Source organism: Peromyscus eremicus, chromosome 12, assembly GCF_949786415.1.
Source record: "Peromyscus eremicus chromosome 12, PerEre_H2_v1, whole genome shotgun sequence".
In the NCBI taxonomy this organism is placed as follows: domain Eukaryota; kingdom Metazoa; phylum Chordata; class Mammalia; order Rodentia; family Cricetidae; genus Peromyscus; species Peromyscus eremicus.
Window position 1 is genome coordinate 3,642,187 of NC_081428.1, and position 231,201 is coordinate 3,873,387.

The 231,201-nt window shown below is 44.3% G+C and overlaps 1 protein-coding gene across 2 annotated transcripts; it reads right to left on the reverse strand.

The window, feature by feature from the left end:
* Positions 1-66,686: 66,686 nt before the first annotated feature.
* Dyrk1a (dual specificity tyrosine phosphorylation regulated kinase 1A) lies at positions 66,687-201,884 on the reverse strand. Of its 2 annotated transcripts, none has more exons than XM_059276794.1 (12): positions 201,703-201,884; positions 153,038-153,123; positions 103,536-103,732; positions 100,163-100,255; positions 98,024-98,212; positions 94,942-95,089; positions 90,286-90,572; positions 88,017-88,163; positions 85,640-85,780; positions 77,132-77,438; positions 76,182-76,306; positions 66,687-69,977 (listed from the first exon to the last, which is right to left on the reverse strand). In XM_059276794.1, exons 2-12 carry the CDS (start codon positions 153,045-153,047, stop codon positions 69,357-69,359), a joined length of 2,265 nt encoding a protein of 754 aa, XP_059132777.1. In that variant the 5' UTR covers positions 153,048-153,123; positions 201,703-201,884; the 3' UTR covers positions 66,687-69,356. The 2 variants fall into 2 exon arrangements, with proteins under 2 accessions (XP_059132777.1, XP_059132776.1); XM_059276793.1 differs by having other exon boundaries at positions 100,163-100,282.
* Positions 201,885-231,201: the final 29,317 nt, after the last annotated feature.

A 231,201-nucleotide genomic window follows, 5' to 3' on the forward strand; every position in this document is an offset into this window, starting at 1 on the left:
GTGAGTGGTTTGTGGTTGAGGCTATTTGGATCTGTGTTCATAGGAGCTATTGATCTGTAGTTTTCATTTACTGAAGTATCTTTTCCTCATTTGTTCTTAGGGTGACGCTGGACTCCTAGTGTGGATTGAGAAGTATTTCTTCTAATTACATCCTCTGAAAGAGATTACAGAGAATTGATATATTTTCCTCCTTAACCACTTGGAAGAATCCACCCAGAATGAGCCCATCTGGACCTAGTGCTTTCTGGTTGGAAAGGTCATGAATAATTTACTTAAAGTCGGGGCTGGAGAGATGACTCAGCGGTTAAGATTGCTTGTTGTTCTTGCGAGGGCCTGGGTTCAGTTCCCAGTGCCCACACGGTGGCTCACAAGTACCTATAACTCCAGTTCCAAGGGACCTGGCACCTTCTTCTGGCTTCCACGGGCTGCTGCATGTGTGTGGTGCACATAAACTCATGCAGGCATTCATGCTCATCCACATAAATAAAAATAAACAAAACTTTAAGTCTCTAATGTACAGACCTTTGGGGTTATCTATTTCCTCTAATGTGAGTTTTGCCAGACTGTATGTTTCCTGTAACGAGTCTCCTTCACACCAACAGCGAAGTGTGGATGCATCCTCTGGTGTCCTTCCATGTCCGTAGGGTCTGTAGTTATACTGCTCCCTTCCATCCCTTTCCGCAGTGGTTTCTAGTTCTCTCTCTCTCTCTCTCTCTCTCTCTCTCTCTCTCTCTCTCTCTCCCTGCTCAGACAGAAATTTAATAATTTTGTTTTATCTCAAAGAACTAGTCCTTGGTTCTGTTGATTCTCCGTTGACTTCCTGTTTTCAGTTTCGTCAGTGTGTACCCTCTTATTTCCTCGCTGGCTTTGGATTGAATCACTCCCGCCACTTAGCGACTCTTTTCAGGTTTCTGCTCTGCTTGATGCACTGGATGTATAAAGCTTTGCTCAGGCTCTGTTTTCACTTCATGTCTAAAATCGTCGTCTCATCTTCACTGGGTTCAAGGTATTTTTTTTTTAATTTCTCTCGAGGTTTTTTTCTGCACCTCATGTTACTAAGAATTGTGCTGTTTAATCGTAAAGTGTTTAAAGATTTCCCAGGTCTCTTTCTATTATTGATTTCCAGCTTAACTCTACTGTGTTCTGAAAGGAACACTATAGAATTTTTATGGTTGTAATGTGTTAAGGTGTTCTAATGGCCCAGGGTGTCCCGATGAATGCTCTCTGTGGCCTTGAGAAGAGTCCGTCACCTGATGTTCAACTCCTCATTTTTCCAGCATGTGTTTGACTCTACAGTCTCTGTCTCTACGATTCTGACATGAGTTCCTAGTTACACCCCGTCAGTCTAAGTCAACATCACTCTTTAACTCGTGGTCCCTGACTGAGTCAGCTTTTAACTTTGTAAGTTCTTCCTCTTCCTGTCCCCAGCACTCCTTGACCAGCCACATCCCTCTCGCATGTCCACACTAACCCAGGGAGCAGATAGGTAATTATGAGGTAGGCTCTTTGTAGGGCACTGTGGCCTCCACCGAAGAAGAGAACTACTTCAAGGAAGGTTAGCATCATCAACGTAGAATAAGCACACAGCTGCATATTAAATGAGAAAGTCACCCAGGGGGTGGAGGAGGGCAGCTCAGCTTTTAAGGACATTTGCTGCTCTTGCAGAGGACCAGAGCTTGGGTCCAGGCACCTGTGTCAGGAGGCCCACAACCACCTGTAACTCCACCTTTTGGGTACCTGATGCTCCTGAACACACATGTACATTCTAACACAAACAGATTCCCATAAATAAAGATAATTTTTTAAGTAACTCAATACCAGCATGTAATGACTGATTTCAACACAACTCCAGCTCTGCACTGGAAACATGCATGTGGGGACTTCACCAGAATTGTGTTGATACTAAACCACACACAAAACACAAGAGAAGCTAAGGCAACATGTTCGATAGCTCCGCTCTCTTTCAGCTGTAACTCACGTTGACAGCACTGCTTTTTCCCACCATGTTTTTTGCCCAAAGCAGAAAGAAGAAATCCTTTTCATTATTGGTTAAAAAATAATGACTTGTATCTCTTTCCCAGATGCTTGCCTGGCTGAGTAAAATAGGAGGTTTCTCTGTGAGCTAGGATAGAAAAAAAAAATTATTCTGGAAAGTCCACTAGTTCAGAAGTCCATTATCAGTGCCAAATTCTTTTCTCAGAGTTCAGTGAAACTGAGGATAAGACTGAGTCTCTGGTCTAAAGGTACTGTACTTCCATGGACCACAAACCTCTCACCAAATGCTCACACAGACTTATCAAGACAAAGTCAAGGAGCCCTGGAACTGGGCCTTGAAGCTGAGGTGTCCTGAGGTCCTCACTGGAATCCATTTCTAAGGAACACAAAGGACTGGAGCTGTGACTCAGCAGTTGAGAATGCACTTCCAGAGGATTCAAGTTTGCTGCCCAGCATCCAGGCAGGCAGCTCACAACTACCTTCAGCTCCAGAGGATTAGAGCCCTCTTCTGACATTTTCAGGCACCCACACGAGTGGTGTTAAACTCACACAGACATGCACACATATACATAAATTTAAATTAAATTTTAAAATGTTTTAAGCAAACATAACCTCCCCCAGAAAAACTAGAAACACAAACAGACTTAGTCTTCACCTCTGTCCCCAGAAATTTTCCTAAGAACTTGAGTTTTTAATAATATGCTTATGTCCTACAGACAAAGGTTTTCATTTCCAGGTGTGTGGCAGTCTTCAAGGCTGAAAGCATGCCAAAACTTATTTTTATTCTAAAAGATCCAGCAGCTAATTAATGCTAGACAAGGGCAAGGCTCTATGAAGGCATTCTGGTCATTGACACATAGTGAGTGCTTACTGTCCAGTGAGCAATGTCTTAAGCAAGGTACCCTGGGGGATACTAATAAATAGTAACACCTTCCATTGTCCCCAACAAGCTACTACCCCATGGCCACCAGCTCTTACTGTGTGGCCACACAAACCCCTGTGAGCAAATACTGATCCCCATATTACACATGAAGAAAGTGAGTCTAGTTTTAGGAATAAAAATACTTAATCCAGAGGGGCAGCTAGACCACATTGACTGGAATTTGAAGACAAGCCAGCCTCTCTATGGGCAGTAAGCAACAGTATCGTGTGGCAGGAAGGGATGCATCTTGGTATTCCTTGCGCCTTGGTGGGCTTTGGAAGTGAGAGATCCAGGGGAAAGATGTGTCATGAGGGGCCAGATTGAGACACACAGACATGCTGCAGGAGCCAGGGGACAGTACCTAGGCTGGCCGACACAGAGTAGACGACTTCCCAGGGGATTTGATAAAAATACATTGTGAAAACTGGTGCTAAATAGTAGACCACTCTGAACTGGAGGTGGAGGGCCACAGGTGGGCTTCTTAATAAAGCCATCACAGCGTCAAAATAGCTCCTGACGCTTTACGGTTGAACAAAAGGACAGTTTGCACTGAACTGAAGCAGGATGCCCTTGACACAATCGTCAAGCACTCCCAAATAATTCAGTAAATCTGTGGGTGGAAAAAATAGGAAAAAGTGGCATTTCTGTGGCATGTCATAGCAAATTGTAAGCCCAGCAAAATCATATGCAAAGAATACTGGAACACCCCTGTAGCTTTCCTTAAGCAAAAACCAATGATCTTTTAGAGACGCACAGAAAAACACAGGGAGAAAAATCTTCCCAAAAAAACTCCCGTAAAGGCTTCAACTTTTCTTCGCAGTAAAGTAGCTGATATCTGCTTCTGAGGTCATTGTTGCCAACCTCCCGCCAGGCTTTTGAAAAGTGAGCCAGGCAGACCTCAGGCCCCGGTTTGGCTCCTGACCCACTTCCATCCTTCGGTAACTCCTGTCACTCAACTCCAAGTACGTCTGCGCACGGACAACGAGGCGAAAGCATGCCAACTGCGAAAGCACAAATTATGTATTGAGAAATCTCTACAATGCCAAATTTTTTTAGAATAAATATATATATATATTTAAGAACTCGCTGTGTTAGGGAAACTGTTTACATACTGAGGCGTTCCTCTTTTTTTGACTGGAACAATAAAAGAATAATTTGATATGGCCTTGGTTTCTTTTAGATATATGTATATGTATATGTGTGTATGTGTATGTGTGTGTGTGTGTGTGTGTGTATATATATATATATATATATATATATATATATATATTTCATCTCAAAGTTCAAAGAGCTGCCACAGAGTCCCTCAAAACGTGGGACCTTGCACCCAGAATATAAGGGTGGCATCATAATTGTGCGGTGTCCCCTGCCCCACACTGCCCCCATATTTTCCTCTCCCCGTCTTTCCCTCTGCCTTGTGATCCCCCTGCCTAGGCCTCTCCAGCATGCTGCACTAGAATGCACCAGGGCTCTCGCTCTGTCTGTCTCCCTCTCTCTCTTTCAGTGGTGGGGGATGAACTAGTCCATGGACACGCACATGGACTAGTTTCACACATGTATTGAACCGCAAACACCCCACTCTGCCAGGCAGGATCTATTATCTAGTGCTTCCTCCCACCTTCCACAGACAGCACACCACCCTCCCAACACTGTGGAAGGCCTTTGCGAGCACTCCCGTGAAATCATGATTCCTAAGCACTGCTCACTCTGTGACCTGGACACTTAGGAGAAAGAGGACGCACTGGGTCCCTCAGGTCAGCGTATACCCACCGAAGGGTGAACACCCAGGAGGGACTCTGGACAGGAAGCATTCCCACTGGTGATGCTGCCCCGAGCCTCGTCACTTTTGTCTCCAGCCAACACAAACACATCTTTTCCCGAGCTTGCTAGCGTAATGTATCACTCAGCCTTGAGGCCGCTGTGACGGCCTATCCGGTATTAACGGCATCCGGGGCACAATTCACATTAGCCCGTTTGCAGATGTATTGGTCTATATTCCCGGCTTTGATGCTTCTGGTGCTGTACTGAAATCTGTGATCACGGCGCAGGGAGTGACAGAGTGTCTCTGCTCACTGAAGAGGAAGGGAGGGTGGAGGATATAACCATCAAAGACACACCTTTGAGGACCTGCTTTCCTAGCCAGACCCCACCTCCCAGTCTCGGCCAACTCTCAAAATGGCACTACCAGCTGGGGACGAAGGACTCAGGAGCAGTAGGGGCTTTCACAAGTCACATACAACACCGGGCATGACCTTTCTTCCCTCCCAGCTGCTTGGGTTATACTTTTCTTCCACCACAACTCTATAGACTCTTTTCTCTCAGATGGTGGGCTAACTCTGTCTCCAGAAGAGACTGCCAGAAGACAGGCTCAAGGGAATCCCAAAGACATTGCTTAGGTAAACTGAGGGCAAAGCAGGCTTGCCAGGGCCGCTGTGAGGATTGGATCCTTACAGCACAAGGACCCAGCCACAAACAGCCACGGCACACGTTAGCTCCTCGTGACGGGGGTGGGGCACCCTTGTGCACACCTCGCCAGACGCTGACAGTCCAGTGACACCAGCAACGGAGCTCCCACTCTCCAGCTGAGCAATCGGAGACGTGCTGAAGGAGCTAGTCCAGAACGGCATCGCAAATTGCAATTAGAATTACCAAACTGTAACACCAAATCGAAAATTATACTGCTGGCCACATATTAAACATTTGGAGATGACCCAGGATAGCCATCCTTTGCATTTGAGAAGATACCCAAGCCAATATCAATTCTTATACCCAACGTGGTTGTGGGGGGCATTGGCCTCAAGCCAGGAGGGGTCATCAGAACATCAACCAAGGAGCCAAGGCCAAGAGGGACATGGCACTGGCTAATGTGACCTTCCAAGGAAAAGTGCCCATCAGTCCTCCTTCGTGTTGGTCACCAAGTAGGTGGGTACCCAAGGGACACTGCATCAGTGTGGGAAATGAAGAACAGGGACCAGGGCTTGAGAAGATTTGGAGACAACAGTAACTTTATAAGCAGCAGTCCTTAACTCTATGCTTACTCCTAATTCACCACTAAGTCTGTTCTTAAGGCCCCATGGAAACATCTCTGTGGCAGATGCCACGGGGAAACAGTCCGGGAAACTGATTTCCAGGCTGCACTGCAGACCAGTCACCATCATCAATGGAATGCCATGTTATGACATCCAGCAGAGAGCTGGGACAGGCTGGCACTGCCCTCAAGTACCAAGCCTCTGCATTTCCAAGAATTCCTCAAGTTTGCTACAAAACACAAAATTATATAAATTTACAATTGAATGAATTATGTTAAAAAAACAAACATTTGAAAAGTATTTAAAAATCATCTCTTCCTAATTGTCTCACTATATTTGATAATTACCTGTATTCTTGGAGCTACAGACACCTGTTGTTGTATCTGTGTGGTAGCACATCCCTTCCCAGCTCCATATTCACTGACAGCAAGTTGGGAGTTTGAAAGCAGTCTTGGTGGGAAAATTAACACCACAGAAACTGGCACACTCTACAAATGGTGACTGAAGTTTCTCTGGAGAACCTGTGGTAAAAACATTTGCCAGAGCAAATGAGAGGTGATTGTGAGAGACGATGGAGAAGGTGGGTCTTTTCAGCTGACTTGACTCCAAGGGCTCTCTTTGTCCATGTTATCTACAGGGAGAAGACGAGATTTCTGTCATGGAAAATGGCTTGAATGGGTACATAAGGTCCTTGTAAGCAGCCCAACTGGATGTCTGGTGTGAGGAGACTGGGAGAGGTGTCTCTTTGGTCTGAGCGCTGAATGTGTGGATGCTCCTGTCTGAGTGATTGCTCACCAGTGGCCTTCATTGTGGAGGATGGTCTTGGACATCTGAAAGACAAGACCCTGCCACTCATGAAGAGTGCTCTGAACATCTTGCCTCACTGTGAGTCACAGGTTTCTGGGGAGAGGAGGAATCAAGTTTTGGGGACTTCCAGCCATTCATCTTGTCCAGAAACAACACTGAGACCCAGTGAGTGTGCTGTCTAGTTTTATGTCCACTGGAATCATCTGGGAAGAGGGGACCTCAATTGAGAAAATACTTCCACCCGACCTGTAAGCAAGCCTGTGGGGCATGTTCTTGACTGATGGTTGATGTAGGTGGGCCCCTCTGTGGGTACTCCATCCAACCATGGTCGGTACCACCTCTGGTTGGGTATAGCCTCTCTGGAGGCTCCTGGCACCAGGACCAGAATGAAGTTCTTGATGGAATGATTGTGATCTGGCCCATGATCCCCATGCTGAGTGACCTTTAGAAACTTACCTGCCTCCCAGAGACACACCAGGATCTCTTGGGATCAGCCATAACACAAGGTCACCAAAGGCCAATGTTGCATCTATTTGTCCTGGGCTGCCTAAGCATGCCTAGTTGATGGATATGGGGGAATGAATCCACTAAGTATGACAGAAAGTGAAGGCCTTTGGCATGCAGATGGAAGGGATATTTAGCATCTTGGCCAGGGTTCCCAGGGAGCAAGCATCCTTCCTACAACAGCAACCCCAGCCCCAGCATGGTGACCACATCATCCTGACTCTGTCCCTGGTGTGTTCCTCTCCACAGGATTCCATCTCCAACTCAGAGGCTTCAAATAAACACTAATTTTCATCACAACTTTCTGGGTTGGAAATTTGGGAAGGACATTCCTAGAAAGTTTGTCTCTGAGCTATCAACAAGATGCCTCAGCTTCTTTGAGTTGCTGTCTGTCTCTGCATCCCAGGGAACTCCACAAGACTGGGATCTTCACAGAAGGGAGATTCCAGGTGCCCTTTAATTCCAGGAGAGTGAGGGAGGTGGGCAGATCTCTGAGTTAGAGGCCAGTCTGATCTACAGATCAAGTGCCAGAACAGCCAGGGCTACACAGGAAAACCTTGTCTCAAAAAGAAACAAATAAAAAACACAGTAGCTTCCATAGGACAAGAAACTGAAGCCGCTTAGTCAACTGAAACACAGGAAATGAGCAATCGCTTGCTGAGCTGCGAGCTCCGTGCAGTCAGGGGCAGGGGGTAGGGTTTTTGTGTTGGAGACACTACCACAAAATCATGGCAAGTCTGAGTTGCAGAAGGAACATGCCCGAATCCAGCAGCCTGATCTGCGACCCCTCAAGTCTGACTGTATCAGTCATTGTCTTAAGGTCCTGTTGCTGGGATCAAACACCGTGACTAAGAGCAACTTAGAGAAGAAACAATTTGTTTCAGCTCACACTTCTGCATCACAGTCCATCACTGAGGGACGTCAGGGCAGGAATTCAAAAAGGGCAGGAGCCTGTAGGCAGGAGCTGATGCAGGGGCCATGGAGGGGTGCTGCTTACTGGCTTGCTCCCCATGGCTGGCTCAGCCTGTTTTCTTATAGAACCCAGATCACCTGCCCAGGGTGGGACCTCCACAGTGAGCTGGGGCTCCCACATCAACCAACAATCAAGAAAATGCCCCCACAGGTTTGTCTACAGGTCAGTCTAGTGGGAGCGTTTTCTCAGTTTAGGGTCCGTTTTCTCGGACGACTCTAGTTTGTATCGAGTTAACATACGACTAGCCAGCACGGTTAACTTTCTGTTGCTGTGGTAAAAATATGCTGGCAAAAGGCGACTTAAAGAAGAAAGTGTCCGTTTCAGCTCAGCGTTCCAGAGGGACACAGTCCATCCTGGTACGCAAGGCATGACTGGGAGCAGGAAGCTGGAGGATCACGTTTCATCCTCACACAGGAAGCAGAGAGAGTACAGGAAGTGGGGACAGGCTGTGGAACCTCAAAGACCAGCCCCAGGGACGCGCTTCCACCCACAAAGTTCCACCTCCTAAAGGTTACAGAACATTCACAAACGGCACCCGTAAGTGTTCAAACACATGAGCCTGCAGGGGAAATTTTATATCAAGACCACAGCGTTGGTGTCTTTGAACTTTTTCTCACCATTCATGCTTTGTAGGAAGGAATTTGAGGCAAAGAAGTCACCCTGGCTGGAGAACTGTGGGTGACAAATCATTGTTCTTCTGAGCCTCTGGCACACAGAGGGACATCTTGGCTGTGAAGCCTCCAGATGTGGACCACTAGGCTGCGTGCTTTGAAGACATCGGCACCTGGGAACCCCCAAACCTGCCAAGCTGGGTTTAATTATTCCCCATTGCTATGAGGAGACTGGTGTACAGAAAGTTCTAGTAACCTGCCCTAGAAAGTCTTACAGATGGGGAGCCTGAACTCCATTCTTAGGTCTACTCACAGGAACACAGGCTGTCCTCACCACGTATGTTCAGCCCCTACAATGTCTAAAACTAAAATCCCTTAACTAGCAGAATTTTCAAGAAACCTTGAAGGGCAACAGTTTATCTATAAAAGTTCAGATTTGGAACCGTTTCTATAAATCAGAATGTCTGTCAATCTCATCTGTCACCACCAATTAAGAGTGTCAGCACTGATTAAGACTAATTCCATTAGCGGCTCCTGTGAGCTGGTCACAACCCCTGAGATGGGCGGCTTGGACGTGATTCAGTTACCCTTCCCACTCTAAAGTTAGCTCGTGTGCCCCTGACATTAAGGAGATTGTTCATGGTAGGCCAGGAGAGACGAGAATCTAATGGAACTAAAGATCAGGCCTCTGGTTCTGGAAGGAGTGTGCCCTGAGAGACGGACCATCTATCCACCTCTGCAGAGATGCACCACGGTGGGGTCGCTGAAACATCCAAGGGCTCCCATTCCATCACAGAGTTCAGTCCAGGTGGCCTCAGGTCCCAGGTACAGTGGGACACAGCAGGACACAGCAAACCTCTGAAGACCCAGAGTGGGCCAGGGCTGGGGTGCAGGCAGGATGGCTCCATTCCTCCTCTGAGGCCGGGCTGGGGCGTTGGGCTGTCTCAGCCTTCACAGATGTCCTCTTGGTGTATTTTGAAAAGATTCCTGAGAACGAAGGGAGGAAGCGGCTGATAAAGGCCAATGGCCACGTCAGGAAATGGGTACAAAAGAAGGTATTCCCCAGAAGAGTAAACTGAGTGAGGGGGAGAGGAGACCCTTCCCCCCAAGTGGGTAGCATGTCACACCTGCGACCCAGGTATAAGGAGGTCCCAGGGAAAAGCTGTTGGTTTTTACTGACTTCCCTTTGCCACTTGCTGGTGAGTACATCTGCTCTGCCGATGCCCATGCCCATGCCCATGCCCATGCTGCTCTTTGCTGACATCTGAGCTCGGCTTCTTTAGACTTCTAACATGGACTAAAGACCACTGGCTCCCCCAGGCATCCTCCAGGCCTTCAGACTGGATTGGAGCTGCTGAGGCAAACAACCTCACAGACTGGGACCCTCTCCAGTGTGCAGTAGCCACTGTTGGACCACCCATACTGTATCAGACACTACTCAGCCCCCTGGATGGGCTTTTTTAATATTTTAGATTTCATTTTTATTTTATGTGTGTGGGTGTTTTGTCTGTCTCATGTACATATGTACATCACATGCATGCAGTACCCACAGAGGCCAGGAGAGGGCATAAGAGCCCTTGAAAGTGGAGTTAGATGTGGTTGTGAGCCACTATGTGGGTGCTGAGAATCGAACCCAGGTCCTCTGCAAGAACAGAAAATGCTCTTAACTGCTGAGCCATCTCTCCAGACATTAATAAATCACTTTTTAATATATATTTATCCTATTGGTTCTACTCCTCTAGAGAACCCTGACTAATACAGCTTGAAAACCCTGCATTCCATTAAATTACTAGAAAATGTGTTGGTTTGAGGCCCCACAAAGCTATGCCTCATTGGAGTGACAGTTTTCAGAAAAGGCTTTCCCACCGTCCCAGAGAAACAACAATGGCTGCTCCTACCCTCCGTAGCCACTCCCACTACACTGACTTCCTAAGCCAGAGAAGAGGGTCTGTCCCCAAGTCAGAACCTGTCTTCACAGGTTAGGACTCTACAGTCCTAGGACTCTACAGCAAGCCGCAGCGGAAGGCCTTGCTTATTGTACTAGGTAAACAAGTAATTCACTTACGGAACAGAGCTGTTTTCATTTGCCTCCTTTTCTGGACAGTTCAGCGCTGTGAAAGCAGAGGGTCAGCCTTCCACTCCCTTCTAATGTGGGAAGCATCTGCTCGCCTCTCGGCTCCCTCGGTGGGGCGGGATGGGCTTCTGGTTGCATCCGTCTTGTTGTCTGTGAATATACCATCAGTCGCCTGAGAGACTTGGCAGGTGGGTAGGGGAGCATCCTTCAACAGAGCAGAGTGCCTTGACCTGGGGAAGTCCTGCTCACCAAAAAAGCAGTCCGTTCTAACTATGGTGATAGTCACAGCCCACTGTTCCCACCTCACACACAGGTAGAACCAGGCGCTTTCTGTAGGTTGTGTCAAGTCCCCCAGAAATGTATGCTGAATTCCCAAACCCTGACGACTGTGGATATGATCTGATATGAATAAGGATTGAAGGCATAAACTAGGAATAATATATTCCAGAATATGATGGGCATAACCAATGGAACTATCCTCCTTATACAGAGAGGAAAGGTGTGACAGTAAGGGATGCAACATGGAGACAGACAGCCATGGAGGACACCCAGGGAGGACAGCCAGGGAGGATACCCAGGGAGGATATGCAGGAAAGACATCAGGGAGGACACCCAAGGAGGACAACCAGGGGACCAGAGGCTGAGAATAAAGAGCGTACCTGCAAACTAAGCCAATCCCAGAAGAAACAGAGAGAGGTTGGCCCAATCCACAACTTGATAGTCTTACAGTCACCCAGCACATACCACGCTTGGCTGTCCATGATCCCCAGCAGAGTATTGCTAAAAGCTTCTGCTTGCCAGGCAGTGGTGGTGCATGCCTTTAATCACAGCACTCAGGTGGCAGAGGCAGGTGGATCTCTGTGAGTTAGAGGCCAGCCTGGTCTACAGAGAGAGTTCTAGGAAAGGCTCCAAAGCTACAGAGAGAAACCCTGTCTCAAAACACACACACACACACACACACACATCTTAAATCCCTAACCCCCAGGATATCAGAGGGTGGCTTTATTTGGAAACCTGGATGCATCAGGGTCCTCAGAGCTCACTGGTCAGCCTGTCTAGCCAAATCAAAGAGCTCTGGGTTCAGTGAGAGAAATTCCTGTCTCAAAGGAATACAATAATGGACAATGAGAGAAGACAGACAACATCAATGGGGGGGAGGGGGAACGGAGGGGGAATGGCCAACTAGCCAAAGACTGAAGGTTGGACCAGATCACCCTCACAGCCTCAGAAGGAGCCAGCCCTTCGGCCATCTTGATCTTGGCCTTCCGGCCCCATCCCCGGGAAACAGCGCCTTCCTGTTGTGTGTGGTACTTGTTTGCCACAGGGGCCCTAGCAGACTAAAGCACCTCCAGACTGGGCTGTGTTTAATATGTTCTATGTTGTAATCTAGGCCCCGTGTGGACGGGCTCTTTCGATATTTTCTTCACTGCCGTTTCCCAAAGGTCTGGAACGCTGCCTAGTGTGAAGCAAATGCTCGATAATCTTTTTGAAAGATTTTAGTTATTTTTATTTCATGTGCATGGGTATTTTGCTTGAATGTACTAATGTATTACTTGTACCTGAAGTACCCAAAGAGTCCAGAAGAGGGCATCAAATCCCCCAGAACTGGAATTAACAGATGGTGGTGAGCCACTCTGGGTCCTGGGAATCAAACCCAGTCCTCTGGAAGAGCAGCCAGTGCTCTTGACCACTGAGTCATCTCTCCAGCCCCATCATTTCTGTTCTTTATGGTGGGATGATAAAACGCTGTTGTGTATTACTGTGGTTTGAATTGGATGTGTTTCCCATAGTCTTGTGTTTTAAACTCATTCCCTAGCTGCTGCTGTTATTTGGGGAGGCTATGGAACCTTTAACTGATGGAGCTAGGTCGCCACGGTGAGTCTTTACAGGTAACAGCCCCACCCATGATCTGACCTGCTCTGCCTCCTGCTCCACCCTAACCATCTGCTTCACAGGCTGTGATGGACGGGCCGCCTCCCCAGGCATTACCTACCATGACGCAGTGAATGAAATGGAAGAGACTATGAAGCTGTCTCTCTTGGCATTTTGCTCACAGAGAAGCAGAAGTGACTAATGTATGTATATATACCACATCTCAGCTGCTGTTAACACAGCAGCAACAGACATCAGGGAGCGGAGGAAGTCCTGAGTGAATGCGTATTGTTTGACGTGAGCAAGGCCCAGTCAAAGACCAACGTCTCCCACCCATGAGGAAGGCAAAGCCTCCGGCTGGTTTGTGTGCAGATATTGACCGTGTGCAGAAAACATCCCCCAAGCTACTTCCTGGCTGTTTACAGCTCAGGACCATTCCCCCATAGAGAATGCCTACCTACCAAGATTAGCTAAACTTGCCTGCTCGGTCAACAATGTAACAACCCCACCTCCTCATTAAGCTGCTATATACAATAAACCTGGAATGTTAGCACACAGGATTGTTCAAGGGAAGGAATGCAAAACCTGTTATCCACCCAGAAGTCTGGAGCAGATCTGTATTTAGGTTACTTTGTCTCTCCTACAGATTTATGTATGCTTTGTTGTGCACATGGGATTGAAGGAATCATCACAAAAATAGTTTTCACCAGATTGTTCTCTGTTTAAATACAACTAAAATAAAGGACACAGGGTCAGACGCCTGAAGTTTGAACCAACACTGGCTACTCAACTGCCCTAGTGTGCTGAGAGGAAATACATATAAAATTAATTGAATATTTAAAAGCAATTAAGATGAATAAAAAAATTACTCCAGTAAAAGAGGAATCTGAAGACTGAAGGTTGGAAGAGATCTCCCTCTGTAGATGTAACCAACCTTCTTATTAAATAAGAAACACAGAACCAATGCAAAGAAGAAAGCCAAGAGGTCAGAGCTAAGAGCTAAAACCTTACCCTTCCTCCTGAGGTGGTCCTACCTCTCCGAACTCACTACCCCTGTGTTAAAGTCTTTATATAGTGTTCCTGTTCTGCCTTCTCATTGGTTGTAAACCCAACCACATGACCGCCTCATCACAGCCTGTCTGTATAGGCCTCCAGGTTTTCCTTGCTTGGTATTGAGATTAAAGGCATGTGTGTCCAATAATGGCTGTATCCCTGAACACACAGAGACTTACCCAGCTCTGCCTACCAAGTGCTGGGATTACAAGTGTACGCCACCACTGCCCTGCTTTCCTATGGCTTGCTAATAGCTCTGACCCCCAGGCAACTTTATTTATTAACATACAAATAACATTTTAATACAAATAAAATATCACCATATCCCTCACAGCCTCAGAAGGACCCAGTCCTTCCGCCACCTTGATCTTGGCCTTCTGGGCCCATCACCCTCTGACCCTGAGGGCAAGAGAATGAAAGGGGAGGAAGAAGCCCAGCTGCACAAAGGGATGGCTCTTCTCAGCCAGAGGCCATGGGGCAACCAAGTGGAGCCCATAAGACCCATAGCAACTAGAACCTTTCCATAGCTCTCCCCTGATTGGCCCCATTTTAAAACTTATTTGCATGGCTACATCCAGCCAATCAGGGCCCAGCTAACAGTGCTGATGTTCTGTGGCTCCAAGAACAGAAAACCCAACAAGGGCTCACCTGAGGAGGAAGAAGGCTGATGAGGGACTCCCACACCCACGGCTTCCATCCCAGGTCCCAGCGGGGAGTTCACTGAGGCACCTCCAGGACTCAACCAGAGACTATAACCATGGGGGATTCATTCCTGCTACTCTCTACAGACCTGGTTTGCAAGAGAACATCTCATTTGACACCCCAAGGCTTCCTATAGCACCAAGCTACACCTGCCACCCCTGGGCTAGGCACCCCAAGGCCTCAGATAGCATGGAGCTATAAAACCTCTGCTACCTCTAGGCTAGGCCAAGACCTCAGATAGCATGGGGCTATGACACCTGCTACCTCTAGGCTAGGCACAAGACCTCAGATAGCATGGGGCTACTACAGCTGCCACCCCTGGGCTAAGCAACCCAAGGCCTCAGATAGCATAGGGATATCACATTGGCCACCTCTGAGCTAGGCACCCAAGCCTGCCGAGGACTGAGCAAGAACACTGCCAACTTCCCTCCATCAGCACACTCCCTTGCTGCCAAGGGTGTAGGAGTTCTTACCTTCCCATCCAAACTGTTATTCCCTTATGCAAACAAAGTTACTCTTGACTTGCCTTTGCTGTCTTTCCACCCCATTCTTGGAGAGAGGACAAATAAGAACCTGGTTAAAGACAGGAGATGGTCTCCATCTTGTGACCACTTCAGTATAACCCATACACAGAGGTGAAAGGAAGCAAAAGCTCTCTCCAAAGAGGCCCTGGTGTTCAGTTTAACAGACTCAAATATAAATTAGGGGCTGGAGAGTTGGCTCGATGGTTAAGAACTGTTGTTGTTCTTGCAGAGGACCCAGGTTCAATTCCCAGCATGAACATAGTAACTCCATGTCCCAAAGAATCTGATGGCCATTTCTGACCTCCACAGTCACCAGCCATACATGTGTTGCATATATGTTTATGTATGTGCACAGGCAGACACAAACAAAACACTCATATGCACAAAATAATAAAATGAATCGAATATATATTACTGATGGTGGTTTGACTAGGAATAGCCCTCATAGGCCTCATGTATCTGAACGCTTAGTCATTAGAGAGTGGCAATGCTTGAGAGGGACTAGGAGGTGTGGCCTTGTTGGAGGAAGTGTGTGGTGATAGTGTTCCCCAAAATATTGTGTACCCTAATAAACTTATCTGGAGTCAGAGAACAGAACAGCCACTAGATACAGAGGCCAGAAAATGGTGACACACATGTCTTTAATCCTATCACTTGGGAGGCAGAGATCTGTGAGTTTAAAGCCACACTGGAAAGAGCCAGGCATGGTGACTCTCGCCTTTAATCCCAGGAAGTGATGGCAGAAAGCAGAAAGGTATATAAGGCGTGAGGACCAGGAATTAGAGCTGGTTAAGCTTTTAGGCTTTTGAGTAGTTCAGCTGAGATTCATTCTGGATGAGGACTCAGAGGCTTCCAGTCTGAGGAAACAGGATCAGCTGAGGAAGTGGCAAGATGAGGTGGCTGTGGCTTGTTCTGCTTCTTTGATCTTTCAGCGTTCACCCCAATATCTGGCTTTCGGGTTTGTTTCTATTAATAAGACCTTTTAAGATTCCTGCTGCAGAAGTGTGTCATTGGGAATGGGCGTTGCGGTTTCAAGAGCCCAAGCCAGGCCCAGTGTCTCTCTCTTTTCCTCTGCCTGTGGATCAGGATGCAGCTCTCAGCTACTGCTCCAGTGCCTGCCTGCATGCTGCCTTGTTGCCCACCATGATGATAATAGAATAAGCCTCTGAAACTTTAAACAAGCCCCCAACTAAATGCTTTCTTTCATAAGAGTTGCCTTGATCATGTTACTTGCTGTTTGCAAGGACCTAGGCACAATTCCCAGAAAGAGAGAGACAGAGACAGAGACGGACAGACAGACAGACACACACACACACACACACACACACACACACACACACACAGAGTGGGGGGAGAGAAAGGCACAAGAAGAGGGTAATATTCTGGAACTGAAAAAGTACAAAAGCTGCCATTTCTGTTCACTAGTAGGACTCCAGCAGCTTGGGGGGTAATCTTCTGAGATTATCCAGACTGAAAAGAAGGAAACATCTTAGTCATCTTGAGCTGTTAAGACAAAAACACCACAAACTGGGTGACTTAAGCAACAAACATTTTGTGGAACTAATATTATGAACACGGCCATATTACTGAAAGCAATCCCACCAAAACCCCAATATCTTTCTTCAGAGAAATTGGGAGGAAACGGTAAAGTGCACACAGAAAGCTGGGTATGGTGGTGCATCCCTGTAATGCCAGCACTTGGGCAGCAGAAGCAGGTGGATCTTTGTGAGTTCCAGGCCAGCCTGGTCTACATATCAAATTCTAGACCAGCCAGGGCCACACAGTGAGACCCTATCTTTAAAAAGAGTAATCGTTATTTCTAGTTGCTGTAGCTGTCTTTGCAGTGCATGCTGCTTGTCAGGCCTGGTCGGTCTGGGGGCTTCTGACTGTCAAAAGCTAGGGCCCTCATGTAGCCAAGATCCACCCTTCCATGTGCTACTTTGCCCAGCGGGCTTGAATTTCTGGCCCCACATCTGACAAGAGAGATGGCACTGGATGAGAAACCCCACACTAGGTGAGAAACCCCACACTAGGTGAGAAACTCTACACTAGGTGAGAAACTCTACACTGGGAATCCTTTCTAATCCCATCCAGAGGCCCTTGTGGAGATTTGCTAGGCTAATATACTTGTGCTTGTACATTTCTATTCAGGTTTGTATGTGCCTAAATGATCTGCAAAGAGAGAGCTGCCTAAATGTCCCTTGAGAAGTCTAGCCTGTATCTTCACAGTGTCATAGTGGTCTCAGATACTTTTGCCTGAAGAGATTTTCTGTCTCAGAACTCTTCTCACCTAGAGGGATTACTTTTCATTCTTCCTGTTGAATTACTTTCAAATCTCTCCTGACAGAGAGATGTAAACATGCCGGCAAGCCCCAATGATCAGACACGGATCCTTAACAGGCATGGAGGTGTTCACTAGACAGGGTGCCCGCCCCTGCTGATCCTCCTGGCTGTGTGAGAAGCCCCGTGGGTGTCTGTTTGACAGGATCTGCCAGGAGCTGCACAGTGACTTCCTAATGGGGAACAGTGAATCCTACACACCATCCACACTTGCAGGTGCAGGATTGTAGGCAAGGTTTGCAGGATGCCAACATCCCCTTGGCACTCTGGGGGGTTCTCTAATGTACATAGAAAAAGGAGCTCATTTTTGTGTCTGCTGAATTCCAAGTGTGTCCTGTAACCTTCCAGTTTACTCTGAGCCCCAAATTCCAGCCCCTCACAAGGCTCTGCTCCATCAAGTGACCAGTATCCCTCAAGTTTCATCGGTCAGGACTCATACTTCCTCTTGGGTCTTAGGCCAGTAGTTTTCTGATGATAAAGAGTTCGGCCTCTTCATTTAATGCTCTGCTCAGAACCCTTTCTTCCCAGTAGCTGCTCCTAAAGCTGTGGAGCAGCAACTTCATTATTCTAGTTTTCTATGGTTAGTTTTCCTCAAGCCCTAGGTAAAAATGCTCGACAATCTGGAGCCCATGGCAGCAGAGGTTTGCATGCATGTACCTATCTAGAATTAAAGGCATATGGCCAATACATCCAGCTTTGATAGTAACTTTTTGATAGCTCTCCCATGACTGGTCAGAGATGCAACCAATCATGGTTCATCTGGTCCTCAATAAATCTGGCTATCCCCAGCCTTCAATACACTTTTTCTTAAAGAGGTTTTTTTTTTTTATTGTGTATATGTATGTCTATGTGAGGGTATGCCTAAGTTCATCTGCCCAAAGAGGCCAGAAGAAGGCATTAGATCCCCTGGAGCTGAAGTTATGGACAGTTGTGAGCCACCAATGTGGGTGCTTGGAATCGAACTTAGGTTCTCAGGAAGAGCAGCAGGCTCTCTTAAAAGCTGAGCCATCCTTCCAGCACAATGTAATAGCAGAAAGTACATGAATCAACCTTCAAGTGCAAGGAGGTTAGACCACATCTTCAGAAAGGTAGAATCAATGCTCAAGTCATCCCAAGGCCACTCAGCTGGATTTCACTTTGGGGAAAAAAAATCGACTCAAATATTTTGAAATATTTAAATGCCTCTTAAAAGTTCTATTTTGATAGTGTTAGGTAGGCAGAGTATAGTCATCATGCCTTTAAAGTCTTCCTCTGAAGACTTTAAAAAGCTCAAAAAAATTCGGATAATGCAGTATGTAGAAATGCAACCATGTAGAATTTTTCTTCATGAATGTTTAAATGGACAGCATTGTTCCTTACAAGGAATATAATACATTCAAAACACACACACACACACACACACACACACACACACATCCACATCCACACATGCACACACACACACATCCATACACACACACACACACACATCCACACACACACATACACATCCACACACACACACACACACACACACACACACATCCACATCCACACATACACACACACACACACACACACATACACACACACACATCCACACATCCACACACACACATCCACACACAAACACACACATCCACACATACACACACACACAAGTAAATTGACTTGCACCCTTCTTCCTGGCTGAGGGTTCCCCTGCTGTTAGTAACCCACTGGAAAAATGAAGCTGTTTCCTACCAAGGCTGTTTTTCTCTCACACTGGGATCTTTTAGGGAATAAAATTCCCATCATGTTGTACTAAGATTACAGCCAGAGGTTCTCAAGTTAAGGAAACTTTTGAAAGCCTGGAATACGGGCATCCCATAGTGGGTTAGCACTCATGTTGATTCTGAGGGAAAACTGGCATTGAAACATGGAAGGACTCCCTAAAGACATCAACTTTAGGAGTTGACTAAGTCAGAAGAAAACTTAACAGCAAATCCACAAGATTGAATTGATGATTCTCCTTAAAGCAAGCAGGGCCTTGAGGCCAAGAAATGTAGCTAGAGTTTTCCTGCCTGGCCCACAGTCAGGACAAATCTTTGTCACCCACCAGTCCCACAGCTGCTCAGACCCAACCAAGTAAACACAGAGACTTATATTGCTTACAAACTGTATGGTCGTGGCAGGCTTCTTGCTAACTGTTCTTATAGCTTAAATTAATCCATTTCCATAAATCTATATCTTGCCACATGGCTCGTGGCTTACCGGCATCTTCACATGCTGCTTGTCATGGCGGCGGCTGGCAGTGACTCCCTCCGCCTTCCTGTTCTTTCTTTTCTCCTCTCTGTTAGTCCTGCCTATACTTCCTGTCTGGCCACTGGCCAATCAGTGTTTTATTTATTGACCAATCAGAGCAATTTGACATACAGACCATCCCACAGCAAAGAAAGTTTAGTTGGGGTCTAGGAGCTTGGTTTTCACAATTTGGTTCACATGATTCACAGTCCATGTTCCCATGGGCCACTGTTTCACAAAGGTGGTATGGCAGGCCTAACGGAGATCACGGGAAAGCCCAGATTCTGGAATGCATGCTCAAGCCCAGCCAAATGCAACCTAGGAAATGATGATGTCTGCAGGGACAGAGAGAGTATGTGTACATCTAAGGGTGAGGTCCCCGACTGGGGTGAACAGGGAAATGTCATGTGGGAATGGAATCTCGGCTGGGTATATACACCAAGCTAGGCACTGAAGCCAGCAAAGATATAAAGTCAGCATGAGCTAAGACTTGACACAGCTATCAGGTGGACTGAAGAAAGAATGTTTGTCCCATTCAGGAGGAAACAGAACTAAAATTGGAGACTTGGTGAGCATCTGTGTCCTGCCAGTCACCAAGCTCCGTCTCAGTTCTCAAGGCATTGTCAAATCTGGATTTTTGTGACCCACGCTCAGGGTCTGTGTGCTGGATAATTTTATGTCAACTTGACACAACTAAAGTCATCTGAGAGGAAGAGACCTCGATTGAGAAAATGCCTCGATAAGATCCAGTTGAAGGCAAGCCTGTGAAGCACGATACTACTTAATCTTAACAATAAAAACCTGGAGTCAAATAGCGAGGATGAAAGCTGAAAGATCTGCGAAGTAGAGCAGCCAGCCAGTAGAGACTTCTTAACTCTATGAAATCTCCAACTGATTGGAGTGATCCTGTCTCTACGAATCCTCAGACTGAATGGGGGCCGAGATCCTGTCTCTACTCACCTTATATTCCCATCTCCACCTCCCTAGTGCTGGGATTAAAGGCTTGAGCCTCCCATGTGCTGGGATCAAAGGCGTGCACCTCCACCACCTGGCTCTGTTTCTCTTTTAGACTGTTTCAATCTCGTGTAGCCCAGGGTGGCCTTGAACTCCTGATCTTCCTGCTTCCTCCTCCAGAGCGCTGAGATTAAAGGTGTATGCCACCACTGCCTGGCCTCTATGGTTAACTAGTGGCTAGCTCTGCCTTCTGATCTCCAGAAAAGCTTTATTTGTCAGAACACAAACAAAATATCATAAAACAAGTCTGTAAGGCATTTTCTTCTTTAGTGATCCATGGGGGAGGGCCCAGCCCATTGTGGATGGTTCCATTCCTGGGCTGGTGGTCCTGGGTTCAATAAGAAAGTAGGCTGAGCAAGCCAATAAGCAGGATTCCTCCATGGCCTCAGCATCTGCTTCTGCCTCCAGGTTCCTGCCCTGTTTGAGTTCCTGTCTTAACTTCCTTCAATGATGAACAAGGATATGAAAGTGTAAGTCAAACAAACCCTTTCCTCTCCAGTTTGCTTTTTGGCCATGGTGTTTCATGGCAGCAGCAGAAACCCTAGCTAGGCCACTCTGTCAATCACACTCCTGGGTGCCAGCTCTCACTCCACACACTGACTGAGTGAGGGTGCAAAGGCTGGGAGAGGAAGAAAGGCCCAACTGCTTCCTGCTGCATTGGCCTTATCCCAGTGGGTTTCCTTCATCTGGCAAAGGCTTCATTTCCCTTAGAGTCCCAAGCCAACCTCACTGCAGCCATGTAAGCGGCCCCAGAACCAGCTCGGACAGTGCCTTCCCCCTCCAGTCTTCTAAACTTCATTTTAATAAATGCGGCCTGTCCCCCTGGCTCAAGGGAGCCAGCTAGCTCCTGTGGCCTCCTCCACGGTAACAGTTCTCTTTCCCTTACAGGAGTCTAGATAAAGACGCTCCACCTAACTTACAGCTGTTTATATTAGGCCCTCTTAGAACAGCTATTGTCCATGTACTGACTAGACCTCTCCTAAATCAGGCAGGAAAATTAAATCCCTGTGTGACAAGGACTGTTCCAGTTTGTTGTCTGTGGCTGTGATAAACACCTTGACCAAAGCAACGTAGGGTAGGAAAGGGTTATTTGGCTTTACACTTGCAGGTCACAGTTAATCACTGAAGGAAGTCAGGGTAGGTGCTCAAGACAGAGACCCAAAGTAAGAACCATGGAGGTGCTTCCTGCCTCACTGGCTCATACTCATCCACCTTTCTTACACAGCCCAGGTCCACTTGCCCAGGGATGGTGCCGCCCACAGTGGACTGGGCCCTCCCACATCAATCATCAGTCAAGATAATTTCTCATACACTTCCACAAGCCAATCTCATGGAGGCAATCTTTCAAATGAGGCTCCCTCTTCCCAGGTGACTCTAGGTTGTGTCAAGTTGACACTCAAAACTAACCGGTTCAAAGGCTCCATTATTCAAACATAAAAATACAAAACATCTCTTCCACTCAAGTCTGACCTTGTGAACTTATCCCATTGGGCTAGCTAACACCAGCTCTGGTTCCCACCCTCCAGGCAGGAAAAGTTCGGGAAGTCACATGGCCTCATGAGATCTATGGGCTTGGAGGAATCTCACCAGGAGCCCCAGGGTCCAGTATGTGGCCTAGCTCACTGCTGGGAGACTAACTCTCACGACACACGCATTGATGGTGGCGAATGCACAGAGCCGTTTGACACTCAAAGACACACTTACACCTAAAATATAACCTAGAGGTCTCACTTCTACTGCTATTTACCCAAAGGACAGACTTCCAAAAAGATCTGTCCTCTTTATTCCTGATAGCCAAGGGTTGGTTTCATCCAGTGAGTGAACTGGTCAACAAACTACCATGTCTGCAGGACTGGTGGATTTGGCAAAACAATTTAACAACTATTTCTAACACAGGGAAAAGATCACTAATACATTGAACAAAAAGCCACACACAGAAAAGCACTCACCAGGCTAGAGAGACAGCCCCGAGGTTAGAGTGCACATCACTCTTCCAGAAGGACTATGTTGATTCTCAGAACCCACATTCAACTGTTCAGAGCTGCCTGTAACTCCAGCTTCAGGGAACCCAACACCTTCTGTTGGCACCTGCACACATGTGGAATACACTCATGCTCACATGTACACATACATGTGAATAAAAATAAAGATAACACTTAGGGCTACAGAAATGGCTCAGCAGGTAAGAGCTCTGGCTGTTCTTCCAGAGCGTCCAGGGTCGATTCCCAGCACCCACAACCACAACAGCAGCTTACAACCATTGGTAACTCTAGTTCCAGGGAATCCAATACCTTCTTCTAGTCTCCGCAGACACCAGGCACACAAGTGCACAGACATATGTGCAGAAAAAACCACCTTGTATACATAATTTTTTATTTTAAAAATAAATCTTTTTTTTTTTTTTCAAAAAGAATAGAGATACCAAATGGTCCTATTTATGTAAACCTACAGGGGAAATTCACTATGTCACCAGAAATCAGACTGATCTCTTGGGCGCAATGGCAGAACAAACTGACAAAGGGCTCAGGGATTCTGGGCAGGTGGTGTGAATATCTTGTGTCAATTCAGACAATAGGCACATGGGCATGTAGACAAATTTCTAAGAGGTCTTATTAAATAAAAAACATGGAGCCAGAAATAGGGGTGAAAATCTGACAGAGATCAGAGGAATCAGAACAGCCACCTGCTAACCTTACCTCACCATGCCACAGCTTCCAAAGTGTGTTACTTCCTGTCTACCCACGCCTGTATTGCCTTGCTGTTCTGCCCTCTCATTGGGTCTTAGCCCAGCTACCTCACTTCCTTGTCACTGCCTGTCTGTACAGACCTCCAGGTCTCTAAGGTTGGTACTGGGATTAAAGGCGTGTGTCACCACGCTGGCTCTGTTCCCTAGTATAGCCTTGAACACACTGCCAAGCGATCGAATTAAGGGTGTGTGCTACCACTGCCTGACTTTTGTGTTTACTTAAAATGGCTTGCTATTTCCTCTGATCTCCAGGCAAACCTTATTAACATGCAAATAAAATATCACTACATGGGTATATACATTTCTTAAACCCATCAAACTACATTAAAATTGATACATTTTATATGTAAATAAAGCTAGTTAAAATATACATATTTACATTTTTTAGTGTATCAGAGGACTGATTGTCATTTAGATGAGTAGAGGCTGTATAGGAAAGTCAGAGAACAGAGACAAGAATCAAAACTCCATTCCTGGGCTAGGAGATAGTGTGCTGGGTAAAGCACTTGCTAGGTGGGCCTGACAGTCTGAGTTCAGATCCCAAGGACTCATGTAAAGCCCAACGTGGGAGGTCGAGTGTCTGCATCCAAGCACCACTACTGGAAGAGGCGGAGATGGGGGGTTGGGGTTGGGAAGGTGATGGGAGCAGTAGTAAAGAGAGCCTGTCTCCACCTAGGTGGAAGGTGAGGATAGACCCCTGAAGGTCTCCCTCCAATCTCCACATTTGTGCCATGGTATGTGTGTAACACACACACACACACACACACACACACACACACACACACACACCCGTGCCTAGATTACAACTTGGATTTTGACTTGGGATCTGGAATAATTAGAATTTAAAAAATTAATATTTTAGTGGTGAAGGTAACTCACATGAAGTATCTGATACATGGACAGAAGGAAGTGGAGATACTTAGAGATGCAGATAAAATAACATCAGTAAAACGAATGGGCAGGTTTGACGACAGGCTGACACCCCCAGAAAAGTCACAAGTGTCGCTCACTCGTGAGCAGAGAAAGGCGTTTACTGTCGCTGCAAAGACCCAAATGCCATGCTGCCCTGGGGCTGGAGAGGACCGGAAAATAAGATCCTAAAGCGGAAGATCGGTGGAAGTTAGCCGACAACTGGACAGAGAGGTGTAGCAAGACAACCTAGACTTTGAAGCTGGAATCCCAGCGAATTGGGGGTGGGGGGAGAGTGCAGCCAGAGCAGCGCACTGTGGGACACGCAGGCGCGCAGCCTGGGGGACGCTGAGCTCAGGGTACCCACAGGACCACAGGTGTAAGAGCGCGCTGGAAGCAAACCTTGCCTCTCCTGCGGCAACTTCCCCCCTCTCCATCTACCAAGTCCATTTTGCCTAAAAGGCCAGGTCGGGTGGGTCCCTACAGCAAAGCGGACTTCACGTACATCATCGTCCAGCTCGGGGTAGGATCAGAAAGACCTGGGTTCAAAGCCCAGCAGTGTGACCTGGGTTAGTCCTCTCTTGAATCTCAGTCCTCCGAGGTGAGCCGCGGACCTGGGTGTGGCCGCCGTGGGACGCTGCACCCTTCGCTGGTGGCCCACACCCTCCTTCTCCCCTTCTCCCCTTCCAGGCGGAGGCCCCAAGCAGGGAGCTTTTTCCAAGCAAGATCACTAACAGACGGTGGGAGGAGGCTGGTAGGAATCCCCAGTTCGGCAGGCTGTGACGTCAGGATGCACACGTGACCAGAGAGAGACAGAGACAGAGAGAAACAGAGACAGAGAGACAGAGACAGAGAGAGCGAGCCACCTTCTTCCGGAAGGAAACAGCAAATAGCAGCCTGCTTGGGGAAGCCCCTGGGGGCCCACAGGCCACTCAAGTCCGCACGGACGAGGCATTGGGGACCCCTGCAGGGAGGGGGGGGCACTGTCCCCGCCCTGCGCTGACTCCACTCGGCCCCCGAGACTGCCAATCAGAGCGCCCGGCCAATAGGAGCTGCGGACCGCTGTCACGAGGCCACCGAGGAGCTCCAGGAAGGGCTCTTCCGGTTGGGGCCTGCCCGGGCCCAGCCCCTGGGCGCCTCACCGCCCAAGCTGCGGTGTGCTGTGCAACCACACTCCTAGGAGGGTGAGAACCTTGCCCTCCCCACACCTAGGCCACGTGGCCTCTCCTCACCTGCACACCCTTCCCTGATCCTAAGGGACCCTGAGGTCGGAGGGGAAGGGTGTTGGGAGGGGACTGTATGCTCGGTCCCCTGGCCAGGAGGTGGCAGCAGTGGAGCCCTCCTTTCTTGCTCCTGACCTGGGTGCTGTGGCCCGGCCCTGCATCGAAAGAGAACTGAAGTTGGAAGAGGAAGATGCAGCCCAGAAGCACGTGCTGTCCTGAGAAAGTTCTGGCTTGGGGGGCGGGGGGGGGGGGGGGGGAACGACACTATTTCTCAGCGGCAGACCCCGCCTCCAGGCGAAAGCCCGTAGCTAGTTAGATACAAACAGGCTCAGAGATCCTTGAACCGGGCGAGATGACAGGACACAGACCCTCCCTCACAATCAGCAGCCTGTAAATCCAGGAATGAAGCTACAGGGTCCTGATTACTGCTCAAAGAATGGAATCTGAGCCTTATCTCTGGTCCTTGGTGATGATGACATGCTGAACTGCCTGAAAGGTCATGACCAGTCAGCCACAGAGCAGCCTGAGGCTTCTGAGCACTGGCCAGAGCCCAGGCTGAAAACAGAAGAGGCGGCCCAAGCATCTTATACCGAGCTTCCCCTGACGTCTTCAGAGGCAGCCAGCATGCGTCATCACAGGCAACCCCTGCTCCCTGGTGATGTTTTTAGTATTTTACCTGCAGCTAACCTTTGGTTCCTGGGAAATTAGGATTCCCTACAGCAGGGTACCAAAATTGAGATGTTCAAGTCCCCTATACAAAATGGTGCAGTTTACAAAATGCAGACAATCTCGAGAATGCAATAATGCTGTCTAGAAATTATTGTTCGTGTTGTTTAGGGAATAATGACAACAAAACCCTCTATCTATTCAGTACAAATCGAACTTCTGTTGGTGGCAGTGGTAGCAATGCTGGGAAGCAGGCTTGTATGTGCTATGTCAGCTTTCTACCGGAGTTACACCCCAAAATCCTCAAATACTGGAACTGGAGAGATGGCTCAGCAGTTAAGAGCACTGGCTGCTCTTCCAGAGGACCAGGTTTGATTCCCAGCAGCCGCATGGCAGCTCACAACTGTAACTCCAGTTCCAGGGGATCCAATGACCTGTTCTGGCCTCCATGGGCATACACGTAGGCAAACACACATAAGATAATCTAAAAAGCTATAATCTTCAAATACCTTTGATCTGAGCATAGTTGAATCCAAGGCTGTGGCACTCACAGACACAGAGGGTGATATACACAGGAACAAGTCAGGCTTCCATTTTGCCCGAACCTGAGTTTTTTTGACTTTATGTCGATTTGGGTCAACCAGCCCAAAATGTCCCATGCCTCCCTCCACTGAAGCTCCGCCTTTTCCACCACCTCCCAAGAGTCCATTAAATTATGATAACTCACTGATGCATCCAAGCCCTTGTTAGACCTGCCTCGGAACACGGAACCGAAGCCCAAACCTTCAGCATGTGGGCCTTTCTCATAGGATCCTGCCATCTAAACCATTCCTTATTTTTAAATGTTATTTTTTTCTAATTAGATGAAAAGGTATAATATCTTATAAAATAAAAATACCTGTGGGTGTCGATGAGATAGATAAGTGTTATGGGATGTCTTTCTGTATGCTGTGAATATGTGTTGCTCCCATTGGCCAATGAATAAAGTTATTTTGGCCTATGGCAAGGCAGCTTAGAGGCAGGCAGGAAATCCAAGCAGATATACGGAGAGAAGAAAGGAGCAGAATAGAGAGATGCCAGCCTGCCACCCAAGGAACAAGATGCCAGCAGACTGGTAACCCATGGCCACATGGCAACATAGATGAATAGAAATGGGTTAATTTAAGATATAAGAGCTAGCTATCAAGAGGCTTACCATAGATCATACAGTTTGTAAATAATATAAGCCTCTGTGTGTTTACTTGGGTCCGAGCAGCTGCAGGATCTCAGGTGAGAAAGATCTGTCTGGACTAAGGTGGAGGGGGGCGGGTGTAGGCGGAACCAGAGAAACCTTATGACTACAGATAAGCTCTCCCAAAGTCGTATGATGAAGGTGACAAAGTTGCTTTGTCCTCTGGGAGAGAGATGGGCTGTGTTGGGTGGATAGGGCTGGAACACAAACTGGATTGTTATCCCACAAGCAGCTACTTCTTAAGAGCACAGCATTTTTATTATGCTCTACTGTAGACTCCTATTTTCCAACACTGGCCATTGTGGTATTTCTGGCCCCTTGTTCTTCTGGAATATTGCCATAGCATCTCACAAAATGGTACCTGCTTCTTGCCATCCTTGAAAGGTGCCACAAGAATTGGAGATTGGCAGAAGTCACTGTACACCTTGTTAATTATCGTGTTTAAATTAGTATAGTGTCTTACCCAGGGTTTCTATTGCTGCAATGAAACACCATGACCAAAATTAAAGCCAGGGAGGAAAGGGTTTATTTGGCTTACACTTCCACACTGTAGTCCATCACTGAAGGCAGTCAGGACAGGAACTCAAACAGGGCAGAAACCTGGAGGCAGGAGCTGATGCAGAGGCCATGGAGGGGTGCTGCTTACTGGCTTGCTCCCCGTGGTCTGCTCAGCCTGCTTTCTTATAGCACCCAGGACCACCTATCCAGGGATGGCATCACCTACAATGGGCTGGGCCCTCCCCCATTGATCACTAATTAAGAAAATGCCTTACAGGCTCACCTACAACTGGGTCTTATGGAAGTCTTTTTTCAGTTCAGGCTCCCTCCTCTCTGATGACTTTAGCATCTGTCAGTTGACACAAAACTGTCCAGCACACAATACGAGTGATGGGGTTCAGTTCATCCTTTCTGTACATGCTTCACTTTGGCTGACTCTCTTCCCGGCTTCCCCCATCCCTGCCCTCCTCCTGCTGGCCTGCTCCTTCTCCCAGCAGTCCCTTCTGGTTTTGTGTCCTGTGAATTCTAGAACCCTCTGCCCACCTTTTAAGAACTTTTTCCCCTTTCGCCGGCGGTGGTGGCACACGCCTTTAATCCCAGCACTCAGGAGGCAGAGGCAGGCGGATCTCTGTGAGTTCGAGGCCAGCCTGGTCTCCAAAGCGAGTTCCAGGAAAGGTGCAAAGCTTCACAGAGAAACCCTGTCTCAAAAAACCAAAAAAAAAAAAAAAAAAAAAGAACTTTTTCCCCTTTCTTGGTCACTTTCTACTTTCATGGCCTGTATCTAACTCTCTCTCTCTCTCTCTCTCTCTCTCTCTCTCTCTCTCTCTCTCTCTCTCTCCTTCCCTCCCTCCCTCCCTCCCTCTCTAAGCCACAATAATTAAGAAGTGGAATTATGTGAAATTTTAAAACTCCTCCTCACAGTGTGAAGAGTCAACCTATAGAGTGGGAGAAAAATCTTCGCCAGCTGTACTTCAGACACGTGATTAATATAAAGGACTTCAAAGACTAAACACCGCACAAACCTTCCAGCCAGTAAATAAGCTAATGATCTGAACAGAGAGTTCCCAAGGAACAAAATATGAACAGTCAATGATTACTTCCAAGTGTTCAACATCCTTCGCCATCAGGGAAATGCAAATCAAAACTATTTTGGTGTTTTTATCTCACGCCAGTCAGAATGGCTAAAGTCGGGAGGGAAATGACAAAGGAATGTTGCTGAGGTTAGGGAGACGGAGGGGCCTTGTGTAAGTGAAGTGTAAACCGCGCGGCGCTGTGGAAATCGCGTGGAGGTTCCTCAAAAAGCTAAAAATAGAACCCCCATATGACCCAGCTGCCACTCCTGGGCATACACCCAAAGGGCTCTTGATTCCTGTCAGAGACACTTGCACAGCAAAGTTATGATGCAGTAGTCACAGAGCGAGGAAACGGAACCAGCCCTTCCACCACCACCACCCCCCGCCGCCCCCCCCCCGGGGGGTCTGTCTCAGTCACCTTTGTTGTGCTGAAACAAGCAACTCCTGAGGGAAAGGGTTTATTCTGGGCCACAGTCCAGCTCAAGGAGAAAGTGGCAAGAGCTTGTGGCAGCTGATCACAGGGCATCCAGTCAGGAAACAGGTTAAATGTACTGCTTAACACACTTCTCCACTTTATACAGTCCAAGATCCTCCGCCTAGGGAGTGGTCTCACCCACACCAGTTAGCACAGTCAGGGTAATCCCCCACATGCTTATCCAGAGACCCATCTCCCAGGGGATTCTAGGCTCAGGGGGTTGACAAGTGAGGTGGAATGACCATTCTCTGGCCTCTCCCTGTCTGTTCCTCTCCGCCTCTCTCTTTCTCCTCTTCTCTCCTCCAAGCCCCCAATGCTCTCTGCGGAACCCCAGCCTAGGCTGTGAGTTTCCCAAAAGACAGTGGGGCCTATCAGTGGCACACCCAGAGGACACTGAGAGGGGGTGCCAGAAGAATCACAGGCCTTCCGACAGGCCCCACCTCCTGACAGTACCATAGCTCTTCACCGGTGCCCCAGGCTGGTGCTGACACCTTTCACATGTGAGCCTCCAGCAGACACTTGAGAACTAAACCATAACAAACACAAACGTTTATACTGGAGAGCCATGAGCGCCCTGAATAAAACAAAGGAGAGGATACCAACTTGGAGAACATAACATCTGAATAAGATGGGGTGGTTCTTCAGCATGACCCTCCCAACCTATCTATCCCACCATCACTGGTCCATCTTCCCTGGAACCCAGAATCACCGTGGGCCTCAACACGCTCCACGGGGCAGGCATCCACTCGAGATGTTTGCTACCTTTTTACAGCAGTTACAGTTCAGCTGTCCAGCTCGCTTGCCACGAGCATCTGTCACCCGTGCACTAAACAGGGCTGGGCACTCTCCAAAGATAGCCACAGAACACATGGCATCAGCTGCTGAGAAAGACATGTCAGAGTTCTGAGAGCAGGCGCGTTCGAGAGTGCGTGTCCACAGAGCCTTCCTGGGGCCTCGCCTCTCTATATAAGGCTGTGCAGCCGCAAGCACACTCAGGCCTTCGGAGTCACCAGCAGCACTTGACGTTGCTATCTTTGGAAACAGCACGCGCCTTCGGAGTCCACCTGTGGTTATCTTTTGGCAGTGCACTAGCCTTATAAAGACACACACATGGCCATGCCACTCAGACCAAAGGAATTTCAGAACTCTGAAAATAATACTCCCCATTTAGGGACTGCAGAGAGGAGAAGCTCAGAGCTCAGCTCCACTTGCTAAGATGTTGATATAAAAAAAATCAAGGAGGTATGTACGTTAACAAATGCAGATTCCCAACATGCCTCCACCCAGGGATCTGAAACCATGTGGTCCATCAGAAGAAGGGCTGGATGTCTGTAATTAGCAGGCTCCTGCAGCTGTGGGTGCTGGTGGACCACAGAACACACTTTAATACCCTCAAATATTAGTGTTTGAAGACGTTGCCTCCTGAAACTGAAAGAACAAAGCCCTCCAAGGCTACTCAGGAAGGGAAGTAGACAGGGATGCTTGGGAGGCAAGGGGTTAAGTAATGTCTGGGTCAACGTTCTTTGTAGACTCCTGTTCATCATTATTCTAACTCTTATTTCCACCATGCATATCCGAAGTCCCTAGATCAGGCAGTTGCCACACCAGGCTGTGGCTGAGATTGGAGCATCACTCAGCCCTTAGCAGAGAAACTTCTTCCTGCAGCAGATGGGAACTAACACAGAGACCCACAACTGGATCATGTGCAGAGAGGGAGAGACTTTGGAGCACCTAGCCCTAAATGGGGTCTTCATCAAACCCCTTCCTCGGGGCTCTGTGCAGAAGAGGAGGAAAGATTCTAAGAGCCAGAGGTGGTGGCTGACTCCAGAAAATGGAGTCTTCTGGACACAGCAGGACTGGGGCACACAGGGACTCACAGAGACTGGCGACACACACAAGACCTGCAAGTTCAAGCCAGACAGGGTCCCAGCACTGATAGGAGGAAGTAAACAGAGAGTCCCACTTCTTACCAAGAAGCTATTTGCAATTAATAGGTGCTGGGAACCATATTAGTTTTCTCCAACGGGGTGTCACTGGGTATACCAACCACACTTCAGGGCACAGGCCCCATGCCCAGGAGTCGTTGGTCAACGCAAAACAGACTTCCATGATTTTTGTGTGTGAGTGCTTTTTGTTTGGGTTGGTCTTTTTTTACCTTATTGATTTTTTTTAAGTTTTATTTTGATTTTTGTTTTTTGTTGTTTTATTTAACCTTTTGTGTATGTGTGTGTGTGTGTGTGTGTGTGTGAGAGAGAGAGAGAGAGAGAGAGAGAGAGAGAGAGAGAGAGAGAGAGAGCAAACAAAGTTGGTTGGGTAGGGAGGTGGGGAGAATCTGGGAGAAGTTGGGGAGAAGAAAAGAATATAATCAAAATATATTGTATGAAAAACTTTTAATTCCCTAGAGCAGTGGTTCTCAACCTTCCCAATGCTGTGACCCTTTAATACAGTTCCTCATGTGGTGACCCCAACCATAACACTGTTTTCATTGCTACTTCATAGCTGTAATTTTGTTAGTGTTATGAATTGTGAATAGCTGTGTTTTCCAATGGTTGTAGGGAACCTCTGTGAAAGGGCCGTTTGACCCCCCAAGGGGGTCAAGACCCACAGGTTGAGAACCACTATCCTAGACCAACTGCCCCTTTCTCTTTGTCCTTTAAGCGCCAATCAGCTGGTATTTACAGTAGAACTAAACGTGAGGAAAATAAAGAGAATCATGACTATGAATATGTAGTCACAAACATCCAGTTTTCTAAAACATAGATCACTAATGCTAAAGTGACCATCCATAAGTGCAGATGGGTGTCCCCTACCTTCAGTCTTGACTCCTAGATTCTTAGCGTCTGTGGTGGTTTGAATAAGAATGGCCCCCATAGACTCAGGTGTTTGGATGTTTGGCCCAGGCAGTGGCACTATTAGGAGGTGTGGCCTTGTTGGAGTGGGTGTGGCCTTGTTGGAGTGGGTGTGGCCTTGTTGGAGGGGTGTGGCCTTGTTGGAGTGGGTGTGGCCTTGTTAGAGTGGGTGTGGCCTTGTTGGAGTGGGTGTGGCCTTGTTGGAGGAAGTGTGTCACTGAGGGTGGACTTGGAGGTTTTACATGCTCAAGCTAGGCCTAGCGGGACACTCTCCTTCTGCTACCTGTGGATCAAGATGTAGAACTCTCAGCTCCTTCTCTAACTCCATGTCTGCCTGCATGCTGCCATGGTTCTTGCCATGATGACTAAACTTCTGAACTGTAAGCTAGCCCCAGTTAAATGTTTTCCTTTATAAGAGTTGCTGTGGTCATGGTGTCTCCCCACAGCAATAAAACCCTAACTCAGACAGCCTCCATGACATCTACAGGAAATGGAAAATGAGTTTCTCTGCCCTGTGTATGTTCTTGAGTTTATAGTTTACAGCAGGACCACCCTCATGTCCCTACCCAGAGTGCTCCATCTCTTTGTTCCTCCAGGCTCTGATGCACCCCTTTTGGCATACACCTGGCACACACTTGGATGCCTGACACAAGCTGAAAGAGCAGCTTGAATGCCTGTGCCCAGCAGCATCCTGGATAGTGGTCTGTACCAAGTGGGGCAGTAACTGGAAAGCCAGCTCCTTGGATTTATATCCTACAAAATGTTAAGCCAAAACCTTAGGTGTGACTCTCCACCTCAGACTTCCAGGGCCCTGCATTTGACAAATACCTTCCTAGTTCTTCACAAGTAGTTCTCAACCACAGGACAGACCACAGTTCAGAGCATAAGGCTGCGATAACTATATTTTTCATAACAAAAAGGCAGAGTCATGACTGACAAAGTATTTGCAGCTGTGAACTGATATGTAAGAGACAATATAGACTGGTGTAACGCTCAATCCCATTCATTAGCCACTCACCAGAGCCCTTTGCCGAAAAGAATCCGAATCCACTAACAGAGCCTGCCCTGGAAAATCTGGGGTGTGTGGTTGCTGTAGTAATTGATGCCTTCGAGAACAAACCCATGCTTGGCTAATTACAGCTTTCTATTTTTAAATCCATCTCCATTCTTCTCCCCCAACCCAACATTTCTCCAGGACACCAGGAATAAAATACTATTACTGCTACCAGCACAGCCTGTGCAGGCTCAAAATAACTTGTGTGCAGCCCACTGGGAGGCCCTTGTCCCCTGGCACACAAAGACCTCAGGGTGCCTTTGAAGGACTCCCTATACAAAGCCACACCAACAATGACACAGACCTCTGGGACTATGTCCCACTTAGGAGCTCCCAGGGTTAAGGGTCAGGGTTCAAGGGTGAGGCTTGCTCCTGGTTGGCCTTTGGCCTCCCAGAGCCATGACCCAGGCCACCACGCTGCTTCATGGTGGCTTTGTGGGGACAGGTCATGAAATGTGTGTAAGTCACCTCTCCAGAGCCTGCTGGGCTGCATCAAGGGGAGCCCACAGCACAGAAGGGGTTCCTGACAGCCTGCCAGGCCTTGGGCTGAAAGCAGAATCCCTCCAGCTCCTCTGGAAGTCTGTCCTTCTCACCACAGGAGTGAGTGGGACTGACAGACAAGGCCACCAAATGAGAACTGGCTCCCTATGTAGGCAGTCTCCATCGGTACTCACTGGCTTCCTGACCTGGGGCTGTTGCATCCAAGTGCCGACATGAGGGACTTAAGTGACAGAACCATCTTCTAACAGCTCTGGGGGAGTCAAGTCTGAGGCTGACATTATCAGCAGGGCTGTGCTTCTCAAAGGCCCCAGATCCACCTTCCAGGCCTGGTCGCTGTCAAGTTTTACTTTCTGGATTAGAGATACATCCCTAACATCTGTCTTCTCTTCATATGCGTTCTTCCTGGAATGTCTAGATGCCATTTCTACAAAGCACCAAGCATACTGATTAGGGCCCACCCAACCCACTATTGTCTATTGCCATACGAGTAGTTTCATATTGCATGGGTCATTTGTTCTGTCTCAGGATGCATAAACAACTCCAAGGTGTCTCAGGATGCACCTACCACTCCAGTGTCTCAGGATGAATCCACCACTGCAGTGTGTCTCAGGATGCATCCACCACTGCAGTGTCTCAGGATGTGTTCACCACTGCAGTGTATCTCAGGATGTATCCACCACTGCAGTGTGTCTCAGGATGTATCCACCACTCCAGTGTGTCTCAGGATGCATCCACCACTGCAGTGTGTCTCAGGATGCATCTACCACTCCAGTGTCTCAGGATGCATCCACCACTGCAGTGTATCTCAGGATGCATCCACCACTGCAGTGTATCTCAGGATGTATCCACCACTCCAGTGTGTCTCAGGATGCATCCACCACTCCAGTGTCTCAGGATGCGTCCACCACTGCAGTGTGTCTCAGGATGTATCCACCACTCCAGTGTGTCTCAGGATGCATCCACCACTGCAGTGTGTCTCAGGATGCATCCACCACTGCAATATGTCTCAGGATGCATCCACCACTGCAGTGTGTCTCAGGATGCATTCACCACTGCAGTTTGTCTCAGGATGAATCCACCACTGCAGTGTATCTCAGGATGTATCCACCACTGCAGTGTGTCTCAGGATGCATCTACCATTCCAGTGTCTCAGGATGCATCTACCACTGCAGTGTCTCAGGATGCATCCACCACTGCAGTGTGTCTCAGGATGCATCCACCACTCCAGTGTCTCAGGATGCATCCACCACTGCAGTGTATCTCAGGATGCATCCACCACTGCAGTATGTCTCAGGATGCATCCACCACTGCAGTGTCTCAGGATGCATCCACCACTGCAGTGTGTCTCAGGATGCATCCACCACTGCAGTGTGTCTCAGGATGCATCCACCACTGCAGTGTCTCAGGATGCATCCACCACTGCAGTGTGTCTCAGGATGCATCTACCACTGCAGTGTGTCTCAGGATGCATCCACCACTGCAGTGTGTCTCAGGATGCATCTACCACTCCAGTGTCTCAGGAAGCATCCACCACTGCAGTGTCTCAGGAAGCATCCACCACTGCAGTGTGTCTCAGGATGCATCTACCAGTGCAGTGTGTCTCAGGATGCATCCACCACTGCAGTGTGTCTCAGGATGCATCTACCACTCCAGTGTCTCAGGATGCATCTGCCACTCCAGTGTCTCAGGATGCGTCCACCACTCCAGTGTCTCAGGAAAGGACTCAGGGAGTCTAGAGCAGGTGACTGTCAAGGATCTGCACAGGAAAGGTTCCATGTCGTGATATCAGTCACCATGAAGTCCGTGCAGACCCACTTAGCCCCTCCCCCAAAGCACTGCGGGCCCATGCACAATCTTCCATTTCTCTCCACCAGGTTGAGCTCAGGTACGCAGAGGGAGAGCAGAGAAACCCAAGCTCAGAGCCCTCTTCAAAGACACCAGGGAGCCCCGTTTACATGTGATGGCACTTGGTCATTGCCATATTGAGATTGAGAATATGTTTAAATTAAAAAAATTCAGTGCCCATGTACATGACATTCTTTTTTAATTTTATAATTACTTTAATTTCACATATCAGCCACAGATTCCCCTGTCCTCCCTCCTTCCGCTCCCCAGCCCTCCTCCCAACCCACCCCCCATTCCCACCTCCTCCAAGGCATGATCTTCCCTGGGGAGTCAGCCCAGCCTGGTAGATTCAGTTGAGGCAGGTCCAGTCCCCTCCTCCCTTCACCCAGGCTGAGCAAAGTGTCCCTGCTTAGGCCCTAGGTTCCAAAAAGCCAGCTCATGCACCAAGGACAGGTCCTGGTCCCACTGCCTGGGGGCCCCCTATACAGTTCAAGCTCATCAACTGTCTCACTTATCCAGAGGGCCTGGTCCATTTCCATGGGGGCTCCTCAGCTATTGATCACAGAGATCTCCAGAAGAAAAGAAACGCTTCCAGGTCAGCATTACATGTCCAGCTGAACAAAGTCAGGTGGATTCCAGAGTCTTGCTTCTGCAGTCAGCGACCCCTCTCACAAATCGTGAGTTCCCTGAAAAAAATGACCAAGAGGAAAGAAAGCTGAACAGTCCTAAGATCATCATGAAGAAAACATTCTGACTCACAGGAGCCCTGAAGGAACCTTAGGGGCCCCAGGAGGCCCTGAGACCATGACCACAGACCCATTAGTATGTCCTTAGGCAGGGGTCGTACCAACTCCGTGGGTACAGCAGAGGTGGCGATGCTTCGAGGGGGTGGACTTGCCACAGGAGGGTGCAGTACGCCATGAGAGGACACTGATCAGGGGTCACCCTGGTCGAAGAGAAGACTTACAGCTCAGAAGTTAGCGGAGAGCCCCAAGCCTGAGCAAAAAGAGACTTAAATTCATGCCAAAGCTGGGGACTTCAGTTTCTCAACTTCCTGACCTCAGTTTACATGGAGAGCCCGCCATGGCGGCATGCGCCTGTAACCCCAGGACAAGGGAATAAGAGGTAGACAGGAGGGTACTGGAGCTCGTTGGCCAGTGAGTCTAGATAATTGATAGGCTCTAGGTTCAGGGAGAGACTTTTTCTACACCAGTGAAGTGGAGAGTGATCAAACAAGGACCTGTGGTCAATCTCTGGCCTCTCCAGGCCCTACCACACAGGTGCCCTACCACACAGGTGCCCTACCACACAGGTGTCCTCACACACAGGTGTCCTCACACACAGGTGCCCTACCACACAGGTGACCTCACACACGGGTGTCCTACCACACAGGCGTCCTCACACACAGGTGCCCTACCACACAGGCGTCCTCACACACAGGTGCCCTACCACACAGGCGTCCTCACACACAGGTGCCCTACCACACAGGTGCCCTACCACACAGGTGCCCTACCACACAGGTGCCCTACCACACAGGTACCCTCACACACAGGTGCCCTACCACACAGGTGCCCTACCACACAGGTGTCCTCACACACAGGTGTCCTCACACACAGGTGTCCTTACACACAGGTGCCCTACCACACAGGTGACCTCACACACAGGTGCCCTACCACACAGGTGACCTCACACACAGGTGCCCTCACACACAGGTGTCCTCACATACAGGTATCCTCACACACAGGTGTCCTCACACACAGGTGTCCCTACACACAGGTGCCTTACCACACAGGTGTCCTCACATACAGGTATCCTCACACACAGGTGTCCTCACACACAGGTGTCCTCACACACAGGCGCCCTCTCACACAGGCGTCCTCACACACAGGCGTCCTACCACACAGGTGCCCTACCACACAGGTGCCCTCACACACAGGTGTCCTCACACACAGGCGCCCTCACACACAGGCGTCCTCACACACAGGTGACCTCACACAAAGGCGTCCTCACACACAGGCGTCCTCACACACAGGCACCCTCACACACAGGCGTCCTCACACACAGGCGTCCTCACACACAGGTGCCCTCACACACAGGTGTTCTCACACACAGGCGTCCTCACACACAGGCGACCTCACACACAGGTGTCCTCACACACAGGTGACCTCACACACAGGTGTCCTCACACACAGGTATCCTCACACATAGGTGACCTCACACACAGGTGTCCTCACACACAGGTGTCCTCGCACACAGGTGTATTCGCATCAGAACGTACATGCACATACACCAACACTACCAACACCTGTATACAGGGATGGAAAGATGGCTCAGGGGGTTAAGAGCACATACTGCTCTTGCACAAGACCAGACTCAGTTCCTACCACCCCTCAGGTGGCTCACAACTGCCTGTAACTGCAGCTCCAGGAGATCTGACACCCTCCCATGGCCTCCAAGATCACTGCACTTACATGTATACACCTACACACAGACAATTAATAAAAACTTCATCCCCTCATCATTTACTAGTTCTGCTTTTTCTACATCAGTTCCAAGGTTCTCAGCAGGAAGCAACAGTTGATTTTGCAGCAGGTGCTGAGAGGCAATGGACGTCGGCACAGCCCCAGTCCCAGCACAGAACCCTCAATGGACATCGGCACAGCCCCAGTCCCCAGCACAGAACCCTCAATGGACATCAGCACAGCCCCAGTCCCCAGCACAGAACCCTCAATGGACATCAGCACAGCCCCAGTCCCCAGCACGGAACCCTCAATGGACGTCGGCACAGCCCCAGTCCCCAGCACAGAACCCTCAATGGAGGTCAGCACAGCCCCAGTCCCCAGCACAGAACCCTCAATGGAGGTCAGCACAGCCCCAGTCCCCAGCACGGAACCCTCAATGGACGTCGGCACAGCCCCAGTCCCCAGCACAGAACCCTCCTGGGCCTCCATGAAGCCTCATGTTCCTCCAGCCCACTGCCTGGGCCCCCACTGTCTCCTTTTCTTCGCTGCCCACATTGTCCGTCCCCTCTTCCTCCCACTGACTTTGGGGTACCTGGATCATGGTTTCTCAGAGCATTTCAAAGGAAAAAGGGGTGAACCCCTAGGTGGAAAAGACTGACACAGAGCCCTTCTGGGAAAGAGTTGACTTTATGTTATGCCTGTAAATTTCATCAAAGAAGCAATGGATAGCCTTCGAGTCTTTTAATTCTTAATTCTATATAAAATGTTTGCTGTGTGTGTGTGTATGTGTGTGTGTGTGTGTGTGTGTGTCACATGCATGTGTGGAGGTCAGAGGACAACTTGTCCATTCTCCTTCTTCTGTGTGCATCTCAGGGAGGGAACCCAGGTCCTCATGATTGCGACAAGCACCTCCCCCCCCCCCCCCCCCCCGTGCACTATCCAGCTGCCCGTGGCTGGGCTCATTTTTTAACAAGGAGTTGGTAAATCATATTAAGTTTTCAGAAGCTGTGTTACAAATTATTTGAAAGTGTGAAGAACAAGAAGGACCAAGGCTGAGGCTGTAACAAACCCTTCCACGGGGTAGTATCTCCAGAGAAGGTGGGGGCGTCCTTCACTCGCCCTCCCTCACAGCACAACACAAGAGAGAGGGAGAGGGTGGGGATAAGAAAAGGAAGAGGGAGGGTGGGGAGGGGAGGACAAGAGAGGGACCCTGCCAGTGGTACTCGTACTCAGACGCAGGAGGATGAAAGAGACCCCAAAACTCATAAATAGCTAAAATTTGAGATAAAACATTTAAATCAGATTATTAATTCCAGATGCTGGGAAACCATAAAACGTGATTGTCATGATCGCAACAAGTTTACAGACTCACGAACCATGAGGACAATCTGTCCAAACTCTTCACTGAACAAAGGGGGAAACTGAGGCCCAGAGAGGTAAATCAGGGATGTTTCTAACTGCAGGGCGGGTGGGAAAGGCAAGACCCAGACTGTCCCTCTCTGGCATTCCCGTCCACTGTTCCCTGAACTGCAACGTCTCCACCATGAGGTCATGAAGAGCTGAATGCGAATGTGCTGAGTACATACCGAGCTCACAGGAGAACTACCAAGGAAGCATCGGTTGAAAAAGTGACGGCTTGTGAGTTGATTTCTTACGTTTTCCCATGTAGATTCATCCAGATAACTTGTTCCATGACTGGGAGGAAAGGGAGACAGGAGTACAGGGCTTTTTTTTTTTTTTTTATGTCTCAATGATCCCACACACCTCCTGCTCCCAGAGCCCTTGAAGATGCAAGTTAGAGGCCTCTCCCCCCGCCTGGTGAGGTTAAATTATGCGAATAGCCTGGCAAAGAACTCCGAACTGCCTGTCCCATTAATCAGGCCAAGCCATAAATTTCCTGCCTCGTTGCCCCATGGAGAATCCTCCTGGGAGCCTGCCAGGCCGCAGCCACGACGGAGCTCTGGCAGGGGATGGCCATCTCGGGTCAGTGTCCTCTGCTCATCAGAAAAGCTCAACCAGTGGACCGGAGGAGCAGCCCAGACCCCGAGGTGCTTGTTCTTCATGCTGTGTGATCTTGGATAGGCCTTTTGACCACTCTTGACTCTTCATTAATAAAACAGATGGTCCGGGGGACTGGAGAGGTGCTCAGTGGCTAAGAGCATTGAGTGGCAGATCTTTCAGAAGGCCTGGGTTCGATTCCTAGCATCCACACTGTGGCTCACAACCATTTGTAACTTCAATTCCAGCGAATCTGATGACCTCTTCTGACTGCTGGCACCAAGGCACTAAGTGGCACACACACACACACACACACACGCACACACACACACACACACACACACACACAAACACCTATACATATAAAATAATAAAATTAATTTTTAAAAAAAACTCAGATTGTTTGAAAGGCTAGTAAGATGAAGTATATAAACGAGGAGGTGATATTTAAAGTTTGGAGTAACAGAAATAGATCAACCTAGACCATGAGCCAATTTCACCCAAAAACCTCCTCATTGGCATTAGTACGACCATTGCCCTGGCTTGCTGGGAGAGGGCTCCGCCTTTTCCACCTATGTAACTCAAGTACCGCTGGACCAAGCTGTGCCAGCATGAGAATGTCTCAAGATCCAGCGGGCCTGGAACTTGCTATAAACCAAACCTATTTCTGCTTTTTCTCTGAAAAGCAAAACCAAGCAGGACGCACACACTGAGGAGCTGGCTAGCTCCGGAGGTTGCATCCTGAGCTGGCCGGTTCTCAGCAGCCCCGCCAGGGGGCGCTGCGGCCTCCGCTGCGCTCCTCGCAGGGCGTGGCTCCCGGGCTGCTGCGCTATGATTAGGAGGTACATAGGGTGCGTATGCCAAGGCTCAGGGTACCTGGCAGGTACCAAGCCCCAGGTGCTGCCGGTTTCCGGGGGAGGTTGTCATACCTGTACAGTGCGCATATGCTATCCTAAGGCTTCAGCCTGAAACCGCGTCGTGGGCTCCTGATCATGCCAAAGGTCCACGCTGTGGGCTCCACTGAGGCTCTGTGCAGGGATGCTTCGGGGAAGGTTGCTAGCAGGGATGTTTCTGCTGAGGTTCCTTGCAGGGATGCTTTGTTGCTTCTCACACTGCAACACCCTATTTTGGGCCACATCGCTGCGTCTCTGAGGCAAGTCCTCAGACAGGTGGGATCCAGGTAGCCATCCTGGACCAAAAGAGTGCGTCCATCCTAACCTAAAAACAACAACAAAAAAAAGTGTGAAAATTTGGGTAATTTCACAGGTAAGTGTGTGGGTGTGTTAATTCTACAGTGATAAATAGATAAATATAAGTTATTTGATGGCTGGGGGTGTGCAGGGATGTGGTGTAGCTCAGTGGTAGGGCTAGTGGCTATCATGTGCCAGACTCTAGGTTCAGTGCCTAGTACCAGCAACAACAACAATAATAATAATAATAATAATAATAATAATAATAATAATAATAATAATAATAAAATTACAATGTGCAGATAAGTGTTTAACTTGGCTTGGGAGAATGTGCACCAGTTTATTTCCAAGTTTACATTTGTGCATGCCCATGACCATAATAACAGTGGCCTCCATATCCTTTTGTGATTGTTTTGTTTGTTTGTTTGAGACAGGATCTTACTGTGTAGCCTTGGCTCACTAGTAGACCAGTGTGGCCTTGAATTCAGATATCCTCCTGCCTCTGCCTCCAAGTGCTAAGATTAAAGGTGTGCACCACCACATCCTCAATATCATCTGGTGTAAAGTCTCTAATCCTAGCCATTCTCCAAGGATATAGTCTGTTTCTCTCTGTGTCTGTCTGTCTGTCTGTCTCTGTCTCTGTCTGTCTGTCTCTCTCTCTAATATATAAATTAAAACAATACAATAGAGGAACCTGGTAGCACACTTGGAGGGCAGGAGGATCTGCAGTTCAAAGCTACCTGGGCTCCATGAGACTCTATCTCAAGTTCTTTCTAATGAGGGGGTGGAGCTGGCATGTAGATTAACTGGTAACTGTGCTGGCCTAGCACACAGATTGCCCTTGGTTAAGTCTCCTGCATGGCACAAAACTGGGTGTGAGGGGGCCATACCTATAGCCCAGCACCAGAAGTGAAGGCTGGAGAATCAGGATCTCAAGGTCATCCTCAAACAAACCCAAGACCAGCCTGGGAAAGGCCTCACAAATGAAATAAATGAACAATAAACAAGTAAATCATAAATGTAAAACTTTAAGCAATATCATATTGTGGTTTAAATCTGCATACTGACAATTCCTAACACTCTGAGTTGTTCTGAGGTATCTCTGCCAGAGAACACACCGACAGGCTTAAAGCCAGATAGAAAGTCTTTATTCTCACTGGCTGTACCAAATCATGTAGCCCCAAGCCTTGCCATTCTTGGCTTTTTATGCACAAAAACAACATCCTGGCTTGGCACACTTCAATTAGCAAGAACAGTTAGCAATAAGTAAGCTACAGAAGCCAAGAAAGCAAAGTTGATACATGTAGGGACTTTCCTGGAACTATGGACTATGTTGGATTTGGTCTTCATTCTCATTTTGGTAGGTGACGGGGTCTACATGGTGGTTCTTAGGTCACAATAGTGCCTCTAACATGGCCTCAGTTGTACTAAGTTCTGGGGGCCTGTTACATAGTTTCTTGAAGACTGATCGCACTCTGTTTAGAACTTGTATAACGAAGTATCCTTCCCCTTTAACTGGGTGACTCTCTCATTTCAAAGATTTTTCTGGAAGTAGTGTCCTACTTTTTTTCCTTCTTCTGTACACACTATACTTCTGTGATGGGACTGTAGTTCAGGCTTCCCCACTGGGAGATAACCTTGGGTTCCCTGTCCTGTGGGCACCCAGTTGCTTCTGTGGCACCAGAAGGAATGGCCACTTCTCCCTGCTTTCCCAACCATCTTTGCAACAATTCCGGACACAGGGGCCATAGGGATCTATTTCTGGAATCTTGATTCCATGCCAACAACCTGTGCCTCATTCTCTACCAACGCATACCATCTCAATTGCCCCGTGTATGTTTACAGAAAATTTCAAAACTGGAGTGTGTCACTTTGCCAACTCTGCCTTCAAAATAGTTCTGCATATTCTTAAAACATCTCTCAAAATTGCATTTCCATAAAAGTTTTACAGCCACCTTGACAAACTCTACAGAAAAGCTGTCTGGAATTTTATTGGAATTGTGTTGACTCTTTAGATAACTTGGGGAGACAAGGAAAAAAATATGTGACCATTTCAAGCAACATGCATGCCATACCACTCTATTTAGTCAACCTTAATTGCATTTATGTATTAGTGTACATGTGTACATGCACACACGTGTCACAGCACCCAAGTGGAGGTCAGAAGACAAATTGCTTTAACAGAGGAGGGGGAGGGGACAGAGGCGAAGCAAAGAGAGCAGGGCCAAACACTGGTGGGTTTCCCATTACTAAGTTGGTAAGTTTACTCCAGCACCAGTGTTCCACTTTCCTTAGTAATATAAAGTTGTGGGTTTTTTTATCTCTACAAGCCCACTGTCTTTTCCAAATAGGATATTTCAGTGCAAGACTGGAGAGATGACAAACAGTTAAGAGCACTTGCTGCTTTTGCAGAGGATCTGAGGTCAGCTTCCAACACCCAAGTCAGGCAGTCAGAGCACAACTGCCTGAAACTCTGGCACCAGGGGATTGATGCTCTCTTCTGGCCTCTGAGGGTAGCTGCACACATGTGGCACGCACACACACACACACACGCACACGCACACACACACACACACACACACACATAAATAAAAATATTTAAGTGTAAATAATTCATAAAAGTCTAAAAAATACATGAGTATTTATATGACCCTGAAGTGGGGCAAAAGTCTGTTTTAGCAAGAGACAGAAAAGTAAAAAATCATGAAGGAAATAATTGACATCTAATTATGTAAAATACACGTAGATCAGAGATATTGTAGAGAGCCTAGACTGCGGCCCAGCTAGCAGAGTGCGTGTCAGTGTGCACAAAGCCCAAGTTAGGTCCCCAGAACTGCATAAACAAGGGGTGGTGGCTTATGCCTACAACCCCAGCACTGGGAAGGTCGAAGCAGGAAGGTCAGAAGTTCAAGGTCATCCTCCACCACACAGTGAGTTCATAGCCAGCCTGGGATACACAGGACCTGTCTTAAAAACAAACAAAAAGTATTGTAAACAAAGGAAAACTAGAAATCTGAACACCAGGTGTTTGCAGCACACCTGCATGGGGTGATTACCTCAGCACTGAAAGCCTTGGAGGAACAGGAGGGAAATGGTTTCACTGCATTAGTACTGTTTGTATCTACAAGTTAGTGTGCCTATAAAGCTTTCTATGCATATTAAACATTTTGTAATAATTTTAAAACAATGAAAGCAAAACACCAAACAGAAAGAAAAACCAACAGAAAACTGCCATGCTGTACACAGACATTCTTATCACTGCCAGTTATTAAAGAAAAATGGCGGCATTGGCGGGAAGTGGGCTGCCTGGCCAGTCACGGGACAGTCCTCTCGGGGCACTGGAAATACTGTGTGCATTATAACCAAACTGTAACAAAGCTGCACCTTTAAAGAGCACCTCGTCCTTACTTATCCCAGACAAGCACATCCCCATATATAAATTTTCAACATTTTGATAGTTTAGTACATTTTTTAAAAAATTCTGAGCATGTGCTGGAGAGATGGCTCAGAGGTCAAAAGCACTGACTGCTCTTCCAGAGGTCCTGAGTTCAATTCCCAGCAACCACATGGTGGCTCACAACCACCTAATGAGATCTGGTGCCCTCTTCTGTTGTGCAGATAGAATATTGTATATATAATAAATAAATAAATCTTTAAAAAAATTCTGAGCAGTCAGTGTCCCTCGATGGGGTTTGTATACATAACAATACTAGCTACTTTTTATTGCTATAATGAACATTTTTGGTTAATACACATAACCAAAAGTAACTTATAGAAGAGTTTCTTTGGCTTATGATTCCACAGAGGAGTCCAGAAGGATAGCAGAGGTGTGGCAACAGGAAGCAGGATCAGGAAGCTAAGGGAGATCACATCTGCAACCATAAACACGAAGCAGAGACTGAACTAGAAGTGAGACAATCCTCTACACCCTCAGGAACCACCTTCCATGATGTACTTCCCCAACAAGGCTGGTGTTGAGCTCAGGGAGGGATAGAAGCTCTTCCTGACACCCTGGCTGAGAAACAGAACCCACAGCAAACATCAGTTATCATCCATTCAGGGCAAGGGAAGAGTGACTCAAGACAGAATCAAGAGCTCAGGGAACCAAACTGTGGTGACCTCTGCTCCTGTCACTACACGGTCCCCTCCCACACTGACCAGGAGTGCAGCAATGACAGGGTCAAGCATAAGTCACCACAGTGTGGTGGCTTTTGACCTCATGCTCTTCCACGACTCCATCTGGCATCAAGTGTGTGTTGTGTCCCTGGTCCAGAGACTGTAAAACTACCGTCACTGCTCTACATAGGGACCTGGCAGAGATGGGATTAGAAATATGGACTGTCTGGTTTCGTGACAGACTGGGAATGTAGCTCAGTCAGGAGAGTGCTTGGCTGTGTGAAGTCCGGGATTGACCCCTAGCATAGCATAAACCAGGCATGGTGGGATAAGCTCCCACGATCAGAAGGTCATCTTAACTATCGAGTGAATTCAAAGTCAGTCTGGGCTACCTAAGACTCCTTCTCAAAAAAACGAACACGAAAGAAGACCATGGTGAGGGACGAAGGCTGCTGGAGACAGAGTGGCCTGTGAGGAGTTATCTTAGATGATAGTCCAGCCCCAGTCAAGCCTTCGAGGACAGGAGCTCAGGCTACACCCTCAATTTAAGTGACTCCAGCAAGACCATCCCTTCTCCTGCTCCTGAGTTCCTGACTCAGGAAACTATGACAACAGAAATGTTTGGTATACAAGATACTAACCTATAGGGTTACTTGTTACACAGCAATTGCATCAAAATATCTCCCGCACAACCTTTACCCCTTACAGAGTGACTGGCTACTTCACAATGGAGAGAGGTTTAACCAACATCACCAGCAGAGAGCCGAATCGAAAGCAGGCACATTGCCAGGTATGGACTGTGCACATACCTTTGATCCCAGCACTAGGAAGAGATGCAGGTGGATCTCTGCAAGTTCCAGGCCAGCCAGAGCCATATGATGAGACCCTGTCCCAAAAGAATAAAATCAAGGCAGGTGCTTCCTGACACACAGAAAGAACAGCGCCTCACTGTTTGGTATCCTAGTCAAAACTGTTTAACCTAAGTGTGCACATAAAAAGCAAGGAGGTGGGGAGGGAGACAAAATAATAGGAATTCCATAAAATAAGAGGCCAGGATTATGAAAGGTGAGGGGCTATCCAGATTAAAGTAGATAGATAGATAGATAGATAGATAGATAGATAGATAGATGATAGATAGATAGATAGATAGACAGATAGACAGATGATAGATAGATAGACAGATAGACAGATGATAGATAGATAGAAGATTGATTGATAGATAGATGATAGATATATAGATGATTGATAGATAGATGATAGATAGATAGATAGATAGATAGATAGATAGATAGATAGATAGATAGACAGGTAGATAGACAGATAGATAGATGATAGATACATAGATTGATTGATTTTCTGGTAGGATCTCAGGTAGCACAGGCTGGCCAATTCACTGTGTAACCAAGGATGGCCTTTAACTCCTGTTCGATCTCCCAGCCTGCTCTTTTCAAGGGCTGGGATTATAGGAGTGTACTACCACACCCTACCAAAAGAATAAATCTTAACATGGCAAGTCCCACCTACCATTGGCTGTATAAAGAGCAATGATAATGTGTATGGGCTAAAACCACCCAAAATTAAACTATGCCAATGATGATGTGCAAGCTAAGTGGTGTCTGCAGTTGATCAGGTTGTGCTTGTATCATCCAGGCTGACTATGCAAGCGTCTAAATAACAATACTCTTTGATTTTTTTTTAAAAAAAGTCCCTTCATAGTCACTATAGTTACTATAGTAACTGCTAGAAGAAAAGTAGAATACTGTACAATTGCTAAATTAATAGGGAAAATACAACAGTAATTGAAAAACACCCAACAATCCATAAAGAATAAAGAGCATAAAAATAGAAACACTAGGGAGGAAGGGGTCAATTTCATTCCAGATGTCAGTGCGTATACTAAGTCTATGTGGGTAGAAGATTCTATTTTTGAAAAGGACTTTCAAGCAACTACATAGCACAAAAAGCAACCCTAATTTGTAGAATAAGAAGATATATGAACAGATTTTTCCCAGGAATAAGACACACAGGCCACCAGGTGGGGAGAATAAAGAGCAGCAGCCAGGTGTAGGGGCATCCCAGCTACAACCCCAGCCCTCCAGGTGTAGCCCCCCCTACCTACAATCCCAGCCCTCCAGGTGTAGTGACCCCCCCACCTACAACCCCAGCCCTCCAGGTGTAGGGGCATCCAGGCTACAACCCTAGCCCTCCAGGTGTAGTGACACCCCCCCCCCCGCCTACAATCCCAGCCCTGAAAGCTAAGGCTGGAGGATCTCAGTGTGAGATCAGCCCAGTCTGCATACTAAGACCCTGTTTCATACACACACACACACACACACACACACACACAAATGCATACCACCTCCAATCATCAAATCAAAACTAAAACGAGCCATCACCTACCCCAATGGATGCAGCTACTGCCAATAGGACTGAAGGTAACTGCTCAGGAGACTGTGAGAGGATGAGACCCTGGAACACAATGGTGGGATGCACGCGGCAGCCATATGGGAAGAGTACAGAGTACCTTCAGGAAAAAAGGATCTAAGAAAACAAGATCAATAGGTTAAAGACATAGCTTCATTCCATTCCAAAAGCCTTAATATGGAATCAACCTGATGTCCATCAACAGATGAGTGGATAGAGAAAGTCTGTATGTGGATGTATGTATGCATGTGTGTAATGGAATACTATTCTGCCATAAAAAAAAAAAAGACCAGCAAGGTACAGTAATGCAGAGGAATATGGAAGACAATTACACTAAGCGAAGTAAGTCACATACAGAAAGACAAGCACCACATGATCTCATCCTATGTGGAATCTACAAGCTGGTGTCACAGACTATAGAGTGATGCTGGTTCTCATGGGTGCAGTGTTTGTTAAGGCTGGTCCAAGGATATCCAGTCTCTGTGAACTTAGGTTGACAGACTGAGTTCAAGGTGTCTACCTCCAGCACGGAGACCATGGCAAATTGCAGTCCATCATAGTTTTGGAAAATGTGAAGAGTGTGTTTGCTGTGAGTTCTTTCCACAGATTAATAATCATGTGAGTGAATGTGCTGTTAATTATCTTGATTTAACTATTCCAAGATGATTGTCACGGAGAGGTCACATGGCTAAGCTGTGCCCTCAGCTGCTCTGCTTTGGAGACTACCTATTGACTGTGAGTGGCATGGTAACAGTTGTCCAAAGGGTTTTCCAGAACACTGGAGATTGCTTTTGTCTGTATCTCTCAAACCAATAAAAACCAACAACTCTTGGTCTGGCTAGCTGACTCAGCAGCTAAAATCCCCTGCAATCAAGTCTGAGTTTAATTCCTAAGACTCTCAAGGTAGAAGAAACAGCTCTCAAAATTACCCTCTGACCATAGTGCATATAAACACACAGTTAATCAACAGATGTTTAAAACAACAAACAGAGTACCAACTCTCCACTTAGGCCAGTGTGGGTATCCAGTGGGTGACTTCTTGACCACAGGAGATTGAACGAAAAGACCCCTTTGCCGCTCACTAATGCTTCTATGTGTGTCCTGTGAAGAGCTGTGGCATTTGAAGACATGTGCAAAACACTGAGGTCTTCATCTTGCCTACCTCTGGTCACCCTCCCCACGCCTCAGAACGCCCTGCTCCTGTCTCACGAGCACCCCATGATGGTCCTAGATGAAGTGGTCTCCCCAGAAGACTCATGGGTTGCCAAGGCAGTTGTGTTCAGAGGCTTTGGGAAGGTGACAGGGTCTTAAGGAGGCTGACACCTTCAGTGGATTACTCCACCAGCAAGTTCACGACATAATATTGTAGGGATTCATCAGCATATGCCACCAGACAAGGGTGAGTGACAGCAGGAAGTGCGGGGAGGAAGCCTAACACATTCTGTTGGCAGCTAGGATCGTTGTTTACTAGAAAAATACAAAGGCTCAACGGACAGATAGCCGAAAACAGTGAGGTGCTTGTTGAGAAAGCAGGATGCAAAAATCAAGGGCTTTCATGTATCCATATCACAGCCACACAGAAGACATGGTGGGGGAGAAAATTCCCCTTACGGTAAAACAAAACCAAACCCCCAGAATAACCTTGACAAGGCTAGGTGCATCTTTAATGGAGAACACTTCCAAACACCCCTGAGACACAGACGAGGGATTAACAGGGGCAGAGTCACGAGGCTCTCCAAAGTCGAACTGAAGTCAAGACACTTTATGGACTACGCTTCTGAAATTATGTAATTGTTCTCAAATTCATACGAAAAAGCCCCACTGAACTGGAGGAACTCAAGAGAAGTGAATCTGACGGCACTAGGCCAGCAGATATTAACCCCTCCCTGGTCCCTGTAGCTGACAACCACTGTGGTTTATGAACGATCTACAGACCAACCCAACCCACCAGAAAGCCCAGAAGACGATGTCAGTATGATGATGCCCACCATATGACAGTGATGCCTTTTGCTGCCAGGGTGAATATAGATTTTTTTTAATCATCAGTATTGAAACAACCTGCCAGCCAGCTACTAGAAAAAGATAAGATCCAGTCCAAGCCTCACAGTATACAATAAGATAAAGTCCAAATGGATCAAAGGGTTAAACGTATAAACCAAATCCTGATAGAGACGATGGTTTCAGTTCCTTTCAGACCAGTTCTGGCTCCCCGGCCTGAAAGCACAGGTTGACTGATGAGTCAAGAGTCAGGGAAAATGAGGAGGCGGGGTGCACCTTTTTCCTGGGCTGCCCAGACTCGTGGATTCCAATGTCAATGTTTTAGAAAAAACAAAGAGGCGGGGTGCACCTTTTTCCTGGGCTGCTCAGACTCATGGGTTCCAATGTCAATTATTTCGCAGACTGACACCCTCGAAGGGTTCACGATTTAATGATCAACAAATCAACCAGACATGTATTTGGCTGTTCCTTTTTCACTTAAAAACACTTTTTAAAGATGTATGCACTCTATTTTACGTGTGTTTTCCTGCAGGTGTGTCTGTGCGCCACATGCGTGTTTAGCAGTGTCTTTGGAGTGCAGAAGGAATCGGGTCCCTGGAACTGTAGCTACAGATGGTTGTGAGCTGCCATATGGGTGCTGGGAACCAAACCCAGGTTCTCTTCAAGAGCAACAAGAGCTCTAACTACTGAACCATCTCTCCAGCCTCTAGTTAAAAAATAAAAACTATATTCTATGATGTAATTTTAAATTTCCTAACTTTTCTGATCACAACTTGATGAACTGAAAATGCATTTTTTGTCACAGCAATCTGTTTTGTTTGCATTCTCCTGCATGTGTGTCTGTGTATCACATGTATGCAGAATCCCAAGGTGGTCAGAAGTGGAGACTGGATTTCCTGGAGCTGGAGTTGCAGGGGGCTGTGAGAGCTGCCCAAAATGTTAATAATTATTCTTTATCAATAAAAATCAGGGAGTCAGATATTGAGGTAAGAGCCTGAAGGATCAGAGAAGTAGAGAGGCCACCAGTCCTCTCCTACCTGCTCCATTCCTTCCTCCAAAGGGGCCAAGATCCCTCTCTGCCCCACCTTACTACATCCTGTCCTTTCTGTCCTCAGTCCTCCAAAGCCTCTGTGATTAATTTTGGTTGGCTAGTAGGTAGCTCCACCCTATGACTCCAAGCAAGCTTTATTTGTCAGAACACATAAAAATATCACAGATTTCCCACTTTTGCTAAAAACAAAAAACAAATATTTTAACTAACATAGTAAAACTATATACAATAAGTACAATAACTATATGCAAATATATACAGATAAGAATTAAAATAACAGTGTCCAGTTCATATACATTTGACAAATTCAGAGAAAATGCTCCATTATCTATCCTATCTGGGTGAGTCAAAAATGTTGTACCTAATTCACTTTCTATCCTAACTTGTATTACCAACTCAAAACTATCTTTTACGTCTCTCAACCTTATGCACTTTACACTTCTTTAGTGAGTTTCTTTTCTGAATTTGGTAACAAGGAGAACTATAACTATAACTATCTAGTCTTCAACTCCATCAGAGACATGAGAAGGATATAATATTACCTGAGTAAACAGGAAATGCAGAGCAAACAACTTCCAAAACTAAGAAATGACAGAAACAGCTGGTTGCCTGGACAGTCACCCAAGGTTTCTCTGTAACAATGGGGTATCCATCTTCAGCCTACAGGCCTAGAATATGTGGCAGACTTTTCTGTGAAGCAGAATTTTTGAAGGACTGTCCCACCTTTTTGTGGCAAAGTTCAGCAGTCACTTTCTTTAGTGTCCTGCTTGTCCAATTTGGACAGCATACTATCAGCAGTCAAGGCAAGGGCAGTTTTTGCCTAGTGGCTAACTTTTGCCATAAAGAAAACAAACTCCGCCTGGTCTACAAAGTGAGTTCCAGGAAAGGCACAAAGCTACACAGAGAAACCCTGACTTGAAAAACCAAAAAAGAAAAAGAAAAAGAAAACAAAACAAACTCCATATGGAGTTTCTTCACTCTCTTAAGTAGATTGGTGCTGCCAGGAGCAGACATGTCTCATTGTCACCAAAAAGCTTATGTTATTAAAACATTTTAAATGCCATATTCTGTAGATCTCTGAAGTGTTTGAAGGCCATCTGTCTATCTAAAATATATCTCTGTTTGACCTTGAAAACATACCTAACATGATTACAAGTTTGACTGTAATAAGTGACTAACTACTAACTTTTTTATTATCCTAAATAGTTTGTAATAATAACTTTCAAGGACTAGAAATTTACATTAAATTGTTGAATGTGCTGTATAAGTACAATATCTTAAACAAGAGTAGAAATGTGGGTACAGTAGGTTCTAACAAAAATAACCTCAATTTATACAAAAATATTTTAAACAAGAGTAGAAACATATATATAGTATAACAAAAATAACCTCAAATTTGTATCAATATAAAAAAATCCATACAAATGTAAAACATTTAAGACTAATAGTTACTTTTTGGGTTTAAAAGTAGATTTAATAATCTATCCTTTTATTCTATCATTTCTGTATCCCCCCCTTTCAGAACAAGATCCCTGAATCTAATCTCCTTTGTTCAGCTTTTTTCCTGACTATTACCAATAACAACTTATAACCAACCCCCTAAACAATGACAAATATCCATAACCCAATGGATGGCCAAAAGCCACCCACCCCACCTCTTGGGAATGTGGGTGTTGTGTTCTTAAAATTACTTCCTGCTGTCTGGGGGTGACAGCATATTTAGGGGACCCTGAAAAAAAAGTGGAATAATCGTCAAGTCCTGGGAGAGCTAGGTATATCATTTGTTGTCCAGTCTCTGTGTAATGGGAAAGTGCAGGGCTTGTCTCAAGTCCTGGGTAGAGTAGTCTGTGAGGCTGTATCACCTCAGCTAGCCACCTTGAAATTGTCCTGAGCAGTTGGTAGTCCAAAGCTGATCTTTGGGTGGTGTTTTTCAGCTTGGTGGCATTACCACAATCCAGGTGGAATCATTGCTGTGGGGCCCCATCCTCCCTTTGGAGACTTTAAAGGTTGCTATTAGGAATGAGCATGGTTCATTACAGAAAACTTAAACATTTTAAATGTCATATGTAGCAGATCTTGAAGAGGTTAAAGGACCACAATTTGTTATGTACATCCAGAGTACAAAAAACGTAATTCCTAGTTACCTGATAGAGACTCAAACCTGAAATCATGTACAGGAAGCTAGATGAAGTCTTTTTCTAGAATTAGTATTCTATATGACCATTATTATTATAACAAAAAGTTTAAATATATATTAATCTTATAAATTATGAGATAATATTTATACCTTAAGAAAAGTTTTAAAGAGTCAAAATAAAACCAAAAGATTATGAGATTAGTGGCAATAGAATAGTCCCTAAATTTTGGTTTTTATTCTGTCCCCTATCAGGTGACTTTTCTGACATGAGACAGAGACTTTGGATTTTACTTTAACAAGCATGCTTGGTTGGGAGGAGACAGCCATGCTCCAATTCCAAAGCCAGCTTGCATTTTCAATTGGACTGGGACTACAAAAAAAACCATTTGCATTATGTGTCTGTAGAGAACAGCAGAAACAAATATTTGGGAAGATTTATGAAATTTTATCCAGTTGGAAATGAGATATACCAATAGGCTAATTTACTCCTTTCCTTGGGACATTTTCTCTGGATGATTCATCCTTTTTCTTCAGATGTCTCATTTGTCCAGTGATCTTCAGATTTCTTAGCTGGATGCCTTCATTCTCCTGGAAAGACAAAAACAAAACCATGCCCCAACCCTAACTTGGGGGATTTTCCATTTTGGCAAGTTACTTCTGATCAAATGAAAAGTAATTGTTAGTCTTATAAACTAGATTAGATTGAATGGTCATGCTATGTGATGAACTATCACTTCTTCTAATTAAGAGCTCTCTCCTATTTGAATCTAATCTTTTTCGATTTTGATGGTATCCATAGTTTTTCTTCTCCTATAGAAATAAAAGCAAAATCACTTCTCCCACCGTAACACATATCGTGTTTTCCATTCTGAGGTCAACACATCCTTAAAGTATACAGGTTGATTTAATTGAGCAGTATTTTCTATTATCCAGTGTCTATCCATGGCTGTCATTCCTTTCTCATTGGCATCAAAACATTTAAAGTTAATAAGGCATTATGCAATCTATTTCTGGGGATCTTAACTACCTATTTCTGTTTATGAAGCATATCTTTCAGAGTGTGATTAGATCTTTCTATAACTGTGTGCCCTGTAGGATTATGTGGTACACCTGTAATATGTTTTATATTGTAATATGCAAAAACCTGTTTCATTTTACTAGAGACATATGCTGGAGCACTGTCAGTCTTAATTTGTACAGGTATCACCATGGTGGCCATAACTTCTAATAAATGTGTAATTACAGAATCAGCCTCTTCAAAATGCAAAGTAGTTGCCCATTGAAATCCTGAATATGTATCTATGGTATGGCATACATCTTTTAATTTTCCGAACTCTGCAAAATGAAACACATCTATATGCCGAACTTCATTTCTTTGAGTACCCTTTGGGTTACTCCCTGAAGGTAGTAGAGTTTGGTTATACAAAGAACAAGCAGGACATTTTCTTAAAATTTCCTTGACTTGTTGCCAAGTGATGAAATAATCTTTTTTTTCAAACCCTTGCTATTAACATGATACTTCTTATGAAATTATGAAGCTTCTAATATATTTCCTACCAATAGCTGATCAATTTCATCATTACTTTGTGCTAGAGGGTCTGGTAGACTCATATGGGATCTGATATGTGTTTTATATATAAGAGATGATTTCTATCTCTGATTATTTCTTGTAATTGAATAAATAACAAAGTTAATTCTGAATTAATGGAATGGTCTGGAATATGTTCAGCAGTTTCAATATATAAAACAATTTTTTCTGCATATTGAGAATCAGTAACTATATTAAGAAGTTCTGGAAAATCTAAAAATATCATGAGAATAACATATAATTCTGACTTTTGAACAGAATCATAAGGGCTTTAAGCTACTTTACTTAAATTTCCTGACTTATAACCTGCCTTTCCTTATTTGCTTGCGTCAGTATAGAATGCTCCAGATACTTGTGTTTCCTGTGCAATGTGAGGAAGAATCAAATTAGTTCTCTTTATAAATTGAAGTCTCTTGCTTTGGGATATTTGTTGTTAATCTCTCCAAAAAAAATTATTGCAAGTACTTTGCCAAGGTTCACTTTCTGTCCATAATGTGGAAATTTCAGCATTAGTAAAATGCACCACAGTTTTTGCTGGGTCTATTCCTGCTAATTGATGAAGTCTTAATTTTCCTTTCAGAAACAACTCAGAAACCTTTTTTACATAGGTGTTTAATTTTTTGCTTTGTGTGGTAAAAATAACTATTCCAGAATATTATCTTTTGCATAAGAATTCCAGTAGAAGAACGCACAGATGACAAAATAACCGGAATACAATCAAGCTGTGGATCCAAATGATGCACATGTGAATCCTGTCATTTCTTTTCTACCAAAGCCAATTCTCTCTCAGCCTCTGCTAATTATTTTCTTAGACTATTTAAGTCCTTATCACCTTGTAAGGTTGAAATAAATTACTTAGTTCTTGAGTTGTCAATCCAATTGTGGGCCATATCCAGTTAATATCTCCCAGCAATTTTTGAAAATCTTTAAGAATTCGTAATCTCTCTTAATTTTTACTTTCTGTGGTTGAAATTTTTGTAAACCTATCTTATATCTAAGTAATTAATAAAATCTCTTCTTTGTATTTTTTCAGGGAGCAATTTATAATCCCCAACAGGGCAGTCTTTTTTTCACTTCTTCAAACATTTTCCCTAAGTTATCTACATTTGAATCAGTAAGTAATGATAAATTATTGAGGAAACTGATTATGAATTATTTCCAATGGCTGTTATACAAAATATTGACACAAGGTAGGGCTATTTAACATTACTTATGGAAGTACTTTCCACTGATATCTTTTAACAGGCTGGGAATTATTATAAGTATGCACTGTAAAGGCAAATTTTTCTCTATCTTGTTCTTGCAAAAGTATAGTAAAAAAAAAAGCAATAGTTTAAATCAATCAATATAATAAGCCATCCTTTAGGTAATAGAGAAGGCAAGGGAATTCCAGGCTGTAAAGAGCCCATTGGCTAAATCATCTCATTAATAGCTCTTAAATCTGTTACCATTTTCAATTTTCCAGATTTCTTTTTAATAACAAATATAGGAAAATTCCAAGGACTGATCGATTCTTCGATTTGATAAGCATTTAGCTGCTCCTGTAACAACTGTTCCTTAGAACAGCCTGTAATTTTTCTGATGTCAAAGACCATTGTTCCATAGACAGGTTTGTCAGTTAACCATTTTAAATACAGGGCTATTGGTACCTTTGAAAGATCAGCAGCTGTCATGTCCTGTTCTTGTACAACCAAATGGTCGGTGACTGTTCCCCCAGAAACATATGTTAGTTTATGGTTTGTTTCTGAGATTGCAGGAATGCTAATATGAGTATTCCACTGCTGTTACAAGTCACATCCTCATAAATTCACTCCTATGTTAGCCACATGTGGCTTTAACTTTCCTCTCTGTCTTTCTGGCCCTATGCATTCGCCCATCTTGCACTTTGTTTTACTCGAGATAAAGTTCCAATCCCCAAGAGCTGAACATTTACCTCCTGAAGAGGCCAGTTTAGATGCCAAGATCTTGGTGCAATTATTGTTATATCTGCCCCTGTGTCTACCAAACCCTCAATTACAATGTTATTTATTTGTATTTTTAACTTTGGTCTTTTATCACTTATAGAAGTTTGCCAAAATATTGGCTTTATGGTTTCTCTTTGTTTTATCTTCTAAAGCTATTCTGTCATCCAGAGCAGTATGGTTTCCCATAATAGGCATTAAGTCTTTTAATTGCTCTGTGGAGGAGCTTCCCCAATGCTGATTGGAAATGACTGAACCAAATTTGATACAGATGCCTGCAAGAGGCCCTCTATGGCATTTCCCAATGGCAAAGGGTTACCTTGCCTATCCCATGTGGATCTGCATTCATTAGTCCAATGTCAGCTTTTGCCACACCTTCTGCATATTCCAGAAGGCTGGGGCCTTCTGTTTAGATTCTCTCTAGGAAAAAAACATTGTTTCTGGGAACACCCTGCCTGCAATCCCTTTTCAGATGACCTGGTTTACCACAATTAAAACATCTAACCTTTTGATTTTTCTTAAAATTTTTAGAAGTCACTTCTCCTATCCAAGTATCATCATAAGTATGAGATCCAATATCAGCTGTATTTCTAATCCATTCATCTATGGGTGCTGATCCTACCTTTTTTTTTTAGCTGAGGACTGAACCCAGGGACTTATGCTTGCTAGGCAAGCGCACTACCACTAAGCTAAATCCCCAACCCCTGATCCTACCTTTAAAGGCCTGATAACCCTTTTATATTCTGAATTTGCATTTTTAAAAGCCAAAGATTCAATTAATATTCAACTAACTTCTGGATCTGATATCATTCTATTTGCAGCTGAAGTCATTCTTTGTACAAAATCAGCAAAGGCTTCTTTTGCGCCTTCTATAATTTTAGTAAATGGCTCAGTTCTCTTTCCTGATTCTTCAGTCTTGTCCCAAGCATTCAAAGCTGTTGTAAGGCATAGGGACAAGGTGTGATCATCAAATGTAACCTGTGTTTCCACATCAGCATAATGGCCCTCACTGAGGATTTGATCTTGGGAAATCTCATAACCTCTCACCCTACCTTGTTGTTCAATGGCCTTAGCTTCATCTCTCTACCAGGTTCTCCTCTATAACTGAGGACCAGCTTCCAATGCTGCTGTAACTAAAGCTTTCCAGCCTTGTGGAATAATTCTGTTTAGAATAGACCGTGGATTTAACATCTGTTTTGCAAAAGGTGAATGCATACCATATGAAACTATTGCTTCCTTTAATCTCTTCAAATCTAACATTTCTATAGCTCCCCAGTTAACTTCTGAACAGCCTTGGGGATGCCTATCATCTGGTCATTGTTCTTGAATGGTAACTGGATACATTAAGATTGGTTTTCTAATAACCTTGGGCCTTTCCCCTTCAATTTCATAATGCCATGGTGTGGTAACTTCTGCTCTAAACTCCTCTGTGTGTGAATACTTTTCTTAGTTCCATTAGTCTGCCTTTCTAAAGATTTTATCTTATCAGTCAATTTTTTGTATTTAGCTCTGATATCAAACAATTTTTTAGGGATAAAATAAGAATCATCAAAATAATAATAGACATTATGTCAATCCCAGCTAAGTTGATTATCCCTTCATTTAACTGTTCCATTTTCAAACCTTCCATTGTAGAAATATACAGAGACCTACCTTGGTGCATCATAATGTTTCCCCCCCCCTTTTTTTTTTCGAGATAGGGTTTCTCTGTGTAGCTTTGCGCCTTTCCTGGGACTCGCTTGGTAGTCCAGGCTGGCCTCGAACTCACAGAGATCTGCCTGGCTCTGCCTCCCGAGTGCTGGGATTAAAGGTGTGTGCCACCACCGCCCGGCAATGTTTCCCATTTTTAATGTGGGGGGAAAAAACCTCTCCTTTAAAAAAAAACCCACTAAATCCCCCTTTTAAGAATTCCTCGCCTTCTCACCAGATCTGTTGACAATGGCGGTGAAGTGTGAGGCTGGCTGAAGCTGTGTAGAACACAGACAATGCACAGCCCAGCTGAGGGCAGCTGCAGCTGCTTGTGGGTAGTTGTGAGCGGAGAGTGTGTGGTGGTTCCAACAACAGAATCCAGAGCAGGTGTCAAGGCAGCTGACCTACTGTGGCAGCAGCCTGAGGAGGGGGTCCAGGGGAAGCCCACAACCCACAGAGAAAAGCAGTCAAGGAGCCAGCCGCCGTCTGAAGGGCCGACAGGGGAACATGCAGAAGCCGCACACGTGATGGGCAGGAGTGAGAGCACAGAGCTGCCTGCAGGCAGAGCCAGCGAGTAGTGGGCCACTTACTCTGGCAGTGTGTGGAGCCCGGGTGCCTGTGGAGTTTGGGGCCTCAGGAGACTATTGTAGAGAGGCTACAACAAGAAAACCCCAAACTCACTCAGAGGGCTTGAGGCAAGGGAAGAAAAACCAGCCAGCTCCAGTGGCCACTGCCTCTATTGCTGGTGGTAGCTGCCAACAGTGGCTGTAAAGTCAGGGACAAGTGGCTATCACAGATGAAGTGTTAATCTAATTATTCTTTATCAATAAAAATTCAGAAGTCAGAACTTGAAGGACGAAAGAAGCAGAGAGGCCACCAGTCCTCCAGCTGCTCCGTCCTGCCTTCAAAGGGGCTGAGATCCCTCTCTGTCCCAACTTACTACTTCCTGTCCTATCTGTCCTCAGACCTCCAAAGCCTCTGGTTAATTTTGGTCTGCTAGTGGCTAGCTCCACCCTCTGGCTCTAAGCAAGCTTTATTTGTCAGAACAAGATCAAAATATCATACAACAGCTGCCATGTGGGTGCTGGGAACTTAATCTAGGTTCTCTGCAGGAAGTGCTCTTAACCACTGAGACATCTCTCCAACCTCCTGAATTGGAAATATTTTGACAAGTGTTTATAAGAGTATCATCAACAAATATTGTGTCCCTTGAGATGACAGCTGACATGTCTTTGACTTTGCCACCTACCTCGGTAAGAATCCATACTCCACTATACCTTCAAAGCATAGTGACACTCGGTTCAACTCCTTCTGGAAGCGATGTGAGCATTCTGGTTTTGTGGAACACAACAGCAATTACCACCTTTATCAGAGCATCTATGACTACCCACAAGTACCCTCAAGTCGGGCCTCTTATGTCCCCTCATAAGACTGGGTGGGGAGGGTCTCAAGGAGGTGCTAGAGCACACAGACTGTACAAAGCTAACAAAGTGGGTCACTCTGTCTAGACAACTGTGAGGATGTGCTCATCCTGCTGGGGTGAGAGGCTGCCATGGTACAACTGCTCTAAGATGACCAGCACACAGGTAGGTGACCCCTGACCATGCTTTAAGTAAGCTCAGTAAGCTGGACGTAGGTGGAGTTTTGGTCTGCCACGGTGCCCCACCTGGGGTGAGTAGACATTTATTCATATCTCCCCAGAAAAAAAAAATTCACATAACTGGACTTAAACAATTGCCATGTCGTAGCATCACTCATGGGCACTCTGATGCCACTGAGCTATTATACCTGCATCACTGAAGGTCCAGTGTATTGAACAAGAGGATGGCACATGGTCTCTGTAGCAACCACAGTGATCGCCACAGCACCAAAATGACCACCATGTGCAAGCTAGAATGGCTAAATTCTAAGAAAATTTTGTTCAGGTAGCGAGGGTTAAATCAGTGTTTGCTTTGATGTCTTTTAGAAATGTAAAATCCATTCTTTTGTTTTGTTTTTTGTTTTGTTTTTGGCTTTTTGAGACAGAGTTTCTCTGTGTGGCCTTGGCTGTCCTGAAACTCACTCTGTAGCCTAGGCTGGCCTCGAACTCATAGAGATCCACCTGCCTCTGGCTCCCAATTGCTGGGGTTAAAGGTATTCATCACCACATCCGGCAGAAACCCATTCTTACTTTGGTGAGCCATATAAAACCAGGAAGGTGTGTTATAGTTTGCTGATACTTAATGAATCTATTGCCAATGGCAAGAAGCTGAAACCAGTTCACATCTTAGAATGTTCTCACTCTTAAGGGGCCTACCACCCTACAAAGATATGCTAAGAACAAAGAAAGAAAGGGTCTTTGGTGACAGCTAGAGCATAATAAACCTCCCTCGGTGTCCAGTGCCCCCTAATTCTTTTCTGCGGAGGTTCAGCCCTTGGCTCACTCTCAATTAGGGCCTAAGCGAAAATTCATGTGGATGAGGAACATGAAAGCTGGTGTGCCGGGGACGGGGGGTGGGGGGTGGGGGTGGGAGGCTGTGGCTGCTGGAGGAAATGCCAGTGGCCTGGTGCTGCTGCTGCCAGACTCAGACCATCAACAGTGAGTCATGGGAGAGAACGGCCCAGGGAGAAGGAAAGGGGACAGACAGGATTTACAGACTCTTGGTGCAGGTTCTTCAGAGGCTTCTGGAGGTAGTGTTCACATCACAAATAAAGACAGTATCAGAGATAAACGTCTCCATCATTTCTACTTCACAATAGATTTGTCAAAATAAAAACCTTGTAGGAACCCTGTATATCATTCTTAACCCATATGGGAAAGCCTGTGCTAATGGACATTGTCATTCTCACTCTAACTCTGCTGGGTTTGGTTTGTGGTCTTCAAGAGCAACATCTGCATGGAGATTCGGAAAGAGGCCAGACTAGAAGATGGAGACAATCACTTGTCCGCTGAGTCCTCAGCGTGAACTCTTAGCTTTCCACAAATCTAGAGAGAGGTATTGAGCAGTTTCTCACACCACTAACATGTACAGGCCAGTGAGACAGCTCCGTGGGTAAAGGCACTTACCACCAAGCCTAACGACCTGAGTGCAATCCCTGGAACTCACTGGCGTCCTCTGACCCCACATGCCATGGTACCTGTGCCCTTACCCAAATGCACAAATAATAAGAAAAAGTTTAAACTTTACCTAGGTGTGGTGGCGCACACCTTTGATCCCAGCACTTGGGATGTAGAGGCAGGTGGATCTCTGAGTTTGAGGCTAGCCTGGTCTACACAGTGAGTTCCAGAACAGCCAGGGCTACACAGAGAAACTCTGCCTCAAAATACAAAACAAAATTTAAAAGAAAAAAAAAACCTTAAAAATAAAACTAACAGTTTGCAAAATCACCAGGACCTTGTTTAATCAGATGCTGGTGCGCTCTGGCCTTAGCTGGAAGCTCTACACTGCTCGCAGGCTCTCCCTTAGGTGGCGAGCGGCTGCTGCTGACCGCAGGGGCTGGACAGGGCTGGGAAACTTTGTCCATGTATCAGTGATTTCACACCGTGCAGAGCAGAGGCCAGGGAGGCTCCTCCCAACCCTTCACCTGCCTCCCAGCTCGTACACATCTTCTGGCCTTCGTCTTGCAGTTTTCTGTAAGTCGTGGGACTTGCCATGGGCACAGTGGAGAGGAACTGGGTTGTCTCTCCCTAGTTTAGCCAAACAATAAAGAAATTCATTTTCCTTTTTCTGTTTATTTCCACATTTCTTTGGGAATACAGGGAAACTAAGGCAGTTGACTTAAGTATTCACCATCCCTTGACATACTAGCCTTCCTTGGATTTCTCTACCAAGACTTCCCAGCTGTTATATCCCCCCACCCCGATTTTCCTGCCCTCCCTCCTCTATCTATTTAAGGAAAGCCAAAATTCTCCTGCCTTGGGCCCAACCCCTTTATTACACTCTTTTGTACCAAAATTGCTCTAACAGCTGAAATGATGAGCGGCACACCACTTCTCAGGTCTCCTCCCTCACGCTGCTCTGGCTGGACATTGGGAAGCTCCTCCCCTTGCCTCACTCCATCATTTCCAGGGTCTGTCAACCCCCTTAAACAGCTCAGGACTGCCCACGTGCAGCATGGCAGCAGCTACGTTCTGCGGTCACCTGGTATCAGCTTACCCTGCAGCTGTTCAGGGTGAGATGCTCTAAAGCATGGCTTATTCACATCTGTCTTTCCCACTCGTGAGGCCGTAATGTCTGGGGTTCCTTCCTCCTGGGCCTGGCGCCTTTCCCATGCTGTTGCATGTTGTTGACCATTTCTCTGGCACGGTCCGTCTATAGCCTGGAGCTCCTGCCTGTAAGACAATGGGTTTCAAGCCAGGCCTCCCTTCCAGTTTACGATTCTGCTGGCAGTCTAAACCTCATTGCTTTCTCTGCTTCGGAGTGTCTTCTGCAGTCAAGTGAGACAGATATTTCGAGTTCACTCCCTTTTAATCTTGTCAGTAACGGAGAGCCGTAGTCCTGCTGTGTGGGTTCCAGTTAAGAGGCAGGTGGAATCCTAACAGCCAGCATTCAGCTGGGACGCCACTGTAGCTTGCTAGTGGCCCACATGGGAGCCCTGCACCCCATCCACCCTAACCCTAGCTGCTGGCCACCTCTAGCACACTCCTACACCTTGAGTTCCTTCAGTCTCTGTACATGTTAAGACCACTGTGATTCCGTGAAGTGGTAGGGGAAGCCTATTCTTCCAATACCCACACCTCCATAGCAGATAGGCACTGATGAACATGTACCTCATCCAGGTGAGAACTTGTGAATTCTGGGTAAGCCTGCAGTAGCATGCTCACGTAATCCAGGATCCTGGAGGACCATGTCCAGGCCTGCACTCCACTACCCATCCCACTGAGTCCGCAGGTGGCACTGGCACTCATTGGGCCAGATCCACACTACGAAAGGTACCTCCCGAGGGCAGAGATGTGCAAACCCACCTGAGATCGGAGCTGTTATGGGGCCCAGGCCCAGGTGCCTTTTCAAATAGAGGACTATGTGCTCTGGACTTGGAAATAGAACTGGCCTGGAAGCAGCTCACCCACCTTAACCTCATCATCAGTCCAGTGTGATTTAACATACCCAGGCCACTGTAATTGTGTATTCTAACGCCAAGGACAGACTTTCATCCTGACGCCTTTACGCTCACAATTTACTTAAGAGGGAAGACATTTTAGGAATGAGAAGGGAATGAGCCTGTGGGGAACTGAACTGGACATGTCACCAAACACATCTCCAAAGCAAACTCTTCAGAATGGAAAATGGCGCAGCTGGCCTTACTGCTTTCCAAAGTTTATGTTACGACCTTGTAAGTTCCCCAACTTCCCTGACGCTACTGCTCATAAACTTAAAAACCTCTGGGGTGAGATGGCTTGGTGGGGGAAGTGCTTACTGTGCGCGCCTGACAGCCTGGGTCCCAAACTCCAGAGACCAAGCAAACACCAGGTGCAGAGGTGCCGTCTGCAATCCTATCATGGGGTGCGTGGAGACAGAAACGGCTGGATCCCTGAGCAGGCCGGCCAGCTAGTCTCACTGGGATATCAAGCCCCACATTCAGAGAAAGGCCGTCTCAAAAATATGGACAGCAATAGAGGGAAATATGCTGTCAACTTCTGGTCTCCACCTGTGCGTGGACATGAACACCTGCACACAGGTGTGCATGCACACACACATCCCATACTCACACGCAGACATGATCACACAATCACACTCTTTCCTGTCATTAAATTAGGCCTGTTTTTTTTGAAGGCTACAACAGCCTGAGTGAAGGGCAGTAAAGGGCCACTGGACATACAACTCCCAGAGCCTAGTAACAGTGCTGGTTAAAAACATCAGTGCTGGCCTAGCATGGCAGCATGCACCTTTAATCCCAGCATCTCTGAGTCTGAGGCCAACTTAGTCTACATAGCAAGTTCCAGGACAGCCAGAGCTACATAGTGAGATCCTACTAAAAAATAAAAAACCAAAAAACTAGTGCCGGTCCTTATTAAAGCCACATGGATGGCAACTACCAAAAAACCTGAAAGCCAATGAACTTCCCAATTGTAAATTGACACTGTGTAGTAGCAAAGCCAATTAATAAAGGTAATACCCAGCCAGGCTCCAGAAGTAGCCGAAAACTGCTTAACACTCACCTAATCCTGTTATACCTGGAAAATGCAGGTTCCACTCACTCTCTGAAGACATTCTTGTGGCTTCCTCTACAGGAAGTGTGCTAGATGTTTATCTGCATCCTCTCATTGACAATGAACAGAATGTTGCACTTGAGTACAGCAGACAGCTGTAATGCAGGCGTGAGGCTGAAAAAGGGATCCGCCAGGCATCAGAGCTAATGGGCACACTAGCCAGGATTTGAACCCATCCATGATTCCAAGCTAAAAACTGTAACTGCTATACAAACCTTCCAAAGGCCACACAGGACTCATGTTTAAGGAAGAAAATTCGAGATCGCTACTGGGAAATACATTGAGCACGTCTTCTCATGGGACAGCTGAGCACTACTGATAGGATACTCCACCACATCCTCCCACTTCCATGATGGGAGATAACAGAACAGTGTGCATAGTGTGCACTATACTGCCTTGCTTGTGACACTGTGAAATGCAAGCCATAACTCAATAAACAGCAACACGCCTTTTTAGGATGCTTTTGATTGGCCACATGCCTCTCCTTGCTCTAGTCATGCCTGGTTGCAGGTTCAGCACCTTAGCCAAAGCTTTCTAAAGATGACCTGACCCCATCCCAACTTCCTGAATCAAACGCTGGGTGGGGCGTGTGTGATTCTGCATAGATTCCAGACCTGCCTTGAAACCAGTAGGTGCACAGGTAGCCGCTCATCAAAACCACCCTTTCCCACAGAGTTTGTTTCCTGCCCATGGACACCCAAAGTGGGAGTGGTGTCCCAGGATGCCTTACTGATTCACCGTCCACTAGCAATGCACACACTTAGGCGATTTCTCTGCATCAAACTTTGGCTTTAAACACAAAGCCATTTCGCACAAGTAATTCATCAACCCATGGCACTCCACCCCCACAGTACTTGTGTTTCTTCTCTACAATGGCTAATGGCAGATGAGCTGCCAATTCATCTTCCTAAGGCTGTTTCCAACCTCGGGCAGGCCTCACTGGGTTAGCCCTCTCCTCTTCCCTGGGCAGACAGGCAACTACATCCCCCACCTGCTAGGCTGCTCCCCATTTCCCAGGCCATGACTCACAGTGACCAGACCCTGCCTTTGGTGCTCAGATGCTCCATCATACTGGTTTCAGCTAAGGAATTAGGGATAGTCATAGGGACTTATGCGTACAAAAAGATAAAAACCCAAAGGTAATAAGCTTAGAAAATTTAATTGGAAAAGATAATCAAATCAGCTTCCTTCTTCCAGACAGGGTATAGGCAGCAACACCCACTTGGTCTTTCTAGAATGCTGCCTTCTGAAAGATGACGGAGTATCTCCCTAGCTACAAGAGCACTCGGCAAACCACAGTGGACCCCGCCATCCCTTCCCTTGTTCAGCGCTTTCGGCACCCTCACTGACAACTTGTGCTACCTTCGTCTCACCTCATTTCTGAGGCCTCAGATTACTACAGCCTCACTTTAAAACAGAAAAAAAAAAATGTAGTCCTATTTAGTGGGTAAAAATAAGCCTTGGGTATTTTAGTCCAGTATTACAAAATATGCTTGTTACCTAAGTTTAAAAAAAAATTTTTTTTAAAAAATAGCCTAAGACAAAAAATAGGAAGTTCTCCATCCTAACACACAAATTCTACAACCGAGTTTCCAGAATCACACTGACTCTTCTGCAAGTCTCTTACCTTCTGAATGCCACCATAACATGTCCTTGTGCAGGCTGACATGGAGGTTAGAACCCGATGCCGCAGCATGGCTGGGTTCTAGGGTCTGTACAGTAAAGTGACCAGTGCATCCTCAGGGAGCTGAGGAGGGACAGCAGCATTCAGTCTCTCTTTCAACCCCAGCAGGCCAGAGGCTCAGGGGAGAATCATGTGGTCCTCACGAACCCTCTGAACACTAAACAAGACCATGAAGCAGTAACTGTGCACATGATGATCACTCAGGTAAAGAATCCATTTTAAAGAACCAATCATCTGTTACACCTCCAATTTTTACTTTCAAAGATACGTGAAGCCTCGTCTCCGCAAGGCAGTATTTCCCTTTGTACACAATTTGACTCAATTATACCTGCTATACCTACCAGACCTGGACCCGCTTCATTGCATAGGAAGATTGTTTTTTACTATGTTTACATTTTTTCCTTAAATTAATTTTTAAAAAAAGCATAGTAAAGAGTCTGAGGACAAATTATTCAACTGTTTATCATACATAAGACCGCATGACTATAATACAAAGGGGGGTCTTTTTCATTTAACGTTACAATATACACAGCAAGTCCGGACTAGATCTTACAATCTGAACACAGGTATTTAACCTTTTCCATGCTGTTTATGTTTACAATGCACAGAAGTCCTGTAACCAAACTGTGTAGTAAAGCACACAAAACTGGACTGTAACAGAACACAGTATGCAGAAGCACTGGATTGCGTGGTTTTCTTTATGTAAATATCGGTTTAAAAACTGCTTTCTTTTTTGGTGCTTGCTAAAATGTGGCAACCAGCACGGGGGGAGAAATGACCTGAGCCCCCTGGTGTGGTGTCGGGGTCCCTACAGCAGCAGGTGCCACATCCCTCTGACCCTGCTGCACTCGAGGTGACGCCTTTATAAACTCTCATCAACTACCAAGTTCAAAACAATCCACAGGCTTGACATTTAATTACAAAATAAATATGGATTTCCTGATTAACAACCAAAGTATTTGTGTTTATAAAAACGGGGCTCTCCAAGTTTCCATTCACATTCACAGAGTTTTAGGCCTTTCTTTTGTCATGTTTACATATAAAAAACTGCTTTTGCTCAAAAAAAAAAGAAAAAAAAAAACCCAAAAAACAAAAAATTGACCTAGTCAGCCACATGGAGTTGACCAATAAAAAGTAACGTGGTGTTCTGCTGAGTTGCTTCCAACAGGGCTGTCGGTAGGCAGAGGTAGGTCACTGCTTCTCTCCTAGGCTTCTTGCGATCCTGGACAGGGAAATTACTACATCCCCACTCTCCCAATTCAACCGCTGCTAAGAGTGTAACACCCTAGAATTGCTCACTTTAAATGGGAACCCAAATTAGCCACTGCCAGACTGTGTTACATGAAGGCAGCAGACTCTCCAGTGAGGTACCTGTTAACGTCAGCCTGCTCACTGCAGGTCACACTCAGAGCTCTGCCTTCCTCCTGTTCCTACTGTGGACCTGTTGGTTCAATCAAGGTCTCGAATTCAAGTTTACAAGTAAGTTAATCAGGATACAAGCATCAACTGCTGGCTCCATAGCTTCTGGATCCAGTGTCCCTTCCCCTTCAGAAGCCTGAACACATTTAGAATGTGACAGGTGGTGTAATCTTGAATTAGATGTCAATCTATTCTGTCCAGTACACAGATTGCTGTAAATGTATTGGCTATGGATTCAACAACAGTTCCAGTTTTGTTTAAGCAATAGTACAGCCATAATTTTCAACTGACATTTAAAAATGGTCTAGTTACACCTTGTGTCAAAGTGCAGAACTGCTACATTATTGGTTACAGACATCTATGTGCTATAAAAACAGCTTTGGTACAATAAATTATCAAAAAAGAAAATAAATTTTTGTAAAATTCACAGCATAATTGTGAGGCAAAAAAGCAGTCACATAAAATTCTGCATTTTAAAATGTTCAGGATGAACAGAAGACATCTTTGTGCAGAAGAAATGGTGAAGACACCACGTGCCGAGAAAAAGCCAAAGAAAAGGTCAAAGCAGGAAGGACACAGCTGTAGCTACTTCCGCCAGAGCAAACCACTACGTCTGTGGCCTTCGACCAATAAGGGAGTCGCTTTATGACACACGCAAAGTGACCTTGCAATACCTTACAATTAGTGGGTCACGAGTCTATTTTAAAAGAAAGGCCTCTTGAATTACCCATTCTCTGTGTTTTCAGCATTAAGGACCGTCTGCAAACGCATGTCCACAAGTGATTGTATCTGAAATGGTAGGCTCTTCTAACTTCGAGTCCAAATCCATAAGGCCAAGGTTATCCCAAAGACCACCACTCAGACCTACCCAGGACTGGCCACAGCGGACCCGGTGTTTGCTTCTCAGTGCCCCTTGCTGAGGAGACCAGTCCCGTTCCATTCCTATCTTCCCTTGGCCTCTCCAACAGGAGACCACAGGGTCCCACGGAACTGCTGCTTTGCTCCTCGGTAGGTTCAGACAGGAGAGTCCTGATCCCCGCCACTTAGCATGCTTAATGTGCCTTACAAACTTCAACACAATCGTCCCTTTCACACAGCTGAAGATGATGTTTGTGTGAGCTGGAGGTCCCTCTTCCTTACAGTACTGCATTTCCATGCCCAAGTGTGTAGAGGACATAAAAACCCAAAATTTCCCACCCCACCCCCAACCCCAAACAAAACAAAACAAAACATGGGAAAGGGGGAAAAATAAAAATGAAAAAACAAAACAACAACAGGAAAAAAAAAAAAACAGAAAAAAAATAAAAAAACCAAAACACCCTTATGGGGCCCTTTATGCAAATTATGTGCAGTGCCTTTTTATTTTAAAATTAGTTGGCAAATGACCAAGACCAACATCTGAACATGAACTTCTGCTGGGTAGAAAGACAAACCCCCTATGACGGGGAGACGGCAGGTTAAGGTGGGGCAAAAAGAGGGCACCTCGGAGCGCTCGTGAAGACAGGTGGACATGGCTCTGAACAACTTCACCGTCCCTTTGCAATCTTTTCAAGTTAAAAAAAAAGTCAGCTCTGCCCTCTTGTAGCGGTTCAGTGTGTTAATCTCCTTCTGATTCAAGCAGCTTTGCACTTTGTTTTTGGGAAAAAAACACCACTTCTATAAAAACACACAAGAAACAAACTCAAGTTTCAATGTAGTCACGAGCTAGCTACAGGACTCTGTTGCACACAAACTCCTGTCATGGGAGACTCTTCTCTGTCAGCCCCTTGCCTCATGGTCAGGTGTCCTTCAGTCATGTAATGTGCAGGGCCTGTGTTAGCAGAGAATTGGTATGCTGGATGCCCAGCTATGCCAGTCTCTTGGCGGGGATTGGAGTAGACGGTCAAGTTAACGTCCATAGCTCCATTCTGTCCAAAGTCCAAGGCATTAGCAGCCACTGGGCGGTTCTGATAGGCTTGATTGCCTTGATTACCAGTAGAGGAGGAAGATGTCGAGGAAGAAGTCGTTGAGGAAGACAGGGATGTCATGGAGTGGTGACTGTGGCCAACCTCCATAGAATCCTGGGTAGAGGAGCTATTTGTTGGAGAATTGTAGACCCTTGGCCTGGTCCGGTTACCCAAGGCTTGCTGTCCATGGTGGTGGTGGTGGTGATGGTGGTGGTGGTGGTGATGGGAACTGTTTCCATGGTGATGATGCAGTGCATTCTGCGGAGGGGCTACATGAAAGGTTGTTTCTTGAACAGGACGAGTTTCAACAGTGACTTGGGTAGGAGCTTCAGTGCCTGACCAGCCCAGGGGAGCCGGGAACTGCTGACGCACCTGTGAGGAGAAGTTATGAATGGGTTACTCAGCACTGCTTCCGAGTTTAACCTACACCTGAGCACTGGCATTAAAACAGGTGAGCTGGGACAGGGGTGTGGAAACTTAATACACTAGATAGTTCTATACCACAAAATTCTATGTAAGCTCCAAAGCAAAAAATGGTTTACCATCAAAGCAGCCAGTTTTAGAAGTTCCATTCACGTCCAGGCCCCTGTTTCACTGTCTGTGTGTGCCAGATTAGTAAGCTTTCTCTAAGAACCCAGCAGTACTCTCGGCAGGTCCAGGAGAACCCTGACTTCCCCTGGAAGGCCTCCTCCTTGCAGCTTTCTTGATACAACCAAAGGATTCATAGTCACCCAGATGCTTGACAATTCCTCCCTCTAACCCCCGCAGCAAGGACCAATGAGATATCTCATACTAGATCCCGAATCTGGCCACCTTTCTTCCTGCTACCGCCACTATCACTCAGCCTAGACTAATTAATGCAAGGGCCTCTTTATAAAATCAAAAAATTTAAAAATTAAAAAAATCACCCCCCTGCTTCGTCACCCCCCTGCTTCTATACTTGCCCTTCTCAACCCATTCAGAGCAGCAGGACTATCCTTTCAAAACACAAATCAACTCATTCCCCGTGTATAACCCTCTGGTGATTTCCTACTACCCGTTTCCTTCCCATCACCCCAGACCTTCGCCCACCCCTTGACCTGGACATCTGCGTCAGGGCATCTGCGCTCACCACCCCTCCCATCCAGAATGCCTCTGTTTCTCCTCTTCTCTCAATCATGTCAGTTCTAGAGGTCCTGGATGTTCTGGCTAATGCTGCCCCAGCCCTCTGTGGCATGGGGTACTGATCTACCACCCTCTGTGCACATGACTGTCCCAGGCTTCCCCAACCTCCTCATCTGGGCACGGCCATCAGCAGGACTCTGGTGTCACTGCTAGCTTGTGTAGGTGCAGCCAGCTCTGCGTGCTGAATGCCACGCTGTGGGCAGCTGAGCCAAGGGCATGTGGAATCACACACACACACCAGTGCTCTGAACACACTACTTCAGTTACGTCACTGTTATATCCAAGGAGGAACTCTTGTGTTCTCTCGGCCGCTTCACCTGGATAGTGTGTGTTTAGTCTACTTTAGTCAACATGCCTCGATCTAACAAAAGTCCTTCTCAGTCACGTGAGTCTTGACTGACTGAGCTGGGGTCTAACCCAGAACTTTACCAACACCATGCAGGTAATACCTCTGAGGTACACCCCTAAACTTCCTTTTTCATGTAAATATTACTTATCATTTTTGTGCTTGGTTGTGTTTACTTGTGTTGCTGTAAGCTCTGAAAAGGCAAAGGCTGTCTCTCACACCAGTTTAGCACCAACTGTTAAGTATTTATTCAATAAAAATTGTATGAAAATGGAACCCTTGAAAATCCAGCAGGGGAAAACAAAATTGGTAGACAATCTCACAAATGAAAATGCAGGTTGAACATCCTTAATTTGGTATGAAATGCTTTAAAATATAGATAAATTAGAGTTTAACTCTTAAATTAGAGTTTCAGATTAGGGACACTCAACCTGTAAAAGGTGAACTACTGCTACACCAAAATCTCAAAGAACTGAAACTGAAGCACTTATCATTCTAACCCTTCAGATAAGGACCACTTGACACGGCACACCAACTCTGCACTGGAAGGTCCCGGTTACCTGTGGGACAGGCAGGCCACTCTGACACACACCTACAATCTTAGCAGAGAGAAGAAACCGACACTGGCAGAACAGACAGAGCCAAGCAGAGACTGCAGAAGAATGCTCTCTGACAGAGCTGAGTGGTCAGCACCAGAGTCTTGTGCTGGTCCCATTATCAAATGGTTAATTATAAATCTTAAACCAGGCAGTGGTGGTGGTGCACACCATTAATCCCAGCACTCAAGAGGCAGAGGCAGGTGGATCTCTGAATTCGAGGCCAGCCTGGGCTACAGAGTGAGTTCCAGGACACCAGGGCCACACAGAGAAAACAAACAAACAAAAAAAAAACACTGTAAATTTTAAAGTGAGAGTCACTGGCACAGCACTGTAGTTGCACAAAAGCAATCTGATGATAGGCTGTCTCCATGACGAATGGGCCGGTCCCGTGTATAGGACAGATAAAGCTGGACACAGGACACAGCAGGGTGGGATGAGATCGCATCTTGTCACTCAGAAGCATACACACTTTTATAACAAAAACGATTATTGTGGACTTTCTGTTTGACAGTTTGAGGCCATAGAGAGCTGTCACCACTGAAGTCAACTGCAGAAGGACACTAAGTCACCCTTCCCTCATTCTGTCTTCCCTTCTTTGGTATGTGCGCCTGTGTGCTGCTGGAGACTCAGCTAGCCAGGGCACCATGTGCTCCAGGCAAATGCTCCACCATAAACTGTACTCTAAGTTGGTAATGACTTTCGATTCTCAGCTTAGGTTTGCAGAGCTGTAAAATCATGCAGAACATAATCTGGTAATCATGACCAAAATTACATGTTGCCTTACCATGACTCGGCAATTTTACTTCCAATTGTTTTCAGGTATTGTTATAAACAATTGTTATAACAGACAAGAACCATATAAAGATTTGTTTTTCTTTGTACAACAGCTCTGGCTGTCCTGGAACTCACTTTGTAGAACAGGCTGGCCTTGAACACAGAGATCCACCTCCCTCTGCCTCCTGAGTGGTGGGATTAAAGGTGGGCAACCCCATCTACTCTGTTCACCCCTACCCACTATCCTCACAACCCCTGCATATACAAAGATTTATTATGCCATCATAAATAGTAAAAATAATTGGAAGTAAGCAAAAATGCCCATTAATAAGCTATGAATGAAATTACTTATGGAATATTCAATTAATGTAATACTGTAGAACAATATAAAATAAAGCTTTCTTTATTTTAATATGAGAAGAATATCAAATCTGTGCCAAATGTAGAAAAACTCAGATGTAAAGTGTGTACGGTATGACACTGTTTATGTACAGGCTGGAGTGTATAAGATACCTAGGGTAGGTGTTTGGAGGTGTAGGTAGGTGTACAGAATGCTGTGTATGCATATAATATACTACCTGGCTAATATATATTCTGACAACATGTAGTTAGATTAACTTTTATGTGAAGAACATCTGTGCAAAGACACAAAAGCTACTAACGTTGGTCTGTACTAAACTAGCGGACATGAAACAAGGACTTCTCACAACCCTGTGTGTGCTCTGCTTCTTTTTTGCCACACCACTGTATGACTATCCAAAAATGGGCCGGCCGGCCGGCCAGCAGACACAGCTCAGCACATCAGGGCACTTGCCACTCAGCCCGATTTTAGAGTTTAATTGCCCAGGATCCACACAGTGGACAAAGAGATGACCTCCACACTCATGACACGGTTTGCAAGCACCCACATACCTACATACACAAAATAAATAAACAACTAAAAATTAATCCAAGAAAAAAGATAATATACTGGGCACAGTAAAGCATGTCTGTAACTCCAACTACTTGGAGGCAGGAGGATGACGATCATAATTTGGGAGGCCAGCTTGGAGTGTCCAATAGCCACCTAAAATAAAGAAGTAAATCAGTAACTGATTTGAAACAAAACTATGACTTCTGTTACGACAGATGGGAACTTTCAGTGTGTGTTTACAGTACAATATAGATGGGAGAGATGAACAAAGGATCGTCCAGAACAGTTTAGGGTAGCCTTTACAAATCGGTGATAGCTAAGAACTAAGTGTATAGGCCCCCTGGAGGAGATTGGAATGGGGGGCGGGCTGGGGGGAAGGTGAGGGGGGGGAGGGGGGAGAACAAGGGAATCTGTGGCTGATATGTAGAACTGAATTGTATTGCAAAATAAAAATTAAAAAAAATAAATAAAAAATAAAAAAATAAAAACAAAAAAAGAACTAAGTGTAAAGTGTCGTCACTAAGCCAAAGCAGGGAGAGTGGTCCAGCTGAGCACACAGACAAAATGAAAAAAGCTTGGAAACCAAGTGTGGCACATCCCATGAAGTGAAAGATCCCAGTTTGAGCATTCTGAGTGTGGAGGACAAAGACAGACCTGGGTAGGGCAGAGTGCAAAGACGCACTGCTGTCACAGTGGGTTCCATGTCAGTTTCCGGTGTACAAACGGGGAGCACACTAGACTGGAGTAGGAAAGTGCACCTGTGTGCACAGAGGTGCCTGGCTGGGGCTGACAGGGAAGGGCGGTTGGGTGTCCTTCCGAGGAAGACAGGGCACAGAGGGCTCCCAAAGGGAGGGGCAAACATTACATGCAAAGTTCAGAATTCACACTTTACTAATCCAAAGACTAACTCCCTGGCCCTGGATTTATGACAAGAAAACGTGAATTTAGGGCCATTTTTACAGCCAAGAGATAGTAATAAAAGAGTCAGGTTGAAGCTAAAAATGGCATCAGTTCCTATGGTACAGCTGCACTGTTTTGCTCAGATTTTCAAAATGATATTTACAGTAAGCCAAGGCAAGCCCACAGGGCCTTGTCAGGAAGGAATGCTTTAAAAGTGGTGACTGCAGTGACTGATGACCGGGTGAGACCACGCAGGTAGCATGCAGCGAGGCAGGAAGGGACAGGATACATGTCATCTTCAAAGCAGGTGGACAGAACATCCACAAGTGAAGATGGCTGAGGGATGGACAGAGGAACAGAGACACAAGGACACAAGAGGAAACTCATTGACGTGGAGAAGTCAACACTGCCCAACACTGCCCAGCAGTAACACAAGGCAGCACTGGAGTGTCCTCTGCTGGAACTGGGGCCAGGAAGCTAAGTGCGGTGAGTGAAGGGCTGCCGAAGACAAGGGGACCCCAGAGGGAGGCCTGGTGAAGAAGACAAGGACCTGAGGAAGACCTGCTTTACACTAGAAAGAAGACTGACTTAGTGCTGCTCAGGAGCCAGACCCCGGGAAGGAAGGAGCCTGCCTGGCCTTCAACAAGAAGCCAATGAGAAGAGGTGAGCTCTGTCAGAGTGTGTGCACAGGCAACAGGCCCAGCTGGAGAGAGGCCATCTGCAGACTCTACCCAGAGCGGGGGGGGGGGGCGGCGCGCGCTGCAGCACTGTACAGGAGAGAAGGAGACAGGCCTCTCGAAGGAGTGAGTGTATAATCACCTCACAGGGTTCGGTGATTACTAACAGTGAGGACAAAACTATGTGACAGTTTCTCCAGCAGGACCGAGCAGCCCAGTCACAAGAAAGGCGACCCTCAATCTAGCACAGATTTTACTTACACCACCAAAAATAACTGACTGGCCTCTCACCACTAAACATAAAACCGTAGCCAACACTGTGAAGACACGTTATCTCATAAAGTCACGTGCTCCCGTGTGAACAGGAGACACCTCGCACAGGCTCACGTGTGTGAATACTTGGTCCCAGTTGGCAGCAAGTGGCAGAGGCGACGCTCTTGCTGGAGGAGGCTGAGCAACGGGGCAGGCCTTGAGGCTCTACAGCCCAGCCCCAGGTCTCGTTTCTAGAATGCAGAGAGAGGCACTGTGACCAGGGAGCCTCCTGCTACCCTGGCTTCCTGACGGAAGGAATTCTTTCCTTTTGGACTGTGAAGCAAAACCAACCCTGTCCGTCCTCCTCCTGCTGCTCCGCCTGGGCATCTGACCACAGCAGTGGAAAGGAACTAAAATGGTATCTCAACATTCTTACCACCTGCTTCGCATTAATTTTTAAAATTACTTTAAAAAATTACTTTAATACTAAGTTTACTACAATCAATAAGTTTAAAAAGCAAGACAAAAACTTCCAAGGTTAAAAACCAAGTACAGGCTGATTCAGAAACCAGGTCTGGGAGTGGAGGTAAGGACAAAAGGCAACGACAGAGACCCAGACTGCAGCTCGGGAGACGGACTGCAGCTATGGAGTCTCAGCACCACGAAAAAGTAGGACTGCATGAGGCTAAGACGCTGCTGTGGCAAATAATGTAAGAAACACAGAAAAAATGCTTGCAAGGACGGTGGTCTGTGTGTCCAATGGATGTTCTCATTTCTAACACGGAGGGGGGTTACCAGGATGTCCTCTAGTCAAAAGCTTTATTTCTTTAACAGCGAGGACATGACACGCCTTTAGAAAAAAAGGACACAGACACAGTCATCCTAGCAGCCCTCGGCAGCTCCCACAGCTCCCACCAGTGGGGCCGTGACATGGGCCCTGGGAGAGCTCACCTGGGGGCTGTGTGTCTCACAGTCCATGGCCTGGACAGCAGCCGTGAAGTGTCCACCGCTGTGCCGATGCTGGTGCGTAGGGTCCGACCTGGCTCTCCCACTGTTGCTCGTTCCCGAGGATCCACCTTCAGTATCAGGACACAGAGTAACTTGTGAGTTTCAAGTGACTTCTGCTCAAGTTAGTACTCAACACTCTATCATTCCCACTCTAGTGCGAGGTTAGGAAGACACTCATGAGTGAGAGCATTTGCTCAGCAAGCACTGGGACCTGTATTGGTATCCCCAGCACCCACGTGAAAAGCCAGGCTGCCTCTCACCCCAGGACTTCAGAAGAAGGCAGGCCTGGTGCACTAGGACTCCTGTCTTCAGGACTAAGGCAGACAGTGAAGGAAGACAGGCAGTGTCCTGTCTCCACGTGTGACCTTGGGTGTGTGCACACTCAGATAAATGCACCACACGGCACATAGAAAGACACACAGAACTTTCAAGCTATAGTATTAACTTGAAACAGATCACGTCACTGAGCCTCAGAAGACATCTTCCACACCAGCCACTAATATACCCAAGTTTGCCCCAGCCAAGGAAAAAGTCAAGGATGTGGAAAAACAACTCCATTTAAAACCACTTAGAATCTTGGCTAATAAGCAGCTTTGTTTCCAACTGTCGGGCAGACCATTATCATATGCATAATTAAGGGTTGAATCTGCTACTAACTATACAGAAGGGAGGTGTTTATAGGTGATCGAACCCAGAGCCACACACATGCAAAGAACAGATTTAAGTAAAATAATCCCTTGCTACCCATTTATAAAACTTTAAAAAGCAGTCTATCAATACTTTAAAAGACCCCCGCTAGTTATTAGCACACAGAAAGCATGGGCAAGCCCCGCCCCACCCTGCCTCACCCCTCCCCGCCCTGCCCCGCTCTTCCCCGCCTTGAGATGGCAGACCTGAGCTGGACGATGTGCTGGAGGTGGTGCCTGAAGACTGAGACTGCTCCATCGCAGGGCTGGTGGACACACTGTTACTTGTGTTTGTACCTTCATCAGCTGTTTTCTTGAAAAAACTGTGCTGCAGGGCATAATACGGTTGAATCCGAGTTTTGGGGTCATAATCAAGCATCCTTAAAATGAGGTCTTTGAACTTCAAGTAGTCAGCTACTGTATGACCCGATTCCCCAGCACGCCGTCCGCCAGGTCCTCCTGTCTCTACTCCAAGAATATTATGAAGTTTCCGGGTTCCTGGTGGTTTGTACTCCTGTTAGAGAAAACAAAAACTGTCTCTAAGTTTGGTGGGAGATGGACCATCTACGTGACTCACTCCAAGTGTCTGAGGCACTTACATGTACAAGGCTTTGTAAACAAGGGCATTAGCTGAGAGAGCTAGATGCCCCCCCGCCCACGCTTCTGCACACAACACTTAAACACATGTGCTTACAGAAACCCAAAACCACGACTATGAAGAGCAGTGTAGCTCAGCAGCAAGCACACAACAGCCAGCCTAGAGCCGGGTTGCACCCAGGAACAGGATTCTTATTTTCCAGGATTGTGGAAAAAGCAGACAAGCAAGGGAACACAGACTGACACGGAAAAGCACAAGTACACAATGACTGTGAAGGTGTTTGCAGAAGTGTGGGTTCTGACCTGTTCTACTCTGTACCTCTCACTATGCAGTCCTGCCTGGCCTACAACTCACTACATAGACCAGGCCAACTTCAAATTCATAGAAATCCGCCTGCCTCTGCCTCCCAAGTAGCGGAACTGGGATTCAAGGTGTACAGCTCGATGGATGCCAGGCTGGCTCCGTACCTGAGAACATGCTGTGCTGCCTCCCTAACGGTGGCCCATTAAAGCTGTGCACACCACTCAGAGTGAAGAAGCCTTGTCTCCAGCAGCCTGCTCAGCTACAGTGCAAGCTACTACTCTTCTTATACACCACGGTTCCCAAGTGTTTAAGCACACAGTGGGGGTTCCTGACACTTAAAAGGCAGTAGTGTCACCCTGCACCTCTCTACAGACACTAAGGCCACAACAGCATCACTGGACCTTCAGTATAGTGTAGGGATCTTCAGGTGGTTGTTTAAAGTCAAGAAGCAGGACAAACCACAAATGTGCATGCTCAGCAAGTGTTTTCCTACTGACCTCAACCCCAGCCCCAAACAGCCACTACCAGGTTAAAAGAGCCCTGTAATGGGAAGAGGGCCACCATGCCAGACATGAGCAAGGACAGTTCAGCCTAGTTCTGACCACACACTGACAGCCACACGTGGGCAGTCTGAAGAAGGTGGAAAAGGTCAGGCTGCTGCTGGGTGGCAGTGTGTACAGACCTCTAGAGATCCCTTCAGTCGTGAACAAAGGATGCTTGACAGAGCCTCCTCACGTGGTAAGTAAACCTGAGTCAACAACTCCCCATCCAGACTCAGCTGAGGCCTACCCTATCCTACTGGCCTGAGAGTGCACCAGACATGTCTGCTTCTCATGCAAAACGACACTTACATCTCAACTACTCTCAAACACAGAGAGATTGACATACTTTTAAAAAAATTACAGAAACAAACAACAGAGTCCATAATTCAGCGGGGGAAACGGGTTATCAATCAATCCATACGAATAAATGGCCCAGGCAATGAAATTGGCAGGCAGGTATTTTCAACTAATGAATGTAAGGTATATAGTTAAACATGTAGGCAACATATGTGAACAGATGGGATTTCAGAAAAGGAAAACTATTTATAAAAAATGAAGACAAATACAAATTTTTAAACTCAAATACTAAAAGAAGTGAAGAACTTGCTTAACATTGGGTGTTGTGTGCACATGTGTAGAGGCCAGCGGACAAGCTCAAGTGTCATTTTCCTCTTTTTCTTTGAAGCAGCGTCTCTCACTGGCCTGGAACTCACCAAGTAGGTCAGGATGGCTGGCCAGGAAGCCCCAGGGTTCTCCCCATCTCTGCCTCCTCAGCACTGGGCTGACAAATGTACCATCATGTCTGGCTTTTTTGTTTTAGGTGATTCTGGGAACTGAATTCGGGTCTTTGTGCTTGCAAGGGAAGCACATTACTGACACCTATCTCTCTAGCCTGCGTAACAGTTTAACAGCAGACTAGATTCAGAGTGCTGGGGAGCCAGGGTTAAAAACATTAATGGTGACCAAAAACACAGAACCAAGGTATGATCTAAACTCAAAACACAAAACAAGGTAGGCACTGTTACACCCCACACAGCAGAAGCTCCATATTGGCCTGTGCTCCCCAGCAAGCCAACCAACCCATCCACTGCAGAAGAGAAAAGATCACAGGGTAACACGAAGCTGACACCCATGTAACTGGAGGACTAGAGGAAAGATGAGCAAAGTAAGTATCTGATAACATCTGAGCACCTACAAGAGATCAGTCCACAAATCCAAGAATGCCAATACACTCTTAAGGAGAATACACTCAAAAATATGTAAGTGTGTAATAATCAAGTACAAAGATGACATGTTTTAATCACCCTGCAGGAAAAGGAAACCAGATCACAAACACACAGTGCTAAGAGCAAACAGTGACTTTCTTCACAGACAATGCGATTGGAAGGGCCAGACCATCTTTCCGAAGGAATGGGACACGCTAATCTAGAACTCTAGACCCATTCCCTGCAGGCAGTGAGCCGCCACCACCGGAAGGAAGGACTGCATCCCTCAGACAAAGGCCTGAAGGAAAGCCTTCCTCCCTACGGTGCTTCCTGCCAGGTATTATCAGAGGTGAGAAGAGCAACTAATACGCTACTGGAGGTCAGAACGCCCCTCTGCTATTGACAGCAGCACGTGCACACACACACACACACACACACACACACACGCCCCTCTGCTACTGACAGCACACACACACACACACACACACACACACACACACACACACACGCCCTTCTGCTACTGACAGCAGCATGCACACACACACGCCCCTCTGCTACTGACAGGAGCACACACACGCACACACACGCGCGCGCGCACACACACACACACACACACACACACACACACACACACGCCCCTCTGCTACTGACAGCAGCACACACACACCTCCAGACCACTACAACAAAGTTTAATTTTTATCAAATACACAAGAAAGAATCACCAAGACAGATTACATACTAGGCTATAAAAATCAGACTATAAATTTTAAATGAGTAAAATCACATTTTGAAACCACAGTACTATTTAGCTAGAGATGAGTTAAGATGTCTAGAAAATTCTCAAATAATTTGAAATGCATAACAAGATAATTGTGAATTAGAGAAGAAGTCACAAGCTACGTCAGGACACTTCAGAATACTCTGATGACATCAGCAAGTTTAACTCAGTGTTACACCAGAGGCCATGGATACCAGTGGGCTTCATCACAGGTTAGGGTAAATACTCCAAAGCCAATTAACAAATTCACTCTGTAACAGGAGTAGGGGTAGTCACATGGTCATCTCTGTAGATGCAGACAGTGCAGTTTCTAGCAGGACCTGACATTCATGTACAAGCCCGTTTTCAGACTTTACACAGAAAAGACAGACCTAGAATGCAGACTAATCCCAAGACAGCAGCCCAGCCTGGAAGTCTTGCACTGCCTGTAGTCAGGAATCTTTAAGGAAACAGCAATTAACACTGTGCTGCTAGTACACACTAGGACAGGGTGATGGAGAACAGCCCAAATTTGCAAACATAAAAGGTGAATTGGCTCAGTAAAAAAAAAAAAAAGGGGAGGGGGGGCACCAAATCAGATGACAAAAGGCAATGTCAGCCAATGATGTTCAACATTGCCTCCTTCACATGATTCCATGTCACATGATCAGTGTCAGCCAATAATGTTCAACACTGCCCCCTTCACATGACTCCATGCTCAAAAATGAATTCAAAGTGAACCACAACCAAGTTATGGGAAAATCCAAAGAATCTTTAGGAGAAAACATCTGTAAAGCAAGCACATTTTTACCAACTCGGGAATTTTAGAAAAAAAAAAAAGTTCTATAGATTTGAACAGCACCATCTACTATTAATGATATTTTACTAACAGACATTCCTGTGGCATCCAAACAAACCATGCTTAGAAAAGGAACAAGCAAGCCACTGCCCAGGAAGAGGTACTGACAGGTAATGAAGGCCTCACGCCCAGCATAAGTAAGGCCCTTCTTAAAGAATAAGAAAAAACTGAAAGAAGGTCTATTAAATATTTTCTAATGATGATAAACACACACACACACACACACCAGCAGCACAGACACTGAGCACAACAACTAATAAATGGGACCTCTTGAAACTGAGAAGCTTTTGTAGGGCAAAAGACATGGTCAATAAGACAAAAAGACAGCCAACAGAATGGGAAAAGACCTTCACCAACCCTTCATCTGACAGAGGACTGATCTCCAAAGTATATAAAGAACTCAAGAAACTAGACATCAAAATACTGAACAATCCAATTAAAAAATGGGCTAAAGAGCTAAACAGAGAATTCTCAAAAGAAGACTCACAAATGGCTGAAAGACATTTAAAGAAATGCTTAACATCCTTAATCATCAGAGAAATGCAAATAAAAATGACTCTGAGATAACACCTTACACCTGTCAGAATGGCTATGATCAAAAACACTAATGACAGTCTATGCTGGAGAGGATGTGGAGCAAAGGGAACACTCCTTCACTGTTGGTGGGAGTGCAAATTTGTACAACCACTGTGGAAGTCAGTATGGCTGTTTCTCAGAAAATTGGGAATCGATCTACCTCAAGACCCAGCCATACCACTTGGGCATATACCCCAAGGAATGCTCAATCATACCACAAAGATACATGCTCAACTATGTTCATAGCAGCATTATTCATAACATAATAGCCAGAACCTGGAAACAACCTAGATGCCCGTCAACTGAAAAATGGATTAAGAAAATGTGATACATATACACAATGGAGTACTACTCAGCAGAGAAAAACAATGACAGCATGAAATTAAATTTACAGGCAAATGGATGGAACTAGAAAATATCATCCTAAGCAAGGTAACCCAAACTCAGAAGGACAAACATGGTATGTACTCACTCATAAGTGGATTCTAGATATAAAGCAAAGAACAATCAGACTGCAACCCACAGAACCAGGGAGGCTACACAGCAGGGGGGACCCTAGGATGACTGTGGCTTATAATAAGTTTTGGGTTTACTCAATTACTGGGCAAGCATCAATGAAACATTTCACTATTAGGAGAGGAGTTTATACTGTATCAAGCTGATAATAGAAAAATAAATAAATAAATAAATAAATAAACAAATAAATAAATAAATAAATAAAAATGAGAAAAAAAGAATAAGAAAAAGCTGAAATAAGGTCTATTAAATATTTTCTAATGACGATAAACACACACAGGCCCTACGCCCTGGCAATTCTATTCTTAGACAATGCCACAATAAAAAAAGACATATCGTGTTCTCACTAGCCTTAATCAATTAGTCCCTAATTAGATATAAACAGAAAGTTTACTGACAGAAAATAATTACAGTATAGTCAATAAAATACCATGAAGCAATAAAATGAATCAAGTCACAATATGAATTCCCTCAAAATATTGTTTTATTAACTAAGTGTGATACTTAATCTTCATTGTCAACTAAACAAGGCTCAGCAATCACCATGGAAACCAACCTCTGGGTGCACCTGTGAGAGTTCTCTACACTAGGCTAGTTGAGATGGAGGTAGAGGAAGTGTCAGGAGCCTGTCCCACAAGTCCAGGGTCCCAGAAGGAATGAGAAAGGAGAAGGGAGATGAGCAGCAGCATCCACTCCTCTGCTTCCTGACTGCAAGTCCAGGGTGACAGCCACCTCCTGTTCCTGTCACAGTGAATGCACCCACCAACTACAAAAGAAACCACCCCTTTCTCCTGTAAGTCCTTCTGTCAGGTGTTCTGTCACAGGAGAAGGTGAGTATGTCAGGTGACAACAGCAGAGACTGTCACCTTTGTGAAGTGCACCTACTGATCACATCCACCTGCAGCAGGAATCAGGAGGACAGAAGAGTCAGAACAGAAGGCAAGGCTGGGTAAAAATATTCCGTCTTGTGTTAAGTGGTGAATGCAAACTGAACACTTAAAATATGCACAATTATTGCAAATAAATTATGCTTCAATAAAATAGCAAGATTTGCAGTCTTACGTTTTTGTCCACTACAGAAGAAAAATACTTTTAAATGTGCATTTTCAGTGGTATGAATGAGAATGTTCCCCACAGGCTCATGGGTTTGTCAATTGGTGGAGATGTCTGTGCAGATTTTGGATGTGTGGCTCTGCTGGACAAAGTATGGTATTGGGGTAGGACTTGCAGGTTAAAGCCACACACCATTCCCAGTGTGCTCGCTCTGCTTCCTGACTGAGGTTCAAGAAGTGACCTCTCAGCTCAGCCACCACGTCTGCCACCTGCTGCATGCTGTTCCAGTATTCGGACAAGAACCCTTTAGAACCTTAATCCCAACTGAACTTTCCTGCCTTGGCTGTGGTGTTTTATCATAGCAATAACAAAGTAACTAGTAGAGATTTCATTTAAACCCTGAACATGGGCTTCTGAAATATGAAAGTTAAAAACTACACAGGCAACCAATGACGACAGTGTCTGCATTTCTACCATCTGCCTTCCACAGTATGATTTCTTGTTGCTGAAAATTTAGTTTTGCTAAAAGAGAAATAAGACAATCACTAAGCTTGACTATGGGAAATCTCACTGAATTTATAGTTAATTAATGGGTATTAAGTATATGTTAAGATTTGATTAAAAAGAAATAAGATCTACTAATTTCTGAAATGGCCCTATTAATCAATAAACAATAATAATTATAGCTCAATTTGGGGGAAATGATAGTTGACAAACCAGTTTTTTAATTTTAAAAAGACAGAGATTTGGGAAACTGAATGAGAGAAAGTTTTATGTAAGGGAGAGGGGAAGAAGTTTAAATTAAAAATGGCAGCAGACTGTACCACAGAGCAAACATAAAGGAGTCTAGCATCCTCAACGTCAATTCCAACAGGCAGAGTCTACCTGGAACACCAGAGAAACCCGAGGACTTTCCACAGGAAATGGGCCATGATTGATCATCTAGGACACACATGAAGAGACTCCAGGAGTCAAGGAGCCGCCTTCCACCCTGAAGCCAGCATGCCTCACTTCAAGACTGAGTCAGTGAGTTTAACGCATGTGCACAGGAGGGAAGCCACAGGGATAGTTTAGAACTAGAGACTGATGGCTGACAATCAGAGTAAGGCAGGATACAAAAAGTTGCAAACCAGTTATTACCAGACAGAAATAAATCTACATATAAATCTCTGAGCACTGTACAACTCATTTGGCCTGGGGATGTAGGTCAGGGGGTGGTCCTTGCCTGACACCTCAGCTACACAGCAAGTTCAAACCCACCTGGGCTACATAAGAAAGACAAAGGACCAGAACAAAGCACCAGGGTTGAAGAGATTGGCTTGGTGGTTAAGAGCACTTACTGCCCCCACCAGCCTCTGCAGGTGCACACATACACACATGGACAGAGACGCACAAAATAAAAATAAATCTTTAGAAACAAGAATCATTTCACATTAAAAGGTTCTACAACTAAGTAACTGTGAATTAAAACAGCATCCTCAGCTCCCTAAAGATGACACCTGGTGGCTGCATCACTACAACACAGGATAAAGGAACTAAAGAACAAAAAAGTCCTTAAACACTGAAAATGCAGAACTACAACCCTAAGATAACGTGTGTGTGCCAACTCCAATTATGTATCTGTACGCTCTTTTCATCTGATAAACCAGACTAGAGGATGTCTGGAAAATTACAGAGACATAAAATCAAGATGCAAACTTGGTACCATTTACGCTAATAAATTAACCTAGTTGGGCCTCTGGAACAGTCTTCAGATCTACCCCTGCATCAGAAGATGCAGACACTCTGCTACCTCAGTCACTGAGCTAAGGACCTGAAATCTGCCACAACACTTGATTGTCAGTTCTTATCCCTGAAAAATATCACCAACTGCCTAAGCTTAAAAAACATCTTTTCCACTTAGAAAAAATTAATAATGGACTGCACTTATGACTTCTGTTCAGAGCTGCAGCATCAGATCTATGTACAAGCTATGAAACTTAGTGATTCAGTATTGAAAAGCCTTCTAGCTTCGTCAGCTGTCTCCAAATACAGGCAGACAGTAGTTTGCTTGTTTACAACGAAGCCCAAACAACCCTGCCCATTAAACAAACACAATTCAGATCAACTATACTCAACTTGTGAACAAAATCCCACCTCCTAATTGTTAGCTATAATACTATTGTCAAGCAAATTCAAGGAACTCTGGGTTGGCGGCTCTGGTGAGAAAGAAAAAAAAAACAGACAGAAAGAAAGGGCGGGGAGAGAGAAAGGAAGCCCTCCTGCCCCCCCCCACACACACACAAGAACCAGTGTCCCCATTTTACCCGTTTTCCATCTTTGGTCTTCTTTAGGTTCCAGGTGCCATCGGGCAACTTCTCAAAGAACTTCCTTGCTTTGGGTGCCTGGTCGAGGATATGAGCAGGCGGGATGCCCAGGACCTCCACTATTTTATTCATCTGATCCACCTGTGTTAACGACAAACCCAACCTCCGTTCACTTCTGCTCGTCAGTTCTTTCCTAGATAAGCTGCAGACATCCTCTGTGCAAGGTTCTGTTCTGGACACTGAGTATACAGTAAAGTCAACAGACAGAATACATTTTTGTCCTCATGGGGCCACATACTCAACAGAAGGGAAGGCAGATAATCAACAAGTAAGAATACAAATCGACAGTGTGCCTTGGGACTTCAGAATCAATGGAAAACACTAAGACAGAATGCGAAGAAATTTTAAGTGTCAGTTTTTGAAGTTTTAAATAACCAATAAAATGTCACACTAACTTACAGACACTAATTAAAATTACTGTTTAAATGAAAACTATGCACTCACGTAATTGTGTCTCTATCATAAGGCTAGAAACTATGCTTAGTGACAGCACAGAAAAGCAGAGAGAGAAGAATTCTGTTTTGGAAGAGGCCAACTAGAAACATAGTCAAGCCTCAGAATCCTTAAGGAACTGATTCTGGGCAGGAATAGCCCAGCCCCGACCCTATGGATGCCGAAATCTGTTGTATAAAAGGTACTCAAATCTGTTGTATAAAAGGAATTTCTGCATGCAATTTATGTACCCCCTCCAATACTTTAAATCTTCTCTAGAATACTTATAATTACAAATACTAGGAAAAAGTCATTACACCGCACTGTTCAGGAAAGGGCCAGCACCTGTTCACTATAGGTGGCATTCCTGGTATGCTAGACTTGGTTTACCAGTAACAGCTACACTGGTAGACTGAATTAACCTAAAGACTGTATTTCAACACTAAGACAAAAGTAATCTCAAGTATAATAAAACTCAAATTCAGACATTTGTAGTCTACCATCTCACAGACAAATCCTAAAAATGAAGACATGCCTAGAACAGTTTTCAAGCAAGTTTTTTCACAAACATTTTTGGTTGAATTGAAAGATGCAGAACCAGAGGGAGCAGAAAGACCACAAAACCTGAGTCTGAGTAGAGAAATAAAGAAGGCAGGCAGGGAGAAGGACCAGGCCGACTGGGGAGTATCACAAAGGCCCCACTGGGAAGCTGAGAGAGAGAGCAGTCTCCAGTGCCGTGGGGGAACCAGCAGGAAGAAGAAGTCTAGGTGTAAGGGCTGGGCAGGGCTGGTTGGTGGTGTTTTCAAGGGACCACAGAAAGACCGTGTGCTGCGTCCGAGGAGAGGGGGCAAGAGAAAACGAGTCACTGCAGAGACTGCCCCCACACAGAGGGAAGAGGGATGTCAAACACAAAGAGTTTTTGATGTTGACAATGAGAAAAGTGAGAAGCCACTAAACTCCCAGGTGATACTGTTTAATCCCAAGAAAGTTGGGAATTATAGGATAAACTTACTTATATTCAAATAAAAACAAATATTAGGGAAGTTGCTTCCAACTGGCTCATGAATGAAGTTAAAATTAAATGTAGAAAAGAGGGTAGAAACTGGGTATGGTGTATATCCCTTTAGTCTGTTATTTGAGAGGCTGAATCAGAGGAACACTTGAGTCCCAGAGTTTAGGGCCAGCCTTAGGTAACATGACAAGATCTCAATTCAACAAAAAATAAGAGCACCAACAAAAGTGAAGTCTTTTGGCCTTTCTTTTTTCATTTATAAATGAAAGTTTAGATTACGATCCTAAATGATTAACTTTTCTACAAAAAACAAAAAGGGTTCTACAAATAAATAGTCAAAACAAAACAAAACAAAAACTCAGTTGCTCTGCAGGGGGTTGGCTGACCCCCAGATCTCCCAGGACACAGGAAGCCTGCAGACTGCCGGCTCTGAAACCCTAACTGACCCTCTAGACGTCCTAGTGCATCTGAAGCGATCCAGGCTGCATCTACAACTGCACCGTCCACTGCTCCTCCAGTGTCAAGTCCAGTCTCAGGGTTTTACCCAGTGCTCACACTATTGTTCAGGGTGGCCCTCAATCACCACACACTGAGGCTTTCTGGTACTGTACTTAAACCTGCAAAATAGCTATGAAATACCACACTCTAATTTACTGTTCTCCTTCATTAACATATTAACTATCTTAATTACCAGTTCAGAATTCTAAACCTACCATTATATAACTGACAAAGAGGAAATAAGAGTGTAAAATAAGACCAAGCTGACCTCATAGCCAAATGATCAAGCTGTTAAGTAGACACTACCCTATGAAGACAACTTTCAGATGGCACTGTCTCTATGGAAACAGAGCTGCACACCAACCCTTCACATACCTCATTGGCACCACTGAACAGAGGCTCTCCAGTATGCATTTCAACCAAGATACATCCAAGGGACCACATGTCAATAGCAAGGTCATAAGGCATTCCCAGTAGCACCTCTGGAGACCGGTAAAAGCGACTCTGAATATATTGGTATATCTGAAACATATTTCAAAATAGTATTAAGTCTGTATGTTGTTTTTATTTACATATTTATTTATATTCAATATCAGATTAAGAATACTACTCACGGCAACAGAAAAGCTCAACATTACACCATGAACATAGTTAAATAACTAAACATTTCAAAGGAATAACCAAACAAAAAGTTGGTTAAGAATTCAGACCCTTTCATGTAATGCAGTCCTATATCAATAGGAAACCAAGTTAATTACCCTGCTCTCAGGCAGTTGTATAGCATGGGTTAGGACTTGGATTTGATCCCTAGCAAATTCTGAGATCGCAAATACTCCAGTCCCAAATATTTTGGACATGAGGTATTCAAACGTTTCTGAGTGTTGCCAGGTCAAGGAAGCCATCCTCCTGACTACTTTGGTTAATCAGGTTTTGCACCCAATCACTGAGCGCCCTAGCCCAGGCACACACGCTTGCCCTCCAGCCACCTTCTGAGTCTGATCAATACAGTACAGCCATGGGCAGGGCCATACACAAACACTTGCAAGTATTTCCCATGTAACACCAGTACACTTTAGCACTTCAACATTCAATGGCCTAAGGGGTAAGATACCTCAGTTTGTGCAAACAGAAATAACACTGCTTGATATGATGACACAACATAGGACTGAGTTTAAATCAAAAGGAAAATTCCTAAGTGAAAAAAAATCGACTGAAATTATTCTCACAGTGGACATGTGTTTCCATTCACAATATATTTTACTCCGATAACCAGGAATAACTCTAGGCTTTTCAACAGTATTTCAGGCTGTACATTTTGCTTCCTAATCCAATTAAGGAAATATTTCTACAATTATATAGCTTTTCTACTATAAGATAATTGCAGAAATGACTAAAGATAAGCCTGCTACTTAAAGCCTAGATAAAAGCTGGACAAGATGGGAATCCCACAAGCTTGAAAAACAAAGAATGGGGATGCTGATATAAAAATAGTAACATTTGGATGTTAGATTTAAGAAGTTTCAATAACTTTCTGTAAATAACCTTGACCTCTTGAGAAGGAACCCTGTAACTTCTATGTGCGTGTGAAATACACCATTAGCACAGACGCCATGATGCTACAAACTGCAGTAGGAAATCTGCTTTCCTCAACCAGCTCATTTCATTTTTGTTTTTGTTTTTTGAGACGGGCTGTCCTGGGACACACACACACACACACACACACACACACACATGCTCTCTCTCTCCCCACCTCCCCCTCTCTCCCTCTCCTCCCTCCCTCTCCACACTCTAGTCTTGAACTCAGGATCGGCCTGGCTCTGCCTCCCAAGTGGTGGAATTAAAGGCATGCACCCCCAACAAAACCAGCTAAATTAAACCACAGTAGACATGTCTGGGGTTTTGTTTGTTTGTTTGTTGTTTTTTCAAGACAGGGTTTCTCTGTGTAGTTTTTGTGCCTGTCCTGGATCTCTCTCTTTAGACCAGGCTGGCCTCTGACTCACAGAGATCCTCCTGGCTCTGCCTCCCGAGTGCTGGGATTAAAGGTGTGCGCCACCACTGCCTGGCCAGACATGTCTGTTTTTAACAGTGTGAAGAAAACCAGTTCTGATGTCTCGAATCTGCATCAACTCAAACGTAGTGGGAGAAGGAAAGATTTAAACATGTGTATCAGAACAAGCACATCCACCACCTGTGCTGTTTCTACACAGTACCATGATTACCAAAACACCGTATCTGTGTGCACTCCTCAGTTTTAAGAAACATTATTTATCTTGATAACGTAGAGAAATAATTTTTAGTCAAGAACCTAGTTCAAGTTAGAAATACCCAAACTTATACTAAAGGCTCCACTTACAAGCTATAAATCACCTAATATTTAATTCTTTTATCTTTTACTCTTTCTGAAAATTGCTAGCATTAAAACAATTTTAAATGTTCACTTAAAAAATCATTATCTTCCAATTCAAGTATTACAATCTGGATTTTAAAAGAGGATGTAAAACATGTGCTACATGTTCAAGATAAATAGCCACCCTCTAACTGCCTCCAAACTGTAAATACACTGTTTAAAAGATGTTTTACATAGCTAACTATACTGTTCTACCTAATTCTATTGCTAACTCACAAGTCCCAAAGTAATACTTACCCTCTGCCCCAACTGACAAGAGCTGCCAAAATCGACGATCTTGATTGCACTTCGTTTGGGGTTGCACAGGAGGATGTTCTCAGGCTTTAGGTCACAGTGAATGATACTAAGTTCTGGAGTCGCAAGGAAAAGCAGTGCTGTGCACATCTGCTGTGCAAACTTTCGTGTTAGGTTCAAAGAGACCCCTCGGAAGTTGGTGTTCCTCAGCAAATCATACAGATTATAGGACAGCATTTCAAAAACTAAACAAAGATGGTTTCGAAACATAAAGTGGCGTTTCAAATGCACTGAAAGAGAAAAGAAATTTCACTTAAGTTATACGTAATGGTGAGAGGAACATTAGCATAGATTTGTGTTCTCCAACACTCTGCTGTCCAGTGCCGAGCTGAAGGCAAGTAAATCTGGAGATCAGCCCCCAGTAGTAAGAGCCTGCTCTTCCATTTGTTAATAGTATCTATCACTCTTCCAAGTTAGACAAGTACAGTCTACTGGTTTGTGACATTTCATCAGAAAGCCCTCTCCACTGGCTCTGGTCAATGTATAAACCTGTGTTTAACAGTCACTTTCACCAATAACTGGCTAGCAATTTTCTGGCAACTGCCTAAGTACAGCAGTCTATTTGGGGGTGTTAGGTACAGCGAGTGTCTGGACATCATGCAGAGTAAGTTCTTGAGAATCCATGGTCAACATGTTTATTATGTTCAGCAAACTGAGAAAAGAAAGTCTTGTGTAAAACTGCAAGTTTTAGGGAAACTGTGAAGTACATGTCAACCACAGAAAGAAATGACCAGCAGGCCTGTGCCTGGGGACAGTCTAGAAGATGGGAGCGACCGCTGCTGCCCTCTGCAGGGTTCCTAGGAAAGCCCAACTGTGCTTAAGTGCCACCAGCGAGCAGAGCAGACAGTCATCTAGAGCTGCAGCCTTCGCACAAGCATTCTCAAACACATCAGAAAGCATCTGAAGTCAACCGCTACAATCTTAGGCCAACAATGGGAAGGGTTCAAGTTAATTCTTTACTATGGTCTTGTAGGATCACAAAAATATCTTTCTCTACAGATCTCTCCAGAAAAATATGACAGTATTCAAAGTCCCATTGTGTGAGAAACACACACAGTTCTGGACTGACTGTCTTGAGAAGTACACATCTATAATTATTTTTAGGTCATTCATGATCTAAGTGATCTAGTTAGAAATAACCACACAAGAAGTATTCTATGTGGTTCACATAGGAATCTACAGCACTCCTTGACACTGCAAAGTAATAAAAATCATCTTTCAAAGCTGCCTAAGGGTGTGTATTACCTATTCTTAGTCACTTCACAATTCCTAGGTTTAAAATTAAAAACAGCCCCTTGACACCTCCCAGACATGGGCCCCGTAGGGATTTTCATCTCCTGATTAAGCAGTAGTCACAAAAGGAATGCAAAAAAAATTCTGAAGTCAAAAAAAATCTCAATGTGAATGTGAAAGTCTGCTCAAGAAGCTGTGCAACCAGAATGCTCTTCCAATGAAAGATTTCACTTGCTGCTAACCACTTCGTTACTGAGAACCTATGACACACTAGCAGGAAAAACATTAACAAGGAAAACTCAAACACAGATATGTCTGTTCTTTTTTTTTTTTTTACTGGATTCTGAAAGAATGGAGAGTTAGTAAGATTTTCTCCAATATATGAAATGAAAACACTTTTTGTTTTTGTTTTTGTTTTTGTTTTTTGTTTTTTTGTTTTTTTTTCAAGACAAGTTTTCTCTGTGTAGCTTTGGAGCCTGTCCTGGATCTCTCTCTTTAGACCAGGCTGGCCTCTGACTCACAAAGATCCACCTGCCTCTGCCTCCCAAGTGCTGGGATTAAAGGCGTGCGCCACCACCGCCCAGCATGAAAATACTTTTAACCAGACCACTGTCACTAAATATTCCAGAAAAGAAATTACTCTGTGAAGAAGAGAGTAAAAGGGAAGAATGGGGAAAGCCTCATGGATCGCAGTTTAGAGTAAGAAAGAGCGAAACTCTGACACCCTGTGGCATACGGTGACCATAAAAATAAGAATTCACTGTGAACCTCAGACACGAGGAAATGATTCCATATACTTTCATCACAAACGAATGAGGAATGCTTATCCTGGCTTGAACATCATGTAAGGCACACAGACACTGGTAGACAAAAGGGTGCAACTACTTGTGCCAATTAAAACAAGATACACCATACGGCAGGTGTTTTTAAAGTTCAAATGTGAGATCATCAGAGTAAATTATATCCGTCAACTGCCCTAAACTCCCACTGTACCATCAAGAAGAAACCTTGAACCTTAGATTTGAGCAGCTCAGTGGGTCTAAACCTCTGTTGCTGCTGTCATCCACAAGTCCTCAGCTTTGTTCTGAGTCACTGTGGATTTTCCACACGAGGCACAAATACAAGGCACAAGAATAAAGAAGATGATGAGGCATGTCCAGAGATCTCTATAAACTCAGGCATCCCTGGATGCCCCTGGACACTAAATAGAACCCACGTGCAAAGCAGCTTCAGGCAATGTGGTGAGGAAAGGGGCTGTTCCGACAAGGAGAAAAGGTGAAAGGCTGTCACAGGAGGAGGGGCCTCTCGGACGGACGGTCTGAATTACCTGAAGCTCACACTGTAGGAATTCTGGGAGGACTAAGCCCTAACGTACTCTCACGACTTGCTTTAAGATGCCCATTTGAAATCCAGTTTCACCTACGACACTGCATTTCCCATTACAGTATTACTGATAAGCTTCAACGCTGTTACTTCTCCTTGTGCAGATGCTCTGAGTCAAACATTAGGAATGTCCCGTAACTTACTAACAGCAGCTAAACCTTTAAATGGCTACAGAATTTGGGTAAATTGGGCCCTTCAACATTTGCTGTGGAAACAATGGATACCTGGGTGGTGTAGGTTTATTTTTTTATTTCTTTTTCATTTACATTATTTTACTTGGAAATGTTCATATGAGTACAGTGAAACTAAACTTCAGGAACAATGAAAGTCATTAGTTTAGGAATCAACAGATTATTATAAAAGGGAGGCACTGAAATTATTTACATGATGAATACTTCAGATCAGTGGTATGTGACACCATTTCAACTGTGATTTTAGCTCACATACTTTCCAACAATGTTATCATCTCTAAGTAACAAATAATCATTGTCCTGGAGAATTACTATGGTGCCTCTGTATTCGGGAGCAGCATTGGGTCTCCAACTTTGACACCTTTTTTGAATCTCTTCACCCTTTCCTTTCACATCTGACCTCACAGCTAACTCTTGCTCACACATCTGACCCCACAGCTAACTCTTGCTCACACATCTGACCCCCACAGCTAGCTCTTGCTCACACATCTGACCCCACAGCTAACTCTTGCTCACACATCTGACCCCACAGCTAACTCTTGCTCACACATCTGACCCCACAGCTAACTCTTGCTCACACATCTGACCCCCACAGCTAGCTCTTGCTCACACATCTGACCCCACAGCTAACTCTTGCTCACACATCTGACCCCACAGCTAACTCTTGCTCACACATCTGACCCCACAGCTAACTCTTGCTCACACATCTGACCCCCACAGCTAGCTCTTGCTCACACATCTGACCCCACAGCTAACTCTTGCTCACACATCTGACCCCACAGCTAACTCTTGCTCACACATCTGACCCCACAGCTAGCTCTCTGGAGCACAATGCCACCTTTAGTCACAGTTTCAGGGACACTCCCATCAACTCATCCTTTGTCACAGATCAGAAGACACTTCTGTGTGTGTGTGTGTGTGTGTGTGTGTGTGTGTGTGTGTGTGACACATGTGTAGGTGTCTCTGGAGGCTAGAGGAAGACCTCAATCTATCAGAGCTGAGTTCCAAATAGCCTGTGAGCTGCCTAACATGGGTAGTGTAAACTTGGTGGCATGTGTTTCTTGTTAGTGAATAAAACAATGGTGTTTTATGAAGCACTGACATTTTAGATGTGCTTTTAAAAAATATGAAAGCTGTGGGAATGTAGAAATGGCCCAGTGGATGAGAATGAGTATGTTCCAGAAGACCCAAGAGTTTGATTCCCAGCACCCATATCAGGCAGCTTCTACAACTGTCTGTAACTCCAGCTCAAGGGATCAGATGCTTCTAGCCTCTGCAGATCCCTGTATACATGTATGTATGGACATACACAAAAATAAATCTTTTAAAAGTATGAAAGGTGTCATTAGAAGGTATTTGGCTCTAAATTTCCCAATTCTTTGCTCACTGTTTTTGTTTCCTGCAGGAAGATGGTGTAACAATGAGACAAATATTGAGTTTGGGCTTATGCAGCGGGATAGGTCCAGATCCTAGCCATAGCACCCTGAGACCTTGCACACGCTCTATTGAAAGGAATTTTTTCTGTAAGTTAAGGCTGAAGTCATCTTCCTGTGGGACAGCCAGAGGAAAAGCAGTAGAGGAGACAGGGTGAGTATGCCGTGGCACGCACGCTCCCTAGCTACAGTGAGTATAACAGCATTCAATGCTGCTTCACTGGCCGAGTTCCCCTGGGGCGGGCGGGGTGGGAGCTGCGATTCCAGTTCATTAAGAAAGACATGTCAAGCCCACAGCGCACTGTCAAGTCACCGGACACTGAGACAACAACAGCCCGAGCCGTCAGCCCTTCCTTTACCTATGTAGTACTTCATTTCAGTGTCATGCTTGTTCATGAGCTCAAGCAGCCGCACTTCGATCTGGGCTTGATTCAGAAACGCTTTCTTGTTCTTTATGATTTTAATGGCAACCCATTCTTGTTCCACTCGATCGTAGGCTTTTACGACCTACAAAAAAAGACAGGCAACCCTCAGTTTCATTAGTGACAGTGTTACAAGTTTACATTTCTCCATAGTGTCTATCTCCTGAACTCCCATTTCCCTGTACATCCCTCTAAGAACAGCCACTTCCACTCAATGGACCAACACTTTACCACAAGGAGCTAATCCTTCTTTAGAACTGATCTCCTCTTGTGTCCACCGTACAGTAGTTCTAGATGTCCACAGAATGGACAACTTCAACAAAACAAAAACTGTTTTCCTCCTTCAGAAACAATATGACTCCTGACCAATGCTCAGATTTTAATTTTCACTCGTTCTTACTAGAACAAACCTGTGTGTGCATATGTATATATGTACATACATAAATATGTATTTATGTATGTACATATGTGTTTTTAATTAATTATATTTTTAAAAATAAGACAATTTACTCAACTACTGGATGGTTGTTGTTGTTGTTGTTGAGATAGGGTCTCACTGTAAACCCTGGCTGGCCTAGAACTACCTACATAGACTAAGTTGGAGTCAAAGTCACAGATCTTCTTGCCTCTGTCTCTCCTGTTCTGGGATTAAAGGCACACATCACCACTGCCAGCTCAACTATTCTTTTAGTGTAGGAAAACAATGATATAATCCCAAGAATACATAAAAGGTTCTAATACTTCTCAGAAAGTAGACAATTTCCTAATTTTAAATTAGATTCTCATACATAAAAACAATGAAATAAAAGAATGTTTATTTTTAAAAAGTTACCAGTAAAGTATGATAATGGAAACACCATAATCAGAAGATGTTTTAAAATTCTTCGACCCAGACACAAATATTAGACCTATCAACACATTACACATTTGTAATATGATATAAATAGTCTGATAGGTAATGGTTTTAGGTGTATTTGACCACATTCAAAAGGCCTGGAGGTGGAAGAACCTCAAAAGATGCCAATGTGAAGACTGACAGTCTCTGGGTTAGGAAAGACAAGTCTGTTGCACAATCTCAATCAGTCAAGGTCAAACATACTGGAAATAAGTTATGCATGGTTGGAATGAAAACCGAACTCAATTCTCAAAACTGTTGTCCACTGCCTTTTATGTCAGAAGTTACACCTGTAAGCATGTGACCCAAGTAGTTCAATATTCTTTTACTTCGGTGGCAACTATATTTAGGTATAGTGACAGGTCAGTGCCCAGAGTCCCAAGTCTCTAGAACAAAGGTCTTTCACAAGTACCGAGTACCTACTGCCTTAAACAGCTAGCTGCTTAAATGCTAGTGGGGGAAGGAGGGGCGAGGTGGGGGAAGAGACAGAGGTTCGCACTATCCTGATATGCACACTTGGCAGCAAGTTTAAAAGTGCCAATGCACACAATCCAGTCACAAGAGATTCTTACTTAGGCCTACAGTCCATGCTTCCCAAATTTTCAATGTACAGTCAGGACTTATAACCAATGGCTAAAGAGACAAGAAAATTCCCTTACTTGTCAAAGACTCAACAGAAGATTCAGATAAACTGAGTCACACGGACGCTACTCTTGTGGTGAGTGGCAGTCCTAACTGTGACGGCAAACACCACCGTCTTGGCTAGGGGGCCAGCAGACCTGCATAACCAGGTCCACTTTCAGACTGTGCTCCTCTGCTCTCAAGAAGAGCACAGGCGGCCCCAGTGGAGAAGGACACACCGCCAGTGAGACTGAGCAGCACGGCAGGACGCCCGCCATGGCGGAGGCACAAACTAGCATGCAGGCCCTGCTGGGAGCACATGCCCCAAGGCTGGTGCACTATACAGGGCAGTGACAGCACTCCTCCATTTGTGGGGTGTCTACAGCCTTCATTAAGAGGCAGGCCTCGCTGGGCACTCGGGAGGCAGAGGTGGGAGGATCTCTGCAAGTTCAAGGCCAGCCTGCTCTACAGAGTGAGTTTCAGGACAGCCAAGGCTACACAGAGAAACCCTGCCTCAACAAACAAACAGACAGACAGACAGACAGACAAAGGTAAGCCTCAACAATGCTTCATTAAACGCTTTACAGAAAAGCCACAACTATTTGTGACACACAAGAAAAGATCCATAAAGAGAGATTACTAAAAAATACTATGGAAGCCTTGACTTAGGAAGAAAGGGAGCAGACAGACATACGAGTGCAAGAAGTGGCAGACAGCTGCCACCTCAGCGCTTAGGATGCTGGTGCAGGAAATGAGTTCAAAGACAGCAACAGTGAGGAGGGAGGGAGCACTCCTGGATAAGCATGCTGCAGCTAGGTGTTTAGATGGGGACACAAGAACTGTAGGTGCAGAGAAGGGTAAGAATGAAGAAAAGGCCAGGGCCACTGTAGTCACCACAAACAGAGAGTTTGCACTATCGGCTGCAGGATGGAAGAAAAAGGAATTCTGAAGCCTGTGTGCCTGCGTACAACCTGATGCAGTTAGATCGGCTGGTATAAACCCAGAGCACAGTTCCTGCCTCAGGAAAAGGAAGAGTGCTGGCTGTGGCGCCTCAGGAGTCTGAGCAGCCAAGACATCTAACTCTAACCAACAGTGAAGGGGGACCAGACTCAGCCAGGCAACAGAGGGAATACTAGCTGTTTGCAATTAAAATTAATCACTACAGTCACTAGCAAAAAGTAAACAGTCAGCAGCAAAACAAACATTTAGAAAAATAAAAGGTTTTTTTTATGGCTGGAGAATTATGATCATCTAAGTATTTAAATATATATTGTTCACATCAACTTATTAATATCAAAAGTGCATTACTAAGGATATGCTATCATGATTAAATAGAAGTTTTTTGTTTTTTTTTTTTTTGTTTTTGTTTTTTTTTTTTCCTGGAGCTGAGGACCGAACCCAGGGCCTTGTGCTTGCTAGGCAAGTGCTCTACCACTGAGCTAAATCCCCAACCCCTAAATAGAAGTTTTAATTAATGAAATTCAGCATTCTCCATTAAATTACCTGTCCAAATGAACCTTTGCCTATCAAGGAGTCAATTTCATAACGATCCATCCATTTTTCTCCGTTTTTTACAATATAATCATAGTTATCATCATCATAACCATCGTTGTAAACCTTCCGCTCCTTCTTGTGACTGGAATCGTCTCCCTGGCCTTGTTGGTGTCTTCGCTTCTTTTTTGCATAGTAAACCTGAAATGAATATACACAAGGTTAACTGTGACTTAAGTCACTATTGATCAGAATATTAAAAGTATACTCCCAACAAATCAGTATAAAACTGATGAACAACTTTTTTAATAAAAACGCAAAACAAAGATATTCTGCAGTTGACATCTGAATGCAAAAGTATAACCAATGGGGGGGGGGGGTCCCATAATGAAATTCAATGCTGAACTGCAGATACGTTTTATAAATAAGAGGTACTAAGTGACTGGTCTAAACTATCCCATCAACAAAGGATCAAAGTCCTTCACTTACACTTTTGTTAATGCACAGCATAATTTCTATACAGTAAGATTACACAGATCTTAGAAACACAATGAGAAACCCCAAACAAAAGGAGTAACATTTTTATTCCCTTCAAGTTCAAGGTCTTTCATGCCTTCTTCTCCAGTTAATAATAATTTGGTATTTAATCTTAAAGCAAAAGGTTTTTAAAATTAAAGTTTTGAATACCAATGAATTGATGTTTTACTACAGCCATCCAATTTCTATGTCCAGAATAATCTAATGACCGACGAAAGCCAAACCCATTCTGTCCACATACCTCCTTGCCAATCCCTTTAGCCTTTGTGGTCAATCACAAACCAAGTTATTTTTCTTAAACCTGAGTTTCTTACAGCTTAGTTTTTAAAGCTACTGGAATGACAACAATAATATCCTAAGAAATTGGTACCTTGATACACTGTGACAAGACATCTGATAAATGAGCATCAACAAAGATGCTATTAACAACAGTTTAACCGGGGTCTGATAACAATTCATCACGTTAACAAACTGACATTGACACGCTGTGAGAAACAATGTCTCAGATATTTCCAGAAAATCACAAGGTATAATAAACAAATGTGGACAGAATCTACCTCAGAAACGCTCACTGAGGCTTTCTAATTTTATCTTGACACAGTGCTGAAGCACTAAATGGTATGGACCTGCTGTAACATTTCTATACACCTAAGAACACCTCTTTGTCAAAGCTGCTCCAGAGCCTGCAGAAGATAAACCTTCAGTGAGAAAAGGCTCCGGTGGGGAAGCATGGCTCTTCTACACCTTTCTAGAAATCTCTCACTGAACAATGAGTTATAAAACTAGAGTTGAGGCCAGAAGCAAATGGCAATCAAGGAGAAAAGGTCCAAACACCAGAAAACAATTTTTAGTGGCAACAAGCCAAGTTACAAGAGAAATAATTCAACGTGCTTTTTTCTTTAATCCTGTTTTTCAATGAAAGTTTTTGAATATCTTACCATGGAAAGACACAGATTAAAAAACACACATAGCCCTGTAATCTCAGCATTCAGCAGGTGGGGACAGGAGGACTGTTGCAAGTTCAAGACCAGCCGAGGCTACAGAGTGAGATCCTGTCTCAAAAAATGAATGGATGGATGGACAATTTTTGGAGGGAATGTAAAAGACATGACAGAAATATAATTAGTTCAAATAAAGCAGGTCCTTTTAACTTAACAGTCAATGTATCTCACATGAAGTCCTAGTATCAGGACTAAAGCAGAAATATATACAAATACAGAAATACATACAAATAAACACACACAGATGTGCATCTCATACATAGTGTATATTATATATATGAAAATTTAAGCAAAAGTCTTCCGCCTACAAGCTTTTTATAGTTATTTGGTCTCCTCTCTAGATCTGAGAAAAGCTAGAAAAATAACTATATATATATATATATTTTTTTTTTAAATATACTTTGGAAAGGAGGAAGTCATCTAGTGTTCTCATCTGCAGTCTTTGTTAATACATTTTCTATAGTTGTAATTATGCTATCTATAAATCACTAACTTACAATTCATTACAATTATTAGAAATAAAACCACATTTAGATGTCTAAGAGGCAACAAAACACTTGTCCCTTGTTCTACTGAAAATGTAGATGATACCATAGCAAATCAATACTCTTACCTCATTAATATGCTTATATGTTTTGATCAAGTCGACAGAAAGTTTTCTCAAAGGAGCAGTTGCTGGATCACGAAAGGTTTGGGGCATCCGCCTCTGTAACATGACAATGTCAGGCATCACCTTCAATAGACAGAAAGACTAGCAGTTTAACTACACTGCTGCTGTGTAACGCCCTCTACCATAACCTCGTCACGTTCTCTCTACTATAACCTAGGAAAGACCCTTCTACTACAGCCTAGTCAAGTTCCCTCTACCATAACCTAGTCAGTCAAGTCCCTTCTAGCATAACCTAGTCAAGCCTCTTCCAAAAAAGAAGAAAACTTTTATTAGACTCCACACTCTCAAAGTTATTTCTTTTATCTGGATCCTAAGGGAAACAACTTCTGGAGCAAATAAACAAAGTGAACAGATAATATGCCTGACAGTGGAATTATAGGTACATCCATGGTGCTGGAGACATATGTGATGCTGTCCCACATGCCTTCTCTACTAGACATTTAGTCCAATGACAATTTCTTTTGAATTATTTCTAAAGCCTGACTGGTTTACAACAGGCAGATAAAAACACACCTAGGCCCTGAACCAGCCTACAGCTTCTAAAATCAGGTGACTACAAAAAGCCAGTGCTGGATGCTGATGAAGTATGGCTCTAACATCCCCAGACTCTACCCTTCTAATAAGTATCTGTCCCTGTTATAGAAGAAGACCAAAATCTACACAAGCATGACAATGTCATGGAGTCCTACAAGCACCGTTCTGCCACCAGGTGCCATGCCTCAATGAAGGAGTTCCTAAAAGGGCTTCCTGAAGTCAAGAGACTCAAATTCAATGACACTGCGCACCTACAATAATGACCACCAGACCATTCTTATGCCACTGCTCAGCTCTTGGAGACCTTTACAGCACTCAAGTTTTGGAGACCAGAAGACCACGACAAAGCTTTTCTCAAAGGTCAGCAGTTTGAGAGGCTGCTCTCAGAGTGATCAACGAAGCAGAGGGAACAACATTTTCACCACATCCAGGGCATGGTGGACTGCAAGAGCACCAAGAGACGCCTTGCGAGCTGGACTAGCCCAGAGACCAGGGCTCCTCGGTCACACTCGTCTGCGCTCACACTTATGTGATGCTCATTTCTTAACTATTTTCCAAATAGAAGCTTTTATATTTATAATCAACACATTCATGAGGAAAACCAATGACTCGACATAAAATCTAAGCTCCTTTCAAAGCACTTGCGCACTGAGTTCCACTTAAAAGACATTGATAAAGTGATAATAAGAAGCAATGAAAATCACATTATGAAATTTATACAAGATAATAGCTAGAAAATACTTAAGAGGGTCTCAAATAAGGTCCCAGTTCTACATTCAATAACCTCTCAGACACGAGGTGTCCCTGTGTTTTTAACTTAAGTCCTCTAAGCAGATCTAGTGCTAATGCTATGAGCCCGCCATCTACTCCTTGGCAAACGACACCCCGTCAGTCCTAAGGAAGACACCTTCTTCTAAAGACTGCCTTATTAGACTGAGAAACTTGTCGACTTTGAAATACTTCACTATCACTTCATAGTCTTGTCTGTTTGTAGCCCTGGCTATCTTAGAACTCACTATGTAGACAAGGCTAGACTCATACTCAAGAGATCTGTTTGCCTCTATCTCTCTCCCAAGTGCTGGCGGTAAAAATGTGCGCCACCACACCTGCCTCTATTTAGTAGTCTTTTTACATCACATAAACCTTTAAAAACATTTATGTCTTAAATCAGAAATATTAAGCAAAATATCATTTAAATGAATTAAAGACAAGATACTAGCTGAACACAAAAATACTCAGCTGGGCGATGGTGGCGCACGCCTTTAATCCCAACACTCAGGAGGTAGAGTGAGTTTGAGGCCAGCCTGGTCTACAGAGCAAGATCCAGGACAGGCACCAAAACTACACAGAGAAACCCTGTCTCGAAAAACTAAAAAAAAAAAAAAACTAAAAAAAAAAAAAAAAAAAAAAAAAAAACTAAAAAAAAAAAAAAAAAAAAAAAAAAAAGATACTCTGCTAACTAAATTATCAACTAACATGACATAAATTATCTTAAAGGATTTTTTTTCCTGGCTCTCTGTAAATAGCAGCTATTATAAATCCAAGAGCTCTCTATCTAAAGGAAGCAAGCAGAGCTGGACTCAGAAGTCTATCACCACTCACACACACAGAGAACTCAGAAGTGGAAACTACTCTCTTTAGCTGGAAAGCACATGAGTCAATATCCATGTGACAGTCGCTGCTGTGACACAGACAGGAGAGTAACCCTGAGAACACTGTGTCTCCAGCACACTATAAGTGGACCTGCTCCACTCGCTCTCTGCTTCCCCCTGGTACATGATCAAGAGCTTTCTAAACCTGAACATTCTGACGAACTGCTTCAATTCTCAAACATGGACCTAACTTCTAAATCAACTGACTCAATGAAACAGATTCTAAGTCACAATGCTGCTGTTCACATACTCTATCTACACTTTGCTAATGTATTGCGAGAAGCCTCGCAAAGGACGCCTATAACATAAGACACTCAACCATAGCTAACTACTCATTAAATCCACACACATTACTCAACCAGAGAAAGCATATTTTACTCAAGTAATCCAGTATAAGAAATACTTGTCATTCCTCACTTACTACACTACAAGATCTGAATAAAGCAATGGCTAACTAAAATCCTAAATCCATTAACAGCAGTCACGTTCCTGACTCACCACATTAAGAAAATAAATTTTACCTCACAACCACAGCCAGTGAGAAGATTCCCTCAAAACAGTAATTAATGTAGGGCACAGCTAATTCAAACATTTAGGATATACCCATATGTATACATACAATGTGCTCATTGAGAGATTTCAACATTCTTTTTATAGCCTCAAATTTATGAGAAATTGCTGGATCTGTGGTCTGAATATTAGAACAGCATTCTTAATATTCCCACATCCTTTGAGTGTTAAGGATTTTTGTCTATAATTTTATAAATGTAAATAAAAGTGCTTTTTAGCATAAATTTGTTGTAATTGATTCTCAGTTTCCTATGCCTTTCTTATTTAATTTACGTTTTTAATTTTCTTTAAATTTTAAATACTCTTCTTTAGAAATACTTTCCCCTTCTTTGTTCCAGAATGAGAAGTTGTGGCTGTTTATGAGTATCTTTCAATACTCATGTTAAAGTGGTGGGGAGAACCAACACACTTAAACACAAACCGCTGCACGCCACGCTTTGTTTACCAAGGCTTCCATTTAACAGGTAAAACTGAACGGCACTCTGCCATTGTACTGGTCTAGTGTTTTCAAAGGGATAAGCTATAATTTCAACATCATCTCTGATAACTGATGAAATTACCTGGTTAGTTAGAGGTTGCTGAATCTGGTCAGAATACGATAAGGCAGAAACCTGCTGGTCACTTAGATTTGGCTGGCGACGGTCACTGTACTGGTGTGAATGGGGCATCTGTCCAGCCATCTGAAGGCCAGCAGCATGGAATGAAAATGACGGTGCAAGCCGAACAGATGAAGGTTTGCATGCTGAAGTCTCTCCTCCTGGAACAGACGAGCGAAGGGTTAAAAGTAGTCACATCCTGATGTGCGTGTCACTTGATGTATCTCAGACACTAAATTAGTACTTTAGGACAGCCAATATTATTAAAAACCTTTGTAACAACCAACAGGCGTAGTTGTTCAACGTAATAGTTACATGTTAAATATGGTATAAAACACAGAATAAAATTAATATAAATTTCTTTTGAGAAAATCCCTTTAAAAGTTTTTTTATATATAATGAACAATTAACAACTTTAAAATATTACATTTATTTGTTTACTTTTTAAATTTTTTTTTTGAGTTTGTGTGCATGAGCTCACACATGCCATGCCATAGCGCACACGTGAAGGGCAGAGTGCAATCTGCAGGAGTCAGTTTCTCTCCTTGTACCATGTGAGTCCTGGGGGTCAAACTCAGGTCATCAGATTTGGCAACAAATGTCTTCCTCTGCTGAGTCATCTCACTGGTCCAAAAGTAACAACTTTTAAATCTGATTTTCCCTATGAAACTCTTAACACTTAAGAACCAACCCTATGGTGTGAATTCTTGAGAAGGGCCTTGCTGCCCACAGACACATCTGAAAGCAAAGCTAGCAATGGGCGCCCCTGGCTAGTGAAAGAGCTCCAGGGACGCTCTCCACTGACGGCGGTAACCAGGAGCTGAGCAAACATATTCAAACACCTAACTCAACTTAATTTGAGGATGCTAGATACCCCTAGACGTTCCTAACACTGCCCTAACAAAACTTAGACCTGGCAAGCTCGGACGTGTGTGTGTGTGTGTGTGTGTGTGTGTGTGTGTGTGTGTGTGTGTAATCACGCACAGGTAAGCTGGAACCATGATTATAATACCCACAGCAGAAAAGGAAGATGAACACTGTAGCAGTCCATAGAACTGCTGATGGCCAACAAAAGCTAATACTTTCTTTTAAAAAAAAAAAAGTTTCCTATCTCCAGCCAAACTTGTGATTAGAAAAGGCAGATTTAAAACCCTGGTCAATCAACTCTGGACCTCAAATACCGTGTCTCCTCTTAAACGAATGCCCAACATTCACCAGACCAGACTACCCAGAAAAGGATACTTTCCCTGAAGTTGCCGCTTTAGAGAAATACTACAAGAGCAGAGACTAAGCCAGGCTACACGTCTGAAATCTCAGCTCTACCACACGCCTTGAGTGTCAAGTTTCGTGACGACAGTAACTACCTGACCAGGGCGCTGTGAAGGGTGAGTGCTCAGGGCAACTCTAGGAACTGGGTTGGAAATGGCCAAACAGTGTCAGCCATGACCACACTGTCACACACTCTACCTTTAGTAGGATGACGTAAAAACAACCATGTGGACCGTGCGCAAGCTGGTAAAGCCCAGCACCTCCACCTGAATGCTAACGAAGTCTGCAAACTCAAGAGAACCAGCTCAAGGCCCAGAACTGCAGTCTGTTTCTCCTTTCCTCCACAGCAGAAGCAGCACCACTCTGGAGTCACCACAGAGGGATTCCTTCCATAAGCCACCTCAACGACCAGCCCCAGTCTTGTGGATTCCATGCCTCCAGAACACTCAAATGCAAGATCTTCTCACTTCTACCACCACATCTCATGAACCATCACCAAAGGATTCCTACTGACTGTTTATTCAGCCCGTGTGCACTTCCGCATTTTCAAGGGATGGATGGCTAGAGTGCCCTTTCTAAACGTAGGGCTCAGACCTATCACCTTCCATCGCTGCCTCTGGCCCTGTTCTTAGAGCAGCTTGTGTTTACTGTGGTGCAGCTTCAACTAACCGACAAGTCAGGTGACATCACACCTATGTTCCTTTAAGAGGTAATAGAACTTTTTCATAAACTTTCCATTTTTCAGTCAATTTAATTAAATGGAGAAACTACTCAGTTAAGGAAAATAATTTAACTTCAGGAAATTATCCTAATAACTGACGTGAACAGCAGCCATGTCCATAACAGCAAAAATTCAGAATTCTAATTGTCAAATGAATGGAGGAGGGCTTAATCTATATGCTAAAACGAACATATGGCAACAGAATATAAATAAAATAGAGGTCCTTAAAATATAAAGAGAACTTGACAATAGTAATACAAGACAAATTACTTAACCATTCAGGACCTTAATGTTAAGAAGTCTAAATGAGAAGCCACTGTTCTTATTATCAAAGCTATGGTGTTAATATGCTGCTACACGTCACACCAAAGCCAAAGTCAAGGTTGAGTTCGCTGCTGCTGCTGCTGCTGCTGCTGCTGCTGCTGCTGCTCACATCCCAAACAATACTTCCCAAGAGGTACTGTGCTTTCCAACCATCTTTGACTCTTGTCAAAAAGCTAGTTATGATCTGGATATGCAGATCTAGAATAGAGCTTGAAAGTTAACATCTCAAAAAACTACCAGTTGATGTCAATACTATTTTAAACAGATCTACAAGATAATTAGCCACTTGTGTTATTGGTTTTAAAGAGTTGTACCAGCCTGGCACTCAGGAGGCAGAGTTCAAGACCATCCTAGTCCACACAACAAGTTTCCTGGTCAGCCAAGATTAAAATGTCTATAAATAAATGTGGATGGATAAATAAGTAAATAAATAAATAGGTTGGAATTTGTTCTCTAGTCAATAGCAGTAGCAAATGATGCAAAAATAAGCAATGTCTGACCACACAGTAGACCAGAGGCTCCCAATATACTTACTTTCCCAGTTATTTTTGCTTTGTGTTTTTTAGTTGGTTGGTTTTTCAAGACGGTTTCTCTGTGTAGCCCAGGCTGGCCTCTAACTCAGAGATCTGCCTGCCTGAGCCTCCCAAGTGCTGGGATTAAAGGCATGCCACCAACACCTGGCTGCTTTGGTTCTTAAAGATGGGGGGGGGGGGGGGGAATCTGTGTATGCATTCTGGTGTTTTCCTGTACGTAAGTGTTACATGTTAGGTGGAAAAGCACCTGATACTCTTTTTACAATCTGCCATTGGTTATCAATGAGTGCAGATTCTCTTCTGGGATTTTAAAGTTTTGTGGTGTTGTGTACACAGGGATACTTGACAGGTGTACTTGACATGTTCACATCTACTTTATACTCAATTCTATGTATAAATGTCAGAAATCAGTATGTTCATTTCCTCCCATGATGCCAAGAAATGTAAGATCCACTCATTATTTCTTTCCTACGATAAAACTCTAAAAAGACAAGCTAATGCAAACATTTCTCTCAAACTGACCCTGAATGGAGCAAATTATCATGTATGTGTTCTTCCCAAGGCTTCTACCTTCCATTTACACTCAAATGGTAACTTCACAGTGGGCACAGCTCATCTTTCAGCAGAAATGATAAGATAATGAAGCACTAGGTTGAAGCATACAAAATTGTTGACATTTAGCTTCCTTTGGGGTCTACAGTAACCATTCTGTATGATTTACCCAGTACCTACCATATTACAAATTATCCTTATCCCATTAAACTAACAAGCAACTATAATACTTTAGCCTAAGAGTGTACAACAATACACACCGTCATATCAAATAATACAGTTACCTGATAAACTTGTAACATTGAATTCTTCGCTCCACACTGAAGTTCAGTTCCACAGAGTGCTGTAAGTTACTGAAGCACATATGCAGCATCCTATGTGTACCTCTCCTACCCTTCTCAACTGTGGGGACTGTTTTTAACCACAAAAGCACGTTTTAACTTTCAAAAACCCATTCAAATGCTGTTGCCAAATTAACAGCTTGAAAACTAAGTGTTTCTCAATGTGTTGTAGGCAGAGCTACAGTGGCTGGAGAGCAGGTCCCTAGTGAGAAGCAACACTGGCTACATGGACTAGGCCATCAGCCGACTGCTGGGAGCTGGTATATGATACCCTCAACACTGCAGACCCAAGGAGAGACCAAACTAAAATGCCGGAGGAAGGCCTCAGGAAATGTGACAAGGAGCAAGCGATCCTTGCCTCTGGTACTTGCCTCGTCTCACGGTCACTGGCCTAGAGTACACCACACTCAGCTACCCTGATAGGTAGGTGTCTCTACTACCACTGTGCAGACACAAGACCAGAGACTGCACTGTTCTTTCTATATTAGAGTTTAAAGAGGTATAGCCAACACAAGAACAATACTAAGGAACAGATAAATGAAAATAATTCAAGTTAATCCAAATTAGAGCACCCAAATATGTAAACTCTGAAGCCAGACTCTTAACACGAATCCCTTAAGAAACACCAGGAAAAACCAGGCTTGCACAGAATAAACTTACAAGATTCCCTAACAGCAAGAAAGAAAGTGTCCAAGAGAAAAAAGTTAGAGGAACATGCAGCTGTGTTTTAAAGGATGGCTAGAAACAATGGATTAGGAGAATAATGAATGGAGACCCATGAGTGCATCCTTGATTATTTCACCGTCAGCACCAAGCGCGCACGCCCCCTGCATTCAGGAAGTAGTTTTTCAATGACTGAACCCACCATGAACTGAATCTACTTATAAAGAAACAGGTGAAGGGGAGGGAGAGAGGTGCAGGGAAGATGAAGGAGTCGCTCTACAAGTGAATTTCAGGAGTCAGAAGTAAGCAGCGGCTTCTCGGGCAGGGCACGGCTCTCTCCTGTACAGGAGTCTCCGTCTGTGCTTCACAGCCCAAGCAGGGCAGTGTCACGCTCTACGGTTGCTGGTGTTAGGTAAATCTGTGTTAGCATTAAACCACACATCAACTGCAGCTTTGCTGGATCTCATGATAAGGACTATTTAATAAAAGTGACCTTACACTAAGATATATGAACTGACTTGCAGTGACCAATATATGTTGCTACATGAATCATAACCACATACATAACCATAGACACATGCACATGCAAACATTTTCACCTACTAGACAAAATATTTAGTTGTGCATAGAAACAATGAAATTGCTTATGAGACATAAATAAAAGCCTGTGTTTATTAGTATGAAATATTAATGAAGCCAGGCGGTGGTGGCTCATGCCTTTAATCCCAGCACTCGGGAGGCAGAGGCAGGTGGATCTCTCTGTGAGTTCGAGGCCAGCCTGAGCTAGAGTGCGAGTGCCAGGAAAGGTGCCAGAGCTACAGAGAAACCCTGTCTCGAAATCAGCATATCAAGCTCTTAGTAACAATGAGATATGACACAAGCCTATATCATCTCAGACTTCCATATCTGACCACTTTAAAGTCCCCGCTACCAGACTGCCTCATTCATCACAAATGACTACAGAACTGGCCAAGACATGAAGTAACTGTTTTTCAGACATGTTGGAGACATCTATGATCACTCTGTCATTCTATCTGGAGAAAACTACAGAGCAGTATCAAGTATCAGACTCACATAAAACAGGGCAGCATTGCTGAGCCAGGTGGACAGAGAGAGAATTCGAGACTGGCAGGACTGAGTGGGTCACCCTGGACTCTCATCTTCAGCTAAGCTACACAGTAGAGCCCATGAGGTTAGGCAACAAAATCTATCAGAAAGCTATGAGCTAAACAATTATCAAAGCCTGCATGGTCAGCATGACACTGTATTCCAACCAACAAGAGTGAGTAAACCAACATAAAAAGCCACGGAAACCCAAAAGGCCAGACAAACATGTTTTAGGTTCATGGCTCACCTGGTTCTATCCTAAAATAAAGGCCTTCTTTTTTCTTTTTAATATTTTATTTACTTTTATTTCATTTGCATTGGTATTTTGCCTGCATGTATGTCTGTGTGAGGATGCCAGATCCTGAAGTTAGAGATAGTTGTTAGCTGCCATGTGGGTGCTGGGAATTGAACTCAAGATCTCTGGAAGAGCAGTCAGTACTCTTAACTGCTGAGCCATCTCTCCAGCCCAACGCTTGAGCTTCTTATCACAGACAGAAAGAAAAACAAATCTCAAAGGGTGAAGACACAATTAAATACTCTTCAAGAAGGACAGCAAAATCTAGATGCCCTACAACATAGCACATACACTGTGGCATCAATCAAACCCATCAGGCCAGAAAACGCAGGAACTGCAAGAGGTGTAAACATTCATTATCAAGAAATAGTAAAATTAAAAGACAAAAACTGCTACTGTAAGTAAACAGTGAATCTTATTAGAGAAGTGTAACCTATAAAAGGAACCACATGGAAATTCTACAAATGAAAATTTCAGTCACTTGACCTCATGGCAGACCAGACACTAGAGAAAATCAGTGAACGTAAAATAAATCAATAATAGAAACTCAAGAAATTCAGAAGTACAGAGAGTAATGGGAAAAGCAAGTACAAAGTACTGAAACATCCAGCCAAATCACTGAAACCAACAAAACAATCAGAGGGTTTTACACACACAACACAGGAAAACCACTGACTTAGGAAAACCAATGTGCCATATCGGAAGAAAGGAAATCATCTTCAGACCACCAAAGAAAGGACCTCCTGCCTACACTTCTATCTCCAGTGAAAATATCCTCACAAAAATGCCAGCAAAGTAATTTTTCAGTCAATGAAAGAATTTGTCAACATCAGATCTGCACTCAACAAAAAACTGTTCAGGGAGGTTCATGGAAGGAAAATGGCTGCAGACAGAATCTAAGGTCCACACAGAAAACTTACATACACTGAAAACCACTTCTAAAAGACAACTGTGTGCGCAGAAACAACATATTGTGGCGCTCCTTCCATCTGTAACACTAAATGGATGACAGTCACAGCACAGGGTGAGCAAGGGAAGTAGAAGCAGACGGCGGTGCACGAGTGGTGTGCACCGGAAGCCCAGGACAACAACTGAGTCGGACAGCTGCAAAGACAAGAGTCCCAGAGAACAGTCTTGACACCCGGAGGCTAGCATACAATGTCAACATTTAACTTACTGCATGTTTCACAGGACTTATCTCTGAAGCACTATACTATCCTAAAAGCTACACTACAGAAAAGTTTCTTTAACTTCAGAGCGAAAGGACTTTTCCCTCCCAATCATGAGGTAAGCTAGTTCCTTACTGCTGAAAAGAAGCCAAGAACTTACTTTTTAATAGAACATGGAGTATTAAAATGGTCCCTGAGATATAGCTGCTGGGTGTCATAATTATTTTACTGGCCTAACTCACATGTGCAAATCTGTGTTTTCTCTAATACCCCTCAACTATTTTTAAATACCAAAAACACAAGGCATTCATTTATAGATGCCTGGTATTTATAGACGCCAATAGCATTAAATATTCCCAGTGGAGAAAACAATTTTTTCTGATGGTATCCATACTTCTAAAACATTTAAGAAATAAAACCATCTAAAACTTTTCACCCTTTTTAGGGGTTACCAAACTCCTCTGAGCCCATTAGGAATTTGGGTGGGTGGAGAGTCTTGAGAATCAAAGACAGGTAAATAAAGGTATGTCATGTCTCAGGATAAAGTCTGAGGGGGGAGTAAGCTCTGAAGAGGGACGCTTGATGGAGGAGGAGGATGACATGGGATGACAACCTCCACCTTGCCTGGCAATGGTAGCGCACACCTTTAATCCCAGCAGCTACAGAGGCAGGCGAACCCATTAGTTTGACGCCAACCTGATCTATAGAGTGAGTTTCACTTAAGACAGGGTTACACAGAGGAACCCTGTCTCAAAAACAAACAAAACAACACCAAACAGAATTGCCAATGCTCTCTGTAGGTCTGGTGGCTGCTGCTCTGATGCATTGTTCCAATGTGCTGCTCTGTGCAGGCAGCACCTCTCCTGGCCCTCCTGCCTCGTGGGCCCCGGGGATGACAACAGCCATAGAAGCTCCTAAGTATTCATTGCTTAATAGATAGTAAATTAAAAACCTGAGTGATAGAATCTGCCATTAAGAGATTCAGCAATGCCAGCATAAAATGGAAGACGGTCTATATGCCAACAAGAAGACTGGCCGACAGTTTTTAAATCTTCACAACAAAACTTTCGAGAAACGTAATACTAATGCTTTACTAGAAACATTTCTCATTTAAAAAAACACAGCAGTTGGAAAATGGCTACTTACATAATCATATTTTAAGTTTGAGGCAAATGTAATAAGAAAATAGTTAAACTTTGCAGCAGTGGTTTATGATCTGCAGTGGCTTAACTAAGCACTCAGCCTAAGGCCCCCAAGAAATTAGGGACATTGTTTTTCAAATGTATCTATTTTCTAATTAAGAAGAGCTTACCCACCTTTCAGTGACAAACAGCATGCTCATTTCTGGGAGAAGCCAAGTGTTAGTTCTGTAACTCAGAGCCCTGAAGGAACAGCCCATGGCTCCTCTGGACAAGTGACAGCTGCTGAAGCAGTCCTCTCCCGGCAGAGTCCCAGCACAGAGCACAATGCTGCCCCCATGGAAAAGTCCAGACCAAAACCACACCCCTGAAAATGCCTGACATCTATAACCACTTTTAAGGATCAACAGGGCTTGCAGGATTCTAGATTTCCGGAGAACAGTGGAGGTTGTCCAGCATCATCCAAGTTAATAGTATTGAAAACGAGGCAATAATGGGGTTCCTAATGAAACTGCCTATAGGCTAAACAACATTTACAGCCCAAATTCTCACAAATATTGTAAGGAATTATAGAAAAATTCCTTGCTCTTCAAGCTGATACACTCTACTGGTTATAATCAAATAGTTCTATAAAACAACCTAGTAAAGGACTGTCCTTCAGAGTAGATGGTCAGACAGCTTCTGATACTCTCTGGTCTCTCAACGCGAGAAAAGAGAAGGGATGTCCCTCCCAGCCCTGATTTCTGGACTGTTCTTCATGCTGTCAGGTGCAGTCACCTGAGACAGAATCAAACAGTTGGTGGCACATCAAGTGCTCAAATGTCAGCCCAAGTAACAGAAGGGTGCCCAGGGCAGTGGACAAAAAAAAGCAGCCCTTCCCATTTTCAGTCTGGTGAGGAGGTCTTCACTCTCTTCTAGACCAGAGCCCTGTGTGGAATAGTTAAGGGAAATCCCACACAATCTAGACTGGAGCCCTCCAGCTGCTCATTAAACTGTCCCGGGCCTGCTTTCCATAGCTCAGGTGCCTTTCAAACTTGCAAATTCAGCACGTGTGTAAAGAGGTAAAACAAAACCTCATCCCCCAGGTCCAGCTACTATACAAAATCACTGTGAGCATGAAGGCTCAGAAGCTGGAGCAAGATGACAAAAAGTTAGACTCTCCCATGGGCAACAAGACAACTCATTACCACACTCAATAAAAATTGAGGACTCCCTTGTAACATGCCACGGACAGGAAAACACTATATAATTTGCAGAGGAGACAAAAGATGATCCACGAATAGATTCCAAATTAACTCACTTTATCAAAAATTCCAGTAGCAAATACTGATACACTATAGCTGATACACTATACTGGTTATAATCAAATAATTCTATAAAGCAACCTAGTAAAGGACTGTCCTTCAGAGTAGATGGTAATAGCAAAATGCTATTCTCTAAAAATGTTAATGTTACAATGATGTGCATGTATGCGCGCGTGTGCACACACGCGCACACACACACACACACACACACACACACACACACACACACACACTATACATATAAATTACCTCTCCCCTACACCCTCAGTTTCTCCTCAGACCTGACACCTGTAACTTGGTCAAGGTTTTACAACACATTAATGGGATCTTTCCAGTGATGGGCAAGTACAGAGACACTAAAAAAAAGTTGACTGGTTAGCTGCTTATTCCTCAGCAGAAAAGGATTAAAAACGCAGAGAAAGACAACCAGAACTAAACACAGTAGAAGCCTACCAACCACAGGCTGCCAGACTTTCACCTGTGCCACAACAATGATGTGGAACAAATGCCTGAAGCCGTGACTGAACTCTAGGTAGAGTCTCCGCTTCAAGTCGTCCTCTGCCTCCTAAAGCAAGTTCAGCAAAAGCAGCTAAGAAAAACTTACAAAGAAAGAAAACTTTTCCCTCTCCTATCCCAAGGATAAACAGAGCCATGTACATACTCCTAACCCTTTTTCAGTCCTAGTTAAGCAGCTGTTAAATAAACAAGATATTTTTAAGTCAGTTAAGTACTCATAGCTTAACATTTAAAATTATCCAATGAGGTAATCATTTGGCTTAATGATTTCAACTAAAACACTGTGGATTTACAGAATTTCCATTTCACAACCCATTCAAAAGACAAGGCATTTACCCGAACAAAGACACTTAAAAGTTAATCATGAGTGGCATGTGCCTTTAATCCTAGCACTTGGGAGGCAGAAACAGGTGGATCTCTTTTCAGTTTGAGGTCAGCCTAGTGTACATAGAGTCTGAGGCCAGCTAGGGATACACATTGAGACCCTGTTTTAATAAACAACAAATAAATAAAATAAACCAAATTAATGACAGAATAATGGTTTTAATATTTAAGAATAAAAGCCCCTCATTAGAAAGTCCATTTCTTTTTCTTTTTCTTTTTCTTTTTTTTTTTTTCTTTTTCTTTTTTTTTTTTTTTTTTTTTTGGTTTTTCCAGACACGGTTTCTCTGTGTAGCTTTGCACTTTTCCTGGAACTCACTTGGTAGCCCAGGCTGGCCAGAAATCCACCTGCCTCTGCCTCCCAAGTGCTGGGATTAAAAGAAAGTCTATTTCAGCCGGGCGGTGGTGGCGCACGCCTTTAATCCCAGCACTCGGAAGGCAGAGGCAGGCGGATCTCTGTGAGTTCGAGGCCAGCCTGGGCTACCAAGTGAGTTCCAGGAAAGGCGCAAAGCTACACAGGGAAAGGTGCAAAGCTACACAGAGAAAGCCTGTCTCGAAAAACCAAAAAAAAAAAAAAGAAAGAAAGAAAAGAAAGAAAGAAAGTCTATTTCTATAGTAAATTTCACCCTCTTCATGTACATTATGCAAAAGCAGTTAACATTTCAGTTCTATACCTAGCCAAAGTAATCTAGAAAATACTGCTGTCCAAAGGCTGCATCCTATCCTAAATCCATATGGCAGTACTCTAACCTAAATGATACAATTAAAGTCACTACAGCGGTCTCCCTCTCTTCACCCAACAGCACTCAAAATCACAGAAGGGATGCTAGCAAATAAAAAGTGTGTAAGAAAAGCTTCACGCTCGGTGATCTAAAGTAAGTGTGTAGCAACCAAGTTTCCCTTTCCCTTTCAAGAAGTACATTTTTACAAGCAAGAACTCTTGATAATAACAGTGGATAACATGGGTTTCTACAACACTTTACCACAGTTCTGTGCATAGTTGTCAACAATTAGAGCAAAGAATAAAAAGTAAAGCCAGGTGGTGGTGGTGGTGGTGGTGGTGGTGGTGGTGGTGGTGGTGGTGGTGGCGGTGGCGGTGGCGGTGGCGGTGGTGGTGGTGGTGGTGGTGGCGGCGGCGGCGGCGGCGGCGGCGCATGCCTTTAATCCCAGCACTCGGGAGGCAGAGGCAGGCGGACCTCTGTGAGTCAGAGACCAGCCTGGTCTATAGAGCAAGTTCCAGGACAGCCAGGGCTACACAGAGAAGGGGGTAGGGGGAGAAGACGACACATTTACCAAACTCTAACTTTGGGCCAAACTGTGGCAGTAAGCCACAAAGCCAGAGAAACCTTGTGTGAGGCTCCGCTGCAGCCAGTGTTCTGCAAAGGAACTGGGTAGCAAGTCCCTTGGTGGCACCTCCTATGAAACGGATCCTCAGAAGGCATAGCAACAGGATTCCAAAGCCCTCACTACTCTATCGTGCCTCAGAGACAACAGTGGGAAATCCTACAAACTCCTCCAAAGGGAAGACTGCTGGATGTGCAGAGGAACAAGGATGCCATGAACCAACAGCAGAAAAGTGTCAGGATGAGAGGAGAGGGAGAACATCTCCTCCAGGCACAACCTATAGAAGTAGCTGTGGCCATGGGGGAGACAGGAGATTAAGTAAAGTATGCATGCAAAAGGGAATTCACAAGTTTCCAAAGGCACATTTTTAAAACAAAGAAAAAAGGCCCTAGTTATCAGTAGCCATGAATTTCGTGATCAGCTCTCAAAAAGCCCTGTGAAGAACACAGAACTAGGAAGTCCTGCACAAGCTGCCCCAGGCAGCACCTGCAGCTGCCTTTCTTTTAAGCAACAGCTTAAATATGACCAAAGAACACAGAACAAATCAGGGCTGGAAACATAAGTTGGCTGCAGGTATAGCTCAGTGGTAGAGCTGGACTTAGCATACACAAGAACCTGGACCACAATGAGGGACATGCTGGGAGTGGGACTGGGGTCAGAGTGTAAGTGGTAGGCTAAGCCATGTGGATTTGGTGAAGCAGGCTAGAGAGAACGTGTGGGGGAAGAAGCCCAAGAGGTCCGAGTCAGCATGCCACCTGTTGTTAGCTACTGGGTGACTTTGCACAAGTCACCTAGATCTTTACCTCCCTTCTCCATCTCAAGAATGGGCTAGTCAGATCATTTAAACATCATTGCTTAAAATGATAAATGTACCACCAAAAAACAGACATGATAAGCAAGAGGAAAGAGTCAGAAAACAGAGAGAAGTAGTGGTTTACTTCAACAGCCTAAATATGCAACTGCCGATGTCTTTGTGAGGTCAGTGTAGGAAAGCAAAGCCATGGATGAACAGATACCATGAGAGCACATGAAGTCCACTTACTTGGAAACCTGTTGAAATACACAAGAGCCCAGTTACCAAGAACAGTGGTGACTACTAGTGACTACTAGTAAGCAGAAGAGGTAACTGAATAGACGGTGCTGTTTCTCCAAATGTATCCTGACTTGGAATTCAAAGACTACTTCCCGGTATACCCCAGCTGTCTTTACATTTTCTAGTATAAGACAGTTAAAACTGTTTAAAACACACACACACACACACACACACACACACACACACACACACACACGTCAGTTCCAAAATAGGGTGATAAAGAGTGCTGTGGATATAGCTCTGTATAAATAAAATGCTGATTGGATAGTAACCAGGCAGGAAGTATAGGCGGGACAAGCAGAGAAGAGAATTCTGGGAAGTGGAGGCTGAGGCAGGGAGACACTGCCAGCTGCTGTGAGGAGAAGCAACATGTTAAGATACCAGTAAGCCACAAGCCACGTGGCAACTTACAGGTTAATAGAAATGGGTTAATTTAAGATATAAGAACAGTTAGCAAAAAGCCTGCCACGGCCATACAGTTTGTAAGCAATATAAGTGTCTGTGTGTTTATTTTATAAGTGGGCTGCAGGACTGCCGGGGCTTGGCGGACCTGGAGAGAAAACTCAAGCTACAAGAGAGGGCTCAGCAGACAGGAGCATGTACTGCTCTTGCAGAGGGTCTGAGCTCAGCTGTCAGCTACACCAAAGTCTCTAACATTAGAATACTGATCTTTTCTATTGACCCTAGGGTCCTCTTGAGTTTTGTTTTCAGTAACCCCTGAAGATGGAACTCCCTCATCTCAAAGGTTTGTGAAGTCTTTGTCACTCTTCCACAATTCCATTCCATTAAATGACTTCCATGGCTTCCAAAACTACTATGAAAAACGAGTATTGTGGGCCTATGTTATCCTTGAAGAGGACTTAGTCAAAGTGATTAATAGAAATTATATAAAAAATATGAGACCACACAAGATATCATTTCATCACTGAAGTGTACAATTATCACCAAGAGATAATTTTAGAAAAATAATCTCACTTTATATTCAGATACATGTTATAAAATCTCAAATATAATAAATTCTAAAAATCAGATTCAGTAAATAAATCTTTAATATATAAATACTTCTTTCCAGCAGAATGAAAACTAAAATAAAAATATTGGCACACTACAATAGCACTTTTCCTACTTCCCATGTTAGCAAGATGTTTTCCTTTGAAGTCATTTGGAAAACACTATAGGCCTTTGGGGTAGGGGTGCTGGAGATTTGAACTCAGGTCTCTGCACTGCTCTAACCACTAAGAGGTCTGCCCCTTACCCAAGTTTAAGACTTTTAAAATGACCCTCAACTACTTCAGTGTTGATGCTTATCCAAAATGTTATCAGGGAACAGTTATAAAACTGTTGATACCAACAGACTAACTAACCAAAGTATGTTCTCTTCAAAGGGCGTAAGTGAGTGACCCGCAGCCCCCGGTCCCAACACCTTAGCACGTCCTCCACATCAGAGCTGCCTCCTGTGAGCTCCCACCTCTCACTACTCAAGTACAGTAACACGTTCAACTGCTGCACAGCAAAAGCAAAAGTCCCTGACTCCACATGTAATCTTCATAGCAGATTCTTACATGTTCATTCATTAAGCCTGAGCCAGGTTGTCACTCAACACTGTCCAATGCATTAGCTCGCAGTCTTGTGTGGCTACTCAGGACGAAGATATGTTATAAATGTAAAGTACTTCATTAACATCTTAAATTTGATTAGATTTAAATCATGTATTTTAGATATATTGGGCAAAATTATATTATTATTATTAAAATAATCTTATTTTTTTAATTTTAAAAAAATGTGATTGCTTAGCTATCTTAAGTTATGGGAGTGGTTGCTATTTAGACAGTGTTGTTCTAGGCAAAGTTCTAGCATTACTGACACAAATGTGAAAGTAGTAAGCAGGGCCTCAGCCTTCCAGAAAGTCTGCATTTCACTACACAGGAGTAGAAGGCATCCAGGCAACTGCCATCAGAGCAGAGGGTTGGTGTTCTCAAGCAGAAACTGGTAAAATGGCCCTGGGGTGAGGTGAAAACACCTGCCTTCCCTCATCCTCCTCACTATCTACGCTGAAGGCAACCAGGCCGTTTCCAGTGCAAAGTCAGTAGAATGGCAGTGGCTGCTGTTACAGGGGCACTTGCTGCTACAGAAAAGCTTCCAAAGCTAACTGCAGCCTGCTCTGAAAAGCAGGGAATACTATAGTTAACACTTGAGGGGCTCAAGAGCAAGCAAGAAAGCCAAGTTTGACCCAGTTCTGTACCCAGCATCTCCACCCACTCATCCACTCAAGTTAGAAACCTGTTTCACTCTTTCCCTTCTGTCCCCCAACACACTCTCTCCCTCTCCTCCTCTTCCTCCCTCCCCATCCCACCCCCCAGTCAAACTGTAGCAGGGCTCTGGCCTGACACTCATAACCCTGGATTACTTCTTTGCTGTCGGTCAGGCCCCATGCCTTCAGCTGCAGCGGCGGCGGCGGCGTCTCAGCAATCTCAAAGCCCCACCTCTTGAACACACAGAGCTCCGCCGGCTAAGTGCCCGCACCCCTCCCGTTTCATTTCCCACCATTCCCTCTCCCAGGAACGCACAGCTTACTCCCTTTTCTGCTCCTAAAACTCTGAATCAAATTTTGAGAGCCAGATCAAATGTCGTCCTGAGCAAACTTCTCCTAGAACCTTACTAAAAATCTGACTTCACCCTTCCCTTAGAATGCTGTTCTTAACTTCCACAGCAACCATGCCACATGCTAACGTCCTCATTATGCTCTTGAAATATAATCAGGACCTTTGAAGGAAGAATGGTCTTAATTATTTCTGCATCCTCAGAACTCCAACAGTGCAAAGTCTTAAAGGTAACAATGAATTCATGAGTGAAAGAAAAAGTAATTGTGGATCTCTACCCAAGGTTTCCCCACTTGGGCTGAATAGGGCACTTCTTCAGGAGATCCTCCACCTCCCTGGGTTCAACTATATAAACACTGCACACCAACTACATAGTAGCACTTCTCTACTCATATATTTTCCTATGCAAGAGTGTCATACCAACTCTTAGGGAACATAAACGACACTCAAAAATAGTTCAGGAGTGAGCAATACCAACATCACCGTAACAGGAGGCTTGTGATGAAGAAAGGCTTGCAGACGCATATAAGGTGGTCAATGTCAAATGCAGAATGGAACTATTTCCCATCTTACAGCCCAGCACACTTTCCGATGGAATACCTTCTTAAACACATACCTTCATACGGGCTACCTGGAATGTGGACACCCTTCACGTGAAGCCATACAGGGAGAGGGGGGGAGAGTCATGCTTACAATAAAGGAACAGGGCCGTCTGCTTAGCGTGGCACACAGGGCACTTCTTCACTGAATCACGTATGAGCCTGAGCTTTCCCATACTAACTCGAAGTATTTTATCCATGTGTGCATGTTTCAAGAATGTCTATCCAAAATTCTAAACTCTTAGCAGAAAAGGTGGACTGTCTACACTGTTCATTACCAAAGCCGTGTTACAAAGACAAGGACAAAGAGCCACATGTGGCATCCTCAGCTGACTGCTCCGATGGCTTGAACCAGTCTCCTCTGCTGCCTGATACTTTGATCCTGTTCCTTTAAAAATTAGTTTAAGCCGGGCGGTGGTGGTGCACGCCTTTAATCCCAGCACTCGGGAGGCAGAGGCAGGCGGATCTCTGTGAGTTCGAGGCCAGCCTGGTCTACAGAGCGAGATCCAGGAAAGGCGCAAAGCTACACAGAGAAACCCTGTCTCGAAAAAACAAAACAAACAAAAAAAAAACTAGTTTAAAAAAGAAAAAAAAATCAGCATAGAAAAAAAGGGTTTCTTTATTGGATGACAGTCTTAAAAGTCTCTGAACATACTCTTTTAGCCCCACTACTTTAGACCTGTGGGGGTGTGCCATGGTAGGAGCACAAGGCAGAACAAAATTGTTCCTTGCACGGCAGACAGGAAGAAAAGAGAGAAGGGGAAGGAAATGGGTTTCATAAGCGTCCTCAAGAGCATGCCCATGGAGCCCTTAAAAGACCTCTCACCACACCACTCTTAATTCTACGTATTCCCTTTGTTCCTCCCTTGGAGCAAGTCTTTAACACACAGGCCTGGAAGACACTCCAGATCCAAATCACATCAGTACTTACATCCCTCTCACAGTCACCAGTTTTCCACTCTCCTCTGTGCCTGATTTTTAACCTGTTCAGATGTTTCTTCTGTTGTATACCAGAGACTGGACTGTCATAGTAACTTGAATAATTGGAAACCACTCCATCCACAAATGGTAAATATGGTGTTGGGGTAGTAGTTTTAGAATATACAGTTTTTTAAAAAAAGGAGCATGAAATACAAAGTTGATCAGAGAACAGTTTGTGTCTCACTAACTGTATTGGCTAGTTTTATGTCAACTTGACACAAGCCAAGTGTCATTCTGGAAAAGGGAAGCTCAACTAAGAAAGTGGCCCCACTAGGCTGGCCAATGGGTATTTTCTTGACTGGTGACTGAAGCGGGAGGGAGGGCTCAGCTCATTGTGAGTGGTAGCACCCCTAGGCTGGAGGTCCCGGGCTCTCTAAGGAAGAAGACTCAGCAAGCCTGTAAGGAGCACACACACACACCACACACACACACATACACATACACATACACACACACACACACACACACACACACACACACACACACACACACACACACACCGTGCCTCTGCTTCACTTCCTGCCCTGACCTTCCTGAGTGAGAGGGAAGCTACAAGTTTGAGGATGAAATAAAGCCTTTCCTTCCCAAATTACTTTGGTCATAGAATTTTATCACAATAATAGAAAACCTAATTAAGACATTGATGACATTTGTGGTAATTACACTCACCAAGACACTGGGATAGACAACAGTACTTACTTTTCTTGACTGTGGCGAGAAAGCTCTATTCCCAGGCACCCTTGCACTTAGCATGGCCAGGTGACAAAAATCCAGCCAACAGAATGCCAATGAAAGTAAGGTGTGGCACACCAGGTCCTACACACATAACCTTGCTTTGTGTTAACGTCTATACTCTTTTCCCATTCAATGACTGACTACCAAAGCCCAGAATGACCTTTAGGTATGTTAGGATTCCGGCCACTCTTCCAGCTATATGACTGCACATGCACAGTTCAGTAGCCAGGCAAGAGGAATCCATAAGAAGCGGACCACAGGCCCCTCCCCTTCCTCTTCTCCTTCAGCTCTCTTCTCCTCCCCCATCTCTCCCTCCTCCTCACATGCCTTTCCAATAGGCCTGGCCACGCTCTCTTCTGTCCCTCCCCTCTCCCTTCTAATAAAACTCTGCTCTGACAACGGGTTTTGTCGTGCCTCACACAGTGACAGCGCCACTTATTAAACCAACATTGGTGCTGTGACGTGATGAAGCAGGCTCTCCCAGCGCTCTGCGTCTGGAACCCTGTGTCGAGGTTTTGCTCCATCTGCCTGCTTTTTTCATTTGCCCAGCTGCCGGACTGCGACGTACAACACACTGGCTGCCCAGATTGGTGAGTTTTCCCTTTCCAATCGCTCGCCATTTCCCACAACTATAGCCTGAAATATATTTCTCACATTGGACCCCTAGGGGATCCTCGGGCTGTGTACCACAGTTCTCTCTTGACAAAGCATTGAATGCTGTCGGACGCCGGGGCGAGGGGGGGGGGGGACTTCTCCTGGTACATAAGCTCCCAGCCCTAACCCCTCCTTTGATGAAGGGTCGGGTAACTTGTGCTGCTAATTTATGCTGGTCCACAGATCTTTATCTACTCTCGGGGATGCCTGAGATGGGAGTCTTGGATCCCGTTTGGTTTTTTTTGTTTTGTTTTGTTTTGTTTTGTTTTTGTTTTTGTTTTTGTTTTTCTCTCGGCTGCAGTCATAGGACATAAAGGCTTCCTCTTCTTGGTCCCATTCCTCCTCTGAGAAATGCCTTAAATATCCCTATTCTACATAAATATGGCCACATAATGGCTGCTTGAACCCCAATATTTCATTGGAATTATCTAACTTCTGCCAGTGAATAGGCAAATGAAAAGAGTTACCTCATCCACAAGCTTTTCACCTAAGCTCTGAACTCTCCCTTTCTGAGTCTTCTCTCTTGCCCACGGTCAACCTGAACCTGAGGAATCTCTGACTCCAAAGAATCTCCACTTATCTGACCTCTGTTCTGTTCTCCAGTACTGGGTGGTCTGCTCCTGCCTGACTCTGGCTCCCACTTTCACTCTTACTGTCACCCGTTCTCAGCTGCCCTGAGAAGCACAGACAGGTGTGGAAGCAGGCTAGGATGCAGGCAAATGAGTTTACAATCAGGACCCACATTGGGATTACAATAATCCAGATGGCTCTCTAGCCAGAGATCAGTTTACAGCCTGCCTCCTGACAGGTCTTCCTAAAGCTATCCTCAAACTGGCAAACTATCACAAAAAAAAAAAAAAAAAAAACCAACTAATTCAAGACACAGAATAAAATCCATCTCATGTCTCCCAGAGCTTCCCAACATCAGGGCTAACTTAAGCATCTGGAGAGAAGGCTCCTGACCCCACAGGTGGAAGTCTCAGCTGTGGCATTTAAGGAACCATGGGAGAGATGAGAAAACCCATGAACAGAATTGCCAAATGTTGGCACACGCTATCCAAGCGGCTGCATAAGGGCTTCCAGGTCCCTGTTTTAAATGTGTGCTAGAGAAGACCATGCAGGCTAGTGCATGCCCTGCCCCTCAGGCCATCAGTTGAGCCTTGTTTGAAGTGCCACCTAGAGAGATGCTGGTCAGCTGACTGCCCTCATGCACCTCGTGGCATGGGGACATCAAAGACCTCCAGCAGACCTCCTAGGCTTGGCCATGGACCACAGGGAACCCAGGATGCAGCATGGGCGATCTGTTTCCTTCCTGTTGGACATCAAGCCACTTACTCAGTCCTGAGGGAGTTTCGGGGTCCCACCTCTCCTTCTGATTTCCCTATTGTTGGGGTAGGGGGACAGCCTTATCACCTCACCAGACCCCACTACTTAGTTGTACTTTCAGGGGTACCTAATGGGAAGAGAGTTTCCAGCAAAGGTGGGAGCTTTCATTTCATTTTCCCCTCCATGTGCCTCACTCCAGACCGGTCAGCAGTGCTTCTCCTCCTCATGCACACAGCCAGGGCCCTGCTCTCTCTCAAGTTCCAGAGGACCTCAGGATCCACTGCCTTGTCACCAATTCCAGAAGAATGAGGTTTCACCCCACAAGCTTTTCTCTTCCTGGTTCCCTCTTCTAATTAACTACTCAGCTAATTGCTAAAGGATCACCATAGAGCTGGAGTACAAGGACCATCAAGTATATACTCAGGTGGTAAGGAACAGTAACAGTCCAGAGGTATTTAATATTACTCTGTTATATTAAAGTTTGTATTTTGCAATCTATTAAATGCCCTCAGCAATTGATCACCTGTGTCTCCTGGATGCCAAACTAATAAAGGAAGCGGGTGCCTTAAAATAATCTGTTCCAAATCTCTCTCTCTCTCTCTCTCTCTCTCTCTCTCTCTCTCTCTCTCTCTCTCTCTCTCTCACACACACACACACACACACACACACACACACTAACCAATATAAGCAGAGTACTAAACACTACAATGTCATGGTCACCAGCCCAAGACTTTTAATTTTCTTTTTTCCTAAGCTCCAGAAACCAGCTTGAATCCATACGGACAAGTCAGATCTGCTTCAGATAAGTGCAACCCAAACTTTCCTGGTCCCGGGATTCCCTCACCCCCACCCTCCCATCCCACTCCACCCCTGCAAAGGAAAAAATAAAAATAATAATTCTTTTTTCTAAGCTTTTCTCTGTCTCACCAGCCCCTCTCAGATACAGGCGGCCAGAGTCCCAGGCCAAGAGGGATGATGGACAGGTCTAAGGCAGCACACCACAACCCATCATCCCAGGACGCCTGTCTACCTCAGAAGCCCCCTTCCCTACACTCCCCAAGAGTCAACCGATGTCCACCAAGTCAGCTGAAAGCAGTTTTCAGGAAACACGACACCCCATACCCGCCCACCCGCCTCTTTTATAAGCAAAAAATCTGAAATGTTAAGATTCCGGCCACTTCTCCAGCTCTATGATCGCACACGCGCAGTTCAGTAGCCAAGCAGGGGGTCTTATGTCTTATATCATCCGTGCACTGCGCGCAACAAGGTCATGCAATCTGTGCATGCATGTGGTAGCTCCGTAAACCCACATGCACAGGGGAATATTTAAAAAGCCAGTCACAGATTCCTGCCCCCTCTCCCTTCTCCTCACGTGTCTTTCCAACAGGCCTGGCCATGCTCTCTTCTTCCCCTCCCCACCCCAATAAAGCTCTGATACTGGGTTTTGTCGTGCCTCATGACCTTTCTCGCACGGTAACAGCGCTGCCTATAAAACCCACAGGGTACTTTTTTTGGTATGACATGTCTACATTTTGTTTTGAACAACTATGAAACAGCAGTTACACTAACAGCCAATGGAACAGTTCAAGTGATACTGTACTGTACTGTTAGCCAACTTTAGTAAGTACAGAACTATCAATCTCAAAACACTTTACAGGAATGTTATTTCTGTTTGGAGACACCAGTCAGAGGCATGCCAGTGAGAAACTGAACTGACACAAAGCCTAGAACACACTTCTGGCTTCACACCAGTGAGAACCCAGACTGACACAAACAAAACCTAGAACACGCTCTTGCTTCACACCAGTGAGAACCCAGACTGACACAAACAAAACCTAGAATACGCTCTTGCTTCGCACCAGTGAGAACCCAGACTGACACAAACAAAACCTAGAACACGCGTCTTGCACAGAAGGGGCAGCTCATTTCTTGGAAAAGTATAAAAGCACAGAGTGAAGAAGTAGGGCAAGAACAAAACTGGGACACATCTTCAATTCACATTGAATAATCTCAACTTATTATATATGTCCTTCCTTTGTTCAATATTTGAATTCAAAGAAGCCTACTATATATAGTTTTTTTAGAGTCAGTCATGATCTGTATTAGAAGAATGGAATGCCTCCATTACTTGTGTGAAAACTTTCCATTTTCATCATAATAGCAAGGTCAGGTTATGAAGACACTATTTATCCCATAGCTCAGTAAGAGGACTTCTGTAAACACTCCAAATACCTCACCTCTGCAGTTCATTCAGAGTATTTAGCATTTTGCATAACATAAAACTTAGAACATTCATTTTCCCAAGGTTTCTCAAGAGAATATGACACTAGGTCCCCCAACAAGAATTTCTTGTACTGTACAATTTGAAATAGCAATGATAAAAAGTGGTGGCACACACTGTAGCACCAGCACCCTGGAGGCTGAGGCAGGAGGATGAGTTTGATGTCAATCTGGACTACATACTGAGTTCCAGGCTCAGGGACCACTGTGAAAGAGAGCACAGAACAGGCACGAGCAGAGACTGAGAAGGACCAGAGCAAAGGAGCATCTTCTGAACATGGCAGGACCACTAGACTCGGGAGCTCACAGCAGCTGTGGCCGCCACACAAGATCAAACTGGTCACCATTCTAACTGGAAGGGAGGGGTTCCTGAGTTCCCATCCTTAACCAGCTGACCGCACAACAGGGAGGGAGAGCCAGTCTTCTTTAAAGGTGGTAGGTGGGCCATGCTCCAATCAATGGCCCAGCAACCAAAAGTATATCGTAAGCACAAACTGGACTTGGTGGGTGATGATGATGATGATGATGAAGAGGAGGAGGAGGAGGAGGAGGAGGAGGAGGAGGAGGAGGAGGAGGAGGAGGAGACAAGGGTGGAGGGGAGGGGAGGGGAGGAGAAAAGAAAGAAGAAAAGTCAGAGGCTACTCCCACATGAATACCTAAGCATGAGCTGAACAAGGGACAACAACCGCCATGCTGGCATGGATTTAAATTACAGAAGTCCACTCCTTTTAAGGAGGTTTCTAGGCTTCCTGATGGAGAACTGTTAAGCTTCTACTCCAAATGGGGAATAGTGTGAAGCTGTTGAGGAAACAGGAGGTTCACAGGATCTTCTTCTGCACAACTGTGACCAACAACTACAGAGAGCAGAGTATAAAGACCTCAACTCACCACTCAAAAGATAACAGGACATAATACAATAAAACCACAAGTCAACACGAGACGCTACAGAAACCACAAAGGAGCTTCTACTCAGCTAGTCTTGGCAGGTGCCATTTAAACTTCCCACCCTCCATGGTATGTGGTGATGTGGAGTCCAAGAGTCCTCTGGAAAACCTCCCAGATTTACCATCTCTGTGTTACCATGTTGCTCTTCAAGTAAGGCTGTGGGGACAGAGGCATATTATGAAACATCATTGATTTAAGATTTGCACTTGGTGAAGGACTCTCTACTCAGTAAGCTCAACTTAAGAAATAATGCATCCCTGACTTACTACAAACATCCTCCAAACTGAAGAACTCCCTGGCTTGATTTCTAAACTTGCAAGCCTTCTTGGTTTGATTCTTTGCTAAAACATCTCATTCCTGCAGCCTGTCTACTCAGATCAGATACATTTATTTACATATTACCTCAAGCAGCCACTAGTTACCAAGTACTACTACAGGCGGTGCTGGGGTGAGCAAAGAACCCTCTCCAATCTGTCACAGCCGCTGCAGTCAGGGCTGGAAGTAGGTAGTGCTCGTGAAATGACATTATTATGAACTCCTTCAACACTGCTCCCTAGTAAACGGCCTTTAAACAAGGGAAACAGAGGGAGGAAGGAGAGCAGGCGTTCCGAGCAAGAACAGAACACCAGTGAGAAGAACCTAAGGCCACTCACATGCAAGTGCAGGGACCCCAGGGAAGAGGCTGCGATCTCACGACACCTTAGCCCCCAGGCCCTCAGACGATGAGATTCTTTGGAAACAGTTTGACAAAGAGGCAGTTAGGTTAGTTAAAATAAAGTCACTCAGTAGACACTAATCCAATCTGACTGGTGTCTCCTGTACATGGAGTCAAATATTAAACAAAACTGTAATAAATTCAATCAACAATCTTTCTAAAAGGACAAATGCCATAAACAAGTAGGTTTTATTTCAGAATGCAATGTCAGTTTAGCAATGAGATTCAAGTTACTTAAAAAAGAAAAACATAGAATAGTCTCCACAGATACAAGAGAGAAAACTGATAAATCCAACACCATTCTAGATGGGGGGGGGGGGTAGCTTTAATGAGGAATACAAAGTATTTTCCTCAGTGACAAATGTGGTGATACTTTATTTGTGCACCCCAATAAAGGTTATCTGGGGATTAGAGGAAAAAGCCAGCCACTATATTAAACATAGAAGTCAGGCAGTGGTAGCATACACCTTTAATCCTAGCATTCAGGAGGCAGAGATTCATCCAAAGATCTCTGTGAGTTCAAGGCCAGGCATGGTGGCACACACCTTTAACCCCAGTGCTAGTTAACCATAGAGGTCTGGAGGTCTGTACAGACAGGCAGGAAGTGATAGGGCTCGGTGGAAAGAGGAAGTGATGTAGCTTGGTGGAGAGAAGAAGTGAGATGGCAGGGCACAGAAAGGATATAAGCGTTAGTATACAGGAAGTCGCTCTCTCTTGGCTGACGATTTCCTAGCGGTAAGAATATGGCTGGATTCTTTCTGCTTCCCTGATCTCTCAGTTTTCACCCCCAACAGCTGACTCTGGGTTTTTTACCAATAAAACCGTTTAGCAATTCGTCTTACATACAAAGGATACTGGCAAAAAGAAGAAAAAACATTACCTACATCTGACATCACACTTAGAAGTGAAAGTTTAAAACATCTCCCTTCTAAACCAAGGAACAAGAAATAATCTCATTTTTCTGCATTTCTATTCAATGCTATAATCCATGTTCTGTAAATTTGTTCTATAAATATTCTCTGTAAATATAGTCCATGGAGACTTCAGCCAGTGTGGTATGGTAAGAAAAAATAAATAAATAAACAACCAAAATGGAAAACTGTCTCTCAATGGACAATTATCTCTGAAGAAAAAACTATTTGAGTCGGGCATGATGGTGCAGGCCTTTAATCCCATCATTTGGGAGGCAGAGGCAGGTGTGTCTCAAGGCTGCTGGTCTACAAAGTAAAGTTCCAGAACAACTAGGGCTACACAGAGAAACTCTGTCTCAAAAAAACTGGAAACAAACAAAAAAATCTATTTGAGCTAATAATACAAGATTAATATAGGAAAAATCAACATATACATATATATTACTAACTACCATTAGAATCTGGAATATAAATGAATTTATAACATCAAAAATGTAAAATATTTTTGTCATAAATATGATAAAATACATATCAAAGATTTCTAAAATGAAATAATCTTGAACTGGAAAAATTAAGTAAAAATATGTAATATGTGCAGAATCTAAAGAATCAATACTGTGATAATGCCTCCAAAATTACTACAGACTCAACACAATCTAATTCAATGTTCTAGAGGCTTTTTTGAAGAAATGAACAAAAGAACTTAAGAACTCAAACAGAAATGTAAGGGACTCAACCAGTTGTAACAACTTTGAAAAAGAACACCAGGATTAACGTCATCTTACTGAAGTAATAAGGCTTCAGCACTGGCAACTGATACCAGCATTGAGACAGGCAAATTAATGGAACAGAAAACACAAGATTCACAGGAAGACATGCGCATAACTGAAAATGGACTATGAAGATGGCATGTAACAGTAACTCTCAAAGGACAGTCATTTCAACAAATGGTTCTACAGGACAGTCTTTAGTTAAAAAAAAAAAGATGCAACAGCGATCAGCAATTAGCGACACTTAGTGTGCTTGTAGAGGACCTGAGTCCAGTTCACAGCACCCACACAGCAGCTTGCAAACATCTGTTACTCCAGTTCCAGAGTGCCAAATGCCCCCTCTGTGCATCCTGCACACAAGGAGTACAACCTCACGCAAGCGTGCGCACACACAACAACAGACAACAGCAACAACCAAATTATGCTTGACACTAGCAAATATCAACTCAAAGTGAATCACTGACTTAAAGATCAAATATAAAAACTATAAATCTAAGGAGAGAAAAATCACAGGACCAAAGAGTCTTTTTGATCTTAGAACAATTAAATCAAGATTTGGCAAAAAGTCAATTTTTAAAAGAATCAAATTAATAAATAAGACTTCATAAAAAATTTAAACATCTAATCTTTCAGACACTTAATGAAAGAGAAGCCATGGAATAAGAGGAAATTCCTAAAAATCACATACTGGTTTAAAAAAAAAAATCTAAGCTGGGTGGTGGTAGCACACACCTTTAATCCCAGCACTCGGGAGGCAAAGACAGGCAGATCTCTGTGAATTTGAGGCCAGCCTGGTCTACAGAGCGAGATCCAGGACAGCCAGGACTACACAAGAGAAACCCTGTCTCCAAAAAACAAAACAAAAAAATAAAAAAATAAAAAATAAAATAAACCAGAAATTCTTAAAGCTCAATAAGAAAACAATCAATTGTTTTATTAAAGATTAACAACAACAAAACCCCTGTAACTGCTCGGTCGGTTACTCACTGGAAGGACAAATTGAGCAGTGCAAAATGTCTCCTCCCAGTGACAGTCAGCGGGCAGCAAAAGATGACTGCACTGCTCCCCACTAAATGCTGACAAACCAGCATGCAGGCACAGTGGCACTCATAGGGTACCCCAACTCAGAAACCAGTTCACAGTTCTAAAGAGTCAAGTCTAAGTCTCCTATGTGCTATCACCCCACTCTACCCAAGAGAAATTAAAACTTATATCCATATAGAGTTGCTCAGTAATATTCATGGGAACTTTGATTTGTAATAGTCAAAATTCTGAAAAGATTAAAAACTTTCAACAGACAAACGTGTAAACTGTAGTAAAACAAAATACTAATCTGTTAAACAAAAGAAACGTGTGATATGACACAGACGACTCTCAAAAGAACCGTATTCCGTGAAAACAAGACTGTGTGGGGGCTACTACAGAATTCTAGAGAAGGCAAAGCAATACATTAGGACAACAATAAAGTAGGTAGCTACCTACAGACTTCAGGAGAGGAGTGCATTCACTCAGAGGTTAGCACCTAGTAGACACGTTAAATCGCATGCTCTATACAAGTTCACTGCACGTCAGATAAAACACAGACTGTGTGCCAAAGCGCTGCCCTCCCTGGCAGATCTGTCCCTCCTCCACTCTACAGTACAGCCCATCTCTGACGGCACCAACTCAAACCTACCAACTGCTTCAAGGAGAATAGTTCCTGCTGTGATGAAGAAATGGCTATCTGGGTGTGAAATTTCACAGAAAGCTTATTTAACAAGTTTTAATCATAAAACAATGCTGTAGAAAATTCAAATGCCCCATTTCCACAAGACAATCTTGGAATTTGGCGTGATCCACCAGTCTCACTTCTGTATGTCGGAGGATAAAAAAACCTCTCTCTCATTAAGTATCTACAGCTGGCCCGGAACCACCTGTCTGGAATCCAAGCTGGTCTCAAACTCCCACTTCCTGCCTCAGCCTCCTTAGTGCTAGGATTACAGGCATGAGCCACTATACCCCGGGAACCATCTCTCCCCAAAGCTCTCAACATTATTAACCTCCTTTCCCTCCTACCTAAGTTTAAAACAACCATCTTCCATATCCCGAGGCTTTCAACACCACCTGTGAAAATGCTACCCATAGTTCCCAACCATGTGAAAAGCTACTTCCATCAACAATGCTCGTCTAGCCCCTGCCCTGCATTCCCACTGTTCTCACAGCATGGACACACTCCATCTTGAGAGAGAGAGTTATTGAAGACAAATCGCATCCCCTCCATTAAATTATAATTTAAGACCAAGCCACTCTGACTCTGTGACTTAATAAAACATTTTTATAAGTTATTTTCTAAAATATCTCCAAAATACATGGCTATAGAAAATATAATAATGAAGTTACGGTTTAATTTTTATTTTCATTCTTCAGACATCTGTGAAACTGTCCAATCAACCTGTCTACCTGACTTAACTACTTCTTCAATAATGGACACAACAGTTAAATGTATAAAAATTCTAGAAAGTTGAAGACAAACATCAAAACTCAGATTATTTCTGTTATTTCAAGGCCTTAGAGTCAAGCGAGACGATGAAGAGGGTAAAAGTGTCTGTCCTGTGTTCAGTCAGGAGACCCAGAAAATGCAAAGTACTACTAACCACAAAAACCAAGAAGAAGAAGAAAAAGTCAGCAACGTTAGCTCAACAGTAAGACACCAGCTCTGATTGTAAGACAGTGGATGACACCAACCGGTTTGAAAGCCCAGGCAATGGAACTAAGCCTAAGGTATGTCTGAGACCCCAAAGGCTGCTTTCCTCATTTAGTCACCATCCTAAAGCTCTACGCTGCTGTAACTCATCCAGCTACTTCATCTGTAAGCCACACTTCAGCAAACCCCAAGTCTAAGGGCTCTCTTCCTAACTTGTTCTCAGATATTCTTCCATGCCCTTGATCAAAAGTCCTACATACTGAGAGGCATGGTGGCTCATTTCTTCTGTGTTTGTTCTGTTTACAATGTACAGCAATCAAGGCACTTGACGGTGGAGCAGTCCTGGAGAACAGGGCTGTAGCTGGTGTGAAGGTGAGGGCCATGGGAGAGGTGTAGAGCAGGCAGGTCCTTTGGAAAGCCCTAGAACTTCCCAGCGCTTCCAAAGCAGCACCATTTAACACAGGCTTTCCTACAGTACAGCCTCTAACAGAATGAGGCTGTCTCGGACCCCTCGCCAGAGGACTGTTTCCTTTCTATCAAGAAGGTTGGGGATCCACCAGAACCCGCACACGGTATGTGCCAGTACAGACAAAGGGAGGGGCTTAAGACCTTCAAAGGGCCTCATCAGAGTGTCTAAAGAGCTCGTCCACAGGGCCTATGGTGGCTCGTGGGTGCTAAGTTTATCTGTGGCTTTCCTTATTGAGGGGCAGAGAACTGTGAGAGTTCTGAAGGCATAGCACCGAGTTAGAAAATGAAATAAAGAAAGAACTTTTTAAGGAAATAAAAGGCAGGGTTCAGTTAAAAACAGTGCTAGAGACTCCCCTAAATCACTCACATTAATCCTGGTGACACTTCTCTGTGGGGCCATTTTGCATTTTCATTTAACAATGTATATGTTTATGTCTCTTCCCTTCGATTTCATCCACAAATATCTGACTTTTCTATTTTCCATAGATCCTTCCACCTAGCCATACCTAGGAGACTTCTTGTCAACCAAAGATAGCAAGCAGGAAAGCCACAGTTCAAACTGTCTGCTTTAAATGAGGAAAGTGACCGTAGTAAATAAATACAATGGGATTTCAAAAAGAGCAGAAGAACAGGTTCGGGGGTCAAGGTTCATTCTCCTATGTGCTAGGTGACAGGATAATACAAGATCAATTCAGTCCAAAAGCTTACAGCAATTTACAACTAACAGGTATCACTGTAAGAAATCAAGACTATGAGAAGAACCATATATGCTACTGATTGCAAAATGGTACTATTTCTAGTCTGAAAAGAGAAGGATCAATTTTACTGAACAGTTTTAGAAAATATTTACATAGTACTGCTACCTCAGAGTGACTTTAAAAGATAAAGCAAAAGTGCTGTCCTTTATGTGATATTTAATTAATCAAGATTTACAACTTCACTTCTGTAATTTAATACACTTATTTGGCTACAGACATTTAACGGAGCAATTAAATCCTTATTTCCACTTCTGTTCCAAAGTCCGCCTGCCCGCAGTGAGTGGGAACTGCTGCAGATCATTAATCTAGCATTTATCAATGTCTCTCACCAGGCAACACAATGCAGAAAAGCACACAGAAACCATCCTGAACCCCAGCAACAGCAGCTCATTAGCATAGCCTACCACTAAACCGAAACCATATGATTGGAACGGTTAGTCAGAGTGCTAGCCAATGAAACTAGGTTATGCAAATAGACTATTTTAGTTGCCGGGGTAGAGCTACTTCCAATTGTCCAATAGGAAAACAAGCAATAAACAAGAAATGAAATTGAGCTTTGTCACATTTTCAAGTTGCTGTTAACACTTTCAGGTTTAGAACAAAATTAACAGCAACTATAAAGGATTGGATTTTCGATCTATTTGGAACTACAAAGGCAAACAGATGCAGACACACAGAGAATACTGTTGAAATTTTAACTTTTTACTTTATAGACATACGTTTTTCTAACACCTGCAGCCTTCAGCACTTCAAGTCCCCCCCATCTTCTCAAAAGATTATGTAAATGCATTTCTACACATTTAAAAAGATCCTCAAACATTACACTTTAGAGAAATCCTACAATATCATTTTTAGTTTTTGTAAAACTATAGTTTAGGTGGGTAATACAAAAAAAAAAAAAGCTCAAGTAAATATTTTCAGGTTAGGAAAAAATAGTATTTTGTCTTTTATTATGGTGCCTTTTAGAATATAATTATGTTAAATGTTAATTATGTAACATAATTTCAAAAATAATTAAAAATGCAGTAAGTATTAACCATATAAGGCTTAAAATATGCAGGCTGGAACCAAGTAAATTCTCATAGCTGAGAAAAATGTTCAACTAAAAACGTAGCCATAATATAAAAATATGATATAAACATTAAATTTTCAGTAATGAATAAAATATTTTTTGAAACTTCTAATTCTATTAGTACATAGACACAAAAGCTACAAAGCATAGCTACAAAGACAGTTTTAAAAAAATATCTGTTCTGACAATCTTGTGGTTTCATTTCATCTAAATACTTTAAAACATGTCAAGAAGACAGTTATTACTTTTACCTTACGAAAGACACATTTTAAAATACATGAACTTAGGTCACCCTTCCTGAACTTAGGTCACCCTTCCTGGTAATTATCCTCACTTTAATGGAATCTGGATTTGTCCCACACTGTTGAGAAGTTACTACTTTTTAAATATTTTCCACAGAAGGCCCATAAATGTCTCCAGAAAGATTTGTAGCATTTGTAAAAACATGCCACATGAAGACACAAAGTATGTTTAGGCTCACAGTCTTAGGAAAAGTGTATGGCTCCAATGCCTAACACTGCAATTCACTCTTTCAGATGGGGGTGTATCTAAATGAGGAAGGAGGACAAGGGCTTTGGGGTGAGTATAAGCAAAGTACAGCAGCATGTAAGAAAATGTCATAATGAAAGACAATTTTTCTGGAAAACTAGAAAACAACTAAAACTATAAACAAAAATGGAGAGAAGAATTAAAGCCACTCTCCCACCATCTCCAACCTGTCCCCCAACATCCACCACTCACACCAGTCCCCTAATTTATTTCTATGTTCGCTCTACTCAGAAAATTCTTGATTTAAAAAAAAATAAATAAAATAAAAAAATAAAACCCTCAGCATCCACTGTTACCAAGATCAAAACAGTGAGTTTCTTAAAGGGCAAAGGTTTCAACAAGGGAACTTTCAATCTAGGAGAAAGCCTAAGGCTATCAAAGACTAACTTTTCATCCTACAAACTGCATTTAGAACGTCTATAACATAAAAATCCTATAAATGAAATCTAAGCCCTCCCAAATCATCTTCTAAATAGTATTAATAATAATTTCTCCTGTCCATACCAAAAAAGAGCCTTTTTAATCAAAATCATTGAGTAAGAGGAGCTGAGAATCATCTCATGTAATCATCTACACCTACTAAAAAAGGTTTAAAACTCACTAACCCAAAATATTTAATCCATTCCTTAAGACAATTCATTCTGAATACATCAAACTTCAGTATCATTTGGCTATGAGCTTTAGTTCTCAACTATAAAGGCACCTTTACCCACGAATCAAATTCAGACCCTTTTATTCCCTCCACATTGAAAAGGGAGGCCTAACTAACTCTGCCTATCTTCCAATCTACAGCAATTTAAAAAGCACTTTCCACATACACAAGGACTGTTTCCTAATACACCTCTCAAACACTGTCCAGATCAAAAGAACTTCCAGCCCTCGAAAAAGGTAAAAATTCAAGCCTTGGCATTACAGCCTTCCCTTCAGGGACTGGAGACACAAGCAAACATCATCTGCCTGGTGAAAGATGCTCTCTGCGATAAAGAAAGCAACAGCATTTAGATGTTTGTAGCTTAACGTCATTGCTTTTCAATCAATTAAAAAGCAGAATTTAGGAAATTGCAAGTATGACTTTTAGAATCAGAAATTAAACATTTTAATGTTCAAAAGTAGTTCACTCACTGAATTAGAATCTTTACATGAAACAGACACTAGAATTTCGAGTAAAGGAAGTAAGTCTTCTAAGTATACGCAACTAATCATTGGCTTTTAAAACTCAGCCTTTTCAGTTAGGTCTCCTGTATTGTAGGAAGAACTAGATTTAGAACAACCAGTTGGGAACCTCTCGTCTACAGTAAACAGGCTCAACACACAAAATAGCAGCCCCTCCCTTCATGCACAGCAGACATCATGACACCATCACAGTATCACCCACTCACTGCCCCACAGAAGCCCCACTGACATCTCACACTCCACGTTAAGAAATGAAACAAGGGGGCTGGAGAGATGGCTCAGAGATTAAGAGCACTGACTGCTCTTCCAGAGGTCCTGAGTTCAATTCCCAGCAACCACATGGTGGCTCACAACCATCTGTAATGAGATCTGGTGCCCTCTTCTGGCCTGCAGTCATACATGCTGTATAACTAATAAATAAATAAATCTTTAAAAAAAAAAAAAAAAAAAAAAGAAATGAAACAATTATGTAGAACTTAATTGTATTGCAAAATAAAAATTAAAAAAAAGAAATGAAACAATGCAACTTGACAGTTTTGAAAACTTTAAAATAATAAAATACCTTTTCCTTTTTAAATTTGAAGTCATCTATTTAGAAAAAAGTCAAAAATTTGTAGGTACCTATTTTGATCAGGTTTTGTTTTGTTTTGTTTTGTTTTGTTTTTTTGGTTTTTCGAGACAGGGTTTCTCTGTGTAGCTTTGCGCCTTTCCTGGAACTCACTTGGTAGCCCAGGCTGGCCTCGAACTCACAGAGATCCGCCTGGCTCTGCCTCCCGAGTGCTGGGATTAAAGGCGTGCGCCGCCGCCGCCGCCGCCGCCGCCGCCGCCACCACCGGCCGGCTTTGATCAGGTTTTTAATACCTCACTCTATAAAACAGTCTACCAGCTACCATACTATTTGCTGGGCATCTCTTAAAAAGACTCCAACTTTAGCCGGGTGGTGGTGGCTCACGCCTTTAATCCCAGCACTCGGGAGGCAGAGCCAGGCGGATCTCTGTGAGTTCGAGGCCAGCCTGGTCCGCAGAGCGAGACAGACACCAAAACTACACAGAGAAACCTTGTCTTGAAAACAACAACAACAGCAAAAGACTCCAACTTTAGAGCCTGCCCCACCCCGCTATTTCTTAGACGCTCTCAAGTCCCTTGTTAGCTGCACCCACACTGCAGACGCCAAGTTCCAAATACTGGACTGTCTTGCTCTTGGAGATCGAATTCATGTTAAAACACAGAAGTCACCTGAACATTACTGAATTCACGGTTATGCGGTAAATGTCCTTTCTTTCTCAATTGGGTATTAAGGAAACTGAAGAGTAGGCTAGGAAAGCTTTTATTTAGCTAAAAGTTAACAATATTATGCTTTTAAAACAAAGGACTAACTAATTTTGAGGTTTAAAACTATATTTGAACTATACTTAGAGACGATAAAACAGCATCATTTTTAAGTATGCTAATCTGTACAAACTACATTAAATATTTTCCTGTTAATCCCCAAATTATCTAATAAGAACCTGGTGGACTTAAGAAGTGTTTGGTTTGTTTATTTTGCAGACATGGTCTCACTATGTGATTCTGACCAATCTGGAACTCGCTCTGTAGACCAATGTGGCCTCAAACTCAGAAATTCACCTACCCAGCTCCAGACTTAACAAATTAAAGGCATAAGTTTATCCTAATTTTTTCTTTTTTGTGGGGAGGGAGAGTTGTTTGTTTTGAGACAGGGTTTCTGAGTGTAACAGCCCTATCTGTTCTAGAACTCAATTTGTAGACCAGGCTGGCCTCAAACTTACAGAGATCCGCCTGCCTCTGCCTCCTAAGTGAGTGCTGGGACTGAAAAGTGTGTACCGCTGCCACCACCCAGCCTAATTTTTTTTTCCCCTTAACAGTATGAAAAATTACTTTCCAGAGCCTTGGGGTGAAAAACACCTAAAGGAACACCTGGTCAGTCAATCTCTAAGCAGCTCAAACCTCGGGAGCAAGAAGAGGCCTTGAGTCTAGCTATAGGAGGAAACAAGACAGAAGACACATGCAAAAAGATCCCAAAAGTCACAAAGACAGGGCTGCAGACAGGTGGAGTTCCAATAAAGTGGCTTTTCCCTGAGGCAACCTCAAATGCATCCTCCAGCTGCTTAGCAGCAATGATTCTCAAGGCCAGACCAGCCACCTACTTCTCCACACACAGAACTCATAGAAGTGAAGAGCCAGCATGGAAAACTGGAGCTTTCAGAACTAAAGTATCAGCAAGAGGGGTCAAAAGGACATTTGGAAATTTAGTTCTGTAAGTTAGGGGGAAAAGACACCTCCAGGAGAAAACTCTAAAGCACTAAGTAAATTTAACATACTTGTTTACATCTTTAATTTTCAAAAAAGTAGAACAGTAATAATCACAATATAGGATTAATTAAAACATGGGTGGTCAGCAGTTAAAATCACTGGATGCTTTTCCAGAGGACCCAGTTTCAATTCCCAGCACCACAACTGCCATATGTGCCAGCACAGCTCCAAGAGCAGAACACAGAAAGCAGGACAACAGGAAGGAGTCTGAGATCACATCACCCTACCCATTCTGCATGTGTGCACGTGTGTGCCTGTGTGTGTGTGTGTCTGTCTGTCTGTCTGTCTCTCCATACCCATGGTATTTGGGTAGGAGAGAACTGGAAAGACAAGGCTTGCTGGAGTCAGAGCCAGTACCTGTTGGACATCAGCCTCCTCCAATAGCTCTAGGAAGCATCTGAGGAAGCAACATACAGACCACCAACTCAACACAAAAAAGAGGATCCAGGCCAAGCCCAAGGAAGAAACGTAATTACGGACTAGGCAGCATGTCTAAGGACCGGGCAGGAAAAGGCCCAGGTCTATACTGCTCCAAAGGGCCTCACGAGAAGCCGGCATTGCAAAGGCACTGTTGTCAGCAGAGCTTCCATGCATACTCACCACACGGAAGCCCATTAATACACTTCACCCACCAAAGCCAGTGTAGACCTGCTTTCTTCCTCTACTTCACAAGAAAAGCACACAATAGCGGAGGGTAATTTTTGGCTCCTGATTGGGCAATAAGAGTTCAAAGTGGGCCGGGCAGTGGTGGCGCACGCCTTTAATCCCAGCACTTGGGAGGCAGAGCCAGGCGGATCTCTGTGAGTTCGAGGCCAGCCTGGGCTACAGAGCGAGATCCAGGAAAGGCACAAAGCTACACAGAGAAACCCCGTCTTGGAAAAAAAAAAAAAAAAAAAAAGAGTTCAAAGTGTTTATTACCGAAACACTGTAAAACCAGCCACACCTGACTTCAAGATAAGCACCAAGAACAGGTACTCTGCATCTAAGATTAAAAACAAACAAAAACTCTCATGTTGATAGGTGACTATGTATCAACAACGAATCTGTTAGTCATTATTACCTGGCATAAAACCAAATCTCAAGCCAGGGCTAACACTTTCTGTGCCCACAACACTGCAGTGAAGACATCGCAGTGCGCTCCCTCCCTTCCTGTGAGCCTAGTAAGTTCTTCTACCTAGCAGTCTTCTGGTTCCAGTCTGGAGGGTTTTTAAGTATACGTACTTAAACTCATACACATAAACGTCTGCTGGGGAAAGGCTACACACTGCAACTATAAATGAAAAACTGCCTCAAAGTCAGCAGGTCAGAAAAGAGGGTTGCAGCAATTGTATTAAATGTTAATTAACCAAAAACTAAAAGAGGACCAAGAGAGAATGGCAAGAAGAGACACTGTAGACAGTTACTTGTTCTGTCTTCCTGGCAGACTGTCAGGAGTCTTTTGAATGTTTAAACACAGCAATAAACTATCATTGTATCTAAAAGTGATACAAGTAATCAAGAAAAGAAATTAAAAATTGAAGTGATTAAAAATGTTACTCCTAGGAATGTGAACAAGGAAAAGAAAAACAAGTTCCATTTTTTTTTCTATTTCCAAAATGTATTAAACCTTAAAAGCAGGCATGGAAACTGAGTGACTAAAGCATAATAAAAAAGGAAAATACAGGTCTGAATCTAGTACAGGGGCTAATGGCCTAAAGAGAGGCAAAGTTTGCAAGAGAACTCTGGTTATGCCCAGTCAGTTCTAGAAACAACACATATTTAATATCTGTAGCTTTCCATCCGGTGTCAGCACTGACTGGGGAATGGGGAAATGCCCTTCCTCTGTCCAGCTTCCAATCCAATCAGGGGGGCAGACAGCCTGTCAGCAAATACATAGATGTATGTGCAGAAGCCAGGGAGTGACTGCAGTGGCAGCAGCAGTGGAGGGGCATATCCTGAGTCAGGAAGGGGACCCAGACAACAGTGAGTCCTCAGTGCATTTCTAGTCATGCAGCTGAGCTGCCCAGTCATAAACTAGGCACCACCAGTGAATGGTGCCCACTTTACCAAAGAGACCTTGAGACTCACCCTCAATGTTGCCCACTGCACATTCTCCTAGGTGGCATGTCACTAACTGGGGTGTCTTGCCTCTGTGGCATCAACTGTGGGGTCTCAGGAGTGACCCTGGGCTAACCTTCACCATGACACTGTCAGAGCACAGCTGGGTAACAGCCCTGCCACAGGACTGCTATTCTGATTATTACTGCATGGCAACACTCCAACACTTAGAACTTTACAGCAATGACCACCTTCATTTTGCATCTAAACCTGCACTCTGGTAGGGTATGGCAGGGACAATGACTCTGTCCACTTAGTGTTGGTTAGGTGACTCTGGAGGTGGGGAAGGAGGTTGCCTGGGACCACATGGACCCTGCTCACTCATATAAGCTAACAGCTAATGCTGGCTGGGATCAGAGCTAGGGACCTGGCCAGACATCTATAGGCTTTCTCATGAGGTCACTTAGCTTCCTCACATTACGCCACGATTTCAGGGGTGAACATTAAGAGAGGCAGAAAGACTCAAGAGACAGAAAAAAAAAAAAAAAAGAATCAGGCAGCAGTGGTGTTGCACAGTGTGTTCATTAGGAAAGTTACTAAAGCCGATCACACTCCAGGAAGGGAAATACTCTTTTAACTATCAGCCATGTTTTAAAATCACTGCATGTGGCACATATGATTTAAAATAAACCCTTTGTAGATGTGTTTGCAGGTAATTTGTGTAACTGTGCCTTGAGTTTCTATTGCTGTGATGCATGACCAAAAGCAACCTGAAGAAGAGTTTATTTGGCTTGCAGAGTACATCATCCAGGGAAGCCAGGGCAGGAACCTGGAAGCAGGAACCAAAGCAGAGACCATGGAGGAATGCTGCTTACTGACCTGCTTAACCCGCTCTCTTATTCAGCCCAGGACCTCCTGCCCCAGTAACACTCCCACAACGAGATGGACCACCCACATCAGTCATTATTGCCACCTTGTGTAGCACACCCACAGTGGGCTGGACTTCCCACATCAATCATCAATCAAGAAAACATCTTAAAGAATTGACTACAATCTGATGGTGGCATTTTCTCAATGGAGATTCCCCTTTCCAGATAACTCCAGTTTGTGTCAAGCTGATAAAAACCAAACCAGATTAAAATGATAGTGAACTTAGCGGCCTCTCTCCAGTAAGAGCCACTAATAATATGGATCTCAACATTTCCTTTAAAGAGTAAGTAAGAGACAGGACTAGTCTTTTTCATCTTTTAAGGGGTTATCTACATAAGGTTATGTCAGGTTTCTTGGTTTGGGCTTTTGGCTTTACTTCTTAAATGAAAACAAATTTAAAACATTTTAAACAATGGTCAAATCTATCCATCAAGCATAAACTCCATCTAATTATTCTCAGAAACAAGCGTGTCCTTTCACTTCCGTCAATGGTTTCATTCACTGTTAGTAACATCAACTCTGACTTGGCTATTTAAGAAAACGTGTTCCCACTTACAACAGTGACTGTCTCTACGGACAAGAGCCAGCACTGGTAAGCTACTGCACCTTATCACAAGAAAAGTTAGTTATAAAGCCCTTGGAGATCTCTTTAAAGGGTAAAATATATTAGAAAAAAATAAAAGGTCACCACCATCAATAGACTGTTAATGGCTTCATTCTAATTTGTTCGACAGATCTGAAAACCTATTATGCTCCGATGTTATTATAGGACCTTATCCATTCCAGACAAAAACATAAAAGCTCCTGTGGAGCATGGTACTATGAAAACAAAGCCAGACAAATGCAAACTGAAAACTATTTCACAACAAGTAAACAATGCATGAGGTCAAGAACAGGATGTCAATCCTCAACTTGCACACCAGTCCCATTCTTACAGGTATGTGACCTGGTGTATGTTTCCTAAACACTGGCCTGGTCAATCATGGTACCTGTCCCAGAGCTATCAATTAAAGAAAATAGGTTACTACATAAATAACTTATACTAGTTCTTGACATATAGTAATGGCTCAATGCACATAGTGAACTGAAATCATTCTTAATGGAAAACATACACAATTAGCTGTGATGGTAACTACAAATGCACCAGGAAGTAAGACTGTGAAATCAGTGAAAACGGATCTCAAGTCACTCTGTGCAATGTTTATGCTCACATAACTTATTTCAGAGGTGAAGAGTAAAAAAAAATTTAACCTCAAGAAGATTAAGAATTTAGTAATCACAAATATGATGCATTTTACTTATGAAGGCAGAAAGAATATCAAGTTTTTCAAGTATTTTTCAATTAAAAATCTGCATTCCAGTCATAAGCTACAGAGTAAGGGCACAAAGCATGGAACTCACGCCGAGTACACAGAGAATTCTGTTGTGCCCAGTGCCTGATGGGAACAACAGTCTAAGACACAATTACAGCCCATTTTTAATTTAACTGATAAACATGAGAAATGTCTATTTATGGCTTAACAAAAATTCCCAATTATGTATATAACATGCTTTTGAACTGGTAACACAGATAGAACAAATAACATGTGGAGCATTAATATATAATTTGAGAAAATCTATCAGTTTCTCAAACAAATAAGAAATTAAGAAACTGCAAGTCCCAAATGTGAACAGTAACACAGGGCAACAGGAGAAGCCATTAAAAACAGTAATAAATAGCATCTCCAACAGGCAATGCTGAGGAATTTCGAGATCAAGGCACTGTTTCCATAGTTCTGATCAGTGTCCCAAGAAGAGAGTGAAGTTTCATACTTTGTTTCCATAGTTATCATTGTATGCTTTTACTCTCACACCCCAATTCCTGTCTATTTCCTTTTCTCTGTTACGTGTCTGAAAGAAGAGCACGGCCTAAGAACCCCTACCTGGAGACAACACTAAGAGCCTGCAGCACCTGCATCTAAACTGATGTTTTACTCCCAGTCCATAACTAGACAGCATCAAGACTCCACTTCTCTCTGTTCAGCATCCCACCATGCCCTTTCCTTTCTTACTGCAGAGAATGTAGGCATACATGCTAACCTGTCTTATAATCATCAATGTATAAGCCTCCCAACTCTGGATTTGGAGACCATGAAATCTTTTTGACTGTATAAATTTGTTCTCTGGCCGTCTTTAAGAGATCATAGAAACAATACTGTCCAAATTCACACTCATGGTTTTAGCATTCTGCATGCTGTCTCTTTACCTTAAAGTCAGTGTAGCTGGATATAAAACTCTTAGGTTTCCCATGAGCACATTAACTGTTACTCTATTGTTTCTGTACAAAACAGTGCTATCAAAAATCAGTTCATGTTCATATTCCCTCCTCAAGAAGTCATCAGATCCTCTGCATACCTATCTTCACAGTCCAACTTTGGGGAGAAGGAGGTGGTTGTTCTTGTTTGTAACAAGATCTTGCTATACACCCTAGGCTGGCCTAGAACTCTACATAGACCTCACACTAGCAGGGATCCTCCTGCCTCTAAGGGTGAGGGGAGTAGAGATGTGTGCCAACATGCCTAGCCTTATCCACATCACTCTATTCAGTTACACGGCACAGCCTCCCCTCCGCCCCCATGCTTCCCGTCTCTCCCAATGTAAAGGCAAACCATTCCATTTCAGGAAATGTTCCTGCATTATTCTCATTGGTATATGTCAAGAGATCACTGCCTGCTGAAACTTCTCTGCTTTTCTCCAGTAACTATCACTTTCTCTCTTTTTTTTTATTTGAGTTGTAACATTTTTCTGCTATTCATTATCTACTTATTCGAAGAAATTTTCATTCTCAAATCAAACTTCTTTTTTAAATCTTTATTTATTTGAGGCCCGGCTCCTTCACTTGTTTGTTTACATGAGACAGGCTCTCATGTCTCCCAGGTTGGATGAGGATGACAAGCTTCTGATCCTTCTGGTACTCCTGCCTCCTCTTGCCAAGTGCTAGGAGCAGCTCACCTGTGTGGTGCCGTGGCACACACAAGCCACACTCATGCTGAGCAGGCACTCTACCAACTACCACAACCCTAGCACCTAGCTGAGTGCTTTGTTTGCGTTTCCCCCTTTCCTTTCTCTTTCCAAAATGACCAACAAATTTCTAAGTTCCCTTTATCCAGTCTTATACTGTTCTTCCATGTTCCATCAGTCCTGAGACTCTTCTGGGTTTGTCTGAAACACTAAGTGGGAACTGTACACTCCAGGCATCTCTTCCTGCTGTGTATTCTTACTGTCTGTGTAATATTCCGTCCCTTAAGGGTCCCTTTTTACAATATTTTTTAAAGATTATTTTTATTTTATGTGTGTCAGTGTTTTGCCTGAATGTATGTATGTGCACCATGTATGTGCCTGATACCCATGGAGGCCAGAAGATGGCATGTGATCTTCTAGAATTACAATTACGGGTGACTGTGAGCTGTCATATGGGTGTCATGTACTCTTAACCACTCAGCATCTCTCCAGCTCCTCCTCTTCTTGTTAGTACAAGAGCTGGAAGTTTTCTTGTGTCCCGCCTAGTCCACGGCTGCTCAGACCCAAATAAACACACAGAGGCTAATATTATTTTTAAACTATGGCCGTGGCAGGCTTCTTGCTAGCTAACTAACCCATTTCTATAAATCTATACTTTGACATGAGGCTCGTGCTCACCGGTTCTTTACATCTTGCTTCTCATGGTGGCAGCTGGCAGTGTCTCCTCTGTTCTGTCTTTCTCCTTCCTCCTCTATCTGTTTGGATTTCCCACCTGCCTCTAAGCTGCCTTGCCATAGGCCAAAAGGCTTTATTTATCAACCAATCAGAGCAACATATATTCATAGCATACAGAAAGACATTCCCATCAAACTCTCTGGCAGCCGGCATTAACTGTGGGCATCTGTAATTCCAGCACTTCAGAAGCTGAGGCTACAGATAGGGGTTCTATGCCATCCTGGGCTACCAAGCCAAACCTCTGTCAAAATAACAACAACAGAGAGAAAAAGGGGATGACAGTGGTGGCACTGACCACTAACACAGCAATGGGGAATCTGTGATTCTTTTCTGATAACTTTCATCTAAGTTATAAAAAACTATATGGAGGCTATGCAAAATGGAAACTACTATTGAGGGGGCAGCAAGACGGCTCAGTTGGTAGAGGAAAGCTGCATTTGACCCCTGGGTCCCACAGGGTGGCAGTAGAGCACCTACTCGAAACTGCTGTCCTCTGACCTCCACACACAGGAGCTTCAAACACACACAGGATCAACACAAACTCCAGGGAGGTTAGACTGCTGTCTTCAGCAGTGTCCTCTCTCCCCATCTTCATGGAGGATATCAAAATAGGACCTGCCTCGCCTGAATCTACCAGGCTGAGCTGAATCCCCAGGGGAGTCCTTGCCCTGGAGGAGATGGGAATGGGGAGTGGGCTGGGGAGAGGGTGGGGGGGAGGTGGGGGGTGGAGGGAGGTGGCCGGGAGGAGGGAGGACAGGGGAATCCGTGGCCGATATGTAAAATTAAATTATAAAATAATAAATAAATGAATTAAATATATAGACTAGTAAGTAACAATTCCTGGGTTTTTATCTTCCCCAACTTTCCTTTTCTTTGTCAATGCTGATCTCACAACTGCTCAATTTGGAGTCTATTCCCAGTGGTGTCTGCTTTGGCTAGCAAGGAAGCTTTAACTGGCTTTGAGAATCTACAGGACCCAGCTCTAACCCTTTCAGATCTTAAATACTCCTGGGAACTTACACTTTTCTGGCTCGCACTAATATTCTCAGACCTGCCCACTATGCTTCTGTGGGAGTCTTTGCTGGTGAGCTTGAGGTTTTTCGGGTCCCTTAGTTAACTCTGTTGTGCATCCTTCTGCACAAATCCTGACACCACACCACTGTGGTGGTAACCACTGATTGTGTGTACTCATTTCTATCTGCGCCTGTGGGGATGTTTTCACATAGTCTCATAGGCAATGTCTGTGGGATTGGGAGTTTTGCCCATCTAGATTTTCTGTCCACTTACTTTTAGGGAAAATAGGGTTGATGAAAATCTACCTTGAGCTGTCACTTTTGTAGAACTCTGACATTATTATTATTATTATTACTATTATTATTATTATTATTATTATTATTATTATTATTATGTGTATGTGCATGTTCAAGTGTCTAGTGCCTAAGGAGGACAGAAGAGGGCATCAGATCCATGGCAACTGGTGCTGCAAAGTGAGAACTGGGAATCAAACCTGGGTCCTCTAGAAGAGCAGCCAGTGCTCTTAACAGCTGACTCATCTTTCTAGCCCCTCAAACATTCTTTTAGATGTACACTATGCTGGTTGGATTTTGTCAACTTGACACAACCTTGACGTTATCTGGGAAGAAGGAATCTTAACTGAGAAAATGCCTTCAGAAGATTGGCCTAAAAGACAAATTTGCAGAGCAGTGTCTTGATCATGGACCGATGTGGGTGGCCTAGCCCACTGTGGGTGGTGCCACCCTATGTAGGTCATCCTGGATGGCTTGAGAAAGCAAAGCTGACAAGTCAACCAATAAGGAACACTCCCATGGCTTCTGCTTCAGTCCTGCCCTGAGTTCTTGCATGACTCCCTTCAATGGCGGACTATGATAAGAGCTATAAGCTGACATAAACCCTTTCCACCCCAAGCTCTTTTAGGCATGATGTTTTAACACAGCAATAGAACCTAAAACAGACATTTACAAAGTAGCATTAAAATAAAAAGTACTGTAAGGATGAGCAAAATGGGATTGTCCCCCAAACCCACATAGCAGGAGAACTGGCACCTACAAGCTGTCTTCTGACCTCCACAGGTACACTGTAGCACAAATGCATGCACACACACACACACACACACACACACACACACACACACATACACACAAATAAATGTGATTTCAAAGCATTAAAATAACGTAAACATCTGCTTTTGTCTAGGCTTTCAGTAAAGGCCTTACCACCTACTAAAACTCAGCTTCCCAGCGAGACTGACCCACCGTGTGTGTGTGTGTGTGTGTGTGTGTGTGTGTGTGTGTGTGTGTCAACTTCCACACTGTGTTCTCATGACACAATCAGCACAGCTGCTTAGAAAAGAAACGCTAGAACCACAAAGGAAGTACAAACACGGAAGAAGCGGCAGATAGTGAGGAGCTCTTCCAGACATCTGCAGCAGACACCGAGACAGACCTGGGCTTGAGCATCACTACGCTGGCAGAGTACCCTGGAGACGCACAGGGAGCAGGGTGGGATGCACTAGAGACCCTGACCTCCAGCCCAGAAGGCACTCCTCCACACTATCACAGAGGGAGCAGCTGCGGCTCTCTCCCTCTGCAGCAGCCTGCCCTCCCACCAGCCGACCTGAGTTCCCTGAACTGTAACAAGCGCTGTCACCCAGAGAGCCAGACACACCTAATGCCAGGAAGTGAAGACTTAGGACCACCAGCTTTCTCACAGGTTTTAGTAGAAGCTTTAAAGTTCTCCAAATCCCATGACCTCGGTTACCCCAAAGTTAAAAAACTTTGACATTCAAGCCAAATATTCATGAATACTTGTTAGTAACTTTTAAAACTGAGAAAAATATTAATTTTTTAAAAAGCTAGGGGCTGGCTGGAAGTTGGCTCAGTGGTTAAGAGCACTTGTTGCTGTTGCAGAGGACCCAGATTTGATTCCCAGAGCCCACATAGTGGCTCACAACCACCTGTAACTCCAGTTCCAGAGGATCCAATGCCCTCTTCTGTCCTCTGAAATGACCAGGCATACACACAGTGCACAAACATATATGCAGGCAAAACACTCATAGATATAAAATAAATTTAAGACTAACTAAGCATGCTGACACACACATATAACTCCAAAACTCCAAAGGCAGAGGCAAGGCAGGGGGGTTCTGAGTACCAGGCCAACAATGGTACAAATACAGTTCAAGGATGATCAGGGCTACATAACAAAACAACCTTGACTCAAGGGCTGGGGTGGGGTGGGGTGGGGCTGCTAGGAATAAGCAATATCTAACTTAAACTAGGAAGTGCTCACATGATGAAAAGGCTCAAAGCAGCACATGCCCAAAGTAATCTATTCTCAAGACCAGTTAGGTCTATGTCCGAGTGATCTGGACCAAGTGACAGCAGGTCACTGATGCCAGTCTCCGATGGAACAGCAGTCAATAGGAACATCAAATGCATTCTACCCAAGCTCACCATCATGAATGGCTATGCAGTGTGATCTCAACTTAAACTGGTATGGGGGTGGGGGAATCCAGAGAGCAAGCGACCATTTCCTCATTGTCTTAGCTAGTGTTTCTACTGCTGTGATAAAACACCATGATCAAAAGCAACTTGGGAGGAAAGGGTCTACCTCATCCTAATGACTCTCAGGTCATTCCACTCCTGAGGGAAGTCAGAGCAGGAATTCAAGGCAGGAACTGAAGCAGAGGCTGTGGAGGGGTGCTGCTTTGCTAGCGTGTTCCCTATGGGCTTGCTCAGCCTGCTGTCTTGTAGCACAGGAGGCTCAGGATAGCAAGTTTGAGGCCAACCTGATATACATGAGACCCTGTCTTGCAGGGAGGGGCTATGGTGATATATTGTGTACCCTAATAAACTTGCCTGAGGATCAGAGAAGCAGAACAGCCAGCTACTAGTTCTTACCTCTACAGAATTCTCAGTCTAAAGAGAGAGAGAGTTCGTTTCCTCATGCCTTATATACCTTTCTCTGCCCTGCCATTGCTGTGGGATGTATGGCAAATGTGTTGCTGATTAATCAATAAAACACTGATTGGCCATTGGCTAGGCAGGAAGTATAGGCGGGGCAAGGAGGAGAATAAAGCTGGGAAGTGGAAGGCTGAGTCAGAGAGACACTGCCAGCCGCCACCATGACAAGCTGCATGTGAAGATCCTGGTAAGCCACGAGCCATGTGGCAAGGTATAGATTAATGGAAATGGATTAATTTAAGCTGTAAGAACAGTTAGCAAGAAGCCTGTCATGGCCATACAGTTTGTAACCAATATAAGTCTCTGTGTTTACTTGGTCGGGTTTGAGCAGCTGTGGGACTGGCAGGTGAGAGAAATTTGTCCTGACTGTGGGCCAGGCAGGAAAACTCAAGCTACACTGCCATATTACTTCTCCCAAGATTAAAGGCATGTGTGCTTCCCAAGCAAAGGCATGAGATCTCAAGTGCTGGGATTAAAAGTGCGTGCCACCACTGCCTGGCTCTCTTTCTCTCCTATACTGGATCAATCTCATGTAGCCTACTCATGTGGCCTTGAACTCACAGAGATCCAGGCGGATCTCTGTCTCCCAAGTGATAGGATTAAAGATATGTGCCACCACTGCCTGACTTCTGTGTCTAATCTAGTCGCTAGCTCTGTCCTCTGATCCTCAGGCAAGTTTATTAGGGTACACAATATATCACCACATTGGTATATGATAGGCTATGTACTGTGGGTGTGGGGGGGTGGTCAAGTGTGTGTTCAACCACACATAGGCTAGAAGCCAACATCAGGTGTCTTCAACTGGTTCCCACCTTCTTTCTCTGAGACACGTCTCTCACTGACTCAGCTAGGATGAGTAGAGAGTTAGCTCCAGAAACCATCTTGTCTCCACCTCTAATGAGCTAGGCACATGGCACACGCCACCAGGCCATCTTTGTACATGGATGGTGAGAATCCAAACTCCAGTCTCACACTTGCACAGCAAACACTTTACCAAATAAGTCATCTCCCACCACTACTAAATTTTTTAAGTGACTAACATGTCACTATTACGTACTTTAAAAAAGCTATTTTGTTAAAGAAAATCATTCAAACAAAGAGTAGGACCAGCTGTCAAAGGGAACAAGTTTTCCCAAATAATGGTCTACAGGATGTGAGTATAAATCAAAATATAAAGGGGTCTTTCAATCAAACACACTCAAGAAATGCTGGCCTCCCAGGTTCCTTCCTGCAGGAGGTGTTATGTTAATGCACATAATGATTCTGAGAAGGGTTTGCATTTTCCCCCAAATCGAATCTTAGGAATGATTCTGTATCCAAAATAAACTGAGCTTGTTACAAGCGGATACCTCCCATCATTGTGACATTTAAATGGGAAGAAGGGATTATGTAGGAGACAACCAGGAGGTAGTCACTTGAGTCTAGAAATGGCAATCAGGGTGAGGTGAATTCAATCCCCAGGATTCAGATGGAAAAAGAAAAGACCAGACACCCACAAGTCTGTCCTTTACACTGAGGCACACACAAGTACGTAAACAAATGTAGTAAAAAGTTCTAAAACATTTACTTGCTGTACATCATGCCCTTATTGACTGAGACATTTCACTAACCCTCAACAGAGATTTTTTTTTTTTTAAGACATATATTTATTATGTATACAGTGTTCTGGCTGCAGGCCAGAAGAGGGCACCAGATCTCATTACACAGGGTTGTGAGCCAACATGTGGGTGCTGGGAAATGGACTCGGGACCTCTAGAAGAACAGCGAGTGCTCTTAACTGCTGAGCCATCTCTCCAGCCCATGAAGAGATTCTTATAACATGGGCACTGAAGTGTCAGCTGAAGCCATTACCGTGAACACAATTAAGACTGAGAATATGGTATTTTTGCTATATGTGCCTTGAATTTCATAGGTAGGTGTTATGACATACATCCATTTCATGGTCCTCACACATCCACCCCTTCCTCTAAAGGAAATATGACCCTAGATAAGTAAACACCCAGAATTCTTAGAGGCACAACACTCATTACAGTACTTGTTATGAAACAAGTGTTAGCCAAATAAATGTTGACATATATCCTTCCAGAATTTAAAGGGAACTCTGAATGTACCTAATACTGAGTTCTAGTTCCATGGACACGACCAAAGGAGGAGCTCAGCATTCTAACAAGTGAAAGCAGCAGCCGGCACACACCTGTGCTCCAGACGCATCGGTTTGATTCTGGCTCAGTGAATAACTCTCTTTCCTTGTCCTTTCCTTCCTTTCTCCCCAGCTTTACGGGGATAACTAGGAAATATCAAGTGTACACACCTATGTATACTGCATGATACTTTATGCATGTGGACAACAGCAAAGTTACAAAAAAAAAAAAAAAACCACCCAAGGAAACTAACACAGCTCACATAGTTATCATGTAGTTATCACGTAGTTATCACCTCACGTAGTTACCATGAAAATCTATTACATTTTGAGTACGGAAAAGTGAACTAGCCAATTCCTACTTCAATGACTTTTCTAGCATTCCTCAACCTACACTTCCATCAATAAAATGGAATGGGAAAGTAAACATTTAAGCAATGTAACAAGGCCAGTATCATGAAGTAACGTATAAGAGAGCAGAACATTCCCTTTCAAGCACGTGTAAACACTGCAGAAATCATTTTCACTGGGAAACTCCTCATAAGCTTGTATGTGTTGTATCAGCTATAGTATAAGAATACACGCTGCACTATTAAGAGGAAAGTACCATATTAACTGATCAGGGAAGCTGTTGATTTTATGATACAAAAGAATCAACTTTCAAACTGTGAATGAGAAATATACCAGCAACGTACACATATGGTTAAAAAGACTTTTCTTGGGTTTTATTTTTCTTTTATAAGGCGATAAATACTGTTAAGTTCCACAAAAGCCAAAAGACTGGTTTATATCACAAATGTACTGCAACACTTACTACGGTAACTAGGTATTCTTTTAAAAACATTTACTCTCCTGCTTCTTAATACTACTGAGACCATAAAGCCTTTAAGAGAAACAGGTACTTGGAAACACATTGTGCCTTTAATTACAAACAACTTTGCAAAGTGAAAGCCTCAAGAAGAAAATCTCCCAATCAGGAAGTCACAGATAACTACGAAACAACTAAAAGCTACTTTGTTCTTTCTCTACTGACCTCTACAACAATACAGACAGCATCTGTAGACAGACTACACAGACTGCAGCCAAGGAGCAGCCTAGGAACTGACAATGCTGATGAGCTGCTCCCGCATCCAAGGCCAAGTTTACAAATGCAAAGGAAATGTTTCTGTAAACATTCCTGTTGGTTCTTCTACAATGATCTCCAGCATCAGCACCATGACGATTTTAACAACCAGCCACTCAAGCAGAATGTGTCCCCAGAACACCGGCAACAGGGTGTCTAGGCAAACACATATAGTAAGTCTACATACATGTTGTGTGAAAAGTACCACGAGGGATGACTAGTCACTGCTTAAACAGCTACCATCATTAATTCCAGCAACGGTGGGGCCCTCGTGTAAAATACACGGTAACTTACTTTCCCATATAATTTACAAATGTTATATTCAAACACATTTTATCATAGAAAATGGCATATCTAAAATTTTATTCTAAAGCAAAAGAAAAAATTATTTTAGAAAATTGGGGTCACAAAAATAAAAATCACCAACAGCTATACCAATTATCATCAGATACCAGACTTACTCAAGATTTATTTCTTTCCCAGTTAAAAATAATTTTCAAATATTAAGTTTATAATGTAATCAAATAAAAACTCAAATCTATCAGTAAAGGTAGATTTACTTCATTTAACAAAATGTCTCCCATCTGCCTAATTAACAAGCACACAGGTTAGTCATATGTGACCCACTGGCCACACTGTATTTTTCAGTCTGAACACAGCCACACTCGGAACGGAGGAGTCTCTGGTTACAATACAAGTAAGATCTCCTCACTTAACTATGAAGTAAGCAAACACAGACTTCAAAACAACTTCACAGTTTGTCATCTAGAAATTCCAATGACATGGGATGAAAAAGGTGGCGAAACTTGGAAAACAATACAGGAAGGAAGGAACAAGGAAACACAAACTCCCAGACTGTGCTTGCTTAAAGACCACACGTGCAAGTGTTCCGCTAGAGCTTTTCACCTCTACCTGCCAGTCTTACCGACATGATCTTAACATCCATTCCCAGGAAAGATTTGCTATGTTCCCATAGGGATACAGGGAGACATATATTTAACCATAAAAGTAAATGTTATTAAGTTTTAAAACAGAAATATTCATTTTAAAAGCACGAGCCAGCTTTTAAAAGCTCAAGTGCTAAGAATTACTCTACTGTTAACATGACCATTAGAACTGAGCATTACCCCAGGTCCCAGAGTCTCTTTCCATACCTTCTACCTTTGCCCCACCGTGTCTTACAGCCACAGCTCTACTGTACACAAAACGTGAGTCACCTGTATGCATCGTCTTCTTCCAAGTCTCATATCATCCTGATGGGGTGGGGGAAGGGAGGGAAGAGTCCAGCGGCAAAATTATAACACTGTGTGAAGAAAAACAGAGGACAATAAGATACGGTGATGCAAGACAATTACCCCTAATTGAGGAGTATCTAATATAACTACAATCTCTGAAACACAGATAAAATTTGTCAATTTAATTTACTAACATTAAAACTTACTTGGGCCGGGCGGTGGTGGCGCACGCCTTTAATCCCAGCACTCGGGAGGCAGAGCCAGGCGGATCTCTGTGAGTTCGAGGCCAGCCTGGACTACCAAGTGAGTCCCAGGAAAGGCGCAAAGCTACACAGAGAAACCCTGTCTCGAAAAAACAAAAAAAAAACAAAAAAAAAACAAACAAACAAAAAAAAAAACTTACTTGGATAATTTCTATTCATTTATCAAAATCAAGCATATAGAAAATATAACATAATCAACTATCATGAAAAAGAAAAAAAGTTTTAAAATGTGCCTATGACCAATAACCATTTCTAGGCGTCAAGTAAGTCTGAGTACTGTGCACTCTTATATAATCTATCTAAAGAAAATAAACCGTTTATGATCTTGAACAATATACACAAACCAATACAAATTTTCATTCATTTTTCACAGTGACTTCCTAACAAGGCAGAGGTACTAAGAGCTACCTGTAGGAAGGACAACATGTCAATCTACCAATATTATTTGTAGATTAAATTCAGAGACATTTTTCATGCAGTTATCCTGCCCATACATAACCCTTCCCTTGCTCCCCAGGTGGTCCATTTTAACTTTCTAAGAGGCCCGCCTGTCTACTGATCCACTGGTAACTTCGTGACTGCTGAGATAATTCCACGATGACCAAATCTCACGGCTATCAATGGCGAACACACAGGACAGGGGAGAAGCCAAGACCAACAGGCTGAAGAGTAACTTACAAGGGATACAGTGAAATCCCACGACCATTCCAAAGGAAGCACGATTGTTTATGCTGGCCTACTTCTCAAGGCAGCTAAACTAACTAACTAACTAATTAATTAGTAAGCCTAGTGATTCCTAAGATGGGCTTGTTTGCTAACCTCTAAAAAGTTTTTTAGCCGGGCGGTGGTGGCACACACCTTTAATCCCAGCACTCAGGAGGCAGAGGCAGGTGGATCTCTGTGAGTTCGAGGCCAGCCTGGGCTACAGAATTGAGTTCCAGGAAAGACGCAAAGCTACACAGAGAAACACTGTTGGGGGGGGGGGGTTTTAAATAATTTATTTATTGTCTTACTGCATTGGTATTTGTCTGCTTGTTTATCTGTGAGGGTATTGGATTCCTTGGAACTGGAGTTACAGACAGTTGTGAGCTGCCATATGGGTGCTGGGAATTGAACTCAGGCCCTCTGGAAGAGCAGCAGGTGCTCTTTAACCACAAAGTTTTTAAAGAAAGTATATGCGCCGGGCGGTGGTGGCGCACGCCTTTAATCCCAGCACTCGGGAGGCAGAGCCAGGCGGATCTCTGTGAGTTCGAGGCCGGCCTGGGCTACCAAGTGAGTTCCAGGAAAGGCGCAAAGCTACACGGAGAAACCCTGTCTCGAAAAACCAAAAATAAAAACAAAAAAAAAAAAAAAAAAAAAAAGAAAGTATATGCAAAGAAACAAACCAACAAGCACAGAGATACTGTTAGTCACAGGCACTACAGACTGTGAGAGAGGAAAGACAAAAACCTGTCTGCTCTAAAAACTGTCCCGGCAAGTTGTCCTTTGTGTGCTGTCGGAGCTCCTACTGCAGCCTGCCATTCCCTGCACTGGACATAGAGACTCCCCCAGCCAACCCCCTTCATAACCCTTTTCTCCAACATATTGTACATTCTCAAATTACCATCCAAAGGGCTTACTGTCTGAGAGCAGTCCATTACTCCAGGTAAACTACAAAAAAAAAAAGATCATCTAGACTGAAACAACTTATATCAATAACTGTAACTCAACAAATAGTGCTAATTAGCCCAAATGAACTTATTAGTAGAAATCCAAATAATGCTACAAAATAATAAGAAAACTAAGTCAGAATTTTTTAGGCAAGTGGGAGATATATATATATTTAATATATATATTTATATTCTCCATTTATTGTTGCCAAATATTTTGTTTTTCACTTATTTCTCCTACTTTTGAACTCTAAGGTTAAAAGTCCAACTCTGTCCTCCCAACAGCAGCAAAAGGAAACACTTCACTGGATGAGCGGTCTGCTCGGGACAGGTGGTTGAATTTCTGAATTAGTTTTACATTGCAAACTGCCTATTCTGAAATCACTGCCTGTATTCCTGACCTCCTGCCAAAGGACAGCCTTTCCAGGTGAGACAGACACTGCTGCTACCAAGACACACCCCAGCCAAGGGGCACCAGTCCTCAAGACAAGGCTAGGTTCACAGCAAGGTGAATGGTTAGGTGCATGGCTAGGCGTATGATTAGGTGCACGGCTAGGTGTATGGTATGGCTAAATGCATGGCTAGGGGAGTAAAGGAACAATAAAAGTAACCCAATAGCTGCTTCTAAAGACAACTGAATCAGTGAAATTAAATATTTTTGCTTCATATAGTTATAGCTGTCAAATGGTCAGTCTTTGAACTTCTAACATGGACTACAAGAACAGAGAAAGGACCAATTCAGTTTCTGGCTCTGAACTACATTTATAGCCACACTTTAGCCTTTACTTCATACTGTTCACCTGTAACATTTGCAATGTTACTTATAAATTGAATAGTTTCAACATAAATAGATGACACTTCTACTGCCATAGAAGTCCTTATAAGATTGGATCAAGGGGCTGGAGAGATGGCTCAGAGGTTAAGAACACTGGCTGTTCTTCCAGGAGACCTGGGTTCAATCCCCAGCACCCACATGGCAGCTCACAACTATGGTGATATTTTATTTGTACTGAAATGTGATTTTATTTGTATGTTAATAAATAAAGTTGCCTGGGGGTCAGAGCTAACAGCAAGCCATAGCAGAAGCTGGGCAGTGGTGGTGCACGCCTTTAATCCCAGCACTTGGAAAGCAGAGCTAGGCAGATCTCTGTGTGTTCAAGGATACAGCCAGCATGGAGATACAAGCCTTTAATCTCAATACCAACCATAGAAGACCTGGAGGTCTGTACAGACAGGAGGTCATGTGGTTGGGTTTACAACCAATGAGAAGGCAGAACAAAAAGTCAATAAAAAGGACAAACACACAGGAAGTAGCTCTCTTGCGGAGGGAAGGACAGGAGCAGCAGCAAAGGGTAAGGTTTTTAGCACTTAGCTATTATTCTGACCTCTTGGGCTTTCATCTCTGCATTGGCTCTGTGTTTCGTATTTAACAAGACGGTTACATCTACACACAACTGCCTGTAACTCCATCTCCAGCGGATCTGACACTCACACAGACATACCTGCCAGCAAAATACAAATGCCTAAAATAAAATAAATACATCATTTAAAAAAAAAAAAAGACTGGACCAAACAAGGTCTCAGCATTCTTTTCTTCGTTTCATTTTACTCATGTTAAGTGTAGGAGTTTGGCCTGCAAGTATACCTGTGCATCATGCACATCCCAGTGCCTGGGAGGCCAGAAGAGGATATAACAAGTTGTGAGCTACTACCTGGGTGCTGAGAACTGAAGCTGGGTCCTCTGCAAGAACAACTAGTTCTCTTACCTGCTGAGTCACTGCTCCAGCCTCCAGTACTCTTTTTATTAGAAGTTGATAAAAACTGAGGTACTATTTATTCACTACTGATTTAAACATCTAAAGGTAAAAACACAATTTGGCACCTTTTAGAAACATCACGCACTAGTCAGTATTCACTTGAAAAGTAGCCCTTAGGGAAGGCTAACATGTATCTACAAGTCACAAAACTTGCTCTTGGTTTTCCTATCACCTAACCATCACATACTGAGGAAAAGAATCTACACACTAAGACTTCCACTGCAAGTAAGTCCAAACACCAATGGGCAGTCTCGCTTCAGATAGGATTTCCTTTTTCAAGAGCCTTAACACATGGACAGTCATTTTTTTTTTTAATTTCAGAAAAATACAGATAGTCAATTTGTCCCTCTTCCCTGATAAATGAAAGCATTCTCAAGCTGTGGAGGATAACAGTAAACACTAAGGAAAACCATGCACAATCCCTACAAAAGGAACTTCTGGTTCTCACGATCTTTTAGTATTTTTCAGCTCACATTCTGACAATAGCTATTAATACCCTATGATCAATTCAAGAACTCATCTTAAGTGGTTTTCTGAAGCTAAACTTGCAAACTACTCTAGTTGTCTGAGAAATCACCGAGTAAAATTAACCTACAGCTTATCTTCAGAATGGTAGCAGGCTGTGGAGCACATGGTGTGTGTTGGGAGGTTCTGAGCTTAGCACCTGGCTGTCAGTCTCTAAGACTAGTTAGTGAGCAGCAGTGCCCATCTGCTGGTGCTTATAAAGGCAACCCTGGGCAGCCAGCATGCACAGCAAGGCTATGACTTCGAGAAGCAGTCAGGCTCTAGTGAGGTCAGATCAAACCAGGGGCCAGTGAACTCAACATCAGGTACAAAGCCTTCGTTGATGCCACAACAGTTTGTAATGACACCAAGCTAAAAAGTGTCTCTAACTCCAAATCACTAAGAAGAAGGAAGCTGCTACAAAAGGCAGACAGATGAGCCAACATGGTGCACAACCCAGCCCAGCACTCAGAGGCACAGGTAGGTGGATCTCTGTGAGTCCCAGGCCACTGGAACCCCACAACACGGCCTGGTCACAACAACAACAAAAGCAGATTTTTAAAACATCATCATGTAAAGAGTTTCAAAAAGTAATTAGGTACCATTTTATTAAACTTAGTGCAAATGCAGTTTTCTGTTGTTCTCTAATTGTACCTATGTAATCTCTATGTCATGGTTTATAACTACTTCATAAATAATTTTAATCTATATGAAAAAATATGATGTACCATGGAATTTAAAGGGACAATTTAGGTGGTTCCAAAGGTGAAAATAAGCAAAGCTAGTTAAGTATAAAACATGTTAAATTTGGGCGAGAGAGATAGTCAGCGGCCAAGCACACTTGCTGTTCTTGCAGAAGGTCTGGGTTCAATTCTCAGCACCCAAGTGGAGGCTCCCAGCCATCGAACTCCGGTCCCAGGGGCTCTGACAACCTCTGCTAACTTTGAAAGGCTCCAAGCAGCACATGGTGCACATACATACATGCAGGCAAAATACTCAAACATCTAAAACAATTAAATATAAAAAAAGAAAGATCTAAAATGTTGTTCCACGAATTAAAGCTATGATCCCCAAATAAACATCCTACAAACTCACGGACACAACAGATCAAAGTGGCAGAAGAAACCAAAGTCTTCGCCATGTAACTTGAGAAGTCGATTTTCCAAAATTACACTAGGTAAATGATTAAAAGGGAAACAAAGAACTGTCACTGTTTGATACTTAACACAGAAGGAAAGATAACCCCATCTCTAACTCCCAATAAGACGATCAAGTGGTGTGACAGAAAAAACAGCCACACTGACAGAGAAGGACTTCAAGTGAGACCCTGAGAAACAAGAACAGTTATCAAAACCTCCAGAAAACAATCACAGCCCTTGTTTTTAAAGCAAAACCCAAAAGATTGCAGGATGGGCTACCATGCCAACATTATTAATGACTACAGAAAAGGCACGTTTGCTGACACACACTGCACACCCACCACTCTGCTCACATGTTATCAGACAAGGAAGTAGCCTCACTTTCGATTTACAGATGTGGGAAGTAAGGGTCAAGGAGACTAGCAGGTCAAAGGCCCCACCATTAATGAACTCTAGTCATGTGCCAAAGTTCTCCACACCTCACGTTGCTTCCCATTAAATCATGAAATGGTTGAGAAAATTACAAAAATACAAGCATCTGTCCAAGTGTGACTTTAGACCTTGTTCGATCTCAAACATGAAAGAAAAAAGTTCTACAGTAATAAATTAGTACGTAAAAAAAAGTTTAACATTCAGGAAATGGAATATTAACTGTCCCCAAACTAGTAATGAAATTTTAATTCAAACATATAACAGACTGCCACATTCTCCTATACCTAAAAATAATAATAATAATAACAACAACAATAATAATAATCAGCAAATGAAAAGAAAAAGGGTAGGGATAAAAAGCCAATGATGGCACTAGACAACTAAACAATCAACAAGTACTACAAGCATGGGTCGTGGATTGTTCTATTCCAACAGCACCCTGGAATGAGGAATAGCTGAAGATGAGCAACTAAAGTGTATGTTAAAAAGTGTGGGGTTGCCCCAGAAATTGTGGGAACAACAGATTCCTAACCTAAGCACTAGGGAGAAGGTTAAACTATTTCAACAAATCAAACGAAGTTTTAACTCAGCCTCTAGAACCTATTTGGCCCCAAAATTAAATCAGGCACTAAGTATCTAGACACAGCAACAAATAAATACAGCAAGGAGGAGGAAAAGGGCCTAATGCAAACCATCTACTAAATGCATAATCACTGAGGACCCTGGTCTACAGAATGCGGGTGGGGAGACTTCAACAGTGTCAGTAAGTATGAAGGGACACTAACAGACACCCTGCCATTAACTCCAAATCCGTGATCTACCCATAGTACCCGCTCTGCTCACTGCCCTAGGTCTTCTCAGTCCAGGCATCTGCACATTCAGATGGAATTTCCAGTCTATTAATGTATTGTTCTCTTTGATTCTGAATTCAGACCACAACGCTTTTGAGGACCCTAACTGTCATTACCAGAGTGACAGTATATAAAGGAGATGCCAGGAAAGCGCTCTACCATACGCACATACAGAAGTCCCAGGTGGCTCTCTTCTAGCTCAAATCTCTCCAGAGTTCAAGGCCCACATTTCCAACAGCCCAGTGAACTCAAATTTCACTGCACAAGGTATCTTTTTAACTCACTTAACCTCCATTAATTAATTACCTAATAATTATTTAATTAATCACTATCATATCCGTTGTTACACATGAGAAAACAAAGGTCCCCAAAATTAAGTCACCCCAAATCAGACATTAGCATGGTAAAGACATTCAGTTTCATACTCAAAACCACTGCTCTTAGGTCGTGTTAAACTGACTTTACCATTTCCCACCACTTGCCTTACTTGAAAACACGGACGGAAGGACAAGGAAGAACGCCATCTCCTGTATTCTCCACCTTGGTTAGTGAATGTCACCACCAGCCTCGTATCTCAAACAAAACTCTTATCACCCAGGCCTCTGTCCTTTACCTTACAGCACATTCAACCCCTCACATCTTGGGGTAGATTTCACATCAAGAGTGAGGCCTTTCAAACCGGCCCCTTGTCCATCGCTATCTTGGCCAAGGTCCTCATTCCCGTTGGACATATTGCTCATATCTTTTGACCTACTATAGTGCATTCTCATCGCATAGAAGCCAAGTCTCATCCTTAGAAACCAATCATGCCATCAAATCCAATCCTGTCATGTATAATTACATTGTTCAGAAGGTAGAACTGCTTAAGGCTATTCTCTATTTAAAATTTAAAAATCTTTCTACCATTTTTATATGATTTTTAAAGGGTATTAAATATAAAAAGGAAACTAAAATTTGACTGTCTGCAGCTTAGTGACGCTGTTTCTGCTCCTTTTGTGTATCTTTGTGTCTAGAATTTACTTGCAAGGTTAGTGAATGCCTCAGCAATAAAGAATACATGCTGACTACTTTTGCAGAGGACCTAAGCTTGGTTCCCAGCACCCACTTAGGGAGGCTCACAATCCCGCATATCAAGTTCCAGGGGATCCAACATCCTCTTCTGGCTTCCACGGGCACCTGGCATACGTGGCATAAACACAATCAGACACAACAAAAAATGAAAAAGTAAATTTTAAAACTTTACAGAATATATCTGCATTGTAGTCAATAGGTTCACACTGTTCTGCTGAACAGACCTGGGTGCAGTTAAGCAAACACCCCCTGGGCACTACATAGGTGGTTTCCACTTTTTCACTACTATGAAATTTTGAAACTTGGTGCCTGTTTTTTTACTCATCTTCTAGCAGGAATTAAGGGGAAAGCAGTACGAACAGAAGACACATAGCTAAGTCTTTTAAACTTCTCCCACTGCCATGCCTGCTTACAGACACCAACTACAAATGATGTGCTCCAACCTTCTCTTACCTACTAGACCCTAAGAACTTAAAAGACATGACAGATGGCCTGTAGGTTCTCTGTATTCAAACAAGGTTCAGAGAGTTTTATGCAATCTATTGTTGTATTTTCCTCCCTAATCTGAACACCTACGGTAATCACTTGTATATCTATTTCCTAAACAAAGCATTACCTATCAAACAGTAGGCATTTAGAAAGAACGTGTTCAAACATAGCCTATAAGCCTTTCTCAAACCCAGTTTCTAAGACAGGCATATATATATTGTCCAACTCTACCCTGACTGCACTGGTTTTTCTAAATAAGATGGTCTAAAAGTACAATAGAGTCACACATATAATTTTTATATATAAAGTGTTATATATAATTAATTTACATTGGGGCATGCATGTACACTTAGTTGGCTATATATACTTTTATACACATATAGTTATGTGTAAGTTTAATAATCAATTGCTTTTATTTATCTTAGTTCTTAAGAAATAGAGAAAAACAAGACCCAGAAATTAACAAAAACGGTGTTGTTAGCCACTTACATCTCTAAAAAGCCATTAGTGAGAGTGCAATTTACTTTCCGTGCTACATTTTTACAGAAAAATGCTACTGTAACAGCACTTTGGAAGCTGCTTCTGCTCCAAGTGCTGACTCCCCACTTGGGTCTACAGGGTAACTAAAGCAGCAGGCAACCATGGCACCTCAGCCTTTGTTTTATAGCCGGCTCCTCTGAGTCACCTAATTAGCGCTGCATGTAGACATGTTAATTACTCAGAGTGTGAGTCTAAAAGCTGGTGATTCCTAACCTATCTCATTCCTTCAAGATGAGAAGGAGCAAAAGGAAGAGTAACTGAGGCATCTTACTGGATGCTTTTTACTATGATCTGTTCCAGACTTCTCTCCTGAACTCCAAGTCACCAGGACTCAAGAAAAACACAGCACCCCAAACCTCCTTCCCCAGAGAAAGCAATTATCCAGGAAGGAAAAGCTGTCCCCTGGAGAGTAATCAGTCCAAAGAACCAACTTGTCCTATCCCCAAATGCGGTAGGGACTTCTGATCACCCGACATGATCAGAACTGAGGCAATTATCAACTGAGCCATACCGCCACCAAGACCACTTAATTATACTTCCCTACCTCTCTTCAAATCTAACATTCTTTACAGTGGTCCAAAGACAGACTTGGGGTTACTGGCCATCCCTCTAAATTTCTCTTTCCCATGTGATGCTGTTTAAAGCTCCTCTCTCTACTCCTTGATATCACTCAATTAGCATGTGCTCTGACAGGTGGTCTTGCTGTGGGATGTCTTTCTGTATGCTGTGAACATGTGTTGCTCCCACTGGTTAATAAATAAAGTTGCATTGGCCTATGGCAGGGCAGGATGGAGCTAGTTGGGAAAATCCAAGAGAGATAGTGAGAGGATAAAGGACAGTGGGGGGAGACGCCAGCACACCACCAAAGGAGCAACAAGATGCCAGCAGACCAATCACCCTACACAAGCAGGCCACGTGGCAATATATAGATTAATAGAAATGGGTTGAGTTAAGTTATAAGAACTAGCTAACAAGAAGCCTGACCCAAGGCCATACAGTTTATAAGTAATAGAAGCCTCTGTGTGTTTACTTGGGACCAAGCAGCTGGGGGACATGGGTGGGAGAGATTCGTCCTGACTGTGGGCCAGGCAGGACCACAGAAACTTCTGGCTACATTTGGCAACCAACATGGTAGCAAGAATTTCTACCCAAAACCTGAGAAAGCTTTAAAAAAAGGGGAGGGGGTCTAAAATGGAGCCAAGAGCAGCTTCCTAGTTGTGTCTCTCAGGCAAGCCATGGTGTATGGGCTTGAGCTACAGTCTGGATGTTCACGGCATGTGGGCTTGACCACCAAGGTACACAGAGGTGTCTCCAAGCCACGAAGCATGCTGCCTGGCAATTTAGCTTTTGCTAGTACAGACCAAAAAAAGAAAGAAAGAAAGAAGGAAAGGAAAGGAAAGGAAAGGAAAGGAAAGGAAAGGAAAGGAAAGGAAAGGAAAGGAAAGGAAAGGAAAGGAAAGGAAAAGGAAAGGAAAGGAAGGAAGGAAAGGAAAGGAAAGGAAAAGGGAAAGGAAAGGGAAAGGGAAAGGGGAAAGGAAGGAAAAAGGAAAAAGGAAAGGAAAGGAAAGGAAAGGAAAGGAAAGGAAAGGAAAGGAAAGGAAAGGAAAGGAAAGGAAAGGAAAGGAAAGAAAAGGAAAGGAAAGGAAAAAGGAAAGGAAAGGAAAAAGGAAAGGAAAGGAAAGGAAAGGAAAAAGGAAAGGAAAGGAAAAAGGAAAGGAAAGGAAAGGAAAGAGGGAGGGAGGGAGGGAGGGAGGGAAGAAGAGAGAGAGAGAGAGAGAGAGAAAAGGTTTCTGTGCTACAAAGTGCTTGCTGGAGGCAGAGACTCACTGCTTCCCGGGAGTTGGCAGTAGGCATACTTCTGCCGTGTTGGGAAGCTGAGGTGGGCAGAGTCAGAAGTCAAGGCTGCTACATTGGTCCTAGCCACGTAGCTTAGCAGTTTACAACCTCTCCTGGTCAGAGAAGGATTATAGATTCACAGTAAGACAGATTCAGATGGAACAACACTCTAAATGGTTTACAGCGTGTGTAAAAATGTACGTAGGCTTGGAAGAGAGAGGAAAAGGAGTATATGCAGTTATACAAAGAAACAGTTTTAAAAAATAAAGTCTTTAAAGAGACAGTAAAAGTAATATAAAAGTTAAGCCACATAAAGATTGGAAATTACACAGTCTGGGTTGTGTTGTCTTTGGGATTTTTAACTGGAGAGAGACATTTGATTGTAGGGGCTACTCGGTTAAACCAATGTATATTTTAAAGGTATCTTGACTTCAAAAATTGGGTCTAAGGATACGTTTCTTTAGAAAAGAGATCTGCTTTTGTTTCCACAAAGGAGGAGAACCTGTGGATTGCTTCCAGGCTAATATGGTTTGATCAACCAAGACGCCCTGAAAGGCAAGATTTAACTATAATTCTTCATTTTCTCAGGATCCCCTAAGATTGCCAGCACCCCCACTAGCAAGAAGTAGTATGAACAGCTATACCCAAATTCCCAAAATAATGTTTATAAGTGTTTGGTTTTATTGAAAGGGGGTTGATTATAAATGCAATCTCTAAAGAAGAAAAGGGGATATAGATATGATAGGATAAAACGGTAGACTATTGAATCTACTTTTAAAGAGCAACAACTTGTTTGAAATGTTTTACATTGCTATGGATTTTGGTTTATTGATACAAATTTAAAGTTAATTTTGTTATACTATATATATATATATGTGTGTATTTCTATTCTTGCTTACGGTACATTTATGTAACTCATTTAAAATTGTAATATATAATTAAAAATACAAAATAATTAGTCATTTATGATAATCAAACTTATAATCATGTTAATTAAGTTTTCTGGGTATACATAGGTGTATTTCAACTAGGTAGGTAATCTTTAAACACTTCAAAGACCTACAGAATATGGCATTTAAAATGTTTTAAAAACTTGCGTTGAGTTAAGTTATAAGAGCTAGCTAACAAGAAGCCTGACCCAAAGCCATACAGTTTATAATAATACAGTTTATAATAATAATGCTTCGTGGCTTGGAGACACCTCTGTGTACCTTGGTGGTCAAGCCCACAAGCCTCCATGTGTTTACTTGGGACCAAGCAGCTGGGAACACAAGTGGGAGAAATCTGCTCTGACAGCAGGGCCGGCAGGACCAGAGAAACTTCCGGCTACATGGTCTAGCTTAGTCTAGCTCCTGGGACTCCTGGAGCAGAAGCTCCTGTTCTAACACCCCCCTCCTCCCTTCCTTCCATGTGATTCAAGCCTGTGTTTGTACTTTCAGAAACCCTACTAGTGTTCTCTGACAGTCTTGATTCTCTTCCCCCTCAGTCCTAAGCTCGGGTGATTATCTCCCTGACCTCTCTCCTCCATTCGCTCCACTACACAACTTTCCCACCAAAAGGAATGTCTGAATTGCGTTTCCTGCTTGTGACCTGGTGTCAGGCCTGCAGGCTGCTGGACTTCCACTTCCCCAGCTCTCTGTGCCCAAACCCACATGTGGGGGTCTGCATCTCTAGTCCCAGCACTGCCATGTTCTCACGGCCTTCACCAGTCACTGATGACATCTTTACTTCCTGAGTGTGTGCATGTGTTTGGTGTGGAAGACCTCAAACTCACTGTGTAACACAGGCTGGCCTAAAACTTGTAGCACTCTTCCTGCCTCAGCCTCCCAGTGTTGTGATTACAAGTATGTGCTACCAAGTGTGGCTTCTACCAGCTATTTTAAAGGCAGCTATACCACGACTCCATCTACTGTAAACAATTTTAATGAAGACCATAAATTTTTTGACTGTCAGGGGTTGTATTAACAGCTCAGTGGTTAAGGGCATTTGCAGTTGTTGCAGAGCACCTAAGTTCAGTTCCCAGTACCCACATGGCAGCTCACAACCACCTGAAACTCCAGTTTCAGAGTATGCAACACGTCTTCTGATCTCCATGGGCTCCTGCACACACGTGACACACATACATACACTCAAGTACATACATAATGTACATAAAATTCTTGAACTGTTGCAAGCTATCCCATTGCCTTTCCACTCTTCTCTCCATGCCCGTTTTCATCACTCTGACCCGGGTCCGTCCTTTACTGGAGGCAGTAACAATGATCTCTAGAATGACGTAGCTCCTGGGCATGATGGCGTGTCAACACTACAAGTGGTTCTTCAAACCAAACTCCATGATGCACATCAGAGATTCTGATTCAAGAAACAAGGGATCATTCAAACTCTGTTTCTGTGATCCCCAGGACCGACCCTCCAGCCTCCTGCACATTAGGCAGACATTCATCCATTGTTGAGCTATGACTGTAATCCCAGGCCTCTTTTTATTTTCTTTAAATTTTCTGTTGGTACAGGGTCTCACTGAGTTGCCCAGGAGGACCCTGAAGTCACTCTGTAGCCTGATCTTCCTGCTTTATCCCCCCCCCCCCCCCCGCAAAGAGCAGGGTTACATAGTGGATTTGGACACCAGACACACTCCAGATTCCTTCTGCGCAAAGCTGAGATGGGGGGCTACCCTATTACTTTTCCAGGTTCATCATGCATATGGCTGCTACATACATGTATTTTCAATAACAAATGACTTCCCATCCAGATTTAACCTTCTGTAACTGACAGCCATCATGTCTCACATATTAGATGTATTTCCCTCCTTCTGCACTGAGCCCTTCCCCAAGCTAAACTTTGTTGCTTCTTTACCTAGTATCTATTCATCTTCAACTCCCACATCCAGCTTCTGAATAAGCATTACCTATCATCGTGTTCCAGGGACTGTTGTACACTCAGCACAGTAACATCCACCACTGGGTGAAAAGTGCTGCTTGGTCTCCCAGACATCCAGTGAACAGACTGAACACTGGAATGACAAGACTGGAATGTGGGGAGAGGGGAAGTTGAGGGGAAAGGGAACTCTAAAGCATATGCAGGTGCTATCTGTCTATTTAAAACGAACTATCTAAGAACCAGCATGATATATACAAACACAGCCGCCTCCAAAGAGAACCCTCTCCACTTTCTGTTGTCAAAAATGAATTTTTAATTTTTGTCTTCTGACAAAACAAAATCTTATACTTTAAAGCTTTCACCTATAATTTTACTATCAATGGAACTTTTGTGGAAATGAGGTGGTACTGTCATAATCCTAACACAGTCACTTATTAATGTCACCAAGTCTATGCTTCCAATTCCACTAGCCTCAACTAATTTAAACATTCCATTTCAGGGACCTGGTTCAGTCCTGTAGCACAGGCACTGCTCCCAGGCATGACACCCTCCACTTGTAAAATGGAGTTTGCTTTCTTGTTTTAAGATGGCCTTCAGTCAAAACTTCAAACATAGTATGACTGTCACTCTCAAGTCTCCATATAAAGCCAGCTGATCTATAATAGATGAAAAATAGTAAAATAAGAAAGGAAAGAAGGTCTGGGGGAAAAAAACTTTCAGCAGCATCATAATTATCACTCCCTCTCCTTAAGCAGAAAAAATATTCCTAAAGGCACTGGAAATTTATCCATTTCAAAGAGTAATTCGTGATAAACTATCCTACTAACTCCCAACCCTTAGTCATAAATCATCTCCTGAACTCCTCTGTGCCAATATAAATTCCAACTGCTTGTATTTCTTGGTTTGGGTTTGTTCTTTCTTTGCTTAAGCTATACAAACTACAAAACCCTCTTTAGAGACAGGCTTCATGCTTCAGCTCCATTTCCAAGTCAACATCAATACTCTCAATCACTCAAGTCTCAATTAATTCTGTGCTCAAACCTCATGCTTTATTCTCAATACATGATCTCTGATGTGTACACAGTGCACACAAATACTGTCAAAAGTAAGTTCACCACACTCCTCAAGGTGTAGCACTGACCCACATTTTGTTTATCTGTGTGTATGGTGTGTGTGTGTGTGTGTGTGTGTGTGTGTGTGTGTGTGTGTTCGCGCCAGTGGTGCTAGAGTCCAAAGGCAGGTCTTCACACTAGGTGACAAGCAGTGACTGATGAGCCAGGCCACAGCCCCACTGTGTTCTGCCTTCAATCTGCTCCTAGGAACTCATTTCACCACAGAAAGTAGGGGCTGTTTATGAAAGAGCTGGCCATTCAAAATAAAATTAGAAATTTATTTGTGCTCACCACAAAGAAATTATGGCAGATTATGGTACCCTCTATGTTACAAACAATGTGAAATAATTACATTCTTACAACTGTATGACCTGAAGGAGATAAAACTGTACATGAGAAAGGGCTCATACCTAACCTTCCTCTAGTTTTGTTTTTTTCTTCGTTTTCATCGTTTTAAGAAATCTAAGCTATTCAGGTCATCACCAAGCATTTTCTGTTTGTTGATCAATCTCAATCGCACAGCTCACAGCAATGCTGTTCAAGAATCAACTGTACTAATTCACATTACTTTTACCTTCACGTTTTCAGTCTTGTCTTCTACTTCCCACTTCCAAATCTACAATTAAGTCACAATGGACCAACACCCTTATTCCTCAAATACCACCTCTTTTGCTCTGAATGTTCCATAAGTCTTTCTTATCCACTTCTGATTGCCAAGACCATTCAAGTACACCACCAGCACTTTTTCCTTCAAAGCGTCCACCACATTCCTAAAGACATGACTGCCTACACATGGAAAATCTTTTTTGGTGCTGTTGCTGTTTTCAAGACAGGGTTTCTCTGTGTAACGGCCCTAGACGTTCTGAAACTCTCTTTGTAGATCAGGCTGGCCTCAAACTCACAGAGATCCCCTGCCTCTGTGAATGCTGGGTATAAAGTGTGTGCCACCACACCTAGCTGACATAGAAATTTGTATCCCATGATTACCTAACACCCTTCTCTGAGTTAACAGGAAAAGCCTGCTCACCTCACCTTCCAGAAGTTCAGCTTCAGCAACCACAGCTGAACAGAAACAGCAGAGAACAGAAAACCATGGTTATTAATCCATTTGCCTCCAAAGCCATCTCCACGGGTTTACTTCGTAGAAACAAGGAAGGGAGTTGTTAATAGTTACGATGAGCTGACGGGGAATGGATGCAGCTACTACGTCTCGGGTCTGTAGCTCATTCTTATACAAACAGCACAAAACCTAGTGTTTTCCAAGAGATTTACTGTTCTATAATTAGCTACTCTAGATAAACAACTAGCACTCAGAAAGCTTGGAAATAATTTCTTTTAAGTAGCAACCATCTTTTCTAAAAGGTATTTGGGGGCTGACAAGATGGTTTAGTAGATAAGGAGATAATGGACTTCTATTAGTTGCCCTCTAACTTCCAGAAAAGTGCTCACTTATACACATGCTGCACACACACAAAGAAATGTAATATATATACATATACATATATACACTAGTACGTATATGTATATGTGGTGTTTGTGTGTGTGGTGATACACTAGCGTGTATACGTATATATGTGCGTTTGTGTGTGTGGTGATACACTAGCGTGTATACGTATATATGTGCGTTTGTGTGTGTGGTGAGAGTACAATTCTCAAACTACAAAAACAAGTGACCTCCTAGACAAAAAGAGCTACAAGAACAACTTGACAACTCAGTGACATTTTACGAAGAGCTTACAAACACCAAAACTAAACAAAATCCCTCGAGGTGGGGGTGGTGGTTCCTCTTCTGGCAAAAACTGCTTAGGAAACTATTTTCCATGAGGTGTCATTTTTAATCACTAACAAAAATTTACCTACTTAAAGCTTTGATTTCGGTGACTTATTTAAAAGCATACATTTTCGTTACAAAAATATTGAACGTCAAGTTGAGGGAGCTAAGAGAAAACTCCCTTTCAGAAGTGTGAGGCAGCTGAGGTCACCTTAGTGTGCACACCCTAGTGTTAAGGTCACCCTCAGGAAAACTCCACTAGCACTCCTGATGACAATTCTCTCACCACTCCTGGTGCAGGGCACTGAAGATCTCTTTTGTTGTCTTCAGCCTCATGTACCCCAGGCTAGCCCTGAACCTATGAGGGGATGACGACCTTTTTTGGATTCTCCTGCCTCTACAGTCCTGAGTGCTGAGATTACAGATGTGTGCCACATCTGGTTTATTCATCACTGGGGATCCACCCCAGGGCTCTGTGAATGTTAGGCAAGCACACTCCCAAATGAGCTACATCTCCAGCCCTCACACTCTCTTATCATTACACAAAATCACATTTCATTTTCATCTTCATACCTTCTCAATACAGAATAGCACAATAGTCCTATTCAATAAAGATTAATTATACAGTAATGCTGAATTATCAGATTTAGAGCTGGGGGGTGGTGGTTAATTCTGACATTCAAATCAATCCTTTGCTGGACATGGTACTGAACACCTTTAACCCCCAGAACATGGGAGGCAGAGGCAGGTGGATCTCTTTGAGCCAATGCCAGTCTAGTCTATGTAGTGAGTTCTAGGACAGCCAGGGCTATAAAAAGAAACCGTGTGAATGAATGAATGAATGACTAGAAAGGGGCATGGTAAGGCAGGGAAGACAAACATTGAAAAGGCTTATGAAACCAATGTTTTAAAAGCAAGATCATCATTTTGACTGAATAGTCAAACCACTCTGCTTCACGTAAGTATGTATGAATACATGCATAACAGGAGACAAGCCTTCACCAGGATACTACCCAGAAAGCTCTAACAGCGTGTCTCCTCCCACCTAAGTACAACCAGGCCTGGCACTACTTTGCTTCAGGCACATTCACAGGGGTATAGCCCAAGACTGACAGCAATACTTCTAATCAGAGCAGTGGGACCAGGGCGCCGACCCAGCAGAAGGGAAGAAGTGGGAGGGATACGGGGTACACACTTCAACAACCCTACTACATGTGCACCTCCTGACCCCCGAGAAACAACTTCACACAGAGAAAAGACAAACAGCATCCTAAAGTCAATCCGGTCGTGACACTGTAAACTTTCACTCATCACTCAGTTCCTCAACAAATGTGAGTCAAGCACCAGATACAGAATGACATTTCCTGGCATGACAGCCCCCTCCATGGACTTTGGGGAACAAAGTGAAAAATGGGGTGGGGGTGGGTCGGGACAGGGATGACACGACACTATGATGTCAAGCCATGCTGAAGACAAGATAGACGAAGAGCACGGACTGAAACAATACAGGAACGAAACTTTCTAGACTGACAGAAAGGGTCTATCAAAAGTGAGCTTTCCAAGACTTGGCAGATGAGACCTGAGTTTTCAGTCTTTACAAAGCTTCCCAAGACCAAATCCTCACTCTTGATCCACACACAAGAATTGGTGCTGGGCAGCGGTGGCGCACGCCTTTAATCCCAGCACTCAGGAGGCAGAGGCAGGTGGATCTGTGAGTTCAAGGCCAGCCTGGTCTACAGAGCGAGTTCTAGGACAGCCAGGGCTACACAGAAACATCCTGGGAGGGAAGAGGGGGGTTGGTAAGAAGATTCAAAACTTGAACAATAAGCTGGGAATCTTGAAGTGCTAAGCTGATCAGTCAGCACAATCAAAGACTGAAGGAATAGCAACTATGAGTCTCCAAATAATTACACATGGCATCAAAGTGCAGGGCACATGGTCCCTAGGAGTCAGACTTGGCTGCAACTGGTATGCAAGCTATAGGAAGGAGCGCAGGCACAACAGAAGGAAGGAATCTAATAAGGGAGTAGCTGTTCATGGACGGCAGTCCCTCACCTGCAGAGCTTAGGACCAGGGCATTTCCCTGGCCACATTCCTGACCTGTCTGAGGCCTGTATCACTAAAGCAGTGTAGTATCCCTGCTCAACTACGCTTGCAACTAGAAGTGATTCCAACAGATTTTGGAATATGTGCACATGAGATAGCTTAGGGACCAAAGTCTAAAGATGGCATTCCTTTACACTTTTAATGTACTTTATAAACAGAACCTAAAGGTGACAATTTTTTTCTTTATAATTCTATGCTCAAAACTAAAGTTTGTACACAGTAAAGCATTAGACTTGTGGTATTATGTCAGCTCTCAAAGTCAGAAATTTTCAGATTTTGAAGCTTTTTTAGTATCAGTTTTCTGATTGTGGATGCTTAATCTGCCTAGTGTGTGACCCAGTCAGAACAGCAGTCTTAGGAAAAAGTAGTCTCTTCTACTGAGCCTATTTCCTGCCCTCACATTTTATACTCTCTGCAAATGGTCTTACAGTAAGAGCAAAACTATTCTGAAAGCCTGAATCTAGGAATCTGAATCAACACAGAATGGGGGGAGGGAATCTTTACCAATTATACATCTGACAGAGGGTTAGTATCTAGAATACACAAAGAAAGAAACCTGACCACCAAAAAAAACAAACAATCCAATTAAAATATGGAGTATAGAATCGAGTGTTCTCAAAAGATCAAACGTTAATGGTTGAGAAACACCTAAAGAATTGTTCAACATCCTTAGCCATGAGGGAAATGAAAATTAAAACTACTTTGAGATTTCATCTTACCTCAGTCAAAGTAGCCAAGATTAATTTTAAAAATGACAGCAGATGCTGGCAAGGATGTAGAGAAAAGGGAACACTTACTCATTGCTGGTGGAAGTGCAAATTGGTATAGCCACTATGGAAACTGATCTACCACAAAATCCAGCTCCATCACTCTTAGACATATACAATGAAGACTACATCTTACTACAGAGATACTTGCTCATCCATTTTCATCGCTACTCTATTCATAACAGGCAGAAACTGAAAACAGCCTAGATGTCCATCAACTGATGAATGAATAATGAAACAGTGCATTTACACATTGGAATATTACTCAGCTGTTAGGAAAACTAAAATTCTGAAATTTGCAGGTAAATGGATGGAGTAAAGACAAACATTACATGTTTTCTCTCTTATGTGGATGTTAGCATTTAAGCTTTAGATATATGTTTTCATTTAGAATATCCACAAAGGGAAAGTAACGCAGTAAGGGGCCCACAGGAAGGAGATGATCTTCCAAGGCACAGGAAATAAAGTATAACGTCCTAAAAAGATAAGGGAAACTAGCATGTGGTGATGGAGTGTGTCCCCCAGTATACTGTTTTTTCCTGAGTATCAGAGGACAGAGCCAGACACTATAGTAACATAGAAGCCAGGCAATGGTAGCACATGCCTTTAATCCTATCACTTGGGAGGCAGGGATCTGTCTGGATCTCTGTGAGTTCAAGGCCACACTCGGAACAGAACCAGGTATGATGATGTATGCCTTTAATCCCAGCACTAACCATAGAGGTCTGGAGGTCTGTACAGATAGACACGAAGTGACAGAGCTGGGCAGAAAGAGGAAGTGATGTAGCTAGGCTGAGAGAGCAAATGAGAGAACAGAACAGAAAGGTATATAGGTGTGAGTTAGACAGGAAGTAGCTTGCTTTTGGAAGCTGCGGAGTTGGTGAGGTGAGGTTAGCTGTGGCTTTTCCTATTCCTCTGATCTCTCTCAGGCTTTAACCCCAATTTCTGGCTCCGAGTTTTTACTTAATAAGACTGTTTAGCAATTCATATACAATAGAATAGTGGAACTAAATAAGGGTGGGAGAGGGGGATAAAGGAGGGAATATGGGGAGGGACAACTAACACTAAAGGCCATTTGAAAAGCCCTATGAAAGCCTACTACTGTAGAAGCTTCCTAAAATATATAAAAGAAACTTAAATAGAGTTACCATTTAACAAGGAAAGACACAGCCCCAAGTCAACATCATATGCTACCATGTAAAACCCCCAGTACAGGGTATGGGTTACATCTTGTCAAATCTTTGGCCAAAGGGGTCTCACAGGCCCCACTCCAAACATTACAAGCTACTGCCAATGCTTTTGGTTACCCTCCACAATATCAGAGTGAGGCCTTACTGGGGAAGGCACCACTATTTATGTCACTGAACATGGAGAAATCAAGCTGGTGCCCAACTAGAAGCATCTTCACCTCTTCTGACTATTATAAATAGTGCTAGAAGGAACTATACATGCTACTGGAGGAGAAAAGTAATCACGAATCTCACCTACCTACAAGAACAGCAACCTGCTCCAAGATACATTGATGTAACAGTAGCAACAAATGTTACGGGAACAACCAACCACTTTCTGATTGGATTTAAGGCCCATTCCATTCCATTCCATGAAACACAGACTTGACACTGTTAATGAGGCCAAGAACAAAACACTAGACAGGTCATGCGCCCTGGAGAAATATACTACTATTCTACTAAATAAGCACAGCAATACAATCATCCCTCGTGACACACTGCCATACCCATAATTTACTGCATTGTTTAACCATCATCACACCAACAATGTCTTACAGTAAATGATAACACAGAAACCCACAACGGGACAATGTGCAGACAGTCAGAAACCTGGGAACATTCAGCATTAAATGGGATGTCTATACGAAACTCCTCTCAAAGTTGAGGAAACTCTGTAGATGAGAGGGCAGAAACATTGTTAAGAGCCAGAGGGGTGGATAAAGCCAAGGAAGCCTTTCCAGACACAATTGGACTGATACACATATGAATTCAGAGAGACTGTGATAGCATGTACAAGGCTTGAACAAATACCATCCAGATAAAAGTCCCAGCACAGAGGACAAGTGGGCACAAAGTTCTACCTCTAATCAAGAAGCTACTTTTAAGTGGAGGAAGAAAAATCTATGTTCTCCAACGCAGTGACACTGGGTTTATGAGCCACAGTCCAGAGCAGACCTGATGCTCAGGAGTAACTGACTCCATGGCTTTCTGTGTTGTTTGTGGTTGTGGTTATGACTGAGCGCTTTCTGTCTTGGTGTGTTTTGTTTTGCTGGGGGCGAGGGGGGGAGGGGATTGTTTTGAATTTTTGTGTTTTTTTTTTTTTTTTTGAGAGAGAGATGGGTGTGTAGGAAGGTAGAGAGGATCTTGAAGGACATGGGGAGAGGAAAGAACATGATCAAAACATACTGTTTGAAATAATCTTTAAATGTAATATAGAAAAAGAACTGGAACAAGCTGGGCAGTGGTAGCATGCACCAGAGCTGTTATACACACACACACACACACACACACACACACACACACACACACACACACACTGTCTTGAAAAACCAAAAGAAAAAAAAAAAAAAAAAACAAGCTAGAGCCAAAAAATGTGGCCCACAGCCAATGGAAAGGGGATCAACAGATCAGGAGAAGACCCATGTCAGCGTGACCACTGCTAGATTTATACACTCAAAGAAACAGAAGAAATTATATTCAAAAAGTTAAAGGAAAACATGATTTTTGTTGATGGTAGTGGTTTGTTTTGCTTTTTGCTGTTTCAAGACAGGGTCTCACTATGTAGCCTTGGCTGGCCTACAACTCACTGTGTAGACCAGGCTGGCACCAAACTCATAGAAATCCTTCTATCTCTCTACCTCTATAGAGTTCTGGGATTAAAGGCAAGTATCACAACATCCAGCTAAACCATGACAACTTTTAATGTGTGACTAGATAGGGTACTTCAATAGAAAAATTAAAACCATAATCAGAAAATGTACTAGATAGATTCAACATCATTGAACATCACTGAAGATTCTCTCTCTCTCTCTCTCTCTCTCTCTCTCTCACACACACACACACACACACACACACACACACACATACATTCAGGGCAGAATGAGGCCTCAGAGGCCCAAGGAGCATCCAAAGCTGTGAAACACACACATAAAATGAAACCAAAGAAATACAGAGGCAGACGATTCTCAGCAGATAGCAATACTCATGCCTATACAGTTCAAAACCAGAGACGAAGAGCCGGGGAAGCCAACACGTGCAGAGGAGTGAGCAGAGTGAGCAGCACTGCCCATGGTCAGAGCCCTCCCAAGCACACAGCTCACTGACAACCAAACAGCACGGGGACCTTCACATCCAAACAGGGAAACAAAGCGACCGGCAGAGACAACTTTCTAAGAACTACAAACATCTATGCCAACCTACCTGCACTCTAAGAAATGTTACCAATGCTCTGCAGGGCTGCAGAGATGCTCAGCAGGGAAGAGCACAGGTTGCTCTTGAAGAGGACCTAGATTTGATTCTCAGCACCTACAGTGGCTCACAACCATCCACAACTCTAGTTCCAGGGGAATCTGACACCTTGTTCTGACCTTTGTGGACATGAGGAACATACATGGTACACATACACATGCAGCCAAAACACTCATACACATAAAATAAATCTTTAAAAAAAGAAAAAAGAATGTTCTTCAGTTTAAAGAAAAAGGAACTACATGGAAATTCAAATCTACATTAAGAAACAGAGAATCAATGGATACATTTTCATAAATGATTTTTCTCCCATTAATTTCCTTAAGAAACAACTGGTAGTTCCAAAAAAGTAAGTGTGAGTTCTTTAATAACACAGGTCAAATGCAAACCCCAGCAGGATCGTAAGCTGAAGTTTTAGTGTGCAAAACAACCAGGAGCAAGCACCAGGACAGGGGACATGAGGAAGGGCAGGGGACAGAGATCCAGATGTGAGCACCAGGACAGGGGACATGAGGAAGGGCGGGGCGGGGTGGGGGGGTGGGGGGGGTAGAGATCCAGGTGTGAGCACCAGGACAGGGGACATGAGGAAGGGAGGGGGGAGGGGGGTTAGAGATCCAGATGTGAGCACCAGGACAGGGCTGACATGAGGAAGGGCGGGGGAAAGACCCACCAGAACCAAGAGCCCTACACTGGAGAAGGAGTACTGTATAAAATAGGACTTGGAAAAGTTCTGGCTCTAAACATTAAAGAGCAGGTGTGACCACCTTCAAGACCCAGAGAACCTGCAAAAGCTCAGCAATCACACACAATACTCCACACATCTCCATCCCAAAGCCAAGGCAGAGAACAACTAAGCACATTGCAAGTTTAGAAGCTGGACATGGACCTCATTGGTAGGTCACTAGCTTAAGAAACTAGAATTAACGGATCTGAAAAGAGAACTTCAAACATGCCTTAGGTAAGATGCCGGATAAATGATGTGCATGTAACAGCAAAGCCCTCCTCTGGCACCTTCCATTTCATGTGTGTCCATCTCTTTTTGTTGTTACATGTTTTGAGAAAGGGTGTCATTCTCTACTCTGGCTGCCTAGAACCTACTAGGTAGCCCAGGGTGTCCTTGAACTTCTAGAAGCCAATCCTCCTGCCTCAGCCTCCAGAGTGCTGGATTACAGGAGTATATCCCCACCACTACTACACTCAGCTTTCAAGTATGTATATCTTTTAACATCACTGAATGTATATTTATACCTTACTTAGAATAAGCTATTAGCCTATGCCAAAATTAACTACATAAAATATAGCACAAGAGCAAATGAGAGGGGCTGGAGAGATGGCTCAGCGGTTAAGAGCACTGGCTGTTCTTCCAGAGGTCCTGAGTTCAATTCCCAGCAACCACATGGTGCCTCACAACCATCTGTAATAAGATCTGGTGCCCTCTTCTGGCACACAGGCAGAACACTGTATACATAATAAAAAAAATAAATCTTTGAGAAAAAAAAAAGAGCAAATGAGAATACTTGGCAGTGGTGTGCACACCTTTAATCCAGCACTCAGGAGGCAGAGGCAGGTGGATTTGTGAGTTCAAGGACAGCCTGGCCACACAGAGAGTTCCAGGACAGCCAGAGCTACACAGAGAAACCCTGTCTCAAAAAGCAAAACCAAACATAAAACTCAATGATAACAACCTATTTTCGCCTTCAACTCAAGCACAAGTCTTCAGGAAAAGTGTGATCGTATACTCCTCACTACTCTCTACAAGCTCTCAAGTCATTCAAACTCTAAGACTCCTAAATAGGTTCCAGCATTTGTAACATTTCCCTAAATATACCTTGTATAAAATGTTCAGGCAGCTTCAGGCAGCTAGCTCTAAAAGCATTAACTTCCATCCTTAATAGAAAAGAAGCTTGGTCAGCTCAGTGCTAGAAATGACATCTTAAGATTGAGAACGGCCTCCCAGTGTGGATTCCAATCCGGATCATCAAGCTAACACTGAAAAGTTACAAGATACATTATCAAAAAAGTTACTATTTCAAAAGCGCTCTTCCTACTCTCCCAAATCATTTACAAGAGTATCTCCAAGGATATTTACATCATGATCTCTGGAAACTAGAAATTGTAGTTTATTTGGGAAATGGCTCTTGTAGATGTGGGTAACCGGTCTTACTTAAGAAAGGGCACCATCCTCAATTATCACAGGTGAACCCTAATCGCCGTCATATGTGTTCCTTAAGACAGAAGAAGAAGGAGACGTGACATGGGCAGAAAGGAAGTACTGTGACCACAGAAGACAGCGTGCTGCGGCTACAAGTCAAGGAATGCTGGCTAGCCGCCAACAGCTAGATATTCAGAAGGTCAAGGAAGACAACATTCTCTCCCACAGCTTCCCAAGGAAACACAGCCCAGCCCTGTGGCCTCCGGGATGACAGTGTAGTGGTTGCCACTGGACTGCTGAGCTCCAGAGGTATCAGGACACATCTATGTTGTTTTCAGTCATGAAGTTTTCATGTAAGTCTTTACAGCAGCCACAGGAAGCTAATACTAGGAGCAAAGAAAAACATTTCAATCTTCATACAATATACTCACTCTAGAAATGCCTCCTACAAGATGCTCCAGCCTGCATCAGCGCTCCTGAGTGCTTTATGTTCTTAATGGAAAGCTGCACTTAATGTCCACCTCATTTGGAATGGTTTCCAGAGTACTTTCTAGTGAGCCAGCTTTATGAAGACATGTATAAACTCTACCACCACTGTGCTCAGCCAAGTCCAACACTAGTCTCACCATCCTGAACAGTATCAGTCAAGAAGTTCTCACATATTCTATTACAGCCAGTGGGAGAATGCTAAGCAAAGCCTCAGCAGCATGAAGGCAAACTGTCTCCTGTGAACTCTTTACTACCAAATGCTCCTCGCACTGTTCTTCCCCTGCTTGTGCCTTACAGCTTGATCATGAGCCCACAGACCTCTCTATCCCTCATGTCCTAATGGGTCAGCAGCCATCCTGTCTCTGTCAAAACCAAACCCAACCCAATTCACTGACAAGGAAGCTAGCTCAGACTTAGACAGCTGTCTCCCCCAAGAAAAGCTATTTATTTTAAATCCCTACAAACAATCCAGATTTGGTGCCACAATTAAACTGCTTTCAGGTTTTCAAAATCCTGTACTCTGTTCACTAAAAGCTCCTGCTCTTTCTGCGCCCAGGACGGCTCCAACAAGGGTGGCATACTCTGCATCCCAACCTCAGTGCTCTTGCCTTTGCCTCAGGAAGTGAGCTCCGAGAGTTTCCCATCATTCTCTCACCTGCTGGCTCCTGGTCAGTGCTCCACAGCACAGCACAGGGCTCTCCTACCTCCTGACAGACTACTGTTCCTGCTGCTGCAAGGGATGCTCTTGACATAAAGACGCTTCACACACGCTCCTTCTGACTACAGGAGAAAGCAGTTTTTAAGAGTGGTATCAGCCGGGCGGTGGTGGCGCACGCCTTTAATCCCAGCACTCGGGAGGCAGAGCCAGGCAGATCTCTGTGAGTTCGAGGCCAGCCTGGGCTACCAAGTGAGTTCCAGGAGAGGTGCAAAGCTACACAGAGAAACCCTGTCTCGAAAAACCAAAAAGAGTGGTATCATAATTTCTAAGTCTCCTCTAGTAGACTCCAACTTTCTTAGGGACAGGAAACATCTTACTCAACTAGGCCTTGCCAAAGTGCAAAGCTCAGAGTCTTCCATGCAGACCACACTCAAGATGTATTACCTTAGGGCTGTCACCTATAATTCCAAGAACGATGCAAAAACAAAAGTACAAATATCTAGTCACGATTTGGTCTCAATAGCAGTTAAACCAAGAAGCAGCTAACACCTTCGGAGTCCTGCTCTTCCTGCCTGTGGCTCCCTTTGATTTCTCCAAGAGTGACCTCTCACCTCTGTGCACACCACCCTAACACACAGAAGACACCCCATTTACAAAGCACCCAACACTTTGATGCTACTATTCAGTCTACCAAACAACTCCAAGTACAGCCCATTCATGTTCTCTCAGTCCATGAGGAACTGAAGCACTTTTGTAAGAGAAAACGACACACCAACTGTCTACGGAAGTGGTTCCAACACTGACAGCTCCATCGAAATCACCCTGAGGGCCTGCTTGTTAAAAATTCAGATTCTGAGACAGAACCATCACAATCTCCTGAGGGCACAGCCTGAGCCTACAGCCTGAACAAGATCCCTAGGCAATCGTGACACGTGGCCAAATTGGAAATTTATGGTAAGAACCCAGAGTCCAAGAGCCTGGATGATACTCAGGAAGGTTTTCTGGGCTGGCTCACGGGAGGAGGACCTCCACTGCAAAGAGACTGAATGCGTACCTGAGGACACAGAAGGCTGCAACAACTCTTCACGGGTGAGACAAATCATCAGGCTGGGTGAGTTACACAGTTTTAAGGAACTTCAAGTATCTTTCACCACACCACCCTTAGCATTTTTACGCACTACCTGTCAAAATAATTTACCTGTGTAAACACATGACTGACTGAAAAGGAAGAGGAGGAGGCAGTGCTGGAGAGATGGCTCAGCAGGTAAGAGCATCTGCAGAGGACATGGGTTCAGTCCCCAGCACCCACATCCATCCATAATTCCAGTTCCAGGGGATCCAATGCCTTCTTCTAACCTTTACAGGCATCAGGCACATACATATACGCACGCAGGCAAAACACTGATACACACATAAAATAAATAAATAACGAGATCTTAAAAAAAAAAAAAAAAGGCAAGAAGTTCTCCAAAAAAATATTCTGTGAAAATACAGAGATCCTGGCCACCTAGTTTGACTTCAATGGCCAATCACTTTACTGTTAAAGTGATTCCCATCCTCTAGTCAGGTGATATGACCATATGTCTTACTGCCCATAAACAGAATTTAAACAGACTATGACAAGTACCACTTTCAGAGCTCAGGACACAATGAACAGTTCCCAATCCTGTGCTCTCCTGCACAGACCATCTTCCCAACAAATGAAAGCAGAACACTTTTAAAAGATGAATGAACAAATGAGGCAGCCCGCCACCCCCGCCTTGAGACTAGCCCAGGCCTTCAAGTATCTGCTAGAGCAGCATGGCCATTGGCCCTAATACACTACGGTTTAAATGCCTGGTGCAACTAACTCCCTTCACAGGACACCTCTAATGTGGAACAAAATCTGATAACAGAATTCCGGATACTGGAAACTGCTTAGAAGATTACCTACCAGATTCTCTAAGCCTACACACGGCTACTGGCGGGCCAGGGAAGACTGGAGAGCACGGCAGGAAGAAGCAAGAACATCAGACACAGCTCTTAATTATCTGTTCCTTCCCTCCACCCTCAACGTCATGCTACAAACTAGACTGTAAAATTATAAAAGATAATGGGTTAAACATCACTCTTCTATTTCTGCCATACCTGTCCTCTAGCACCCACCAAATCCCAGGGAAGCATTTTTATCTGTGTCCAGCTCAAACAAAGAAAGAAGTCAACAAGCAAATGTCAATACATCCCATCCTTTTTCCTGCAGGACCTGGGCAAGGGGCCCAGTCTTCTACCCTCTCCTCCACCACTGTGTAAGAGCAGACACAGAACTGACCTTACTCCCTAGAAGAGATAGCCATGGCTGAGGAACATGTTGGGCAGGAACCTGTCTCTTGAGAGAGAGTCTCCTGGGTCTTCTTGGCTCACTATTTAGAAGCTGGAGAATGTGCAGGTTTGAGTTTTAATTACAGAGAGTCTAAGGCTGTCCAGCCCTTCTTTCCCTGTACAAAAAACAGTCAGAGCTCACTGTGGGAATACTTGAGGTGTTTTATGGATTGTAACATGACCCAAGAGGTGGTTTATTTGACAAACTACACAGCCTGGCTTTTATCTCATAATGTGGTGCTTTGACATGTAAGTTAGAGCTGAGAAGTCCATTAAAGTACTCATGATCACCTCTGCCTTAGCCCCAAATCTGTGCTTATGAAATCTATCAAAATTAAAAATATAGAATTTAATTGAATTTGAAATTACATTAATTATATAGTTATTTCAATGTACTTATAGCTAACAGCTGATACAATTATGTCCTTGTATACAGAAATAATTGAATAGGCCAACACAAAGTGTCACCTTCTGTTATGTCAGAGAGTGTCCATGGGCTCCAATCAACCACTCTTGCAGTAGCCCTAACTTGTACAGTCCCCTCCCTGAGACTGACCTGCCCCATGACGAGAGAATATGGGAAAGTGGCATGGTTCCAGAAATAAACTCCAACGTGGCCTGACAGTTCCAACTCCAGCACCTCTGGAAAGCCCAACTACCCAAGACTAACCCTGTGAGAAAGTCCAGGCAGAGAGGGAAAAGGCAATATGGAAGATGACAGAGACACCAGACAAGCGAAGGCTGAGTCAACTTGGATGGTAGGGTGACTACAGACACCATGTAGAACGGAAATAATCCTGCCCAAACTGGAATGAAGCAGACAATCAGTACTGTGGCTTATGCCACCACGAAGTTTGTTAGGCGGCAGCAAGTACCCTTGACATTTTTCTAAACCAACAAATATGGGGAAAATTACAGTGAACCTGTTTGTAAAATGTTTTGCAGTAACATTCTCTCTCTGAAATGTCTTCTTGAATTGACAAGCAGGCTGTGAATCCTGCCTCCTCACACTCCATTCAGCATGTCAACAGATCCTTGGAATGTGAACCAAACACCTAATGTTGAGAGAGAAGAAAGGCAGAGACCCCCCCTCCAGATTATTAAAGACACAGACAGGCAGCGGCAGGGAGAGACAGTCCTGCATCCCTCTGTCTGACGCTATGTTCAAGTTGGCGCTGGGAAGCAGAGGCCACAACAGCAGTGAACCTGTTAGTACTTTACCTTCATTTCTCAGCCCGCAATGCTGTGACTACATCTGTCCTCTCAGCCAGTCTGTCCCACTGCACTGCAGCAGCATGCACTATCTCTGAAGAGTGGTGTCTCCTCCAAAATGTTTGTTAGAACCTGACAGCACTAAGAGCTGGGGATTGAGGGCTGGAGAGATGGTTCAGAGGTTAAGAGCACTGGCTGCTCTTCCAGAGGACCTGAGTTCAATTCCCAGGAACCACATGGTGGCCCACAACCATCTATAATAAGATCTGGTGCCCTCTTCTGGTGGGCAAGCATACATGCAGGCAGAATAATGTATACATAATTTAAAAAAAAAAAAAAAAAGAGTTGGGGACTGAACTGGAGCAATGTCTCAGTTGCTCTTCCAGAGGACCTGGGTTTGTCCCAGCACCCCTATCAGGTGGTTCACAACCACCTGTAATTCTAGCTCCAGGAGACCTAATCCCCACTTCTGGAATCCACAGGCATCTGTACTCACACATACACACAGAGAGACACACAGAATTTGTTTGTTGTTTGTTTTTGTTTGTTTAAAACTAAAAGAACGAGATGGGGCTTGTTGGAAAGTGCCAAGTTGTTTGGGTATGGATAACCTACCTGCCCTCTGCCTGCCATGTGAGGGCAGAGCCAGACAAACATTGCATGGAGGAGTGGGTAAGCCTTCACCAGTGACTCTGCTGGTGACCCAGTAACTAACTGTGTGACATGGAGTATTTATAATGTGCCCAATCTGAGTAAGTGTTGTCACAGCAGCACACATGGACTGAGAAAGGCCCCAAATACAACTAATCACTTTATAAATACATGTACTCACATGAGATGGGGTCTAAATGAGTAACTACAGCTACAGAGGCTTCCCTCACACCCACTCCATTAGGATTGAAATAGAAGCATTTTAATGCTGGTTCCAAAGGACATGATTTTCTGCTTTATTCTACACCTGAGCCAGCTAAAATTAAGCCTAAAAGAGGCACACAGACACCTGTAAAGTCTAACTTTCACATCCACAGCTATGCAACTTTGGGCAACTTGCTCAACAGCATTTATGAAAGATGAATAATGGTTTGCAGAGCTGCCCTGCAATTAAATGAGATAATATAACATTTGGAAATGATAATGAGCAACAACAAGTTTGAGTGACATTATATTAGACAACGTAACATTTGTTTGCTCAATGTTAGAAGCATCTGTGATGCATGCCAGCTCTATGTATGATCCACAGGCAATGTAAAAGAGCGCAGACAACATGCTCAAGGGAGAGCAAAGAGCAGAGGAAAGAAAACCACAATCCAGAACAGCTACAGCAAGAAAGGAGCAGGCAGGAGTCCAGAAAACGACCTGCAAAGATGAACTAGAGTCAGGTACAAACAGACTCCGAATACTTGCTAATAAATTTGGTTTTCATTCCATGGTACTAAGAACCATGGAAGACTACAGACTCCAGGAAACAGTACATTGTGGGTGGAACAGAAAAAGGATGACACAAGAACCATCACACACACACACACACACACACACACACACACACACACACACACACAGAGCAAACCAAACCTGAGGACCAAAGCTTCAGCAAGCACACTCAACACACGAATGACCCACACACTCACCTCTGCCTGCTTACAAATCTGCAGTGAAGTAACTCTCAACTAAAATCCATTAAAGGCTTTTTTAAAACTACAGTAGGGGAAAGGACTGGGAGAAGTGAGGGAGGGAAACTGGTCAGAATGTAATGGATGAGAGAAGAAGAAAAGAAAAGTGTTAAATAAAAACTACTACAAAAAGACAGTGATACCATTTTTTAAACAGAAAGACAGTGACTACAGATGGGAGAATGGAAAGGCCAGATAGTAAGTGTTTACAAGTCGTTAGTATCTAATCCCCTTTAGAAAGAGGACACACTGCTCTCATCTCAGCCTGACCTCCCTAGAACCCAGAACACCGTACAGTAGCAATAAGTGTCCTCTCAAAGAAAGACTGCACTGACATCACCTTACAATTCACCAGCCAACACTGAGAGTAGAACTCCACGCACAGTACAGCAGGCCTTCAGCACCAGCCCGACAAGAGCGAACCAACCCACAAACGCACGGAGCCAGAAAAGTCGGAGAGTGGGCAGGAAGTAAGGAAAGAACAAGCTCGGGGTGCTTTAAAACCCAACAGAGAGAGAGGCCAGGTGCCATCAACAATGAGCCAGGAAAGACTCTGACCATGACAGCTGAGATCTGAAGATGCGTTCCTGCTCATCTGCATCCACTTCCGCTTCACAATTACACAGAGCAGAAGCTGATATCCTTAGACCCAGAACTCAAGACCAGAGCTCTGCATATGGCTGGGGGAAGACAGGGCTGACATTCAAAGCCAAAACTGAAGACCAGAAACACAGATGTGCTTTTACCACTTCACCACACTACTGGTGACAGACCTGATGCTGGTTCCCACGACACTAGCTCAGTGTTCACCCACTGTGTATCTCTTTCTCCCTGAGTGTCACCTTCATCCAAGAAAATACAACAAAGGTAACCTAGATGTCATTTCCAGGGTTAGGATATGACAGTCAACTGCCTGAGAAAGTAAATAACCAAGTTGGAGAGAGCTATGTGGCAGGAATTTCAGACAGATACCCAAGTTGCCCGTCTTCATCTTGCCTGCAGCAGTGTCCTTTTACTAGAGACCTCTCCCCAATCAAATCTAACAGCTTTTTAAGACTCCAGGACAGAGGACCCAGCTAAGATGCGCCCAGACACCTGACTCATAGACACTGAGGTAATGTTCCCGGGCTTCGCACTGCTGACTCTGTGAGGACACTGTCACACAGCAATAATGTTTGGCCATCCCTGCCACTCTACTGGGAGACTTATTTTCAGCTGTTATGTGTATCAAGTAAATCAACTTCAGGCTGCAGCTACAATTACTTTTTCTAAACAGGATCTCATTCTGTAGCCCTGGCTAACCTGGAACTCCCCACTTACACCAAGGCTGCCCTCAAAGCTACAGCGGTCCTTTTTACTCTGCTGTGGCCTATCACAGCAGGCCACAATTATTTTGTTGTTTTGGGGGGTGTTTTTTGAGACATGGTCTCCCCATGTAGCCTTCACTGGCCTAAAACTGGCTATAGACCAGGCTGGCCTCAAACTCAAAGATCCACCTGCCTCTGCCTGGAGTACTGGAAGGGCACCATGCCTGACTACAGTGATTCTTAAGCAAGACTCACGTAACAAGATGTCAACATGAAACTGTAATGGAAGGCTGCATTGTACAAGAGCACGGTAACAAGTCCGCTAACTCTGCACGTCAGTCTCCAAGTCTCCCCCACACTCCTGCTCACTCCTCTCTGCTATACCCTGCATTTTCATGTCACCTTTTACAGTTCTTACTGCACTAACCTGCACCTCCTGTATACCTTCTGTGTGTCTCCTTTCTAACTGTTTAATGTCCTTGTGCATTAATTTTAACATCTGTGTACAATTTCAGATTCGTTTCAATTGAGTCCCTGAAAGTCACAGAACTTTAGCTGGGTGCCAGACAGTTTACACAGTTACAGTCTGATCTCTTACTCTAGGACTCCTTTAGTTCTTCCGGGGTCTTGATAAACACTGCTTTTGGTGACATCTTTCCACTCTGAATATGAAGTACTTAGGTAATTCTCAATTCTCAGCCCTCTGTAGGCTCTGGGAATTAATTGCTCCCCCTACAATTTCCCCACAAGGCATTCCTTATGAAACCTGCATGCTATACTGCAGACAGGTACTTGCTCAGGTAAGGGGAGCACTAACCAGTAGAGCTCTATCTGTTCCTCCTCCTCTCCAGAGCACTGCTCCTCAAAGCAGAAGCCCACAGTCCTCAGCAGCTCCAGCCTCTTCCTGGATGCAGTGTGGTCACCCTGCTGAGGCGAGGACATCGTCACACACACACACACACACACACACACACACACACACACACACACACACACTGAGGTCTAGAAACAGCCTCCAGATGGAGCTGGACCTCACTCACTTCCCTTTTGTCAAGGATCCCAAGTTCTGTCCAGTGGCTTCCTGTGCTACATATGTTGTTCAATAACTGAAAAACATTTTAAATGTGTGTGGTAGGAAATAACATTTAGAATGCTATCTCACAGTCAAAGACAGAAGTCATGACTCCTTGTCATTTCAGTTTAAACTAAATGTGTTCCAGGGTGTAACTTCTACAGACAGGGACCCATTCACTCTCTGTGATATCACCCCGGCTTCCCTTCTGCAATTGTATCAGTTACTTTCCTACCCACTTTGTCTCCTGCTATAAAACACGGGCTCTGTGGAGAGGTGTACCACGTTGTTCCTGTATCCCCATCTGAAGTATCCTGACTAGAACAGGCACTCAAATTCAGCAAACTCAATCAGCAGCAAACTGCTCAGAAGCCTCTTCCTTACTCTTCCTTACTCTACACTGAACTCATCATTAGCTCATTCTGACCCAGAGGCAGGTGAGCCTGCCCCAGGAGACCCACCTCCCTAGGACGGGCTTACCTACTGAGCACGGTCTAAGTATAGGGTTCCTTAGGAACTAACTCTGACTTTGGGCTAGCATGAAAGTAACTAAAAGAAAACCCTGGGGGCTGGAGAGATGGCTCAGCGGTTAAGAGCACTGACTGCTCTTCCAGAGACATGGGTTCAATTCCCAGCAACCACATGACAGCTGACAACTGTCTGTAACTCCAAGATCTGACACCTTCACAAAGACATACATGCAGGCAAAGCACCAATGCAAATAAAAATAAATAATTAAAAAAAGAAAGAAAGAAAGAAAGAAAGAAAGAAAGAAAGAAAGAAAGAAAGAAAGAAAGAAAGAAAACCCTGTACAGGTACAGGGACATAGACACATCGACCAGATGCAAACCACAGATCCAGTCTGATGAAGACACTAGAGTCAACCACTGCCACTTGTCCTGACACCATTGAAAACAGAAACTAAATGCTACAACTAGAATCTGTCGCTGCTGCCTCTGAATACAAACCATGCACTGCGCCTGACTCCCCTGAGGCAGCCAGCACAGGCAGGATGGAGACCAGTGGTATGACTGCATTCTAACTGCATAGACAAAGAAAGCAGAGTCACTTCCCAGCAACACTTGTTCATCGAGAGAAGAACTCTCCAACCAGAAAGCTGTGAAGAGTGATTAACTGCCAGGTAGCGGTGGCACGCCTTTAATCCCAGCACTCGGGAGGCAGAGCCAGACTACAGAGTTCGAGGCCAGCCTGGACTACAGAGCGAGATCCAGGACAGGCACCAAAAACTACACAGAGAAACCCTGTCTAAAAAAAGAAAAGAAAAGTGCTTAACTTGCTGGCAGTGGTGGCCCACGCCTTTAATCCCAGCACTCGGGAGGCAGAGGCAGGCGGATCTCTGAGTTAGAGGCCAGCCTGGTCTACAGAACGAGAGCCAGGACAGTCAGGGCTACACAGAGAAACCCGGGGGGAGGGGGGGGATGAGTGATGAACTGACCCCAGAGCTCTAGGTCACCAAGTTTATCTGATTCTTAGGTCAATGGCTGCAGGTTGGTCCCCTTCCTTCAAAATGCTGAACTGGGCTTATCTGGTAGTAGCATGTGGACCTACTAAGAGTAATATAAAGCAAATTGAATTCCCTGAATCCTACTTGTTTAACTTATAAAATACAGATCCTATTTGCTACTTTGTAAGGCTGCTGACCAGGGTCAATAGCTAATGAATATCTATCTGTCCAACAGCTTGCATAATGCAGGGAACGGACTAATAGCGGTCACTGTTACTATTAAATAGTCCCTTACTTCCCAACACGGGAGACTCGGGTTTACCTGAGCCCTTCTTGTAAATCATCATCATCATCATCGTCATCACCATCATCTCACAGACTAGAGTGGTGACATAAGCCTGTGTTCCCATCCTCAGATCAAGGCCGGCCTGAGCTACATAGACAGACAGCTGTCTCAAATGGCAAACGATTTGGAGGTTCAAGTTATATTTTACCTTGGTACTATTACTTGGAAACCAGTCACTGAGAAGTTGTGCAATTGCGCTGAAAAACGTTTTTTAAATGTTGTCCTCATAAGCTTACCAACAACTGTTGCACTCGCAAGACTGACAGTTTCACTAGTTCTAACTACGGGCACAAGATTCACTTTTGAAAACCTCTCCATGCAATAAACTCTCCCTCTCTCTTACAATTGAAGGTGGAAATTCAAGCCAAAGGCATGCAGACTCCTGTCTTCACCTCTGTCACTTCTCAAAGCTAGACTTATTTTAAACGTGCACATGAGAACTGCTACAACGCTGGATCGAAACTCCAGCTGGATGGACGTCACTCGGTTGGCTAGGAGTAACAGATGAGAGCAGCATCAGGCCGATTTTTCTCAGTGACTTTAAACTCCCTAGGAGGACAGGTAGTGTGCGTCTCTGGAGGCTGAGGCGGGAGTGCAGTGAGTCCGACCCAGCCTGGACCACTTGGCAAGACCTTGTCTCTCTCACCCAATAAAACTGCTCCAAAGAGCCACTAAGAGTTGTATGGACTTCAATAAACTACTAAAATGCGCTATTCCTCTAATATACAAGGTACCATCTTTCCACTCCTCATACTCGTATTTTGCCCCAACATAAAGTAGGCACTTATAAACATTAATCTACAAATAAGTCATTTTCTTTCTCCTATGCATAGCACATAGAGTTCTCCAATCTCTTTTTTTTTTGTTTTGTTTTGTTTTGTTTTGTTTTGTTTTTCGAGACAGGGTTTCTCTGTGTAGCTTTGCGCCTTTCCTGGAACTCACTTGGTAGCCCAGGCTGGTCCTGAACTCACAGAGATCCGCCTGCCTCTGCCTCCCGAGTGCTGGGATTAAAGGCGTGCGGCAAGCTCTCCAATCTTACTTGTGGCATTTGTTCTAAGGAAGGTCTCACCCTGTGGCCCAGAATTTGCTATGAAGCTTTAACTTACCACAGTCCTGCCTAAAAACTGGTATAAGTGTGCTACCACACCCTGATTCCAGTTTTATTCATCTCTAAAAGACCTCATCTCTTCCTTTTGTAGGCTCCCAAATTCCCTGTCCTGCTCTTTATTCCAAATGCAAATATGCCCTGCTGTAATTCTTTGTCCTTAGGACTAAAGAAAAAAAATCTAAGAAGTTTATTGATAACCCATGTTTATTTAGTGCTTATACCGTACTAGGTACCTGGAATGCCTAAGACTGCCAAATACTAAGGGTAAAACATGGTTAATGTCTACAGAGGAGTAATCAAATAGGCACTAAAAAACTAACTAATTTTAATAAGTGTTATGAACAAAGGCTAGACAGACTTGAGATTTTATAAACTAAGACTAACTTGGTGAGGCGCTGTGCCTTCCCCAACAAAGTGCTGTCTCAGCTAAAATTGAAGGAGGAAACAAGTTACCGAAACAGGGTAAACTCCAGACCAAGAAGCAGCAGTGAAAAGATGCAGTTAAGTCAGAGTCACATGATGCAGACAGAGCTGAGGCATGAGTCAGTCACCTAGGACAAGTCATTTAGGCAAGAAGGACATGGGTCCTATGACGCCTTTGGCCTTTACCCTAAAAGTCACAACACCATTAAGGAAGTTGGGTTTTGGTTTTGTTTGTTTTTTTTTTGGGGGGGGGGGTCTTTGTTTTGGGGGAGTTTTGGTTTTGGTTTTTACTTTGTTTCAGACCTCGCTGAGTAACCCAGGCCAGCCTCCAGCCCTTCTGGATGCCCCGCCTCACCCTCCTGAGGTAAAATCACAGGTGTGCAGGCATAAGGACCTGAGTTTGACCCTAGCACCATGTGAGCACGAGGGTGTGGTGACACACACTATAGAGGCAGAGACAGGCAGATCCCTAGGGACTGCACCAGCCAGACTAGCCTCATCAGGGAATTCTAGCTGGGGGAGAAGACACTATCTCAAAAGTAGAGGTGGGAGGACCCTGAGGAACCTCACCAGAGGCTGACCTCTGGCTTCCACAGGATGTGTACCTCAACCTCTGCCACAAATTTTCTTTTGTTTCTTAATGACGGAGAATTGTTGCTTCTCTAGACAGTGCTGGCCTTTAACAGAACTTCTACCCCGAACCTTCTCAACAGGCCTGCATCCTTTATTCGGCTCCATTTTTCACTTATTCAGCAAACAGCCCTTTTCCAAACTATCTGCCATGAACCCTAAAGCTTCCCTTCCTTCCCTCTGCATGCCTGTGACACTGCTGAGAAACTCCGGCCATCCTAGGTGACCTCACCTACACTTACCAACGTTTTAAACTGTCCTATAGAATCACCGTAAAGGAAGTGTACAAAAGTCACAGTATACTCAATGAGATCCTATTCATTTTCTTACCCTTGCTATTTTGAAGAACTTTCACAAACTTTCCTATCACAAAAGGAATTATCCATCAATAATAAATGTTTGATATAAAGATAAAGCAAAAGTCACCATAGTGATGGCAACCGTTTTCAAGAAAAAAATGGCCCAATAACAACACTTTTCAGCAGACAGCATTAGTCAAAGACTACAGCCCTACTTACACTAAAGAGTTTAGCTCTAAAGTAACTGTCAAAAGGACTCTAAGATAACTTTGGACCTTCAAAAATATTTTTTTAAATCATCAAATCACAGATCCTATGTCCCTTTAATGAGAATTTAATTTTATATCTATTGTATTTTTAAACCTACCCCGGGAACTGTAAAAGATGTTTCCCACCAGAACATATTTCCACAATGGCAAAGACAGCAGTGGCTCTTGTTTTAGAGCTGATTTCCAGGCTCCACTCCACAGATGACACTCTGATGCTGGCCAGCATGGGGGTGCACACCTTTAATCCCAGGACTCGGGCAGAGGAAGGATTTCAGTGAGTTCAAGGCCTGCCTGGTCTACATAGTGAGTTACAGGCGAGCCGTGTGTGTGTGTGTGTGTGTGTGTGTGTGTGTGTGTGTGTGTGTGTACATATATATGCATACATAGTGAGATCCTGCCTTAAAAATCAACAGTTCGGGGCTGGAGAGATGGCTTAGCAGTTAAGAGCACTAACCATTCTTCCAGAGGTCCCAGGTTCAATTCCCAGCACCCACATGGCAGCTCACAACTGTCTGTAACTCCAGTTCCAGGGGATCCTCACACAGACATACACACAGGCAAAACACTAATACACATAAAATAAAAATAAATCAATTATAAAAAAAATAGTTGTATCACCACACAAGAACAGGCTTTTTAGATAATCAGTCCTCTAATTAAGATACACGTACAATGAACAGAACATGAGGTTTATAGGAAAATACTAAGATACCTGGTACAAACTGTACGCTCACATGCTCTCCTACGCTACATTCCCAACCGTAAACCATGACACCACTTTCTCCTTCCCAGAGTCACCGTTTTGAAATCTTTCTCCCACCACCCCACCTTCCCTCTCATGACTTAGTGGTACTGCAAACTGTTCTCACCTACCATCACAGAAGACACAAACTACATTAGTAATTCTGTTCTTGGTGCCTTCCAATCCTCAGCAGAAGGGGTCTCAACTGTCACACAAGCAGTCTACTCTTAGGACCTCTGTAATCCTCCCTACCTGACCCTCCCAGTCCCCTGCTCTCTGCTTCCAGAGCCTTGGCCACACTCTTGTCCGAACCCAGAAACTCATCTGTCCATCAACCTTCCTGACACTCACTCCCTCCTCCCCTGCCACAACTCTCGCTCACTCCTCCAGAGTCTCCTTCTGTAACTCTCCCCTCCCCTCTCCTCTCCAAAGCCATATACTTGTTCTACCAGGACACCTACTGTCCAGAACCTTGCTCAAGTCCCCACAACTACCTCACCTGCCGGCGCTCCCACCAGCTCTTCATATGGCAACGCCTCAGCCACCAGCCTCGCCTACTCCCTTTTCCTCGAATGTATATCTAAGTGGTCTTGCTTGCTCTTGGCTTTCCATGAATACACATCTATTCATCTTTGCAATCAACAGCAACCACCACTTACATCTCATACAGAGGACATGCAGACATTTTCTCAATTGAAAAAGAAGTCCCTTTTTTAGACTTTTACAATTTATCAAAACATCAGTTATTCAACAAGATAAAGGAAAACTAGAAAATAATTAACTATCTTTAACTATGTATCTAACGAAGAGTGAATACCTTCTTATTTAAAAACATATGCCTTGGCCAGCAGTGGTGGCGCAGACAGATCTCTGTGAGTCCGAGGCCAGCCTGGTCTACAGAGCAAGTTCCAGGACAGCCAGGGCTACACAGAGACATCCTGTCTCGAAAAACAAAAAAGCAGAGAAACAAAAGCAAAACAAAACAAAACAAGAATCAGGGAAATGCACTCTTGAGACACTGATTGTAAACACATAAACTGGTAGGATATTTTAGAAGACAATTTGGTGATATACATTCAAATATGCCTATAGTTGGCACATAGTTTCCCTTATAAATAGTACTCTACAGCAAACGCTTAGAGTACAACTATATGTATCAGTTAAGTGTACTAGAGCAGCATTGTTTAAAACTGAGTATAAAAACAATTTTAATGTCCCTTCATGAAAGCTAAATAAACCAAAGAATATACATAAAATGAAATAGTTCCCAATCAAAAAAAAAAAAAAAAAACCTAACAAGGAAGGGCTGGGATGTATCTCAATTAGTAGAGTACTTGCCTATAACCCATGGATCCCTGGGTTTGAACCCTAGTACGGTATAAAGTGGACATGACATATGCTTGTAACAGCATTCCAGAGGTTGAGACAAGAAGACAAGGAGGTCAAGATAGTCTGGGCTACATGAGAGCCTATCAAGAAAGAAATGGAAAGAAAGAAAGGAGGGAGGGAGGAGAGGGGGAGAGGCTAGAAAGATGGCTTCATGCTTAAGTTCATACTGCTCTTCCAGAGGGTCCCAGTTCAGTTCCCAGTACCCAAGTGGAGGGGCTCATACCTGCCTGTAAGCTCTAGGGAACCCAACACCCTCTTCTGGCACCCGAGGGCACTTACACACACGGCATATACTCATACAGACACACATACACATAGTCATAAATAAACATTTAAAAAACGAAGCTGGGCAGTGGTGGCGCACGCCTTTAATCCCAGCACTCCGGAGACAGAGGCAGGCAGATCTCTGTGAGTTCAAGGCCAGCCTGGTCTACAGAGTGAGTTCGAGGAAAGGCACAAAGGTACACAGAGAAACCCTGTCTCGAAAAAACAAAAAAAATTAAGAAAATGAATCTTTTTTAAAATTTTAAAGAGGCTAGCATGGTGGCACACACTTTAATCCTAACACTCCAAGACAGGTAGGCAGATTTCTGTAAGTTCAAGGCCAGCCTGATCTACACAGCAAGTTCCAGGACAGCCAGACATACACAGAGAGACCTTGTCATCAAAACAAACAAAAACAATTTAGAAAAGAAAATCACATTCACGAAAGTCATGTGAAGTAGCACATTCCTATAATCCCAGCAACTGAATGAGGCAGGAGGATTGCTGAGTTTGAAGTCAGTGTGAGATGCATAGTGAATTCCATACCAGTCTGTACTACAGAGAGCCTGTCACCAAAATAGATAAACAAAGCCAGGCCAGGTGATACAGGTCTGTAATCCCAGCTACTCCAAAGACTGAAGCAGGAGGCTCTGAGCTCAAGGACTGCCTGGGACAGAGTGACTCCAAGGCACAGTGAGTCCCAACCTCAGGTAAGCTGAAGGACTGATGATATGGGGAAGCGGTAGAGCACTGGCCTACAACAGGTGATGCCCTAGGCTCAGTCAGTGTTCAGTCACACACTCAAGCATATACACAACACAGAGAGACAGACAGACAGACAGAGACAGAGAGACAGAGAGACAAAGAGAGAGAGACAGAGAGGGCACTGTCAGTTAACAAGGGAATTTTTTTTTATTTAAAAAAAAAATTTATTCATTTTATATACCAACCATAGATCCCCCTCTCATCTCTCCTCCTACTCCCCCTCAGCCTCCCCTCCCAACCCACCTCCCATCCCCTCCTCCCAAAGGCTAAGGCCTCCCATGGGGAGTCAGCAAAGCCTGGTACATTTAATTGAGGTAGGACCAAGGCCCTCTCCCTGCCTCAAGGCTGAGCAAGGCGTCTGACCATAGGTAATGAGTTCCAAATGGACTCATTCACCAGGGATCCATCCTGATCCCACTGCCAGGGGCCTCTCAAACAGACCCAGCTACACAACTGTCTCCCATATGCAGAGGGCCTAGTCGAGTCCCATGCAGGTTCCACAGCTGTCAGTCTAAAGTTCATGAGTTCATACAAGCTTGGTTCAGTTGTCTCTGTGGATTTCCCAATCATGATCTTGACCGCCCGCCCCCCACACTCCTTGCTCACAGAATCCCTCTTCCCTCTCTTCGACTGGACCCCAAGGGAATGTTTCTAAGTATGAAGTTTAAGTAAAAATAAAAAAACTTTTATGATTTTTTTCTTTTGAGACAGGATTTTTCTGTGTAGTCCTGGCTGTCCTGGAACTCACTCTCTAGACCAGGCTGGTCTTGAACTCACAAAGATCCACCTGCCTCTGCCTTCCAAGAGCTGGGATTCAAGTCATGTGCCACCACCATCTAGCTTATCTTTGATTTTAAATGTAGGACATTGCATACATACACAGACATATAGAACTATGTACTATAAAAACAAGACTATGGGTGCTTGCTAAGTAGGCACAATACCCTGGGTCTGATCCCCATTGCCACCCAAGGAAGGGCGGGAAGGGAGCAAAGGGGGGGTGTATCTAGCACGGTTCCGCAGCACAGTCCATATTAGATGAAATGCATGTGTGACTGTACATGAATATACACAGAACATGTCTAGTAGGAAAAAACTGAGTAGTTATTGAGAGCCATGAGAACGAGGGTGATGTGACACCATTCCACAGCACTTTTTAAACGAGTACACATGCCCGTTATCTTTAAAGAATTGTACTGCCTACGTGATCAGAGCTGCACATTATAAACGCTTGCTATGTTGTGAGACTAACACACTCCACAGACGGGAGAGACACTAAGAAGAAAGAGATACTCTGTCTGGTAGTTAAGCCCAGAAGGTCCTAAGTAGAATGATCCCCAGGGGTGTTACCATAGCTAGTGACTGAAAGACACCAACCTTAACCCCTAGAGAAGCTGCTCCTAAACCTGCCTGAGATAATCCCACCACGTGACAGCTGTCATAGACACCATTATTCTTCAGGAACAAGTACAGGTGACATACTCTTCCTTCCCTATCTCAAAAGGCTCTCGGTGCAAGTGACCTCTGATTTCTAAAAATGACAGCCACCTCAGTGATAAAAATAGTGTTAACCTGAAAATAGGTAAAGGATATTCCTCTGAGCTTACTTCCATTTTAAATTAGAGAACCTAATGGAGTGAATTCCAACATGTGAAAACTATAAACAACCAGATATAAAGGAAAAGTAGTAATTTTGTGTTCCATCTAATCATGGCAAGTTCCCACCAACCGATCTACCCCAACGCCACCTACCAGAGTCCTGCCATGAACCATACCTTATAAAAACCTCAACTCTAACCTTTAAATATTCCTCTGACTAACTTGGGCTAAAAGGAAACAAATCACAGTGACCATTCCCTAGGAATGAGCTCCTGTGTGAAGAGCAGTGTCTGAGACAGATGCACCTCAAACCCCGCCCTGTAGCCCGGCAATTCTGTACAAAAAGCACACATGAGGAGGAGGCAAGAGAACTCAAGCTAGTGCAAGACAGTTCTGGTCCAGCTCAGACAGCCGGGCTCTCTGCACTCCTCCTCTGGAAGGCGGCGGATCAATCAACCATCAGAGCTTCAGACATCTGTGATGTATCAGGATGCCCTGAAGGAAGTTCACTGCAGAGGTCATCCCAAAACTACACACAAATACCCGAGCTTAGGAGTCTCTACCAAGTGCCCAAGGCCCCACTAGATCCACTGGCAGCTGGAAGGAAGACCAGGTCTTCCCTTTTCCTCACAGAAGGGGTTCCGAGGGGGAGACATCTAGTAGTGAGTGTACCCTAAGTCACTGCTATCATCCTCACATTCACCTCTCTTACTACTGAAAGCCTAACAAGACCCCAGTGTTGGTCTAGTGCTATCTGCTGTGGTCACAAGCAGGACCACACACACAGTGTGGTCCAGAGCAGAGTAAGGGTAAATCCAAAAGTTTAGACTATATTATTTACATGATATAATCACAACTATAAAGAATGTGTATTTACAATCTATCAGAAAATAGTGTCAATAAACTGCTATCAGGCCATCACAACAAAAAATGTACAAATTCATTCTAAGCAGACTACAGATGTATATATTACAGAACCAACAGCGTATTTAAATATGCAAACTATAGCACAAAAGCTTAATGACCAATAACTGAACAGTGACTGTTCAATAAACTGCCTTATTTCCAGAAGTTTCTTCCAAAATATTTGGAAATGAACAAGCAATGTTTAATTTTCCTTCATTGTGCCCATCGATAGTAGAAGCAAATTCTTAGCCAAATAAACAACCCACCAAAGACCACAAATCCCAGCCTCCTGTGCAGCTAAGGCCACATGACTAAATTTAACCAATAGCACATGAGAAAAGGACACACCACTGTCCAAATGGACCTTACAATCTAATGGAGAGGAAGAGACCGGCATTAAATGAACATAATGAATAAGTATATATAAATCACTGATGACTCACTGTACAGCTACCAGCAATAAAGGTTGTGAAACAAAGCAGAAAGTCCTGCTTGGCTTAAGGGGGTAGGGTGGGGTGGTGTAGAGGGCTTGCACAGTGTGTGTCAAGTCCCAGGTCTAACACAGAGAAGAAAGTGTGGAAAGGACACGGGGGAGTGGTCACTGAGCCCTGTGACAACCTGCCACAGGCAAGGAAACTGATGCTGAGACCTGCTCCTCAGACCTGCTCCTCAGGTCACTCCCTGCAAGGGACACGCGACACTGGGACTGTCCTGCCTGCACAGTCTTTGTTCACTATCTCAAAGCAGGTGATCTCTCCAGAGCTCCACACAGCCTCAATTCCTACTCCTACCCAAGCACCACGCAGATCTGGGAGAGATGCCACGGTCTCAACACCCTTCTATCCAAATGTGTGCTCCAGGACATTAAACCTCAACCAGGAATCCCATTAATACTTCTAAATAAAAAAAAAAAAAAATTAACTCATCATTGAAATTGTGTTTTGTTTTTTAAACTTTTAAAAAAACTGTTCTGCTTCTCTGATCTTTCAGCTTTCACCCCCTAATATCTGACTCCAAGTTTTTATTATTAAGACCAATCAGAATTTACGCTACAGGGAAGGAACAAAGAAGTTAGGGTTTATTTGATGATGGAGTGCTACTTAAAGAAGAGATGACACCTTCTGAAGCTGGCTTCATTCCATGTCAGTGGTCTAACAAAAAGTAGGCTCCCAAAAAGCAAAGCATTTCAATTATGAGATTTCAATTTTGGGTGATAAAATGACTCATCAAGAGATATTTTTAAAATGACTACTGTATTACATATGCACATGTTCCTAAAAAAAAATATTTATCTTGTCAAAATTTAGCCTATTAACAATAATAATATATAAAGTTTCAAAAAAATTGTTAAAAAAAGGGGCATCTTCTGCCAAGAATCCAATGTGGTTTTTGTCAACACGAAGTATGTCTTGGTAGAGCTACAGAAGTTTAGATGTTCAATGTAAGGTTTCATTCTCAACCAAGAACTGCAACTCATTACAGAATTCTCAAAGGACAATTTCAAAGCCAAAATATAACTTTAAAAAGCATAGCTGTTTTATACAAATGCAATGTATTTCCGTCATTTTGTTTTTATATACCAAAATGAAACTAGAATTTAAAAAATAAGACTTGTCTACATTATCTAGTATAAACCTTTATTTTAGTCATGTGTAACCTGCATTCACCTCTCACACACCCAACAAGACTTTACACTCTAGCCTGACACTACAGAGTTGACATGAACCAAGATTTCAAGATTTCTTCATTTAAGATCAACAAAGGAGAAACTTTAGGTAACTTGAAACAATTCAATTATTTTTTTTTCCAATTAATTAAACACCAATTTTAACCCCTAAATTTTGTAATCCCAAATTGTGCAAGCATTAAGTTACGAATTACCACAGGCTGTCTCACCATCAAATACTGCCAAATGGCCAGGACAACCCAGGGTCCCAGTCTTTAGAAGGCAGAACCACCCCATCCATACACTACTATCCTGGTAGTACAGCTTGTTTTGACAGGTAAAATGTGCTGTCAAGTTTCAGGTGACCCTGACTGATATTTCCAAGCAAGATTTTGCTTCTAAAATGAAAATAGACAAGTACAGATGGAGGAAAACCCACCAAGACATTCAACAGAAAGTAGACTGTGCCAAGCTCCTGCTTAGGACTGCCTTAAAATTATGAAGACTAATAATCCAAGTGCAGAGCCAAGTTCTCACCAGAGACTTTCTGGAAGCTCATGGTGTCTGTGGGTTTGGAGGTCAAGCTCACTCTTGGAGAGGCAAAAGAGAAGTAACTGGGAGGAGGGGCACTGACTGGCAGGTACAAAGTAAGAGCTCTTTGTAACAGAGGAAATGACAAATGGCATATCTGATCAGAGGTACCAACAAAGTCACAAATGATCCCACCCTCCTTGAGTCTTATATGTCATGTCATGTAGTACAAACAGTTCTTTGCCACCCAAAATTCTATAGGTTTTCTTCCTGTAATAGACATATGCCAACCATACACTCTAGAACACCTCTGTGTGAGTGAGTAAATGTGCATGTACTTTCTTTGTACAGTTACGTAAACACTCATGACAAAGTTCACAGTATGGCATGTCTATAACAAGGTATCTTCACTTTCGAAGCTAGGCACAGCACAGCAAACGTAAGTTCCTTGAATACATTGTTGCACTTACCACTCCTCACTCCCATCTGTAAGTCACAAACACAGGAAGCCATAAATAAAACTAGGTGACAGAGCTCAAGCTCTCAAGGGCAATTTTCTAGCCAAGGGTCTTTGGACTACCCGTGTTATCTTGAATGTTATTTTATTGATCCCTAGCACACAGTAATGGTTGAGGTTAAATTTTTAATAGGTCACACACCAAAATGTCTCCAGAAAGCTCTTTTCCTACCTTACTAATAATTACCATTCAATTCTATTTCTTTAAAAGTAAACAATCTCTTCAACATCCACCAGGTATACGAAATGTGTGTCCTTACAGACACAAGGGGTGACCCTTCTAAAATGATTTGAGCTTATGCCTCTCTAAGGTAAATAGGAACTTTCTGTAGCCGTTTTTACAAGAGAACTTGGTGTAGATACTGACAAGTCTCTTCACTTTTTGGCAAGGTCTGAAGTCTAACTCTATTTGGACAGCTACCATAGACACCACTGCCATGCCAAGGTAGATGCACCAGAAGGGCAGGGTTCTTTAAGACATGTACCCTGAAAAGCCAATGTCTATAACCAAACAAACTTTTTGAACCACTATCCCTTTGAAATCTTAACCAGTGGAATTTGAGTTCCTGTCTCCCATTTACAGTCTATCTGGAAATGTAATTCTTTAAGAATAATTAAAAAGAGAAATTTAAGAAACAAAAAGTAAAGTAATTCCACTATATTATTGACATCTCAAATCAAAGTACCTAATAGTTATTTAATATGAGAAGTCCAAAAGGGTCAAAGTAGAAATCAAAGTATTTAAAGAAAAACAAAATAACTCCACACCAAACTTTTGACTTATCAATACACACACACACACACACACACACACACACACACACACACACGAAGAGCTCTGTACTATAATTATAACTAAATGTGAAGAACAAAATGCACCAGGGCTTCCAGTCTTCCACTCGGAAGCTGACTAGTTTGCTTCGAGGGAGGGGGACAAATTTCATTAAGAGGGCTCTGGTCTACACTGCCCTTCTGCAACCCTAAATTACCTCCACCAAAACCCGCCCCCAGTCTGTAGGTCAGAGCTCTGAGTCATCACACGGGACTTATCATAAGTCACAACTGACATCTGCCTCCCAGAGTCCTGGCTGCATGACCTTGGACTGGTCACTGCCCTCCTCTATGCTCAGTATGCTCATCTGTGAAATGGGTGACATTTCCTACTGGTAGGTTAAGCGAGGGAACATATAAAACTGTAGTTAACAATGCCTGGCACTAATCTTCGAGTGTGAAAACACTGCTACAAGGTATATTTTCTGACAATTTGGCAGAACCCAAGAAGCAAATGATGCTGCACCTCGATGACAGGATTCACAGAATCTAGGGCTGGGCAAAAGACAGGTCGTCGGAGTCACTGACTCACGAATTTTGCCGTTTTTAACTATTTCGGGGTAGGGAGGGGCCTCTGGCTAAGTGCTGATATTCAGGCACTCGGGTGCCTCTGGGGCCAGAGTGGGTCTGTGCCTATAAATAGACCGGTGAAGTTTTGTGGCGATACACAGGTACCCATTCTAATTCGTGTCTCCTCCCGCAGCTAAGCAGGTCACCCCGGCCCCTCCGGTGGCCAGGGTCGCCCGCGCTCCCCGCCCGACTTCCGAGCACACCGGGTCCGCAGGCCCGGGCGCGGGCCCACAGGGCCTTGCAGACAGCGAGCTGCGGACCTTCGCCGGCCCGGCCCTGCGTCCTCGCCTCCCGGCAGCCAGCCCCATTTTCTTAACCCGTGCATTGTCCTTGCCTAGAACCCCGGCGCCCCGCACGCCGGTGGGGACCGAGAGGAGGGACGAGGGAGGAGCTGGGGGAAGAGGATGAGGAGGAAGAGGAGGAGGAAGACAGCCTCCTCCCCTGCGCCCGGGAGGCCAGCGGAGGTCTGGCGCCGGCCGGGCCCGAGGCCGCGGGTCCCACCCGCCGCAACTTTCCTCGGGGACCCGGCCATGCCCGGGCTCCCTCCCGCGGTGGCAGGCCCCGGGCCGCCCTCCCGCTCCTAAGATGGCAGGTCCCTCCCTCCGCGAGAGGCCTGGCGAGCTCAGCTCGCAGGCCCCGGGAAGCCGCGCGCAGGGCCGGGCCGCGCCGCGCCGCGCCGGGCGGGCGGGCGGGCGGGGCGGACACTCACCGGGACGATGGCGGGGCGCTCGCGCCGCTCCCTCCGGTGAGCCTCAGCCTCGAGCTCCCGCGCCGCGCTCCTCCCGCCGCGGCCTCCGCAGCCAGCGCCGCCCCGGCCGCCTCTCTCTCTCTCTCTCTCTCCGCCCCCGGCGTCCCGGCTCCGCGCCGCAGCCGCGCTGGCTCAGGGTCCGTCCGGCTGGCGGGGCCGGCGGGCGCCCGCGGCCGGGGAGGCGACAGCCCCTCCCCGGCAAATACCGCAGTCCCCGGGCCCCCGAGTGCCGACGGCGGGGCCGGGCGCCGAGCGGCGGCCGCTGCCGGCCGCTTCTTCCCGACGAGGATTTTTGTAAATCTCACAAAATGGCGCGCGCTCCGAAGCTGCGCAGCGAGGAGCGCCGGGGCCCGAGCGGCGGCGGCGGCGGCGGCGGCGGCGGCTCCGCCAGGAGAGCCCGGACCGCCCGCCCCCGATCCCGCACAGACACTCGCGCACACTCACCGCGCGCACACTCGCCCTCGCACACGCTCCCTCACACTCACACCGGTCCCGCCCGCTCGCCGGCGGCGGCGGCGGCGGCGGCGGCAGCGGCAGCGGCACCAACAGCAGCAGCAGGAACAGCAGCAGAAGCGGCGGCGGCGGCGGCGGCGGTGGCGGCGCCCGCACCCCCGCTCGGGGAGTCCGCTCTCTCAGCCCGACCTGGGCCGCGATCGGCAGCAGCGACGGCAGCAGTCTCCCCGGATCCCCCCGCCGCGGTTGCCGCCGCCACCCCCGCCTCACTCCAATGGGGCTTTTTATTATTATTCGGGCGGGAAGCGAAAGGGTTTAAAAAAAAACCAACCAACAAAATGGCGACGGACCGACCCGGTCGCTATAGCAACTGTCAATCAAAACGCAAAACCCCGGCTGACGTGCTGACGTCCTCCTCCCGCCCCCCCGGCCCCAAGCCGGCGGGCGGGGCCTGTTGCCCGGGTAACGGCAGATTCCGTTCCCTCCTTCCCCTCTCTCCTCCGTCCCCCAGCCAACCACCCAACCCCCCTCAGGTCACGTGAAGGATAAATTCGGAGCTCGGGCCCGCTACGAGTGTCAGAGGAGGGCGCGTGATTCGCTCGGGGGAGGGGAGAGGAGGGAAGGGAAGGGACGGGGGCGAGGCGGTGGCCTGCCGGTGCGCGAGCGAGCGCCTGCCGCCCCGCGGCCGCCTCGCCCCGCCCCCGCGCCGCTCCCACGCCGACTGCGGCCCGGCCGGCGCGCGTCCCCGCGGCGCGCCCCCGCGCGGCGAGCCCGCAGCCCCGCCCGCGCAGGCCCGGGAGGGAAGGGAAGCGGAGGGCAGGCCGCCCACCCCGCGCGCGCGCGGCCCCGGGAGGCCGCCGTCGCCGGCCCCCTCGCCCGAACCGACCCGAACCGGCCCGCGGGGGCCGCGACCCACTCGGGCAGCGGCCCACCCCGCGCTCGGCTCACCTCCGGAATCCCGGCCCCGGCTGCGGGCGCGCGGCCGCCACCTGGATCAGACCGTGACCGCGCCCGAGCCGCGCCGGCCGCGCAGAAACTTTCCAGGCTGGGCACGCTCCTGGGCGCCGGTTCCCCCGGCTTCTCCATCGGAATGCCCAGCCTGGACCTGCCCCAGGGTGTATTTTTTGGTTCTTGCTTGTCATAAGCCACCTCGGTTTCCTGATTCTTCATTTGCCCACTTGGCCTTAACCGTCGAGTCTTTACTGGAATTCTGCCTTTTTATCCATTCTAAGTCTTCCGCCTAGCTGAATACAGCTGGGTGTGCTCTCGGGCCATTGACAGCCCAGTCTGCTGTGCTGGCTACTTTGTAATTAGTAGACAGCCACTGGCTCAATTTGTATTTTGTACCTATTCTAAAATAACAGCGTTAATGGCCTAAAAGAGTATATACATTAACACACAGACCGGTGTGTGTATACACTGTTGCACACCAAAATCACTGGACTGATTTCTAAACTTGATTTTTGGCATATTTATGTTAACGTTTTGCTTACGCTGTTTGCAACAATTGCAATAGATGCAGCCTTAAAAACAAATGTAAAAACACGGATAAATACTCCTCTCCATGTAGTGTGGCCCTAGGAAACACTTGCTTTAAATGATTTCCAACATCCTGCAGTTAGTACACCGTTGATACACTAAAGCAGCTCTTTAACTTAACACTGGCCGGCGGGGGGTGGGGGGATATAATAAAACTAAAGTAAATTAAGATTCGGGAAGAAAAATAGTTTGCTTTAGACTGCCCAGGATATCAAAAAGTTGCAGCATCCCGCAAAAGTACTTTCAGCTGACATTATCAAATTTGCACTGTTGATGTAAGTACACAGTCAACATAATTAATCTGAAGAAAAAGGAAGTGGCCGAGAGTGTCCGGTTCACAGAACTTAGCACCTGGTTCTTCCCAAACACAAGTTTCCGCCAGCGCTTCCAGCCTCACCTCCGGGCTTCTCACTCCATTGGCCAGTTTCTTTTCCAACACAACACTACAAACTAAATTCCTATCTAGTATTTATTGCTCGTAAAGGAGGGAACCTGCTCAATCTATGGATTACCTTGGCCGACTATGAGAATGTCTCAAGAAATTATCCGTCAGGTCAAACTCAGTGTGAGGCAGGATTAGGAAGTGTTGGTCTCCATATCTGGGAGATGCACCCTCTCTCCCCACCCAATACAACCTTATCCGGTATCAGTCAATGAATTGTGCTGTCTGAGTTGGAATGCTATTAAATGTTTGACGTGGATATCACCTGAAAAGTGGCCTGGAAATTATAGCTGGACAAGGGTGGGGCACGGTGGCCTCTGGAAGAAGTGCCAATCTAGTGAAAACTAAATACAGAAGTTAAACCTTTGATTTTATCTGCGAATCTCCATCTGCGAACCTGGAAAAGCAAAGACAAGCCCAGAGTCTCCAGTTCTTACAGAAAATGGCCCATTCCATTCTACAAAGAGAAAACGATGATGAGTGACAAATGGTGTCCTGATGTGACACTACCGGTGAGTGGTGAGGTCAGGAGTGATGTCCAAGTGTATTTGCGACCCCCATGTTCCCACTACACCAAAGTGTTTATTTGGAGAAAGAATCTACACAGAGATCAAGTCAAAAATTGAAGTTTTGGGCTGGACCCAGATTTGAAATGACCAGTGCCCTTATAACAAGCTGGACCTAGAGACAGACACAGCAAGCCCCTGACAAGGACAGAAAACCCAGAAACAAGGAAAATCTGGGGCTACAGCACAGCACCAAGAGGCCACAAGATTCTCCCTTGCAGCCATTGAGCTGGGAGGGGAGGGGAGGGGAAGGGAGGGGAGGGGGGGAGAGGAAGGGAGAGAAGGGGAGAGAGGAGGGAGGGAGGGAGAGAGGGAGGCTCAATTGCTGCCTTGCTTGTGGGCTTCTAACTTTGAAAACTGTGGATGATGCATCCCTGCTATTCAACTACACCTCCTTTGTGATACTTTGTTGTCGGGACGAACAAGGTTTCTCCTGCCTGTCCCACATCCCTTTCCCCCACATCTTGGTGGTGCACTATTTTAAGCCCATTAGACTGAAGATGGAATCCTGCTGGGAGCTAAACCAAATATTCCAAGGACAAATGAACTGATGTTCTAATCCCATCTCTGCCCTCATGCAAGGCGAGAAGGTAAACAATTCTGAATTCAGCCCTGGACAGTGAGGGCCCTCAATCCAACATTCCTTCCATCCTTACAGATTTGTGACTGATGAAGTACCTTCTGGAAACTTTACTGCAGATTGTTCTAATTTTAAAAGCCATCCATGAATATAAAATACTAAAACAAATTAAAGCAAGGTGAAGGCCTTATAGAAACTGATGTTAATAATATGCTGTGAACTAGGAAGTTAATGGTTCTCTTCATCTGAGGTCCAATAACAAAAAATAAAAATGTATGGTCATGGGGTTGGAGAGATGGCTCAGCAATTAAGAGCACTGGCTGCTCTTCCAGAGGACCCGGTTCAATTCCCAGCACCCACATGGCAGCTCACAACTGTCTGTAACTCCAGTTCCAGCGGATCCAGCATCCTCACACATATAAGCAAAACACCAATACATGTAAAATAAAAATTTTTTTAAAAAACCTATGGTCATTTAAAACAATTTAACAATATGAAAGAGAGCAAAGCTGTAAAAATTACTCACAGAAGTTGTTACCAGAGCTGCTGGGCCAAAACCTGGGCTCTTCATACTCCTAATACTTTTTTTTTCTTCTTTTTTTATTAAGAAATTGTCTATTCACTTTGCATACCGATCACAGATCCCCCCTTCCCTCTTCCCACCTACCAGCCTTCCCCCCCAATTCACCCACCACCGCCCATCCCCACATTTTCCAAGTCAAGGTCTCCCATGGGGAGAAACCCTTACCCCCTGCACCAAGGCTGTGCAAGGTGTCACACCCTAGGCATTGGGCTCCAAAAATCCCGCCCATGCACCAGGGATGGATCCCGATCCCCCTGACCTGGGGGCCCCCCAAACAGTTCAAGCTAAACAACTGTCTCCTGTATCCAAAGGGCATAGTCTAGCCCTATGGGGGCTCCACAGCTATTAGTCCACAGTCCGTGGGTTTCCACTAGTATGGCTGCTCATCTCTGCACCTTTTCCCATCATGATCTCGACGTCCCCTGCCCACAGAATCCCTCCTGTCTCTCATCCATTGGATTCCTGGAGCTCAGCCTGGCACCCAGTCGTGGATCTCTGCATCTGCTTCCATCAGTCACTGGATGAAGGCTCTATGATGACAGTTAGGGTATTCACTAGTCCGATCACCAGAACAGACCAGTCCAGTCACCCTCTCGACCATTGCCAATAGTCCAAGGTGGGGCCATCCTTGTGGATTCCTGAGAACTTCCCCAGCACCCTGCCTCTTCCTATTTCCATGGTGTCGTCATTTATCACGGTATCTCTTTCCTTGCTCTCCCACTCTACTCTTGTTCCAGTTCGAACCTCCCACTTCCTTATGTTCTCATCCCCCATTCTTTGCCCTCCATTATCCCCACCCCCACCCCAGTTTGCTCATGTAGACCTCCTCTATTTCTCCTTCGCTGGGCTATCTATGTGTCCCTCTTAGAGTCCTCCTTGTTAGCTAGCTTCTCTGGAGCTGTGGACAATCCTAATACTTCAAGGGACCAAACAGTGACAGAGTATGGAGATGCATGCAACAAAGCCACACTGGGAAAAAGAGAGGGTCCAGTGGTACACACCCCAGACCATTGTGGTGAGAGGTTACATTTAGATAATGGGCAAGAGAGAAGCACAGTCCCTGCAGAGTGTGCTCCCACCCTGGGCAGCCTCTGAGCTCCAGACAAGATGGTCTAACAAGAAGCCTCTCTCTCTCAGACAAGTTCCTCTTCTGTCTCACACTGAGACCTTTCCTTCTCCCAGCATGCCACTCCTGGGGAAATTCCCATTCTGTGGGGTGCATTGTTTCAGTAGTCCAGCATCCAGCGGGGAAATTGCACTTCCTCCTACCAGGAAGGTTACAAGATCACCCAGAAAGGTACCTCCTACTGTCTTCCCAGTAGCACTTATTCTTCCAGGGGTTCCTAAGAAAATGTGGGTGAGCGCTCACACTACACGTGCTCTAGGTTCCCTTCTTTATTACTTGTGAAATCTTTTTGTATGTATGTTTTGTTTTGTACCTCCCTGAGGACCTATGGGCTGTTAATGGTAGCTGGGGGAAGAAGAGACATTCTCTTCAATGGTGTAGCTGCTGGTAAATTCCCTATGCTTCTCCAGTAAATAATCTCTCACCCATCCTCCGGTTAGTAGCTTCAATCAAACTCATTGGGTCACCCCCCAAATGTGTTTATTGGATATCTGTCCTCTGGGTACAGCTGGTGTCCACTCAAGGAGGTGGGGAGAGGAGTCATCTTTTTATTGCCTTCTTTGCTGCCTAAAGATAAGGTTTAAAAGAAATGAAAACACATGTTGTTAGGCCACATCGTGGATACCAATATCAGGCTGGCAGCAACCCAGCCAGTTTCTCTGCGGCTACCTCCACTCCTATGTCAACTGTACAGCACATATGACGGAGCCCAAGGTGAGTCCTCCCAGACTTCCCCCTGCGTCTCTCAACCATGGTCCAAACAAAGTGCTTGGCCAGCATCTTAACAGTTGCTTATGAAATTCAACTGCTTTATGCCAAGATATGCCAAACAGTGTCCCTGTCTTGAAAGCAATACTCATTATCTTCTCATCCTGTAGATATGTTTGCCAAGATTATTTCATGAATTATTATTAATAATTTCTTTTCCTGAGACTTTAAGGGAAAAAATGAATAAAAATATAAAGTTTCAACAAGGAGAGAGTATGCCTCAACATGGAAGAAGGTGAAAGCAGACTCCTGAAGGCTGTCTTCAGACCCCCACATGGATACCATGGCATGCATGCACTTCACGCAAGCATTCTCATGTACACTCATACACACACACACACACACACACACACACACACACACACACACACAGAGTCTCCCTCTCCAATAATAAGTTAAAATTTTTAATGTATATAGAAAATATGAAATTGTTAGGTTAACGTAATGTTGTGGAATAATTTTTTTGTATACTGTGAAGATGTGTCTTTGCCAAGGCCCTTCTGATTGGTTTAATAAAGAGCTGAATAGCCCATAGCTAGGCAGGAAGAGGTTAGGTGGGACTTCCGGGCAGAGAGAGAAGGAAAGGAGATGAATCTAGGTGTGGGAGAGACTCCAGAGGAGATGGAGAGGAAGCAGGATATGAAGGAGGAGAGGTAAAAGCCACAAGCCACACAGCAGCACATAAATTAATAGAAATGAGTTAATTTAAGTTAGAAGAGCTAGTTAAAAACAAGCCTAAGCTAAGGCCAAGCTTTCATAATTAATAATAAGTCTCCATGACATTTTTTGTGAGCTGGTGGCCCAAAGAAAAATCCGTCTACAACATACATGGTTCCTACTGTTTGAGAACATCTTGAAACTGGGCTGTGACTTTAGCAACACTTAGGAAGAAATGCAGCCCTTATATTGATTCACACCTGTCTTAATTAGTGTTCCTATTGATGCAACAAAACACCATGACCAAAGCAACTTAGGGAGGAAAGGGTCTTCTTGGCTTACACTTCACAGCAGTGTTCATCATCAAAGGAAGTCAAGACAGGAACTCAGACAGGGCTGGAACCTGGAGGCAGGAGCTGATGCAGAGGCCATGGAGGGGTGCTGCTTAGTGGCTTTCTTTTTCCTTAACTGAGGTTGCTTCCTCTCAGATGACTCCAGCTTGTGTCAAGTTGACACAAAACTCCAACACAATTGACCTCTTATCAGCTGGACAGAAAAAACATATCACTATAAAGCCACAACCTTTCCTTTCTCATTCATCCCCAAGATCTCACATTAAAAGCATAAATAACTTTAAAAGTCTCACAGTCTTACAAATTCAAACACATTAAAAGTTCAGCCTCTTTAAAATATCAAATCTCTTTAATAAATCCAAAAATCTCTTTTAAAAGTTCAAAGTCTTTCAGCTGTAGGCTCCTGTGAAAATCAAAATTAGCCAGGCATGGTGGTGCACACCTTTAATCCCAGCACTCAGGAGGCAGAGGCTGGTGAATCTCTGTGAGTTCAAGGCCAGCCTGGTCTACAAATAGAGTTCCAGGACAGTCGGGGCTGTTACACAGAGAAACTCTGTCTAAAACAAAACAAATCAAAATTAATACCTTCTCACTTCAAGAGGGAAGAATCAGGGCACAGTCACTATCAGATCAAAGCAAAACAAACTCCAACAGTGTAATAACTCAAGGTCCAATTATCTGGAATTCACTCAGTCTTCTGGGCTTCTCCGGGGGAGTTGGGTCGCTTCTCCAGCTCTGCCCTCTGCAGCACACACAGCTTGTCTTCTAGGTTCTAGCTGGCTCCTCTGCTGCTGTTGTTTGTGGTGATCATCCCAAACTGCTGGAGTCCTCTGCTACACTAGGCTTCACTTTCACCAGTAGCCTCTCTTGGGTGCTCACCCCTCAGCTGCTCTCCATGACTCCTTCACGCCTTCAAAACCAGTACCACCTGGGTGACACTACCTGGTTCAGCTGACAGCACAAGGTGCAGCCTTGTCCACTTCTCGACCACAGCTTCTGGGTGCTGACTCTGAGGGAACACTTCCCAGAAGGCTTTTCCTCAGTGATGCTGGTCTCTTCTTAATCACCGCTAATTTCTTAGCTCCAGCTGATCAGCCAGCACCAATTGACCCAGTAACACAAAGATTGCACTTCAGAGGTGCCGGTCTCTTGTTAATCATGCTGACTCTTCAGCCCCAGCTGCCCAGAATGACAGACTCTTAATTCAAAATAGCAAACAGCCCTGATAGTCTTTACACTTCCCTCTGAGAGGTCACAGGCCAGGCCGCCATCTTGCTCTGCTTTCAACATTCTTGTCATCCATGCACATCCCGCTGAGTCTCAACACCAGATGGCTTTTCTAGCCCAAATTTCCAAAGTCCTTCCACAATCCTCCTCAAAACATGATCAGGTCTGTCACAGAAACGTCCCCCTGTGCTGGCACCAACTTTAGTTAGGGTGTATGTTGCTGCAACAAAACACTATGACCAAAAAGCAAGTTGGGGAGGAAAGGGTTTATTTGGCTTACACTTCCAGATCACCATTGGAGGAAGTCAGGACAGGCACTCAAACGGCAGGAACCTGGAGGCAGGAGCTGATGTAGAAGCCACAGAGGGGTGCTGCTTACTGGCTTGCTCATCCATGGCTTGCTCAACCTGCTTTCTTATAGAACCCAGGACCACCACCAGCCCAGGGATGACACCACCCACAATGGGCTGGGCCCTCCCCCATCAATCATTAATTTTAAAAATGCCCTACAAGCTTGCCTATAGCCCAGTCTTATGGAGATAGTTTCTTAATCGAGGCTCCCTCCTCTTAGATGACTTTAGCTTGTGTCAAGTTGACAGAAAACTATCCAGCACAGCATCTAAGCAACAGCTTCCCCCAAATTAGCAGGTTGAAGGGAAACGCCCCAACGAAGCTGACGATTCATCCAATGGAAATCCTTAGGGAGGTAGGAGGCCCAGAGTGCAAAACGGTTACAGTGTCCAAAAGTGCGTTAACTCACCGGTTCTTGCCCGTGCCTTTTTGTCTCGGCTGTTTCAAAGTTTTCCCTATTTTGCTTCAAGTCAATACTGTAGCAATGGCATTACCTTACTATGTTGTATTTACAGCTCTCTTCCTTCTAGTACATGTTGATTGAACCCGGAATGTAATATGAGTCTTAAAAGTTCTTATTAATAAAATCAAACCCAAGGCCACTTATTGGGGTCAATGCTGGTAGATCAGAGAGACAGAACAAGCCACAGCTATCTCACCTCGCCAGTTCCTCAGCTGATCCTGTTTCCTCAGACTGGAAGCCTCTGAGTCCTCATCCAGAATGAATCTCAGCTGAACTGCTGCTAGAAGCCTGAAAGCTTAACCAGCCAAATGCTTAACCAGGCAAATGCTTAACCAGCCAAATGCTTAACCAGGCAAATGCTTAACCAGGCAAATGCTTCTAGTTTCTGGTCCTCACGCCTTATAAACCTTTCTGCCTTCTACCACCACTCCCTGGGATTAAAGGCTGCTTTCTGGAATTAAAGGCGTGGGTCACCATGCCTGGCTATTTCCAATGCGGCCTTGAACTCACAGAGATCCAGAGGGATTTCTGTCTCTGGAATGCTAGGATTAAAGGCGTGAGTGCCACCATTTTCTAGCCTCTGTATCTAGTGGCTGTTCTGTCTCTGACCCCAGATAAGTTTATTAAGGTACACAATATTTTGGGGAACACAATACCACCACACCGGAACCTCATTCATATTAGGCAAATGCCCTACCACTGAACTACATCTCCAGCCCGTGGATTCTGGGTTTTCATCTTTATCTCATAAGGGCATGTCTGGCATGCTTCCAGCACTGTTCTGTATCTGTGTATACCTGGGTATGAGTATTTGAGTTGTTTGCTTATGCTAGAGACTGAACTCAATGTCTCCTGCTCTACCACAAAGCTGTACCACTAGCCCTATTTTGAACTTTACTTTATTTGTTTGTTTGTTTGTTTGTTGAGACAGGATTTCTCTGTGTAGCCCTGGCTGTCCTGGAACTGACTCTGTAGACCAAGCTGGCCTTGAACTCAGGGATCTGTCTGCCTCTGCCTCCTGAGTACTGATGTTAAAGGAGTGCGCCACCACTCTGTGAATTTTACTTTTAAATATTTCTTTCTTTATTTTGAGACAGGGTATCACTGTTGTGGTCTTGGATTGTCTGGAACTTGCTATGTTGCCCAAGCTAGTGTCAGACTCACAGAACTCTCCTGTCTCTGTGTCCTGGATGCTGGAGTTAAAGGTGTGTGACCACCAATAAGAGAGGCTAGTTTTCCTATTCCTCTGTCCTACCAAGCTTTAAAGCCATCTCGTGATTTATATAGGATCAGCAAACAGTATTTTCTGTGCTTACCTTGGACAGAGTGTTTATACTAAAAGAGGGCTTCGTCAACAGACAAAGCCCGAAGGGGCACGTTCCCGGGCACAGCCACAACAGCATGGGTGATCACAGTATACCAACTTAGTTCTAGAATAGCCTGGTGTCCCAAACCAGTGTCCTGTCCAGTTAGCAACCTCACACCAACTGGCATCCACTTTGAAAACTACAGTGAGAGGAAGATAGCTCAGGGAGTGCTCGCCTGAGTCAATCTCCAGCAGCCACATAAAAAGACAGACAGATGGTGCAAAGCTAAATCCCAACACCGGGGAGGCAGAGACTGACAGATCCCTGGGGCCTACAGGCCAGCCGGCCTACCCTAATCGATGAGTTCCAGATTCAAGAGAGACTGTGTCTCATAAAAACAAGGTAGATGGCCCATGAGAAATGATACACACACACACACACACACACACACACACACACACACACACACGTACGCATGGAAACTACAGATGCACCTGTTCTTTGGACAGAGAGGACTAGACAGGACCTCTAAATGGGCAGAACCTCTGAGTGTTAACTTCCCTATCTGAAAATGCAAAATTAACAGCCAGAAATCTCTCTGCATACACCTTAAAGACAGAGTGAAATGTCAAAAAACTGACTTACGAGGGACAACAAACACATCTGTCCACTCCCACATCTGGATTTACTTCCAGACTCTTCTTTCTTACCTGTATGTATGTATGTATGTCTGTGCATCACATGTATGCAGTACCCTCAGAGGCCAGAAGAGGCCATTGGATCTCCTGGAACTAGAGCTATAGGTGGTTGTGGACCATCATGTGGGTGCTGAGAACTGAACCCAGATCTGGAAGAGCAGCCAGTGCTCTTAACTGCTGAGTCATCTCTCCAGCCCCTTCCAGACTGTGCTATGCAAAAAAGTATTGATTGTGTCTCCCATCTTATTGGGTAACACAAACAGAAGAAAGCTGGACAGAGGGAGTCACTAACCCCACGTCCCAGACAATAAATACTTACGTTCAAGATTTTTTTTTAAATTAAGTGCATCATTTAAAGAGCCAAACTGAACTGAGAATAACATCAAGCATTGAACCCTCCCCCCCACCGCCTCCCTGACTCCTTTGTCCTTTGACCTACTCCCACAGGAAGACTATAAAATTCAGTGTTGTATCACTGCTTGCTGAAAAGCTTAAAGGCCAGCCGACCACATTGGGGATGGCGTTTGAACTCTTGTGTTTGGCTCTCCCGTCCCTTCATCACCTGCCCCCTCTGCCTTCTTTGCTGAGGCTTCCGTGGAATGTGCTTCCTAACACACCGAGACTCTGCGGCTGCTGTCCTTCCCCTGGGAGACTTCAATCCCTATCAAAGCAAATATCTCCTGGGTCTTTACTGTAGGCTTCCTCTTCCATCTGCCAGGAGGAAGGGAGGTCTTCTAGGGCACATACCTTAGCTCCGTGTTATTAGTTCAGTACTTAGCCCAGCGCCTGATCTATACAGAGCATAAAATAAATGCTTCTGAAAGAACAAAATCATCGTTGGATTGCAAAAACAGTGAGAGCTGCCTGCAGGGGGTCAGCATGTAAGACAAGGAAATGGTTAAAACTGGCTTTCAGTGTGGTCTGAAAGAAGTGGCCATCTGCTTCCGGCCTTCCTCTCCTCCCACCAGATAAAACTTCCTGAAGATATGGAGGGAACTTCGGTGGGAGCTTGGGTCAGAGTACAGCCACAGTGGCACCAGCAAGCCAGAGACAGGGGTGGCGGTGGGGCTCATTGCTACAGGATTAGTTTGCTGCCAGAAAGGTGGATAGGATTTTCCCGCTTCTGACTCCCAGCGTGAGGATTTCAGGTGTGTGTGGCCACGTATGGCTTTTAAGGCCACGTCTAAACTCAGATTCTTAGGCTCCTTATGGACTGAGCTGTTTTCTTAGCCCGGTTTATGGGATTATTATAAGTAACAATAAAACTATCTTAAGAATGGGAAAATTTTGTGAGATGGTTAGGTAATACAAAAGGACCAGCAGTCTTCAGTATAGGAGAGGCTAGCTTGCTAGAAACATACTCCTGTCTGAAAAACAGCTGATGATAAACTGTGTTCTCCATGAGATGTGCAAGATCCACAGAAATAAAACGTTTCAATGTTACTAGGAAGTTTGTAATTTATTTGAGACTAAGTAGGTTTAATAACATAAAAACAAAAATCTTTAACCAAGTTGTGTATATATAGTATGTATTTAATGTGATAGAGTACCCAAAGCTATTTTTTTTAACTTAAACTAAGTCAAAAGTTTAGGTGTAAACTAGTATTTACAACTACTAAAATCAAAAACATCTAGAAAGGGGGCAGCTGTTAGGGGCTGCACCCCACAGATTAGAACACATCACAAAGCCGGAGGAGTTCAAAGTGTGATGTTGGGGGCTGAGAAAGGGCTCAGCTGTCAGAGCTTTGGCTCCAAATTATGAGAACCAGAGTCTGGATCCCAGCACCCAGATAACAAAGCCTGCATCTCCTCAAATGCTGAAACACAAACTCAGGGTGGGGTGGAGGCAGGAGGGTCACTGGGGTCTGCTGGCTTCCAGCCTAGCAAGGCATGAGCCTCGGGTTCAAGGACAGACCCTGCCTCAGTGGGACAGACAGAGAGGATGAATGAGGATACTTGATGCCCTCTCCTGACCCCCGCAAGCACATAGGTGTAGAAACACACACACACACACACACACACACACACACACACTCACACACAGAGGCTTTCACACACATGCTTTCATACACATGCTTGCACACACTCACACAGAACACACCAGTGAATAGATTAATGAATTTTAGAAAGAGTGCAATATTAGTCCATGGAAAGACAGATGTAACAGAATAGATGGACGAGTCATTCACACCTAAAAAACAAGATGTTTGAAATCAGTGGGAAGTGAGGGTGTTGTTACAACAGATTATCTATACAGCCCAAGTAAGGCTGGATTTTACACCAAGGTTAATTATTTATTAGTAAATAATGTGGAAGTAAAATTTTAACCTTATAATTATTGGAAGAAAATGTGTAAGGATTTAAAAATACAGTTTGAGCTGGGCAGTGGTGGCGCATGCCTTTAATCCCAGCCCTCGAGAGGCAGAGGCAGGCGGATCTCTGTGAGTTCAGAGCCAGCCGGGTCTACAGAGTGAGTTCCAGGACAGCCAAGGCTACACAGAGAAACCCTATCAACAAAAGAAAGTGGACATGTCAGTGCTGGGGCAAGGGTCCAGCAGTTAAGAACCTGTATTGCTCTTGCAGAGGTCCTGAGTTCCACACCCAACACCCACACTAGAAGGTTACAACTGCCTGAAACTCCAGCTCCAGAGGATCCAGCAACACACTCTTTTGCCTCCATGGACACACAGACATGGACACACACATGAAAACAAAAACAGATAATAAATGTTTAAAAAAGAAGAACTTGACAGTGTCCACAGGGCCTGGCTGGGGTTTGCTCTGCAGTTCTTCAAAGGTGTGGGCGGGTGTTCCAGGACTGCGGTCCGGTCCTTGGTATGACGGGTGGGAGAACCTTAGGACGCTGACCAGAAGATAGTCCTTTGAAGAAGATATTGCTGTCTCTCTCCCTCCCTCTCTCTCTCTCTCTCTCTCTCTCTCTCTCTCTCTCTCTCTCTCTCTCTCTCTCTCTCTCTCTTTCTCCCTTGACTGCCAAAAGGCCAACACACACCACCAAGCCCACAACAACATGTCAAGCAACCATGGATTGAGCTCATGAACCAAAACAAACTCTTTTAAGTGAAGTATCTCAGGTGTGCTGTCGCGGTTAGAGAAAGCTAATTCAGCACCATACACGTTGTTACGGATGCATATCACCTGTGTACGCCACTGCAGCACTATTCATAGCAACAAAAGGCTGGAAAATACATAAACAAGCCTCCCAATAAGCTAATGTGGGTATAGCCATAAACACAATGCCCTACATTAACTTCAGTAAGACAGAATCCCACAGACTGATGTACTGATATGGGAGGCTTCTAAACCACTCTATGAAAAGAGCGGGTGAAGAAAACCTGGAGCACACGCTACATCCAAGTGAAAAATGCGAGGGTGTAAATGTTTTCCTTTCCATGATTGCCCCTGGAAGGCTGCCTCAGAAGCCAGGAAGAGAAGCCACTTCTGGGAAGGTGGACTGGTCGGCTAAGGTACCAGGAGCTTAAGAGGAAGGTTTAACTTGCTTTTCATATGTACACATTTTATTATTTTTTAATTTAGTTTTTTATTTTATGTGCATTGGTGTCTTGCATGGCATCAGGAAGCTGAGAGCTTACATCTTGAACCACAATCTCAAAGCCGGCCCCCAGCGACACACTCCCTCTTCAAGGGTCATACCTCCTACGCCTCCCCGAACAGCAGCACCAGGGACCAAGTGCTCAAACACGAGCCTATGGGGGACATTCAGACAGCTCTGTCATCTAACTATCCCCCTCTGCCAGCACTCCAAGTGGTTGGTTTTTGTTTTTCTTCCACTTTAACTATGACTGTCAGTTCACCTTCTTTTAAAATGTTGTAAAGGGGGCTAGAGAGATGGCTCAGTGGTTAAGAGTACTTGTTGCTCTTACAGAGGACCCGGGTTCAATTCCCAGCACCCACGTGGCAGCTCACAACTGTCTCTGTCTCCAGTTCCAGGGGATCTGACACCTTTACACAGACATACATGCCTGCCAGAAGCTGCCACACCGTCCCTGCCATGATGGACTCTGACCCTCTGGAAACTTAAGTCAAAGCAAACTCTTCCTTCTGTAAGTTGCCTTGGTCATGGTGTTCTATCACAGAAACAGAACATTAGAAAACCATACAAAATGATTGTACAAATGGAGAAATAAGGGGTTGGGAATTTAGCTCAGTGGCAGAGCGCTTGCCTAGCAAGCGCAAGGCCCTAGGTTCAGTCCTCAGCTCCGAGAAAAAAAAAAGTGGAGAAATGAATCACTTGGTGGTGCCTTGTGGTGTGGTGAGGGTGAGAAGGACGAGGGTAACTGCCCTGGGTGACCTCCAGGTAAGTCACCATTTTGCTTATAGTTTGGGATCTTCTGAGCTTGGTCTAAATGAAGATGCTGAACAGAGTCCTGTGGTGATCTATTGTGAACCCTAATAAACTTGCCTGAGGATCAGAAGACAGAGCCAGCCACTGGATTAGGCGTAGAGGTCAGGCAGTGGTGGCACACACCTTTAATCCCAGGAAGTAATATGGCAGAGCAGGGTATATAAGGTATGAGAAAACAGGAACTCACTCTCTTTAGGCTGAGGAGTTCGTAGAGGTAAGAACTAGTGGCTGGCTGTTCTGTTTCTCTGACCTTTCAGCTTTCACCCTGATATCTGGCACTGGGTTTTCTATTAAAAGGCCATCTAAGATTCAAAGAACAGAGTCCCACACGCAAAAGGTAAGTTTTTAATGAGTCTTAGAGTTGTGGGGATAAAGTGTGAAGAGAGACAGAACCCAGCGTGAGTTCCAGGGAACCCCAATATTTGAGGGTACAAGGAAGGCAGGCAGGAGATGCTGAGACGCTGCTGCTTAACCAGAGGCACTAAAGTGAGTGGAGACCTGGAAGCACACAGAACAGACTGCTGAACTCAATGAACACATGTATCTGGGCAGAGTTACCCACACCTGTAGTCCCAACACTTGGGAGGAAGTAGACAGGAAGATCGGGAGTTCAAGGGAAGCCACGACTATGTAGCAAGTTCAAGACCAGCTTAGGCTACATGAGACCCTGTCTCAAACAAACAAATCAACAAATGAATCTAACTGCTGGGCTCACTGAAGAGGTAAGGTCATGTGCATCTCCAGAGGCTGCTGGTATGTAGCTGAGCTCTCATGCTTTCTGACTGACCTGTGCCAGTGGCAGATGTCACAGTGACTGTTCACTGTAGCTTTTCTTATTGGGTTAGGAGGTGGCCTCCCTATCCTGTTCTGTAGACATCCGAGCAACCACCACTAGCTGAAGATCAAAGCAAACTCCTCAGATTTCCTTGCTCCCATCAGCCCCTGCAACCTGCAGGTCCACTGGGAGCCTCTGAGGGTCCATTGTGCTTCCAGGCATGCTACTGTCCCATCAGGCCATGCCTTCTCTCTCCTGACCATCCTGTGCCTCCTGCTCAGCGTCTCCGTGTGCCAAGATCTCCTCTGCCCAGCGAAGCCTGCAAAGGGTCTCCAGGGATTTTCTGGGCAGCCCGGTTTGTATCATATTACTTATTCTCCAGGTCAGAATCTTCAGCAATTCCATACTGTGTTCACATGGGTTTTAAAGCCGTGGAGAGAGACACGTAGGCCGGCACCTTGCATGCTTTTAGCTGTGTCCCTTTTCTGGACATATATGATACTGATGATGCTCAAACAACTAAGCACTACTTCTGGCCAGCTACCTAGCAATACTGCCTCCCTCCCCTGCCCTTTCTTCCTCTCTTACATAGAAAAGGTTCACCCACCCACTTGAGAGTCTACCCATCTACTATGGTTCAGTTCAAATCCGAAATGTGCTGTGGAAACTTTCTCCGTGGCCTCTGTCCCGGCTCGTTCACTGTGACATACGCCAGCCCCGATATGCAGCTCGCAGCAGCCTGTGTTGCTCTTTGTCCCACTTAAACACACTTGCGGTAACTCTGAAGTCACTGTGAGCTCACTCAGGGTGGAGTCGCAGAACTCACTTCAGGCTTTGCGTGAGGCAGCTTCGCATCTCATTCATTACAAGACCCCAAACAGGGCTGATTAACCAGCTAAACAGCTGTTGTCACACATGATTTAAATATGCAAATGTGATAGCATACTAATACTTTCCTGCCTCAAATGGGTCACAGTGCCAACATGAATACGAAGGCATCCAGCATGGTCTCTGATCAGAGAATCTGATTTTTGCTGGTTCTACTGTGCCATTCCTCTGGGGAGAGGCAAAGAACTTTTAAAATTTAAAATGTATAAAGGCTACCTCCCAATTAACAATCTGAAGTCCCTGTGTCCTAGAGAGTCAGAGTTATTGACTGGTCAGCTCCGCTATTGGGTGTCAATTTGTTGCTGGATCTCAGTGCTTGTTTTAAATGCTGTAGTAACAGCAATGGATTTCTCAATCAACGATTGCAAAGCACCCTGGGCCAACCCTGGCAAGCACTCAACACTTTTGAGATAGGGTTTCTCAGTGTAGTTTTGGTGCCTGTCCTGGAACTCGCTCTGTAGATTAGGCTGGCCTTGAACTCACAGAGATCCACCTGGCTCTGCCTCCCAAGTGCTGGGATTAAAGGCGTGTGCCATCACCATCCAGCTCAAATGTTTAGTTTTTACAATTCTCTGAACTTTTGTCAAAAGGTCACAACCACAGTGACAGCAAGTCTGGGTCTGATGACGGCTTTCTTCCCTCTAAGCAGATGGCCATTTCCTCACTGTATCTTCAGGAGGAGAGCAGAGACAGGCTCTTCTGTCTACAAGGGCACTAATCCTAGCCACAGGCTCCTGCTTTCCTGAACTACCGCCTCCTAAAGTTTCTGTCTTATACCATCACGTGGGAGGTTAAGATTTCAACACAAGAACTTTAGGGTCAATACAAATACACTCTGCATGTATGACACAGATTAACTTAATTTTTAAAATTATTTTAATTAATGAATGCTATGTGGTTATGTACACATGAGGTCAGTCACTCACAGAGGCTAGAAGAGGGTGCCAGATCCCCTGGATCAGAAGTTACAGACAGCTGTGAGCCTCCTGACAGGGTGTTGGGGACCAAACTCGCTCCTCTGTAAGAACAGCACTCACTCTTCAGTGAGGAGCCATCTCTCAGCCCCACGGTGAATTATCTTTAAATCAAACACAGAAAAGCAGTGTAAAATCCCACCTGAGCAGCTTGACAGATCTGCACATCTGTACAGATCCATGTCCCACAGTCACATCTGCATACAGAACATTTTCAGGACTCAGGAGAGCTCCATTCTGGCTACTCCGACTCAGTCTTAGGGTGTGGCAACCGCACTGATCCATTTTCTGTCCAGGTAGACTTTGCCCATTCTCATGCTGTGTGAGGAGAACACAGTTTGTGTCCTTGGCAGGTGAGCTTCTCTGTTATGCCTAATTGTGCATTTCAGGGCTTTGTTACAGTGTCATTTTGTTATTTATTTGCTGTAACAGATAACAGATGATACATTTATTGATTTCAAAATTTTGTTGATATTTCTTTTGTGCTTGTCACATTTATCTAAAAGCTATATATTTGGATGGGTTACATTTATAGGTTTAAATGTCTCATTCTTAACCCCAGGGAATAGCACCTCGTCAGAACAGTTCACCTACATCAATTGGGAAGTGTAAAAACTAGTAAACTTCTGAAATCATGTTTTCAGTGTCCTTTGCCTTAATGACCTGAGGAAAGAGCTAAGAATATTACAATACGGGCCTGGAGACACAGCTCAGGTATTAGGAATGTATATTGATTGTTCTTGCCTGGGACTAGAGTTCTGTCCTCAGCACCCATATTGAGCAGGTTACAACTGCCTGCAACCCCAGCTCCAGATGCTCCCTTCTGGCTGGCACACACATACCTGCATTCACATGCACATACACACACTTTTAAAATAAATCCTATAGAGTAAGAATATGTCACACAAGTCTTAAAAGGTCCTATTAAAAAAAAATGGAGCCAGACATTGGGATGAAAGCTGAAAGATCAGAGAAACAGAACAAGCCACAGCCAACCTCACCTTGCCAACTCCTCAGCAATCCTGTTTCCACGAATCCTCAGACTAAAAGCCTCTGAGTCCTCACCCTGAGGGTCTCAGTTGAACAGCTGCTTAGTTCCTGTCTCCTCATGTGTTATCTACCGTTCTCCACCCAGCCATGTCACTTCCTGGGATTAAAGGTGTGTGTGCTTTCCAAGCAAAGGCATGAGATCTCAAGTGCTGGGATTCAAGGCATGTGCCACCATGCCTGACTCTGTTCCCAGTGTGGCCTTGAACTCACAGAGATCTAGATCTGGCCTCTATGTCTAATCTAGTGGCTGGCTCTGTCCTCTGATCCCCAGATAAGTTTATTAGAATACACAGTATATTGGGGTACACAGCATATCACCACAGGAATATTTCTTTTTTTTAAAAGATTTATTTATTTATTATGTATACAGAAGAGGGTGCCAGATCTTATTACAGATGGTTGTGAGCCACCATGTGGGTGCTGGGAATTGAACTCAGGACCTTCCTGTGCTTGTTTTAGGAAATAGTGGTGGATTGAGAGGAGTGATAGCCTCCAGTGCTCTTTCTACTTGGTAACTGCTTTAAATACAAGTTAAAATACATAACTCACTTTCTCTCTCACGTTGTTTGGCTATGGGAATGAATGAATATGGTACTCTAAGCAACACAGATAAATCACAAAAATCTGTTATATTTACCAGTTTTCACCAAATTTTGCTGTGGTGAGAAACCGCCCCTCAGCACCAGTGTCTTATCACAATGAAACCATCTCACTCCTTCACCGCGCATGTCTGTCACAGAGGCCATGTGGGTGTCCACAGTGTGTTCTTTATCTAACAGCTCACCAGAGTAGAGGCCTTCATCTGAGACACGCCAGTCAACAAGACGAGGGGAGAACACAGTGAAGTTTCCTCATCTAACTGATCCTCATGGCTCCGTCTGAAGCAAGTCACATGGCCAAAGGAAGGACACTCCTCCTAACAGGACCTTGTGGGCTGAGCCCCAGTGAGGTCATGAGGACACTGACTGCATGTAGCTCAGTCTCCTGGGTCAACGTCATCGTGGTGGTGACCCGGTCTACAAGGACTGCTGGAGCCTGTGTCTCAGGAGAGTCTGCCCCTATTTCATCCTGGAGTTATAGAGCTCTGCTCCTGCTGACATCTCCCACAAAAACAGGGATGGAGCTCTACCACTCTACCTTATCCCCGCAACACAGGGTCTCTCTCTGAGCCAGAGCTTGCCGGTTTTTTGGTTAGGTTAGATGATCAGCAACCCTCAATGATCATCCCTGTCTCTGACCCTCTACCAACTCAGCTGTATCTCTGGCCCCAAAACAAATTATTTTTTTATTTTTTTTTTAAAGATTTATTTATTTATTATGTGTTCAATGTTCTGTCTGCATGTATGCCTGCAGGCCAGAAGAGGGCGCCAGATCTCATTACGGATGGTTGTGAGCCACCATGTGGTTGCTGGGAATTGAACTCAGGATCTCTGGAAGAGCAGTCAGTGCTCCTAACCTCTGAGCCATCTCTCCAGCCCCAAATTATTTTTTTTAAGTGAGGGAAGATAGGTAAGATTTGGCTCACAGGTTGTTTGGCAACTCTTGGCGTTGAAGTATGCTTGGAGGACCAACAATTAGACACTCTTTGGATGATATTTGTTTGGGCATTATTTAACTCTTAGACAGGGAATGACTGCACAGAGGTTTGACTCTTCAGTGGTTCTGCCTCACTGCTGTGGCCCCATCAGCTAAATGCGTATGCCTTACAGGGAAATACTTTGTAGCACTCTTGTCTTTTATACTGGGAGACTTGTCCTCTAATACTAGGGAAGTAACATTGGTTTAACTGGCAGGTCTAAGGAGACAAGTGAGCATGCACTGCTCTGCACTACCCCACATCTCCTGGGGAGGAGGCTTTGTGCAAAGATCAAACCTTGTGGTTAGCCCTGCATGCCTACATATTATTGCTCTATAAAGGCGATGGATTCCCTGCCATCCAAGTTTACCTAGCACTAGGTAAGAAAATATACTTACATCTGAGATTTAACACTCATTTCCCTTCAAACTATCCATGAACTGGGCAATGATGGAGGGATCCCTACTCACCTCACATAGGAAGATAAAGTCCTCACTGTGGAAGGAAATGGTGCCGTCCAGAGGCTTTGTAGTTCTATATGCAAAGTCTGATGGACAATAAATACCAATTTTCTTTCTTGTCTTCTTTGAGACAATCTCTCATGTTATCTCATGCAGCTGACTAAAGTTGACCTTGGCTTAAAGGGCTACATCCCTGACTACCAAAATGAAAATTTCAAAGAAGGAACACTTTACAGCCAACCGCAAATAAAAATACCTGGGGTGGGCTGGGTGTGGTAGCGCACACCTTTTTTTTTTTTTTTTTTTTTTTTTTTGAGGAGGAGGAGGAGGAAAGGGTTTATTTAGCTTACACATTGTAGTCTATCATTAAAGGAAGGCAGGACAGGAACTCAAACAGAACCTGGAGGCAGGAGTGTTGCAGAGGCAATGAAGGGGTGCTACTTACTGGATAGTGCACACCTTTAATCCCAGCACTCAGAGGCAGAGGCAGCCAGATCTCTATGAATTCCAGGACAGCCAGGGCTACAGAGAGAGCCTGTCTCAAAACAAACAAAAAAGTCACTGCCACAATTTTAAAAAAAAAAACAAAACAGCCGGGCGGTGGTGGTGCACACCTGGAATCCCAGCACTCAGAGGCAGAGGCAGGCGGATCTCTGTGAGTTTGAGGCCAGCCTGGTCTACAGAACAAGATCCAGGACGGGCTCCAAAGCTACAGAGAAACCCTGTCTCGAAAAACCAGAAAAAAAAAAAAAAAAGAAAAAGAAAAAAAAAAAACTGGCTATAATTCCAATGCTTAGTGTTAGAGTCCTGGAAAAGTCCTACAAAAGACCACCATCCATGTGTCCAATCAGCAAGAATGTTTATTATCTCAGCATGCTAGGGCTGTCCATCCTACACAAAGGCAAAAGAGAAGCTTGCAGGCTCCTTTTAAGCACAGCTAAGAGGAGTTCCTAGGGCAGTTAAGTCATCTCATATATGATTGGCTTAAGCAAGTGGCAATCATATTAGTATGTGCTAATTGGTTAGGACTAGTCAGCGGCTGGTTAAGGCTTTTCCATTTGGGGGCAGGCCTGGACAAGTCTCAGGCTCCATCTTTATTTGTTATAACAAACTTTGTTACCTTGAGCTGTTGACTGTGGGGGCTGGCTCAGTGGCCCAGGCTTGGTTAGTCCTATCTCACTTGTCCCTACTGTCAGGGGTGTTGAAGATTGATTGTCCTTTGTTTGTGGCTTCCTCAGAAACTGCCTGCTCGGTTCCAAGAAGCAGGGACCGAGGTTTAGTTCTTAACTGAGTTATTAGGACAGGCTGTCATGATATTTGCCTGGCCCTCTCACTCAGAAGGCTGAGGCACAAGGATTTTGATTCAAGGTTAACCTAGACTACAAAGTTAGACCCTATCTCTAAAACAAAAACAAAACAAAGTAGGTCAAAGATGCTGTGGCCCCCACAGACTCTTGTGTTTGAACGCTTGGCCCATAGGGAGTGAGTGGTACTATTAGGAGATGTGGTCTTGTTGGAGGAAGTGTGTCACTGTGAGGGCAGGCTTTGAGGTTTTTCTTTCTTTTTTTTTTTTTAGTTTCCCAAGACAGGGGTTCTCTGTGTACCCGCTGTGGCTGTCCTGGAACTCACTTTGTAGACCTAAGACTGGCTGCTCTGGCAGAGGACCCAGATCCAATTCCTAGCAGCCACATGGTGGCTCACAACCTTCTATAACTCCAGCTCCAGTGCCTGCCTCTGCCTCCCTAGTGCTGGTATTACAAGGGTACACCACCACCACCCAGCAGCTTTGATGGTTTATTTCTCAAGCCATGCCCAGTGTGACACACAGTCTCCTTCTGCTGCCTGTGGATCAAGATGTAGGAACTCTCAGCTCCTTCTCCAGCACTGTCTGTCTGCATGCTGCCATGCTTCTCGATATGATGATAATGGACTAAACCTCCGAAACTATAAGGAAGCCCTAATTACGTGTTCTCTTTTATAAGAGAGTGAGTCAGGCGGTGGTGGCACATGCCTTTAATTCCAGCACTCAGGAGGCAGAGGTAGGCAGATGTCAGTGAATATGAGACCAGCCTGGTCTACAAAGTGAGTTCCAGGACAGCCAGGGCAACACAGAGTAACCCTGTCTCAAAAACCAAAACCAAACCAAGCAAACAAAAAAGAGTTGCCATGGTCATGATGTATCTTCACAGCAATAGAAACCCTAACTAAGACAATAATACACTGTAATTTCCTTTCAGAATGAAGTATCTGAGAGTCTCCCAACAGTCAGTGGAGAAACAACAGTAATCAGGGTGCAGAGGAAAACAGTGTCTGTCTTATAGTTAGCAGCACACAGGCAGACAGGCAGACAGGCAGCACGCTGAAATGTCCTGTACTGGGTCTTGGTGGTGTCATGTGGGTAAGATTATGGTCCATGTGATAAGCCATTATGGTCTATTTTATATGTGATATGTAGGATTTTATTATAATACACAATTTACTATATATAATAAATAATGCACAGTTACATAAATGTAAAGTAACCGGGGGCCAGAAAGAAGGCTCAGAAGGTAGAGGTACCCAGCACCAGGTCTGCTGAGCTGAGTTTAATCCCCAGGTCCCACATGGTGGAAGAAGAGAACTGACCCCCACAAATGGTCTGACCTGCACAAGCACGCCATGGCACGTGCACACCCACACATGTACATACATGCACACACAAAGTGACAAATAAATAATAAAAATAATTTGAATTTAAAAGAAAATATATTTAAAATAGCTAAACTATAATTTTTCCTTATATGAAGTATAAATTATAAATGATATATTGGCATAAAGATAGGTATATATCAATGATAGGGCATGGAGGGATGGCTCAGAAGTTAAGAGCACTGGCTGTCCTTCCAGAGGTCCTGAGTTCAATTCCCAGCAACCACATGGTGGCTCACAACCATCTGTAATGAGATCTGGTACCTTTTTCTGGCCTGCAGGGATACATGCATGCAGAGCACTGTACATAATAAATAAATCTTAAAAAAAATAATGATATATACATATACTATGATAGATATTAGATATTCTTGTATGTACATTTATTCAGTTTTGCTCTGAAAGCCTATATACTTTATTACACGTAATGGAAACTTAACAAAGATAAATCCTACATTAAGAGAATAGTAAGCCAGGTGGTAGTGGCAAAGCCTTTAATCCCAGCACTCGGGAGGCAGAGGCAGGTGGAGCTCTGTGAGTTCAAGGCCAGCCTGGTCTACAGAGTGAGATCCAGGACAGGCACCAAAACTACACAGAGAAATCCTGTCTCGAAAAAAGAAAAGAAAAAAAAAGAAGAAAAAAAAAACCAAGGAGGGAGGCAGATTGGAGAGGAAAAGAGCTCCAGCAAATAAACATGATAACAACAAAAACAAACATATATGGTAAGAAATGTGAAAATAGTAACAGGGCTGAAAGATTATGCTGGAGACTTACCTCTGAACAGAACAAAAGAACGTGATCCTCCAGAAAAAGGTCAACCCTGAAGCTCAGGATCTGCTTTAAAGTCTCAGGAAGAGACTCCAGAGAGGGGTGGGTGACAGGGTAGGTGACCTCACAGCCAAAGGCTGCTGGCCACCACGCCTGACAACCTGCGTGTGACCCCTGGAACACACAGTGGTGGAAGGATAGACACACACACACACACACACACACACACACACACACACACACACACAATGTATATAATTTAAGGCAGGCAGAGAAAAACGGAATGGAGGAAATGGCTGAATAAATAGTTCCATGGTTTAGGAGGTGAAAGCAGGAAGACAGCACAGTTGAGTCCAGCCAGAACTACATCAGGAGATTGTTTCTAAATAAATAAAGAAAACCAAGCTTTAAAAAAATAAATTGTTCAATCCACCAAAAAAGCAGCAAATGAAAAATGCCACCCAGTGCCCAGCACAAGGACATAAAAGACCACCTTGAAACGCTTTGTGGACCAGACGGGGAAAGTACCCCAAGAATTTTAGAGAGAAAGTGGGTTGTAGGATGCAGGGGTGAGGAATTCAGTTCAGATGAAGAAGCAGAGGAGGTATGGGGTCCAGGGAGGTCCAGAAGCCACAGGCTTCCACAGGAGAGGTGAGGCGGCAATCCCGGGGGGTCGAGAGGGGTAGCTGCAGCCGACGTGGAGAAAATGAATGTCCCCAGAAAAACACGGGCAGACATCATCTGGGGAAAGATGACAACGAGGGGGGTTTTACATACAGAACTTTATTTTCAGGTGAGGAATCACTTCACAGTAGCCGATAAAGCAGAGTAGCAGGCTGGAGAAATGGTTCAGTGGTTAAGAGCACTGACCGTTCTTCCTGAGAACCTGGGCTCAATTCCCAGCACCCATGTAGCAGCTCACAATGGTCTATAACTCCAGTTCCAGGGGATTTGATACCCTCATACAAGTGTACATTGAATTATTTTATTTTATTTTATTTTGGTTTTTCGAGACAGGGTTTCTCTGTATAGCCCTGGCTGTCCTGGAACTCACTCTGTAGACCAGGCTGGCCTTGAACCCAGAGATCCACCTGCCTCTGCCTCCCAAATGCTGGGATTAAAGGCATGCACCACCACCCAGCTAATAAAATTATTAATAAATCTAAACTTAGCACCTAATAGACTATAGAGATGGCTCAGTAGTTAAGAACACTTGCTGTTCTTCCTGAGGACCAGGGTTCTGCTCCCAGCACCCACATTGGGAGGCTCACAGTCACCCCTAACTTTAGCTTTAGAGGATTTAATGTTCTCTGGTTTCACTGACCACCTGCACATGTGTGATACACATAAACTCACAAAGGCATACATACACACATTAAAAATAAATAAAATTGACACAGAGAAACCTTGTCTTGAAAAAACCAAATAAATAAATAAATAAATAAAATTGGCAATCAACAAATAATCAGTGTGAGTGTTCATGCTTAAATTGGGATGTACCTTCCTATGAGGAGAGATACTGGGATCTGGAAGTGGCAGCTAGGAGATAAAATTTGTTTCCTAATAAGCCTTTTTACTGTACTCTTTATTTCCTATTATTTAGCTCAGTGGACAAATTGTTGACCTGAGTTGGATCCCTGGAACCCACATATATGTGGAAGGAGGGGACCAACTCTACAAAAGCGGCCTCTGACCTCCTTATACACACCATGGCACATGCACTCACTCAACTAGTAATTAATAGATAAATAATTTCACTTATGTGTATGTGTGTGTCTGTGCCATGTGTGTGCAGGGGCCACAGGCCAGAAGAGGGTGTCACATCCCCTGGAACAGGAGTTACAAATGATTGCCAGGCCCCTGGTGTGTGGTGGTGCACACCTGTGATCCCAGTGCTTGGGAGGCAGAGGTAGGAAGATGGTTCTGGATCTGACCTGTTAGTGTTTACAGATGGAGAGAAAGAGAGGGAAGGTTTTTAAAACTGAGAGAGATATCAGTCACAATGAATGGGATATGGATTGTGTGTCCTGCTTGAAACAATATATTTAAAAATGTACAGACCAGTCATGTCAATCAGTGGAGCTCTGAGCAGAAGCAAGTGGCCCTCTCAGGGTCACACTCACACAAGCTCAGAATCCTAACTGAAGGACGGCTAGCATTTGTTGTCACACCTGCATTGGGAAGGAGGTGGCAGGATAAATGGAGGGGCCAGAGGCCACTCAGTGTGAAGCTGAGGGATGAGCACATGCTAGTGTGAAAGTTTCCATGACATTTTAAATGACAACCAGGAAAAATAAATCTCGTCACAAAGGGGATGGGGAGGAAGGACTGAGGAAGGACAGAAGGAAGGAAGGAAGGAAGGAAGGAAGGAAGGAAGGAAGGAAGGAAGGAAGGAAAAGACCGTTTGTGTACTCCATTTCTCACTGGCAGCTCCTTGGGTGGGTAGGGTAAAAATAAACTCTGTGTTTGAGAAACAGGAGAAGGGAGAGGCCTGGTGTTCTCATTTCCCCTGAAGAACGTTGGTGCTGTCCCACATGAACAACACTGTACGGGTTCAAAGAACCTAGAATCTCATTTGCTTGGACAAAGCCTGCTGAGTGTGGTTGTCGCAGTAATCAACGTCTGATAAAAAGCCTTAATTATTTGTTTTTGCAATTAAATATATGGTTTACTTTAAACCTCTGAAAAGATTTTTCTTTGTCTCTTAGTTTCCACTTCAGGATTTATTTCCTATTCTTGTTTTGTGTGGAAAAACTCTACCCAGACCTCTATTTACAGCATTAGAATTCTTAACTCTTCCTCTGTCATGATTTGGACCAATTTTATTTGTTTCTTTTGGATTCTATTTAGGAGATGTGTGGACCGGGGTGGGGCTTTGTTTGACCTCCCCGGGGTCCACGCAGGGGTCTGACTTTGTGCTCACTTATTTCCCATGCGTCTAGCCTGAGTGTGAAGGCACCAGGACTGTTCTGATCCATTTACTCTTTACCCACACTTCCTTTATTAGCTGTGTTATCCTTTATCTCTTTCCTGTAAAAGCTTTTAAAGAACAAATTGATGAAGCCATGCCTTTTTTTTATTTAACTACTGTGCCATCAATATTCACAAGTACATTATGGGAAGGTTTAAACACAATATCCGACTTTAATGATCACAAATATGAGTTTAAAAACCGGATTTTCCTTTTTCTCCTTCCTTCCTGTCTCCTCCACATTCCCCCAGATTACAGAGTTCTGCTCTCTGAAAATAGTAAACTACCAAATGCCCTCCTATTAGGAACCCTAAGTTGGGGGCTAGAAGGATTGGTTCAATAGTTAAGAGTTCCCACAGAGTGACTCACAACCACCTCTAATTTCAGGGGGATCCAACACCTTCTTCTGGCCTGCAAGGACATCAGGTATGCATACACACACGCAGGCCAACACTCATACACATAAAATAAGAATAAATACTTTTTTCTCTAACTGTCAAATCAACCACAGACCTTCATTCCACAATGCCTTATCAACAAGAGCGTAACACATTGTTAAGTTGACATGAGAGGTCTGGATGTGCTTGGAGGGTGTGATGGACGATGCCATGCCAAGACCATTGGGAACGTCTCTAAGCAGGGCAAGGCTTCAGAGGGCAGCTTCCGGGCAAAGACTTCCCTGGGCTCTGAATGGGTTTACTATATGACTCTGCAAATATTAAATATAGCTACATGAATCACAATGTGAAAATCCAGTCCTGAAATCTGGTGTCAGGCATAACAATTTGTTCCCTCTCCTTAGCTCATGAATAACAAAGAATACATTGAACAAATTTTGGTCTGTATAAGGAATCTGCAAATGCTTCTTACCTTCTGGGAGATATGCTGTATGTTCAGCTTAGCATATGCTTTCTGAGTGTTGTGTTGTGTGTATTTATCTCTGAACTAAATTGTCTGTCCTTGTAACTGGAAAGACATTTCCCCCAGAACCTCTGACTCATGCTAAGGTACACAACAGCTGATAAACTCTAAGGACCTCACAGGGGACAGATGGATTGTGTGACTATGAACACCCACATGGCTTTCAGGACAGTGGGTGAAATCACACAGGAGGTCTCACTGTCCGACCTTTTCCCATGGGTAAAGCTGAAAAAGGGGCCATGTCACCTGCTCTTCTGCACATCAAAGCTCTTTCCCTGAAACGTCTGGTGACCCTCTGGTGTGTATCTGTACGTATGCTTCTTTTCTTTCTTTCTGTTTTGTTTTGAGACAGGGTCTCTCTATGGAGTCCTGGCTGTCCTGGAACTTGCTCTGGAGACCAGGCTGGTCTCAAACTCACAGAGATGCCCCTGCTTCTGCCTCCTGAGGGCTGGAATTAAAGGTATTCACCACCATAACTGGCTTGACTAAATTTGTTTATAATGATGATATAACCCATGCTTCTAGCAACAGTAACAAGAACTGATATGTACTGGTTGCTTCCAAAGCACAAGGCATTCTGCTCAAAGCCTCAAGTATGATCATCTTAATCTTCAGAAACATGCTGGGGTCCCTGTTACTGCCTCCATTTTGCAATCAAGGAAAGAAAGACTCTAAAGTCCTCAGAATATTGATCCTCACTCACCTTTCCTGGAAAAAAAAAACCTCAAAACTTCCTCCCAGAAAAAACTAGGAACCTAATTAAGAATAAAACTCAAATCAAGATAAAGAGGGAACAAAATAATGGTTATATGAGCTAATTAATATAATGGATCTACATAGTGATGAAAATATGGCAAGAATTCAGTAAGTAGTGGAAAAATATTATCACTG

Bases quoted from the DNA above. Each gene is read 5' to 3' on its own strand.
- Dyrk1a (XM_059276793.1), bottom strand. The intron at 85,781-88,016 runs GTATGTGAAGGG...TCGTTAACACAG, and splicing joins TGTTCAGTGGTGCCAATGAG to GTGGATCAGATGAATAAAAT. The intron at 76,307-77,131 runs GTCTGCCATCTC...CTGATACTGAAG, and splicing joins CAGCACATCGTCCAGCTCAG to GTGGATCCTCGGGAACGAGC.